Source organism: Cetorhinus maximus, chromosome 6, assembly GCF_964194155.1.
Source record: "Cetorhinus maximus chromosome 6, sCetMax3.hap1.1, whole genome shotgun sequence".
Taxonomy (NCBI): domain Eukaryota; kingdom Metazoa; phylum Chordata; class Chondrichthyes; order Lamniformes; family Cetorhinidae; genus Cetorhinus; species Cetorhinus maximus.
The window spans coordinates 474,244-714,505 of NC_135884.1; the positions used below are offsets into that span (position 1 = coordinate 474,244).

Consider the following 240,262-nt stretch of genomic DNA (forward strand, 5'->3'; position numbering starts at 1 on the left):
GGGAGTTCCAGGATTTTGACCCAGCGATAGTGAAGGAACGGTGATATATTTCCAAGTCAGGATGGTGAGTGACTTGGAGGGGAACTTCCAGGTGGTGGTGTTCCCATGTGTCTGCTGCCCTTGTCCTTCTAGATGGTAAGTGGTCATGGGTTTGGAAGCCTATTGATGGAGCCTTGGTGAATTCCTGCAGTGCATCTTGTTGATGGTGCACACTGCTGCTACTGTGTGTCGGTGGTGGAGGAAGTGAATGTTTGATTTGGTGGAGGGGGTGCCAATCAATCGGCTGCTTTATCCTGGATGGTGTCGAACTTCAATTGTTGGAGCTGCACTCATCCAGGCAAATGGGGAGTATTCCATCACAGTCCTGATTTGTGCCTTGTAGATGGTGGACAGGCTTTGGGGAATCAGGAGGTGGGTTATTCTCTGCTGAATTCCCAGCATTCAGGACCAAATAAAGGATCTTGTATCTCTCACAACCTCCAGATCTCCCGAAGTGCATTACAGCAAATGAAAGACTTTTGAAGTATAGTCACTGGTTTAAACATTGGAAATTAACTGACCAATTTATACACAGCAAGTACCCAAAAACAGCAATGTGATAATAGTTATGCTTTCCCTTGTTGAAGACGGTCATTGCCTGGCACTTGTGTGGTGCAAATTCTATTTGTCACTTATCAGCCCAGCCTGAATGTTGTCCAGGTCTTGCTGCATGTGGACACAGAGTGCTTCAGTACCTGAGGAGTTGAAGTTCAACCCTGTTGGTTGGATGATTCTTTTTGCCTTGGTTAAATAGATTGGCAATAGTTGGTGTTGGACTTTCGCAGGTAGATTGGTGAAATCTGTGTGAATCTCCCTGGGAAGAACAGAAAGATTGGGTAGAATGTATTCAGCCCTGTGCCTCTGGTCACCCACCCACTTTTTGCCATTGCATTGCATCAATATATCTGTGGTGCTGTAATTAAGGTGGTTGGATAGTGGTGATTAAAAGAATTTGCTTTCATAGAGCAGCTTTCATGTCCTCAGGACATCTTAAAGAAATCATGAAGAATTAAACGTGAGGTTAGAGAGCAGGATGTGGCTGGATGTGGAATTCTCAGGATAGCTACTGCTGAAGCAGAGCCTCTGAGAGGTAATTAGATAGCTGATCAAAAAAGAGGAATATTGAACTGTATGAGGAGTGACTGGAATTAGACTGGGAGGGATATTCAATAACCTGCTGACTGATGCCCAGTTTGGGTTCCAGGGCCATGCAGGCTCCTGACCTCATTACAGTCTTAATCCAAACATGAACAAAAAAGCTGAACTCCCGAGGTGAGGTGAGAGTGACTGCCCTTGACATCAAGGCAGCATTTGACCGAGTGTGGCATCAAGAAGCCCCAGCGAAACTGGAGTCAATGGGAATCGGGGGGAAAACTCTCTGCTGGTTGGAGTCATACCTAGCACAAAGGAAGATGGTTGTTGGAGGACAATCACTTCCAGGACATCACTGCAGGAGTTCCTCAGGGCAATGTCCTCGGCCCAACCATCTTCAGCTGCTTCATCAATGACCTTCCTTCCATCATAAGGTCAGAATTGAGGGGGGTGGTCTGTTCAACACATGAAGCAGTCCATGTTTATGTACATACAAATACTTTTTTTTATTCATTGTCCATCAGAGGGCATTTAAGAGTCAACCACATTGCTGTGGGTCACAGGTAAGAACAGCAGATTTCCTTCTCTAAAGGATATTAGTGAACCAGATGGGTTTTTACAACAATGCATTCATGGTCATCATTAGATTTTTAATTCCAGATTTTAATTTAATCCAAATTCCACCATCTGCCGTGTCAGGATTCGAACCCGGGTCCCCAGAGCATTACCCTGGGTCTCTGGATTACTAGTCCAGCGACAATACCACTACGCCATCACCTCCCCACCCTAAATAATGGCTGCAAAAGCAGACCCTTTGTGCTATGTATGACTCCAACCAGTGGAGAGTTTTCGCCCAGACTCCCATTGTTTGTACCAGCCTGTTTATTTAAGGAGACGTCAGCCCACATTAAGAGTCCCAAACGAAATGAACAGAGGAGTATAAACCTGAGACCAACATGAATGATCCGGACAATGGGGTTGCTAATAAGTTTATGAATTTAAATAAAGTGGTCAAACTAACAGATTTAAAATTTTGTAACTACCTAGAGCACAATATAATTTAACCAAAACAAAATGTTGCCACTCGCCGAGAAGCTCTTCCTCATGTTCCCCCCTGCATCTCTTGCCCGAAATCTTAAATCTGTGTCCCCCTAGTCCTTGTACTGTCAGCCTATGGGAACAGCTTTTCCTTGTCTACCTTTATCAAAACCTTTCATAATCATGAACCCCTATATCAAATCCCCCTTCAACCTCTAAGATAAAAGCAAAATACTGGAATGCTGGAAATCTGAAACAAAAACAAAAATACCTGGAAAAACTCAGCAGGTCTGACAGCATCTGTGGAGAAGAACACAGTTGACGTTTCGAGTCCGTATGACTCTTCATCAGAACTAAGGAAATGGAGAAATGAGGTGAAATATAAGCTGGTAGAGGGGGGTGGGATAGGTAGAGCTGGATAGGGGGCCAGTGATAGGTGGAGGCAAAGAAGAGATTGCCAAAGATGCCATAGACAAAAGGACAAAGGGGTGTTGACAGTGGTGATATTAGCTAAGGAATGTGCTAATGGGGACATTAAGGGTAGCAAGCAGGACAAGCTAGTGGCAGATGGCCCTAGTGGGGATGGGGTGGGGGGGGAAGGGATTGAAATGGGCTGAAAGGTGGAGATAAAACAATAGATTGAAATAAATTTAAAAATAGGTGGGAGAAGAAAAATTTTTTTTTAAAAAGTTATAAATTATTGGAAAAAGGGGGATTGGAAAGGGGGTGGGGATGGAGGAGAGAGTTCATGATCTGAAATTGTTGAACTCAATATTAAGTCCGGAAGGCTGTAAAGTGCCTAGTCGGAAGATGAGGTGTTGTTCCTCCAGTTTGCGTTGAGCTTCACTGGAACATTGCAACAGGCCAAGGACAGACATGTGGGCATGAGAGCAGGGTGGTGTGTTGAAATGGCAAGTGACAGGGAGGTCTGGGTCATGCTTGCAGACAGACCGAAGGTGTTCTGCAAAGCGGTCACCCAGTCTGCATTTGGTCTCTCCAATGTAGAGGAGGCCGCAATGGGAGCAGCGAATGCAGTAGACTGAATTGAGGGAAGTGCAAGTGAAGCATTGCTTCACCTGAAAGGAGTGTTTGGGCCCTTGGACGGTGAGGAGGAGGGAAGTAAAGGGGCAGGTGTTGCATATTCTGCGGTTGCATGGGAAGGTGCCATGGGAGGGGGTTGAGGTGTAGGGGGTGATGGAGGAGTGGACCGGGGTGTCCTGGAGGGAACAATCCCTGTGGAAAGCCGCCGGGGGGTGGTGAAGGGAAGATGTGTTTGGTGGTGGCATCATGCTGGAAATGGCGGAGGATGATCCTTTGAACGCGGAGGAAGCTGAGGGCATCCGCCCTCGCACCTTCCTCTCCCTCCTAGAACCATGATAGGGTCCCCCTTGTCCTCACTTTTCACCCCTTTTAAGAGATATGAGAAGAAATTTCTTACGGGGGTTGTTATGTATTGAATTCTCCCCCAGTGAGCAGTGGATGCTAGGTCATTGAATATATTCAAGACTGAGTTACAGATTTTTGATTGACAAGGGAGTCGAGGGTTATGGGGAAAGGCAAGAAAGAGGAGTTAAGGCCATATCAGATCATCCATGATCTTAATGACCAGCGGAGCTGCCTCCTCTTATGGGAAAGAGCAGTGGGGGGGGACGGGGGGTGGAACTAATTGGATAACTCTTTTAAAGAGTTGGCACAGCCATGATGGGCTGAATGGCCTCTTTTTGTGCCTTAAGATTCTGAGATTCTAACAAGCCAGGGCCACACTGCTGGACCTGGTGACTTCAATTTAGTGAGGGCTCCACATGATTGGAAACTAGATCACATCTCATTCAAGGTCCTGCGATGTGAAGTGATAACTCAGTCTAGAACTTTAACAGTCTCTTTACAAAGACAGCAGGAGCTGGGAGCATTAACCTTTTTCTCATCTTTGCAAACCTTACCTGAGTTGCTGGAAGTTTCCAGCATTTTCAGTTTTTGTTTCAGATTTTTGAACTTGCAGCGTTTTGTTCTAGTAAATTGCCCTTTTGACAGCAGAATGGAGACAGGTTGCATAGACTCAATCTTCTCTACTCAAGGGAGCACAAACTAAGGGATTATCAAGTTGAGTTGTTTGAGATGGGGGACATGATTTTAAAATTAGAGACAGACCATTCAAGGATCTTGTCGGGATGTATTTCTTCATGCAGAGAGAGATAGCGGTGTAAATCTGCAGGGAAATCACAGAGATGTACAAGAACTATAGAGTGGTGATACTGGGGGACTTTAATTACCCAAATATCGATTGGGTTATTAGAGTAAAGCGTAAGGAGGGGGATGAATTTCTGAAATTCAGGAGAATTCCCTTGATCAGTACGTTCTTGGCCCAACTAGAAAGGAGCCATTGCTGGATCTGGTGCTGGGTAATGAGGTGGGCTAAGTATCTGTGGAGGAACATTTGGGTAAGAGAGATCATCGTATCATAAGGTTTGGATTAGCAATGGAGAAGAGCAAAGAACAATGTCATATAGAAATTCTAAATTGAAAGAGGCTAATTTCACTGTGATGAGAAGGGATCTAGCCAGGATAAAATGGAACCAGAGACTGACAGGAAAACGGAAACGGAACAATGGGTGGTCTTTAAGGAAGAGATTCCTAGGGTACAGGTACATTCCAACGGGCGAAAGGCAAGGGAACCAATAAAAAAGGAAGATGGATGATGAATGTCAGGTGAATTCTTCAAGTGAGAATCAGGTCAAATCAATAGATTGAGAGGGGAGGGGAAGAGCAAAATAAGGCTGGAAAAGAGAGTATGAGAATAGAGTGGCAGTCAACAAAAAAGGAACCCAAAAATCTTCCAGCAGTATGTAAATAGCAGGTGGTAAGAGGTGGAATGGGTCATTATAGGAACAAAGAGGGTGATAAATGCTTAAGAGGCAGAGGGCAAGGGTTAAAATACTTAGACTACTTTGTATTGTTATTTACTAAAGAGGAAGAATTTGACAAAATATCAGTACAAGATAATGGAAGCAATGGATAGTGTGAAAATTGAATAGATTGTACTGGAAGGGCTGGCTATACTCAGGTTAGATAAATCACCTGGTCCTCATGGCTTGCATCCCAGGTTGCGAAAGGAAGTGGGGGTGGAAATAGTGGAAGAACTTGCATAATCTTCCCTAGATATGAGGGAGGTGCCAGAGAATTGGAGAGTAGTAAACGTGACTCCCTTATTCAAGGAAGTGTGTAAGAACAGTCCTAGCAACTACAGGCCAGTTAGATTAACATAAGTGATGGTGTAAGGTTTTAGAAACAATAATCAAGGAAAACCAACAAGCAATTGGAGAGGTTTGAGTTAATTAAGGAGAGTCATTTGTAAAAGGCAGATTGTGCTTGACTAATCAAATTGATTTTTTTTGATGAAATAACAGGGAAGGTTGATGAAGGGAACATGGTGGATGTTTTCCATATGGATTTTAAAGAAGCGTTTGACAAGGTACCACATAAAAGGCTGGTTAACAAAATTGAGTTCATGGGGCAGAATTTTACAACCCGCCAGTGTGGGCTGTAAAATTCCTGGGTGCCTGGAAGATGAGTTCATAGGGTGTTTTCAGGACAGTTTCTTAGAACAATTCTACAGCCAACTGGAGAGCAGGCTATTCCAGAACTGGTCATGTGCAATGAGACAGGATTAATTAATGACTTCATAGTAAAGGAGCCTCTAGGTAGCAGTGATCATAACATGATTGAATTTTGCATTCAGTTTGAGGGTGGGAAGAGTGGGTCTAAGGCTAGCATTTTAAACTTGGATAAAGGCAATTATATGGATATGAAGATAGATCTACTTAAAGTTGGGAAATTAAGTTAAGGAGTAGGTCAGTAGAGATGCAGTGGCAGAAGTTTAAGGAGATATTTCATAAACACTCAGCAAAGATATGCCCAGTGAGAAAGAAAGACTCCAAGAGAAGGATACATCATTCATGGTTAACTAAGCAAGTTAAAGATGGTATCAAATTGAAAGAAAAAAATACAATTCCGTGGAGATTAGTGTCAGGTTAGAAGATTGGACAGAATATAAAGAACAGCAAGGAATGACTAAAAAATGAGGGTGAAATTAGAGTATGAGAGGAAGCTAGCTAGAAATATAAGAACAGATAGTAAGTGTTTCAACAGGTATTTATGAAGGAAAACAGTAACTCAAGTGAGCGTTGGTCCTCTGGGGAGTGAGTCTGGGAATTAATCGTGAGAAATAGGGAAATTGCAAGTGCATTGAATAGATATTTTGTCTGTTTTCACTGTAGAAGCCATCAATAAAATCGCAGATATAGTTGTAAATCAAGAGGTGAAAGGGAGGGAGGAACTTTAAAATGATTATAAACACCAGGGAAAGGGTACTCAGAAAATTATTAGGAGTGAAGCTGACAAGTGCCCAGAGAGGACTTGATCCTAGGGTCTTAAAAGTGGGTGCTAAGATGGTAGATACATTTAATTTAATTTTCCAAAATTCCCTAGTTTCTGGAAAGGTCCCGTCAGATTGGAAAATAGTGAATGTAATTCTCTGTTCAAGAAAGGAAGGAGATGGAAAGTAGGAAGCCACAGGCCAGTCAGTCTAGCATCTGTCATTGGGAAAATGCTGGAGTCTATTATTAAGGAGGTTATAGTGGGGTACTTTGTCTTAATGTGATCAGGCAGAGTCAACATTGGCTTTGTGAAAGGCAAATCATGTTTGACTAATTTATTAGTTCTTTGAGAACGTAACAAGCAACGTGGATAAAGAGAAACCTGGAGATGTGGAGGACTTAAGTTTTTAAAAGGCATTTGATAAGGTGCTACATCAAAGGTTGCTTAGCAAAATAAGAGCTCGTGGTGAAGGTGCAGGGGGTAACATCATGGATAGAGGATTGGTTAGCAACAGGAAACAGTAGGGATAAATGAATCTTTCGGGTTGGTAAGATGTAATGAGTGGAGTGCCACAGGGATCAGTGCTGAGGCCTCAACTATTTAAAAACTCTTATCAATGACTTGGATGAAGGGACCGAATGCATGGTTGCTAAGTTTGCTGATGACTCAAAGATAGGAGAATAAGTTGTAAAGAGGACATAAGGAGTTTGTAAAGGGACATAGGTTAAGTGAGTGGCAAAAATTTGGCAGATGGAGTATAATGTGGGAAAATGTGAACTTGTTCAGTTTGGCAGGAAGAATAGAAAAGCAACAAATTATTTAAATGGAGAAAGATTGCAGAATGCGGCGGTACACAGGGAGCTGGGCGTCCTGGTACATGAATCAGGAAAAGTTAGTATGCAGGTGCAGCAAGTGATTGAGAAGACACATTGTATTTTGAAGTTGTTTGCAAGTGGAATGGAACATAAAAGTAGGCATGCTTTGCTACAGTTGTACAGGACATTGGTGAGACTACACAACACTCCAGATGTGTAGCTTTGGTCTCCTTGTTAAGAAAGGATACAATTGTGGTGCAGAGAATGTTTACTGGGCTAATTTTCAGGATGAAGGGGTTGTCTTATGAAGAAAGGTTGAACAGCTTAGGCCTGTATCCATTTGAGTTTAGAATGAGAAGCGATCTTATTGAAACATAAAAAAGCCTGAGAAGACTTGAAAGGGTGGATGCTGAGAGGATGTTTCCTCTTGTGGGAGAGACACGAACAAGGGGACACAGTTAAAAATAAGGGGTGTCCCATTTAAGACTTTTTAAAAATAAATATTCATGGGATGTAAGTGTTGTTGGCTAGGCCAGTGTTTATTGTCTATCCCTAATTGCCCTTGAGAAGGTGGTGGTGAGCTGCCTTCTTGAACCGCTGCAGTCCATGTGGTGTAGGTACACCCACAGTGCTGTTAGGAAGGGAATTCCAGGATTTTGACCCAGCGACAGTGAAGGAACGGCCGATATATTTCCAAGTCAGGATAGTGAGTGACTTGGAGGGGAACTTCCAGGTGGTGGTGGTGTTCCCATGTGTCTGCTGCCCTTGTCCTTCTAGAGGGTAGTGGTCGTAGGTTTGGAAGGTGCTGTTGAAGGAGCCTTGGTGAATTCCTGCAATGCACCTTGTAGATGGTACACACTGCTGCTACTGTGCGTTGGCGGTGGTGGAGGGAGTGAATGTTGGTGAATGTGGTGGCAATCAAGCCCGCTGCTTTGTCCTGGATGGTGTCAAGCTTCTTGAGTGTTGTTGGAGCTGCACTCATCCAAGCAAGTGGGGAGTATTCCATCACACTCCTGACTTGTGCCTTGTGAATGGTGGACTGGCTTTGGGGAGTCAGGAGGTGAGTTAATCGCTGCAGGATTCCTAGCCTCTGACCCGCTTTTATAGCCTCAGTAATTATATGGCTAGTCCAGTTCAGTTTCTGGTCAATTGTAACCCCCAGGATGTTGATAGTGGGGGATTCAGCGATGGTTAGATTTTCTCTTGTTGGAGATGGTCATTGCCTGACACTTGTGTGGTGCAAATGTTACTTGCCACTTGTCAGCCCGAGCCTGGATATAGTCCAGTTCTTGCTGCATTTGGACATGGACTGTTTCAGTATCTGAGGAGTCGCGAATGGTTCTGAACATTGTGCAATCATCTGCAAACATCCCCACTTCTGACCTTATGATGGAAGGTCATTGATGAAACAGCTGAAGATGGTTGGGCTGAGGACACTACCCTGAGGAACTCCTGCAGTGATGTCTCGGGACCGAGATGATTGACCTCCAACAACCGCAACCATCTTCCAGAGATGAGGAGAATTTTTTTCTGAGTCATTAGTCTGTGGAATTCTTGTTCCTAGAGAGCAATGGAGGCTGGGTCACTGAATATTTTTAAGGCTGACCTAGATCCTTGACTGACTGGAAAGTGGAGTTGAGGCCATAATCAGATCAGCCATAATCTAATCAAATGGTGAGCATGCTCAAGAGACCAAATGGCCTACTCCTCCAAATTTGTATGTTTCTGCCACCCTCTAACCTGCCCGCAATTTTGTGCAGGGTGAGCAAGGCTCACCTTTGCCCCAGTTCAGGCGCTTAAGTGGCGGGAGTTGGTCCCAAACGTGTTTGGTTAAATGTTGGCAGGACTGAATCCATTCTTTGTCTCTGGCAGTTTGACGCGCTCACCAATTGGCATCTGGGCTCTGAGACTCCCAGCATCATCATCCGTCATGTTGTTTCTCCCCTACACTTCTCAACAAAGTTGGGACTTCCAAAATAAAACAAAATTCCATCAACAAAGTGTCTTCCTCCTCTTGACCCTGTCGCAGGAGTGACTCTTCCCTTTTGTTACTCCATTTTGGATCATGCCAACCACAGCATCTACTTGATCTGCACTCAGCAATGTCCCTGTGCCTTTGTGGATATTGCTGAATTATGTGCCAAGTCGGTTGATCTGATGGATGGGTGCTCTGTATTCTCAATCTGAATCCTGATTATCGATCCCCATGTCTTGTCAGGCACTCCAAATAGCATCTGTCCAAACTGAGCAAGATCTCATCATTCCTTTGAGAAAAACATTAGACTAACAATTCACAAATTGCTTCTCAAATTTCAATAAAGCCTAGTTCAGAAGCCGGGCAAAGCAATTGCTCCTCATGAACAACACCTCACCAAGTCGGTCAATTGAAGAAAGATTTGCATTTATATAGCACCGGTCACATCTTTGGGACATCATGAAGCTGTTTACAACCAAAGAAGTGCTTTTGTGTGGTGTCATTACTGTAGGGAAATGTGGTAATAAATAGACACAATAAGATTATACAAACTACAATGTGACTGACCAGATAATCTGTTTAATTTATGTTGGTTTATGGATAAATGTTGGTCAAGTCACCAGTGAGGGCACCTTGGCTCTTTCAGTGACCATGGGATTTTTTACACCCGACCACTAGAGGAGACAGGACCTTGGATTTAATGTAAACTTGTCCAACCTTTAGGCTTTGTGGGGGGGAGGGGGCACGTTTCAATTTTTCTCACATTCAGGGGGCTGATGATCAAATTTCAGAAAGATAAGGTTTGGCACAATATTAAACATGATTTTTTTTTAAAAAACAATTATGTATGAAAAGAAACAATGTGCTGAGAACAAAAAATCAAAAATTGGTAATTTAAAGAAAATGAGTAATAAATAAAGATGATTATTCGAATGTTGAAGGGATGAGAGTGTTTGTGCACAGCTCAATCACTTGCCTTATCTCACTGTGCGAGTGTGTGTTGATGTGTGGGGGTGACGGGGAATGAGAACCCTGAGCCGGGGTTGGGATTTTCTCGTGCCGCTCGCTGCAGGACTGGAAATTCCTGCCCCAAGTCAACAGACCTTGTGCTGAACAGTCAAATTTTCCATCCTGCCCAAGGCGATTCCCACAGCAGGCAGGATGGGGAAATCCTGCTCCCAGGGTGTGAGCCCTACACTCTCCTGATCATTCTCGCCCCAGCCCCATCTCTCTCTCACACATACCCAACCATTCTTCTCGCTCACGCACTTAGCCCTCGCGCGCGCGCACACACAATTAACGTTATAAGAATGGTCTTGTATTTGGATGGGTAATAACAGTAAACATTAGGTCAGTTAGGTGTCTGAATTGGATACTTACAGTAAAAATGATGTCAGTAATCCATATGGATGAATGTTCAATTTTTCAGTTTTGCTAAGACAACTGGGATCGTGCTGTAACACACAATCGTAGTTGAAAATCCATCTACTGCATAGTTTAGGGACATTCTCTATGTGAAAACCACCCACCCTGATTCACTTACCCACCCTCACTAACTAAATCAGCAGCTGATGACTGGGGTGGCTGTGTTGAGAGCGGGAGAGATCTGGAGCAAGGCTTAATGCCCAGCAGTGCTTGCATGTGGGCACATGCTCAGGGGAGAGCCAAGAGCTGGGGAAAGAACTGTGAGCCGGGTCTAAGCAGCCAGAACAGTGGGACAGCATTGAGAGTGCAGGCCCCATGCTCCACAGAGTCTTTCTGTCTCCACATGCTCGTGGTGGCTGATATTTGCTGTACCTCCAAAGAGGGGCTTTGTGCGCTACAATCTGGCCCACTCGATGGACAAGCCTAATTTAATGCCTCATCTCATCCCAAAGACGGCATTTCTGACAATGTAGCACTCCCTCAGTACTGACCCTCCGACAGTGCAGCGCTCACTCAGTACTGACCCTCCGACAGTGCAGCACTCCCTCAGTACTGACCCTTTGACAGTGCAGCGCTCACTCAGTACTGACCCTCCGACAGTGTAGCACTCCCTCAGTACTGACCCTCCGACAGTGCAGCGCTCACTCAGTACTGACCCTCCGACAGTGCAGCACTCCCTCAGTACTGACCCTCTGACAGTGCAGCACTTCCTCAGTACTGACCCTCTGACAGTGCAGCACTCCCTCAGTACTGACCCTCTGACAGTGCAGCACTCCCTCAGTACTGACCCTCTGACAGTGCAGCACTCCCTCAGTACTGACCCTCTGACAGTGCAGCACTTCCTCAGTACTGACCCTCTGACAGTGCAGCACTCCCTCAGTACTGACCCTCCGACAGTGCAGCACTCCCTCAGTACTGACCCTCTGACAGTGCAGCACTCCCTCAGTACTGACCCTCTGACAGTGCAGCACTCCCTCAGTACTGACCCTCTGACAGTGCAGCACTCCCCCAGTACTGACCCTCTGACAGTGCAGCACTCCCTCAGTACTGACCCTCTGACAGTGCAGCACTCCCCCAGTACTGACCCTCCGACAGTGCAGCGCTCACTCAGTACTGACCCTCCGACAGTGCAGCGCTCCCTCAGTACTGACCCTCCGACAGTGCAGCACTCCCCCAGTACAGACCCTCTGACAATGTAGCACTCCCTCAGTACTGACCCTCTGACAATGTAGCACTCCCTCAGTACTGACCCTCCGACAGTGCAGCGCTCCCCCAGTACAGACCCTCCGACAGTGCAGCACTCCCCCAGTACAGACCCTCCGACAGTGCAGCACTCCCTCAGTACTGACCCTCCGACAGTGCAGCGCTCCCTCAGTACTGACCCTCCGACAGTGCAGCGCTCCCCCAGTACAGACCCTCCGACAGTGCAGCACTCCCTCAGTACTGACCCTCCGACAGTGCAGCGCTCCCTCAGTACTGACCCTCTGACAGTGCAGCACTCCCTCAGTACTGACCCTCTGACAGTGCAGCACTCCCTCAGTACTGACCCTCCAACAGTGCAGCACTCCCTCAGTACTGACCCTCCGACAGTGCAGCGCTCCCCCAGTACAGACCCTCCGACAGTGCAGCACTCCCCCAGTACAGACCCTCCGACAGTGCAGCACTCCCTCAGTACTGACCCTCCGACAGTGCAGCGCTCCCTCAGTACTGACCCTCCGACAGTGCAGCGCTCCCCCAGTACAGACCCTCCGACAGTGCAGCACTCCCTCAGTACTGACCCTCCGACAGTGCAGCGCTCCCTCAGTACTGACCCTCTGACAGTGCAGCACTCCCCCAGTACAGACCCTCTGACAATGTAGCACTCCCTCAGTACTGACCCTCTGACAATGTAGCACTCCCTCAGTACTGACCCTCTGACAATGTAGCACTCCCTCAGTACTGACCCTCCGACAGTGCAGCGCTCCCCCAGTACAGACCCTCCGACAGTGCAGCACTCCCCCAGTACAGACCCTCCGACAGTGCAGCACTCCCTCAGTACTGACCCTCCGACAGTGCAGCGCTCCCTCAGTACTGACCCTCCGACAGTGCAGCGCTCCCCCAGTACAGACCCTCCGACAGTGCAGCACTCCCTCAGTACTGACCCTCCGACAGTGCAGCGCTCCCTCAGTACTGACCCTCTGACAGTGCAGCACTCCCTCAGTACTGACCCTCTGACAGTGCAGCACTCCCTCAGTACTGACCCTCCAACAGTGCAGCACTCCCTCAGTACTGACCCTCCGACAGTGCAGCGCTCCCCCAGTACAGACCCTCCGACAGTGCAGCACTCCCCCAGTACAGACCCTCCGACAGTGCAGCACTCCCTCAGTACTGACCCTCCGACAGTGCAGCGCTCCCTCAGTACTGACCCTCCGACAGTGCAGCGCTCCCCCAGTACAGACCCTCCGACAGTGCAGCACTCCCTCAGTACTGACCCTCCGACAGTGCAGCGCTCCCTCAGTACTGACCCTCTGACAGTGCAGCACTCCCTCAGTACTGACCCTCTGACAGTGCAGCACTCCCTCAGTACTGACCCTCCAACAGTGCAGCACTCCCTCAGTACTGACCCTCTGACAGTACAGCACTCCCTCAGTACTGACCCTCTGACAGTGCAGCATTCCCTCAGTACTGACCCTCCGACAGTGCAGCGCTCCCTCAGTACTGACCCTCCGACAGTGCAGCACTCCCTCAGTACTGACCCTCTGACAGTGCAGCACTCCGTTGGGAGTTCCAGAATGGGTTAAGTGCTGAAGTCTCTAAAGTGAGACTTGAAGCCACAAGCTTCTGATTCATGAACAGTGCTACACACAGCTCACAGCTTCGTGCTGAACTCAACACAGTGTAGGAAGCTCATTCTAAATTTTATTTCACATTAAGTTCCCTTACATCCGAAACTGTAACCTTTATATTGAGTGTCACTTGTATTGTTTTGTGTTAAAAAGAAAAACATTTCACGGCACCAGGTTCATAAATGTACTTCATCAGCTGTCACAACACACGCACAAAGCGAGCTCACAGAATCACACTTCTGGCAGCCGTCAGGTGACAGGGGATAAATGTTATAAAAGCTGCTGGGGGCGCTGCTTGTCTATCTGTGCAAACCACCAGCTGAAGACATGGTCACTTCTTTAAAGTCAGCTCGATGGGGATCTGTACGTGTCCCTGGTTTCAGATCCTCCGCTGTCTGGTCCCAATGAGAACTCAGCTTCAATCTTCTACCTGCTCGGAGTGAGCAGTTGGATATTAGATTGGAACAGTTTTCAGCGCTTCCTCCTCCGACCGATTCACATTCACATTCTAAATTAAAAACGAAGTAAGAGAGACAAAATTAGGTCACGTCAACTGGTAAAGGCATCAAACCGGGATTCGTGGTTCACACCAAAGTCAGAAGCCTGAGGGTCCATAATGCAGACAGTGCCAGTGGGTCAGTGCTGAGGGAGTGCTGCCCTGTCAGAGGGTCAGTGCTGAGGGAGTGCTGCACTGTCAGAGGGTCAGTACTGAGGGAGTGCTGCACTGTCAGAGGGTCAGTACTGAGGGAGTGCTGCCCTGTCAGAGGGTCAGTGCTGAGGGAGTGCTGCCCTGTCAGAGGGTCAGTACTGAGGGAGTGCCGCACTGTCAGAGGGTCAGTACTGAGGGAGTGCTGCCCTGTCAGAGGGTCAGTGCTGAGGGAGTGCTGCCCTGTCAGAGGGTCAGTACTGAGGGAGTGCTGTACTGTCAGAGGATCAGTATTGAGGGAGTGCCGCACTGTCAGAGGATCAGTACTGAGGGAGTGCCGCACTGTCAGAGGGTCAGTACTGAGGGAGTGCCGCACTGTCAGAGGGTCAGTACTGAGGGAGTGCCGCACTGTCAGAGGGTCAGTACTGAGGGAGTGCTGCACTGTCAGAGGATCAGTACTGAGGGAGTGCCGCACTGTCAGAGGATCAGTACTGAGGGAGTGCCGCACTGTCAGAGGATCAGTACTGAGGGAGTGCCGCACTGTCAGAGGGTCAGTACTGAGGGAGTGCCGCACTGTCAGAGGGTCAGTACTGAGTGAGTGCCGCACTGTCAGAGGGTCAGTACTGAGGGAGTGCTGCACTGTCAGAGGATCAGTACTGAGGGAGTGCCGCACTGTCAGAGGATCAGTACTGAGGGAGTGCCGCACTGTCAGAGGGTCAATACTGAGGGAGTGCCGCACTGTCAGAGGGTCAGTACTGAGGGAGTGCCGCACTGTCAGAGGGTCAGTACTGAGGGAGTGCCGCACTGTCAGAGGGTCAGTACTGAGGGAGTGCCGCACTGTCAGAGGGTCAGTACTGAGGGAGTGTTGCACTGTTGGAGGGCCAGTACTGAGGTAGTGCCACACTGTCAGAGGGTCAGTGCTGAGGGAGTGCTGCACTGTCAGAGGGTCAGTGCTGCACTGCCAGAGGGTCAGTACTGAGGGAGTGCTGCACTGTCAGAGGGTCAGTACTGAGGGAGTGCTGCACTGTCAGAGGGTCAGTACTGAGGGAGTGCTGCACTGTCAGAGGGTCAGTACTGAGGGAGGGCAGAAAGTCAGTACTGAGGGAGTGCTGTACTGCCGGAGGGTCAGTACTGAGGGAGGGCAGAAGGTTAGTACTGAAGGAGTGCTGCAGTGTCAGAGGGTCAGTACTGAGGGAGTGCTGCACTGTCAGAGGGTCAGTACTGAGGGAGTGCTGCGCTGTCAGAGGGTCAGTACTGAGGGAGTGCTGCACTGTCAGAGGGTCAGTACTGAGGGAGGGCAGAAAGTCAGTACTGAGGGAGTGCTGTACTGCCGGAGGGTCAGTACTGAGGGAGGGCAGAAGGTTAGTACTGAGGGAGTGCTGCACTGTCAGAGGGTCAGTACTGAGGGAGTGCTGCACTGTCAGAGGGTCAGTACTGAGGGAGTGCCGCACTGTCAGAGGGTCAGTACTGAGGGAGTGCCGCACTGTCAGAGGATCAGTACTGAGGGAGTGCCGCACTGTCAGAGGATCAGTATTGAGGGAGTGCCGCACTGTCTGAGGGTCAGTACTGAGGGAGTGCCGCACTGTCAGAGGGTCAGTACTGAGTGAGTGCCACACTGTCAGAGGGTCAGTACTGAGGGAGTGCCGCACTGTCAGAGGATCAGTACTGAGGGAGTGCCGCACTGTCAGAGGATCAGTACTGAGGGAGTGCCGCACTGTCAGAGGGTCAGTACTGAGGGAGTGCCGCACTGTCAGAGGGTCAGTACTGAGGGAGTGCTGCACTGTCAGAGGGTCAGTACTGAGGGAGGGCAGAAAGTCAGTACTGAGGGAGTGCTGTACTGCCGGAGGGTCAGTACTGAGGGAGGGCAGAAGGTTAGTACTGAAGGAGTGCTGCAGTGTCAGAGGGTCAGTACTGAGGGAGTGCTGCACTGTCAGAGGGTCAGTACTGAGGGAGTGCTGCGCTGTCAGAGGGTCAGTACTGAGGGAGTGCTGCACTGTCAGAGGGTCAGTACTGAGGGAGGGCAGAAAGTCAGTACTGAGGGAGTGCTGTACTGCCGGAGGGTCAGTACTGAGGGAGGGCAGAAGGTTAGTACTGAGGGAGTGCTGCACTGTCAGAGGGTCAGTACTGAGGGAGTGCTGCACTGTCAGAGGGTCAGTACTGAGGGAGTGCCGCACTGTCAGAGGGTCAGTACTGAGGGAGTGCCGCACTGTCAGAGGATCAGTACTGAGGGAGTGCCGCACTGTCAGAGGATCAGTATTGAGGGAGTGCCGCACTGTCTGAGGGTCAGTACTGAGGGAGTGCCGCACTGTCAGAGGGTCAGTACTGAGTGAGTGCCACACTGTCAGAGGGTCAGTACTGAGGGAGTGCCGCACTGTCAGAGGATCAGTACTGAGGGAGTGCCGCACTGTCAGAGGATCAGTACTGAGGGAGTGCCGCACTGTCAGAGGGTCAGTACTGAGGGAGTGCCGCACTGTCAGAGGGTCAGTACTGAGGGAGTGCCGCACTGTCAGAGGGTCAGTACTGAGGGAGTGCCGCACTGTCAGAGGGTCAGTACTGAGGGAGTGCCACACTGTCAGAGGGTCAGTACTGAGGGAGTGTTGCACTGTTGGAGGGCCAGTACTGAGGTAGTGCCACACTGTCAGAGGGTCAGTGCTGAGGGAGTGCTGCACTGTCAGAGGGTCAGTGCCGCACTGTCAGAGGATCAGTATTGAGGGAGTGCCGCACTGTCAGAGGGTCAGTACTGAGTGAGTGCCACACTGTCAGAGGGTCAGTACTGAGGGAGTGCCGCACTGTCAGAGGATCAGTACTGAGGGAGTGCCGCACTGTCAGAGGATCAGTACTGAGGGAGTGCCGCACTGTCAGAGGATCAGTACTGAGGGAGTGCCGCACTGTCAGAGGGTCAGTACTGAGGGAGTGCCGCACTGTCAGAGGGTCAGTACTGAGGGAGTGCCGCACTGTCAGAGGGTCAGTACTGAGGGAGTGCCACACTGTCAGAGGGTCAGTACTGAGGGAGTGTTGCACTGTTGGAGGGCCAGTACTGAGGTAGTGCCACACTGTCAGAGGGTCAGTGCTGAGGGAGTGCTGCACTGTCAGAGGGTCAGTGCTGCACTGCCAGAGGGTCAGTACTGAGGGAGTGCTGCACTGTCAGAGGGTCAGTACTGAGGGAGTGCTGCACTGTCAGAGGGTCAGTACTGAGGGAGGGCAGAAAGTCAGTACTGAGGGAGTGCTGTACTGCCGGAGGGTCAGTACTGAGGGAGGGCAGAAGGTTAGTACTGAAGGAGTGCTGCACTGTCAGAGGGTCAGTACTGAGGGAGTGCTGCACTGTCAGAGGGTCAGTACTGAGGGAGTGCTGCACTGTCAGAGGGTCAGTACTGAGGGAGTGCTGCACTGTCAGAGGGTCAGTACTGAGGGAGGGCAGAAAGTCAGTACTGAGGGAGTGCTGTACTGCCGGAGGGTCAGTACTGAGGGAGGGCAGAAGGTTAGTACTGAGGGAGTGCTGCACTGTCAGAGGGTCAGTACTGAGGGAGTGCTGCACTGTCAGAGGGTCAGTACTGAGGGAGTGCTGCACAGTCAGAGGGTCAGTACTGAGGGAGTGCTGCACAGTCAGAGGATCAGTACTGAGGTAGCGCTGCTACCAGCAACCAATTGAAGGTAATCAGTTCAGTTTGTAACATGGCTCTTAATGTGTGCTAGAAGTGACATACATTCCTACATAGGCACCTTTTCTATGCAGCAAAAGGAATATGTTCAAGCCTCATGGGGGTTTGGGGAGACTGTTTCCCGTTGCTTTCTGCATGGTAATGCCACAGTCATTCAGCAGCGACCTGCCAACCAAACTGCATCCTTTCCTTCTGTAACTATAAATCCTCGTCTTTGTTTGATATTCTTGTTCTGATGATTGCACATGAAAAGCTTCAAAAATATGTCTCTCTTTGCAGCAATAATCAAATTCAGTTCGACCAAAACAACTGGTTAATTATTCCGGATTTTTGTTTGGGACTTGAGAGTGTCACTTTCAAAATTAATAAGAAATTTAATTATATTATGATCTTTTTAGCCCAAAGGATCTTTTACTATGAGATTACTAAATTAACTTTGCCTTATTGGTTACAACACAGATGGAGGCCAGTTGGCCCATCATGTCGGTGCTGGCCCTCTGAAAGAGTAATTCCCCTAATGTGACTCCCTCTGCCTTTTTCTGTAACCCTGCACAATTTCCTTTTTCAGATAATGATCCAATTCCATTTTGAAACTTCCAATTGACCCAGCCTCCACCACACTCTCAGGCAGGCATTGCAGATGCTAACCACTCACTGCATTAAAAATGTTACCATTTCTTCTTTTACCAATTACCTTAAATCTGTGCTTCTAGATCCTTCAACCAATGGGAACACCTTCTCCCTATCTACTGCTTTCTGACCCCTCATGATTTTGAATCTCTATCAAATCTCCTCTCAACACTGACCCCTGGGGAACCCCACTACAAACTTCAAAACAACCATTCACCACTACTCGCTGTTTCCTGTCACTCAGCCAATTCTGTATCATGTTGCTCCTGTCCCTTTTATTCCATGAGCTCTAACTTTGCTCACAAATCTGTCGTGCTGCACTTAATCAAAAACAGAATTACCTGGAAAGACTCAGCAGATCCAGCAGCAGAACTGCTGAAGGGTCATGAGGACTCGAAACGTCAACTCTTTTCTTCTCCGCCGATGCTGCCAGACCTGCTGAGTTTTTCCAGGTAATTCTGTTTTTGTTTTGGATTTCCAGCATCCGCAGTAGTTTTTTGTTTTTACATTAGTGCTGCACTTAATGTCTTTTGCAAGCCCATGTACACCACATCAAGAGCATTGCCTTCATTAACCCTCTGTTACCTTTTCAAAACACTCCAGAGAGTTAGTTAAACATGATTTTCCCTTAAGACATCCATGCTGGCTTTCCTTAATTAACCTGCATTTTTCCAAGTAACTATTAATTTTATCCTGAATTATTGTTTCTAAAATCTTCCCCACCAACAGGTTAAACTGAGTGGCCTGTAGTTAAAAGCAAAATACTGCAGATGCTGGAAATCTGAAACAAAAACAGAAAATGCTGGAAAAACTCAGGAGGTCTGACAGTATCTGCGGAGAGAAAAACAGAGTTAACGTTTCGAGTCCATTTGACTCTTCTTCAGAGCTACAGAGAAGTAGAAATGTGATGAGATTTGTACTGTTTAAGGTGGGTGTAATTGCTGGGCTTATCTTTACACCCCTTTTTGAACAAGAGTGTAACATTTGCAATTCTCCAGTCCTCTGGCACCAGCCCTGAGTCCAAGATTGGAAAATTATGGCCAGTGCCTCTGAATTTCCACTCTCACTTCCCTCAGTACCCTTGGATGCATCTCATCCAGTCCTGGTGACTTTTCAACTTCTGATAGACAGCCTATCCAATTCCTGCTCCTTATAAATTTTAAATCCTTCTAGTGTCTGAACTACCTCCTCTGTCACCCTGGCCTGGGTAGCATCTTTTCCTTGGTAAAGACAGATGCAAAGGATTCATTTAATATCTCAACTGTGGCCTCTGTCTACAATGTGTAAAATCCCTTTTTGGTCCCTGATTGGCTCCTAGTCCTCCTTTTACCACTTTTTTACTATTTAAACATCTATTGAAGATTTTGGGATTCCCTATTATGTTAGCTGCCAGTCTCTTCTCATACTCCCGCTTTGTTTCTCTTATTTGTTTTTTCTCTTCCCCTCTGAACCTTCTATATTTGGACTTGTTCTCAATTGTATTATCCACCTGACATCTGTCATAAACACACTTTTGCTGCTTCATCTTAATCTCTGCCTCTTTTGTCATCCAGGGAGCTCTGGATCTGTTTGCCACATTTTCCCCTTCATGGGATTATATCTTGACTGCACTTGATCTATCTGTTCTTTAAAGACAGCCCATTGTTCAGTTACAGTTTTGCCTGCTGATCTCTGATTCAATGTATCTGGGCCAGATGCATTCTTACACCATTGAAGTTGGTTTTCCCCCAGTAAATTATTCTTACTGTGGATTGCTCCTTGTCCTTTTCCATAGCCAACATAAACCTTATGACACAATGATTGCTGTCTCCTATATGTTCTCCTACTGACCCTCAATCCACTTGGTCCACCTCATTCCCAAAACCCAGGTCCATCAGTGCCTTATTCCTCATTGGACTGGAAACATACTGCTGCAGAACATTTCCCAGAACACACTTGAGGAACTCTTGACCCTCTCTGCCCTTTACACTGCTATTATCCCAGTCTATATTCAGATAATTAAAGTCCCCCATTATTACTACTCTATAATTGCACTTCTGTGTAATTTCCTTGCAAATGTGTTCCTCTACATCTTTCCCACTAGTTGGTGGCCTATAGACTACACTGAACAATGTAATTGCAGCTTTTTTGTTCCTTATTTCTAGCAAAATGAATTTTGTCCTTGAACCCTCTGGGACATTCTCTCTCTGTAGCATGCAATGTTCTCCTTAATCAATACCACCACTCCTCCTCCTTTCCTATCTTTCCTGAACACTTTGTATCCAGGAATATTTAACACTCAGTCCTGCCCTTCTTTGAGCCAGGTCTCTGTTAACGCCACAACATCATATTTCCACGTGGTTATCTGTGCCTGTAACTCCCCAATTTTATCTACCACACTCCACACATTCACATACATGGACTGTAATGTTAATTTAGGCTTTATTACTTCCCTTCATACGTTGAACACACCTAATATCTTACTATTTCCTACTCTAATACTCTAAGTCTCTCCTAGTATTCTTTGCACCTTGGTATCCCTCTCTAATATTACCTCCTGCTTCCCACACCCCTGCCAAGTTAGTTTAAACCCTCCCCAGTAAAACTAGGAAACCACCACGCAAGGAAATTGGTTCTGGCTCTGTTTAGATGTAACCTGTCCATCTCTTGAGCCACACATTCACTTGCTTTATCCTCTTATTTTTCTGCATGTGGCACTGGGAGTAATCCAGAGATTACTACTTTTGAGGTCCTGTTTGCTAGTTTCCTAGCTAGCTCCCTAAATTCTGACTATGACCACATGCCTCCTTCTGCTTATATCGTTGCTATTGTTGTGGACCATGCTGGGCTGTTGTTCACCACCCCCCCACCACCCCCTCACCCCCACCCCCTCTGGGTGCTCTGCAGCTGCTCAGTGACATCCTTGACCATGGCATCAGGGAGACAATCCACCATCCTGGATTCATGTCTGCTGCCACAGAAACACCCATCTATTCCCCAACTATTAAATCTCACAAGAACACAAGAAATAGGAGCAGGAGTAGACCAGTCAGCCCCTCGAGCCTGTTCCGCCATTCAATATGACCATGGCTGATCTTGGGCTACAACTCCACTTTCCCACCCATTCCCCATCCCAGAATTCCCTGAGACACCAAAAATCTGTCTATCCCAGCCTTAAATATACTCAACGATGGAGCATCCACAACCCTCTTGGGTAGAGAATTCCAAATATTCACAACCCTTTGAATGAAGTAATTTCTCCTCATCTCAGTCCTGAATGATCGGCCTCTTATCCTGAGACTGTGCCCCCGTGTTTTAGATTCCCCGACCAGTGGAAACAATCTCACAGGGTCCACTCTGTCAAACTCCTTCAGAATTTTGTAGGTTTCAACAAGATCGCCCCTCATTCTTCTAAACTCCAGAGAATATAAACCCAATTCACTCAGCCTCTCATCATAGGACAGCCCCCTTATCCCAGGGACCAATCCAGTGAACCTTCACTGTACCGCCTCCAATACAAGGATATCCTTTCTTAAATGTGGAAACCAAAACTGCACACACTGTTCCAGATGTGGTCTCACCAAAACCCTGTACAACTGTGGCAAGACATCTTTATTCCTGTACTCCAATCCCCTTGTAATAAAGGCCAACGTGCCATTTGCCTTCCTAATTGCTTGCTGTACCTACATGCTAACTCTCTGCGTTCTTTGTACAAATAAACCCAAGTTTCTTTGAGCGTCAACATTTTCAAGTTTCTCACCTTTTAAAAAATATTCAGCTTTTCTACACTTTTGGTCAAAGAATAACTTCACCCTTCCCTACGTTATACTCCATCTGAAATCTTGCTGCCAACTCACTTACCCTGTCTATATCTCTTTGCAGCCTCTCGGTATCCTCCCCACAGCTTACTTTCCCACCTAGCTTGGTATCATCAGCAAACTTAGATACATTACTTTATCTAAGTCATTAATAGAGATCATAAATAGCTGAGGCCCCAGCACTGACTAGCTATTCATTTCTCATCTTCTCTTGTCATTTAAATATAGGGAAGTTAATTGAAATACTTAACCCTTAATATAAAACAAATGAAATTTTCATTTCCCAGTTTCTAAGACTAGCTTCTTAATTTTGGAGAAAGGGAAATAAAGCTACAATTGCCACCAGCCAATCAACTGATGGCTTCCCTGGATTCACAGAGGAGGGGACGATAAAACCTCCCTGAAATACTAGAGAACCAAGGGACTAATGAGATTGACGAACTGCTCTGGAAAAATGTGAAGTTATCCACTTAGGTAGGAAAAGCAGAAATGCAGAATATTTCTTAAATGGCGGGAGATTGGGAAGTGTCGATGTCCAAAGGGACCTGGGCCCTTGTTCGTAAGTCACTGTTAGATAACAGGCAGGTGCAGAAAGTAATCAGAAAGGCAAATGGTATGTTGGCCTTCATCACAAAGGGATTTAACTACAGGAGTAAAGAAGTCTTGCTGCAATTGTATGGAGCCCTGGTGAGGCTGCACCTGGAGTATTGTGTACAGTTTTGGTCTCCTTACCTAAGGGAGGATATACTTGCTACAGAGGGAGTAGAACAAAGGTTCACCAGACTGATTCCTGGGATGGTAGATTTTTAAAATTCATTCATGGGATGTGGGCTTCGCTGGCTGGGCCAGCATTTATTGCCCATCCCTAGAAAACATAGAAACTAGGAGCAGGAGTAGGCCATTCGGCCCTTCGAGCCTGCTCCGCCATTCATTATGATCATGGCTGATCATCCAACTCAATAGCCTGCTCCCGCTTTCTCCCCATATCCTTTGATCCCTTTCACCCCAAGAGCTATATCTAACTCCTTCTTGAAAATATACAATGTTTTGGCCTCAACTACTTTTTGTGGTAGTGAATTCCACAGGCTCACCACTCTCTTGGTGAAGAAATTTCTCCTTATCTCAGTCCTAAATGGTCTACCCCATATCCTCAGACTGTGACCTCTGGTTCTGGACTCCCCCACCATTGGGAACATCCTTCCTGCATCTATCCTGTCTAGTCCTGTTAGAATTTTATAGGTTTCTATGAGATCCCCCCTCATTCTTCTGAACTCCAGCGAATATAATCCTAACTGACTCAATCTCTCCTCATATGTCAGTCCCACCATCCCAGGAATCAGCCTGGTAAACCTTCGCTGCACTCCCTCTATAGCAAGAACATCCTTCCTCAGATAAGGAGACCAACACGGCACAAAATATTCCTTGAGTAGCCCTTGAGAAGGTGGTGATGAGCTGCCTTCTTGAACCACTGCAGTTTATGTGGTGTGGGTACACCCACAGTGCTGTTAGGGAGGGAGTTCCAGGATTTTGACCCAGCGATAGAGAAGGAACGGCGATATATTTCCAAGTCAGGATGGTGAGTGACTTGGAGGGGAACTTCCAAGTGGTGGTGTTCCCATCTGCTGCTCTTGTCCTTCTAGGTGTTAGTGGCCTTGGGTTTGGAAGGTGCTGCCTAAGGAGCCTTGGTGAATTCCTGCAGTGCACCTTGTAGATGGTACACACTGCTGCCACTGTGCGTTGGTGGTGGAGGGAGTGAATGTTTGTGGATGGGGTGCCAATCAAGCGGGGCTGCTTTGTCCTGGATGGTGTTAAGCTTCTTGAGTGTTGTGGGAGCTGCACTCATCCAGGCAAGTGGGGAGTATTCCATCACACAACAAGGAGCGATTGAGGAGACTGGGCTTGTATTGTCCAGAGTTTAGAAGAATGAGAGGTGACTTCACTGAGACATACTAGGTTCTTACATGGCTAGACAGTGTGGATGTAAGATGGATGTTTCTCCTGGCTGGGGCAGGGGGCCTAGAACCAGGGGACAGTCTCAGAATGAGGGGTAGGTCATTTAGGACTGAGCTGAGAAAGAATTTCTTCTCTCAGAGCGTGGCAAATCTTTGGAATTCTACAGCAGAGGGCTGTGGAGGCTCAGTCATTGAGTATATTCAAGACAGAAGTCAATAGATTTCTAGTTATTAAAGATATCAAGCGATATGGGGATAGTGTGTGAAAATGGCATTGAGGTAGAAGATCATCCATGATCTAGTTGAATGGTGGTGCAGGCTCGAGAGGCCATAAGACCACAAGACGTAGGAGCAGAAGTTGGCCATTCAGCCCATCAAGTCTATTCCACCATTCAATGAGATCTTGGCTGATCTGATAATCTTGAACTCCATCTTCCTGCCTTTTCCCCATAACCCTTGATTCCCTTCCTGATTCAAAATCTGTCTATCTCTGCCTTGAATATACTTAACGGCCCAGCCTCTCCAGCCCTCTGCAGTAAAGAATTCCACAGATTAACTACCCTCTGAGAGAAGAAATTCCTCCTCATCTCTGTTTTAAGTGAACACTCCCTTACTCTGAGATTATGTCCTCTGGTCCTAGATTCTCCCACAAGGGGAAACAGCCTCTCAGCATCTACCCTGTCAAGCCCCCTAAGAATCTTATATGTTTCAATAAGGTCGCCTCTCATTCTTCTAAACTCCAATGAGTACAGGCCCAACCTACTTAACCTCTCCTCATGCACCTCTTTGCTATGTTCCTGTGATGGGACAACTTGATATTTCTTCTCTCTCTCTCTCTCTCTCTCTCATTTCAGTGACCTTGTCCTGGTTCATATTCCTCCTGGTCAATTTTGCACAATACTAGATCTAAAACAGCGTTTCCCGTCATTAGTTACACAACATGTTGTTCTCAGGAGCTGTTACACAAACAAATTCATCATCCAGACTCCCATTGCCATTTGATTTATTCACTCTACATGAAGATTAAAGTCCACAGTTATTACTTTGCCATTGGTCTCACCCCAATTATTTTATGCTTAATGCTCTGTTCAACAGCAGAACAACCGTGAGGAGGTCTATCAAGTACTATCGCACTCCCCCTCGACACACTCATTCCCTCACACTCCCCCTCGACACACTCATTCCCTCGCACTCCCCCTCGACACGGCCGTTCCCTCGCACTCCCCCTCGACACGCCCGTTCCCTCGCACTCCCCCTCGACACGCCCGTTCCCTCGCACTCCCCCTCGACACGCCCGTTCCCTCGCACTCCCCCCTCGACACGCCCGTTCCCTCGCACTCCCCCCTCGACACGCCCGTTCCCTCGCACTCCCCCCTCGACACGCCCGTTCCCTCGCACTCCCCCCTCGACACGCCCGTTCCCTCGCACTCCCCCCTCGACACGCCCGTTCCCTCGCACTCCCCCCTCGACACGCCCGTTCCCTCGCACTCCCCCCTCGACACGCCCGTTCCCTCGCACTCCCCCCTCGACACGCCCGTTCCCTCGCACTCTACCTCCCCACCACACTCTTTCTTCCCCCCCCAGCAATGCACACACTCTCTCACACTCCCCCCACCGTTGTTACTCACAATAAGAGGTTGTGGTGGAAGAATTAATCCAGGCTGGTCTTTTGGTTCGAGCTGGTTTATTTTCAAGACAACTCTCCTCAGTGCTACTGATTTTCAATCAGCTTCCACACAAAGTCTTCCAGCTCCATCTTTATTCTGTTTCGATGGGTAATCAATGCTCATCGGCTGTTTAACTAGCAATTGTCTTTAACAAGGTGATTACCATATCGACAATGGACACACTCGGTCTCTCGCACACCCCCGACACACTCAGTCTCTCACACATCCCCTGACACACTCAGTCTCTCACACATCCCCTGACACACTCAGACTTTTGCACTCCTCCGACACACTCGGTCTCTCGCACACCCCCGACACACTCAGTCTCTCACATTCCCCCCTGACACACTCAGACTCCCACATTCCCCCGACACTCAGACTTTCACACTCCCCCGACACACTCAGACTCTCGCATTCCCTCTAACACACTCAGTCTCTCACATTCCCCCCTGACACACTCAGACTCCCACATTCCCCCGACACTCAGACTTTCACACTCCCCCGACACACTCAGACTCTCGCATTCCCTCTAACACACTCAGTCTCTCGCACTCACCCCCCCACACACAGCCCCTCACATGCCGCCCACACACTCAGTCTCTCGCACCCCCAACCCCTGTACCGACACACTCCATCTCTTACACTCCCCCCACACACAGTGTCTTTTGCATTCGTCCCGACACACTCAGTCTCCAATACCCACTCCCAACCCACTCATTCTCTCGCTCTCCCCCAAACACACTCAGAATCACAGTGCAGAAGGGGCCCTTCGGCCCATCGAGTCTGCACCGACACGTGAGAAACACCTGACCTACCTACCTAATCCCATTTACCAGCACTTGGCCCATAGCCTTGAATGTTATGACGTGCCAAGTGCTCATCCAGGTACTTTTTAAAGGATGTGAGGCAACCCGCCTCCACCACCCTCCCAGGCAGCGCATTCCAGACCGTCACCACCCTCTGGGTAAAAAACTTTTTCCTCACATCCCCCCTAAACCTCCTGCCCCTCACCTTGAACTTATGCCCCTCGTGACTGACCCTTCAACTAAGGAGAACAGCTGCTCCCTATCCACCCTGTCCATGCCCCTCAATCTTGTACACCTCGATCAGGTCGCCCCTCAGTCTTCTCTGCTCCAACGGAAACAACCCAAGTCTATCCAACCTCTCTTCATAATTTAAATGTTTCATCCCAGGCAACATCCTGGTGAATCTCCTCTGCACCCCCTCCAGTACAATCACATCCTTCCTATAATGTGGTGACCAGAACTGCACACAGTACTCCAGCTGTGGCCTCACTAAGGTTCTATACAATTCCAACATGACCTCCCTACTTTTGTAATCTATGCCTCGATTGGTAAAGGCAAGTGTCCCATATGCCTTTTTCACCACCCCACTAACATGCCCCTCAGTCTCTCGCACTCCCCCCAACACACTCAGGCTCTTGCACACCCCCCACACACTCAGGCTCTTGCACACCCCCCACACACTCAGGCTCTTGCACACCCACCACACACTCAGGCTCTTGCACAATCCCCACACCCTCAGGCTCTTGCACACCCCCCACACACTCAGGCTCTTGCACACCCTCCACACACTCAGGCTCTTGCACAATCCCCACACACTCAGGTTCTTGCACACCCCCCACACACTCAGGCTCTTGCACAATCCCCACACACTCAGGCTCTTGCACACCCCCCACACACTTAGGCTCTTGCACACCCTCCACACACTCAGGCTCTTGCACAATCCCCACACACTCAGGCTCTTGCACACCCCCCACACACTCAGGCTCTTGCACTCCCCCCAACACACTCAGTCTCTTGCACTCCCCGACACACTGTCTTTCACACTCTCCCCGACACACTCATTATTTTGCAATCCTCCCCGACACACCCAGTCTCTTGCACACCCCCTGATACACTCAGGCTTTCGCAATACTCCCACCGACCAAAACACTCAGTCTTTCACACTCACTCCCGACACACTCAGTCTCTCACACTCCCTCCAACACACCTAGTCTCCAGCACTTCCCCCCAACAAACACAGACTCTCACACTCTACCCTCCCCCCCACAACACATTCAGAGTGGGTATCTGTCAATGGCGGGGGGAATGAGAGAGTCTGTGAGTGTGGAGGGGGCAGTGTGTGACACTGAGTGTGCTAGGGGGGATTGTGAGAGACTAAGTGGGTTGGGGGGGAATGCGGGAGACTGTGTGTTGGGGGAGTATAAGAGACTGAGTGTGAGCAGGGAGTGTGAAAGACTGAGTGTGTAGGGGGGGGAGTGTGAAAGACTGAGTGTGTCGGGGGGAGCGTGAAAGACTGAGTGTGTCGGGGGGAGCGTGAAAGACTGAGTGTGTCGGGGGGGAGTGTGAGAGACTGAGTGTGTCAGGGGGAATGTGAAAGACTGAGTGTGTTGGGGGGAGTGTGAAAGACTGAGTGTGTCAGGGGGAATGTGAAAGACTGAGTGTGTTGGGGAGTGTGAAAGACTGAGTGTGTTGGCGGGAGTGTGAAAGACTGAGTGTGTCGGGGGGAGTGTGAAAGACTGAGTGTGTTGGGGAGTGTGAAAGACTGAGTGTGTTGGCGGGCGTGTGAAAGACTGAGTGTGTCAGGGGGAGTGTGAAAGACTGAGTGTGTCGGGGAGTGTGAGAAACTGAGTGTGTCAGGGGGTGTGTGAAAGACTGAGTGTGTCGGGGGGGAGTGTGAAAGACTGAGTGTGTCGGGGGGAGTGTGAAAGACTGAGTGTGTCGGGGGAGTGTGAAAGACTGCGTGTGTCGGGGGGGAGTGTGAAAGACTGAGTGTGTCGGGGGGGAGTGTGAAAGACTGAGTGTGTCGGGGGGAGTGTGAAAGACTGAGTGTGTCGGGGGGAGTGTGAAAGACTGAGTGTGTCGGGGGGGAGTGTGAAAGACTGAGTGTGTCGGGGGGAGTGTGAGAGACTGAGTGTGTCAGGGGGAATGTGAAAGACTGAGTGTGTTGGGGGGAGTGTGAAAGACTGAGTGTGTCAGGGGGAGTGTGAAAGACTGAGTGTGTCGGGGAGTGTGAGAAACTGAGTGTGTCAGGGGGAGTGTGAAAGACTGAGTGTGTCGGGGGGGGAGTGTGAAAGACTGAGTGTGTCGGGGGGAGTGTGAAAGACTGAGTGTGTCGGGGGGAGTGTGAAAGACTGAGTGTGTCGGGGGGGAGTGTGAAAGACTGAGTGTGTCGGGGGGGAGTGTGAAAGACTGAGTGTGTCAGGGGGAGTGTGAAAGACTGAGTGTGTCGGGGGCAGTGTGAAAGACTGAGTGTGTCGGGGAGTGTGAAAGACTGAGTGTGTCGGGGGGAGTGTGAAAGACTGAGTGTGTCGGGGGGAGTGTGAAAGACTGAGTGTGTCGGGGGGAGTGTGAAAGACTGAGTGTGTCAGGGGGAGTGTGAAAGACTGAGTGTGTCGGGGAGTGTGAGAAACTGAGTGTGTCGGGGGAGTGTGAAAGACTGAGTGTGTCGGGGGGGAGTGTGAAAGACTGAGTGTGTCGGGGGGAGTGTGAAAGACTGAGTGTGTCGGGGGGAGTGTGAAAGACTGAGTGTGTCGGGGGGGAGTGTGAAAGACTGAGTGTGTCGGTGGGAGTGTGAAAGACTGAGTGTGTCGGGGTGAGTGTGAAAGACTGAGTGTGTCGGAGGGGAGTGTGAAAGACTGAGTGTGTCGGGGGGGAGTGTGAAAGACTGAGTGTGTCGGGGGGGAGTGTGAAAGACTGAGTGTGTCGGGGGGAGTGTGAAAGACTGAGTGTGTCGGGGGGAGTGTGAAAGACTGAGTGTGTCGGGGGGAGTGTGAAAGACTGAGTGTGTCGGGGGGGAGTGTGAAAGACTGAGTGTGTCGGGGGGAGTGTGAGAAACTGAGTGTGTCGGGGGGGAGTGTGAGAAACTGAGTGTGTCGGGGGGGGAGTGTGAAAGACTGAGTGTGTCGGGGGTAGTGTGAAAGACTGAGTGTGTCGGGGAGTGTGAAAGACTGAGTGTGTCGGGGGGGAGTGTGAAAGACTGAGTGTGTCGGGGGGAGTGTGAAAGACTGAGTGTGTCGGGGGGGAGTGTGAAAGACTGAGTGTGTCGGGGGGGAGTGTGAAAGACTGAGTGTGTCGGGGGGGAGTGTGAAAGACTGAGTATGTTGCTGGGCGAGAGTGCGAAAAACTCAAGTGTGTGGGGCAGGGAGTGTGGATGTGGTGCCAATCAAGCGGCTGCTTTGTCCTGGATGGTGTCGAGCTTCTTGAGTGTTGTGGGAGCTGCACTCATCCAGGTAAGTGGGGAGTATTCCATCACACTCCTGACTTGTGCCTTGTAGATGGTGGACAGGCTTTGGGGAGTCAGGAGGTGAGTTACTTGTTGCAGGATTCCTAGTCTCTGACCTGCTCTTGTAGCCACAGTATTTATATGGCTAGTCCAGTTCAATTTCTGGTCAATGGTAACCCCCAGGATGTTGATAGTGGGGGATTCAGTGATGATAATGCCATTGAATGTCAAGGGACGATGGTTGGATTCTCTCTTGTTGGAGATGGTCATTGCCTGACACTTGTGTGGCGCGAATGTTACTTGCCACTTGTCAGCCCAAGCCTGGATATTGTTCAGGTCTTGCTGCATTTGGACATGGACTGCTTCAGTATCTGAGGAGTCGTGAATGGTGCTGAACATTGTGCAATCATCAGCGAACATCCCCACTTCTGACCTTATGATGGAAGAAAGGTCATTGATGAAGCAGCTGAAGATGGTTGGGCCGAGGACACTAGCCTGAGGAACTCCTGCAGTGATGTCCTGGAGCTGAGATGACTGACCTCCAACAACTACAACCATCTTCCTTTGTGCTAGGTATGACTCCAAACAGCGGAGAGTTTTCCCCGATTCCCATTGACTCCAGTTTTGCTAGGGCTCCTAGATGCCACACTCGGTCAAATGCGGCCTTGATGTCAAGGGCAGTCACTCTTACCTCACCTCAGGAGTTCAGCTCTTTTGTCCATGTTTGAACCAAGACTGTAATGAGGTCAGGAGCTGAGTGGCCCTGGCGGAACCCAAACTGGGTGTCAGTGAGCAGGTTATTGCTAAGCAAGTGCCACTTGATAGCACTGTTGATGGCTCCTTCCATTACTTTACTGATGATGGAGAGTAGACTGATGGGGCGGTAATTGGCCAGGTTGGATTTGTCCTGCTTTTTGTGTACAGAACATACTTGGTTAATTTTCACATAGCCGGGTAGATGCCAGTGTTGTAGCTGTACTGGAACAGCTTGGCTAGGGGTGCGGCAAGTTCTGGAGCACAAGTCTTCAGTGCTAATGCCAGAATATTGTCAGGCCCACAGCCTTTGCAGTATCCAGTGCCTTCAGCCATTTCTTGATATCACATGGAGTGAATCGAATTGGCTGAAGACTGGCATCTGTGATGCTGGGGACCTCCGGAGGAGGCCGAGATGGACCATCCACTTGGCACTTCTGGCTGAAGATTGTAGCGAATGCTTCAGCCTTATCTTTTGCACTGATGTGCTGGGCTCCTCCATCATTGAGGATGGGGATATTTGTGGAGCCTCCTCCTCCATTGAGTTAATTGTCCACCACTATTCACGACTGGATGTGGCAGGACTGCAGAGTTTAGATCTGATCCATTGGTTGTGGGATCGCTTAGCTCTGTCTATCACTTGCTGCTTATGCTGTTTGGCACGCAAGTAGTCCTGTGTTATACCTTCACCAGGTTGACACCCGATTTTTAGGTATGTCTGGTGCTGCTCCTGGCATGCCCTCCTGCACTCTTCATTGAACCAGGGTTGATCCCCTGGCTTGATGGTAATGGTAGAGTGGGGGATATGCCGGGCCATGAGGTTACAGATTGTGTTCGAGTACAATTCTGCTGCTGTTGATGGCCCACAGCGCCTCATGGATGCCCAGTCTTGAGTTGCTAGATCTGCTCGAAATCTATCCCATTTAGCACGGTGTTAGTGCCACACAACACGATGGAGGGTATCCTCAATGTGAAGGTGGGATTTCGTCTCCACAATGACTGTGTGGTGGTCAGTCCTACTGATACTGTCATGGACAGATGCATCTGTGGCAGGCAGGTTGGTGAGGATGAGGTCCAGTATGTTGTTCCTTCTTGTTGGTTCCCTCACCACCTGCCGCAGACCCAGTCGAGCAGCTGTGTCCTTTAGCGCTGCTTCATCAGCTGAGGGAGGGCAGTTTGTGGTAATCAGCAGGAAGTTTCCTTGCCCATGTTGGACCTAACATCATGAGATTTCATGGGGTCTGTGGCAGGGAAGTTTGTGAACGGCCTTCCTGCCCAGACACTAATTGAGGCCCAGGTGGGCAATTAATGCCCATTTAAGGGCTCCATCTGCTGCCACTGGTATTCACCCAGTGGTGGTGGGGAGTCACCACACAGGGAGCTTGAAAAGCAAACCCTGTAAACCTCCAGGGCACGGAGAATGACACCCTCCTCATGATCCCCATCCTGCGCCACTCACCTGTGATCAGGGTCCCTCAGCTTCTGGTGGGTGTATTACCTGCATCAGCCATTGCTTCCTGTGGCACTGATGAGCATCGGAGAGCTGCTGGCCTCTGATTGGGCTGCAGCTCTCCGCAGGCAGGATTTCCACCCCCAGAGCCCTAAATTTCAGGGAAGGCCTGACAATGGTCAGTTAAGTGCTGATGGGCACTTACTTCCAATGGGCTTTCCCCAGTGCAGGTGAGACTGGACTCCCGCCGGTTTTCCAGTGAGCAGGGAAGACCCCCATCACTGACATAAATTCTGCCCAATGATTTCAGTTTTATGCTAAGGAAGAGATATATTGTCTAAATAGACCTAAAGAAAGCCATATCTCCTCAGATAAGGAGGGTGGTGGAGACTGTAAAAGTCACTCAACCATGTCTGCGATGATCTGGAACATGTTCATTTGGCCACTTGTGGAATGGTAATAAAATAATGGGGGGAGTTTAAGAGGACAGCATAACTAAGGTAATGAAATGATGGTTTGAGAAGAGTGAAATGCATTTTGCTAGCTCCATGTTGTTATTCTGTTATCACTTTTATGTATCTTTTGATGTATTCTGATTTATTGGTGATATGCATGGAATGTAGAGATCAAATATAAAAATGATATAATCAACATGAATGAGATTCTGCACGTTGCAGGATGTACCAGACCTACATACTGCAATTGTGTGGTATGATGCCTCATCGAGTATCTAACCATCCATTATGAGAACTGTGCATATGTATATTCTGGTGTTTAAAGGAAGACGATAGATTAGAAGTGTGCAGGCCAACAACCCCCTGTTTTTTATTCCTTAGTCAATTTTGTATCCTTACTGCACCAGCCCTTTCAACTGATGGGATTTAATTTTGCCAACAAGTCTATTATATGGCACTTTGTCCAATACCTTTTAAAAAGTCCACAGACACAACATCAACCACACTAGCCTCATCAACACTCTCCAACATTTCATCAAAGAACTCAATCAAGTTAAAGTCCTGACCCTTCATCTAAAAGCCCTACTTTTCCAGATGAAAATTCATTTTGACCTGGATCATTGTCTCTAAAAATCTCTCCGCTATCAGCATTAGGCTGGCTGGCTTTGCAGTTACTGAGTTTGTTAGTCGTGGTCGGGGAAACCAGGTGATTTTGGACCCAAAGTACTCCACCACTGGGGACTTTCCTCAGCTCATGTCTGAGTTTGCTGTATAATAGTTGATAAGAGACTGACCACTCTGATTATTCAATGACTCCATTATTGTTGTGTCATGCGACCACCAGAGAGGGGAGGGGAGAGGAAGGACCAAGAGGGAGAGAAAAATGAAGGGGGGAGGGAGGGAGAGAGGAGGCAGAGGGGGGAGGGGAGTAGGAGAGGCAGCATTTCTCTAGCACCTTTCATGATCTCAGAATGTTCCAAATCGCTTTACAGCCAATGAAGTATTTTTGAAATGTAGTCATTATTGTAATGTGGGAAAGGCAGCAGCCAATTTGTGCACAGAAAGCTCCCACAAACTGCAAAGTGATAACGACCAGATCGTCTGCTTTTTGTACTAACCATTGTGTAATACAGTACACTCCCTTGGTGTTCAACACTTGCACTCAGCTAGATTGTAGAGGGATCTCACATCGACAGATTGGAGCTCTGATTAAATTCTAAACATAGTGGCAGTAAGTGTAAATGGTCATTTTCCCCCAGAATTGGGAGATGAATGGCCCTGTACAATGGAGGAAAATGATAGTGGAGGAGGTGCAGCCTCCAGTCACTCAGTGAGAGCGGGGATGTAATATTTAAAGTGATGTTTACTTGAATGGATAGACTAGAGTTGTACCTGAATGCAGACTGCACATTAACACAATCACAGATTATACACAGAACAGAGGAGAATCTCGCAGGTGTGAAGAATATACAATAAATGCTACAAATTTTAATTAAAATCACTTTTAAGTCAAGCAACACATACGGATAAGTAGCCAATACAATGATAAATAGAAGTTTTTGTTAAACCTGTTTCAAACTTTGCAGTTTGAACAGTCTATACATCTCTGTTACTTTTACATAATTAAAATTATTTATTACAAGCAGTGCGATATCCTACAATACTGCAAAACATACAACAGCTCTTTCTGAAATAGGAACAAACTTACACAGTAATCAATCATTTAGAAGCAAATTCTTTCGAATCAATCAATTTGAGCATCCCTTACTGTAGAATAGGAACTTTGTTCCTGGCCATTTCAGACTGTGCGTTTCACTGGTTACGATTCACTTCACAACAATGAGATACAGGTTACCAGCTGCGTAGTAAGACTCCTCTTAAATTACATCAAATACACCATTTTTCAGCCTTCGGCCATGTATTTCCCTACTATAAAAACAGTGCAGCCATACCAGATTAAACCAATCCCTATACCAGGTTAAATTAATCCCTGTGCCAGGTTAAACTAACATGCCAAATGCAAAAAGAGTTAAATGTAAACAGTTTTGAAAATCTTACGTCCACTTTCTCAATGCTGATCATTCCCACTCGACATTATTACTGCTTTTAAAAGGCACAGTGCATACCAGGAGTAAACAATGTGATAGATGATGAATACATGTACAATCACAGATCTATTGAATCAGTCACTGAGGCTGCAGACAGTGGTTATAGCCCAGTCTGCACAGAGATTTGTGCAGCATTAGTTAAAATTGGATTCGGTGATCCTTCCGTCACAATTTCATTGCACTGTAACTCAAAGCTTCTCACATACTGTAGCATTTAATCAATGAACACTTAATAAAAGAGCCAGAAGTAAAAACATTTATTATCAGTGTTATTTAAGGATTTGAAATAAAACTCAAGTTGCATCATGAGGTTAGATGTTGAGGAAAGTTCCCTTGTTATGGCCACAATGGTGACAGGAGAGGCAGCAAGTCTCAGTGGTGACAGGAGAGGCAGCAAGTCTCAGTGGTGACAGGAGAGGCAGCAAGTCTCAGTGGTGAGCAGGGACAGTTACAAGGGCTTCCTCAGGAGGTCTTGAAATGTCTACATTCTGCATGACAACAAACCAGAAATTGTGAGGAATAAAACAAACCAACACCAGGCAATACAAGCTGATCAAAGGATAATGGAAATGCAGTTAGTAACATGCTACATCCCCCCTCACAGAGTTATTCACATTCCATGCACCAGTGGACGTGGGGTGACACATTGACGCCCTTTGGAGAGAGGGTGGAGTGGGTGTTGGTGGCCGGGGATTGGTAGAGGTGGCGTGGTGTTGGAGATGGAGATTGGAAGAGCTGGGTGTTTGTGGTTGTGGTGCCAGTGGTTTCCAACAGTGGGAGAGCTGAGCATCCACAGCTCACACTTTAAGCATCATTAGCCACACAAACTGTATTACTACAGGCAGCTGTTCAGTGTCAATTACTGCACTAAAATGACCCTCTTTGTACTTCTTGCATGACCAACTGTTAAAAAATGAAGCAGCATTTCTATGGCTTGCAATTACACAGGTCTTTAAAATTACGAATGGATTTGATCGGGTGGAACTGGAGATGATATTTTCATTACAAAAATAAAATACTGCAGATACTGGATTATTGAAATAAAACCAGAAAGTGTTGGAAATACTGAGAAGTCTGAGCATCTGTGGAGAGAGAAACAGAGTTAACATTTCAGGTCAAGATGACCTTTCATCAGAATGAGGAGCCGTAAAATATAAAATAGTCAGTAATAAATTCAATAGGGAATTCAGGAGAAACGTCTTTACCCAGAGAGTAATAATCCTTTTTATTTGCTTATGGGATATGGGCATCTCTGGTAAAGTCAGCATTTACCGTCCATCCCTACCTGCTCAGAGCTGAGGAGAATTTTTTCCCTGAGTGTTGAGAGCCTTTGGAACTTTCTTCCTCAAAAGCCAGTGGAAGCAGAGTCTTAATATTTTTAAGGTAGAGATAGGTAGATTCTTAATTAACAAGGGGGTGAAAGGTTAATCGGGGGTAGGCAGGAACATGGAGTTGAGGTTACAATCAGATCAGCCATGATCTTATCGAATGGCGGAGCAGGCTCGAGGGGCCGAGTGGCCTTCTCCTGCTCCTAATTCGTATGTTCGTATGTAACTCTCTTTCCTCCTTCCCTCAAAAACAGAGGCAAGTTCCCAGTGTTAAACTTCACCTTTCACTTCTTACCAGAGTTAAAGATTATTGCAGTTAAATTTCAGCTTAAATTTCAGATTTTAAAAAGGGAAGATCTTGCTTTACCAACTTTGTTAGTTTTAAAGGAGGTAACAGAGAGTGTGGACAGTGGTAATGTAGTAATGTAATTCATCTGGATTTTCAAGAGACCTTTGATAAGATATCCCATAATAGACTAATGAATAAAGTCAGAGAATGTGGAGTCAGTGGACAAGTGTTACAATCAGTTACGGACGTAACATTTAAAGAGAAATCCAAACACCTAATTTTAACCAATAGAATTACACAACAGGGTTTTACTTTGATAAAAAACACACAAACTTTATTATATACAGAACAAATTAAACAAAAGTAGCACTATTAACAATATGGTTTATAACTACATGTTATGTACTCAGGTTTACTTCTTACTTTCCCCAAGAATCCTCTCATGAAACACATCAATCTTAAAGCTATTCACTCCTGTAGGGACCACCCATTAGTATGCCAGAGTCCTCTTGAGAATTCTCCTCAGTTCCAGCTATTCTCAGAGGTAAAACTTGCATTTACCATCTTTTCATTGTGAATGCCTCAGTTCCTTGTTCTGGCTACTTCTCAATACTTCCAAGAAAATCTGCTTGTAGCTTTCTTTGTCACAAGACTCTGTGGGGACCACTGTAGCTCCTTCCACTAGTTTCAAGCTAGGCAATCTTCAAGCTTCTGTTCCCTCACAGAACTCAAACTGACATTAACCCGCATTCCACATGGTCAATGATGAAGTTAGTTTTTTTACTCTGCTTACAGGTCTAGCTGTCATTTAGTTTGGCGATTGTCTCTCAATGTGCTGCAAAGTGCACATACAAATTCCAGCTGCGATTAACTCTCGCAACAAACGCCCTGATAAATTGAAACCAGAGAACCCACCCCCCCCGTCATGATCTCCATGATGACGTAGCCTGCTCTAGAAGTTCTTCAAATCAACTTTTATGTTAATTATTCCTCATTTACAATTTCTTCTTTGATTTGATGAAGGAAATGGGTTTTCACAACATTTCCGCATTTACTGAATGCTGTTAAACTAATTTAGTTCTAACGCCCAAAACAAAAGCAGCTCTCTGGACTGCCATTACTGCAAGTTTTGGAGGCGCCTTCAGTTCTTTAGCTAAGTAAAGCCCACCTGCTGCTATTTTATAACTCTATCTCTTCTATTCGGACTTTATTAAACAAACATGGGTCACCTTTTGAATTGCTATTTCTTGAGGTAATCTAAAGCCCAGCATTTTAATTACCTTACCTTTACAAATTTGATCTTCCCGGAACTAAAAATTACTTCTAAAATATGAACACGTTCCACAGGGATCAGGTGCTGGGGCCACAGCTCTTCACAATTTACATTTAACAATTTGGACTTTGGAATCAACAACATTTCTAAATGTGTGGATGCTACCAAATTCGTGGGGGTGGGGCGGGGGTTTGGGGGTAAGATGGTCAATACTAGGGTGAACTGCAACTAATTACAGGACAACTTACAGAATGGACAAATAATTGGCAAATGAAGCTCAACACAGGTAATTGTGAGGTTGTACATTTTGACAGAAGAATAGGGAGGTCACTCATTACTCAGAAGGTGTGAGCCTGGGTGGGGTAGAGGAACAAAGCGATCTCAGAGTACAAATACACCAATTACTAAAAGTTACTCCAGTTTAGCAAAGTCATTAAAAAAAACAAACCGAGCACTGGGTTTTATTTCTAGAGGGATAGGATTAAAAAGTAGGGGACTTAAACTGAACCTGTTTTGAACCTTGGTTAAGCCACACTTTTTGGGTGAAGTTCTGGTCACCATAATATAAAAAGGATATAGAGGCACTGGAGAGGGTGCAGAGAAAAGTTACAAGGATGATCCCAGAAATATGTGGGTTTACAGATCAGGAAAGGATTGACGGACTAGATCTCTTCTCTTGAAAAAACAGGCCTAGGTGGTGGTGGTGGTGACCTAATAGAGATCTTTAAAATGATGAAAGGATTAAGAGGATAGAGAGAGAATGTTTCCTCTTGTGGGGAAGAGTATAACTAGAGGCCGTCAATATGAGATAGTCCCCAAGAAATCCAATTGGGAATTTGGAAGAAACTCCTTTACCCAGAGAGTGGGGAGAATGTGGAACCGGTGACTTCAAGGAGTGGTTGTAGCAAATAGTATGGATGCATTTAAGGGGAAGCTGGATAAGTTTATGAGAAGGAAAGAGAGTTACGATGATAGATTTAGTTGAGGAAAGATAGGAGGAGGCTCGAGTGGAGCTTAAACACTGGCATGGACTGGCTGAGCCAATGTTTCTGTACCATATATCCTCTGTAATGTAATCCTATGTAAAAAAAATTGTCCCAAAGTGCTTCACATGAACATTATATAATACATTCAGGCTTAGGATTATTAGCGGAAAGCAACATTCAAGTTCCAACAGGTAAGTGCCAGGCAATGACCATCACCAACAAGAGAGAATCTAACCATCTCTGTTTGATGTTCAACAGCATTATCATCACTGAATCCCCCACAATCCTGGGGGTCGCCATTGACCAGAAACTGAATTGGGCTAGCCATTTAAATACCGTGGCTACAAGAGCAGGACAGTGACTGGGACTGGGAATCCTGCAGTGAGTAACTCACCTCCTGCCTCCCCAAAGCCTGTCCACCATCTACAAGGCACAAGTCAGGAGTGTGATGGAATACTCCCCACTTGCCTGGATGAGTGCAGCTCCAACAACACTCAAGAAGCTTGACACCATCCAGGACAAAGCAGTTCCGCTTGATTGGCACCACATCACTCACTCCCTCCACCACCAGTGCACAGTGGCAGCAGTGTATGAACTGTAACAACTTGCCAAGGCTCCTTCGACAGCACCTTCCAAACTGGGGACCTTTACCACCTAAGGGCAGCTGACACATAAGAACACCACCACCTGCAGGTTCCCCTCCAAGTCCAAGGAGAATTCGAAGACAGGATGTGGTGTTGCTTAACCAGGAGCTGGTGTAGGTTAGCAAGCCGAGGGGTGATGGACGAACAGAAGTTAGTGAAAGTTACAACAACAGCAGCAGAACTGTGGATGACCTCAAGTTTACAGAGGCTAGAGCATGGGGAGCTGGCCGAAAGTGCATTGGCGTAGTCAAGTCTAGGGGTAACAAAGGCCTAGATAGGGGATGCAGACAATGATCTGAGCCAGGGGCAGAGTCAGGGTAATATTAGAGGTCTTGATGTTGGCACCACTCTGTGGTCTAAGGTTACCTGGGGTCAAATAAGACACTAAGATTGTGAACAGTCTGTTTCAGCTTCAGAAAGTTGCCAGGGAGGAAGATGGGATCAGTGGCTAGAAAACGGATTTTACAATGGGGACATTGGCATTACAAGTGCTATATAAATGCAACTTGTTGTAAATGTCTCACAGATATAGAACAAAGCAATAAACACTTATTTTATATTCTGCATTTTTTTCAGGACAAGTATGAGGAATCAAATGGCCACCTTCTGAGTTGTATCTTTGCACAAATATCTCAGATTTGCAGTTAGTAAGCATTTCAATGCTTATAGCTTTATTTTAGTTCAGCCATACCTTCTGCTACGACTTTAGTGAGAAAATATAATGAAATGCAAGGAAATATCATTTTTAAACCCATTGTTTTTGGGAAGGCATCGTCTAACATTAGCTTTGCATCAGGGAGCTTTGGTGAGGCTTTTTGCAGCAAGTGTAGCTGGACCCGGCAGTAGTGATGGAAAACTAGTTGTGTTTAAAGCCAAGAGGCTCCTACTATCACACCGATTATTATATATCCTCAAAACTAATCACACTCCCTAGAACATAGGCGACCAGGAAACAATATATCTAACAAAAATTAATAAAATCAATACACATAACAACATTAATAGCTGGATTTGTGCCACCAAACCATTTTAAAACAAAGACATGAGTCCCATTTAAGGAAACCAATGAGTTAACATTTGTTTATAATTAAGATTTCCATATATAGAATTGGTCTTTTCAACGTTCTAGGTAAACTAATTGCCTCCATCAAAGCATTGAGTTGTCTCTGTGTCACTGGGAGGCCCGATTCACTGGGAGCCCTAGGGTATTGTCTTGGTGTGTCACAGGGAGCCTTGGCTCAGTGAGGGCCCTAGGCTCTGGTCAGTGGGACCCTGGGCCGTTGAGGAGCCCATTATCTATTTCATTTGTATCAATTTCAAAGAAGTGGGGCTCGTGGCTATTTCTTATTGTGTTAGGAACTAGATATGGTTTAAGTTATATGTGTATTTGTGTGCATTAGGAATGAGGTATACCTCAGTTTAATTTGTGTTTCTGTATTGGTGCGTTCCCGCTTGTAAACGGATTGAGAACCAGAAGGCACAGTTTTAAAGCTTTTTGCAAAAGAACCAAATGCGAGATGAGAAAAAACTTTTTCACACAGCGAGTGGTTCGGGTCTGGGATGCACGGTCTGGAAGGTTCAATTGAGGCATTCAAGAGAGCATTGGATGATTATTTAAATAGAAACAATGTACAGGGTTACGGGGAAAAGGCAGATTGGCACTAAATTAAAATGCTCAGAGAGCTGGTGCAGACACAATGGGCTGAATGGCCTCCTTCTACACTGTAACAATTCTGTGATTCTGTTAAGAAAGGGGGAACTTAACTTTTAGTTTCACTTTAAAGGATGCCTGCATTTTAATGAGGTTTTACAACTCTTGAACAAAAGGTAGGAAAAAAAACTGTGCTGTTGCCTAGCAACAGAGAGAGGCACCCACAGAGACAGAGAAAAACAGATAAGTAGTTTTTAGTTCAGTTGAAACCAGGAGCTAGGAGGAGCTGGACAGGAGAGGGAACTGGAGAAGGCAGATTTCCCAAAAGAACAGGAGAAAGTCCCAGAAACCAGGGAGTAGAGAAAAAAGAAAATCCGAAGAAGACCTTCCAGTCAAAGGAAAAACATGAATCTGGAAAAGGTCCTGTTGAGTGAAGCTGAGGGTGGGAAGCAGAGGAAGACTCCAAGCTTAAAGGAAGAAAGCTGCAGGACGCAGACTTACAGCAAAATGGGCTTGTGAGAAGCCAGGAGATCCAAGGAGACAGCCGAAGGCCTGTAACTGGTTACAGCAGTGTGAAGCAGTGATAAAGGCCTGTATCTGGTTACAGCAGTGTGAAGCAGTGGTGTTCTGTTGGCACAGCTGAGTGTCTGAGAGAAAGTGTGTGAAAAGCAAAGCTTGAATGCATGTGGCGATCCAGGGGAGAAGAGGCTGAAACTCTTTAGGTGGACCCTTGTGGAAGGCGTCTAAGAAAAAGCATCGTTTGGGAGAAGATTCCAAAGCGGGTTCTTTGAGATTGGAGAATGGAAACCTTTGTGTTGGCTCACGGTGTGACAAGTGTCAGGAGGGAGTTGATGAGAGATCCATAGAAACATAGAAAATATGAGCAGGAATAGGTCATTTAGCCCTTGAGCCTGCTCCGCCATTCAATATGATCTTGGCTGATCCTCTATCTCAACACCATGCTCCCGCACTCTACCCATACCCCTTGACGCATTTAGAGTCTAGAAATGTATCTATTTTCTTCTTAGATATATTCAGTGACTTGGCCTCCACAACCCTCAGTGGTAGAGAATTCCACAGGTTCACCACCCTCTGAGTGAAGAAGTTTCTCCTCATTTCAGTCCTAAATGGCCTACCCCATATCCTGAGACTGTGACTTGTGTTCTAGACACCCCCCAGCCAGAGGAAATATCATCCTTGCATCCAGTCTGTCCATCCCTGTCAGAAATTTATACGTTTCAATGAGATCCCCTCTCATTCTTCTAAACTCCAGTGAATACAGGCCTAGTCGACCCAGTCTCTCCTCATACAACAGTCCTGCCATCCCCAGTATCAGCCTAGTGAACCTTCGCTGCACTCCCTCTGTGGCGAGTATAAACATTCTTAGGTAAGGGGACCAAAACTGCACACAATACTCCAGGTGTGATCTCACCAGGGCCCTGCATAGCGGCAGTTAGACATCCTTGCTCCTGTACTCAAGTCCTCTCGCAATGAAGGCCAACACACCATTTGCCTTCCTAACTGCTTGCTGCACCCTTGCAGCATCCTTGCTTTCAGCGATTGGTGTACAAGGACACCCAGGTCCCTTGGTACATTAACATTTCCCAATCTATCACCATTAAAATATTACTCTGTTTGGCTAGGCATCGTTCACTTGGTTTCAGAGTGACCACAGGGTGCCTATTGGTTTACATGGACTATGTGCTGTGTGAACATGAGAGTATAAGATAGCTTTTGTAACTTGTGTTATCCTTACAAATCTGTATATCTGTAAAGATGTAGTTGTGGGTGAAGGAGTATTGTAATATAGTTCATCTTTTCTTGTTGAATAAATGTTTTATTCTTTTGTTAAAAGTTCATTAGCTGACTCCTGTGACTCTGTTCAGTAGCTACTCTCCACGTTTCTAAACAAAAAATAAAAGTTAGGATCTATCAAGCCGGGTTCCACCCTGGGATCAGGCTTGTCCAGCGGTAACATCAGCTGGGATCATTACAATTGTTAGTACTTTACAGGTATTCCTGCTCTTACAAAGGCTTCCATTAGTTCACCTAACACTGGTGCTAGGCTAATAGGCCTGGGGTCACCTGGTCAATTTATGTTTAAGTTTGGACACAACATTTGCTTCGAGTCCAGTGAAATCTCAATGGTCTCGATCCCTTGATGACAGAAGACGCCCTTAAACATTCTTCAGCTGCTTTCTGGCCCAGGTCATGTGTTAGTCATTAGCTCTTTTAACTGATGTTTGCAGTACTAACTTTAAGATTTTCTAGAATGCAACACCTTGGCCAATCAGAGTCAATTTGCCAACCAATCAGCACCCTTTTCTCATGTAATATAAGTTGTTGTGAAATTTGGCATTCTTGTGTTTGTCCTGATGAGTACAAGATGAAAAACTTTAGCAAAATGTCTCTCTTTTCAGCAATATTCATGTTCTGTGCTACCGTGCCACTGATTCTAGAATACTAGATGTACAACAGAACGAGACAGCAAGTCAGTGAATGCCTCACCGAAGTATGATTTTACCTGGTAGTGTAGAAAGTGATAGCTAATTCAGCAGTGAGATTTCAATCTTTCCTGATTGATTCAGTGAATATAAAAATGAGGAGGAATGTGAACGGGTTGCTGAATCACCACATGCACCCCCATTCACTCGTATTTCATTTGCAGGATTCACCTCTACTTTTATCCTTTAGAATCCAGACCTACTCTCACTTCTTGTTCAATCCTGGAACATTGTGCTCAACTTCTTTACCCATTTCCATCTGTTGTGTTTTTATACAAATCTTATATCTTTCTTAAAAAATTATCTCCTTCCCACAGTCCCACCACCACCATGTGTCTTTGTACAGTTTGTTTTTATTTCCATTTTACTGTTGTTAGATTCAGCCATATATTAGCTTTAAATATGTCCCAGTTCCCTCACATCCTGAGGTATTTTTTCAGCAATATTTCCCAAATCAATTCTTTCGTTCATCCCTCGTTTCAGTGAAGTTTGCTTTTCTAAATTCAGGCATTTCAGTTCTGGTCCATCCTGCAGCTGAAGCCAGATAACCACAAGTGTAACCAAATTGGTTACTGATCCCAGAAGCAGCACTACTCCTGGGTTACAGTGTTGTCCTGATCACTAGTGAGAGCCAGAACAAGATGTTTACTCCAGTGGGCTATGATCCATAGCGAGTGTTTTCATTCTTTCACTCTCCTTCTCTCAGCCAATTGCCATCAGAACATTCCCCCCGTATACTGGGCTGATGGAAGTCACCCAGTATTACAGCGCTTCTTAGTTCATTGTATAATGTGTTGCTATCGTGTTCAGGAAGCCCTTAGGTGTAGGAACTGATAGGGTTGTAGAAATAGACTTCTCTCTCCAATTAAGAAAAATAATCTTCAGCAGCCTGCCAGAGGTGACACGAAGCAATATTGATCAATAAGGATTTTCACTAGGGCCTGTTATCTAGCCAAGGGCACGAACACAGAAACAGACTTTTACATAGGCATAACTGGGCCTGATAAGAACTTCATGATCAACATCCCTAAACTGTTACAAGAACTAGGACCGGGAGAAGGCCATTTGGCCGCTCAAGCTTGTTCTGTCATTCATTAAGATCATGGCTGATCTGATTGTGGCCTCAACTCCAACTCCATTCCCACTCCCCTCTGCCCCATAACTCTTGAACCCTTGTCAATCAAAACTCTATTTACAGTTTGGGAAAAGGTAACAATATGTTCATACAAGAGTTAAGTGAAGGAATGATCTCATTGGGTTGGAGAGTAGGTCAGCAGGGTCTGCCTTGGACATCTATTCCCTGCTAATTGAACAATTGAGTGGTAAAAATGATTACATGGATGATCGACATGTGGTATACCAGCCCCCAAAATAAGCTGTAGAAACAAAGAATCAAAAAAGGAAAAATGCAGAAAGAGAACAGCTCCTCGAAATCGATCTCAGCTAGACAACCAAAGAACAGCCCCTGTCATCGTGCTAAAATGGTTCTTCTCAAAGTCATAAGTCATATCCTATTTGAAAGTGGCAAAGGCAAACTATTCCTCCTCGTTCTTCTTGACCTGTCTGCAGCCTTTGACATGGTGACCACACCATCCTCCTCCAACACCTCTCCCCTGTCATCCAGCTGGGTGGGACTGCTGTCACCTGATTCCATTCTTATCTATCTAATCATAGCCAGAGAATCACTTATAGACTCATAGACGTTTACAGCACAGAAGGAGGCCATTTGACCCATTATGTCTGTGCTGGTCAACAAAGATCTGACTACACTAATCCCAGTTTCCAGTGCTTGGCCCATAGCCCTGGAGGCTATGGTTAGTGAATATCGAAATACTTCTTAAATGTTACAAGAATTTCTGACTCAACCATCCTTTCAGGCAGTGAGTTCCAGACTCCCACCACCCTTTGGGTGAACAAATTTCTCCTCCATTCCCCTCTTGGCCTTCTACCTCTTACCTCAAATCTAAGCCCCTTGGTTACTGACACCTCTACTAATGGAAAAAGTACCTTCCTATCCACCCTATCAATGCCCCTCATAATCTTATACACCTCTATCAGCTCCCCTCTCAGCCTTCGTTGCTCCAAGGAAAACAACCCCAGCCTATCCAATCTTTCCTCATAGCTCAGACCCTCCAGCCCAGGCAGAATCCAGGCTTCTCTTCCTGCTCCCGCACAGTTAACTCTGGTGTACCCCACGGATCTATCCTTAGACCCCTCCTATTTCTCATCTACGTGCTGTCCCTCAGTGACATCATTTAAAAAGCACTGTGTTAGTTTTCACATGTATGCAGACAACATTCAGCTCTCCCTCACCACCACCTCTCTTGACTTCTCCGCTGTTGCTAAATTATCAGACTGATTGTCCAACACCCGGTAAAGGATGGGCAGAAATTTCCTCCAATTAAATATTGGGAACACTGAAGTCATTCTTTCGAGTCTCTGCTGCAAACCCCATTCCCTAGCTACTGACTTCATCCTACTCCTTGAGGTTAAGTCAGTCTGTTCTCAGCCATGGAGTTTCCCACCTCATATTCGTGCCATTACTAAGACTGCCTATTTCCACCTCCAGAGCATCACCCGGCTCCATCCGGTCTCAACTCACCTCCTGCCGAAAACCTCAATCATGTCTTTTGTTACCTCTAGACCTGACTATTCCAACCCGTTCCTGGCTGCTCTCCCATGATGTTCCCTCCATAAACATGAGATCATCCAAAACTCTGCACCTTGTATTTTAACTCACACCAAGGCCCATTCACCATTCACCAATCACACCCCCCACCCCCCCCCAACCCACCCCCCCCCCACCCCACCCCCCACCCCACCCCCCACCCCGCCCCCCACCCCACCCCCCACCCCACCCCCCACCCCCCCACCCCACCCCCCACCCCCCAACCCCGGCATCTGACCAACATTGGCTTCTGGTCAAGTAATATTTTGATTTTGAAATTCTCTTTTTGCAGGTCCCTCCATGGCCTCATCCATCCCTATATCTCTAATCTTCAGTCCCACAACCCTCTGAGACAGAAATGCACACAATCACAGCTGCTAATGAAGAAGGTAGTTGCTAGTCTAACACGCTCCTAGTGCGATTACCCTTGTGCTTTAGGAAGCCAGTATTTCCTTTTGTGAAATGTCCCTCTAATAACAAGATGTGCTATTCTGTATTCTGAAAGAGGCTTAAATGGTTTCCTGATTAAAACATCATTAGGTTCCAAGAAATGCCCTTGTGACCTGGGTTTGTCATGGGTTTGGATAGCTAAGAAGCTAAGGGTAAATAGAAAGCTAATTGCAGTGGGAGGGTTCAGCCTGTTTTTCTGTTTGGCAGTTCAGACACTGGGAATTGGAGGAGAGAGAGAACAGGCAAGGCTCTCTCCGGATGGAACAATTTTTTGTTTGGCAGTCTTCGAAGGGATCCTGGTGTTGAAATCGCTCTCTGAGAATAGAGCAGAGACTGTGTTACTGTGTGTGTTATACTGCTGGAAAGGACATAACACTGAAGACAGGAACAAGGCAGGACTGTAGATTGGATAATACACCTTGCTGCTGTTGATTAGCCATTGGCATCAGAGCCCGCCAGACTGTTTATAGGGTCAGAGAAGGGAGTCTGTGTCACCAGGACTGTTGTGATCCAAGTGAGAGAGGGTTCATTCAAGTGTAGCTTGTCAGTATTAATTGCGTCCGGGGACTTCAGATGGAAAGCGACTTAAGGGCTGAGGCAATTGGATGGGAAGTGAGAAATCGTACATAGTGGATATAGAGTTCAAAAGACTGAGATTACATGTGGCACCACATTGCTGCAGGAAGTAATATGCATGTCTGTAACTATGTGAGGGTGTATCTTCGTTGTGTCAACCACTTAAAGCAAAATTTACCTTTTTATTTGAAATATCCTTTATCTGTTAAATATATGTTTGGATATGTTGATTTTAGTTGGTTTGTTACAGTAAAAGTTTTAAAAAGTGAAATCTTGTCCATTGATTTTCTTTCTGCTGGCATTATGAGGATTCCTTTTGGGAATCGTAACACTAGTTAAGACTAAAACCGCTAGAGCAACACGCTGCGATAAGACTATAACCGCTAGTGCAACTAGTTTGTTGTGGCTAGGCTAAGTGCCAAAACATAATTTCTCTGTATAGGTGATGAGTTGGCAGGTTTTCCATCAGAAACAAATTTAACTATTAACGACAGCTGGCTACTGAAAAAAGGTTTTAATTCACCTGTGCACTCAAACTACATGGGCTCTTATCCATTAAGGATTCCACCAGGGCCACTCAACTCCTGACCTTATTAGAGACTTGGTCCAAACTTGGACAAAAGAGCAGCACACCCGAAGTGAGGTGAGAGTGACTGTCCTTGACATCAAGGCTGCATTTGACCGAGTGTGGCATCAAGGAGCCCTTGCAAAACTGAAGTCAATGGGAATCAGGGGGGAAAACTCTCTGCTGGTTGAAATCATTCCTAACACAAAGTAAGGTGGTTGTGGTTGTTGAAGGTCAGTCATCTCAGTCCCAGGGCTTGGGGGTGGCATAGTGGTATTGTCACTGACTAGTATTCCAGAGACCCAGGGTAATGCTCTGGGGACCCAAGTTTGAATCCCACGGCAGATGGTGAAATTTGAATTCAATAAAAACCTGGAATTAAAAAAGTCTGATGACAACCATGAAACCATTGCCGATTGCCGTTAAAACCCATCTGGCTCACTAATGTCCTTTACGGAAGGAAAACTGCTGCCCTTACCTGGCCTACACGTGACTCCAGATCCACAGCAATGTGGTTGACTCTTAAATTGCCCTCTGAACAAAGCAGTGAAGTCCACATCCCATGAGTGAATAATAAAACATTGCTGCAGGAGTTCCTCAGCCTGAGCGTCTTCAGCTGCTACATCAATGATCTTATGATGGAGGGAAGTGGGGATGTTCGCTGATGATTGCACAACGTTCAGCAACTCCTCAGATACTGAAGCAGTCCATGTCCAAATGCAGCAAGACCTGGACAATATCCAGGCTTGGGTTGATAAGTGGCAAGTAACATCCAAGCCACACAAATGCCAGGCAATGACCATCGCCAACCACCGCCTCTTGATATTCAAAGGCATCACCATCACTGAATCCCCCACATCAGCATCCTGGGAGTTACCATTGTCCAGCCATACAAATACTGTGGCTACAAGAGCAGGTCAGAGGATGGGAATTCTGGGGCAAGTAATTCAACCCCAGACTCCACCAAAACCTATCCACCATCTAGAGTCTTTGAAAGATAGATTCTGGAGAAGCAAGGGGATGAAAGATTATCGGGGATAGGTGGGAATGTGGGATTGAGGTTACAATCAGATCAGCCATGATCTTATTGAATGGTGGAGCAGGCTTGAGGGGCTGAGTGGCCTACTCCTGCTCCTAATTCGTACGTTTTTACAAGGCACAAGTCAGGAGTGTGATGGAATACTCTACACTTGCCTGGATGAGTGCAGCTCAAACAACACTCAAGAAGCTCAACACCATCCAGGACAAACCAGCCCACTCGATTGGCACCCCATCCACCACCTTAAAACATTCACTCCCTCCACCACCGACACACAGTAGCAGCAGTGTGTGTACCATGTACAAGATGCATTGCAGAAACTCACCAAGGCTCATTGAACTGCACCTTCCAAAACCATGACCACTACCATCTAGAAGGACAAGGGCAGCAGATACATGGGAACACCACCACCTGCATGTTCTCCTTCAAGCCACTCACTGTCCTGACTTGGAAATATATCACCGTTCCTTCACTGTCGCTGGGTCAAAATGCTGGAACTCCCCTTCCTAACAGCACTGTGGGTGTACCTACACCACATGGACGGCAGCGGTTCAAGAAGGCAGCTCACCACCACCTTCTCAAGGGCAATTAGATGGGCAATAAGTGCTGGCCCAGCCAGCGATGATGACATCAACTGAATTAATAAAAAAGGAACTAAAAGCCTGAAAGTTACTGAGAGTAGAGAAAAGGGCAAAAGCCTTCCAGCATTTGACATCAAACTCAATACAATCCCCCACAGAGATATTTCATCATCGTTCCCAGGAGCTGCCAGTATAACTATACCAAGCATCTTTTGCCAAGCCTAATAAGTGTTTCTTATTAAATAATTTAACCTGGTTTCCCACCTTACCTCTGGCTTTTCTCTGTGTGTGTTGACAGCTTCAATATTGAGGAAAATGGATTCAACTTTACAACCTAAGAGGGAATAATATGCAAATGGTCAAATAATGTTCATTCACATTTAAAGCATTAAACTTTCACTCAGTTACTGGAAAATGATTTTCTTTTTGTTACAGCTGCTGTCTATCCTACATTGATAAGAGAATACTGAAAAGTATTAGGTAATTACTTACACTTGATAATTATACAAGAGTTTCAGAATGTAGTGTAATGGGGCTGAGTGGGGACTCAAATCATTGCAAAAAGAGGGGCCTCTATTAGTAAAAAATTTGCTTAACCTTGTGATAAATTAACACAATGATACCAATCACCCCCCTGCAATACCAAGCACAACAGTTCCCCACACATGCCAACCACAGCTGTTCCCCATAGATATCTGGGCTTTGTGAAGCTCTCTCTATTTTTTTTATTTCCTTTGCTGTTGTTTATATCTCTCCCAGTCTGCGGGTTTCCACTGTTCTGAGAGGTTAGATGAATTGGGAAAAGATCCTAGTGCCTCTTTTCTCTAAAAAATAGAACGCTGTGGGCTGGCCTAGAGGTCTTTAAAATGATGAAACATTTTGACAGAGTAACGACAGAGAGAATGCTTCCACTCGTGGGGAAGGACAATATTAAATCAACATCCTGGCCCTTTTAGATAGTCACCAAGAAATCCAAGATGGAATTCAGAAGAAACTTCAAGAGAGGTGAGTGTGTGGAACTCACTACAACAAGGAGCAGTTGAGGTGAATAGTCTAAATGTGTTTAAGGGGAAGCTGGATGAGCAAATGAGGGAGAAAGGAATAGAAATATAACCTGGTAAGAGTTAGATGTAAAAGGGTGGGAGGAGGCTCGAGTGAAGCATATATACTGGCAAGGCCTGATTTGTATCATAGAGAACCAGTGGATATGGTGTATTTGGGTTTTCAGAATGCTTTTGATAAGGTCCCACACAGGAGGTTAGTAAATGAAATTGGAACACGTGGGATTGGGGGATAATATATTGGAATGGATTGAGAATTGGTTAACAGATAGAAAGCAGAGTAGGGATAAATGGATCATTCTCAGGATGGCAGGTTGTTACTAATGGGGTACCTCAAGGATCAGTATTTGGGCCCCAGCTGTTCACAATCGACATAAATGGTTTGGTTGTGGAGACACAAAACTAGATGGGAATGTAAGTTGTGAGGAGGATGTAAGGAGGCTTCAAGGGGATTTGGACAGGACAAGGTGAATGGGCAAGAACATGGCAGATGGAATATAATGTGAATAAGTGCGAAGTTATCCACTTTGGTAGAAAAAACAGAAAGGCAGAGAATTTCATAAATGGTGAGAGGTTGGGAAGTGTTGATGTCCAAAGGGACCTGGGTGTCCTTGTTTATCAGTCAGTAAAAGCTAGCAGGCAGGTGCAGCAAGCAATTAGGAAGGCAAATGGTTTGTTGGCCTTCATCACAAGGGGATTTGAGTACAGGAGTAAAGATGTCTTGCTGCAGTTGTATAGAGCCTTGGTGAGACCTCACCTGGAGTATTGTGCACAGTTTTGATCTCCTTGATTAAGGAAGGATATACTTGCCACAGAGGGAGGGATCCGGAGGTTCACCAGACTGATCCCTGGGATGGCGGGATTGTCGTATGGGGAAAGACTGAGGAGACTGGGCCTGCATTCTCTAGAGTTTCGAAGAATGAGAGGTGATCTTATTGAAACTTACAGAATTCTTACAGGGCTTGACAGGGTAGATATGGATAGGATGTTTCCCCCTGGCTGGTGAGACTAGAACCAGGGGATACAGGTTCAGAATAAGGGGCAGGCAATTTAAGACTAAGATGAGGAAGAATTTCTTCACCCAGAGGGTGGTGAGCCTTTGGAATTCTCTGCCCCCGAGGGCTGTGGAAGTTCAAATCATTGAGCATGTTTGTCATGAAGCTATTAACGTATATATTATTGGAAAATATTTTTTCTTTTAAAGTAGAGGTTTAGTTTGTGGTGCTTTGATATGTATTAGTTTTGATATGTAAGAGAGATAGCTGCATTTGCATTTTTTGAATAGAACACTCAAGAAGTGGGGTGAAAACTATCACCTAGCTAGCAGATACCAAGCATTATATGTTTATATTACTAACAAAACTGGTGCTATGAAAGGGGTTTCATTGTTAAAAGGTGGAGTTCCAGGAGACTGGTGATACAATGAGAATTTACATTCAATGAGCTGTACAATGTATAACTTCAGCAGTTTCGGGTGTGCAGGGCAGAGGCAATGTGAGGTCAAAAGCAGCTGTAAGCCCCCAACTGGCTCCACACAAAGAACCTCATTTTGAATTTGTACGGTGAAAATGCTTTGCCTGGTGTTTGGTTCAGTCTATGGGTTACTGTTACCTTAATGCAGATTAGTTTGAGAATTTGTTAAAAGTTATGATAGTAATTTGTAGCCATGTGTTTATATATATTTTAAACTGTGTAAATTAATAAAATGTTTCTTTTAGTTTAATGTAAAACCTTGAGAACTGATAGTCTGATTCCTGAATTTAGAGTCGCATCTCAAACATAACACTTAAAATTATAGGTTATGACAGTTGTTTAAAGTTTCCCTCTGGGATTTTTAAATAACTCCACTTTACCAACTGCTCGGTCATTACAATGTTCAAGGCAGAAATCGATAGGATTTCTGGATACTAATTACATCAGGGGATATGGGGATAGTGGGGAAATAATGGCATAGAGGTAGCTGATCAGCCATGATCTGTTTGAATGGTGGAGTAGGCTCGACAGGCCGAATGGCCGACCCCTGCTCCTAATTCCTACATTCCTATATTTGATGTAATTTATATAATCCCTTTCGCTTTTATACTATTTCTCAATTCTTTTGTTGGCCAAGGTTATTTAATTACCTAAGTTGAGCTCTTTCCCTTTTGGAGGCGGGTGGATCTTGTATTTTACCAAATGCTCCTTAAACATCTGCCAGTGTTCATCTGTAGTTTTACCCATCTACAGCCAGTCTATTGTGGTACATTTCTGCCTTAATCCTTCAAAGTCAGCCTTACTTCAATTCAAAACCGAGGTTTGCAATTTATTCCTCTCTCAAACCTAATCTTGAATTCAGTCATATTATGGTCACCAACTAGTGTGAAAAATATAGAGGAACAAACTGGCAAGGAAATCTCTGGCTTATTACCTGAGCTGTATGCATATTGGCATAGAAATAAAATTAGAGAGATGAATATGTGGCTCAAAGACTGGGTGCGGGGTGTAGGGTGTGGGATGGGGGGCAGGATGATACAATGCTGGCTGAGTGACAGGAAACAGAGTATTGGTAAATGGTTGTTTCTTGGACTGGAGGAAGGCATAAAGTGGGGTTTTCCCAAGGGTCTGTATTAGGACCATAATATGACCTGGGCATGCAGGGCACAATTTCAAAATTTTCAGATGACACAACATTTCTGTTGTGAACTGTGTTGAGGAGAGTAACAGACTGCAAGGTGACAGGCAGACTGCTGGAATGGATGAATGCATGGCAGATGAAATTTAATGAAGAGAAGTGTCAAGTGATACATTTTGGTAAGTAGAATGAGGAAAGGCAATATGTAAAAGGATACAATTCTAAAGAGGGTGTAGGAGAAAGAGGACCTCTGAGTATATGTGCATAAATCTTTGACACTGTCAGGGCAGGTTGACAGAGCAGTTTAAAAGATATATAGGATCCTGGGATTTATAAATAGGGGCATATGGTACAAAAGCAAGGATGTTATGTTGAATCTATATTTAACACCAGTTTGACCTCAACTGCAGTACTGTGTCCAATTCTGGCACCACAATTTAGGAAGAATGTGAAGGCTTTGGAGAAAGTGCAAAATGAGAATGGTTCCAGGGATGAGACACTTCAGTTAAGTAGATAAATTAGAGAAGTTGGGACTGTCCTTGGAGAAGAGAAGGTCAAGAGGAGATTTGATAGAGGTATTCAAAATCATAAGGGGTCTAGACAGAGTAGATAGGGAGAAACGGTTCCCATTGATGGAAGGATCGAGAATCAGACGGCATCAATTTAGGGTGACTGGCAAAAGAAACGGCAGCAACATGAGGAGAGTGATTAGGATCTCAAGATCTATTTTTGAGTCAAAACATTAACGACACCGTTTCTACAGATGCTGCCAGACCTGATGTGTATTTCTGGCATTTTCTGTTTTTATTTCAGATTTCCAGCATCTGCAGTATTTTGCTTTTATCTTTAGTCGCACTATCCAATTATTCCCAATCCCCTGCTCTTTCCCCCATGTCCCTGCAATTTTTCTCCTTCAAATTCTTATGCAATTCTCTTTAGAATGTCATTACTGAATCTGCTTCCACCACCTTTACAGGCAGCACATTCCAGGTCATATCTCGCTGTAAAAGAAAATCCTCTCAGGTCGCCTCGGCTTCTTTTGCCAATTACCTTAAAACCTGTCCCTCTATTTACCAACCCTTTTGCCACGTTCTGGAAACAGTTTCTCCTTAATTAATCGATCAAAAGGCCATATAAGACTATCGAGTCTCCTCCTAATTTTCTCTGCTCTAAGGGGAACAATCCCAGCCTCTCCAGTCTCTGCACATAACTGAAGTCCCTCAACCCTGGTACTATTCTTGTAAATCCCCTCTGTACCCTCGCCAAGGCCTCGACATTCTTCCTAAAGTGCACTGCCCAGAATTGAACACAAAACTCCAACTGAGGTCTAACCAATGTTTTATAAAGGTTTAGCTAACTTGTTGCTTTCATACTTTGTGCCTCTATTAATAAAGCCCAGGATCCCAAAGGCTTTTTAACAGCCATCTCAATTTGTCCTGTCACCTTCAAAGATTTGTGTATATGCCCCAGTGTTAACTCCAATAACTGTGTATCAGGGAAGAATGAGTCTGAAGCTGGTCTTTTGCCTCAAGCAGGTTTATTCTTCAGCCAGCTCATCAGAATGACAGATTCCCAGTTCCTTCCACCCCCTCCCCACCCCCACCCCCCTCCCCCCCCGGAGTGTTACAAGGAGAATTAACTCTTTTGAGCCTGAAGTGTTACAGTTGTACCCATTTATGAGTATTTTAAATGAACAAGTTAACAAATTGGCAAAAGATTAAATGAACAATTTAAAAGGGCAGCCCCTTAAAGGTGAACAGCAACAAAAGACAAAACTATAAAGGAAACTTATAAAGGTCAAACCATAAAGTAATTTCAGGGGTTACCCCACGGCGCCCACCAGTCATGGACGGCCTCAATCATACCAGCAGACACCGCGTGCTCCCTCTCCATGGATACCTGGCCACGAACGTAGCTGCGGTAGAGGGGCAGACAGTCGGGTTGGATGACCCCCTCAATCGCCCGCTGCCTGGACCTGTTAATGGTCAATTTGGCCAGGCCCAGGGGCAGGTTCATGAGGAGGTCCTCCTCCCTCCTCACCCCTCTCCGCACCGGGTGCCCAAAGGTTAGGAGCGTGGGACTGAAGTGCAACCAAAAATTAAGAAACAAATTTTGAAGATAACTGAAAAGGGGCTGCAGTTTACAATAACCTATATATGTATTTTACCTATTTATGGATGAACCAATGCCCAGCACCTGTTCTAACAATGCAATTGTTTTAACAATGTAATTACCTGTCAACAAGGTGATTGTTATTGAACCTTGACAATGTAATTACTCTATTCCCATATTCCTTTTAAAATTGTACTATTTAGGTCATATTCCCTTTCATTCTTCCTACCATAAATGTATCATTTCATCCTTCTCTGCATTAAACTTTATCTGCTTTGCGTTTGCCAATTTTACCAGTCTACATCTTCCTAAAGTTTGTTACTCTTTTCCTTATTGTCAATTACATTTGCAAGCTTCATAACATCTAGGAATTTTTCCCATTTTACCCATGTCCAGGTCATCAATATATATCAAAAAGAGCAATTGTCCCCATACTGATCCCTGAGGAACGACACTGTATACTTCCCTCGAGTCTGAAAAACAACTATCACTATCACTCTCTGCTTTCAGTCCTTTAGCCATTAGCTCATTGTGGAAGAATAGGCTAAAGGGTGAATGGTCTCCTCCTGTTCCTGTGTTCACTGTTTAATTTACAAAGATTCATTGTGGCCCTAACAGACTTACCATATGCGACTGGGGTCAATTTTAAGACAGTGTGTAGGGGGCACTTCAGGTACGGGAGTTCCTCTGGAAATAGAAGAATAGATACATGGTAATTATAAACCATTATGGAAAACAGAGAATCAACAAAACACAGAATTCTACACATTTCCTTCCTCTTGTTTTTGAATGTGTTGTCATCTCTCAAACTTATGCCGATATTTCCCAACTCCACGTTTGGATCCCTACTTCAAGGTTACTGCCTCTACCACAGTACCGAAACAGCCCTTATCAAAATTACAAATGACATCCAATGTGATTGCGGCAAAGGTAAATCTTCCCTCCTTGTCCTTCTTGATGTGTCAATAGTCTTTGACGTGACCACATTACCCACAGTCAATGTCTCTCCACCATTGTCCAGCTGTGCGAGACTGATCTTACCTGGTTCTACTCTTTTCTATCTAATTGTAGCCAGAGTCACCTGCTTTTCTTCCTGCTCCCATACCGTTACTCTGGTATGCTCCAAGCAACAATCCTTGAGCCTCTCCTATTTTTCATCTACATGCTGCCCATTAGCAACATCATCTGAAAATACAGCAGCAGTTTCACATGGTACACTGACGGCACCCAGTTCAGTTGCACTGCCACATCACTCAATATCTCCCACTCCCTATTGATCAGACTTCTTTCCTACATTCAGTACTAGTTGAGCAGAAATTTCCACCAACTATACATTGGGAAGACTAAACAGTTGTCTTCAAGTCCCTGTTAAGAAAGCCTCTATTTTAAAATTCTCACTCTTATTTCCCTCAACTACAAACACACGAGCTAGGGCAGGAGGCCACTCGGCCCCTCGAGCCTGCTCCGCCATTCAATAAGATCATGGCTGATCTGAATGTAACCTCAGCTCCACATTCCTGTCTACTCCCGATAACCTTTCACCCCCTTGCTTATCAAGAATCTATCCAGCTCTGCCTTAAAAATATTCAAAGACTCTGCTTCCACTGCTTTTTGAGGAAAAGAGTTCCAAAGACTCACAACCCTCAGAGAAAACATTTATCCTCATCTCCGTTTTAAATGGGCGACCTCTTATTTTTAAACAGTGACCCCCTAGTTCCAGATTCTCCCACAAGAGGAAACATCCTCTCCACATCCATCCTGTCAAGACCCCTCAGGATCTTATATGTTTCAATCAAGTTGCCTCTTACTCTTCTAAACTCCAATGGATACAAGCCTAGTCTGTCCAACCTTTCCTCATTAGACAACCCGCCCATTCCAGGTATTAATCTAGTGAACCTTCTCTGAATTGTTTCCAACACATTTACATCCTGCCTTAAATAAGGAGACCAATGCTGTATGCATACTCCACATGTGGTCTCACCAATGCCCTGTACAACTCTCTACTTTCGTATTCAATTCCCCTCTGTTTCCCCTCCAATTAAAGATCTCTATGGCTTTACCCCTCCCTATCTCCTCCAGCCTTACAGCCCTCTAGAGATGTCTCCACTGGTCCAGCTCTGGTCTCTTGAACATGCCCAACTCCAATTGCTCCAGCACTGGCTGCCAGTTGCCTAGGTTCTGAACTCTGGAATTCTCTCTCTAAACCTCTCCACCTTTAAGATGCTCCATAAAATCTTACTCTTTGGCTCAGTTTTTGGTCCACATCCTGATACCTCATGTAGCTTGGTGTCAATTTTTGTTTACAATGCTTCTGTGAAGCACTTTGGGATGTTTTGTTGTTTGAAAGCACTATATAAAGTTATTGTAGTTTGCTGTGCTAAACCTGCTTCCTCAATCGTTTTAATAATGCAAGCCATACACCGTCAAAGACCCTCTCAAGCTTATTCGCATAGCTGTCTGTTCAAGTACTCAGACCTAGGTTTTGCTGCTTCTGCGCCTGGTATAAAGTTACACCAAAAGGAAATGGTCTAACAGCTCACCCAATTAGATATTAGACACATTGCTCTCTAGCACTATAAAATTTCCTTTCTACACAAGCTTTGTGGTTTCCGAGCAATTTTGCCAATTTAGTGCCAGTAGCGATTTATTTTAAATAAAGAAAGGTTTGTATTTATATAGCACCTTTCAAGATCATGTCAATGTGATTTCCAGCCAATGGAGTACTTTCTCTTTGCAGGGTAGTCACTGCTGCAAAGTGGAAAACCCAACAACCAATTTGCACTCAACCAACTCCCACAAACAGCAATGTGATAATGACCAGATAATCGTTTTTTTATGACACTGACTGAGGGATAAATGTTGGCCAAGACACAAGGCAGAACTCCCTTGCTCTTCTTTGAAATAGTGCCATGGGATCTGTTACATCTACTCAAGCAGGTAGATGGGGAACTTAAACCCACAACTTGATGACTCAGAGGTGAGATTGCTACCCACCAAATTATGGCTGACACGACATTTTGTTGTTATTAACTATACTCGGTATTTGTACTATAAGTGTGTCAGAATGACTTTATTTATTCAGCTCCCTAATGAAGCAGAAAGATTGAAGACTTTCACTGCATCATTGTGGGTTGCACTTGAACTTGGGAGCAATAAGTGAAAGCAAATTGATCTATTATGGGATCACTGAGGGCTAAAATCCCAATGGATTCACTTGTCACAAGTGTAATGGTATGGAACTCCTAGTCATCCATGGAGTAAAGTGAAGATTCCCATCCCAATTCCTGTGACAGGGTGAATTGTTAACCGAATCCACGCCGATTGGTGAAGTTAAAACTAAGACACAGCTGCTTTCTTTGCTGGAGAGAGTTTATTGGCTTAGTTCACAGTCAACACTACTCCAACCCCCCCCAGTGTCCCAGCTATCCCCATTTATAGAAGTACAAATACCCATTACCTGTTTAGCAATGTAATTGCCATTAAACCTTAACAATGTAATTATTAAGACATTGACATGAATTACATGCTTGGAGTGGGTAGCCCACATCTATAAGAGTGCTTCAGGGGTATTCACCCCCAATCTGCTGCAGTGGGTTAGAGTGGCATGATGTTGCTCATCTGAAATCACTTAACTTAGTTTGGGAAGTTCCAGCTTTTAGCTAAGGGGAATTTTGTTGAGAATTGATAAGGTGGGATAGGTGGAATTTACCAGGGAGCTTTAGAACTCCAGCAGACATACCCCTTTCTACCTGCTTTCTCCCCACCAGATGTAAAGTTGCCTATATAGAAGATGGAATCCTGGCAGAACTTGATTCTGCTCCAAACTGCAGCCTCCATTGGGTGACCTGCCTAAGTTCCACTCTGGAGTCAGATTAGAATGTTGGTATCTTGGTCTCAAGTTTGTAGTTATTTTGGATTCGAAGTCGATTCATGTTATTTTACAAGAGATACAACAATCCAAAAGTACCTTTGTAAGTTATGAATAAAAGTAATTTCAATAATATTCTGCTCGAATGAAATAACTTTCCTAAGTAATTTTCAATTGCATCATACGTTGTTTATTGTGAGATGTGTCTTTTCTTAAAAAGCATTATTTTAATATAATTTTTCAAAAGTTTAAGAATCTATCATAGAATGTATGCATTATTTTCATTTCAGACTTTTAGAAAGCACCTTCATAAACTATCTCTATGAAAGAGCTATTCAATTAGCCACCTTATTTACTGAGGTTGATAGATCTCTGGACACTAAAGGAATGAACAGATTGTGGGAGAGGCAGGAAAGTAGAGCTGATATCATTCAGCTATGATCTTGATGAATTGTGGAGTACACTTGAGGGGCCGAATGGGCTGCCCCTTCTCCTATTTCCTATGTTATGACCTTAGACCAGTGTAAGCGAGGAGTTGGCGAGTTGAAGGGGACAATAAGAGCCCCAGGAACTATACTAATCCGTTCCTGCAGACTTTTACAATCGCTGTCGTATACACAATTTTGTGAGAGGGTGATGGTGCCCAGAGAGCAGAGGAAGAAGAAGAAGATGGCGAGCCTGGTGCGGGGTGAGCCTGGTGGAGCCCAGGGTTGGGGGTGGGTGGCGAGCCTGGTGAGGGGTGAGCCTGGTGCGGGGTGACCCTGGTGCGGGGTGACCCTGGTGCGGGGTGACCCTGGTGCGGGGTGAGCCTGGTGCGGGGTGACCCTGGTGCGGGGTGAGCCTGGTGAGGGGTGAGCCTGGTGCGGGGTGACCCTGGTGCGGGGTGACCCTGGTGCGGGGTGACCCTGGTGCGGGGTGACCCTGGTGCGGGGTGACCCTGGTGCGGGGTGACCCTGGTGCGGGGTGACCCTGGTGCGGGGTGACCCTGGTGCGGGGTGAGCCTGGTGCGGGGTGACCCTGGTGCGGGGTGACCCTGGTGCGGGGTGACCCTGGTGCGGGGTGACCCTGGTGCGGGGTGACCCTGGTGCGGGGTGACCCTGGTGCGGGGTGAGCCTGGTGCGGGGTGAGCCTGGTGCGGGGTGAGCCTGGTGAGGGGTGAGCCTGGTGCGGGGTGACCCTGGTGCGGGGTGACCCTGGTGCGGGGTGACCCTGGTGCGGGGTGAGCCTGTTGGAGCCCAGGGTTGGGGGTGGGTGGCGAGCCTGGTGCGGGGTGAGCCTGGTGCGGGGTGAGCCTGGTGCGGGGTGAGCCTGGTGCGGGGTGAGCCTGGTGCGGGGTGAGCCTGGTGCGGGGTGAGCCTGGTGCGGGGTGAGCCTGGTGCGGGGTGAGCCTGGTGCGGGGTGAGCCTGGTGAGGGGTGAGCCTGTTGGAGCCCAGGGTTGGGGGTGGGGGCCGTAGTTCAGTTTCTATGTTCAAATTACACAAGAACTGCTCCATGAAAATTGGAATTAATACAGTTCAGGAAACTCGTGTATAACCACAGGGCCCGTCACGCCTGCTCTGCCATTCAATACTGCACCCCATCTCCCTTCATTCCCTGAGACACCAATAATCTGCCTATCCAAGACTCAAACCTATTCAATGATGGAGCATCCACAGCCCTCTGAGGTAGAGAATTGCAAAGGTTCACAAAGATTTCTGTTACAATAACTTGATGTGATTTGACATCAAGAAAATTCAAGGCTATGGTGTCCAGAATGTAATGTGCTGTACATTAACTTACTGATCGCTGAAAGGGTGTGTGTATTGTTTTTATTATTTATGTTGGTGATTTGATACTATGTCCTAACTCAGTTACACTGCTAAGAGTTTGCAGGAGATTACAGACTAATCTGCAGCTGTAACTGAATCCATCAACGACACATACAACCCACTGGGACAGCTCATTGTCGTGTTGCTCAGTGGCTCTGCTGCTGCAGGTGGCCCTGGACATTCACTGCTTTCTCCCTGGGACAGGTTGCTTATGCTAGTATCCAGGTTTGTTCCCTTCTTTTCTTGCTCCCTTGTTCAAGATAAGTAGAGAACGCTTTCAGGAGTCAGGCAGAGGGAGCAAAAGTTAAACTATTGGCCTGTGATTTGATCATTTCTCTTCCAATGGGAATTTGTGCAGCAATTTCTGAGCAACAGGCAAGATTGAAAGCAGGATCTCACTGCACAGTTACAGGGGGTCAATCAGGTTCCAAGAGTGACCTCCGAGCAAAAAATGAGTTGAGATTGTGTCCTTGGTAGACAGTTAATAAGTAACACTGATCTTGAATATCAGAACCTGAAACCTGCTTTATTGGGAAGCAAATTCTCAGGTAGGTGAAGCTGGAAATCAGGCTGTTATTGGTCACCTAGCACTGTGGGGAAAATCCCAACACAAATACTGCTGCAACTATTTAATTTTCCTTTTACCTGCTGTTTTGTCGAGGAAGTAGGCCAACAAACAACGCATGACAGCCTGGTGACAGATGACTAAAACATTCTCTTGTCTCTCCAGCTCCATGATCACTGGCTCCAGGCGTTGAACTAAATCTTCATATGACTGAAGAATAAGGGAAATAAAGAGCAGGTGTCAATGATGGCAAAACACGAGTCGCGTTTCACTTCCATTCTGAGGATCTCGGAAATAAGGCTTTAAAATGTGCCAACAGAAAACTAACTTTAAAACAATGGACAAACATTTCAGTTCCAGTGTTAAGCAACGGACTCACATTTCTGTGCATTCTAGAGCTGGCAATGAGTTACTGCTTTAGTAGAAACTCAGTGCTTAATGCTATGTACAGTCACTATCCTTGAAAATAGCTCATTGTGTGAAGTATTTGAAGTTCTTTGATCATGACAAAGTGTCAATATTACAGCTGTTGCTCTATGTGGAAATGCTCAGTCTGGAGTCCTGTGAAGTAAATTCATTATATTTCCTCTCCTCTGCCTCTCCTGAAACACTCCCTCCTGCTGGGGTTTGGCCCCTACCCCGGTACCCTCTCCTAACATCCCAAAAAATGTGTTTGACTAATCTCATGGAACTTTCTGATGAAGTAACAGAGAAGGTAGAAGGGAATGTGCTGGATGTTGTCAAACATTGTGTTAAAATTCATATCGACAAAGTACCACATAAAAGACTGGTTAACAAAAGTGAGGCTTGTGGAATAGGAGAGTCACTGTCAGTTTGGATAATTGGTTGTGGTAAGTGGTTATTTTTCAGACTGTAGGATGGTAACCAGTGATGTTCCTCAAGGGTCAGTGCTAGGACTGCTGATTATTTTGATCACTGGAACTCTTGCCAGCGAACAGGGACAGGAATGCGGCTCCCACTCCTCCTGCCGGTACATGTGATTTCTCCTGCCACTCACATCATTATTATGCATCCAGTTGCTGCTTCCTCACTCTCAGCTCCCTCTCAATTCCCACTATCCTGCTCCCTTTCCTCACTGTCAGCTCCCTCCCAATTCCCACTACTCTGCTCCCTTTCCTCACTCTCAGCTCCCTCCCAATTCCCACTACTCTGCTCCCTTTCCTCACTCTCAGCTCCCTCCCAATTCCCACTACTCTGCTCCCTTTCCTCACTGTCAGCTCCCTCCCAATTCCCACTATCCTGCTCCCTTTCCTCACTGTCTGCTCCCTCCCAATTCCCACTATCCTGCTCCCTTTCCTCACTCTCAGCTCCCTCCCAATTCCCACTACCCTGCTCCCTTTCCTCACTGTCAGTTCCCTCCCAATTCCCACTATCCTGCTCCCTTTCCTCACTGTCAGTTCCCTCCCAATTCCCACTACCCTGCTCCCTTTCCTCACTGTCAGCTCCCTCCCAATTCCCACTACCCTGCTCCCTTTCCTCACTGTCAGCTCCCTCTCAATTCCCACTATCCTGCTCCCTTTCCTCACTGTCTGCTCCCTCCCAATTCCCACTATCCTGCTCCCTTTCCTCACTGTCAGCTCCCTCTCAATTCCCACTATCCTGCTCCCTTTCCTCACTGTCTGCTCCCTCCCAATTCCCACTATCCTGCTCCCTTTCCTCACTGTCAGCTCCCTCCCAATTCCCACTATCCTGCTCCCTTTCCTCACTGTCAGCTCCCTCTCAATTCCCACTATCCTGCTCCCTTTCCTCACTGTCTGCTCCCTCCCAATTCCCACTATCCTGCTCCCTTTCCTCACTGTCAGCTCCCTCCCAATTCCCACTATCCTGCTCCCTTTCCTCACTGTCTGCTCCCTCCAATGCTCTTTGCTCCTCCCTCCCACATGGCACTGCTCATTCACTGCCATCCACTCCCTCCCACCCCTGTTGTTCCTCCCCCTTTGCCACCCCTTCCCGTGAGCGAGATTGAGCAGAGATGGGAGGAAGCCAGTGGGAGGTTGAACAGAGCAATAAATAGATCGGGAGGAAGCGGGGAGCAGAAAGTGAGGGGAAGCAAGCCAACGAAGCAGAAGGAAGAGAGGGACCGAGGCAGATAATAGGGGTGGGATGGAGCAGCGAAGAAGTGGGAAGTCGGGAGAGAAGGAGAACACTGTTGTGTGTTCTTTTCCTCTTTGTTTGGTCCGTGCCATCTTTGATGTGGCAGCTGCCTGGGACATCACAGGCTCTGCAACTGCATGTGTGGGGAGTATTTTTTTTAATTCGTTTGTAGGATGTGGGTTTTGCTGGCTGGGCCAGCATTTATTGTCCATCCCTAGTTACCCCTTGAGAAGGTGGTGATGAGCTGCCTCCTTGAACTGCTGCAGTCCATGTGGTGTAGGTACACCCACAGTGCTGTTAGGGAGGGAGTTTAAGGATTTTGACCCAGCGACAGTGAAGGAACGGCGATATATTTCCAAGTCAGGATGGTGAGTGACTTGGAGGGGAACTTCCAGGTGGTGGTTTTCCCATCTATCTGCTGCCCTTGTCCTTCTAGATGGTAGTGGTCGTGGGTTTGGATGGTGCTGTATAAGGAGCCTTGGTGAATTCCTGCAGTGCATCTTGTAGATGGTACACACTGCTGCTACTGTGCGTCGGTGGTGGAGGGAGTGAATGTTTGTGGATGTGGTGCCGATCAAACGGGCTGCTTTGAGTGTTATGGGAGCTGCACTCACCCAAGCAAGTGGGGAGTATTCCATCACACTCCTGACTTGTGCCTTGTAGATGGTGGACAGGCTTTGGGGAGTCAGGAGGTGAGTTACTCATCTCAGGATTTCTAGCCTCTGACCTGCTCTTGTAGCCACAGTATTTATTTGGCAAGTCCAGTTCAGTCTCTGGTCAATGGTAAACCCCAGGATGTTGATAGTTTGATAGTTTTCCATCGGTGAACCTACCAGCGCCAATGCTCTGAGCTACTGCTTTTAACAGGCATTTGTAGATTGTCCAGTTGCTCAATTGCTCTTCACTTCATTCTTGCTCTGTGGCATTTCCATGCTTTGAACAAGGGGTTATTACAAGGAGATCGATTAGTGGCAGGATTCGGGATTCGTTTTGCATGAATGAGCTTCATTGCTTAGCTCTCCTGATTCCCTGCATGGTCATTGAAAGGATTCTAACATTTCTCAGCTGTGCATCTCTCCTGATTTGGTAATATACAGTTCATTTGGTTGTCCCTTTAATCGCCCCCTCCATATGCAGTGCAGCACTCCTCCTCGAGACCTTCAAATAGCTCTGGTGGGCAGGGGTCTATCATTTTCATTTTTACTGTGCCATTGATTCAGGTTTCAAGATGGTGGTGCAGCGGTTTTACTAACAGACCAACTTGGACCCTCCCTGTGTGTCTGTGGAAAGACCCTCCCATCGTCCTGCTTCCTCCCCTGTAATCCTTAATCCCATTGCAATGATGCTGGATATCCCTGTATTACCCCCTGAATCATTTAAGGTGGATGTGCCTATGGCCCCTTGTGGACCTTACCCCTCCCCATCTTGAAGCCTACTGCACAGTGGCATATAGAGACTCCCCTTGCCCCCGGCCCTTGAGACCTTTGGGTGCCCCAACACTACTTGGGCTCATAGAAAGGCTGCAGATTCCTTCCCTGGCTATGAGTGTGCCATATGCAGCCCAGTATTATACTAGAGACCCCCTGGACAGATGCACGTGAAGTTAAGGCCACGCCCTGCGCACAACATGTTAGGCATGACTGACACTGGACTGACATGTCCTGTCCCTCCCTGGACTGGGACAATTACAGTCTTTGTAAACTGAAGCACTTCCTCACTCCACAAACCTCTCACTATATCCTACTAGAAGAGACTCTCTCTCCATTGTGGGTCAGGGACACTTCCCCCAACACCAACCACACCCCACCCCCCAAAGGTCATGTGTCTGAGTGCATACTTCCCCATTCTCAACAACACCACTCTCCTGTTGAGCCCTTGCCCTGCTGCACTTTACAACTGCCCCCCACACCTTACCGCTGGTCTGGTACATAGAACCTCACCTCCGAAAGCGCCCTTGAAGGTGATGTGGTGCTGCCTGCACAGCATGGCACAGATTGCGAGATGCCACGAGCACTGTACAATATTGGCATGGCTGAATGATCCAGCATGGGGGACTGATTCCAACAAGGGCCTCTTATAATGAGCATTTAGGAGATTCAAATCCATTCAAACTGCGTTCCCAGTATTGGTATGGCTGGAAACGTGTGCCACCACTGAGGTCTGGAGCCGACGACTGGAAACTGATTTTACACCGACGTGAAACTAATTTTTTTCGATCCCGTGCTATTTTCCGCTCCCACCTGCCAAGATACCCACCATGGGAGGGAGCGGAAAATCCTACCCTATACATTTGGTCCCTTCATCAAAATCATTGACATAGACTAAATAGTTGAGGCCTGTGATCCCTGTGTCACTCCACTCCTTACATCTGGCCAACCTGAATATGTGCCATTTATGCTAACTCTGCTTCCTGTTAGGTAACCAATCCTCTATCCTTGCTAATATGTTACCCCCTACACCTTGAGCTCTTACTTTGCGCAGTAGTCTTTGATGTTACACTTTGTCACCTTCTGGAATTGTAGGTACAACACATCCACAAGTTCCACGTTATTCGTTATGTCCTCAAAGAACTCCAATAAATTAGTCAAACATGATTTCCCTTTTAATTTTTCAAGCGCCCCACTATAACCTCCTTAGTAATAGATTCCAGCACTTTCCCAATGACAGGTGTTGAACTTAACTGATCTGTAGTTTCCTGCTTTCTGTTTCTCTCCTTTCTTGAATAGAGGAGTTACATTCGATATTTTCCAATCTGATGAGACCTTTCCAGAATCTAGGGAATTTTGGAAAATTAAAACCAATGCATCTACTATCTCAGCAACCACTTTTTTTAAGACCCTCGGATGAAGTCCATCAGGACCTGGGGGCTTGTCAGCTTTTAGTTCTATTAATTTTCTCAGTCTCTTTTCCCTGGTGATTGTTCCTCCCTCCCTTTCACCTCCTGATTCACTAATATTTGAGATGTCATTTGTATCCTCTACAGTGAAGACAGATGCAAAATATTGTTCAATTCATCTGCCATTTCCTTATTTTACATTATTAATTCCCCTGACTCTCTTAGAGAACCAACACTCACTTGAGTTATTCTTTTCCTTTTTAAATACCTGTAAAAACTTTCACTGTCTGTTTTCATATTTCTAGCTAGCTTTCTCTCTTCCTCCTTATTAATCTTTCAGCCATTTGCTGTTTTTTATATTCTGTCCCATCTTCTGACCTGCTCTTAATCTTAAAGGAATAGTACACTTTTTCTTTCAACTTGATACTATCTTTAACTTCCTTAAATGTCTGCCATTGCATTTTTACTGACCTACCCTTTAACCTAATTTCCCAGTTCACTTTAGCCAGCTCTTCCTTCATACCCTCATAACCACCCTTAGTTAAGTTTAAAACACTAGCCTTAGACCCACTCTTTTCTCCCTCATGCTGAATGTGAAATTCAATCATGTTATGATCACTGCTGCCTAAAGCGCCTTTATTATGAGATCATTAAGTAATCCTATCTTGTTGCCCATTACCAGATATAGAATATACTGCTCTCTGGTGGGTGCTAGAACATGCTGCTGTAGTAAATGTCTTCAGATCACTATGAACTCATCTTCTAGGCTGCCCTTGGCAATCTGAGTCATCCAATCTATATGTAGATTAAAATCACCCAAGATTATCGCCTTACCTTTGTCACAAGCTACCCTTAATTTCTTCCTGAGTACCCCATCCTACTGTGTGGTTACTGTTAGGGGGCCTATAAACTAGTCCCACAAGTGACTTCTTACCTTTACTATTTATATTGCAGGCACTTAAGAGGGTGCAGGGAAGACTTATCAGAATGGTTGCAAGAATGGGGGTTTTTAGTTACAAGATTAGGCTGAAAAGGCTGGGGTTGTTCTCCTTGGGGCAAATGATATTGATGGGAGATTTGAGGTGTGCAAAGTTGTGACAAGGAGGTGGTGGTGGTAGCATAGAACCATAGGACACTACAGCACAGAAAACAGGCCATTCGGCCCTTCTAGTCTGTGCCGAAATATTATTCCGCTAGTCCCATTGACCTGCACCTAGTCCATAACCCTCCAGACCTCTCCCATCCATGTATCTATCCAATTTATTCTTAAAACTTAAGAGTGAGCCCACATTTACCACGTCAGATGGTAGCTCGTTCCACACTCCCACCACTCTCTGAGTGAAGAAGTTCCCCCTAATGTTCCCCCTAAACCTTTCCCCTTTCACCCTAAAGCCATGTCCTCTCGTGTTTATTTCTCCTAATCTAAGTGGAAAGAGCCTACTCGCATTTACTCTGTCTATACCCCTCATAATTTCATAAACTTCTATCATATTTCCCCTCATTCTTCTACGCTCCAAGGAATAAAGTCCTAACCTGTTTAATCTTTCCCTGTAACTCAACTCCTTAAGACCCGGCAACATCCTAGTAAATCTTCTCTGCACTCGCTCAATCTTACTGATATCCTTCCTGTAGTTAGGCGACCAGAACTGCACACAATACTCCAAAGTTGGCCTCACCTCGTAGTGGTATTGTCACTGACTAGTAATCCAGAGACCCAGGGTAATGCTCTGGGGACCCAGGTACAAATCCCACCATGGCAGATGGTTAAATTTGAATCCAATAAAAATCTAGAATTGAAAGTCTGATGATGACCACAACCATGAAACCATTGTCAGTTATTGTTAAAACCCATCTGCTTCACTAATATCCCTCAGGGAAGGAAATCTGCTGTCCTTACCTGGTCTGGTCTATGACTCCAGACCTACAGCAATGTGTTAAAATGCCCTCTAAAGGGCAATTAGGGGTGGGTAATAAATGCTGGCTTAGTGAGCAATGCCCATGTCTCATGAATGAATAAAATAAAAAGGTGGACATAGAAAAGGACTACTGTACCAATTTAAGATTTTTGGAGTGAGGGGGAGAACTATTTTCACCCAGCGAGTGGTAATGATCTGGAACTTGCTGTTGAGGGTGGAGGAAGTGGAGGTGATCAAGATTTCAAAAGGAAATTGGATGGGCACTTAAGGGAAATAAACTTGCAGGGCTACAGTGGTAGAGCGGAGAAATGGGATTGACTGGCTTGCTCTACAGAGAGCCAGCATGAATAGATGGCAGAATGTCCTCCTTCCGTGTTATAATGACTCTATGAGATCATTCATCTTGGCAAGCATCACTGCAAAACCCAAAGCTATCAAAAGATGTTCTTACAGGACCATTGAATAGGGACCAGAAATGGGAACCCTGAAAGACATCAGCACAGACCAGGGATACAGGATGTGTCCTTTCTGCTCTGGATTAATCAATTAGATAATACGTTTTACCAACTGCCCTGGGAGTGTTTGATGGGGACAGTGTAGAGGGAGCTTTACTCTGTATCTAACCCCGTGCTGTACCTGTCCTGGCAGTGTTTGATGGGGACAGTGTAGAGGGAGCTTTACTCTGTATCTAACCCCGTGCTGTACCTGTCCTGGGAGTGTTTGATGTGACAGTGTAGAGGGAGCTTTACTCTGTATCTAACCCCGTGCTGTACCTGTCCTGGGAGTGTTTGATGGGGACAGTGTAGAGGGAGCTTTACTCTGTATCTAACCCCGTGCTGTACCTGTCCTGGGAGTGTTTGATGGGGACAGTGTAGAGGGAGCTTTATTCTGTATCCAACCCCGTGCTGTACCTGTCCTGGGAGTCTTAGATGGGGACAGTGTAGAGGGAGCTGTACTCTGTATCTAACCCTGTGCTGTACCTGTCCTGGGAGTGTTTGATGGAGACAGTGTAGAGGGAGCTTTATTCTGTATCTAACCCTGTGCTGTACCTGTCCTGGGAGTGTTTAATGGGGACGGTGTAGAAGGATCTTTACTCTGTATCTAACCCTGTGCTGTACCTGTCCTGGGAGTGTTTGATGGAGACAGTGTAGAGGGAGCTTTATTCTGTATCTAACCCTGTGCTGTACCTGTCCTGGGAGTCTTAGATGGGGACAGTGTAGAGGGAGCTTTACTCTGTATCTAACCCTGTGCTGTACCTGTCCTGGGAGTGTTTGATGGAGACAGTGTAGAGGGAGCTTTATTCTGTATCTAACCCTGTGCTGTACCTGTCCTGGGAGTGTTTAATGGGGACGGTGTAGAAGGATCTTTACTCTGTATCTAACCCTGTGCTGTACCTGTCCTGGGAGTGTTTGATGGGGACAGTGTAGAGGGAGCTTTACTCTGTATCTAACCCCGTGCTGTACCTGTCCTGGGAGTGTTTGTTGGGGACAGTGTAGAGGGAGCTTTACTCTGTATCTAACCCCATGCTGTACCTGTCCTGGGAGTGTTTGATGGGGACAGTGTAGAGGGAGCTTTACTCTGTATCTAACCCCGTGCTGTACCTGTCCTGGGAGTGTTTGATGGGGACAGTGTAGAGGGAGCTTTACTCTGTATCTAACCCCGTGCTGTACCTGTCCTGGGAGTGTTTGATGGGGACAGTGTAGAGGGAGCTTTATTCTGTATCCAACCCCGTGCTGTACCTGTCCTGGGAGTCTTAGATGGGGACAGTGTAGAGGGAGCTGTACTCTGTATCTAACCCCATGCTGTACCTGTCCTGGGAGTGTTTGATGGGGACAGTGTAGAGGGAGCTTTACTCTGTATCTAACCCTGTGCTGTACCTGTCCTGGGAGTGTTTGTTGGGGACAGTGTAGAGGGAGCTTTACTCTGTATCTAACCCCGTGCTGTACCTGTCCTGGGAGTGTTTGTTGGGGACAGTGTAGAGGGAGCTTTACTCTGTATTTAACCCCGTGCTGTACCTGTCCTGGGAGTGTTTGTTGGGGACAGTGTAGCGGGAGCTTTACTTTGTTTCCACTGTTGTCCAGCCAGGGGGAACTGCACTTGCCTTGTTTCATTTTTATCTATCTAATGTAGCCACAGTATCAAATGCAATGGCTTCTTTTCCCATTCACACCATTACCTCTGGTGACCCCATAAGGGTCTATTCTTGGCCTTCTCCTATTTCTCATCTACAATACCTCTTGGACCTAGCTTTTGGTAATCTGCCCTAATATTGCCTTTTGTGGGTCCATGTCAAATTTTGCTTTATATTGCTCCTATGAAGTGCCTTAATGTTTTATCGTGTTAAAGGGGCTATATAAATACATGTTATCATTGTTGATTGAATTTATTAACAAATTATACTAAATGGATGACACAGAAATTGATGCTGTAAAGACAAACCTTGGACCAACTCATGTAAATCAACGAAAGTCAAGATAAAAAAGCAAAGAACTGCGGATGCTGGAAATCCAAAACAAAAACAAAAATACCTGGAAAAACTCAGCGGGTCTGGCAGCATCGGTGGAGAGGAACACAGTTAATGTGTCGAGTCCGCATGACTCTTCAACAGAACTAATTAAAAATAGAGAAGGGGTGAAATATAAGCTGGTTTAAGGGGGGGGTGGGACAAGTAGAGCTGGAGTGATAGGTGGAGATAACCAAAAGATGTCACAGACAAAAGGACAAAGAGGTGTTGAAGGTGGTGATATTATCTAAGGAATGTGCTAATTAAGGGTAGAAAGCAGGACGAGCAAGGTACAGATAGCCCTAGTGGGGGTGGGGTGGGGGGAAGGAATCGAAAAAGGCTAAAAGGTAGAGATAAAACAATGGATGGAAATACATTTAAAAATAATGGAAATCGGTGGGAAAAGAAAAATCTATATAAATTATTGGAAGAAACAAAAAGGAGGGGGGAAATCGGAAAGGGGGTGTGGATGGAGGAGAGAGTTCATGATCTAAAGTTGTTGAACTCAATATTCAGTCCGGAAGGCTGTAAAGTGCCTAGTCGGAAGATGAGGTGCTGTTCCTCCAGTTTGCGTTGAGCTTCACTGGAACAATGCAGCAGGCCAAGGACGGACATGTGGGCATGAGAGCAGGGTGGAGTGTTGAAATGACAAGCGACAGGGAAGTCTGGGTAATGCTTGTGGACAGACCGAAGGTGTTCTGCAAAGCGGTCACCCAGTCTGCATTTGGTCTCTCCAATGTAGAGGAAACCGCATTGGGAGCAACGAATGCAGTAGACTAAGTGTTGACTTAGATGTGACAAAAATATGTGATATAAATTGTGCAATCAGCATAAGTACACACACTCAGGTAGATGGCTCAAGGTCCAATTCCACAACCAACCAAACCACTACTGCTGCCAAGGAATGTCGCAACCTAACCCTGCCCCCACCCTCTAAACTGTCCAACCTAACCCTGCCCCCACCCTCTAAACTGTCCAACCTAACCCTGCCCCCACCCTCTAAACTGTCCAACCTAACCCTGCCCCCACCCTCTAAACTGTCCAACCTAATCCTGCCCCCACCCTCTAAACTGTCCAACCTAACCCTGCCCCCACCCTCTAAACTGTCCAACCTAACCCTGCCCCCACCCTCTAAACTGTCCAACCTAATCCTGCCCCCACCCTCTAAACTGTCCAACCTAACCCTGCCCCCACCCTCTAAACTGTCCAACCTAACCCTGCCCCTACCCTCTAAACTGTCCAACCTAACCCTGCCCCTACCCTCTAAACTGTCCAACCTAACCCTGCCCCCACCCTCTAAACTGTCCAACCTAACCCTGCCCCCACCCTCTAAACTGTCCAACCTAACCCTGCCCCCACCCTCTAAACTGTCCAACCTAACCCTGCCCCCACCCTCTAAACTGTCCAACCTAACCCTGCCCCTACCCTCTAAACTGTCCAACCTAACCCTGCCCCTACCCTCTAAACTGTCCAACCTAACCCTGCTCCCACCCTCTAAACTGTCCAACCTAACCCTGCCCCCACCCTCTAAACTGTCCAACCTAACCCTGCCCCTACCCTCTAAACTGTCCAACCTAACCCTGCCCCTACCCTCTAAACTGTCCAACCTAACCCTGCCCCCACCCTCTAAACTGTCCAACCTAACCCTGCCCCTAACTATGCAAGCTAATCCTGTTCCCTAACCAGCATTACAACAGTTAGGCTTGCAGAAGATTCAGAACAGCCCCAGATTTTAAAATGTAAACCACAAAGCTGGTCATAGTCAACAGTCCAGGTTCGAACCATGAGATAAATTAATTGTGTCTGACAGAAAGCAGAGACTCGTAAATTCAAGATAATTTAGCTCCCTCCCTAACAGCACTGTGGGTGTTCCTACACCACATGGACTGCAGCGGTTCAAGAAGGCAGCTCACCACCACCTTCTCAAGGGCAATTAGGGATGGGCAATAAATGCTGGCCCAGCCAGCGACACCCCTGTCCTGTGAAAGAATAGAATAAAACTTGTTTGTTGAAGCAACTCTGACTCAGCTTGTGCACAACCTCTCAACAAGGTTCGGCTAATGATTTTTGCCAACTGCTGAATATCTTGGTTACACATGGATGCAGATGCAATGAGTTGGAAGGGTTTCTAAATGTGTTTTGTGCATGAGTTCTTGCCCAAAGCCTCACGGTTTCTCAGTACTCTTGAAAAGCCCTGTGCTAATTAATAATCTTGGTGTACACTTGACCTACATCATTAAATCGAGTAAAGCTGATAGCAAAGTAGCTGCCAAGCTCTCCTGTGCTGAATCAGCACAAGAAGTTGTTTGTAATGAGCTTAGTGTTACTGTCAACAAGTTGTCTGGATATTTCCACTGCCGATCGAGCTGTCATCAACATCTTTTTACGGGAATGTAATGGCCAGAAAAGGAAAGACCTGCATTTCAATAGCATCTTACACTACATCAGAATGTTACAAAGTGCTTTACAACCAATTAAATATTTTTGAAGTGTAATCAATGTAGGACAGACAAGTATAATTAATGTAAGGTACACAGCAGCCAACATACACACAGCAAGATCCCACAAACAGCAAAGAGATAAATTACCAGATAGCCTGTTTACGTGATGTTGGATCAGGGATAAAGTGGCCCACATCTGTCAGAGGGAAAATGTTACAAGCTATTATTAAAGATGTTATGGCAGGGCACTTAGAAAAATTCAAGTCAATCAGGCAGAGTCAACAGGGTTTTGTGAAAGGGAAATAATGTTTAACCAATTTATTGGAGTTCTTTGAAGGAGACACATGTGCTGTGGATAAAGGGGAACTGGTGGATGTACTGTACTTATTTCCAGAAGGCATTTGATAAGGTGCCACATCAAAGGTTATTGCGGAAAATAAAAGCTCATGGTCTAGGGGGTAACATATTGGCATGGACAGAAGATTGGCTGGCTAACAGGAAGCAGAGAGTTGGCATAAATGGGTCTTTTTCAGGTTGGCAGGATGTGATGAGTGGTGTGCCACAGGGATCAGTGCTGGGGCCTCAACTCTTTACAATTTATATAAATTACTTGGATGAAGGGATCGAAGGTATGGTTGCTAAATTTGCTGATAACACAAAGATAGTTAGGAAAGTAAATCGTGAAGAGGTCATAAGGAGGCGACAAAAGGATATAGATCAAAAACTAAGGCATACAAAGCAGCGAAAGCTAGTGGTAGGCCAGAGGATTGGGAATTCTTTAGGAACCAGCAGGGATGATTAAAAAGCCAACAAAGAGGGAGAAAATTGATTATGAAAGTAAATTGGCAAGAAACATAAAAACAACCAGCAAGAACTTCTGCGGGAATATAAAAAGAGAGAGTGGCTAAAGTGAGAGTGGGATCCTTGGAGGATGCGACTGGAGAATTGATAATGGGGAACAGGGAAATGGCAGATAATTTAAACCAATATTTTGCACCAGTCTTCATGGTGGAGGACACTATAAACACCCCAAAGATATCAGATAAGCAAGGAGCTAATGGGAGGAAAGATCTTGTATCTGTCTCTATCACGAGGGGCAAAGTATGTGACAAAGTAATGGGACTAAAGGCAGACAAGTCGCCAGGACCTGATGATCTGCATCCAAGGGTTTCTAAGGAAGTGGCTGCAGAGATAGTGGAGGCATTGGTCGAAATATTCCAGAACTCACTGGATTCCGGGAGGGTCCCAGCAGATTGGAAAACCGCTAATGTGACGCCCCTGTTCCAGGAGGGAGAGGGACAAAAAGCAGGAAACTATAGGCCAGTCAACCTAACATCTGTCGTCGGGAAAATGCTAGAGTTCATTATTAAGAAAGAAATAGCAGGACATTTAGAAAAGTTTAACGCAATCAAACAGGTCAACATGTGAAAGGGAAATCATGTTTGACAAATTTGCTAGCGTTCTTTGAGGATATAACAAGCAGAGTTGATGAAGGGGAACCGGTAGATGTAGTGTTTTTGGATTTCCAGAAGGCATTCGATAAGGTGCCACATAAAAGGTTATTGCACAAGTTAAGAGCTCACGATATTAGGGTAATGTATTAACATGGATTGAGGATTGGTTAACACATAGAAAACAGAGTCAGGATTAATGGGTCTTTTTCAGGTTGGAAAGACGTAACTAGTGGAGTGCCACAAGGATCAGTCCTAGGGCCTCAATTATTTACTATCTATATTAATGACTTGGAGGAGGGGGCAGAATGTAATGTATCTAAATTTGCTGACTATACAAAAATAGGTGGGAGGGCATGTTGTGATGAGGACATAAGGAATCTGCAAGGGGATATCGACAGGTTTGAGTGAGTGGGCAAAAATTTGGCAGATGGAGTTTAATGTAGGAAAATGTGAGGTTTTGCACTTTGTTAGGAAAAATCAAAAGGCAGTCTATTATTTAAATGGAGAGAGACTCCAAAAAATGCAGCACAGAGGGATCTGGGTGTTCTTGTGCATGAAGCACAAAAAGTTAGCCTGCAGGTGCAGCAAGTAATTAAGAAGGCAAATGGAATTTTGGCCTGTATTGCTAGGGGGTTGGAGTTTAAAAATAGGGAAGTCTTGTTACAACTGTACAGGGTGTTGGTGAGGCTGCATCTGGAGTACTGTGCACAGTTTTGGCCCCTGTATTTAAGAAAGGATATATTGGCATTGGAGGCAGTTCAAAAGAGATTCACTAGGCTGATTCCTGGGATGAAGGGGTTGACTTATCAAAAACGGCTAAACAGGTTAGGCCTTTATTCATTAGAGTTTAGAAGAATGAGGGGTGATCTTATTGAAACGTATAAGATTCTGAGGGGGCTTGACAGGGTAGATGTTGAGAAGATGTTTTCACTAGTGGGGGAATCTCAAATTAGGGGACACAATTACAGAATAAGGGGACACTCATTTAAAACTGAGATGTGAAGGAAATTCTTCTCTCAGAGGGTAGTGAATGTCTGGAATTCTCTACCCCAGAGAGTTGTGGAGGCTAGATCACTGAAAATATTTAAAGAGGAGGCAGATAGATTTTTGAAATATCGGGGAGTTGAGAGCTATGAGGAGCTGGCACAAAAGAGGAGTTGAGGCCTGGGGCAGATCAGCCATGGTCTTATTGAATGGTGGGGCAGGCTTGAGGGGCTGAATGGCCTACTCCTGCTCCTATTACTTATGTTCTTAGATAGGTTAAGTTTGGTGAGTGGGCAAAGATCTGGCAAATGGAGTATAATGCAGGCAAATGTGAAATTGTCCATTTTGGCAGGAAGAATAAAAAAAGAAGCTTATTATCTAAATGGTGAGAGATTGCAGAGCTCTGAGATTCAGAGGGATCTGGGTGTCCTAGCGCATTAATCACAAAGGTTAGTATGCAGATACAGCGGGTAATTAGGAAATCTAATAGAATGTTATTGTTTATTGCGAGGGGAATTGAATACAAGACTAAGGAGATTATACTTCAGTTGTACAGGGCACTTGAGACCACATCTGGAGGACAGTGTACAGTACTGGTCTCCTTATTTAAGGAAGCAGTTCAAAGGAGGTTTACTAGGCTAATACCTGGAATGGGTGGGTTGTCTTATGAGGAAAGGTTGGACAGACTAGGCTTGTATCCCCTGGAATTTAGAAGAGTAAGAGATGACTTGATTTCTTGTGGGAGAATCTAGGTCATTGTTTAAAAATAAGGGGTTGCTCATTTAAACAGACGAGGATAAACATTTTCTCTGAGAGGAACTCTCTTCCTCAAAAGGCAGTAGAAGCAGGGTCTTTGGATATTTTTAAGGCAGAGCTAGATAGATTCTGGATAAGCAAGCAGGTGAAAGGTTATCGGGGGTAGGCAGGAATGTGGGGTTGAGGTTACAATCAGATCAGCCATGATCTCATTGAATGGCAGAGCAGGCTCAAAGGGCCGAGTGGCCTCCTCTTAATTCATCTGTTCATATGCGCAACACTGGGGAGACTCTCCTCTTCTTTCGATAGTTCCATGAGTTATTTCATGCTCACCTGATGGCAGACAGGGATTTAGTTTAACGTTTTATCTGAAAAACAGCCTCTCTGTCAGTGCAGCATTCCCCCAGTACTGGCACTGGGAGTGTTGGTCTGCATCACAGGCTCAAGTCTCTGGAGTGGCACACAAACTCCTGTCCTTCTCGAGCAGAAGTGACAGTGCTACCACTGAGCCACGGAAGAGACACTGGTGGGAAAACGAGGCCGGAAACGTAATTTACCCTCTCAGGTCACAGTAGGTGCATTCAGACTGTCACCTGCTGGATTATTTACCATTTTCTTGGGGCAGGCCAGGGGTCAAGGGTTAGAGGAAGGAGGTTGTTGATCTCAGCAGCAAGAGGAGGTAGGGAATTGGCGGGATGCTTCCTTGCAGGTCTGGGGGAGGTGGGGTGGAGTGACTTGTATATCTGCTCTTCCTGGCCTTGGATGCTCACAAAAGCATTTCTCTTCTACAGCTCCCAGCTCCCTCCCGCTGCCTGGTTTCCTGACCCTAAGGAGTCCAGTCATCAAGCACTAAAATCTAAAACTGGCTCCCAACTGCAATATTAGAATGAAGTGTTCCAAGACAGGATACACGGACAGCTTAAAATCACTGCCATAAGAACCATAATGAGTCCGTACATCTTTCCATTTTTTACTTTTAATCCTAAGTGACCCTCTCCCACCAGTAATGGGAGGCTTAATATCAACCCCTTGGCATCTGTGTGCAAGTATTCAGCAAAGAATTATTCAATGACCCTGGTGAGAATTGGGCACATGAGTACACTAGGTTAGGCAAGGCTACACTCAGCCAAAAACTCCATTACTATTCAATGTTGAGTGTTAAACATGCAGAATGAGTACTTGGGCAGTATCCCAGAGCCACAGGGGGACTTAGAGCTAATCACAACAGAGGTGCAGAGAGCAGGCAGTGGCCACAGGACTCTACGCAGTGAGGGAGTGCTCCCCAGGGGGGGGGCATATCCTCTTTTCATTTGCTATGGGAAGAATGTATTTGAAATGCTGTGAAATGAAATGACAGAATGACTGAGTTTAATGGCATGGGGCGATAGACAAAACCATGATGTAAAATATTGCTTTAACAGAGTTACTCGGATTTCTTGACAGTTGCAAGATGCTGCAGCATTCCATTACCCACCTCTCCCTTTGGATAGCGATATCTGTATTTGTCTTGATCTCTTAGTGCAAATTCTGCTGGGTAATTCTTCTGAATCTCTTCGTAAGTCATCTCCTCACAGACACCCTGAAAAAATATTTATCAAATGGTGAGACTTGAATTGAGACTAAAAATTGCTCTCAAATTCCTGCACTCCGTCTAAATCTCGGTAACAATCTACCTTCCAAATCCTTGTGAATCTCAGTAACACCGAATGCCCTAACAAACCTCACTGTGAATCAGTTAGTCATGTGTCAATAGAATTTAATGTTCATGCAGACAGACCATTTTCTAATTCAGTTTATTCTACATAAAAAGAAAAGTTTTTATTTTTTATTCTGAGTCTGTTCCATTTCCAGATAAGATGCTTTAATCAATGGCTGGTTTCATTTTGCACCTCTAATATCGTGCCCACAATTTCCCAGATTCATCAACTTTATCTACATTGCTTCAAATGTAACTGGTCCCTAGTCTTTTCTCCAATTATACAAGAGGTGTTACTGTAAACACTGAAAGGGCCAGACTCTCAACAAGAGGCAGCTCCACTGAACTCACCGCATCGATTTCATTCAATATTTTCCACTGCTCGTAAGGCACCCTCAGAGCCTCCGCAGTCTGGATCGTCCTTTTCATCTGACTAGTCCAGACCTTCAAGTCCCTTATGTTCTGCTCCTGTATGAACTTTCCTAACGAGTTGGCAAACTAGCAAAAATAGCAAAGACTTTAGAAGCAAAACATTTTGAAGTACATAAATTCCAGGTGTATATTTCCATCAAAGGTTCAACAATTATCATTGTGACATATACTAACTCTTGGACTCCAATCAGCACTTTGCAAGTCTAGTTAATACTGCTGTCTCACTCTCCCAGCTCAGCAAGATACCCAGGCTCTTGGAAAGGCTGCTGAGGTTTAGCTGCCACGTGATACAAAAAGGAAAATTAACTTCTCCTGAAGGATATGCAACCACCCAACAGCTGGGGATAAATCTACCAAACTACAGGCAGTCTGCAATTCTGGCAAAGTTTTACACTGATGCCAATTATAGTAACATCTATACAGATTCAGTCCATCAATAAACGAAAATTAATCAGTTGTACTGCCACATGTATAATGGTTCAAAGTGCATTTAGTGGAATTTAATGCTCTCCCCCTTGGTGAATTTAGTGGCCAGTGGGGATCCCACCTCTGCCCCGATTCAGTCAGTGGTGGGAAGACTCATGGGCAGCCATCCAAACACCACCAAATGAGGCCCTTAGGTGGGCAATTAATGTCCAGCTAAGGACCACATCCTGCCGCACTGGTATTCACCCAGCAGCAGGTGGGGGAGTCACCATAAGGGGAGTCAAAATGCAAACCCTGTGGGGGGAGTCTCTCAGTCAAAGGTACTCAGTGCCTAATCGAATGAGCAGGCATTAGGAAAGGTGGGGGTCACAGAAAGCCAACCACCCTCATCCTTGCTTTTGACCCCCCTTCCTCTCCTGTGACCCCCACCCCATAATGTCCCTCCCACTCACCTGTGTCTGGGACCTTGAGCGATCCTGGGTCTTGAGTGGGTACAGTATTGCCAGCAGCCACTGCCTCCCCAGCATTGCTGCTAAGCAATGAATAGCTGCTGCCTATGATTGGCCAGCAGCTCTTGGCGGGAGGGACTTCTGCTCCTCAGGGTTCTTGACCCTGGGAAAGGCCCACCTCTGTTTGCCTGATTGGCACTTAATTCCAGGCTGTCCTACAGTTTGGTATTTTATGGGATTATCCCATATTTTGGCCCTTTTATCCCACATTTCTAGCAGAGCCTGTAGGAGACTGAGCCTGGAAGTCTCCTCTTGTCTTTGCCTCTGTTTTTTGTAAGCAAGTCATTGACCACTGAGGAGGGGGTTGGTGGGGGTTATGGTCTTATGGTCACCAGCACAAACCGCTCCCCACCCCCAGCTACCCGGTCCAAATATCCCTTACTTTATTTCATAAGTGTAGTATAAGAGTCTGGCACATAAAGGGTTAATGTGGGATTCAGTAGAGTACCACCCACACATTGATGTAAGAGAACACATGACCTGTACCTAGGGATCAGTGCAGTGTTAGACAGAGCCGTGTGTAGAAGCAAGCATGGAAACAGCTCCTAGCTTGGACCTTTTACTATTCCTATGTGTATAATTTTTAGTAGTTAATAAATACTTATTGTAACTACCAAAGACTACGAATACCTTAATAAGGCCTACTGAATTATGCCCAACACCTTACAACATAGTGGCAGGAAATAGAACAACTCAAACCCTTGCAGAGATTACAGAAGAAAATTAAAATCCTGAAAAACTGAAAGAAAAATCAAAGAAGCGTTCTGACTGAAGAAAAGCTCAAGAAGTGAAGGTGCAGAAGGAAATCACCAGGGAAAAGCTCCAAAGAAATGCTTGGAAGCTGAAGGCAGAAATTAAATTCCTCACTGCAGAAGATTCCATTGAATCACATGGAGGTCCAGCTTCAATGCCCAGGTTGTGCAGAGTCAGCCGACCTACCAAGGGTGAGCAAGAAATTAAAAACTCGTGGACAACACAAGTCCTGAAAAAAGTTAAATACTGCAGTGGTCAGAAATTGCCATTTAAATCACAGTCCCAGAAACCTGACTCCCAAGCTGGTGCCTGAACATGTGGCGACTGAGCTCACTCCAAACAAAGAAAAAATAAATAAATAAAAATTACTAGCGACTGAGTAGGGAGCTTGAAAGCCCAGCAGGACCCAGGATGTGATGCCTCCAAGGCCAGAGAACATTGCGTTAAAGTGAGAAAAACTCTAACCAATCAGGCAGAAAAAAAAATTACACCCTGAAATTGCATCGCCATTACTGCGGGAGCCTGGCAAAACTGGCAAGTGGGGGGAAACTCTTTGTGAAGAAGGGTATGGCGGCGTCGTCTTGGATTTTCAGAAACCTCTCAAAGCTGAACCTGTAATTTAAAAATTTTAACCATGGATCAGAAATCCACTCTTCCAGATCAATTTGGACTTATGCAAGGCCCGGATCAACAACATTAGGGACTCTGGAGAAAGAGGTTCCTTACATACATGATTGCTTCAGGTCTGGATAAAAAGACAGAAGCTGTACAAGTTAACACACTGCTTTATTAGGTAGGCCCTATAGCTGATGATATAATAGTTAGACAAGGAATCAACAAATTATCTGCAAAATTTGATCGAGTTTTAAAATCATTCAATGCTTATTTTAACCTCAGAAGTAACAAAATCCTTTCAAGGGCTAAATTTAAAAAACGTGTCCAGCAGCCGGGAGAACCTGCCGACCCCTTCATTAATGAGTTGTACAGAATGGATGAAGGCTGTGATCACGGAGACCTGAAATCTGAGCTGATCAGGGATAGAATAACTGTAGGAATGGCGGACGACATACTCTCAAACGTGCTTCAAGCGAAAGAAGATCTAACCCTTGAGAAGCCACCCAGACTGTCAGGCAATCTGAAATCCATTTGCAGCACAGATCCATATTAAGGGGAGAAAGCAAACCATGGGACAAAATAAACCCCACTGTCCAGTTAGTGAAACAGCACAGAAACAGGAACACTCCCGGCCAGGGGCAGCAATATCTAACTGACCAGTAGTGTGACAATTCCAACAGTGTGAAGCAAAGCACCCCCATGGACATGATCAATGTCTGGCAATTTCAGCCCCAATGCTTTCAAAGTAACCGAATAGGACACTTCAGGAAGCTGTGCAAAGCCAAAACATCAAAACACAAAGAAGATATCAAGAGGATTCATGAGATGGAGACTGCACACCAAGAGGACACACAGCCAGGCTTCTTGGGTGAGGTTAAAGATTCTGGATTTTCTTTCTGGAATGTGGACATCTTGGTCAATGGCCGTTTCACACACTTTAAGTTGGAAATTGGAGCCAGTGTTACGTTCCTTTTGGATAGGACCATGGCTGGGTCACCCAATGGTTGAGGCCAGCCACAATGCACCTGTACGGAGCAGGAAGCATCAAACTCCTGGTGAAAGGTATACTGCAGGTGGCATTCAGGTACAAAGACAATACAATCCGAGAGACCAAAAGAGAAAATGCTGGAAAAACTCAGCAGGTTTAACAACATCTGTGGAGAGTGAAACAGAGCATTTGCTGCTCCCAATGCGGTCTCCTGTACATTGGAGAGACCAAACGCAGACTGGGTGACCACTTTGCAGAACACCTTCGGTCTGTCTGCAAGCATGACCCAGACCTCCCTGTCGCTTGCCATTTCAACACTCCACCCTGTTCTCTTGCCCACATGTCCGTCCTTGGCCTGCTGCATTGTTCCAGTGAAGCTCAACGCAAACTGGAGGAACAGCACCTCATCTTCCGACTAGGCACTTTACAGCCTTCCGGACTGAATATTGAGTTCAACAACTTCAGACCATGAACTCTCTCCTCCCATCCTCAGCCCTTTTTTAATCCTTTTTTTCAAAATTATCTTTTATTTTTTATCCACTTATTTTTATTTTGTTTATTTTTATTAATTTATTCATTGTTTTAACCCCTTTTTTATCACCCCTTTTTATCCCATTTTCCATCCTTTTCCCCACCACAGACCCCTCTCCCCACCCCATCCCCCAAAGGGCCACTTGTTCCATGTTGTTCTTTCACAGAGTGCTTACCCTTGTTCTGCTATTAGCACATTCTGCTTTCTTACCTTTAATGCCACTACTGCCACCTTTTTTTGGCCTTATCACCACCACCATTAACACTCCCTTTGTAGTTTTGTTCATGACAACTTTGTCAATCTCTCCTTTGCCCCCACCTATCATTGGCCTTCTATCCAGCTTCACCTGCTCCAGCTCCCCCCCCTTAAACAGTGTAAATTTCATCACATTTTTACTTCTCTTTAGTTCTGAAGAAGTTCTGGGCTCGAAACGTTAACTCTGTTTCTCTCTCCACAGATGCCATTAGACCTGCTGAGTTTTTCCAGCATTTTCTGTTTTTGTTTCAGATTTCCAGCATCCGCAGTATTTTGCTTTTCCAGTCTGAGGCACCCTGGGCATGGTCCACACCCAGGGAAGCTCATCGATCAGCTGAAAACCTGCGTCGACCTTAACCTTTTGCAAAGAATTGACAGGTCAACCAACAAGGGCCTGGCTCCAAGTATAAAAAGGAGTTCCTGAAGCTCTTTACAGGACTGGGGTGACTGAAGAACATATATAAGATCACACTGAGGGAGGATGCTAAACCTATGTGCCTGTTCCTGCCATGAAAGATTCCCCACCCACCCATGAAGCAGGTGCAGCAGCAGCTGAGACGAGATGGACAAACAAGGGAGTCATCTCCCTGGTCGCACCACCAACCGCATGGTGTTCTGGGAGAGTCCCAGTCCCAAAACCAAATGGGTCCATCCATATTGGTGTCGACCTGACAGATCAATAAAGCCGTAGCCAGAGAAGTACACCCGATGTTCCCAGTGGACGAAAGCCTGACTAAACTCTCTAAGAACACTGTGTTTTCAAAACTCAACACTAACAGCGGCTTTTGTAGCTTCACCTGGACAAAGAGTCCAGGTTGATGACCACATTCATTCTGCCCTTTGGCAGATTCTGTTTCAACCGCCTGTTGTTTGGAATCACCTCGGCATTGGAAATTTTCAAAGTAAAATGTCAGTCATTTTGCAAGGCCTACAGAGTGTCATCTGCCATATGGACAATGTTTTGGCTTGTGGCACAACAGGGGAGGAACATGACAAAAGGCAGCCAGCAGCCCCAGAGCAAATGCAGGAAGCAGACCTGATGCTGAATGAGAAATGCAAGTTGCCCAAGACATCAATTCAGTTCCTGGGACACATTGTCAGCAGTAAAGGCTTCGCTGTGTGGACCCACAGAAAACAAAAGCTATGTTCCCAATCCCATTCTAGATTCTGGACCTCCAGAGATTCCTGCAGATGGTGAACCAGTTGACAAAATTCTTCCCAAGTCTGGCACAGGTCACTGAACCTTTGAGGCATGTACTTAAGGCAGACCAAGCACGGTGCTGGGACACACAGCAAGAGCAAGCATTGACTTGCACCAAATTGATGCTGCTCTCAATCGACATTCTGGCCCACTATGACCCGCCTACCACCAGAGCAGCGCCTGTCAGTGACTGCAAGTAAATTCCAACAGATTTGCCAGGAACAAATGCCAGATGAGGAATGTGCCCTTATCTGCCATTACTATACTAAGAATATACTAAGAGGGGTGGATGAAGTGAGAGGTCTTGGCGTACAAGTACACAGGTCCCTGAAGGCAGCAGTTCAAGTAGACAAGGTTGTAAAGAAGGCATATGGAATGCTCTCCTTCATTGGCAGAGGTACAGAATATAAAAGTAAGGATATAATGTTGGAATTATATAAAACACTGGTGAGGCCACAACTGGAGTATTGTGTGCAGTTCTGGTCACCACATTACAGGAAGGATGTAATAGCTCTGGAGAGAGTGCAGAGGAGGTTTACAAGAATGTTGCCAGGGTTAGAAAAGTGTAGCTACGAGGAGAGATTGGATAGGTTGGGGTTATTTTCCTTAGAACAAAGAAGGCTGAGAGGTGACTCGATTGAGGTGTACAAAACTATGAGGGGAATAGATAGAGTGGACAGGATAAAATTGTTTCCCTTGGTGGAGAATTCTAGAACCAGGGGACATAGATTCAAGATAAGTGGCAGAAGGTGTAGGGGGGCCTGAGGAAGAACTTTTTTATGCAGAGGGTAGTGGGTGTCTGGAATTCGCTGCCCAAGTTGGTGGTAGAGGCAGAAACTTTAAACTCTTTTAAAAAGTACCTGGATCTGCACCTTAGGTGCTGTAAGCTGCAGGGCTATGGGCTGGGTGCAGGAAGGTGGGATTAGAAAGGGCACCTGGGTGTCCTCGGGCTGGCATGGAAAAGATGGGCCAAATGGCCTCCTTCTGTGCTGTAACTTTTCTATGGTTCTATGGTTCTACTGCCATCAAGGGTGGCCACAATCGAGACCAAGTGATGGTACCATGAAAGTTTGGCTCGAACAAGAACACTTTGCTGTGACTGAAGATCCTGGTCTACAATGAGAAGCAGTCATCCCAGTTTCCCTTCGGCCGGGAGTCCTTCAAAAAATATACCAGGGCCACCTGGGCATCACCAAGTGCAGAGCACGGGCCCACACTGCTGTCTGGTGACCAAGCATTTCCAGGGCAATTGAGGGCACAATAGTAAACTGCCAGGTGGGTGCGCTGCATGAACAGGACCAAAGGGAGCCCCTTATTTCCCCACAATTCACCATCAGGCCATGAGAAAGGCTGGGCATCGATTTATTCAACTTCAACGGCAAATCATTCCTTATAATGAGGGATTACTTTTCCAGGTGGGCTGAGGTGAAGCAACTGTACATGACAACCACAGGCACAGCAGTTAAAGCACTGAAAGAGATGCTTGTGAGCCACAGAATCCCGGATGAGATTGTGCCCGATAACAGTCCACAATTTTCAAATGAGTACTTGGCCTAATTTGCCACCTCATCCTGCATCCAGCACTGTACCAGCTCCCCAAATAACCCACAGTCCAACAGAAAGGCTGAAAGAGGGGTCCACACTATAAAAACACTTCTAAAAAAGAACAAAGACTTCCAAACACCACTCTTAACCTACAGGTCCACCCAGGTACAATGCGGCCTAGCCCCATCCAAGCTCCCGATGGGCAAGAGGCTCTGCACACAGCTCCCAATGCTGCCGAAGAAATGAATGCCAGGGTTGGTAGTCAAGGATTACCAGGATATCAAAGGCAGGGAGCAGCCGGACAGGCAGAAGGAAGTCCCAGCCTACAAAAGGTGCTGCGCCAGACACTTGCCTCAAGTTTTTTTTTAATTCATTCATAGGATGTGGGCGTTGCTGGCTAGGCCAGCATTTATTGCCCATCCCTAATTGCCCTCATTCAGAGGGCATTTTTAAGAGTCAAACACATTGCTGTGGATCTGGAGTCACATGTAGGTCAGACCAGGTAAGGGCGGCAGATTTCCTTCCCTAAAGGACATTAGTGAACCAGATGGGTTTTTACAACAATCGACAATGGTTTCATGGTCATTATTGAATTCAAATTCCATCATCTGTCATGGTGGGATTCAAACCCAGGTCCCCAGCACATTACCCTGGGTCTCTGGATTACTAGTCCAGTGACAATACCACTATGCCACTGCCTCCCCTCAACTGAAAAAGGACAAAAAGGTCTGGATTAAAGACCTCAAAATAGAGGGCACTATCATCTGGAGAGACGATGGTTTTTTAAAATTCATTTATAGGATGTGGGCATCTGGCTAGGCCCTTTATTGCCCACCCCTAATGCCCTTGAGAAGGTGGTGGTGAGCTGCCTTCTTGAACCGCTGCAGTCCCTGTGGTGTAGGTACACCCACAGTGCTGTTAGGGAGGGAGTTCCAGGATTTTGACCCAGCGACAGTGAAGGAACGGCGATAAATTTCCAAGTCAGGATGGTGAGTGACTTGGAGGGGAAGTTGCAGGTGGTGGTGCTCCGATCTATCTGCTGCCCTTGTCCTTCTAGATGGTAGTGGTGGTGGGTTTGGAAGGTGTTGTGTAAGGACCCTCGGTGAGTTCCTGCAGTGCAACTTGTAGATGATACACACTGCTGCTACTGTGTGTCGGTGGTGGAGGGAGTGAATGTTTGTGGATGTGGTGCCAATCAATTGGGCTGCTTTGTCCTGGATGCTGTCAAGCTACTTGAGTGTTGTAGGAGCTGCACTCATCCAGGTAAGTGGGGAGTATTCCATCACACTCTTGACTTATGCCTTGTAGATGGTGTACAGGCTTTGGGGAGTCAGGAGGTGAATTAATCGCTGCAGGATTCCCAGCCTCTGACCTGCTCTTGTAGCCACAGTATTTATATGGCTAGTCCAGTTCAGTTTCTGGTCAATGGTAACCCCCAGGATGTTGATAGTTGGAGATTCAGCAATGGTAATGCCATTGAACGTCAAGGGGTGATGGTTAGATTCTCTCTTGTTGGAGATGGTCATTACCTGACACTTCTGTGACACGAATATTACTTGCCACTTGCCAGCCCAAGTCTGGATATTGTCCAGGTCTTGCTGCATTTGGACATGGACTGTTTCAGTATCTGAGGAGTCACGAATGGTGCTGAACATTGTGCAATCATCAGCGAACATCCCCACTTCTGACCTTACGATGGAAGGAAGGACATTGATGAAACAGCTGAAGATGGTTGGGCTGAGGACACTACCCTGAGGAACTCCAGCAGTGATGTCCTGGAACTGAGATGATTGACCTCCAACAACCACAACCATCTTCCTTTGCGCTGGGTATGACTCCAACCAGCGGAAAGTTTTCCCCCAATTCCCATTGTCTCCAGTTTTGCTAGGGTTCCTTGATGCCACACTCGGTCAAATGCTGCCTTGATGTCAAGGGCAGTCACTCTCACCTCACCTCGGGTGTTCTGCTCTTTTGTCCATGTTTGAACCAAGGGTTTAATGAGGCCAGGAGCTGAGTGGCCCTGGCGGAACCCAAACTGAGTGTCAGTGAGCGAGCTATTTTTTATTTATTTTTTATTCATTCAAGGGATGTGGGCTTCGCTGGCTAGGCCAGCATTTATTGCCTACCCTTAATTGACCTGTGCTAAGCAAGTGCCACTTGCTAGCACTGTTAATGACACCTTCCATCACTTTACTGATGATCGAGAGTAGACTGACCAGGTAATTGGCCGGGTTGGATTTGTCCTGCTTTTTGTGTACAGGACATACCTGGGCAATATTGCACATTGCTGGGTAGATGCCAGTGTTGTAGCTGTACTGGAACAGCTTGGCTAGGGGCATGGCAAGTTCTGGAGCACAAGTCTGCAGTACTATTGCCAGAATATTGTCAGGGCCCATAGTCTTTGCCGTATCCAGTGCCTTCAGATGTTTCTTGATATCACGTGGAGTGTGATACTGATGACCAACCCCAGTCAGACCTGGTCAGCACCCCAGAGGGTACAGTCAGGAGAAACGGGAGGAGCCTCCTGCTCATCTCTTGAAGGGTCCCTCCTACTGTACTGTGGAGAGGAATTGAGGAAGATACTCAGATGCCAGAACAATCTCGATTCAACAAAGTTTATCAGAAGCGACAGAGTCTACTACTCCTCCAACAGTAATGAGAACAAAATATGGAAGGCCTCCAGACCACCTGAACCTATGAACTCAGAGACTTGAGGGCATGCGGTGGAGGGAGATGGGGTAGTAGTAATGATGTAAATACATGGGTTAAACCGGGATATCTTGAAAATACCTTAGAGTTGTAGTATAAGGGTCTGGCACATAAACAGTTAACATGGGGCTGAATACAGTACTGCCCACGATGATGTAAGAGAACATATGACCCGCACCTAGGGGTCAGTGTAGTGTTGGACAGAGCCATGTGTAGAAGCAAGCATGGAGACAGCTCTTAGCTTGGACCTTTACTATATATATGTACATAGTGCTTGTAGTTAATAAATACATTCAGTTAACCCACTTAAGACTATGAAGACCTTAAGACCTACCAAATTACACCCAGCACTTTACAACCATAAGAGTTGTCACCCTGTTTAATTTGGCAGGCCTTCCTGAAAAGAGGCAACATGGGGATCTTGCCTGCTTTCCAGCTGGTGGGTGAGACCCTGATCGTCTCCATTAAATATCACCAGGCAGCTCTCCTGATGGTTCAGACAGTGAGTAGCTGAACCATGTGGATCAGGAATGGCCTCACTTTGATCACAAATATGTGTTCTGTCAGGAGTGAAATAGGGGGCGGGGGGTCCTTGGCTTCTGAGGTGGGAAGGGGGAAAACAGCAGTCAGCCAGGAATCCGGTTTAATTCTGGTGCAGCAATGTTGTTGTGTGAGGAGAGGAAATGGGGCGTTGCAATTTCCTCACCCTGATCAACATTTACTCAGTGGTCACAGATAAATAGGGGGCAAAGACCCAGGTGGCATTTGCAGAGCTCGCCCTAGTAAGGAGGCAAAGCCTTTGACAGAATGGAGGATAAAACAAAAACTGGCAAAGAAAAACAAAGCACATTTGAGTTCACATAATGGCATCTTCCTTCAAAATACCATTTATAGACATGGGCACAAACACCCAAAATCGCTCGTAGCACCAACTCTAACAGATGAGGGCAAGTTAACATAACAGCTAGAGCAAGATTCCCGGTAAATCTAAAATAGTATCAGCAAACTATAAACCGTGTTACCACAACTAGTATAGATAACTGGTATGTTGCTATGGGTTGGTTCACTTATAAGAATATAAACAGCAGCCACCCACTTCCATCAGCATCCACTACGGTCATCATTCTGTGTCAGGCTGCAGAAAATCACATCATACTCAGACTCAATAACTGCAGGCAATTTCTTCATTCAAATAGATATGCAATAAAGATTTACTACATCTTCAGAAACGTAATGCAGGAGAATCAGCCAGGGTGACAGGGGAATCAAGTCTTTGGTGGCAGAGACACTTCAAACAGCCCACAGTGGAAATCTGAAATAATTCTGAACTCACCTGTTTGCCTCGTTCAGAAAGACCCGAGTCCCCACCTATCCTGCCCTTCAGGTTCAGGCCACTCTCGCCATGGCGACAGAGGTAGATGGAGCGTGGAGTTATATGGATGTTCATGAGGTAGTAAACAATTTTGCTTTGAATATGATCCAGTACATGATTGACAAGGTATCGTCGTCCAACATCCATGATTTTAATAAAAGACAGATCCCTTTGAGAAAAAGGAATATTACAAATAAACAAAAACAACAACACCCTCAGGCAGGTATCGGGACTCACTCTCTCAAACTCTCAGACATGTGCACATGAACTTGCATGGAATTAACAGGAAAGTGACAGCATGGATGTAAATTTTGGATTTAGGACAGGAAGTTGAAAGTAATGGTGAGTGGCTTGTTTTATTTTTCAGACTGGGTGAAAGAAAACAAGAGTCGGCATTAGGACCACTGCTCTGTTTGATGTATATTAATGGCCTAAACTTGGCAATGCAGAGGGTAATTTCAAATCCTTCAGAGGAGCCAAAACTCTCAAAAACCTCTGTTTGATCATGTTTTTGGTCATCTGCCCTAATATCTCTTCATCTGGCTCAGTGTCATATTTGGTTTTATAATGCCACTTCGTAGTGCAGTTAGGGCAAATTTTTAACATTAAAGGCATGACATAAACACAAGTATTGCTGCTGAAATGTAGTAGATAGTGGGGAGGATAGTAGCAGACCAAAGAAGCACAGACTGGTGAAATGGGAAGACATGCAGCAATTGCAATTCATTGCAAAGAAATGTGAAGCAATTTATTTTGGTTGGGAGAATGAGGAGAGGCAATATAACCTAGCAGTTGTAATTTTATATGGGGTGCAGGGGCAAAAGGGATTGGGCGTGTGTGTAGCATGATATCGGAGGGTGTACTAGAACGATATCAGGGATATAGTTCTGAAGGCGACAGGACAAGTTAAGAAGGCTGTTAAAAAAGCATAAAGGATCTTTGGCTTTTATTAACAGAGGAACAGAGTACAGGCACTGTGGCACTGAGGAGTGCGGAGGAACAAAGGGATCTGGGAGTTCAGATACATAATTCCCTGAAAGTGGCGTCACAGGTAGACAAGGTTGTAAAGAAAGCTTTTGGCATACTGGCCTTCATAAATCAAAGTATTGAGTACAGGAGTTGGGATGTTATGGTGAGGTTGTATAAGACACTGGTGAGGCCAACTTTGGAGTATTGTGCAGTTCTGGTCGCCTAACTACAGGAAGGATATCAGCAAGATTGAGAGAGTGCAGAGAAGATTTACTAGGATGTTGCCGGGTCTTAAGGAGTTGAGTTACAGGGAAAGATTAAACAAGTTAGGACTTTATTCCTTGGAGCGTAGAAGAATGAGGGGAGATATGATAGAAGTTTACAGAATTATGAGGGGTATAGACAGAGTAAATGCGAGTAGGCTCTTTCCACTTAGATTAGGAGAAATAAACATGAGAGGACATGGCTTTAGGGTGAAAGGGGAAAGGTTTAGGGGGAACATTAGGGGGAACTTCTTCACTCAGAGAGTGGTGAGAGTGTGGAACGAGCTACCATCTGACGTGGTAAATGTGGGCTCACTCTTAAGTTTTAAGAATAAATTAGATAGATACATGGATGGGAGAGGTCTGGAGGGTTATGGACTAGGTGCAGGTCAATGGGACTAGCGGAATAATATTTCGGCACAGACTAGAAGGGCCGAATGGCCTGTTTTCTGTGCTGTAGTGTTCTATGGTTCTATGGTTCTAAAAGAAAGGAATTTATGCTGAACCTATATATAAATTATTGGTTAGGTCCCAGATAGAGCAGTGTTGACCAATGCATTAGTCACTAGCCATATGTTGCTGCTTACATTTCTGACTCATTAATAAATAATGAGTGACAAATATCACAATTGGACATATTCGCACAACATATGCATGTGAACTTTAACCTTGTGCATTTGTTGATAAGGCGCAAAGGCAAGAGTATGTCCATTTTTTTTTGATTGTTGTGACTGCTCTTCTTCCTTGGTCACCGAATGGTGGTAGATGTTTAAGTAATTATATATGTGCAAAATACATATACCTGTATTACACTAAAGACATTTGTTTTACTAAAATTATTGCACATAACTAAAACACACTTACCATAACCAGCCCTGTGACTAGCGAGCAACTGGACAACACTGAGCTAAAGTGTCCAAACCTGGGCACCACAGTTTAGGAAGGATGCCAAGGGTGCAGATGAGGTTTACTAGAACGATATTAGGGATACAGTTATGTGAAAAGGCTGGAGAACCCAGGGTTTTTCTGTTTAGAGCACAGTAGGTTCAATGAAGATTTAGGATTGCTTGAAGAGCTTGTTTACTGCGTTGTATCATTCTTTGATTCATATACACTCAGTCACACAGATACACCAGGCTAAAAATTCCTCTGCCCTGTTTTCCAGGTCTGGATGTTTGTGATCATAACTTGCCCAAACCAGCTCTGTTGGGGTTGGGCAGTGTGCAAACCTCATTACAATGGGCCTGTGCAGTATCCTTGCTGCTGGCTGCCTCTGTGCTCAGCAGGAGGCCGATCAGCATTGTGCTGGGAGCATGCGCTGGAGCCAGCCTGCTCTTTCTAAAGGCAGTCTGTCCCACTTAAAGGAAAGCCGACTGAATATTGTTGTTGGAATTTAAAATATGGAAAATGGAAGACCAGGGCAGACAGAGGGTTGCATGGTGATGGGTGCTGTTCTGGAGGCAATAGTGTTGGGGTGTACAGGAGGGGAGATGCCATGGTTCTGCACTAGGCCAAGTGGGCCTCAAGGGCCACCCTCAGGAAGGAGTGGAATCAGGTAGCCAGGGGGGTTAATTCCCAGAGTCTTGACCCAAGGACCTGACAGCAATGTCACAAGGTGTCTAATCACCTCACACTGGTGGTCAAGGTCAATTGTCAAGGTCATGTTGGCCAAATGGCCTGATTTGTGCTGTACTTTGTCATATGTTATAAATTAAGCATACTCAAGCAGTCCTGTAATGTCCACACAGTAATGTAAGTAATGTACACACAGTTGTGCATATACACAAGGAAAAGCAGGTCACAGATCAATGCATGACATTATGTAATATACTAAATGTATGTAAAAAAAAATCCGTTTTTTTCCAAAAGTTTGTGAAAAACCTCGACCTCAGCAATATTTTTACAATGGTAATACTTACTCTCTCTTTACAGGCCAAAATTAAATGTGAAAATACTTTGAAACTAAATAAAAATGTTTCCAGAATATATCAAAATCCCAAATGAGCAAATGGTTTATCATCAAAACATAGGTTAATAAATATGGCAAATTGTGATGTACTGCAGGAATCCACAGGCAAGAGAGCAGAGTGGGAAAAGGGAAATACCCAATGACAGGCTGGTGTGAAAGACAATGGAGAGTGTACTGGGGAGTGGGGTATTAAAGGGCACAGGAAGTAAGGGGGGTGGGATTAGACTAGGTGGGATATTAAAAGGTGTTGGGGAGAGTGTGATTCAACTAGGTGGGGATTAAAGGGTGAAGGAGTGAGGAGAGTGGGTTTAAACTGGGTGGGGATTAAAGGGTGAAGGAGCGAGGAGAGTGTGATTAGACTGTTTGGGTTATTAAAGGGTGCGGGGAGTGAGGGGGAAGAGTGGGATTAGACTGGGTGGGATATTAAAGGGTGCGGGGAGTGAGGGGGGAGAGTGGGATTAGACTGGGTGGGATATTAAAGGGTGCGGGAAGTGAGGGGGAGAGTGGGATTAGACTGTTTGGGTTATTAAAGGGTGTGGGGAGTCAGGGGGGGAGTGGGATTAGACTGTTTGGGTTATTAAAGGGTGCGGGGAGTGGGATTAGACTGTTTGGGTTATTAAAGGGTGCGGGGAGTGAGGGGGAGAGTGGGATTAGACTGTTTGGGTTATTAAAGGGTGCGGGGAGTCAGGAGGGGAGTGGGATTAGACTGTTTGGGTTATTAAAGGGTGCGGGGAGTGAGGGGGAGAGTGGGATTAGACTGGGTTGGATAGGGTGAAGGAAGTAAGGAGAGTGGGATTAGACCAAGTGGGACATTAAAGGTTGCAGGGAGTAAGCAGGAGAGTGGGCTTAGGTTGGGTGGGATACTAAAGGATGTGGGGAGTGAGGCAGTGAGTGGGATTAGACTGGGTGGGATATTAAACAGTACGGGGAGTAAGGAGAGTGGAATTAGACAGGGTGGGATATTAAAGGGTGTGGGGAGTGCAGTGCTCAGACTCACTGGCTGATATGGGCCAAGCAGCCATTTCTGTACCTTTGTATTCTCTGATGGCAATATAGACAAAGGCTAACGTACCTATCTGTCACTTCATCCAGAGGCTGATATGAGTTTTGGTAACACTCTATCCTTTTCAGGAAGTCAGATATAGCTTCATCATTATTACAGTCACTGTAGTCTGGGCTGCCCAGTTTCACTTGCTAAAGGGAGTAAAGTATAATCATTAGCAAAATATTGTTTGAATAGATATCAACAATATCCACAGCGACACAGAGAAATCAGTGAAAATTATCTGACAATCCACAGTATCAGGTCATTGCCGATCAGGACCACTGTCTGTTACTTTACACTTCCAACATATAGGGCAAAATTTTTAGCTGGTCAGGCGGGCACATGCCTGACCCACTCGAGCGTAAAATGGGGTGTGGTCAGCGGGCGGGCGAGGAGGCCAAGCAGCCTTTGCACTTTTTAGGAAACCTCATCCACGAGCGGGATGAGGTTTCCTAAAGCAAATAAAAATAAAATGAAAATTTAAAAACTTAATTAATGACATGCCCCTGCTCATGTAACAGAGTCACATGAGGGGATATGTTTCATTACATTTTCATTTTCTTATTATTTTTCATATCTCTTCATCTCCCTGAGATAGCTCTGTGCCTCAGGGAGATTATGAAGTACGCACATGCGTGAAGTTCACGCTCAGCCTGCACAGATAGCGCTGAGCGCTGCCACTTGCATTTCATACTAGGTGGGCTTTAATTGGCCCTCCAGCGTGAAATCGCCTTCCAGCTCCAATCGTGGGCAGCGGTCAGATTCCCAAATGCCCCCACACAACAAGGGTAAAATTCTGCCCATAAATGCTGAGCACTTCATGTTGCCATGAAAATTGGTAAACCTCAGCTTTCAACGCTAGTGACCAGGGTTTTTTAATATCCTTGTTGAAGCAACATCTCATCGCAGATCTATAAAGATCCAGTTTGAAAGTGCTATATTGATTTTCTCCTGCAGATACAGAAGCTGAGACAGAGCTCGCTCAGTACTCAGGTAAGGGGTAATCTCCTGAACTCAAACTGCATTAACCAGCTCTGGGAATCAATCCAATCCTAGCTGAATTATAATTTAATCATTATCAGTGTTATGACTCAGCAGTTGGTAAAGGCCGAATTGTTTAAATCCCAGAGGGAAACTTGAAAAACTGTCATGACCTATATTTTCAATTGGCATGTTTGAGATGCAGCCCTGAATTCAGGAATAAGACCACCGAGCACCAAAAGGTTTTTTTATTTTAAACTAAATTAAACATTTATTAATTTAACAACAAATTAAACACATACACATGTCTACAATTTACAACCATAATAACTTTTAAACAAATTCCAAAATTAATCACTCCCAGGTAAATGTTCACCAAGGCAACAATAACCCAGAAGGGAGAATTTTCCCCATGTCGGGTGAGCAGGTCGGGAGCGGGCACGGGCGGGCACAGAGCCAATCGCTGCCCTCGACCAGCTCTGCACCGCCATTTTACGTGGGCGGGCCAATGAAGGCCTGGCTAGCGTGACACACGGCAGCGCTACCTGTGTGGGCAGGGGGAAGGAGGAGATTCAGAGCCTGCGTTCTTTCGTGCATGCGCGATTATTTTCACATGTCCCCTCATGTGACAGTGTCACATGAGCTGGGACATGTTTATGAATTGTATAAAAAATATTTATTTATTTAATAAAACCTTCAGGAAACCTCATCCCGCCCGTGGATGAGGTTTCCTGAAAAACACGACGGCCACTTGGGCTCTTCGTCTGCCGCTGACCTTAAGGTTGGACGGGCAGCCCTGTTATTTATCTAAATTAATAGGCCTTTGAAAGATTGGATTGATGCGCAGTGACGTTGGGACTCATGCCTGGCGTCACCGTGCGCTATTTTGCACTGGGCCTGTCCCCGCACGCCGAAATGAAAATTCTGGCCATAGATTTTGAACAGACACCAAGCAAAGCACATTTGACCATTTGAATTTAAAATGAGGTTCCTTTCAATTTGTTTTCTTCCCAGACACAGCTGTTGGCTTACAGGCTGGTTAGATGTTAACTGCCTCTGACCACATACACAAACTCCCCTCGGTTTATACCTAGCTTTCCCTTTGAATGTAAACTTTCCATTGTATTACTAGGTTTTTAATTTTACCTCTCCTAACAATAATCCTCTCATTCCACCAATTTTATTAGTAATATAAACACATTGCTCGGTGTCTCCCAGCTAGGTGCAAGATTTTATCCCCTACTTTTGAATGGCTTATTCAACAAATGCAAATGTACTCTCTACCTTAGAAGGTAAATTTATCTAATTAACATCTCAAGATACTATCCATCAAAGCACCCAGACTAGCTGGTTTTAATCCAATTAACACACACAAACACGCACATAGACACTACTTCAAGCCCAATTTACAAATAATTTCCAATAACATTATAAACATTAATATTTTTTCATGACAACCATACAAACCAGCATATCAGTCGAATCTCAGAGCCACCAATCTCTAACTTACCACAATGTTTGCCTCAATAACCTCTGGATCTTCACACACGGACTCAACAAAGAATACCTTAGATCACAAAATGAATCAGAAAATCAGTGATGGGAAGGAGAAGAAAGAGATCAATTTCATAAAGATTAATCTTTCCACTTCTAGAAACTCAACAAAACAAATGGAAATGAAATAAATTTGACATTGGATTCCTCCATCTAACATCTCATTCTTCAACCAGATTCCTTCTCATATTGTTGATTCCCAATAAAGTAAAAAATCATACACATATTTCCCAGACACATGAAAAAGGTTGTCAGCTCAAAACATTTATGAGAGTTTCTCTTCACAAATTATATAATCCAATCCCACTCTCCCGCTCACCCCCCACACCCTCTAATATCCCACCCAGTCTAATCCCACTCTCCCCCTCACTCCCCACACCCTTTAATATCCCACCCAGTCTAATTCCACTCTCCCCCTCACTCCCCGCACCCTTTAATATCCCACCCAGTCTAATCCCCCTCTCCCCCTCGCTCCCCGCACCCTTTAATATCCCACCCAGTCTAATCCCACTCTCCCCCTCACTCCCCACACCCTTTAATATCCCACCCAGTCTAATCCCACTCTCCCCCTCACTCCCCGCACCCTTTAATATCCCACCCAGTCTAATCCCACTCTCCCCCTCACTCCCCACACCCTTTAATATCCCACCCAGTCTAATCCCACTCTCCCCCTCACTCCCCGCAACCTTTAATATACCACCCAGTCTAATCCCACTCTCCCCCTCACTCCCTGCACCCTTTAATATCCCACCCAGTCTAATCCCACTCTCCCCCTCACTCCCCGCACCCTTTAATATCCCACCCAGTCTAATCCCACTCTCCCCCTCACTCCCCGCACCCTTTAATATCCCACCCAGTCTAATCCCGCTCTCCCCCTCACTCCCCACACCCTTTAATATCCCACCCAGTCTAATCCCACTCTCCCCCTCACTCCCTGCACCCTTTAATATCCCACCCAGTCTAATCCCACTCTCCCCCTCACTCCCCGCAACCTTTAATATCCCACCCAGTCTAATCCCACTCTCCCCCTCACTCCCTGCACCCTTTAATATCCCACCCAGTCTAATCCCACTCTCCCCCTCACTCCCCGCACCCTTTAATATCCCACCCAGTCTAATCCCACTCTCCCCCTCACTCCCCACACCCTTTAATATCTCACCCAGTCTAATCCCACACTCCCCCTCACTCCCCGCACCCTTTAATATCCCACCCAGTCTAATCCCACTCTCCCCCTCACTCCCCGCACCCTTTAATATCCCACCCAGTCTAATCCCGCTCTCCCCCTCACTCCCCACACCCTTTAATATCCCACCCAGTCTAATCCCACTCTCCCCCCCCACCCTCTAATATCCTGCCCAGCCTAATCCTACTCTCCACCTGCACTCGTTAATATCTCACCCAGTCTAATCCCACTCTCCCCCCGTACCCTTTAATATCCCATCCAGTCTAATCCCACTCTCCTGCTTACCCACCGCACCCTTTAATATCCCACCCAGTCTAATCCCACTCTCCCCCCGCACCCTTTAATATCTCACCCAGTCTAATCCCACTCACTCCCTGCACCCTTTAATATCCCGCCCAGTCTGATCCCACTCACTCCCCACACCCTCGAATATCCCACCCAGTCTAATCCCACTCTCCCCCTCACTCCCCACACCCTTAATATCCCACCCAGTCTAATCCCACTCTCCCCCTCACTCCCCACACCCTTTAATATCCCACCCAGTCTAATCCCACTCTCCCCCTCACTCCCCGCAACCTTTAATATCCCACCCAGTCTAATCCCACTCTCCCCCTCACTCCCCGCACCCTTTAATATCCCACCCAGTCTAATCCCACTCACTCTCCACACCCTTTAATATTGCACTCAGTCCAATCCCACTCTCCCCCCACACCCTTTAATATCCCACCCAGTCTAATCCCACTCTTCCCCCACACCCTTTAATATCCCACCGAGTCTAATCCCACTCACTCCCTGCACCCTTTAATATCCCACCCAGTCTAATCCCACTCATTCCCCGCACCCTTTAATATCCCACCCAGTCTGATCCCACTCACTCCCCACACCCTTGAATATCCCATCCAGTCTAATCCCACTCTCCCCTCACACCCTTTAATATCCCACCCAGTCTAATCCCACTCATTCCCCGCACCCTTTAATAACCCACCCAGTCTGATCCCACTCACTCCCCACACCCTCGAATATCCCATCCAGTCTAATCCCCCTCACTCTCCACACCCTTTAATATTGCACCCAGTCTAATCCCACTCTCCTGCTCACTCCCCACACCCTTTAATATCCCACCCAGTCTAATCCCACTCACTCCCTGTACCCTTTAATATCCCACCCAGTCTAATCCCACTCACTCTCCACACTCTTTAATATTGCACTCAGTCCAATCTCACTCTCCCTGACTCCCTGCAAAAAATGTTTCCACTGACACTGTCTGCAACCATATTAAATGCATTATTATAGAATACACTCAGCTGTTTTTAGATCAACTATATTAACCCACATTCATTCACACAGCACAAACTGAACACTTTTATTCTGTAATATAAAAAGCAAAACACTGCGGATGCTGGAAATATGAATTAAAAACAGAAAATGCTGGAAAGCAGGTCTGACAGCATCCGTGGAAGAGAGAAACAGAATTAACATTTCAAGACCACATGACTCTGAAGAAGAGCCATGTGGATTCAATCTTAACATTTATTCTGTAACTTGCTTTCCAATTAATTTACTGGAATCTTTAACATAAAAGATCAGGACAGAGTGCAGGTGCCACCTGAGTGCATTGATTTCGCCAGTATCTGGGGCTGGAATCAGATTTAGGCATTAATGAACCAGTTGTTGTTCTTCACAAAAACCCAGCACCTTCCATGGGCATTTCACCTGGTGCCAAACCATAAATGCCCAGCTTTACTGTATCCTATCGTCAGCCCAGTATCACCACCACCAGCTTATTTGTATCTAACTGGAGCTGTCGTTTGAAGAATGCAGTACATTCCCACAAGGTGTCAGCACTGTTAATACTTCCAGCCCTCAGTATCTTCCACACGCCAAAGCACCAGGCTCCGCAGGCTTAAGGGTCCAGTCAAGAGCTGCTAGAAAGCAGAGGATTGTTCCAGATTTTATTTGCAGTTCTTATGAGTGTGATTATTTACAATCAGCCATAGATTTGGTGGATTGATTTTTCATATTATCCAAAGATTTCCAACTGACAAGGTGGTCTCGTAAAACTAATGCAATCAGCCATTTGCACCACTCTTTGTTTATAAGAGGGTGAGTCTCACACACACACACAGGCACGCCTGCTGTTACAGCCTGGACTAATGAACTGGAGACAGTTCAAATTCCACTGAAGCAGTTAAGCCAATTAACTTCAATTAATTAAATAAGATCAGGAATAAAAAGCAGGTATTAGTACTGGGGGCCAGTTAACTACTAGATTACCATAAGAATTTATCTGGTTCACTAATGTCCTTTAGGGAAGGAAATTCTGCTGTCCTTACTAATCTGGGCTGCAGTCCCATAACTGGCTCTAAACTCCTTCGAAATGGCCACTCTGTTGTACTGAAGGTGCTTGCTCACTATCACCTTCTCCAGCACAAATCGGAATGGGAAACAAATACTGGCCTAGCCAGCAATGCCAAAATCCATGAATGAATAAAAAGAAAACCAACCTGTTTCAGTTAAAAACTACAGTGAGATTTGAGGACAACACAGGCTCAAAGTACAGGCAGAATTGGCTGAAGAGCATCAGTACAGTTGGCTCACTACACCAGCCCATTCTCTGCCACTTTCCTGCTTGTTCCTCCTGGAGCATTACAATGGCAGCACCAGTTTGTGGAGATACTGTGTCCTGGGCTTTGGGTGGACAGATGATGTCAAAAGAGGAGTAAGAAAGGAAAGGGCATGGTACATTTCACCATGGAGAATATCTGGGTGTTAGCAACGGTACATGTGTAGACCTAGTGGCTGCTGTCAACTCATATGTGGTGCAATGTATCAACTCAAAGAACTGAACCAAATAACAAGAAAATGGCAAAATATAAAAGTGACAAGAATATATAAAAAGCAGGAAGCAATGAGATTAAGGGCACAGCATGGAGGGGGCACAGCATGGAGAGGGCACACAGCATGGAGAGGGCACAGCATGGAGGGGGCGCAGCATGGAGAGGGCACAGCATGGAGAGGGCGCACAGCATGGAGAGGGCACAGCAGGGAGGGGGCGCAGCATGGAGAGGGCACAGCAGGGAGGGGGCGCACAGCATGGAGAGGGCACAGCAGGGAGGGCGCACAGCATGGAGAGGGCACAGCAGGGAGGGGGCGCAGCATGGAGAGGGCACAGCATGGAGAGGGCACAGCATGGAGAGGGCACAGCAGGGAGGGGGCGCAGCATGGAGGGGGGAAATGGTTGGGATGAGGTGAGGGGGGAAATGGCTGGGATGGGGTGAGGGGGAAATGGCTGGGATGAGGTGAGGGGGGAAATGGCTGGGATGAGGTGAGGGGGAAATGGCTGGGATGAGGTGAGGGGGGAAATGGCTGGGATGAGGTGAGGGGGAAATGGCTGGGATGAGGTGAGGGGGGAAATGGCTGGGATGAGGTGAGGGGGGAAATGGCTGGGATGAGGTGAGGGGGGAAATGGCTGGGATGAGGTGAGGGGGAAATGGCTGGGATGAGGTGAGGGGGGAAATGGCTGGGATGAGGTGAGGGGGGAAATGGCTGGGATGAGGTGAGGGGGGAAATGGCTGGGATGAGGTGAGGGGGAAATGGCTGGGATGAGGTGAGGGGGGAAATGGCTGGGATGAGATGAGGGGGGAAATGGCTGGGATGAGGTGAGGGGGAAATGGCTGGGATGAGGTGAGGGGGGAAATGGCTGGGATGAGATGAGGGGGGAAATGGCTGGGATGAGGTGAGGGGGAAATGGCTGGGATGAGATGAGGACACTGCTGACAACATGGAAAAGGCAGATGCATCAGCTCAACAGCAGCTTTATAAATCATGGGTGGGTTGTACAGTACATCGCTCTGCAAGAAACAGTGTTCATATCCATTTTGTTTCTCTTTCTGCTGCAGTACATAGAGGATTCTGACTGAGCAGCACAGAATTTGAATAAACACGGTAAACACTTGGAGCTAAATGCAGCGGTATTTTTCCCCTGGTAGGTTCACAACTCGACAGTATGAAATAGGATAGCTTTGCAATGCCACAGGCAGGGTCAATTCTGCACACCCAGCAATCACTCCAAACTAACCTTGTATCCATTCTGTTCTGCAAAGTTTATAATGGTTTCTCTCCGTTCCCGTGTCGTGTTTGTGGCATCAAAGACCTGTTAGGAGATTATTAGAAATAGTTTCAGCAAGTATACAGGTTGGGGAGTTTGCTGGGATGGATTAAGATGGGAGGAACCAGTCCCTCATGCACAGAGCAATAGCTGATTTTCAATTCAGCCAATGAATGCTGCTGCTGTACATTACTTGTTGCAGTACATTGAACCCTTTTCACTGGTCTCATTCATAGAATCATCGAAAATTACGGTATAAAAAGCAGACTATTCAGTCCATTGTGCCCCTATGTTGGCTCTTTGAACAAGCAGGCATACTTCTTGCCACCCTCCTGTTTTTTTTGTCCTCAATCCTTTACGTTCCTGATCCTTAAGCATCTGTCCAACTTCCTTATAAAATTATGAATAGGATCAGCTTCCAAGATCTGCTCAGACAGAGCAACTTGTTTCAGATCTTGACAACTCTGAATGAAAAGAGTCATCACCTGCTCTTTTACCAACAGTTTTGAATCCATGACCTCTACCTATTAAATCAAAGGGATTTTTTTTCTCCTTATTTACTCAATCAAAACCACCCATCATCTGGAAAGCCTCTATAAGGTCACCTCTTAATCAAGGAAATCATTCCTAGGTTTTCCAGCCTTTCCTCATAACTGAAGTCTCTCATCCCTGGTGACATCCTGTAAACCTTCTCCGTAAATTGCCCAAAGCCGTTATATCTTTCTGGAGGTGTGGTGCCCAGAATTGCCCACAATATTGCAACTTAAGCCTAAAGTTCTAGAATGAACTCTGCTTTTATATTTTATGCCTCTATTCATAAACCTAAGTAACCCTTATGCTTTTTTAGCCACCTTATCATTGAAAGAGCCAGTACAGACTTGATGGGCCAAATGGCTTCATTCTGCGCTGTTACTCTATGATTCTTAACTTGCTGTGCAACCTTTAACAACTTGTGTATATGGACACCAAGGTGTCTCTGCTCATCTACACGTTTCAAAATCATCCCATTTACAGTTTATTGTCTTTCCATATTAGTCCTTCCAAAGTGCAACACTCCCCACACCTCCACATTTAACTCCATTTGCCTATTTCACCACAATGTCCATTATCCTGACTACAACTATCCTCTTGACCATTATCACCGAACTACCATATTTTCATATTATTACTATGGGGTATTGCAAAGTCGGTCTAGGTTTATGTGTGGATGGTTCTGTCTGTGCGACAGATTTAATTGAATTAGAGTGGGATAGACTGCAAGGTTGAAATGATCAAAAGAGTTCGGTGTAAAAAGGGTATTTGAAATGCTAATGAGGGAGGTCGGGTAAAATTCTCAGCAGATACGGTGTGGCTGAAATTTGCATTTTAAGATAAGTGGGGAGTTGTTTGATTTTCAAAGGGATGGTAGGGATGTTTACAATTAACAAGATAAATAGGGCAAAGTTATTAAGTTGATATTTCCCCAAAGGAAAAAGGCCATATTGTCAACATGAAAGATTTTAATATCAGAGGGAAAGTGAATCCCAAATGGGAACAATGGAATTTACAGATCAAAGAGAGATAAATATATTTAAAGGTGGATGGAAGGTTGTGTTGGGGTGGCTGTGTAAGATGCAAAAGGTACAGGCCAGAATTTTCGGCTTGGTGAGCAGAGGCGGGGCCCACTCGCCGAGGTGTAAAATGACGCTGGGGTGACAATGGGCGTGGGCCCCGACCTCACCGCCCGTCAGTTCGATTTTAAGTTCGGCGGGCGCGCAGCCGAACTGTCAAAGGCCTATTAAGGCCTGTTAAAAACTAACTGAACTAACAAACTGAGCTGCCCGTCCAACCTTAAGGGCGGGATGAGGTTTCATGAAGTGTTTAAAAATTCAATAACATTTTTTTTAAAAGTTCATTGACATGTCCCAGCTCATGTGGCACTGTCACTTGAGGGGACATGTTTTAAAATGTTTAATTTCTTTATTTACATGTTTAAAACTTAAACTAATCTCCCTGAGGTACCTCTGTGCCTCGGAGATTTCTGCACATGCTCGAAGAGCGCAGGCCCTGACTGAGGGGTAGAATCTTCCCCGTGGCAAGCGGGGGTGGGGCCTGCTCGATGAGGCGTATCATGATGCGGGGAGACATCGGGTGCGCGTCCCGACATCACCCTGCGTCATTTCGGCTGCGCACCCGCCAAACTGTCAAAGGCCTATTAAGGCCTGTTAAAAACTAATTAACATCATTAAATGAGCTGCCCGTCCAACCTTAAGGTTGTCGGGTAGACAAAGACCCCCAGGCGGCCTTCGCGTTTTGCATGAAACCTCATCTACGGGAGGAATGAGGTTTCATGAAGGTTTTATTAAATTAATAAATATTTTTCGAACATTTCCCCACCCCCCGCACAGGGAGCGCTCAGTGATTCCGTGCATGGGTCACGCTGGGTGAGCCTTCATTGGCCCGCCCACGTAAAATGGCAGCGCGGACCCGATCGGGGGTGCCAATCGGGTTCGCGCCCGCTCCTGCTCCCGCACAACCTCCCACCAAACGGGGGGACAATTCTCCCCATAGTGTGTGAAACAGACTTGGGGAAAAGCCTCTAGCCACTATTGCCGAATTCTGCTGTTCCAGTAACCAAAGTTGTGTTACAAGTCTTTGGAATTCCACTGTCGAGTGGGTGCTTGTGGTAACCTTGCTGGATTGCCGAACTAAATTTAAAACCAATTTTTGGACTGTTGCCTTAAGGGTATGTATAGTTGGAAGTCAAGTTAATTAGGAGTTTTGGGATTTATTATAATATTAAGTAATGTTGTAAATGTAATCTTGTGTATGTGTTTTATTCCTTTCTTTTGTTAATAAATGTTTAGTTTAATTTTTAAAATTTCTAAAGGTGTTAGTGGACTCATTATTTCTGAATTCAGTGCACAAAGCTTCTTATGATAAGTACAAATTGCAAAACCATTGTGATAGCATGGCCAGGTTTCCCTTGTGGATTTGATCAGCCTGGCAAATACCACCTACCATATCATAACATCATCTATTACTTTGCTGCATGCAAGGTACTGCCAAATATAGACCCCCCTGGTTGTCTAGAGGAATACAGGGGAAGATCAAACAGAAAAAGAAAGTGTACGATAGGCACAAAGAGCTAAGCACTGCAGATAGCCTAGACGAATATAGGAAGTGCAGGGATAAAGTAAAAATGGAAATAAGGAAATCAAAGAGAGGGCATGAGAAAAGATTAGCAAGTAAAGTTAAAGATAACCCAAAGATGTTTCACCAATACATTAATGCTAAAAGGTTAGTTAAGGAAAAAGTGGGACCTATCAGAGAAGAAGATGGAAACTTGTGTGTAGATGCAGAGGCTGTGGGAAGGATTTTGAATGAATATTTTGTCTCCGTGTTTACAAAGGAAAGGGAGGATGTAGATATAGTAGTCCAGGAGGAACACTGCGAGATATTGGACGGGTTAGTCATAAAGAGAGAGGAAGTACTCGAAGGGTTGAAATCCTTGAAAGTTGATAAGTCACCAGAGCCAGATGGATTGTTTCCGAGGCTGCTGAAGGAAGTCAGGGGGGAGATAGCAGATGCTCTGAAGATGATTTTCCAATTTTCACTAGATACAGGGGAGGTACTAGAGGACTGGAGAAATGCAAACGTAGTTCCATTGTTTAAAAAGAGATCAAAGGAAATGCCAAACAATTATAGGCCAGTTAGTCTTACATCGGTGGTGAGCAAATTAGTAGTATCAATCCTGAGAGAAAGGATTAATTGTCATGTGGAAAGGCATGGACTAGTCAGGGATGGTCAGCATGGATTTGTTAAAGGAAGGTCTTGCCTCACAAATTTGATTGAATTCTTTGAGGAAGTGACAAGAAGGGTTGATGAAGGTAGTGCAGTGGATGTTGTGTACATGGATTTTAGCAAGGCAATTGACAAGGTCCCACATGGCAAATTGGTCAGGAAAGTAAAAGCCCATGGGATTCAGGGTAATGTGGCAAACTGGATAAAAGGTTGGCTTTGTAACAGGAAACAAAGGGTAATAATCGATGGATGCCCTTGCGAATGGAAAGTTGTCTCAAGTGGTGTTCCACAGGGCTCGGTGTTGGGACCCTTGCTGTTTGTGTTATATATTAACGGTTTGGACATGAACGTGAGGGGCACGATTGGGAAATTTGCAGATGATACAAAGATTGGCCGAGTAGTGGATAGTGTAGAGGATAGTCATAATCTCCAAAACGATATAGATGGGTTGGTGGAGTGGGCGGTAAAGTGGCAGATGGATTTTAACATAGAGAAGTGTGAGGTCATACATTTAGGGAGGTCAAACAGTTACAGGGATTACACAATAAATGGGAATATACTAAGAGGAGTAGATGAAGTGAGAGATCTTGGCGTACAAGTACACAGGTCCCTGAAGGCAGCAGTTCAAGTAGACAAGGTTGTAAAGAAGGCATATGGAATGCTCTCCTTCACTGGCAGAGGTATAGAATATAAAAGTAAGAATATAATGTTGGAATTGTATAAAACACTGGTGAGGCCACAACTGGAGTATTGTGTGCAGTTCTGGTCACCACATTACAGGAAGGATGTAATAGCTCTGGAGAGAGTGCAGAGGAGGTTTACAAGAATGTTGTCAGGATTAGAAACGTGTAGCTACGAGGAGAGATTGGATAGGTTGGGGTTATTTTCCTTAGAAAAAAGAAGGCTGAGAGGTGACTTGATTGAGGTGTGCAAAATTATGAGGGGAATAGATAGAGTGGACAGGATAAAATTGTTTCCCTTGGTGGAGAATTCTAGAACCAGAGGACATAGATTCAAGATAAGTGGCAGAAGGTGTAAGGGGGACATGAGGAAGAACTTTTTTATGCAGAGGGTAGTGGGTGTCTGGAATTCGCTGCCCAAGTTGGTGGTAGAGGCAGAACCTCTAAACTCTTTTAAAAAGTACCTGGATCTGCACCTTAAGTGCTGTAAGCTGCAGGGCTATGGGCCGGGTGCAGGAAGGTGGGATTAGAAAGGGCACCTGGGTGTCCTCGGGCTGGCATGGACAAGATGGGCCGAATGGCCTCCTTCTGTGCTGTAACTTTTCTATGGTTCTATGCGTGTTCATACAGCACTCCAACTAATTGCAGAGATGGGACTGCTTCCCTTGACCTCCAATGATTGGATCTTACGAACATAAAAAACAAACATACGAATTAGGAGCAGGAGTGGCCACTCGGCCCTTCGAGCCTGCTCCACCATTCAATGAGATCATGGCTGATCTGATTGTAGCCTCAACTTCACATTTTCACCTGCCCCCCAATAACCTTTCACCCCCTTGCTTATCAAGAATCTATCTACCTCTGCCTGAAAAGTATTCAAGGACTCTGTTTCCATCACCTTTTCAGGAAGAAAGTTCCAAAATCTCACAACCCTCAGAAAAATTTTCTCTTCACCTCTGTCCCAAATGAGCGACTCCTCATTCTTAACCAGTGGCCTCTAGTTCCAGCTTCTCCCGCTAGAGGCAACATCCTTTCCACATCCACCCTGTCACCCTCAGGTGCTTATGTATTTCAATCAAGTCTCCTCTTACTCTTTTAAACTCTCAACAGGTACAAGCTTATCCTGTCCAACTTTTCCTCAAAAGATAACCCACCCACTCCAGGTATTAGTTTAGTAAACCTTCTCTGAACTGCTTCCAACGCATTTACATTCTTTCTTAAATAAGGAGACCAATAATGTTCACTGTACTCCAGATGTGGTCTCACCAATGCCCTGTATAACTGAAGCATAACCTCCCTACTTTTGTATTCAATTCCCCTCACAATAAATGATAACATTCTATTAGCTTTCCCAGTTACTTGCTGCTCCTGCAAACTAGCTTTTTGCAATTCATGCACTAGGACACCCAGATCCCTCTGCATCTCGGAGCTCTGCAATCTCTCACCATTTAGATAATAAGCTTCTTTTTTATTCTTCCTGCAAAAAGGGACAATTTCACATTTTCCCACATTATACTCCATTTGCCAGGTCTTTGCCCACTCACTTAACCTATCTTCCCTTGTAGCCTCCTTATGTCCTCTACACATCTTAATATCCTACCTATCTTTGTGTCATTTGCAAATTTAGTAACCATACCTTTGGTTCCTTCATCCAAGTCACTTATATAAATTGTAAAATGTTGAGGCCCCATCATTGGTCCCTGTGTCACACCACTCGTCACATCTTGCCAACTAGAAAAATACCCATTTATGCCAACTCTGTTTCCTATCAGCTAGCCAATTTTCTATCCGTGCAATATGTTATCACCTACAACATGAGCTTTTATTTTCTGCAATAACCTTTGATGTGGCATTTTATCAAATGCCTTATAGAAATCTAAATACAGTCCTTCCACCAGTTTCCCTTTATCCACAGCTTATGTTATTTCTTCAAAGAACTCCAATAAGTTGGTTAAGCATGATTTCCCTTTCACAAAACCATGTTGACTCTGCCTGATTACCTTGAATTTTTCTAAGTGCCCTGTTATAACATCTTTAATAATAGCTTCTAACATTTTCCCTATGACAGATGTTAAGCTAACTGGCCTGTGGTTTCCTGCTTTCTGTCTCCCTCCCTTTTTGAATAAAGGAGTTATATTTGCTATTTTCTAATCCAATGGAACCTTCCCTGAATCTAGGGAATTTTGGAAAATTAAAACCAACGCATCTTGTATCTCACTAACCACTTCTTTTAAGGCCCTAGGATGAAGTTCATCGGGACCTGGGTATTTGTCAGCCCACAGCCCCAACAATTTACTCAGTGCCACTTCCCTGGCGACTGTAATTTTCCCAAGTTCCTCCCTCCCTTCCATTTCCTGATTTACAGCTATTTCTGGGATGTTACTTGAATCCTCTATAGTGAAGACCAATGCAAAATACCTGTTCAACTCATCTTCCATCTCCTTATTTTCTATTATTAATTCCCCAGAAGCACTTGGTCTATAGGACCAACACTCATTTTGTAAACTCTTTTCTTTTTAAAATATCTATAGAAACTCTTACTATCCATCTTGATATTTCTAGCTAGCGATCCTCTTCTGATCCTCAGACCTGTCTTGCTTACTCCAAATCTGAGTCTTAGCTCGGGATAATATCAGTCTGAAATGAGAGCTTTCCTCATCTTTATGTCCAAGGGCTTCCATTAAGCAATCACTATTCCTGTCAAATCCTGTATCTGCCCTGATTTAATTCAAATCGAGTAATTTAAAAATTTGCTCATTTTACAACCCCTTTAACTCATGATCTTTGAAACTGTTGAACAGGTTCGAGGGAGGTTAATGGCCTACTCCTGTTCTTATGTCCAACGTTCCTACATCTCACAGTTCAGAATGTTCTCACCTGATCGTTGTGCTATCATATCAAGGCATCAGCCTGCCTCATTGAGGACTATTTCATCTCTGGGTAAAAGGTTATGGATTGCATCACTTAACCACATAGATGTGGCTGACACTCCAGTGCAGTACTGAAAAAAACACCAAATTGTCAGAGGTGCTAAACCGAGGTCTTGTTTGGCTCTTCCGGTGGCTTTGGGTAGATGCTGTAGATTCTTTAGTACTATTGACAACAGTGGTGAGTACTCCCAGTTTCCTGAACAATACCACCAACCAAACAGTATCTGGTCATTAATCACATTTCTCTTCATCGGATATTGCTATGACAAATTGACTTGTGTGAATGATGGTCACTGCACAAGGTAGGTCACAGTACATGAACCGCTTTCTGAGAAACTCAATCAAGCACTGTGTCCACTTACTGCCACTTGGCCTCCTTCCTCATCGAGATATTTTTTCACATCACTCATGGCTTTTGATGCACATTGTCTGCAGACAGAAAGACAAGAGGCAATCAATCTACTATGATTGATAAACAACAGACACATGATATTAAGGGACTGCAGTCCCACTGAGAATTACCTTCGGATTTGCAAACCTTCTTCATTGTCGGGAAGGAAAAACTCGAAGGATTTATAAGTCTTCACCAGGTCACGTCGATACTGCCCAACATTAAATGCTGTAAAAATAAAAGAGTTATCCAATTGTACACTACCTAACATCAATGGATCACTGCACTGTGAAAGTGTGTTACACACCTCAAATAACAAAACAAATGCATTTAAATACAATATTTCACTTTGAGTTTTGATGTGAAACTTCACAAGCAAACAAATATCGTAAAATTTGGTGCTCTTAACACCCAAAACATATGGCCAGGCAGTCTCTTACATAGGAGATATCGGTCATAAAACTCAAATTCTAATACAAGGAGAAGCATCCTGAATGGGCTGGAGAATAATGTACTGCATGGTGAGCTGTGAAGTGATATCAAGCAATATAGACTTTGAAGGGACCAGGTTCTATCTGTGGTACGTAGAGTTAGTTGATTTCAGCCAGAGCAAATCTACAATTAACCTCAATGACTTTCAGCTATGGAATATGAGACAAAAACAGCCAGAGTTCCTGTTCATGATCAGTGCCAACTCCTGTTGCAATACAAGTGTGTGTGAACAGTGGGTGAGGAGCTTGACACTGATGGTCTACCCTGTCTCATTCAACCTACAATTACTGTCTAGTACTTCAGGGTTTTGGGTAAGGTACCCCGAGGTCTCTAGTTCAGATGGAACTAAAGATTCAACAACAGTCACCTCAGGATATCTAATCATAGAATCTTACAACAAAGGAGGGGGATTTTTGGTCAATCCTCCTGCATCAATAAGAGGAGGGGCAGTTCGGGACTCAGGGAATGAATGTGGGCAGGTGAAAGGAGTATCAGTGGGAAAGCGTTTTGATGTTAGTGGTCATAATACAGTTAGATTTAGTGTAATTATGGAAAAGGACAAAGATAGACCAGGAGTAAGTAAAAGTTTTAAACTGGGGAAAGGCCAGTTCTACTAACCTGAGATATGATATGGCAAAGGTGGACTGAAATTAACTACTTGAAGGCAAATCAGCATCAGAACAGTGGAAGACATTCAAGGGGGGAATAGAAAGGGATTAAAACAAATATGTTCCCATAAAAAAAAAGGGTGGGACTCCCAAATCTCGAGCCCCCTGGAAACGAAAGAGCAGCCAGGGAGCAAAAAAAAAGGAGAAAGTATACCAGATACATTGAGTCAATATTGCAAAAAGCCTAGAGGTAGGACAGGAGAGAAATTCAAAATAAAAATGGGAAAGCAAAGAGAGGGCAGGAAAAATTACTTAAATTGGCAAGTAGAGTCAAGGAAATCCAAAGATGTTTAAAGATACATAAAGAGCAAGAGGATAACTAAGGGAACAGCAGGGTAGCATTTGTCAATAGGAACGAGGCTCTTGTAGCCTATGTGGATGAGGATGAGCAAACTGAGCACCACACCATGGACAGGGGGCCATTCAAGCTGGTGAAGCAAAGAGGAATGTAGTAATATTGCTGAAAAAAAGAGACATGTCTAAGCTTTTCATCTTGCACTCATCAGGGCACCTTGCAAGAATACCAATATAAGGGGAAAACAACAATTTATACTGTATGTGAAGAAGGTATTGATTGGTTGGCAAGTGGCGTTGCCATGGAGAATGCACCATTGCTGGTGCCAAGCATTGTTTGAAATTTAAACCAGCCAGCTTGACACTGATTGGTCAAGGCATTGCCCTGAGGAATGAGTCAGCGAATGGCTGTCAGTTATTTTCTTTAGCTGAAACAGGCACAATGTGTGTACGTGTTCTTTCTGTCTGCAAAGAACAGGGCCCCGTGTATTAATATATGTAGCTTGCAGTACACACAAATGCACCACACTGCGAGCCCAACTGAAAACCTTAAATTGTCAGCGTAATTCTTAGCACACTGAGGAATATTTAGCTAATGTTGTCCAATCTAATGTTGGACACTGTGTTTTGAGTTTTGCAAACACGGGCAGGTTGGATGGTCTGTACCTTGCCTGTTGCAAACATCGGCAGGGACATGGTGTTTGATGCGACCCACCGTAGGATATATGGCCTAAATACCTAGCATCACACTGACACTGAAATTCATGTGTCACATTACCCTTTTATATGGTAGGCAGAACATCTTTTTGGCTTGACGGCAGCATCCTGTTAGTGGAGAATACCACTCATATTGCTACTCATAGTAACAGCGTGAAACAGCTAATTTCACCTGTTGCTCAAATTTTTGAGATACCTTTGCTCTTCCAGGGTAATCTGAGGTAGACTGGGCACTTTTCAGGGCTGAAAGTGACAGCCTTAGACCTGTTCAGGAGTTTGCGTGATATACAACACGAAATGATCTGATCAGAGTAGCCATTATCCCACAGGATGTCTTTGATGCCCCTATTTCAGCATCAAGCTTGAAAGGTGAGCAAATGGCTTGGGCCCTATTTACAAGCTTTCCAATGGGAGCAATCTTATAGCGTGTGGAACTGCAAGAATCCCAACGTGTGTATTGACCAGTGAAGGTAGGCTTGCAGCAGAGAACTTCCAGCTGATTTCTCAACAGTAGGGTCAAGGAAAGGGAGTTCATCTGACTGCTCCATTTCAAAGATGAATTTGAGCACAGGATGGAGCCCATTAAGACATGTAAGGAAATTATTAAATGCAGCTGCAGATTTAAATATAGCAAATGTATTATCCACATATCGGGAATATGCGAGGGGTGGGAGGTTGGGTGTCATTCCATCGAAGACACATTTCTCATAGAACCCAACAAAGATGTTTGCGAGAGTTGGGCCTAGAGGGGATCCCATGGCAACACCATCTATCTGGGCAGACATGGTGTCGTTAAAGCTGAGCTCAACTGCGCGAGTTGCCAAGTTCATAAGTTCAGTGAATACTGATTCATGCAGTGGTAGGGGGTCTAGATCGCCATGATCATGGTCTACCGCATGGGTAGTTGGAATGAGTGGATTGTCTTATGAGGAACGGTTAGACAGACTGGTCTTGTTTCCACTGGACTTTAGAAGAGTGAGGGGTGATTTGATTGAAGTTTACAAGATCCTGAACGGTCTTGACAAGGTGGACGTGGAAATTTTAAAACAGTGCCCCCTGTGGCTGAGTCCAGAACTAGGGGGCACTGTTCTAAAATTAGGGGTCACCCTTTTAGGACAGAGATGAGAGGAAATTTTTTCTCTGAAGGTTGTGCAACTTTGGAACTCTCTGCCTCAGAAGGTGGTGGAGGCAGGGTCATTGAATATTTTTAAGGCAGAGGTAGATTGATTCTTATTAGGCAAGGGAATCAAAGGTTATCAGGGTTAGATGGGACTGTAGAACTCGAAACACAAACAGATTAGCCATGATCTTAATGAATGGTGGAGCAGGCTCGAGGGGCCGAATGGCCTACTTGTGCTCCTATTTTGTACATTCATGTGAAGGGGAAGCAGTGGATATAGTGTATTTGGATTTCCAAAAGGCATTTGATAAGGTGCCACATTAAAGATTACTACACAGGGAGTTCATGGGTTTGAGGTAATGATTGGGTAACTATTAGAAACAGAGAGCCATTTTCAATTTGGCAAATTGTAATTAGTGGAGGGCTACAGGGATCAGTGGCCTCAACTATCAAAAATATAAATTAATGACTTGTATGAAGGGACAGAGTCAATTGTAGCCAAATTTGCTGATGATACAAAGACAGGTAGAAAAGCGAGTGGTAAAGAGGCCACAAAGAGTTTGCAAGGGATACAGATAAGTTAAGTGAGAGGGCAAACATTTGGTAGATGAAGTATAATGTGGGAAAATGTGAGGTTGTCCAGCTTGGTAGGAAGAATAGAAAAGCAGAATATTTAAATAGAGACAGATGACAGAATGATGCAGTGCAGAGGGATCTGGGTGTCCTTATATATGAACCACAAAATGTTAGCATGAGGCACAACAGGTAATTAGGAAGACAAATGGAACTTTGGCCTTTATGGCAAAGGGGATCAAGTATTAAAGTAGGACTTACTTCAAACGTGTAGGGCATTGGTGACACTGCACCTGGAGTACTGCGTACAGTTTTGGTCTCCTTACCTATGGAGGGCCATACTCGCATTGGAGGCAGTTCAGAGAAGGTCGGTTTGTGGGATGCAGGAGTTGTCTTGTGAGAAAAGGTTGAACAGTTTAGGCCTATTGGAGTTTAGAAAAATGAGAGGTTGTTGAAAGGTGTAAGATTTTGAGGGGGTTTGACGGTAGATGCTGAGAGGATGTTTCCCCTCATGGGAGAATTTAGACCTAGGGGGCATCGTTTCAGAGTAAGGGGTCTCCCATTTAAGGCTGAGATGAGGAGAAATTTCTTCTCTCAGAGGGTCATGAATCTTTGGAACCTTCTATCCCAGAGAGCAGTGGAGGTTGGGTCATTGAATATATTCAAGGCTGAATTAGACAGACTTTTGATCTACAAGGGAATCAAGGATTATGGAGGGCAGGCAGGAAAGTGGAGCTGAGGTCACAATCATTTTGCCAAATAATGTAATGACAACAGTCCTGTGTAAAATTATAATCTCGTCTACCCATTGGTGCTGGTCATCCTTAGTGACAATGCATTTTTCAGCCGGTTATCTAATTAGGCAGCCACACTTGGGAACTTACCTTTAGTTGGGACCCCAATCCAGTTGAAATAACGAGTGAGTTTCTTTGATATGTAGGTTTTCCCTCTGGCTGGCAGACCCATCATTACAATGAGCGAGGGCGAGTTTGTCAAGTGTGGTATCCATGCTAGAATTGAGAGAGAGCATATGCCTATTGGTCAAAATGTAGCACATAATAATTTCAAATCCCATCTATTGTTTGAAAGCCAACAATGAAAGATCGGCAGCCTGGAGTGACTGGGTAAGTTGTTTGCTTATGTACTAAACAAAAATGTTGAGAACAGCACCAGGAAAACTCTGCACCTCATTCACTGACCTGGTCAAACCATTTGACTCAGTAAATCGTGAGGCTCTGTGGATTGTGCTCCAAAGATTTGGATGTCCAAGAAACTTTACAATCCTGCAACTGTTTCATGAAGATATGACTGAAATTGTCTTGTGGTGGATCTGAAACAAGTGCCTTCAAAATCTGAACTGGGGTCAAGCAAGACTGTGTAATAGCCTCCATACTATTTACAATCTATCTGACAGTGGCTGTTCACCTCAAAGGTAATGGCCATCTGGTGTGAGTATTAAATACGATCCAGATGGAAAACTCTAACTTCAGTCACCTCTGTGCCAAATTAAACTGGCCACCATAGACATGCACGATCTAACATTTGAGTATAACTGTCTACGCCAGATTTGCAAGCCACTCTCGACCTCTTCAATTCTGCATACCAGAAACTCAGCTTGGCCTTGAATGTTGCCAAAACAAAATTCATATCAACCCACATCTGGTCAGCCAAATATTTCACCTTCTATGTATGTTGAAGGATAGACCCAGGATTGTGTTGAGCACTTCCCACATCTCAGCAGCCACCTCTCTCAAAAGGGCCACCATTGACGAGGAGATCGAACACTGGACCAACTGCACCAGCTCAGCCTTCCGCAAACTATGGCAACCAGTGTTTCATAACAAAGACTTCCGCAAGTCAACGAAAGTTTGAGTGTACAGAGCAGCTGTCGTCACCACACTCCTGGACTGCAGGCAGACCGGGACTATCAGTGCCACACAAGAGTTGGAGAAACCCCATCAGCAATGCCATCACCGCATCCTCCAGATTCAGTGGAAAGATCTTCGAACAAACGCCAGTGTCCTTCTTGAAGCCAGCTCCACAAGCCTTCAGGCAAAACTCATGCAAAATAAACTTTGATGGACTGGACACTGCATCTGGACGGCCAAAGAACACTCTGTGGGAGAATATCAATGCCATTTCATGCTCTTGTCTGGACCTGGAAAAATGCATCGATTTTGCTTCCAATTCCTCTACTCTCTCACCTTCACATGGTCCATCTTCGAAACTTCCCTTCCCTTCCTTGACCTCTCTGTCTCCATTTCTGTCCACCAATATTCATTACAAGCCCACCGACTCCCACAGCTACCTCGACTACAGCTCCTCACACCCCGCTTCCTGTAAGGACTCCGTCCCATTCTCTCAGTCCCTTCGCCTCCGTCGCATCTGTTCCAATGATGCCACTTTCCAAAATGGTGCTTCTGACATGTCTTCCTTCTTCCTTAACCAAGGTTTCCCCCCCACAGTGTTGACAGGGCCCTCAACCATGTCCGACCCATCTCCCACGCCTCTGCCCTCGAGCAGAGTGCTGACCCTTGCTCTGCTATTAAGATTCCGCTATCTTACCTTTATGCCACTATCAGCACCTTCTTTACTCTTTACCACTACCATTAACCCTCCCTTTGTCTTGTGCCCATGGCATCTCTCCTTAGCTGTCACCTATTACTAACCTTCTATCTTGCTCCACCCCCTCATAAACAGAATAAAATCATATTTCTACTTCTCTTTAGCTCTGAAGAAGTCATACGGACTCAAAACATTAACTGTGTTTCTCTCTCCACAGATGCTGCCAGACCTGCTGAGTTTTTCCAGCATTTTCTGTTGTTATTATGGTATGGAAAGAATGTGCTGGTCTCAGTGCAGTGTTCAAAGTAAGGATGGACACAGATGAAGTGAACCCTGGATATTACTGTGGGACCAGAGGATATAAATGGAAATTATTGAAAAAGGAATTTTAAATTGATATAGTTGGCAGAATCTGTCAGTGTGTGAAACACACTGCTCATGTAGAGGGGGGCGATGGAGAGCCATTGGATTAGACAGGTGACTGATGGGTGGGACATGCAGGTAATTTTCAAATTCACCCCTCAGCATAACTCCTCAGAGCAGCTACCAACAGGTTCCAAAACATCTCCATGCTTCTCCAGCAGATCATGCTCTCCTCCATACCAGCCCGGCAGTGTATTTGGGTCTGCTGCACAGCTCTTTAACCATTTTCACCTTGCTCTATTCCTATGCCCTTCACCTAGAAAGACTGCCGTACTGATGATTCAGTGGACTGTTGCAATGGGAGGTTTACAGAGACAGTACTGAAAACTGAAAGTCACCATAGTCTCAGGAGAGCATAGGCTGCTCTCTCTCATTAGAGAGAGAGGCGACTGGGGTGAGTTTAACCTGAGGGTCACCACGCCTCAGGTGAGGGGTGAGGTTGAGAAGGCAGGGCCTTCATTGGAAGACCTCAGCCAGTACAGGAATTGATCCTCCACTGTTGTCATCACTCTGCATCATAAACCAGCCGTCTAGCCAACTGAGCTAACCAACCCCTTACAGAGACAGAATGATGAGGCAGCTCACAGGCTCAGGGATCTCGGGATCAGGGCTGAGTTTAAACTGAATTTGCAAACCTGATTCTAGGAAGCAAAATAAAGCCGAGGTGTGATACCAGAGGAATGAGCATGCCTATTTCTGTCACTGAGCACATGTCAGTGTTTACACAAATCTTTGATTAATCCGCACACAGGGGAATGGGCCCTGGTTACTTTCTCTCGCTGCACCAGCTCTGAGATTGCAACATACCCAGAAGTAAGGGTGACACGGAGAACATCAATATTGTCACCTATCCTGATCTCATACTTAGATTGAACAATCTCAAACTAAACTTGAGATGTAAAAAGGTCTGTAGAGGAAAAACCTCGTGCTGACCACCGCAGACTGGTAACAAGAAGTGATGAAAGGTCCTTGACCTGAAACGTTAACTCAGTTTCTCTCTCCACAGACGCTGCCTGGCCTGCTGAGTATTTTCCTGCATTTTCTGTTTTAATTTCAGATTTCCAGCATTCGTAGTATTGTGATTTTGTAAATTCTCATTAAATGTGTCAGTTACTAGAGTGCCTAACAGTTACTAGTGTACGAACATACAGCCAAAAAACACTGCACGTGGGATATATTGTGTGAAGGCCAGCAATACACACACCCAACAATGCAGAGAGGTTTCGGAAATGAAATGACTGCCCCTTTCTTCTTGGTTCCACAAATATAATTGGCATCCCTCCCTCCATCTGAGATGATGGACATGCAGCAAATCAATGCGATGGGACAGTTTCTATGGTGCACTTTTGCTGATGGCTGAAGAGGACAATCTGGGAGAAGCAGTTTCTGCTACAAACGCTGCATATCAGGTGTGCTTGGGAGGTGCTGCGTGTTGAGGTGGGGCCTGTTGCTAAGCTGACTACACACCTTTCACTTATTTTACTGACAGGCACACAATCTTCCAGACCAATTTTAAACTGAGCACCATTTATATCAAATAGGAGGAGTTACAGGGTGACTGAAAGTGATCAATGAAAACAACACAAACACCAGAGTCTCCCCACCCCCGGGTTAAGGAATATCATTGGGGGAGGGGATCAGATACTGTTTCAAACCATATCCAGTTTCTGCACAGGTTTCACTATCAACAGCTGAACTACACAAGGAATGTGGTGCCCGGTCTGGTAAACTAACATTGCATCACCAGGGTGAGAGCAAACCAGTAACAGCTTGCATTTACCTAGCACTCTTAACATCGTAAATTGTCCCAAAAGGCTTCACAGGCGTGAATATCAAAAAATTCAACACTGGGCCACAGAATGAGAGATATTCAGACAGTTTTAACACAGGCTGGATCAAAAAGGCAGCTCGCAAGGAGAATCCTAGAGAGAGACAGAAAGGCAGAGGGAGAGGGTGGCGCTGGGTTAGGGAGGGACCCCTGTGCCCCGTGCAGCTGGGACCTCACTGACCCCAGCGCCCTGCCCCTCACTGACCCCAGCACCCTGCCCCTCACTGACCCCAGTGCCCTGCCCCTCACTGACCCCCCCGGGCGCCCTGCCCCTCACTGACCCCCAGCGCCCTGCCCCTCACTGACCCCCCCGGGCGCCCTGCCCCTCAGTGACCCCAGCGCCCAGCCCCTCACTGACCCCAGTGCCCTGCCCCTTACTGACCCCCCAGTGCCCTGCCCCTCACTGATCCCAGCGCCCAGCCCCTCACTGACCCCAGTGCCCTGCCCCTTACTGACCCCAGTGCCCTGCCCCTTACTGACCCCCCAGTGCCCTGCCCCTCAGTGACCCCAGCACCCTGCCCCTTACTGACCCCAGTGCCCTGCCCCTTACTGACCCCCCAGTGCCCTGCCCCTCACTGATCCCAGCGCCCTGCCCCTTACTGACCCCAGTGCCCTGCCCCTTACTGACCCCCCAGCACCCTGCCCCTCACTGACCCCCCCCCAGGCGCCCTGCCCCTCACTGCTAACCAAAACAGACAACCCTGTTCTAAGAGGCGTGACTGCCTTCCAGAACAAAGTGTCCAGGTGTTTCTCCCCCTCCCTTATGTTGTACAGTGTCTAAACTTCAGCTTTCAGATCGATAATCCTGATCCGGAATTCCTCAAGCTGCTTACTCTTCCTGCAGATGTGTTTGTCCTGGATCACCTTGGCATCCAAAAGCTCCCACATTCCACAGCTGCAGCATAACACCTGTCCTGCCATTGCCACTCATATTATTAAGTTAATTAAATGAGTAGTTAAGTTAAGTTAACTTCGAATAATTCCTATGTGTACCATACCTCGTTCCCTATGCATTGAATTCCCACGTGAACCTAATTTGCTACTAACTCAGTCTCTGTCTCACTCCGGCGTAATCGGGTCCGTCTCCTCACACGCCCCTTACCAATATCAACGGCTTGAATGAAGGGGCCGAATGTATGGTAGCTAGATTTGCTGAAGAGACCAAGATAGGTAGGAAAGTAAGTTGTCAAGTGAAGGTTGAGAGTCTGCAAAGGGATATAGACAGGTTAAGTGAGTGGGAAAAAATTTGGCAAATGGAGTACAATGTGGGAAAATGTGAACTTGTCCAATTTGGCAGGAAGAACAGAAAAACAATATATTATTTAAATGGAGAGAGATTGCAGAACTCAGTAGTACAGGGGGATCTGGATGTCCTGGTACATGAATTACTATAGGTTAATACGTAGCTACAGCAAGTGATTAGGAAGGCAAATGGAATGTTGGTGTTTATTGCCAGGGCAATGGAATATAAAAGTAGGAAGATTTACTGCAGCTGTGTAGAGCCATGGTGAGACCACATCTGGAATATTGTGTACAGATTTGGTCTCCTTGTTTGAAAGAAGATACTAATTGCATTAGCAGTTCAGAGAAGGTTCAATCGATTCATTCCTGGGATGAAGGGCTTGTCTTATGAAGAAAGGTCAAACAGGTTGGGCCTATACCCATTGGAGTTTAGAAGAATGAGAGTTGATCTTATCGAAACATTCAAGATCCTGAGGGGTCCTGATAGGGTGGATACTGGGAGGATGTTTCCCCTTGTGGGGGGAGACTAGAACCAGGGGACACAGTTGAAGAAGAGGTCTCCCTTTCAAGACAGAGATGGCAAGAATTTTTTCTTTCAGGAGGTCGTTATCTGTGGAATTCAGGCTGGGTCTTTGAATTTATTCAAGGCTGAGTTAGACAGATTTTTGTTAGATGAAGGAGTCAAGAGTTATGGAGGCAGACAGGAAGTGAAGCCCAGATCACAAGCAGGTCAGCCACAATCTTATCGAATGGCAGAGCACGCTCCAAGGCCAGATGGCCTACTCCTGCTCCTAAGTCCCTAACTGTCCAGAATCTTTTCTCATTTGAAAGCACAAAACCAAACCTTCAGATGCAAAGTTGAATTTTCATTAAATTTGCTCAAATCATTTACAGGACTGCATTTAAAACTCAAAGCAAGTGAAATGACAAATTCTTAAATAACCAACTGTGCGGAATGAGAAGGCTGTACCTAACATGGAGGCACTGAGTGAGAAGGTTTGAATCTTCAACCTGTGTCCAGTGTAACAGGACAATGTCTATTTGCACACTTTCAGGAGCTGCAGAGACAGTCCAGTAAGTCGGACTCCACGTTGAGCTGATGTTGCCTTTCCTCTGGTCTCTGTGTGTATGCACCGACCGGGCACCCATTCAGGGGCAAGCCTGCTTACGTTATGAGGCAAGCAGCAGTCAAAGAAGCTGTTGTCAAGATGATCCCAAGGATCACCATGATGTTATTTTGTTAATCAATGTAATCAGCAGGCCAGAGGTGAAAGTCATAGTTCCAATAGTGAACAGAATCTCAGTTCCCACATGACAGGCAGGCAGAGTGTATGGCCTGTGGGTTTGCAGTGAATTGTGCATCAGGTTATGCCACATAATCAGAGACACACTGACGCCTGTTTAAAGTTAGAAGAAGCTTACTGAAGGAGATTGGCCAGTGCTGTGCAGCTTGTTCTATATACAGTAAAGGGTACTTGCCACACTACAACAGCAAGGAATCAGTAATGGGGATGTGCAAAAGGACAAACAAGCTGGGAGCTGAAAAACAGGAGCTGTGACTGAAACTGGATATTGCTGGCCTCCAGGGTCAGAGATCAACCTGTACAAACCCGTGACCACTACCATCCAGAAGGACGAGGGCAGCAGATAGATGGGAACACCACCACCTGGAAGTTCCCCTTCAAGACACTCACCATCCTGACTTGGAAATATATCACCGTTCCTTCACTGTCACTGGGTCAAAATCCTGGAACTCCCTCCCTAACAGCACTGTGGGTGTACCTACACCACATGGACTGCAGCGGTTCAAGAAGGCAGCTCACCACCACCTTCTCAAGGGCAACTAGGGATGGGCAATAAATGCTGGCCTAGTCAGCGAAGCCCACATCCCATAAGTGATCTTAAAAAAATTAAACGCCATCCAGTTGGACCCCTGATGTCTCAGGTACTTGGAAAACCATTCCATCAGATGCAGCGGTCTGCTCCCGGACCAATAGCCTGGAATTATTTAACTGGCAGTGTCATCACCAAGCTCAGCACATTGACAATCAATGTACCATCAGGTCCCGGCTGCTCTGGGTAGGAATGAGAGCCTAACAGCAGCATTCACTGCAGCTGCTGATGGGGAACCAGGAAAAGAGTTTTCCACACAGCTCTACACCATCCTTGGCTCAGCCTGGGTATGAGGGAGGCTTCTCACAGAATGAGAAGGTTGAGGGAGAATTTATTAGAATTATTTTACGCCATAAAAGGAAGAGATAAGTAAACATGTGTAGCTAATTTCCAAAGGTAGAAAACTGAAGACAAGAGACAGTGTTCTCAAGATGTAAGTAGATTGAGAAAGGGATGTTAGAACAAGCTTTCTCACTCAGTTGTCAGAAATGGACTGGTGCTGGTCAATGATAAACCTGTGACCTTAATATTCTCCAATGCCTTTACTAGATAAGAAACGGGAGCAGGAGTAGGCCATTCGGCCCCTCTAACCTGCTCCACTATTCAATAAGATCACAGCTGATCTGATTGTGGCCTTAACCCCACTTTCCTGCCCGTCCCCCATAACCCACGACCCCCTTGTCGAGTTAGACAATGACTTGGTCTCCAATGCTCTCTGTGTAAAGAATTCCAAAGACTAACAATCCTCTGAAAGAAGAAATTTGTCTTCATCTCCGTCTTAAATGGAGACATCTTATTTTGAAACTATGGCCCCTGGTTCTAGACTCCCACAAAAGAAATGAAGGGGGATAGGGACATAAAATGAGCCCTTGGGAGAGGCTCAAATTGTAAATGCCAACAATTTCTGATTTTAATGTTAAGTTTCCATGAAGAACCTTTAGTAACTTTGTGGTTTGTTCTGTGCCAGCTGTTGGGAGTTAGGTTGCAGACAAGTTCCGACTCCAGTGAAAGCACCAGATTACAGAGCTCCTGAAGATATAGCTAAATATTTGTTGTGAAATATTTCTGCCTCATTATTAAACTAGTTCATTAATTGGGCAGACAAATAAAATGTTGCACTTGTGTAGAGTCTTAGCAAAGAAAGAGACAGGCCATTTGACACACTGTGCTTGTGTCAAACTAGTCCCACACCACCTGCTCTTTCCCCAAAGCCCCGAAAAAGTTTCCTTTTCAAGTATTTACCAACTCCCTTTTGGAAAGTTACTATTGCACCTTCTTCCACTGCCCTTTCAGGCTGTGTGTTCCAGGCCATAACGTCCTGCAAAAAGACAAGTTTCTCCAGCCCACTTGTGTTTCTTTTGCCAATCATCCCATGACACTGAAACAACATGAAAATGAGACAAATACAAAACTGGCTATTTTATGCCAGTGAAATGTCATAAATAAAAGGGATACTTGTGCTTTGACAGTGTTGGTTGAGGGAGGAGTTGGTAACCAGCACATTTGGAGAACTCACTGTTCTTCAAATAGATGAGATGCTCTTTAACATCCTCTGCAACACTGCAATGGGAATCTCTGAAGGACAATAATCAACAGCAGCAAGCGCTCCCCACAAATATGCAAGGAAGTAAACAGAGAGTGGAACTGAATTAATACAAGGAGATCAGGGAGTAATAATCAGCGTGACTGACACACACACTGTAGGATACAGCGTGACTGACACACACACACACACACTGTAGGCTACAGCGTGACTGACACACACACAGACACACACACTGTAGGCTACAGCGTGACTGACACACACACAGACACACACACTGTAGGCTACAGCGTGACTGACACACACACACACACACACTGTAGGCTACAGCGTGACTGACACACACACACACACACACACACACACTGTAGGCTACAGCGTGACTGACACACACACAGACACACTGTAGGCTACAGTGTGACTGACACACACACAGGCACACAGTAGGTTACAGCGTGACTGACACACTCACGCTGTAGGCCACAGCGTGACTGACACACACACACTGTAGACTACAGCATGACCTACACACACACTGTAGGCAACAACGTGACTAACACCCACACACTGTAGGCTACAGTGTGACTGACACACACACATTGTAGGCTGCAGCATGACCGACACACACAAAACACGGTAGGCTACAGCGTGAATAACACACACACACACACACACACACTAGGCTAGTGTTACTGGCACACACACACTAGGCTAGTGCGACTGACACACACACACTAGGCTAGCGCGACTGGCACACACACACTAGGCTAGCGCGACTGGCACACACACACTAGGCTAGTGCGACTGGCACATACACACTAGGCTAGTGTGACTGGCACACACACACTAGGCTTGTGTGACGGGCACACACACTAGGCTAGTGCGACTGGCACACACACACTAGGCTAGTGTGACTGACACACACACACTAGGCTAGCGCGACTGGCACACACACACTAGGCTAGTGCGACTGGCACATACACACTAGGCTAGTGCGACTGGCACACACACACTAGGCTTGTGTGACGGGCACACACACTAGGCTAGTGTGACTGGCACACACACGCTAGGCTAGTGCGACTGGCACGCACACACTAGGCTAGTGCAACTGGCACGCACACACTAGGCTAGTGCGACTGGCACGAAAACACTAGAGCAGTGCGACTGGCACACACACACTAGGCTAGTGCGACTGGCACATACACACTAGGCTAGTGCGACTGGCACACACACACTAGGCTTGTGTGACAGGCACACACACTAGGCTAGTGCGACTGGCACACACACACTAGGCTAGTGTGACTGGCAGCACACACTAGGCTAGTGCGACTGGCACACACACACTAGGCTAGTGCGACTGGCACACACACACTAGGCTAGTGTGACTGGCAGCACACACTAGGCTAGTGCGACTGGCACACACACACTAGGCTAGTGCGACTGGCACGCACACACTAGGCTAGTGCGACTGGCACGCATACACTAGGCTAGTGCGACTGGCACGAAAACACTAGAGCAGTGCGACTGGCACACACACACTAGGCTAGTGCGACTGGCACACACACACTAGGCATGTGTGATGGGCACACACACTAGGCTAGTGCGACTGGCACACACACACTAGGCTAGTGTGACTGGCACGCACACACTAGGCTAGTGCGACTGGCACACACACACTAGGCTAGTGCGACTGGCACGCACACACTAGGCTAGTGCGACTGGCACGAAAAAACTAGAGCAGTGCGACTGGCACGCACACACTAGGCTAATGCGACTGGCACGCACACACTAGGCTAGTGCGACTGGCACGCACACACTAGGCTAATGCGACTGGCACGCACACACTGGGCTAGTGCGACTGACACGCACAAACTAGCCTAGTGCGCCTGGCACGCACACACTAGGCTAGTGCGACTGGCACGCACACACTAGCCTAGTGCGACTGGCACGCACACACTAGCCTAGTGCGTCTGGCACGCACACATTAGACTAGTGTGACTGGCACGCACACACTAGGCTAGTGCGACTGGCACGCACACACTAGGCTAGTGCGACTGGCACACACACACTATCTAGTGCGACTGGCACGCACACACTAGGCTAGTACGACTGGCACGAAATCACTAGAGCAGTGCGACTGGCACACACACACTAGGCTAGTGCGACTGGCACACACACACATACACTAGGCTAGTGTGACTGGCACACACACACATACACTAGGCTAGTGTGACTGGCACACACACACATACACTAGGCTAGTGTGGCTGACACACACACAAGGCCAGTGTGACTAGCACACACACACTAGGCTAGTGCGACTGGCACGCACGCAATAGGTTAGTGCGACTGGCACGCACACACTAGGCTAATGTGACTGGCACACACACACACTAGGCTAGTGTAACTGGCACACACACACATACACTAGGCTAGTGTGACTGGCACACACGCAATAGGTTAGTGCGACTGGCACACACACACTAGGCTAGTGTGACTGGCACACACACACTAGGCTAGTGTGACTGGCACACATACTAGGCTAGTGTGACTGGCACACACACATACTAGGCTAGTGTGACCGGCACACACAAGGCTACAGTGTGACACACACACACACACACCCACATGCACTCTTTCCAGCGTACAGTGTGACATACACACACGTGCACTCTTTCCAGCGTACAGTGTGACACACACACACGTGCACTCTTTCCAGCGTACTGTGAGACACACACACACGTGCACTCTTTCCAGCGTACTGTGTGACACACACACACGTGCACTCTTTCCAACGTACAGTGTGACACACACACACACACACGTGCACTCTTTCCAGCATACAGTGTGTCACACACACACACGTGCACTCTTTCCAGAGTACAGTGTGTCACACACACACGTGCACTCTTTCCAGCGTACAGTGTGACACACACACACGTGCACTCTTTCCAGCGTACAGTGTGACACACACACACGTGCACTCTTTCCAGCATACAGTGTGACACACACACACGTGCACTCTTTCCAACGTACAGTGTGACACACACACACACGTGCACTCTTTCCAGCATAGTGTGACACACACACACGTGCACTCTTTCCAACGTACAGTGTGACACACACACACACACTTGCACTCTTTCCAGCGTACAGTGTGACACACACACACGTGCACTCTTTCCAGCGTACAGTGTGACACACACACACGTGCACTCTTTCCAGCGTACAGTGTGACACACACACACGTGTACTCTTTCCAGCATACAGTGTGACATACACACACGTGTACTCTTTCCAGCGTACAGTGTGACACACACACACACACGTGCACTCTTGCCAGCATACAGTGTGACACACACACACACGTGCACTCTTTCCAGCATACAGTGTGACATACACACACGTGCAGTCTTTCCAGCATACAGTGTGACACACACACACGTGCACTCTTTCCACCGTACAGTGTGACACACACACACGTGCACTCTTTCCAGCATACAGTGTGACACAAACACACACACGTGCACTCTTTCCAGCGTACAGTGTGTCACACACACACGTGCACTCTTTCCAGCGTACAGTGTGACACACACACACACGTGCACTCTTTCCAGCGTACAGTGTGACACACACACACGTGCACTCTTTACAGCATACAGTGTGACACACACACACGTGCACTCTTTCCAGCGTACAGTGTGACACACACACACGTGCACTCTTTCCAGCGTACAGTGTGACACACACACACGTGCACTCTTTCCAGCATACAGTGTGACATACACACACGTGCACTCTTTCCAGCATACAGTGTGACACACACACACGTGTACTCTTTACAGCGTACAGTGTGACATACACACACGTGTACTCTTTCCAGCATACAGTGTGACACACACACACACACACACACACACACGAGCACTCTTTCCAGCATACAGTGTGACACACACACACGTGCACTCTTGCCAGCAAACAGTGTGACACACACACACACACACACACACGTGCACTCTTTCCAGCATACAGTGTGACACACACACACGTGCACTCTTTCCAGCATACAGTGTGACACACACACACACACACACACACACGTGCACTCTTTCCAGCGTACAGTGTGACACACACACACACACGTGCACTCTTTCCAGCATACAGTGTGACACACACACACACACGTGCACTCTTTCCAGCAAACAGTGTGACACACACACACACACACGTGCACTCTTTCCAGCGTACAGTGTGTCACACACACACGTGCACTCTTTCCAGCGTACAGTGTGACACACACACATGTGCACTCTTTCCAGCATACAGTGTGACACACACACACACACGTGCACTCTTTCCAACGTACAGTGTGACACACACACACGTGCACTCTTTCCAGCGTACAGTGTGACACACACACACACACGTGCACTCTATCCAGCGTACAGTGTGACATACACACACGTGCACTCTTTCCAGCGTACAGTGTGACACACACACACGTGCACTCTTTCCAGCGTACAGTGTGACACACACACACGTGCACTCTTTCCAGCGTACAGTGTGTCACACACACACGTGCACTCTTTCCAGCGTACAGTGTGACACACACACACACACACGTGCACTCTTTCCAGCGTACAGTGTGACATACACACACGTGCACTCTTTCCAGCGTACAGTGTGACATACACACACGTGCACTCTTTCCAGCATACAGTGTGACATACACACACGTGCACTCTTTCCAGCGTACAGTGTGATATACACACACGTGCACTCTTTCCAGCGTACAGTGTGACACAAACACACGTGCACTCTTTCCAGCGTACAGTGTGACACACACACACGTGCACTCTTTCCAGCGTACAGTGTGACATACACACACGTGCACTCTTTCCAGCGTACAGTGTGACATACACACACGTGCACTCTATCCAGCATACAGTGTGACACACACACACGTGCACTCTTTCCAGCGTACAGTGTGACATACACACACGTGCACTCTTTCCAGCGTACAGTGTGACACACACACACGTGCACCCTTTCCAGCATACAGTGTGACACACACACACGTGCACTCTTTCCAGCATACAGTGTGACATACACACACGTGCACTCTTTCCAGCATACAGTGTGACACACACACACGTGCACTCTTTCCAGCATACAGTGTGACATACACACACGTGCACTCTTTCCAGCATACAGTGTGACACACACACACGTGCACTCTTTCCAACGTACAGTGTGACACACACACACATGCACTCTTTCCAGCGTACAGTGTGACACACACGCACGTGCACTCTTTCCAGCATACAGTGTGACACACACACACGTGCACTCTTTCCAACGTACAGTGTGACACACACACACGTGCACTCTTTCCAGCATACAGTGTGACACACACACACGTGCACTCTTTCCAACGTACAGTGTGACACACACACACATGCACTCTTTCCAGCGTACAGTGTGACACACACGCACGTGCACTCTTTCCAGCATACAGTGTGACACACACACACGTGCACTCTTTCCAGCATACAGTGTGACACACACACACGTGCACTCTTTCCAGCGTACAATGTGACACACACACACGTGCACTCTTTCCAGCGTACAGTGTGACACACACACACGTGCACTCTTTCCAGCGTACAGTGTGACACACACACACACGTGCAATCTTTCCAGCATACAGTGTGACACACACACACGTGCACTCTTTCCAGCGTACAGTGTGACACACACACGTGCACTCTTTCCAGCGTACAGTGTGAGACACACACACACGTGCAATCTTTCCAGCATACAGTGTGACACACACACACGTGCACTCTTTCCAGCGTACAGTGTGACACACACACACACACGTGCACTCTTTCCAGCGTACAGTGTGACACACACACACGTGCACTCTTTCCAGCATACAGTGTGACACACACACACACACACGTGCACTCTTTCCAGCGTACAGTGTGACACACACACACACACGTGCACTCTTTCCAGCGTACAGTGTGACACACACACACGTGCACTCTTTCCAGCGTACAGTGTGACACACACACACACGTGCACTCTTTCCAGCGTACAGTGTGACACACACACACGTGCACTCTTTCCAGCATACAGTGTGACACACACACACGTGCACTCTTTCCAGCGTACAGTGTGACACACACACACGTGCACTCTTTCCAGCGTACAGTGTGACACACACACACACACGTGCACTCTTTCCAGCGTACAGTGTGTCACACACACACGTGCACTCTTTCCAGCATACAGTGTGACACACACACACGTGCACTCTTTCCAGCAGACAGTGTGACACACGTGCACTCTTTCCAGCGTACAGTGTGACACACGTGCACTCTTTCCAGCGTACAGTGTGACACACGTGCACTCTTTCCAGCGTACAGTGTGACACACGTGCACTCTTTCTATCGTACAGTGTGACACACACACACGTGCACTCTTTCTCGCGTACAGTGTGACACACACACACGTGCACTCTTTCCAGTGTACAGTGTGACACACACACACGTGCACTGTTTCCAGCGTACAGTGTGACACACACACACGTGCAATCTTTCCAGCGTACAGTGTGACACACACACACACACGTGCACTCTTTCCAGCGTACAGTGTGTCACACACACACGTGCACTCTTTCCAGCATACAGTGTGACACACACACACGTGCACTCTTTCCAGCATACAGTGTGACACACGTGCACTCTTTCCAGCGTACAGTGTGACACACGTGCACTCTTTCCAGCGTACAGTGTGACACACGTGCACTCTTTCCAGCGTACAGTGTGACACACGTGCACTCTTTCTATCGTACAGTGTGACACACACACACGTGCACTCTTTCTCGCGTACAGTGTGACACACACACACGTGCACTCTTTCCAGCGTACAGTGTGACACACACACACGTGCACTGTTTCCAGCGTACAGTGTGACACACACACACGTGCAATCTTTCCAGCGTACAGTGTGACACACACACGTGCACTCTTTCCAGCGTAGAGTGTGACACACACACACGTGCACTCTTTCCAGCGTACAGTGTGACACACACACACACGTGCACTCTTTCCAGCGTACAGTGTGACACACACACACGTGCACTCTTTCCAGCATACAGTGTGACACACACACACGTGCACTCTTTCCAGCGTACAGTGTGACACACACACACGTGCACTCTTTCCAGCGTACAGTGTGACACACACACACACACGTGCACTCTTTCCAGCGTACAGTGTGTCACACACACACGTGCACTCTTTCCAGCATACAGTGTGACACACGTGCACTCTTTCCAGCGTACAGTGTGACACACACACACGTGCACTCTTTCCAGCATACAGTGTGACACACGTGCACTCTTTCCAGCGTACAGTGTGACACACATGCACTCTTTCCAGCGTACAGTGTGACACACATGCACTCTATCCAGCGTACAGTGTGACACACATGCACTCTTTCCAGCGTACAGTGTGACACACGTGCACTCTTTCCAGCGTACAGTGTGACACACGTGCACTCTTTCTAGCGTACAGTGTGATACACACACACGTGCACTCTTTCCCGCGTACAGTGTGACACACACACGTGCACTCTTTCCAGCGTACAGTGTGACACACACACACGTGCACTGTATCCAGCGTACAATGTGACACACACACATGTGCACTCTTTCCAGCGTACAGTGTGTCACACACACACGTGCACTCTTTCCAGCGTACAGTGTGACACACACACGTGCACTTTCAGCGTACAGTGTGACACACACACACGTGCACTCTTTCCAGCGTACAGTGTGACACACACACACGTGCACTCTTTCCAGCATACAGTGTGACACACACACACACATGCACTCATTCCAGCGTACAGTGTGACACACACACACGTGCACTCTTTCCAGCGTACAGTGTGTCACACACACACGTGCACTCTTTCCAGCGTACAGTGTGTCACGCACACACGTGCACTCTTTCCAGCGTACAGTGTGTCACACACACACGTGCACTCTTTCCAGCGTACAGTGTGACACACACACGTGCACTCTTTTCCAGCGTACAGTGTGACACACACACACGTGCACTCTTTCCAGCGTACAGTGTGTCACACACACACGTGCACTCTTTCCAGCGTACAGTGTGTCACACACACACGTGCACTCTTTCCAGCGTACAGTGTGACACACACACACGTGCACTTTCGAGCGTACAGTGTGACACACACACACATGCACTCTTTCCAGCGTACAGTGTGACACACGTGCACACTTTCGAGCGTACAGTGTGACACACGTGCACTCTTTCTAGCGTACAGTGTGACACACACACACGTGCACTCTTTCCCGCGTACAGTGTGACACACACACACGTGCACTCTTTCCACCGTACAGTGTGACACACACACACGTGCACTGTTTCCAGCGTACAGTGTGACACACACACACGTGCACTCTTTCCAGCGTACAGTGTGTCACACACACACGTGCACTCTTTCCAGCGTACAGTGTGACACACACACACGTGCACTTTCCAGCGTACAGTGTGACACACACACACGTGTACTCTTTCCAGCGTACAGTGTGACACATACACACACATGTGCACTCTTTACAGCGAACAGTGTGACACACACACACGTGCACTCTTTCCAGCGTAGTGTGACACACACACACGTGCACTCTTTCCAGCGTACAGTGTGACATACACACACGTGCACTCTTTCCAGCATACAGTGTGACATACACACACGTGCACTCTTTCCAGCATACAGTGTGACACACACACACGTGCACTCTTTCCAACGTACAGTGTGACACACACACACGTGCACTCTTTCCAGCGTACAGTGTGACACACACGCACGTGCACTCTTTCCAGCATACAGTGTGACACACACACACGTGCACTCTTTCCAGCATACAGTGTGACACACACACACGTGCACTCTTTCCAGCGTACAGTGTGACACACACACACGTGCACTCTTTCCAGCGTACAGTGTGACACACACACACGTGCACTCTTTCCAGCGTACAGTGTGACACACACACACACGTGCAATCTTTCCAGCATACAGTGTGACACACACACACGTGCACTCTTTCCAGCGTACAGTGTGACACACACACACGTGCACTCTTTCCAGCGTACAGTGTGAGACACACACACACGTGCAATCTTTCCAGCATACAGTGTGACACACACACACGTGCACTCTTTCCAGCGTACAGTGTGACACACACACACACACGTGCACTCTTTCCAGCGTACAGTGTGACACACACACACGTGCACTCTTTCCAGCATACAGTGTGACACACACACACACACACGTGCACTCTTTCCAGCGTACAGTGTGACACACACACACACACGTGCACTCTTTCCAGCGTACAGTGTGACACACACACACGTGCACTCTTTCCAGCGTACAGTGTGACACACACACACACGTGCACTCTTTCCAGCGTACAGTGTGACACACACACACGTGCACTCTTTCCAGCATACAGTGTGACACACACACACGTGCACTCTTTCCAGCGTACAGTGTGACACACACACACGTGCACTCTTTCCAGCGTACAGTGTGACACACACACACACACGTGCACTCTTTCCAGCGTACAGTGTGTCACACACACACGTGCACTCTTTCCAGCATACAGTGTGACACACACACACGTGCACTCTTTCCAGCATACAGTGTGACACACGTGCACTCTTTCCAGCGTACAGTGTGACACACGTGCACTCTTTCCAGCGTACAGTGTGACACACGTGCACTCTTTCCAGCGTACAGTGTGACACACGTGCACTCTTTCTATCGTACAGTGTGACACACACACACGTGCACTCTTTCTCGCGTACAGTGTGACACACACACACGTGCACTCTTTCCAGCGTACAGTGTGACACACACACACGTGCACTGTTTCCAGCGTACAGTGTGACACACACACACGTGCAATCTTTCCAGCGTACAGTGTGACACACACACGTGCACTCTTTCCAGCGTAGAGTGTGACACACACACACGTGCACTCTTTCCAGCGTACAGTGTGACACACACACACACGTGCACTCTTTCCAGCATACAGTGTGACACACACACACGTGCACTCTTTCCAGCATACAGTGAGACACACACACACGTGCACTCTTTCCAGCGTACAGTGTGACACACACACACGTGCACTCTTTCCAGCGTACAGTGTGACACACACACACACTCGTGCACTCTTTCCAGCGTACAGTGTGTCACACACACACGTGCACTCTTTCCAGCATACAGTGTGACACACGTGCACTCTTTCCAGCGTACAGTGTGACACACACACACGTGCACTCTTTCCAGCATACAGTGTGACACACGTGCACTCTTTCCAGCGTACAGTGTGACACACATGCACTCTATCCAGCGTACAGTGTGACACACATGCACTCTTTCCAGCGTACAGTGTGACACACGTGCACTCTTTCCAGCGTACAGTGTGACACACGTGCACTCTTTCTAGCGTACAGTGTGATACACACACACGTGCACTCTTTCCCGCGTACAGTGTGACACACACACGTGCACTCTTTCCAGCGTACAGTGTGACACACACACACGTGCACTGTATCCAGCGTACAGTGTGACACACACACACGTGCACTCTTTCCAGCGTACAGTGTGTCACACACACACGTGCACTCTTTCCAGCGTACAGTGTGACACACACACACGTGCACTTTCGAGCGTACAGTGTGACACACACACACGTGCACTCTTTCCAGCGTACAGTGTGACACACACACACGTGCACTCTTTCCAGCATACAGTGTGACACACACACACACATGCACTCATTCCAGCGTACAGTGTGACACACACACACGTGCACTCTTTCCAGCGTACAGTGTGTCACACACACACGTGCACTCTTTCCAGCGTACAGTGTGTCACACACACACGTGCACTCTTTCCAGCGTACAGTGTGTCACACACACACGTGCACTCTTTCCAGCGTACAGTGTGACACACACACGTGCACTCTTTTCCAGCGTACAGTGTGACACACACACACGTGCACTCTTTCCAGCGTACAGTGTGTCACACACACACGTGCACTCTTTCCAGCGTACAGTGTGTCACACACACACGTGCACTCTTTCCAGCGTACAGTGTGACACACACACACGTGCACTTTCGAGCGTACAGTGTGACACACACACACATGCACTCTTTCCAGCGTACAGTGTGACACACGTGCACACTTTCGAGCGTACAGTGTGACACACGTGCACTCTTTCTAGCGTACAGTGTGACACACACACACGTGCACTCTTTCCCGCGTACAGTGTGACACACACACACGTGCACTCTTTCCAGCGTACAGTGTGACACACACACACGTGCACTGTTTCCAGCGTAGAGTGTGACACACACACACGTGCACTCTTTCCAGCGTACAGTGTGTCACACACACACGTGCACTCTTTCCAGCGTACAGTGTGACACACACACACGTGCACTTTCCAGCGTAGTGTGACACACACACACGTGCACTCTTTCCAGCGTACAGTGTGACATACACACACGTGCACTCTTTCCAGCATACAGTGTGACATACACACACGTGCACTCTTTCCAGCATACAGTGTGACACACACACACACACACAGACACACACGTGCACTCTTTCCAGCGTACAGTGTGACACACACAGACGTGCACTCTTTCCAGCGTAGTATGACACACACACACGTGCACTCTTTCCAGCGTACAGTGTGACACACACACACGTGCACTCTTTCCAGCGTACAGTGTGTCACACACACACGTGCACTCTTTCCAGCGTACAGTGTGTCACACACACACGTGCACTCTTTCCAGCGTACAGTGTGACACACACACACACACACAAACATGCACTCTTTCCATTGTACAGTGTGACACACACATGCACACACGTGCACTCTTTCCAGCATAGTGTGACACACACCCACAGACAAACACACACACACACGTGCACTCTTTCCAGCGTACAGTGTGTCACACACACACGTGCACTCTTTCCAGCGTACAGTGTGACACACACACACGTGCACTCTTTCCAGCGTACAGTGTGTCACACACACACGTGCACTCTTTCCAGCGTACAGTGTGACACACACACGTGCACTCTTTCCAGCGTACAGTGTGTCACACACACACACGTGCACTCTTTCCAGCGTACAGTGTGACACACACACACGTGCACTCTTTCCAGCACACAGTGTGTCACACACACACGTGCACTCTTTCCAGCGTACAGTGTGTCACACACACACATGCACTCTTTCCAGCGTACAGTGTGACACACACACACACACAAACATGCACTCTTTCCATTGTACAGTGTGACACACACATGCACACACGTGCACTCTTTCCAGCGTACAGTGTGACACACACCCACAGACAAACACACACACACACGTGCACTCTTTCCAGCGTACAGTGTGACACACACAAACATGCACTCTTTCCAGCATACAGTGCGACACACACACACACACACATGCACTCTTTCCAGCGTACAGTGTGACACACACACACGTGCACTCTTTCCAGCGTACAGTGTGTCACACACACACGTGCACTCTTTCCAGCGTACAGTGTGTCACACACACACGTGCACTCTTTCCAGCGTACAGTGTGTCACACACACACGTGCACTCTTTCCAGCGTACAGTGTGTCACACACACACGTGCACTCTTTCCAGCGTACAGTGTGTCACACACACACGTGCACTCTTTCCAGCGTACAGTGTGTCACACACACACGTGCACTCTTTCCAGCGTACAGTGTGACACGCACACACGTGCACTCTTTCCAGCGTACAGTGTGTCACGCACACACGTGCACTCTTTCCAGCGTACAGTGTGTCACGCACACACGTGCACTCTTTCCAGCGTACAGTGTGTCACGCACACACGTGCACTCTTTCCAGCGTACAGTGTGACACACACACACGTGCACTCTTTCCAGCGTACAGTGTGTCACGCACACACGTGCACTCTTTCCAGCGTACAGTGTGACACACACACACGTGCACTCTTTCCAGCGTACAGTGTGTCACACACACACGTGCACTCTTTCCAGCGTACAGTGTGACACACACACACGTGCACTCTTTCCAGCGTACAGTGTGTCACACACACACGTGCACTCTTTCCAGCGTACAGTGTGTCACACACACACGTGCACTCTTTCCAGCGTACAGTGTGTCACACACACACGTGCACTCTTTCCAGCGTACAGTGTGTCACACACACACGTGCACTCTTTCCAGCGTACAGTGTGTCACACACACACGTGCACTCTTTCCAGCGTACAGTGTGACACACACACACACACACACACACAAACATGTACTCTTTCCATTGTACAGTGTGACACACACATGCACACACGTGCACTCTTTCCAGCATAGTGTGACACACACCCACAGACAAACACACACACACACGTGCACTCTTTCCAGCGTACAGTGTGTCACACACACACGTGCACTCTTTCCAGCATACAGTGTGACACACACACACGTGCACTCTTTCCAGCGTACAGTGTGACACACACACACGTGCACTCTTTCCAGCGTACAGTGTGTCACACACACACGTGCACTCTTTCCAGCGTACAGTGTGACACACACACACGTGCACTCTTTCCAGCGTACAGTGTGTCACACACACACGTGCACTCTTTCCAGCGTACAGTGTGACACACACACATGTGCACTCTTTCCAGCGTACAGTGTGTCACACACACACGTGCACTCTTTCCAGCGTACAGTGTGTCACACACACACGTGCACTCTTTCCAGCGTACAGTGTGTCACACACACACGTGCACTCTTTCCAGCGTACAGTGTGACACACACACACACACACACACAAACATGTACTCTTTCCATTGTACAGTGTGACACACACATGCACACACGTGCACTCTTTCCAGCATAGTGTGACACACACCCACAGACAAACACACACACACACACGTGCACTCTTTCCAGCGTACAGTGTGTCACACACACACGTGCACTCTTTCCAGCATACAGTGTGACACACACACACGTGCACTCTTTCCAGCGTACAGTGTGTCACACACACACGTGCACTCTTTCCAGCATACAGTGTGACACACACACACGTGCACTCTTTCCAGCGTACAGTGTGTCACACACACACGTGCACTCTTTCCAGTGTACAGTGTGTCACACACACACGTGCACTCTTTCCAGCGTACAGTGTGTCACACACACACGTGCACTCTTTCCAGCGTACAGTGTGACACACACACACACACACACACAAACATGCACTCTTTCCATTGTACAGTGTGACACACACATGCACACACGTGCACTCTTTCCAGCATAGTGTGACACACACCCACAGACAAACACACACACACACGTGCAATATTTCCAGCGTACAGTGTGACACATACCCACGTGCACTCTTTCCGGTGTACAGTGTCACACACACACACACGCGCACTCTTTCCGGTGTACAGCATGACACACGCACACACGCGCACTCTTACCGGTGTACAGTGTGACACACACACGTGCACTCTTACCAGCGTACAGTGTGACACACACACACGTGCACTCTTTCCAGCGTACAGTGTGACACACACATGCACGCTTTCCGGCGTACAATCTGACACACACACGTGCACTCTTTCCAGCGTACAGTGTGACACACACACACAAACACACACACACGTGCACTCTTTCCAGCGTACAGTGTGACACACACACACAAACACACACACACATGCACTCTTTCCATTGTACAGTGTGACACACACATGCACACACGTGCACTCTTTCCAGCATAGTGTGACACACACCCACAGACAAACACACACACACACGTGCCATATTTCCAGCGTACAGTGTGACACATACCCACAAGCACTCTTTCCGGTGTACAGTGTCACACACACACACACGCGCACTCTTTCCGGTGTACAGTGTGACACGTGCACTCTTACCAGCGTACAGTGTGACACACACACACACACTCTTTCTGGTGTACTCCTCCATTTTGGCACTGGGGGCCAAAAAGACTAGTCAAGCAACAGCCTGACATAGTCATCCTCACAAAATCATATCTTACAGATAATGTCCCAGACACCACCATCACCATCCCTGGGTATGTCCTGTTCCACCAACAGGACAGGCCCAGCAGAGGTGGTGGCACAGTGGTATACAGTCAGGAGGGAGTTGCCCTGGGAGTCCTCAACATCGACTCTGGGCCTCATGAAGTCTCTTGGCATCAGGTCAAACATGGACAAGGAAACCTCCTGCTGATTACCACGTACCGCCCACCCTCAGCTGATGAATCAGTGCTCCTCCATGTTGAACACCACTTGGAAGAAGCACTGAGGGTGGCAAGGGTGCAGAATGTACTCTGGGTGGGGGACTTAATGTCCATCACCAAGAGTGGCTCAGTAGCACCATTACTGACCGAGCTGGCCGAGTCCTAAATGACATAGTTGCTAGACTGGGTCTGCAGCAGGTGGTGAGGGAACCAACAAGAGGGACAAACATACTTGGCCTCATCCTCACCAACCTGCCTGTCGCAGATGCATCTGTCCTTGACAATAATGGTAGGAGTGACCACCACACAGTCATTGTGGAGACTAAGTCCTGCCTTCACATTGAGGATATCCTCCATCGTGTTGTGGGGCACTAACACCGTGCTAAATGAGATAGATTTTAAACAGATCTAGCAACTCAAAACTGGACATCCATGAGGCGCTGTGGGCCATCAGCAGCAGCAGAATTGCACTCGAACACAATCTGTAACCTCATGGCCCGGCATATCCCCCACTCTACCATTACCATCAAGCCAGGGGATCAACCCTGGTTCAATGAAGAGTGCAGGAGGGCATGCCAGAAGCAGCACCAGGCACACCTAAAAATGAGGTGTCAACCTGGTGAAGCTATAACACAGGACTACTTGCCTGCCAAACAGCATAAGCAGCAAGTGATAGACAGCGCTAAGCGATCCCACAACCAACGGATCAGATCTAAGCTCTGCAGTCCTGCCACATCCAGTTATGAATGGTGATGGACAATTAAACAACTCACTGGAGGAGGCTCCACAAATATCCCCATCCTTAATGATGGAGGAGCCCAGCACATCAGTGCAAAAGATAATTTGCAACAATCTTCAGCCAGGAGTGCCGAGTGGATGATCCATCTCAGCCTCCTCCGGAGGTCTCCAGCATCACCGATGCCAGTCTTCAGCCATTCGATTCATTCCATGTGATATCAGGAAATGGCTGGAAAAATTCAGCAGATCTGACAGCATCTGTGGAGAGGAAGACAGAGTTAACATTTCGAGTCCGTAAGACTCTTCATCAGAACTAAAGAGAAATAGAAATGTGGTGAAATATAAGCTGGTTTAAGGGGGTTGGGACAGGTGGAGCTGGATAGAAGGCCAGTGATAGGTGGAGGCAAAGGAGAGATTGCCAAAGATGTCATAAACAAAAGGTTGAGTGGGTGTTGACGGTGGTGATACTGGCTAAAGGATGTGCTAATGGTGACATTAAGGGTAGAAAGCAGGACGAGCGAGTTACAGATAACCCTTGTGGGGGTGGGGTAGGGGGAAGGGATCGAAATAGGCTAATTTTAAAACTTATTTCCATCCATTGTTTTATCTCCACCTTTTAGCCCATTTTGATCCCTTCCCCCCACCCCACTCCCACTAGGGCTATCTGTACCTTGCTCGTCCTGCTTTCTACCCTTAATGTCCCCATTAGCACCTCCTTTAGATAATATCACCACTGTCAACACCCACTCAACCTTTCGTCTATGACATCTTTGGCAATCTCTCCTTTGCCTCCACCTATCACTGGCCCTCTATCCGGCTTCATCTGTCCAGCCCCCCCTTAACCAGTTTATATTTCACCACATTTCTATTTCTCTTTAGTTCTGATGAAGAGTCATATGGACTCGAAACATTAACTCTGTCTTCCTCTCCACAGATGCTGTCAGACCTGCTGAGTTTTTCCAGCAATTTTTGTTTCTGCTTAACAAGTTGCCTGTCTGTCACGTTGAAGGTTTCCTGAAAGTCCAGATATAAATCTGCTGCACAGCCTTGATCAATCTTCACTGTTAATTCACTCAATCAATGAATCAAGACTGACAGACATGATTTGCCTTTAACTAATTTGTGCTGACTGTCCTTGATTAACCCATGACTTTCCAAATGAAAGTTTATTTTGTCCCTGATAATGGATTTCAATATTTCCCCACCACAGATGTTAGGCTGACCGGCCTGTAGTTTTCTGGTTTATCTGTCTCACCTTATTGAATAGTGGTATAACATTAGCAACCCTCCAAGCCCTCTGGCACTATTCCTGTATCCAAGGAGCACTGAAAGATTGTGGCCAATGCCTTGGCTATTTCCACCCATGTTTCTTTCAGTCACTTAGGAAGCATTCCATCTGGACCAGGTCATGTACCAACTTTCAGTAATGATAATCTTGTTAGTACATCTTCTCAATCTATTACTATGCAGTCCATAAAATCCCAGTTCTCCTTTAATGTAGCCTCCACATCATCCGCTTCCTTTGTGAAGACAAATACAAAGTACGCCTTCAATAATCTCCTTCTGTGTCACTATGACGTTATCCTACACACAATATCTGAAACTGTCAGAGTGAGGGTAGTAATGTGGTAACCACAAGGAGAATAATAAGCACTGGATGACTCACACTAATATTTACAATTCTAAAAAGGGATTGAAGGTTTATTCAATATTATTTAGTCATTAACTTGAATTAAAATTAGTCCACATTCTATATACTATTCTTAGAATTGTTTATATACAGATGTTGCCGATAATTAAAGTATCACTACGTATTAATATGTTTCACTCATAGACAAGTTGCTGCAAATACTGTAGGAAACATCAAATTCAGCGTTTAACAAATAGATCAGTTTCAGCCCCAAAATCTACCCTAGCACAGAAATTCCAGTCACAGCTTAATCTAAGTGCCCAGTGTTTAAAAGGTACCTTTGCAGTTCACTGCCATAAATTACAGATTTTACTCTTACCCAATTCTGCACTTGAGTTCACATTAACAGAGCAATTTTAGCACAGGGCCCATATAAGCTTATGCAAATACTAAGAAAGGGTTGAGGCTAGATCTGTCTCCAGGCAGCAGGGTACCCAAGCACATTCACTGCTGCACTGCAGACTTCAACAGAGCAATCAGCCTTTTAAAATAAGGCAACAAATATCTGCCTCTTTCAGGACCAGGAGCATTCAGGATAACCCAGGGGCAGAAGGGTTAGTAAGGCAGCAGATTTGTGGTGCTGCACTTTGCCAGAGCCATACTTACCCTTCCTTTGTGAAGTGTGCACTTCACAGAGGCCATTTTTACAAGGAATCCAAATCTTCTTCAGAGGATTCTGAGTGAGTTCCAGAGGCGAGTTTGCCATGTTATTCCTCGTTCCTTTGTCTTTCTGCAAATTTAAGTCCACATGACCATCCCTGCACAGTTTGTCAATTCTTTGTCTTGCTCTCTAGGCTGCAGCTCTTTCCTGTTTGCAGCTATACCGTGAACACCAGGTCATTAAACTGAGTGTGTCACGTGAAACCAGACTGCCAGCTACCATAAGTATCCTAATTCATGGTCACTCCAATTGTCAGGACAAAGAGGTAAAGCTAAATTCTATGTCAACAAGCTCAGGCTAACATTTCATAGCACGAGTTTAAATAAATAAAGCCTATTGCAAAACATTAACCTATCCTTTCTATTGGCCGCTGACTGATCTGCTACGTATTTACAAAATGACTGTTTGAGGTTTTTGTATTTTATTCTCTCTGCTTATTCAAGTATTGGTCAAATCAGCTTTGAAACATTCTGCACTTCTGCTCAGGGTATGGTTATTTTAAAAAAAGTTACAGATTAAATTACATGTTTACATGGAACCTGTCAGAATTTGTTCTAGTTTTTCCAGAACTATTTCTTTGCAGCTTTTCTTACACACAATCCCTGGGTACTTTCTGTAATACTATCTAGTTGTTGTTCTTCATGTACATGGTACAAGCAGATAAGCTTTTCTCAGCGTTGCATCATTTTGGGTTCATTCCACGTTGTGGATCACATGTAGAAATCATGGGAAGTGGCTGTTCAAGTCAGAGCAGCCAATCACCAGCAGTGCTACAACACTAAGCACCCAATCAGCTTCCTCTTCCTGACAAGAGAAAACATGCTGCAGAATAACAGTTGTTGCTGAAAACAGACTGTGCTACCAACAATCACCAAAATGTAAAACCCTGCGCAAGAATCTCAAAGCTGGACCAGTCCAGTCAACAGCAATTCTCAGGCATCAGAAAAACCCTCAGAGCAGCACAAACCTGGCATTTATATTGTGTTTCCGGTGTAAACAACATGCCAAGGTGATTCACAAATAGACAATGATGAAAACATAGCAAGCCAAGAAGGAAGATATCTGGAAGCTAAATGGATTTATTGCTTTTATTTTAAAGGTGAGGACATAGGTCCTCTAGGGAAAGAGCAGGGCCAATTAGGGAGTATAGAGGTAATCTGTGTGTGGACCCGGAAGACGTGGGTACAGTCCTCAATGAATACTTTGCGTCGGTCTTCACAATGGAAAAGGACGACGCAGGTATAGACATCAGGGTGGAGGACTGTGAAATATTAGAGGAAATTAACAGAGAGAGAGAGAGGAGGTACTAGCAGGTTTAGCGGCCTTAAAAGTGGATAAATCTGCAGGCCCAGATGAGATGTATCCCAAGCTGTTGAGGGAGGCAAGGGAAGAGATATCAGGCAATAACTTTCAAATCCTCTCTGGCCACAGGTGAGGTGCCAGAGGACTGGAGGACTGCTAACGTTGTCCCATTATTAAAAAAGGGAGGAAGGGATAGACCAGGAAATTACAGGCCAGTCAGTCTAACCTCGGTGGTGGGGAAGTTACTAGAAAGGATTCTGAGGGACAGAATATATCTACACTTGGAGAGACACGGATTAATCAGAGATAGTCAGGATGGATTTGTTAAGGGATGGTCGTGTTTGATAAATTTGATCGTATTTTTTGAGGAGGTAACCAGGAGTGTTGATGAGGTTAATGCATTTGATGTGGGCTACATGGACTTTAGCAAGGCTTTTGATAAGGTGCCTCATGGCAGACTGGTCAAGAAAGTAAGAGCCCATGGGATCCAAGGCAAAGTGGCACATTGGATCCAAAACTGGCTGAGAGGCAGGAAGCAGAGGGCGATGGTAGAGGGATGTTTCAGTGACTGGAAGTCTGTTTCCAGTGGGGTTCTGCAGGGCTCAGTGCTGAGGCCCTTGCTGTTTGTGGTGTATATAAATGATTTGGACTTAAATGTAGGGGGTATGATCAAGAAGTTCTCAGATGACACAAAAATTGTTAGAGTGGTAAATAGTGAGGAGGATAGCTGTAAACTGCAGGAGGATATCAATGGACTGGTCAGGTGGGCAGAGCAGTGGCAAATGGAATTCAACCCGGAAAAGTGTGAGGTAATGCACTTGGGGAGGACTAACAAGGCAAAGGATTACACTATGAATGGTAGGACCCTGGGAAGTACTGAAGGTCAGAGGGACCTTGGTGTGCATATCCACAGATCCCTGAAGGTAGCAGGGCAGGTAGATAAGGTGGTCACGAAGGCATATGGGATACTTGCCTTTATTAACCAAGGCATAGAATACAAGAGCAGGGAGGTTATGCTAGAACTATATAAAACACTGGTTAGGCCACAACTGGAGTACTGTGTGCAGTTCTGGTCACCCCACTATAGGAAGGATGTGATTGCAATGGAGAGGGTGCAGAGGAGATTTACCAGGATGTTGCTTCAAACTCTTTTAAAAAGTACCTGCATCTGCACCTAAAGTGCTGTAAGCTGCAGGGCTATGGGCCGGGTGCAGGAAGGTGGGATTAGAAAGGGCACCTGGGCGTCCTTGGGCTGGCATGGACAAGATGGGCTGAATGGCCTCCTTCTGTGCTGTAATTTTCTATGGTTCTATGGTTGCCTGGGCTGGAGGGTCTGAGCTATGAGGAAAGATTGGATAGGCTGAGATTGTTTTCCTTGGAGCAGCGAAGGTTGAGAGGGGACCTGATAGAGGTGTATAAGATTATGAGGGGCATAGATAGGGCGGATAGGAAGGCACTTTTTCCATTAGTTGAGGGGTCAATAACGAGGGGGCATAGATTTAAGGTAGAAGGCTAAGAGGGGAGTTGAGGAGAAATGTTTTCACCCAGAGGGTGGTGGAGTCTGGAACTCACTGTCTGAAAGGGTGGTTGAATCAGAAACTCTCGTAACATTTAAGAAGTATTTAGATATTCACTTGATTTGGCATAGCCTCCAGGGATATGGGCCAAACGCTGGAAAATAGGAGTAGTCTAGTCAGACCTTTGTTGACTGGCGTGGACACAATGGGCCGAATGGCCTCCTGTGCAGTAAACGTCTTCAAGTCTATGAGAGGTGAAGAGGCAAAAATGTCATTGAAGGCACTCTCTGAGAGTAGGACTGAGGAACATGTGACCAAAGTTAGAATGAAAAAAGGAACAAAGCACCGGATGCTGAAGTGAAATTATTGGCACATTTGGAAGGGTGAGTAAGACTAGCAAAGAACGAAGATTATGGGGATGGCAAGCTCCTGGCAGGCTTCCTGAATTAGTGTATTGGGGATGGAAATCCAGGGGAGGGGTATGAGGATGGGGTAATGGATGGGAAGGACCAGGATGCTTGTAGCAGAATTTGTGGAGAATAAGCAGGCAGCAAGGAGAACATCAGAAATAATTGAGTCTTCAGGCAATGAAAACATATGTAAATGTTGAGGTGAGGTAAATGGTGGAGTTGAACAGGGCTGTGACAGACAGTATAATGGAGGTGGAAATACAATGTAAGGTTTATATCTAAGAACCACAAGCAGCCAGAGTGTGAAAACTGGTCAGTCTCTTCCCCCACCACCCCAACATAAGTTTCCTTAACAATAACCTGCATTTATATAGCACTTTTAACATAGTAAAATGCCCGAAAGAAACAAGAAAGTTATCAAACAAAATTTGACACTGATCTCTCCCCACTTAAAGCCTCTTTCTGGAGCCTGGTTTAATGGGTTCAAATCGCCCCCTTCCATTACACTGCAACCTCCACCCCCCACCCCAAAACTAACTTGATCTTTATTTCTTGTTCTTCAAGTCTTCACAGTAACTACTGGTAGGTGATTGAACCATTGGGGCATTGTAACCAAACTCACTGCCTTACCACTTTATGATTATATATACTCACTCGGGCAGAAGTGACTAAACAGCAAAGAGGAGGCTCCCACTGATTTTTCACCTCCCTAGCCCAAGGGGACAGGGTCAATTGGCTGCTGTGCAGCATAAAAGCCGGAACAGACCTATTGAGAAACTGGCCTGGTTCTGTAAATTCTATCTAATTTGGAACCATTGAACCATCGAAAAATTACGGCACAGAAAAAGGCCATTCAGCCCATCGTGTCTGCATCAGCTGAAAAATCTAGCCGTCCATTCCTATCCCGCCTTCCAGCACCAGGTCCATGGCCTTTCAGGTAACAGCATTTCACGTGCAGATCCTAATTCATCCTAAGGGGAAATTTCTCCTAAGGAGTCTGATTGAGATGGTTACCACATTTACTTATGTAAAAGCCAAGTCTCTATGACTAAATTTTTAGCCAAAAAGTAGAGGGTTGACTTTTACATGAGTAATATTTTCGAGGGTTGAAATCCACCCTCTCCCATCATCTCCATGGAGACATATTAATTTGTGTAAACTAAATTGATCAAATTCATCAAAAACAAAAGCCACATATACAAATTTATGCAATTTCATTCAGTTCTTTTCATGACCAGTTGTCTTCACTAACACTGTATTCTTTCCGACTGTGCCCACCATTCAACTGGCTGGCATGTCAAAATTCCTGGGAATCTCATCCATATTCCCAATACAGGCCAATCTGGTTCTGCTCTATTTTCAATGTTTGATTATAAGCTGCTGAAATGCGCTAAGCCCTTCATCAAGTTCTGCTGGGAGACGGTGTGAAAGTTGATCTTCTGTCACAGTACAAAATGGTTTCTCTTCAGAAACCTGGTGCCTGGTACAGGCCTGGCTTTGAAACCTGCAATGCTGAATATTTTTGCTTGTTTCATGGTGAGAATTTGGATAGATCCACGAGAAACTGAGAACATTCCGGTGACTTCATTGACATAGTTTGCAATTTCATTTTCCAGTTTTTGGCCACATGCCAGGCTTTGCTCTGTTCACACATTTATTCTTAGGCATCTGCCTAAGCAGCGTAGACAGCATCCTCCCTTCTCTAACATTTGTCTTCGATATCTTGAAATCTTTAGCTACTGCACAATTATTTGTCTGTTCTGCAACCTCAACGATTTTAAATTTGAACTGGGCTGCGTATGTACCATTCCTTCCTAATACCATGTTACCATATTAGAGGGCAGGATTGGCAGGAACACAGTGCATACCAGTGAGGTGGGTAACCTTGACTTCACGAGCTAATGTGCGCAGACATGAGGAGCTGAACAGCCACCTTCAATGGTGAGCTATTCTATCAGTCTATCAAACAGTAGGTTTGCACCAGGGCAAGTCTGACTTCAGCGATGAGTGGGGTTGTTAAGTACAAAGATTTTAGCTAATGTTAGCCAAAAGTCAGGGGATGACTTTTACACAAGGTTGACCACTGCTCGAGGATAAACAATAATTCAGCACCGAGCAGGAATCAAGCCGGTACTTTTCCTGCTATGGCTAGCTAGGCTCTCACACCTCGCAGCAGTTACTGGTTTGAACTTCAGTCTGCTGTAACCATTCACACTTCCTCCGGATCCATCTTTTGTTTTTTTGACTTATCCCATTACAACTCCCTTTCCCTTGCACCACCATCCCTTTGTCATTGAATCACTCGTGCCCTCCATCGCAACGCAAACCTTTTTTGTTCTTTTGCTGTACCCTTTTCCCTGATTCTGTTCTTCCTTAAAAGCTGTGAAATCTCCAATATCTCTAGGTTCTGAAAGCTCACTGACCTGAAACATTAACTCTGTTTCTCTCTCTATAGATGCTGCCTGACCAGCTGAGGATTTCCAGCATTTTCTGGTTGGAATCTTATGGAGGCAATGGGGGCCTCAGACACCATCTGGAGAGCCAGCAAAACCCCCAGCCATGTGTCGCCTCTCTTCAGGAAGGCTCACTGCATCCTGTGCCACTCAGGTACTTAGCAGACCAACAGAGGGCCTCCCCCCAGGATCAAGGACCCCAGGGATAGACGTCCATCCAAGACTTGCCAGCCAATCAGAGGTCAGCAGCTCTATTGAATGGCAGCATCACTGGAGAGACGGCAGTTGCCCACATCCCGTGAATGAATAATAATAAAAAAAGAACCAAGTCACTGGTAAACAAAGAAGACTCAGTTACCCTCTAGTTTCAGCAACACCAGGAAACCTGCACAGAGTCAGTAATAAACCAGCAGAGGCACAGTGAGAAATTCCCCCCAAAACACACAGAAATCGCCTGCACCCACAACACACCCAGAACACGAATATACAGACAGACATACAAATTAGGAGCAGGAGGCCACTCAGCCCCTCAAGCCTGATCCGCCATTCATACAATCATGGCTGATTTGATTGTAACCTCAACTAGAGGGTAACCCCACATTCCCACCTACCGCCAATAACCTTTCACCTCCTTGTTAATCAAGAATCTATCTAGCTCTGCCTTAAAAATATTCAAAGACTCTGCTTCCACCGCCTTTTGAGGAAGAGAGTTCCAAAGATACTCAACCCTCTGAGAGAAAACATTTCTCCTCATCTCTGTCTTAAATGGGCAACCCCTTATTTTTAAACAGTGACCCCCTAGTTCTAGATTCTCCCACAAGGGGAAACATCCTCTCCACACCCACCCTGTCGACACCCCTCAGGATCTTATAGTTTCAATCAAGTCCCCTCTTACTCTTCTAAACTCCAGGGGATACAAGCCTAACCTGTCCAGCCTTTCCTCATAAGACAACCCACCCATTCCAGGTATTAGTCCAATAAACCTTTTCTGAACTGCTTCCAATGCATTTACATCCTTTCTTAAATAAGGAGACCAACACTGTACAGAATCTCCAGCTGTGGTCTCACCAATGCCCTGTATAACTGAAGCATAACCTCCTTACTTTTATATTCAATTCCCTTCACAATGAATGATAACATTCCATTAGCTTTCCCAATTACTTGCTGCACCTTCATATGAAACTTTTGTGGTTCATGTGCTAGGAGGCCCAGATCCCTCTGCATCTCAGAGCGCTGCCATCTCTCACTGTTTAGATAACAAGCTTTTTTTATTATTCTTCCTGCCAAAATGGACAATTTCACATTTTCCCACATTATACTCCATTTGCCAGATCTTTACCCACTCACTTAACGTATTTATACCCTTTGTAGCCTCCTTATGTCCTCTTCACAACTTACTTACCTACCTATTTTTATGTCATCAGCAAATTTAGCAACCATACCTTCAGTCCCTTCATCCAAGTTATTTATATAAATTGTAAACAGTTGAGGTCCCAGCACTGATCCCTGTGGCACGTCACTTGTTACATCCTGCCAACCAGGAAAGGACCCGTTTATGCCTACTCTCTGTGTCCTGTTAGCTAGTCAATCTTCTATCCATGCCAATATTTTCTCCCTATACCATGAGCTTTTATTTCTGTAATAACCTTTGATGTGGCATCTATCAAATGCCTTCTGGAAATCCAAGTACTGTACATCCACCAGTTCCCCTTTATCCACAGCACATGTGACTCCTTCAAAGCACTCCAATAAATCGGTTAAACGTGATTTCCCTTTCACTAAACCATGTTGACTCTGCCTGATTACCTTGAATTTTTCCAAGTGCCCTGTTATAACGTTGTTAATAACAGCTTCTAACGTTTTCCCTCTGACAGATGTTAAGCTAACTGGCCTGTAGTTTCCTGCTTTCTCTCTCCCTTCCTTTTTGAATAAAGGAGTTACATTCACTAATTTCAAGTCTAGTGGACCTTCCCCGGATCTAGGGAATTTTGGCAAATTAAACCAATGCATCAACTATCTCACTAGCCACTCCTTTTAAGACCCCAGGATGAAGCCCATCAGAACCCCGGGACTTATCAGCCCACAGCTCCAACAATTCGCTCAGTACCACTTCCCTGCTGATTGTAATTTTCTTGAATTTCTCCTCCCCTTCCATTTCCAGATTTACCTCTATTTCTGGGATGTTACTTTATCCTCTATTGTGGAGACCGATGCAAAATACCTGTACAATTCATCTGCCATTATTCATTATTAATTCCCCAGTTTCGCTTTCATCCTAGGGTCTTAAAAGAAGTGGCCAGAGGGATACTTCATGCGTTGGTTTTAATTTACCAAATTACCCTAGATTCAAGGAAGGTCCATCAGATTGGAAAATAGCTAATTTAACTCGTTAACTCTTTTCTTTTTTAAACATCTATAGAAACTCTTACTGTCTTTATATTTCTAGCTGGCTTTCTCTCGTACTCTAATTTCTCCTTCCTTATTAATCTTATTGTCATTCTTTGATTTTTTTTAATATTGTGTCCAATCTTCTGACCTGCCACCCATCTTTGCATAATTATATGCTTTCTCTTTAGGTTTGATACTATCCTTAACTTTTTAGTTAATCACAGATGGTGGATCCTCCCCTTAGAATTTTTCTTTCCTGTAGAAACGTATCTATTCTGTGTATTCTGAAATATCCCTTTTTAATATCTGCCACTGCACCTCCATTGACCTATCCCTTAACCTCATTTGCCAGTTCACATTAGCCAGCTCTGCTTTCATACCCTCAGAATTGCCAAAATGCTAGTCTTAAACCCACTCTTCTCTCCCTTAAACTGAATGTAAAATTCAATTATGGTTAGCTCTAGAAGGTGCTGTTCTAGGAAACTATCCCGAAAACACGATGGGCTGAATTTTGACGTCGGTGAGCAGGGGGCGGGGCCCGCTCGCCAAGGCGCAAAATGATGCAGGATGTCGTCGGGGGAAACCCCTGATGTCATCCCGCCCCATTTAAATTTTCAGGAAGACGGGGTGCAGCGCGATCAGCTGTCCGCCCACCACCCTGTCAATGGCCAACTGAGGCCATTGAAAGGATAATTAAAACAATTAACGGACCTGCCCGTCCAACCTTAAGGTTGGCGGGTCGGCCAGGAGCCCTAGGGGGCTTCTGAAAAAACATGAAGCCTCATCCAGCGGCGGGATGAGATTTCATGCAGGGCAGCACTTAGCCTCAGGGAGATGTGCGCTTTATCGTGCGCATGCGTGAAAGAGCACATTCTCGCATTTGGGGAATTCCCCCTCCCCCACCTGCACAGGGAGCGCATAGCGCTTCCCACTGGACGTCACGCTGGGCGGGCCTTAATTGGCCCACCCACGTAAAATGGCGGCGGGGCCCACTTCTCCAGCGGGAATCGTCTCCCTGCCCGCCGGAGATTGGGTCGGGCCCACCCACCCGACAGGGAGAAAATTCTGCCCTTTGAACTCTTCATCCACGCTACCTTTGTCCATCTGATTTTACCAGTCTATGTGTAGATTAAAATCCCCCATAATTATCACGTACCTTTCTGACATTTCTTCCTTTGTACCCCGTCCAACCATCTGGTTACTGTTAGGAGGCCTGTACACCTCTCCCACAAGTGACTTCTCGCCTTTATCATTTCTCATTTCCACCCAAACCATTTCTACCTCCTGGTTTCCTGAACTTAAGTCATCTGTCTCTAATGTGCTAATACCATCATTAATTAACAGAGCCGCCACTCCACCTTTTCCTAAATGTCATGTACCCTTCAATATTCCGGTCCCAATCTATGTCATCCTGCAGCCATGTCTCTGCAATGGCTATCAGATTGTACTTATTTATTTCTGTTAGCGCTCTTAGCGCTGGTTTGTTTCGAATGCTATGTGTATTCAGATACACAGCCTTTAGTTTTGTTCTTTTATTAATTTTGTAACCTCTAGCCTTATCTGCTGATTTATTCTTGGAGTTGTACTCTCTGTCCCTTCCTGTCACTGTTTGTTTATCATTCCCCATATTAATACCTTTCTTTCTTGCCTTGTCTCTACTCTTTGATTTACCACATCTTCCCAAATTTAATCTCTTGCCCCCACTATTTAGTTTAAAACCAACTCTACTTACCTAGTTGTGTGTCTCACTAGAACACTGGTCCCAGCACATTTCAGGTCCCAACTGTACAGCCCCCACTTTCCCCAGTAGTGGTACCAGTGCCCCATGAACCAGAACCCACTTCTCCCACATCAGTCTGTGAGCCACATGTTCATCTCTCGAATTTTATTTATTAATCCCAATTTGCACAGAGATCAAGTAATAATCCAGAGATTATTACCTTTGAGGTTCTGCCTTTTAATTTGGTGCCCAGCTCCCCATACCCTCTATGCAGAACCTCTTTCCTAGTTCTACCTATCTCGTTGGTACCTAAATGGACCATGATGACTGGACCCTCCCCCTCCCACTGTAATTTCCTCTCCAGCTGCAATATCCCAAATCCTGGCATCGGGCAGGCAACGCAGTCTTCTGGATTCTCGCTCTCGGTTGCAGAGATCAGTATCTATCCCCCTGACTATACTGTCCCCCACCACCATTATGTTCCTTTTAACTGCCCCCAGTTGAATGGCTTCCTATACCATACTGCAGCCCCCGCTCTTGTTCTACAAGCTGCAAGAACCTTGAACTTGTTAGTCAGCTGCAAGGGCTGAGGCCCCTCCGCTCCCACCTTCTCGATCCCCTTACCCGCCTGTCTCACAGTCATAAGCTCCTGTCCCTGACCACTGACCAAGTCAGATGACATTAACCTAAGGAGTGTGACTGCCTTCTAGAACAAAGTTTCCAGGTAACTTTCCCTCTCCTTGATGAGTCACAATGTCTGCAGCTCAGCCTCCAACTCATTAACTCTGAGCTGAAGCTCCTTGAGCTGCAGACACTTACTGCAGGTGTGGTTGCCATGGATTGCAGTGGCATCCAGGAGCTCCCACATGCTGCAGCCCTGACACATCACCCTGTCCTGCTATATTTATTGTGTTAATTAATTACATTTATTTTTCTTAATTAATTTATAGTTCCCCTCTTCACCGAACTCCCAGCTTGACACTCTGTGCAGACCAAGCAGCACGAGGGAGCCCCTGTTTTATACTTTCAGAAAAACAAATAAGTCAAGTTTGGAAAACCAGTTTAAGTTAGTGACCTAATTAACTAGCTGCAGCTGCTCTCAGAGAGCTGGATATTCCTGTTTAAGGCTTGAACAAACTTAACCTCTCTTAATTTAAAGAGTAATTTTTAGCTGATTGCTAAATTGAAGAAAAAATTAGACTTGAGAGAAATTGATCCTTAAAATTCCCTCACTCACCAGTAATCAGAAACTCCCCCAAAAACCCAATGCAGTAAAGATTCACGAGAATCAAGGATGAGGAACTTTAATTTCGACGATAGATTGGAAAAGTTGGGACTGTTTTACAACCAGGGTGGGAGGAGTGCACTGTCTGTCTCTATTCCACTACTTCACAGATCACAAAATATAGTTAAATGATTTCTCCAGCTAGCTATATGGTCTTGGAAGTTTATTATTGTCAAATAGAAAGGCAAAGTTTATTAACCTACAGTATGAAATATGAAAGTATAATAATTATTCTAAATACCCTAGCTCTCTCTCTCTCTCTCTCACACACACACCAAAATAAAATAGAGGAATTCTGCCAAAAGGTTAAAAGTCAGTGGTTCAAGGGAAAAGGACAGACGGTGGAGTCCTTGAAAAGGTGTCCGGGTTGTACACTTGGTCTCAGTGCTGGTCTGTGAAACAATCGATGTCTCTTTCACTACTTTTCAGGTGGACTTTGCAGAAAACTTGCTGTCAGTCGATTTCAGAACATAGGGCGACTTCAGAGCAACTTCCATTCACTCTCTGCTTTGGGACTGGGTCTGGAGCTTCAGGAGCTGCTGTCCTCTTTACTCAAGCAGTTGGTCCTTCTTGTTTTCTCCCCAAAGTAAAACCAGCCAATCAGCTTCTAAACACAGATTTCCAGGCAGGGTTTTTTCCCCAAAGCCATAAACCACCATGTGACCCTTTTGTAAACAGTCCGCTGGGGCCAAGAGGTTTCCAGTTTCTCTAAAACTGCTGAATGACCTTTTCCTGTGAAATGCTGTCTTTTCCAGGAACAGCAGCAACCAGAGTCCTCGCATTAACCTTTTAATGGACAGTGTCTTTTAAAAACACACATTCTTCCAGAATGTTCTTCCTCCTTGAAGATGAACCATTTTCTATGATTAAAGCGTTTACGAAACCTTGGATAAGGCCAAGAGGAGATTTGAGAGAGGTATTGAAAATCATGAGGGATATGGACAGGGTAAATAGGGAGAAACTGTTCCCATTGTAGAAAGATCAAGGACAGGTGCACAGTGATTTAAGGCGTATGGCAAAAGAAGCAATGGCACCGTGAGGAAAAATGGTTTATCATAGCGAGTAGATTAGGATCTGGAACGCACTGTCTGAGAGTGTGGTGGAGACAGGGTCAATCGAGTGGTTAGGATCTGGAATGCACTGTCTGAGAATGTGATGGAGACAGGGTCAATCGAGTGGTTAGGATCTGGAATGCACTGTCTGAGAGTGTGGGGGAGACAGGGTCAATCGAGTGGTTAGGATCTGGAATGCACTGTCTGAGAGTGTGGTGGAGACAGGGTCAATCGAGTGGTTAGGATCTGGAATGCACTGTCTGAGAGTGTGGGGGAGACAGGGTCAATCGAGTGGTTAGGGTCTGGAATGCACTCTGAGAGTGTGGGGGAGACAGGGTCAATCGAGTGGTTAGGATCTGGAATGCACTGTCTGAGAGTGTGGTGGAGACAGGGTCAATCAAGTGATTACGATCTGGGATGCACTGTCTGAGAGTGTGGTGGAGACAGGGTCAATCGAGGGGTTAGGATCTGGAATGCACTGTCTGAGAGTGTGCGGGAGACAGGGTCAATCGAGTGGTTAGGATCTGGAATGCGCTGTCTGAGAGTGTGGTGGAGGCAGGTTCAATCGAGTGGTTAGGATCTGGAATGCGCTGTCTGAGAGTGTGGTGGAGACAGGGTCAATCGAGTGGTTAGGATCTGGAATGCACTGTCTGAGAGTGTGGGGGAGACAGGGTCAATCGAGTGGTTAGGGTCTGGAATGCACTGTTTGAGAGTGTGGTGGAGACAGGGTCAATCGAGTGTTTAGGATCTGGAATGCACTGTCTGAGAGTGTGGGGGAGACAGGGTCAATCGAGTGGTTAGGGTCTGGAATGCACTGTCTGAGAGTATGGGGGAGACAGGGTCAATCGAGTGGTTAGGATCTGGAATGCACTGTCTGAGAGTATGGGGGAGACAGGGTCAATCGAGTGGTTAGGGTCTGGAACGCACTGTCTGAGAGTGTGGGGGAGACAGGGTCAATTGAGTGGTTAGGATCTGGAACGCACTGCCTGAGAGTGTGGGGGAGACAGGGTCAATCGAGTGGTTAGGATCTGGAACGCACTGCCTGAGAGTGTGGGGGAGACAGGGTCAATCGAGTGGTTAGGATCTGGAATGCACTGTCTGAGAGTGTGGTGGAGACAGGGTCAATCGAGTGGTTAGGATCTGGAATGCACTGTCTGAGAGTGTGGGGGAGACAGGGTCAATCGAGTGGTTAGGGTCTGGAATGCACTCTGAGAGTGTGGGGGAGACAGGGTCAATCGAGTGGTTAGGATCTGGAATGCACTGTCTGAGAGTGTGGTGGAGACAGGGTCAATCAAGTGATTACGATCTGGGATGCACTGTCTGAGAGTGTGGTGGAGACAGGGTCAATCGAGGGGTTAGGATCTGGAATGCACTGTCTGAGAGTGTGCGGGAGACAGGGTCAATCGAGTGGTTAGGATCTGGAATGCGCTGTCTGAGAGTGTGGTGGAGACAGGGTCAATCGAGTGGTTAGGATCTGGAATGCGCTGTCTGAGAGTGTGGTGGAGACAGGGTCAATCGAGTGGTTAGGATCTGGAATGCGCTGTCTGAGAGTGTGGGGGAGACAGGGTCAATCGAGTGGTTAGGGTCTGGAATGCACTGTCTGAGAGTGTGGGGGAGACAGGGTCAATCGAGTGGTTAGGGTCTGGAATGCACTGTCTGAGAGTATGGGGGAGACAGGGTCAATCGAGTGGTTAGGATCTGGAATGCACTGTCTGAGAGTATGGGGGAGACAGGGTCAATCGAGTGGTTAGGGTCTGGAACGCACTGTCTGAGAGTGTGGGGGAGACAGGGTCAATTGAGTGGTTAGGATCTGGAACGCACTGCCTGAGAGTGTGGGGGAGACAGGGTCAATCGAGTGGTTAGGATCTGGAACGCACTGCCTGAGAGTGTGGGGGAGACAGGGTCACTCAAGGTATTCAAAAAACAATTTAATAATTATCTGAAAAGAAAAAAATTGGCAGAGTTATGGGGAAAAGACAGGTTAGTGGGACACATTGTACAGAATAACTTGCCTGTGCTGTAACCATTCTATGACTATGGTTAATGGCCGGCAGTTTTATGTCTGGTGTTGAAAAGATTTGTCCAAGTTTAAAAGCTCACAGCCTTGTGTGTGCATATTTTTTGACAATCCAGTGAGGAAGTTGTTCAATATGCAAACAAGCTAAAGAAAGCAAGAGGGTGAGACTTGCATCACATCCTGTCACAGGTTAACCGGCCAGGAGGTGGCAGAGTTGTCCGCACAACAGGAACAGCCTATGTCACTTTGCCGAACTGCTCAAACCAAAAAAGAGTCTCATAACAGCAAAAATACAATAAAAACAAAGCACAATCAACAAGATCTCATCCTCCAAAAACACTGCTACCAAGAGAGAGCGCAGATAGTAAATATTTCCACAAAAATGAATCCCTCCAAAGATCGTTTCTTAGATGTCCGTGGTCAGTCCCAAGCGCAAATTAAACTTTCTCTTAACATAACTTAAATTCGGATTGTATTTTTGTTAGATTTCTGTTGACCAGCAGCAATAAATAGCTCACAGGATCACATGACCAAACACAGCTGAGACATGAACCCATAATCTGTGCAAGTCAGAGGCTGGGAATCCTGCGATGAGTAACTCAACTCCTGACTCCCCAAATGCCTGTCCACCAGCTACACGGCACAACTCAGAAGTGTGGTCACAGATTCTCACTCTCTTATTGTCTGCTCTGAACTGCTGCGTTTGGCTGCAGTCAAGTGCTTCAGTTGGAGTTTGGTGACTGAAGGAGTTCAGTGAGAAGGGAGGAGGTGCTCCTTTCTTTTCCTACCTTTCTTCAGGGAGAAGAGCGACGGCCTTGGTAAGGAGCTGGTGAGTAAATCAGAAAAGTGCAATATTTTTAAGCAAGTTGCTATACTTGGTTTTAACTGAGAAGTGCCAGGAATAAGGGAAATTTTGGGCCAATACAATAAAGTAATATAAATAATTCAAAGTAGAATTAAGTTAATGAAAGGGAAGTAGAGTTAAGACATGGCAGGGCAGCTCAGTCAAGTGGAATGTGTGTCCTGTAATACATGTGAAGTCATGGACGCTACCTGTGTCCTAGACGACCACGTGTGCAGGAAGTGCTGCAGCTGCAGAAACTTGAGCTCCAGGTTTCAGAGCTCGAGTGGCGGCTGGAGTCACTGTGGCACATCCGGGAGGCTGAGAGCTACGTGGATAGCACGTTCAGAGAGGTGGTCACACCGCAGCTTAAGGGCCTGGAGACAGAGAGGGAATGAGTGACCACCAGGCAGTCCAAGAGAAGTAGGCAGGTGGTGCAGGAGTCCCCTGGAGTCCCGCTCACTATTGGTTTTCCATTTTGGAAGCTGGTTCCTCAGAGGAGTGTAGTCAGAGCCAAGGTTGTGGCACCACGAGCGGCTCAGCTGTACAAGAGGGGAGGAAGAAGAAAGAAAGAGCTATAGTGATAGGGGATTCACTGGTTAGGGGAACAGGTGGCCATTTCTGTGGCCGTAGACATGACTCCAGGATGGTATGTTGCCTCCCTGGTGCCAGGGTCAAGGATGTCACAGAGCGGCTGCAGGACATTCTTCTGGGGGAGGGTGATCAGCCAGGAGTTATGGTCCACATTGGTACCAATGACTTAGGCAGGAAGTGGGATGTGGTCCTGCAATCAGAATTTAGGGAGCAAGGTAGAAAATTAATAAGCAGGACATCGAATGTAGTCATCTCCGGATTTCTCCCAGTGCCACGTGGCAGTGAGTACAGAAATAGGAAGATAAGGCAGATGAATGCGTGGCTGGAAAGATGGTGCAGGAGGGAGGGCTTTAGATTCCTGGGACACTGGGACTGGCTCTGGGGGAGACGGCACCTGTACAAGCCGAACGGGTTGCACCTGAACAGAGCTGGGACTGAGTTCCTTGCTAGTGCTGTTGGGAGGGATTGAAACTAACGCAGCAGGGGTGTGGGAGCCAAGAGAGAATATTAGCAGAATACCAGGGTACACAAAATGCTGGGAGGGACAGATAGCACTCGTATAGAAAATAGCAAGTTAACAGGTAAAGTCAGGGCAAGGGAGAAAGTAACAAAATCTAAATCAGGGTTACTATGCATGTATGTGAATGCACGGAGTATAGTGAATAAGATTGGGGAGTTACAGGCACAGATTGCCATGTGGAAATATGATGTTGTGGCGATAACAGAGACCCGGCTCAAGGAAGGGCAGAACTGGGTGTTAACGCTAGTTGGACCTGGTTCTTGGAAATGAGGCGGGCCAAGTAGATCAAGCATCAGTGCGGGAATATTCAGCAGACAGTGATCATTTTATTGTACGCTTTAGGATGATGATAGAAAAGGACGATAGGCAATCCAGAGTAAAAATAATTAACTGGACAAGAGCCGACTTCGATAGGGCAGGAACGGAGCTGGGCCGGATAGACTGGAACGAAAGATTGGCGGGAAAAACTGTAGCTGAACAATGGGCTACCTTCAAAAAAGAATTGGTTTGGGCACAGTCAAGGTATATTCCATCGAAGGGGAAAGGTAGGGCAAACAAATCCAGAGCTCCCTGGATGTAAAAGGAGATAGAAATTAAGTTAAAGAAGAAAAAGCGTGCTCATGACAGGTGTCAGATGATACCCAGGCCACGATGACAGATGAAGAAACTCTGTCACTAGAAGGGTTCAAAATCGATAAGGAGGAAGTGTTGAATAGACTGTCGGTGCTTAAAGTTGACAAGGCACCAGGACTGGGTGAGATGTATCCAAGGATATGGAAGGAAGAGAGAGTGGAAATTGCAGGGGCACTGGCCATAATCTTTCAGTCTTCCCTAGACTCAGGGGTGGTGCCAGAGGACTGGAGAATTGTAAACATTACGATCTTGTTCAAAAAAGGTTGTAAGGATAAACCCAGCAATTTCAGACCAGTCAGTTTAACTTCAGTGGTGGTCAGGATTCTAGAAACAATTATTCAGGATAGAATTAGTGGTCACATGGAAAAATATGGGTTGATAAGGAAGATCCAGCATGGATTTCTAAAGGGGAAATCGTGTTTAACTAACTTGCTGGAGTTTTTGGAAGAGGCAACAGCAAAGGTCAATGGGGGTAATGTTGTTGATGTGGTGTACATGGGGCAACATTTTCCCCCTGTTGGGGGAGGATGTGCAGGAGCAGGCGCAGGCAGGCAGGTTCCCGATTGGCGCCCCCGGTTGGGGGCACACCACCATTTTATGTGGGCGGGCCAATTAAGGCCTGCCCAGCATGACATCCGCTCGGAAGCGCTGTGTGCTCCCTGTGCGGGCTCCCCTGAGCTGGGAATGCGTGCGAAAGAGGGCACAGATCTCCCTGAGGCTAAGTGCCGCCTCAGGGAGATCGCTGGAAGTTTCCAAAATTTTAAAAGTGTGAAAAAAAAATTCCTGACATGTCCCCTCGTGTGACACTGTAACAAGAGCTGGGACACATCAATTTCTTTTATTTCAACATTTTGTAAACATTTAAAATCCCTCATGGAACCTCATCCCGCCAGTGGATGAGGTTTCATGTTTTTCACAAGCCCGCCTGGGCTCCTGGCCTGCCCGCCAACCTTAAGGTCCATGAATTACCTCGATTACTTTTTTATGGCCTTAAGTGGCCATTGACAGGTCAGTGGGTGAGCAGCCGATTCAGCTCCCTATGCGCCAACCTGAGAATGGAAATGACGCGGGGTGAGGTCGGGACACCCGCCCCATGTCACCCCCCACTTGCCAACCGGAAGATGCAGCCCATGGACTTTCAAAAGGCGTTTGACACAGTGCTACACATCAGACCTGTGAGAAAAGTTACTGCTCATGGAATAAAAGGAACACTAGCAACATGGATAAAAAATTGGCTAAAAATAGGAAGCAGAGAGTATTGGTTAATGGATATTTTTCAGTCTGGAGGAAGGTTTGTAGTGGAGTTCCCCAGGGTTTAGTATTGGGACCCTTGCTTTTCCTGATATATATTAATGATCTAGATCTTGGTGTGCAGGGGAGAATTTCAAAGTTTGCAGATGATATGAAGCTTGGGAGTGTTGTGAACTGTGAGAAGGACGGTGTGGAACTTCAAGAGGACATAGACAAGTTGGTGGAGAGGGCAGATAGGTGGCAGTTGAAGTTCAATGTGGAGAAGTGTGAGGTGATGCATTTTGGTAGGAAGAACATGGACAGACAATATAAAATAAGAGGTGAAATTTTGAAGGGGATGCAGGAGCAGAAAGACCTGGGTGTATATGTGCATAGATCATTGAAGGTGGAGAGAGCAGTTAATAAAGCGTATAGTAATGTTTGCAACTCTCCAGTCCTCTGGCACCACCCCTGAGTGTACGGAAGACTGAAAGATTATGGCCAGTGCCCCTGCAATTTCTATTCTCACTTCCTTCAATATCCTTAGATGCATCTTATCCGGTCCCATTGCCTTGTCAACCTTAAATACCGAGTCTATTCAACACTTCCTCCTTATCAATTTTGAACCTTTCTAGTGACAGAGTTTCCTCGTCTGTCACCATGGCCTGGGTAGCAACTACCTTCTTGGTAAAGACGGATGCAAAGTATTCATTTAATTTTAGGTCCCTAATCGGCCCTACTCCTCCTTTTCCCACCCTTTTACTATTTGTGTGCCTATAGAAGACTCTGGGATTCCCCTTTATGTTGGCTGCCAGTCTTGTCTCTTAATCCCTCTTCACTTCTCTAATATGCTTTTTCACCTCCCCTCTGAACCTTCTGTATTCCTCTTGGGGCTGAATTTTGCCCCCACCGGAGGATTGGGGGTTGTGCAGGGGCGGGCAGGAGCAAGTGTGGACCGGGTCGGCACCCCCAATTGGGTGCATGTGACCATTTTACGTGAGTGGGCCACTTAAGGCCTGCCCAGCGTGACACACACCTGGAAGCGCTGAGCACTCTGTGTGCAGGCAGGGGAGGGGGGATTCCCTGAGTCAGGGCCTGCAGAAATCTCCCAGCGGCACGGAGGGGCCTCAGGGAGATTCGTTTAAGTTCTGGAATATTTAATAAAGGTGAAAAAAAATGTTAAGGACATATCCCCTCATGTGAACCTGTCACGAGCTGGGACATGTCCAGTAACTTTTTCAAAAGTTTTTATTTAAATAATAAACGCTTCATGAAACCTCGTCCTGTCTGTGGATGAGGTTTAATGAAAAATGCGAAGGCCGCCTGGGCTCTTTGCCTGCCCAACAACCTTAAGGTTGGACAGGCAGCATTCTTAACAACTCTAATTACTTTGTTGATGGCCTTAACAGGCCTTTGACAATTCGGCAGGCACACAGCTGCGATGGCTGCGCACCCACTGAACTGACAATCTAAATGACACAGGGTGACATCGGGACACCCGCCTGACATCACTGCGCATCATGTTACGTGTCAGTGAGTGGCCCCACCCTCGCTTGCCATCGGGAATATTCTTCCCTCGGTTCTCAATTATATTTTCTACCTGACACCTGTCATAAATGCACTTTTTCTTCTTTATCTTAATTTCAATCTCTTTTTACATCCAGGGAGCTCTGGATTTGTTTGCCCTACCTTTCCCCTTCGATGGAATATACCTTGACTGTGCCCGAACCAATTCTTTTCTGAAGGTGGCCCATTGTTCAGCTACAGTTTTTCCCGCCAATCTTTCGTTCCAGTCTATCCGGCCCAGCTCCGCTCCTGCCCCATCGAAGTCGGCTCTCGTCCAGTTAATTATTCTCACTCTGGATTGCCTATCGTCCTTTTCTATCATCATCCTAAAATGTACAATACAATGATCACTGTCTCCTAAATGTTCCCCCACTGACACTTGATCTACTTGGCCTGCCTCATTTCCAAGATCCAGGTCCAACAGTGCATCTTTTCTTGTTGGATTGGACACACACTGCTGTAGAAAATTCTCCTCAACACAATCTCGGAACTTTTCCCCCTCTCCACCCTTTACACTACCACTATCCCAGTCTATATTCAGGTAATTAAAGTCCCCATTATAACTACTCTATAATGCCTGCATCTCTCTGTAATTTCCCTGCAGATTTGTTCTTCTATGTCCTTCTCACTATTTGGCGGCCTATAGACTACACCGAGCAATGTAATTACATCGTTTTTGTTCCTTAGCTCTGGCCAAATTGATTCTGTCCTTGAATTCTCTGGGACATCCTCTCCTTAACCAATACCCCCACCCCTCATCCTTTCCTTCCTTTCCTATCTTTTCTGAACACATTGTACCTGGGAATATTTAACACCCAGTTCTGCCCTTCCTTGAGCCAGGTCTCTGTTATCACCACAACATCATATTTCCACATGGCAATCTGCGCCTGTAACTCCCCAATGTAATTCACTATACCCCGTGTATTCACATATTTGCACAGTAACCCTGATTTAGATTTTGTTACTTTCTCCCTCACCCCGACTTCGCCTATTAACTTACTATTCTTGATATTAGTGCTGTCTGTCAATCCCAGTATTTTGTGGTATTCCTCTATAATATTTTCTCTTGGTTCCCACACCCGTGCTGAGTTGGTTTAAAGCCCTCCCAACAGCACTAGCAAAACGCCCCACAAGGAACTCAGTCCCAGCTCTGTTCAGGTGCAGCTCGCCCTGCTTGTACAGGTGCCATCTCCCCCAGAGCCAGTCCCAGTGTCCCAGGAATCTAAAGCTCTCCCTTCTGCACCATCTTTCCAGCCACACATTCATCTGCCTTATCCTCCTATTTCTGTACTCACTGGCCTGTGGCACTGGGAGTAATCCGGAGATGACTACTTTTAAGGTCCTGCTTATTAATTTTCTCCCTAAAATCTGATTGCAGGACCACATCCCACTTCCTGCCTAAGTCATTGGTCCCAATGTGGACCACGACCTCTGGCCAATCGCCCTCCCATAAAAGAATGTCCTGCAGCTGCTCTATGACACCCTTGACCCTGACACCAGGGAGGCAACATGCCATCCTGGAGTCATGTCTATGGCCACAGAAACGCCTGTCTGCTCCCCTAACCAATGAATCCCCTATCACTATAGCTCTTCCTTCCATTGGTGTAGCCGAGCCGCTCGTGGTGCCACAAACCTGGCTCTGACTGCTCTCCTCTGAGGAACCAGCGCCCTCAAGAGCTTCCAAAACAGAAAACCAATTTGTGAGCGGGACCCCAGGGGACTCCTGCACCACCTGCCTACTTCTCTTGGACTGCCTGGTGGTTACCCATTCCCTCTCTGTCTCCAGGCCCTTAAGCTGCAGTGTGACCACCTCTCTGAATGTGCTATCCACGTAGCTCTCAGCCTCACGGATGTTCCACAGTGACTCCAGCTACTGCTCGAGCTCTGAAACCCGGAGATCAAGATTCTGCAGCTGCAGCACTTCCTGCACACGTGGTCGTCTAGGACACCGATAACGTCCATGACTTCGCACATAATACACATTCCACTTGACTGAGCTGCCCTGCCATGTCTTAACTCTACTTCCCTTACATTAACTTAATTCTACTTAAAATTATTTCTATTACTTTGTTATGTTGGCCCTACATTTCCCTTATTCCTGGCGCTTCTCAGTTAAATCCAAGTATAGCAACTTGTTTAAAAATATTGCACTTTTCTAATTTACTCACCAGATCCTACTTACCAAGGCCGCTGCTCTTCTTCCTGAGGAAAGGTAGGAAAGTTAAGGAGCACCTCCTCCCTCCTCACCGAACTTCCTCAGTCACCTCTGCTCCAGAACTCTCGCCACTTCTTGCACAGCTTTTATAGCTCCTTTGCTCTCCTCTAGGAGCTGCTGACTGCCTGTCCCAGGGTCCTCCTCTCGTACTCTCCTCTAGGCGCTGCTGACTGCCTGTCCCAGGGTCCTCCTCTCGTACTCTCCCCTAGGTGCTGCTGACTGCCTGTCCCAGGGTCCTCCTCTCGTACTCTCCTCTAGGTGCTGCTGACTGCCTGTCCCAGGGTCCTCCTCTCCACTTGCCTGGGTGAGTGCAGCTGCAACAACATTCAAGAAGCTCAACACCATCCAGGACAAAGCAGCCAACTTGATTGACACCCCATCCACCAACTTAAATATCTATCTATTGCCTCCACCACTGATGCACAGTGGCAACAGTGTGTACCACCTACAAGATGCACTGCAGGATCTCGCCAGGCCTCCTTAGACAGCACCTTCCAAACCCACGACCATGACCATCTAGAAGGACAAGGGCAGCAGATACATGGGAACACCACCAACTGGAAGTTCCCCTCTAAGCCAATGGAGTGTGGGCTAGTAATGCCCACACCCCATGAATGAACAGAAAAAAATTAATATTTAAAATGAAGGAAGTTTACTGTGGAACTAGTCCAAACCCAATTCAAAAAATGCTGAAGCTGTTCTTGATTATTTTCATACAATTAAACAAGCTTTGGTGAAATTGCTCTGGATCTAAAGTGCTCACATACAACGTCTCAGTCTTCGGCATCACTGTTGCAACTCAAAGATATTATAACTGTGGACTCCTTGCTGAACCTTTCCCACTAGGATCTGTTTTAACATCAGTTTACAATGTGATCAGAAAATCTGTAAAGTCACAATGATGAGACTATGATAGTAATTAACCAGAAAACATTCCCAGCCGGTACCAGAAACGTTAATCCTCTTTCTCTCTCCACACATGCTGCCTGACCGGCTGAATATTTCCAACATTTTCTCTGTTATTCAGGAGAAATTTGGGCCCCCTTTTCCTGAACTCACAAGATTTCTAATGAGTCCACAAGGGGACCACCAGGTCTTTAAATAGACAAGAGAAACAGGGAATCTTGGTGCAGAGATCACTGGTCATTTATAGTGACAGAATAAGTAAACACCAAACAAGAACGGCTTGCATTTATACACATCGCTCATGATGCATTATACATGACAAGATATGCTTTGAGAGACGTGGTAACAAGATGGAACACAAAGCTACATAGGAGAGGTTGAGAGGGACAATCCATGGATTTTGAGGTGGCTTTGATGAAGGAGAGAAGGAAAGATAGGCGGAGGATGTTAATTCTAATAACCATACACTGAGGAAAGAAATTAATCTGCAGCCAGCCTGTACCTTAAGACAGGTTTATTTCCAAACCTGCAGAGTAAACCTGCACAGACTTTTCCAATTCCCCCCAACATCCAGTGTGAACTCCTTGTAACAAAGCCCTAATACTTCCCCCATTGCTGCTCTTAATTACCAACTTAAAGCATGTCCTCTATTACAGCACCATTCCAATATTAACAGAGCGGAGTGAAGCTACGAGGGATATAAAGGCTGAGGAGTTTACATTGAATCCATTAGGGGGACAGAGAGCCCATACTTAGAATCATAGCATGGTTACCGAACAGGAGAAGGCCATTTGGCCCGTCATGTCTGTGCTGATTCTCTGAAAGAGCAATTCTGTTAGTCCCATTCCCCTGCCCTTTACCTGTAGCCCTGCTAATTTTCTCTGTTCAGGTAATCACCAATTCCCTTTTGAAAGGCACAGTTGAAACTACCTCCTCTACAACCTCATGCAAAGCATTGCAAGTCCTAACCGCATGCTGTGTGAAAAGGGATTTTTTCTCACGTCTTTTGTCATTCATCTTAAATCAATGTCTTCTTGTTCTCAACCCTTCCACCAGTGAGAACTGTTTCTCCCTAACGACTCTGTCTAGGCCCCTCATGAACTGCTTCACTTGAATGGAGTCACTTGCAGCTCCTTCAATTTAGTCTACTGCACCCGCTGTTCCCAATGCGGCCAGCCCTACATTGGAGAGACCAAACGCAGACTGGGTGACCGCTTTGTGGAACACCTTCGGTCTGTCCGTAAGCATGACCCAGACCTCCCTGTCGCTTGCTATTTTAACACTCCATCCTGCTCTCTTGCCCACATGTCCGTCCTTGGCCTGCTGCATTGTTCCAGTGAAGCTCAACGCAAACTGGAGGAACAGCACCTCATCTTCCGACTAGGCACTTTACAGCCTTCCGGGCTGAATATTGAGTTCAACAACTTCAGACCATGAACTCTCTCCTCCATCCCCACCCCCTTTTCATCTCCTTTTTCAATATTCATTTTTTTTTTTATTCTTTATCCATTTATTTAATTTTTTTATTTTCATTTTTATTCATTGTTTTATCCCCACCTTTTATCCTATTTTCAATCTCTTTTCCCCACCACCGTCCCTTCCCCCACCCCCACCCCCACAAGGACCATCTCTCACTTGCTCATGTTGTTCTTTTCAGAGTGCTTACCCTTGTCCCGCTATTACCACATTCTGCTTTCTTACCTTAACGCCACCATCAGCACCTCCTTTAGCCAGCACCACTACCATTAACACCCCTTTGTCCTTTTTTTCATGACATCTTTGTCAATCTCTCCTTTGCCCCCAGCTATCACTGGCCTTCTATCCAGCTTCACCTGCACCAGCCCCTCAAACAATATAAATCTCATTACAGTTATACTTCTCTTTAGCTCTGAAGAAGAGTCATATGGGCTGTAAGCATTAACTCTGTCTTTCTCTCCACAGATACTGTCAGACCTGCTGAGTTTTTCCAGCATTTTCTGTTTTTGTTTCAGATTTCCAGCATCCGCAGTATTTTGCTTTTATCACTAACTCGGAGGTCCTGCTGTGTCCTAGTTCCATCAGCATACACTCATTGCTAAGCCAATAATGTCTGCACTGGTTCAACCATGTTCATCAAACATCTCCTGGACAGTGAACTGGTCACTGAGTCACAGCCTCCTAGACATCCATACCTCCACTACAAAGACATCTTCAAGCGAGGTACAAAGATGGCGGATATTGAGACTGACAATTGGGAGACAGTTGCTGATGGCCGTGACATCTGGAGGCTGACTGTTTGGAGGGACATTGGAAGAGTCAAGCAGAAACAGAAAGCTCAGCTGGCCAAGAAGATGGCCCAGAGAAAACAGAAGCCAGTGAATCCTGCACCTTCTCAACCCACTGTCTTCCTCTGCAGCAAATACAACAGAGACGGCCATGTCCTAGTGGGGCTCCTGAGCCATACCACAGAATACTTAACACAGAGCAAACCATCATCTGCCTAACACTTAAACCATTCCAAAATGTGCAGGACTATGGGAAAAAGGAAGAGAGTGGGACTAGATGAGTTGCAGGGAGCTGGCATGGACATGACAGACCGAATGGCCTCCTTTTGTGCTGTAACCACTCTCTGGGTGGGACCAGGAATTCCCACCCAGAGTCGGCAGACCTTTGGCTGCTCTCCGTATTTTCCCGTCCGGCCAGCGATGCCCATCGTCATGAGCAGGACTTTCCCGTCCCAGCCTGTGATTCTATCTGTGGGATGTATCCACGAACAAGTTGGTTAATCTCCAATAAATGTGGTTAATAATGAAGCCATTGTGTGGTGTCAGTAAGCTGGAGAATATGCCTCCCTTCAAGTCTAACTCCCTCTTGCCCACAGTGCCAAGTCTGATGGGTATTGAGTTGTCGACAGTGGTACAGAAATGTGGGTATTGCCCTGTGACTTGGAAATTTACTATCAAACATACAAAATAGGAAAAGGAGTAGGCCATTCGGCCCCTCGAGCCTGCTTCACAATTCAATAAGATCATGACTGATCTGTTTGTGTTCGGAGTTCGACATTCCCTCTAACCCCAATAACCTTTGATCCCCTTGCCTAACAAGAATCTACCTCCACCTTAAAAATATTAAGTGACTCCGCCTCCACCACCTTCTGAGGCAGAGAGTTCCAAAGTTGCACAATCCTCAGAGAAAAAAATTCCCCTCATCTCTGTCTTAAAAGGGCGACCCCTAATTTTAAAACAATGCCCCCTAGTTCACCCACAAGAGGAAACATCCTTTCCACATCCACCTTGTCAAGGCCGTTCAGGATCTTGTATAGAACAAAGAACAAAGAAAAGTACAGCACAGGAACAGGCCCTTCGGCCCTCCAAGCCTGCGCCAATCATATTGCCCGTCAACTAAAACATTTTGCACTTCCGGGGTCCGTATCCCTCTATTCCCATCCTATTCATGTATTTGTCAAGCTGCCTCTTAAACACCACTATCGTACCTGCTTCCACCACCTCCTCTGGCAGCGAATTCCAGACACTCACTACCCTCTGCGTAAAAAACTTGCCCCGCACATCACCACTAAAGTTTTCTCCTCTCACCTTAAATCTATGTCCCCTAGTAATTGACTCTTTCACCCTGGGAAAAAGCTTCTGACTATCTACTCTGTCCGTGCCACTCAATTTTGTAAACTTCTATCAAGTCGCCCCTCAATCTCCGTCGCTCTAGTGAGAACAATCCGAGTTTCTCCAACCTCTCCTCATAGCTAATAACCTCCAGACCAGGCAGCATCCTGGTAAACCTCCTCTGTACCCTCTCCAACGCCTCCATATCCTTCTGGTAATGTGGTGACGAGAATTGCACGCAATATTCCAAGTGTGGCCTAACCAAGGTTCTATACAGCTGCAGCAAGACTTCCCAGCTTTTATACTCAATACCCCTGCCAATGAAGGCAAGCATGCCATATGCCTTCCTGACTACCTTATCCATCTGCATTGCCACTTTCAGTGACCTGTGGACCTGTACACCCAGATCCCTCTGTCTGTCAATGCACATAAGGGTTCTGCCGTTTACTGTATAATTCCTGCCTGTATTAGACCTTCCAAAATGCATTACCTCGCATTTGTCCGGATTAAACTCCATCTGCCATTTCTCTGCCCAAGTCTCCAACCGATCTATATCCCGTTGTATCCTTTGACAATCCTCTTCACTATCTGCAACTCCTCCAACCTTAGTGTCGTCTGCAAACTTACTAATTAGCCCAGTTACATTTTCCTCCAAATCATTTATGTATACTACAAACAGCAAAGGTCCCAGCACTGATCCCTGCGGAACTCCACTAGTCACAGCTCTCCATTCAGAAAAGCACCCTTCCACTGCTACCCTCTGTCTTCTATGACTAAGCCAATTCTGTATCCATCTTGCCAGCTCACCTCCGATCCCGTGCGACTTTACCTTCTGTACCAGTTTGCCATGAGGGACCTTGTCAAAGGCCTTACTGAAATCCATGTAGATAACATCCACTGCCCTTCCATCATCGATCATCTTTGTCACTTCCTCGAAAAACTCGATCAAGTTAGTGAGACACGACCTCCCCTTCACAAAACCATGCAGCCTCTCACTAATACACCTATTTGCTTCCAAATGGTAGTAAATCCTGTCACGAAGAATCTTCTCCAATAATTTCCCTACCACTGACGTAAGGCTCACCAGCCTGTAATTTCCTGGATTATCCCTGCTACCTCTCTTAAACAATGGAACAACATTGGCCATTCTCCAGTCCTCTGGGACCTCACCCGTAGCCAGTGAGGATACAAAGATTTCTGTCAAGGCCCCAGCAATCTCCTCCCTTGCCTCCCTCAGTACTCTGGGGTAGATCCCATCTGGCCCTGGGAACTTATATACCTTAATATTCTTCAAGACACCTAACACCTCCTCTCTCTTATACTTCAATCAAATCACCTCTCACTCTTCTAAACTCCAGTGGAAACAAGCCCAGTCTGTCCAACCTTTCCTCATAAGACAACCCACTCATTCCAGGTATCAATTTAGTAAACCTCCTCTGAACTGCCTCCAATACATTTACATCCTTCCTTAAATAAGGAGACCAAAACTGCACACAGTATTCGAGGTGTGGTCTCACCAATGCCCTGTATAACTTTTATGTTCAATTCCTCTCGTAAAAAAGGATAGCATTCTATTAGCCTTCCTAATTACTTGCTATATCTGCATACTAACGTCTTGTGACTCATCTACTAGAACACCTAGATCCTTCTGCAACTCGGAATTACGCGCTTGTTCTTCGTTTAAATAATATTCTGCTTTTTTACTCTTCCTGCCAAAGTGAACAACTTCACATTTTCCTACATTATACTCCATTTGCTGGATTTTTGCCCACCCACTCAACCTATCTGTATCCATCTGCAACCTCATGTCCTCTTCACAAGATACTTCCCTGCCTGTCTTTGTGTCATCTGTAAATTTAGCTACCATGCCTTCACTTCCCTCATCTAAGTCGTTGATGTAAATTGTAAAAAGTTGAGGCCCCAGCACAGACCCCTGTGGGACTCCACTCGTCACATCCTGCCAATCAGAAAAAGACCCATTTATGCCCACTCTCTGCTTCCTGTTAGCCAGCCAATCTTCTATCCATGCTAATATGTTACCCACTACATCATGAGCTTTAATTTACCATAATCATCTTTGATGTGGCACCTTATCAAATGCCTTCTGGAAATCTAAGTACAGCACGTCTACAGGCTCCCCTTTATCAACAGTGCATGTTACTCCCTCAAAAAACTCCAATAAATTGGTTAAACCTGATTTCCCTTTTACAAGTCTAATGATGACCATGAAACCATTGTTGTAGAAACCCATCTGGTTCATTAATGCCCTTTAGGGAAGGAAATCTGCTGTCCTCACCTGGTCTGGCCTACATGTGCCTCTTAAATGGGACTATAAATGCTGGCCTAGAATGAATAAAAAAAACTAAAGACATCCATCACATTCAAGGTACCATGCAGATGTAACATTAATCTATGAAGGTAGCAGAACCTTACATAGCAACTCATGTTAAAGGATAACTACAGATAAGAGGCTCCTTGAATTTGTAAATTGCACACAATAAAACAATTTAACTGGAAATAGAATAGGGACGTATAATTACAGCTTGCACAAACAGAAACCAGAAATTCCTAGACGCTGTGACTCATGGGGCACCACTGCTCACATCCTGCCAAGTAGAGTGCCTGCCATTAACCCGACTCTTTATCTCCTGCCATTCAGCCAAGTTCCTACACAATGTTCCAGTACAAAAACAAGCCATTCAGTCCTTCAAATCTATCAGTGCTTTTCTCCACTAGCCACAGTATAATGCCACTTTCATGATCAGTCCCCGCACCTTCTAACATCCCACCTAGTCTAATCCCGCTCTCCTAATCACTCCATACACATTTTAATCATACTTTGTGTAGTGAAATGCACCGTGTGGTGTACAGAGCAATATACCATGTGATATACACAGCAATGCACCATGTGGAGTACAGAGCAATATACCATGTGGTGTACAGGGCAATGCGACGTGTGGAGTACAGAGCAATGCACCGTGTGGTGTACACAGCAATGCACCGTGTGGTGTACACAGCAATGCACCGTGTGGTGTACACAGCAATGCACCGTGTGGTGTACATAGCAATGCGCCGTGTGGTGTACACAGCAATATACCATGTGGTGTACACAGCAATCTACCATGTGATGCACACAGCAATATACCATGTGGTGCACACAGCAATGCACCGTGTGGTGCACACAGCAATGCACCGTGTGGTGTACACAGCAATGCACCGTGTGGTGTACACAGCAATATACCATGTGGTGCACACAGCAATATACCATGTGGTATACACAGCAATGCACTGTGTGGTGCACACAGCAATATACCATGTGGTGCACACAGCAATGCACCATGTGGAGTACACAGCAATGCACCGTGTGGAGTACAGAACAATATACCATGTGGAGTACAGGGCAATGCACCGTGTGGAGTACACAGCAATGCACCGTGTGGTGTACACAGCAATGCACCGTGTGGAGTACAGAGCAATATACCATGTGGAGTACACAGCAATGCACCGTGTGGTGTACACAGCAATGCACCGTGTGGAGTACAGAGCAATATACCATGTGGAGTACAGAGCAATATACCATGTGGAGTACAGAGCAATGCACCATGTGGTGCACACAGCAATGCACAGTGTGGAGTACAGAGCAATATACCATGTGGAGTACAGGGCAATGCACCGTGTGGAGTACACAGCAATGCACCGTGTGGTGTACACAGCAACATACCATGTGGTGTACAGAGCAATATACCATGTGGAGTACAGAGCAATGCACCGTGTGGTGCACACAGCAATGCACCGTGTGGAGTACACAGCAATGCACCGTGTGGTGTACACAGCAATATACCATGTGGTGTACAGAGCAATATACCATATGGAGTACACAGCAATGCACCGTGTGGAGTACAGAGCAATATACCATGTGGAGTACAGAGCAATATACCATGTGGTATACACAGCAATGCACCGTGTGGAGTACAGAGCAATATACCGTGTGGTGTACAGAGCAATATACCATGTGGTGTACAGGGCAATACAACATGTGGAGTACAGAGCAATGCACCGTGTGGTGTACACAGCAATGTACCGTGTGGTGTACACAGCAATGCACCGTGTGGTGTACACAGCAATGCACCGTGTGGTGCACACAGCAATATACCATGTGGTGCACACAGCAATATACCATGTGGTATACACAGCAATGCACTGTGTGGTGCACACAGCAATATACCATGTGGTGCACACAGCAATGCACCGTGTGGAGTACAGAGCAATATACCATGTGGTATGCACAGCAATGCACTGTGTGGTGCACACAGCAATGCACCGTGTGGAGTACAGAGCAATGCACCGTGTGGAGTACAGAGCAATGCACCGTGTGGAGTACAGAGCAATGCACCGTGTGGTGTACACAGCAATGCACCGTGTGGTGTACACAGCAATGCACCGTGTGGAGTACAGAGCAATGCACCATGTGGTGTACACAGCAATATACCATGTGGTGCACACAGCAATATACCATGTGGTATACACAGCAATGCACTGTGTGGTGTACACAGTAATATGCCGTGTGGTATACACAGCAATGCACTGTTTGGTGTACATAGCAATGCACCGTATGGTATACACAGCAATGTACCATGTGGTGTATACAGCAAAGCACCGTGTGGTGTATACAGCAATGCACTGTGTGGTGTACACAACGATATACCATGTGGCATACACAGCCATGCACCGTGTTGTGTACACAGCAATGCACCATGTGGTGTACGCAGCAATGCACCATGTAGTGTACGCAGCAATGCACCATGTGGTGTACGCAGCAATGCACCGTGTGGTGTGCAGAACAATGCACCATGTGGTGTATACAGCAATGCACCGTGTGGTGTACAGGGCAATACAACGTGTGGTGTACACAGCAATGCAGCATGTGGTGTACACAGCAATGCACCATGTGGTGTACACAGCAATGCACCATGTGGTGTACAAAGCAATGCACCATGTTGTGGATACAGCAATGCACTGTGTGGTGTACTCAGCAATATACCGTGTGGTATACACAGCAATGCACCATGTGGTACACACAGCAATGCACTGTTTGGTGTACATAGCAATGCACCATGTGGTGGACACAGCAATGCACTGTGAGGTGTACACAGCAGTATACCGTGTGGTATACACAGCAATGTACCGTGTGGTATATACAGCAATGCACCGTGTTGGTGTACAATGCAATGCACTGTGTGGTGTACACAGCAATATACCGTGTGGTATACAGAGCAATGTAGTATGTGGTGTACAAAGCAACGTGCCCTGTGGTGCACAAAGCAATGCACTGTGTGGCATACACAGCAATACACTGTGTGTTGTACACAGCAATGTACTGTGTGTTGTACACAGCAATGCACCGTGTGGTGTACAAAGCTATGTACCGTGTGGTGTACAAAACAATGCGTTGTGTGGTGTACACAGCAATATATCATGTGGTGTACACAGCAATATACCGTGTGGTGTAAGCAACAATATACCATGTGGTGTACGCAGCAATGCACTGTGTGGTGTACACAGCAATGCACTGCGTTGGGTACGCAGCAATATACCATGTGGTGTACACAGCAATATACCGTGTGCTGCACAAAGCAATGCACCATAAGACCATAAGACATAGGAGCAGAAATTAGGCCATTCGGCCCATCGAGTCTGCTCCGCCATTCAATCATGGCTCATAAGTTTCTCAACCCCATTCTCCCGCCTTCTCCCCGTAACATTTGATCACCTTACCAATCAAGAACCTATCTATCTCGGTCTTAAATACACTCAATGACCTGGCCTCCATAGCCTTCTGTGGCAATGAATTCCATAGATTCAACACTCTCTGGCTAAAGAAGTTTCTCCTCATCTCTGTTCTAAAAGGTCTTCCCTTTACTCTGAGGCTGTGCCCTCGGGTCCTAGTCTCTCCTACTAATGGAAACATCTTCCCCACATCCACTCTATCCAGGCCTTTCAGTATTCTGTAAGTTTCAATCAGATCCCCCCTCATCCTTCTAAATTCCATCGAGTATAGACCCAGAGTCCTCAAACGTTCCTCATATGTTAAGCCTTTCATTCCTGGGATCCTTCTCGTGAACCTCCTCTGGACCCTCTCCAGGGCCAGCACATCCTTCCTGAGATACGGGGCCCAAAATTGCTCACAATATTCTAAATGTGGTCTGACCAGAGCCTTATAAAGCCTCAGCAGCACATCCCTGCTTTTATATTCTAGTCCTCTCAAAATAAATGCCAACATTGCATTTGCCTTCCTAACTACCGACTCAACCTGCAAGTTAACCTTAAGAGAATCCTGGACCAGGACTCCCAAGTCTCTTTGCACTCCAGATTTCTGAATTCTCTCCCCATTTAGAAAATAGTCTATGCCTCTATTCTTCCTTCCAAAGTACATGACCTCACACTTCCCCACGTTGTATTCCATCTGCCACTTCTTTGCCCAATCTCCTAACCTGTCCAAATCCTTCTGCAGCCTCCCCGCCTCCTCAATACTACCTGTCCCTCCACCTATCTTTGTATCGTCTGCAAACTTAGCCAGGGTGCCCTCAGTTCCTTCATCTAGATCATTAATGTACAAAGTGAAAAGTTGTGGTCCCAACACTGACCCCTGTGGAACTCCACTAGTCACTGGCCACCATCCTGAGAAGGACCCCCTTATCCCCACACTCTGCCTCCTGCCAGACAGCCAATCTTCTATCCATGCTAGTACCTTGCCTCTAACACCATGGGATCTTATCTTACTGAGCAGCCTCCTGTGCGGCACCTTGTCAAAGGCCTTCTGGAAGTCCAAGTAGATAACATCCATTGGCTCTCCTTTGTCTAACCTACTCGTTACCTCCTCAAAGAATTCTAATAGATTTGTCAGGCATGACCTCCCCTTGATGAAACCATGCTGACTTTGCCCGATTTTACCATGCACTTCCAAGTATTCTGAAATCTCATCCTTAATAATGGACTCTAAAATCTTACCAACGACCGAGGTCAGGCTAATCGGCCTGTAATTTCCCGTCTTTTGCCTCACTCCCTTCTTAAACAGGGGGGTTACATTAGCGATTTTCCAGTCCTCTGGGACCCTCCCTGACTCCAGTGATTCCTGAAAGATCACCACTAACGCCTCCACTATCTCTTCAGCTATCTCCTTCAGAACTCTAGGGTGTAATCCATCTGGTCCAGGTGATTTATCCACCTTCAGACCTTTCAGTTTTCCTAGCACCTTCTCCTTGGTAATGGCCACCATACTCACCTCTGCCCCCCCGACTCTCTTGAACTTTGGGGATGTCACTTGTGTCTTCAACTGTGAAGACTGACGCAAAGTACCTATTCAGTTCCTCCGCCATTTCTTTGTTCCCCACTACTACTTCTCCAGCATCATTTTCCAGCGGCCCAATGTCCACTTTTGCCTCTCTCTTATCCTTTATATATCTAAAAAAACTCTTGCAATCTTCTTTTATATTACTGGCTAGTTTACCCTCATATTTAATCTTCTCCCTCCTGTGATGTACACTGCAATATACCATGTGGTGTACACAGCAATATACCGTGTGATGTACACTGCAATATACCGTGTGGTGTACTCAGCAATATACCGTGTGATGTACACAGCAATATACCGTATGATGTACACTGCAATATACCGTGTGGTGTACACAGCAATATACCGTGTGGTGTACACAGCAATGCAATAATGTTGTTTTGAAATATGCCAGTTTGAACAGAAAAAGTTAGATTTCAATGGATTATATAAAATAAGGATAGGTCACTCACCTCTATTGGCTATCATTTTTCAATTGACTTCATGTACCATGAATAAGTGAAGATACATATCCAGGAGAAGCAGTAGTCCACCTGTTGTTTTTAAGAGCTTTCAGGAAGAAATAATGTGATCTTCCCTGACTGTGTCAGTCTTTGTGATGAGTCATAATCATTTCTTCCAACCAACAGGAGTCATTTTAGTCCAAGAATTTGTGAACAAACCTGTCGATCCACTCTGTTGTGATCTGGTTTGTGATCTGAAAAAAGATTGGTATTATAATAATCACCTTGTTATTATGTACACAAATGCACTAGATAAACTGAACAGGCATCTGAACTTGGATTTTTAAGCAAATGCCCACACGACGGTAAAACAGTAATGGAATTTGTAAAGATCTAGTAAACAAGGTGAACTCCTGCAGAAAGGTGACGATGTTACTGTAGATCATACACCTGTTCTTCTGGTACTTACTGTGGGAAATGTGCTGCTGGCTGATATAGAGCAAGTGGTTCTGGAGATTGTACATCAAATGGGGTTACAACACACAGTTACTGCCTCTGGGGCATAATTCAATCCTCTGTGCTCTGTAAATCAGCCCAAATCTACTCAAAATGCTTTTTGGGAAAAAGAACAGGTTGGCTCTGGTTCTATTGCCAATTATCTTTAATCTGTGTCCTCGTGTTACTGACCCTGCTACCACTGAAAACAGCTTCTCCTTATTTACTCCCTCAAAGCCATTAGTGCCTTTCAACACCTCGATGAGGTGTCAGCTGTGGCTCAGTTCATAGCACCCTCGCCTTTGAATCAGAGGGTTGTGGGTTCATGTCCCACTCCCGGAAACCAAGAACTGTGATTGTACTCGAAAGAGTTGCAATCTGTGACTGTTGATAACTCGAAAGAGTTTCAACACCTCGATCAAATCTTCCCCAGAACCTTCCGTGCTCTAAGGAGAACAATCCCAACTTCTCCAGTCTCTACACATTAACTGAAATCTCTCATCTGAGGTATAATTGTAGTAAATCTCTACTGCATCGCCCCTTGACATTCAATGGCATTACAATCGCTGAATCCCCCACCATTAACATCCTGGGGGTTACCATTGACCAGAAACTGAACTGGACTAGCCATTTAAATACTGTGGTTGCAACAGCAGGTCAGAAGCTGGGAATCCTGCAGCGAGTAACTCACCTCCTGACCATCCAGGACAAAGCAGACCACTTGACTGGCACATCATCCATCACATAGAAATTAGGAACAAGAGTAGGCCATTTGGCCCTTCGAGCCTGCTCCACAATTCAATATGATCATGGCTGATCCTCTATCTCAACGTCATATTCCCACTTTCCCTCCATACCCCTTGATGCCCCTAATATCCAAAAACTTATCAATTTCTTTCTTGAATATACTCAGTGACCCGACCTCCACAGCTTCTGTGGTAGAGAATTCCATAGGTTGACCACCCTCTGAGTGAAGAAATGTTTCCTCATCTCAGTCCTAAATGGCCTGCCCCGTATCCTGAGACTGTGGCCCCTGGTTCTAGACTCCCCAACCAGGGGAAACATCCTCCCTGCATCCAGTCAGTCTAGCCCTGTTAGAATTTTATATGTTTCAATCAGATCCCCTCTCATTCTTCTAAACTCTAGTGAATACAGGCCAAGTTGAACCAATCTCTCCTCATACAACAGTCCTGTCATCCCTGATATCAGCCTAGTGAACCTTCACTGCACTCCCTCTATGGCAAGTATATCCTTCCTTAGGCAGGGAGACCAAAACTGCGCACAATACTCCAGGTGTGGTCTCACCAAGGCCTTGTATAACTGCAGTAAGACATCCCTACTTCTCAATTCAAATCCTCTTGCAATGAAGGCCAACATACCATTTGCCTTCCTAATTGCTTGCTGCACCTGCCTGTTTACTTACACTGACTGGTGTACAAGGACACCCAGATCCCTTTGTACATCCACATTTCCCAGTATATCACCATTTAAATAATACTCTGCCTTTCTGTTTTTCACACTGAAGTGTATAACTTCACATTTATCCACGTTATACTGCATCTGCCATGTGTTTGCCAACACACACAACTTGTCTAAATCGCCCTGAAGCCTCCTTGCATCCTCCTCACAACCCCATCCAGTTTTGTGTTATCAGCAAACTTGGAAATTCCCTGTTGAAGGGTCATGAGGACTCGAAACGTCAGCTGTGCTCCTCTCCACAGATGCTGCCAGACCTGCTAAGTTTTTCTAGGTATTTTTGTTTTTGTTTTTGTTTTGGAAATATTGCATTTGGTTTCCTCATCCAAGTTATTTATATATATCATGAATAGCTGGGGCCCAAGCACTGATCCCTGTGGTTCACCACTAGTCACCACCTGCCATGCAGAAAATTACTCATTTATTGCCACTCTCTGTTTCTGGTCTGTCAACCAATTCTCAATCCGTGCCAGTATATTACCCTTGATCCCATGTGCTTTAATTTTGCCCACTAGCCTCTTACGTGGGACCTTATCAAAAGCCTTCTTGAAATCCAAATACACCACATCCACTGGTTCTCCCTTATCTATTCTACTAGTTACATCCTCAAAAAACTCCAGTTGATTAGTTAAGCATGATTTCCTTCTCATAAGCCCATGCTGACTTTGTCTAATCCCGTGAGTGCATTCCAAGTGTTCTGTTGCCATGTCTTTTATATCAGACTCTAGCATTTTCCCCACGACCGATGTTAGACTAACTGGTCTGTAATTCTCTGTTTTCTCTCTCCCTTTTTTAAATAGTGGGGTTACATTTGCCACCCTCCAACCTGTAGGAACTGCTCCAGAGTCTATAAAATTTTGGAAGATGACCACCGATGCATCCAATATTTCCAGGGCCATGTTGGCCAGGGGGCTGCAGCCAAACTGCTGACACAGGCAAAAGCAACTTTTGACCTGAAGTAACCTGAGTCCAGTCACTGGCCTGAGCTGGCTGGAACCGGTTTGAAGTAGCCGAGTGTCTTGAAGAACAAAGGGAATGAGATAAGACACAAGTCCTTATTTAGGAAAGGAGGAACAAGGTAATGCTACCTAAGTCTTGGAACAGAGCCAATGAGAATATGCCACAGACTAGGCAAGCAGGCTTAAACCAACGGGAGAGAGACAGCACAGCCTGGAGAAATAAGATTCAGTATAGGAATGGAGGGTTTCGGGTGTGGAAGCAGCGAGACTCCGGAGACCAACCATCGCAGAAGTGGAAGAACCTGCGTCAGCAACGTAGAGATGCAAGAGAGAGAGAGAACAGAACGCCTGGCCAGCGACAGCTCTCCTTTTCGGGTATTAGCTTTTATATTCTGTGACCATTCAGGGAGTGTCAGAGAAACCTAGTGGGTGTGCGTTTAGATCCTAGTTTTGGGTATAAAACTGTATAACCTGCTGTAAACTGCATGTCTATATTTAACCAGACGTATAAGCTCTATGTAGATGATCTAATGATGTGAATAAAGCAAATTTAGAGTTAAGAGAGAATTGACTCTTCTCCTCTTTGTACTAAGCCAATACCCGTTACCGGTGAACCCCGGCAACATATCTGGCGTCCCTGGGTGGGCTTGAGGATAAATCTCTCTGTTGAGTCAGCGGGAGACTCGAGCCGAACCGAGTTGGCAAAGTACACAGAGAACAGGAGTTTGGGTTAATTCATAGCTATTAACATAAGATGATGAATCAAGGGGAATCTCCAAGACTCGGGGGCTTGGATTGTTTTGACTGGAAGAGACTCCTTCAAATATACGTAATAGGGAAGTGGCCGCAATACGGGGAGTATGTGGGTCACATTGGTGACAAGGGAAAACCCGCTGGGGAGGCCCTTTGGAGAATTGCACAAATAAAGATGTCAGATAAGAAATTAAAAAGGTACAGAAGTCCGTAGCGATCGGATGTTTATTTGAGGAATGGATAGAATGCTGACAGCAGGCTAGGAGGGAGAGAGACAGACTAGAGGAAGAGAATAAAAAACTCCGTGAGGGGATAACCCGCCTTAGTGAGAAGGTAACTGATTTAAAGGGACAGAGAAGTGTGGATTTGATGCACATGAACCAATATCAGTTACAGTGTGAAAAATTGGCTAATGAAAGGAGTAGGAGAGAGGGAGAAGCCCAAGCAGATAAAGCTGAGGTGGAGGGATGGAAACAACAATGTAGTGATTTAAAAACTGCTATGAATGTGGTTCACAGAGCAGCTCAGGAAAAGAGGAGCAGTACCGGTGATCACACAAAGTGTCAGAAACTGATAGCGAAGCTGCAAGATCAGCTAGCCGCACAGAGGGGCATACTGTGTGCTTTCACACCTGGAAGAGGTGAAGGAAATGGTCAAGGGGATGTAGATTGGGATGATTTAGCAGACAGGGCGGATAGATACAGCAACGGTGACGGGGAACCTCCACCAGAGGATCCACTGCCGCCATATATTCCAGCGCCGGGAAAACCGTCTGCCCCAATGGCCCCCCTTGTAACCACTAGAGCACAGATAGGGGCAGATGGCCAGGAGCAAGCTGGCCCGAATATGACATATTCCACCCCACTTGGGGTATAAGAACTGAGGGATATTGCGAAAGATATTGGGACGTGTGCGCCCGGGGATGAGCCTAGGGAGTTGTTCCTAGCGGTCAGGCAACAGAGAGGGGTACACGGCTTAGACGATGCTGAGGAAAGAAGATTAATCCTAATGTGCCAACACCCACATAGACACTCCGCCCTACCGGAGGAACAAAAACTTGGTACAGACACAAATGAAGCCTTAAAGAACCAGGTATTATCTGTCCTGGGTGATAACAGAGGGGACCCAGTGGAGGTGCTGATGAAATGCTATCAAAGAAAAGGTGAACACCCCACTGCATTTTCGGCTCGCATTTGGGCGGTGTTTCAAGGGGTCTACAGCACAGGCCTAGATAAGGATAACTTACTGCTGGAGGTTAGGAATCGATGGCTGAGAACGCTAGTGTCACATGGCACTGAGGAGTCAAGGAAAGCATTAGATCAGTTTGATCCCACTGATGACACACATACAGAGCCCTGGATAATTAGGAAGATGGTTAGCGTATGGGAAAGGGAAACACTAAAACTACCCAAGATATCCAGGGACAGAGCAATGCCTGTTAAGGATCAGGCCACAACCTGGAGAAATGAAGGGAGGGGACCTACTCAGAGGGAACCCCCTCCAGCTTATCAGACAGTGGGAAGAGGTAGGGGCAGAGAAAAAGGAAACTTCTCGGTAATGGGGAGAACTCAGGGCGAGGGGTCCAAATGCTATAACTATGGCCAAGAGGGACACTTCGCAAGGGACTGCCCGAACTCGAGGCGAGAGAATGCAGGTCGGGGAGGAAACCAGAGCCGACCCATGGAAGGGCCGAATAGACCAGGTCCTCAGTGTGATGTGATAGAAATACCACCGAGTTCCGGGTTGTACCCCGAACTGCTATGACGGTGTCAGGCCTCTCCGTTATGGGTGTGTGACACGCGGAGACCCCTAGTGAATGGTAGGGTTGGAGGCCACCCTATTACATTCCTTTGGGACACAGGGGGGTCCCGAACCACCGTTAACACCACTCAGATCAATGACATGGATTGGAAAATTCAAAACAAATTTATTCTAAGTGGATTCACAGGGCATTCACAAATAGGATATGTGAGTGTACCGATGGAAGTCGGTGTGGGCGACATAGTGATAGAGCATTCAGCGGCCCTTATCAAATTACCCAGAGAACAAGAACATATATTAGGGAGCGACTATATGGCCAAAGCGGGACCCTGCTTTGATCCCGTTAATTGTATGATTTGGCAAATACCTTTGGGCATAGGCAGTATAAATCACATACTCGTCCCGGTGGGGGAATATCAGGGTAGGATATGCACGATCGGGGAAATGTGGATAGAACCAGGAAAAATGAGTGACGATCATGAAGTACAACAAATTATCGCACAAAACTTAATAGTATTTGCCCGGCATAAACATGATTGTGGGGAAATGACCGGGAGTGTGTGTATACAAGGTCCAGACCCCAAACCACAAAAGCAGTACCTTTTCCCAAAACGAGCAGAAGAGATAGGGAAGGTGATACAGAGTCTGCTGCAGCAAGGGATATTAAGACCAATAGCTTCTACTAACAACGCGCCTACTTGGCCGGTGAGGAAACCCGACGGTAACTGGCGACTAACGAAAGGCTACAGAGAATTAAATAAAGTCACCCCGTTAACAGCCCCAACTGTAGCAACTAGCCCAGAGACAGTAGTTCAACATAATGAGGATGTGCAGTGGTTTACAGTTTTGGACATAAGTAACGGTTTTTGGTCTATTCCACTGGAGAAAGAATGTCAATATAAATTTGCGTTGACTTTCCAAGGACAGCAATATACAATATGCCCTGCCGCAGGGATTTCTCAATTCCCCGTCCATATTTCACCAAAGGCTGAGGGAAGGGTTAAAAGGATTCTCGAGGCCTGAATGTCTAGTGCAGTATGTAGACGACTTACTCCTACAAACTAAAACCAAAAAGGAACATTATCAACTGCTAAGTGAATTATTGCAGTTGTTACATGACTTGGGATTAAAGATTAACCCTAAAAAAGCACAGATCATGAAACAAAAAGTTACTTACTTGGGAATGATTCTGACACCGGGGAAGAGGGACATTGACAAGCGAAGGATAGAGACGGTTGGCAGACTCCCTGTTCCGTGGTATGTAAAAGGGTTAAGGTCCTTCTTGGGTTTGGTGGGATATTGCAGGGACCACATTGATGGCTTCGCCACAAAAGCGACCCCGCTAATGGAATTATTAAAAAAGAATGTGGCCTGGGAGTGGAAAACAGAACACACCCAGGCCATGACCGCTCTAAAGCAAGGATTAGCTGCCGCGCCTGCTCTGAAAACCCCAAATCCACCTGAGCCGTTTTCATTGGAGGTGGCTACCACAGACACCACTCTTTCGGCAGTTCTATTACAGGAGACACACGGGAAATTACCACCAGTAGCGTACGCCTCACGTATGCTCTCATCAGTAGAGCAGGGGTATACGGTATGTGAAAAACACTTGCTAACTGTCTGTTGGGCAGTGCAGCATTTTACCCATATAGTGGGACAAAACCCACTTACAATATTAACAGAACACACCCCCGTACAGCTACTGTTAGACCGACGGATTAAGGACGGTGCAGTTAGCCAAAATAGAATCGCTAGATGGACATTGTTGCTGCAGGGGAGAAATATAACCGTAAAGAGGGTAAAAACCACCACTATGTTAGCAGACAACTTAGTTTATCAGGGAGAAAAACATGAATGTTAATTGATGATAACAAATGACCCCAAGGGCCCATTTGTATCAAAGAAAAAGGGAGGGAGTAAGATGGGGCCTGAAAGTAGAAAAACAAAGGAAACAGGAAAGGAAGAACCCGATTTTAAAATGTTTGTGGATGGCTCTTCACCAGTACAGGATGGGGAGAGGAGAACTGGCTGTGGGATATACATGGAGGATGAACACGGACAGGGAAGATTTAGTGCGGCTTTGAAATGACCTAAAACCAGGAGTGCGCAGGCAGCAGAACCAGCAACCGTCGCATATGTGGTTGGTCACCCGGAATACTTTCCGCCTCGATCAGTCATATACCCTGATAGCATGTGTGTCTGCAATAGCCTCACAGAACATTAGCCCCTATGGGAAGCGAGAGGGTTTGTCTCAGCAGATGGAAGGCCCCTTTCTTCGGCCCCGCTATTACGGGACATCTTCGAAGAAGCACAGGGGAAAGGATCTGGGGTCACAAAAGTGAAAGCTCATTCAGAACTGTCTCCCGAAGGGAACAGGAAAGCTGATGAACTAGCCAAATGAGGTGCTGTAAGTGGACAGGAATGGCAGCCACCGATTGGGGAAATCGGGGGCCAGAGACAGAAGCAGGTCAAAGTAATGGATTTAACGGAGGAGCAAAAGAAAGACGGAGAATTGAACAAACTAATAGAAGGAACAGAGTCAGACACTTACTAAAGGCACGAGGGGGTCTATATTCAAGACAGAGTGGTTTTATGTGAGGGAAAATTTGTGGTGCCAGAGGAGGGACGAAACCAAATTACCCACTGGTACCATGACTTATGGGGACATAAAGGGGCGGAGAGCACCCTGGGTCAGAGAAAGGAGGTACGCTGGTGGCCCGGAATGAAAGGTGACGTGGAACACTATGTCAAGAATTGTCTGATCTGTGCACAACACAACCCCGATAGAAATGTTAGGAAAGGGGCTCTCCGACGTACTAGACCAGTAGAAGGGCCTTGGACTAATTTACAGATAGGCTATGTAGGACCCCTTCCCCCCATTCCAGGAGGATACAAGTATATTCTAGTAATAGTGGATCCCTTCACTAAATGGGTGGAAGCTTTTCCGACCAGAACAAACGCAGCCAAAATTACTGCAAAAATTCTATTAGAAAAGGTTTACCCATTGGGGTTTACCCCGAAGCATAGAATCGGATCAGGGAACACATTTTACAGCCCAAGTAATGCAAGATGTTATGACCCTTTTTGGGGTCAGACAGAGATTCCACATACCCTATAGACCACAGTCTAGTGGAATTGTGGAAAGAATGAATCGGATATTGAAAAACATGATAGGTAAAATGGTGCAGCAGCACAAGACAACGTGGCAGGTCGTTCTGCCCTATGTGCTGATGATAATCAGGAATACCGTGGCTTCATCAACAGGCTACACTCCTTATAGACTCATGACAGGAAGGGACATGAGGGGAATGGAGGGGTTGGTAGGTTTGGATTTGTCCGAACCTGAGGTAGACCACATTATATCAGAAAAATGGGTACAACAGCTAGTAGAAACAGTAAAAGAAGCAAATTATGTAGTCGCTCACTGACACGGAAAGAAGAAACAGCAAAGCAAGGCTTATTTCGACACAAAAGCCAGCCCGATAGAGTTGAGCCCCGGACAAAGAGTAATGATTAGAATACATCAGCCCACCTGATTCTCGAGTCCAAAGTTTGCTGGGCCCTATGAGATAGTAGATAAAGCTAACCCATCTGTATACAAGATATTAACAACACCAGATAAGAGTGGCCAACGTCAGCTCTCCTTTTCGGGTATTAGCTTTTATATTCTGTGACCACTCAGGGAGTGTCAGAGAAACCGAGTGGGTGTGCTTTTAGATCCTAGTTTTGGGTATAAAACTGTATAACCTGGTGTAAACTGCATGTCTATATTTAACCAGACGTATAAGCTATATGTAGATGATCTAATGACGTGAATAAAGCGAATTTAGAGTGAAGAGAGAATTGACTCTTCTCCTCTTTGTACTAAGCCAATAACCGTTACCGGTGACCCCCAGCAACAGCCACTTTCTTTAGCACTCTGGGATGTAGATTATCAGGCTCTGGGCATTTTTCAGCCTTTAGCCCCATTAATTTCTCTAGCACCATTTTTTCACTAATACTGATTTTCTTCAATTCCTCCCTCTCACTAGACCCTTGGTTCCCTAACATTTCTGGGAAATTATTTGTCCTCTTTTGTGAAGACAGAATCAAAGTATATGTTCAATTCTTCTGCCATTTCTTTGTTCCCCATTATAATTTCCCGTTTCTGACTGTACGGGACCTACATTTGTCTTTGCTAATCTTTTTCTTTTCACATATTTATAGGAGCTTTTGCAGTCAGTTTTTATGTTCCCTGCAAGTTTACTCTCAAACTCCATTTTCCGCTTCTTGGTCAATCTTTTTGTCCACTTTTGCTGAATTCTAAACTGCTCCTAATCCTCAGGCTTGCTGCTTTTTCTGACAATTTTATATGTCTCCTCTTTGGATCTAATACTATTCCTACTTTCTTTTGTAATCCATGGTTTCCTATTTTATTTTTGCGCCAGACAGGAATGAATAATTGTTGTAATTCATGCATACGTTCCTTAAATATTAGCCATTGCCTATCCACTTGATTGAAACATATAAGATCCTGAGGGGTCTTGAGCACGCTGACCCGCTACTACACCAAGGAGGCAGGGACACCCGGGACACTTTAATCCAACAAACCTTCAGATAGCTCCACACACATGGATTAGCAGGACCAGCATTGCCTGGCGCTTCCACACGTGGCACTTAGGTGCCACATCTTCCACCTCATCAGCTGCAACTAAGGGCTTAGTACAGAAACATCAATGTCCACTCAAACACTCATGAGATGTCTGTGAAACATACAAATGCAGCACAAAGGAAACACCCTTAGCCATGGTCAGAAAAGTGGACTTTATTCCCACCAAAATAAACAACAAACATCGCTCAGACGCAGATAATGAAACATTCCCTAATCTCGGGCCAACACAAAATCACCAGTGACAAACCCGGGGAGTGCCTAACGTGCCTTATGCTTACGTTTACGGGTGCTACGTCTAGGTGCCGCCCCATCGCTCGGAGTGGCTTGTGAGACAGGCTGCTGACTCTGCTGTCCTGTTGGCCTCGATGACCTTGGCGGGCATCCTCTGGCCCGTGGAGCCTGTGCTGGCCCCGCCTGGGAGGGAGTGGCCAGTTCCAGAACTGGCACCTCCCCAGTTGTCGCAGCCTCAACAGATGCAACGGTCACTGGCAGAGGGGCGGAGGAGCTGCTTCCCTCATCCAGAGCGCCCTGAGAGGAGCTCACAGCGACGACAGGCGGCTGCTGCGCCAACATGAGGTCACATTGGACCTCCCTGCTCACCTCAGATGGATGGGCACCGAGCGGTGACACTTGGTGCCCAGAACATCTCCCACATTGGGAATGACCACCCGTGGCCATTAGCACTGTGAGGGCTTGCAGGTCAGAGCGTAACCCACTCAGAAGAGTCTCAATCTGTTGGAAGCCCCTCTCCATGAGGGTCGCCAATCTCTCAATGGAGGAAGCCTGGAGCTCTGTCCTGAGGTTCATGCCATCACTGACACTCTGCCTGGATTCCTCCACCACAGAGACCAAGTGAAGCACACCCTCATGCAACCCTGCCAGATGCTCCCACACACCCGGCCGCCTGTCCTGTGGCTGCTGCATTGCTGACATCTCCAGAGGCACAACATCACTGCCGGACTCAGCATGTGCCTGGTCCCCTGCAGTCCTCCGACGCTGGTGCCATCGGCACTCTCTGTCTGTGCCATCTCCTCCAGCGATTGTGAAGTGCCCTCTCCACTGTGCCCGGGGACACTAGCTGACGTCATAATCCCCACTGATGTGGTAGTCGCTGCGCTGGTGCCTGGCTGGCTGAAATGATGTGACGCAAGTTGCAAGTGACGCCCCTCAGGTGTGGAGGGGGTGCTCTGGACTTGGTGCTGGTGGCCATGTGGTGGTGATACTGAAATTAACAACAAGGACAGCGCATCAGTTAGCGTTCAGTCAGTAACACCTTTCATCCCCAGGCTCATAATGCGCTCAACCTTCAAGAACCTAAGGAGACGAACATTGGTCGGGTGGTAAATAGTGAAGAGGAGGCCCAAACATTACACGCGCATACAGACAGGCTGGTCAGATGGCCTAAGGAATGCCACATGGAATGTTATGTGGATAAGTGTTTGGTTAAGCACTTGGGCAAGACAAACAAGGTACGGGAATACATGAGTAATGGTGGGACCGTGGGAAGTCACGACGATTACAGGGACCTTGCTGGGCAGACCCGTTAAGATAGAAGAACAGGAACATAAGGCATTTAACAAGGTCAAAGCCAGACTTGCCTTTATTAGCCGAGGAATAGAATGTAGGGAAAGGGAGGTCATGTTGCAAGTGCAGAAAACACTGTCGAGGCCACATCTGCACGTCTGCGTCCAGTTGTGACCTGTGCTTCATGGGAGGGATGGCATTGGAGTGGGGAGAGTGCAGAGGTTCCTGACCTGGATGCATGCTGGCCTGGAGAGTTGGAGTGATGAGGAAACATCGCAAACACTTGCGATATTTGCCGTGGAGCACAGGAGATTGACAGGTCACATTATTGACCTTCAGACCGTTATGAGGGGCATAGACCGAGTGGAGAGAAGGCAACACTTCCCCTTGGCACAGGGATGACTAACGTGGTGGCATTTATTTAAGTTGAGTGCCATGAGGTTGACAGGTGAGGTGCTGAGGACCTTTTGGACAGAGTAATGTGGGACGCACTGGCTGAAAGGGTGGTGGAGGTACAAACCCTCCTAACATGCTATAAGTATTTGGATGTGCAGCAGCGATGCCATGGCATGTTAGGCCATGGGGATAGTGGTCACAAATGGGATAAGGCGACTTTGGAAGGTTCTAGAGACACGAATCCTCAAGGGGCTGTGTATGACCCACACGTCTGACTCTATCAGTCTGTGAATGAGCAGTGTTGCTGCATTAACCATTGCAGCAACCATCAGTGCTTTGGATGGTGGGCAGACAGAGTGGATGGGACTGTGGCCCTCAAATACCTGGCCGCTGGACCCCAGCCTCGCCGACACCTGCCGCCCTGGCCGCCTGCTTCCTCCCCAGCTCCATTGCCTGCTCATCATAGGTGGTGAGGTGCTGCAGCACGGTGTGCCCACCACCAGTCCACAAACACAGCCAGCTATTGTGTTCTGTTTTTGCCTGCAGAACAGAGACGAGGATTTATTGGGGCTGATCGCTCATGTACTCTGCACGCGCACCCCGCACCCCAACCACAGTGACCCATCTGAGACCTCCAGCGGCTCCTGTCCACACTACTGGTGACCAGTCCCCAGAAGATAGTCCGGCTACTCCCAACCCCCTCCCCCAATGGACACCTTGGACACATTCGGCGTCCATCACTTTGAATAACACACGGGTCTTAGCGCCCATGGCAAGGAGGCGCAACTAGGTGTGGCGCCGATGCCAGCAGATGGCTCTTGGTCACGACACCTTGAGGGTCCCCTTCCACCATCTCATCACCATCAATAAGTCATGTGTTGGAGTTCTGAGTATGTGTCGAGCTGCCTCCCCTGCAGGTTGCCCCCAGACTACTCAAATGCGACAAACACCAACATATACTGCAGGGAGAACCCATCTTCTCCTCAACCACTAAGGCTGATGTAAACATGGGCACTATCTGTTTGTCCACCCAGCGTGCGCCAAATGCCCAATGCAGTAACAATACTAAGACGGGGGGGGTGGGGAGGGGGCCTCAAAGGCTAAGGCCACCTGCTGGGTCAAATGGCCAAGGCTGACATGGTACTCACCCTTCCAGAGCGCAACAAATCACTGAAGCGCTTGTGGCACTGGGTTCCGGTGCGCCGCACAGCATCTTGAGAGCTTACAGCCTCCGCCACCTCCTGCCACACCTGCCTGGTCACGTGGGGGGCCCTCCTCCTCCCATCCTCCAGAAACAACACCTCCCGACGATTTGACACCTCTTCCAGGAGGGCAGCAAGGCAGGCATCGGGGAACCGAGGGGCACATTGGCCCCTCCGCTGGCCTACCCTGCAGCCTGCCCCCCCTCCTCCTCCTCTGCCCTGACCTCCTCTGGAGTCCGGTCGCTGGTCATGGTGAACAGCCTAAAGGAGGCTGCCTGGCCATTCTTTATACAGACTGCTGGTTCCCCATTGGAACCGGCGGTCTGAACACGCCCGCCACCCATTTGAATTTCCCGCTGTACACGGGAGTCTGAAACGTGCTGGGTGGGCCTTAATTGGCCCGACCGCACAAAATGGCGGCGCGGCCCGTTTCGCCGGCGGAGATCAGCTCCTCACCCGCCACCGATTGGGTCGGGCCCGCCCGCCCGACAAACAGAAAATTCTGCCCCATAGCTTTTTGCAACCCAGAGCCTATCCACAACAGGAAGCGAATGTAAGCTGCTTCCAAGTAGCTGTAGTTCTGGAATTGAGTACCTGTGAGTGTTCCTCGAGCACACCCGAAAAGAAAAGCAAGAGTCATTGATTGTTTCACAGATCAGCACTGAGACACCAACTGTATAACCCGGACACCATTTCAAGGACTTCACCATCTTTCCTTTTCCCTTGAATCATTGACTTTTAACCTTTGGTAGAATTCCTCTATTTTTATTTTATGATTTTTTTGGGGGGGTGTGAGTGTGTGTGTGTGTTTGTGTAAGTTAGAGTATTTAGAAAGAGTAATATTATACTTTCTCATTTCATACTGTATGTTAATGAGCTTTGCCTTTCTATTTGACAAGATGGTTTTATAATAAGCTAATAATTTTGTTGCTTATTGAAGAAACCTGGTCATTGAGTGGTCAATCTGAGATTCATAGGGAAAGGAAATATTTGGCCATATAACCAGCTGGAAACATCATTTAAATATATGTTGTGACTCATGGAACTAGAGGCAGGCAGTGCCGTCCTCCCATCTCGGTTGTAACATTAGATTGTAAATATTTGAGGCCCCAGCACTGATCCCTGTGGCACTCTACTTGTCACAGCTTGCCAACCTGAAAAAGCCCCATTTATCCCTACTCTCTGATCACTGTTCGCTAATCAACCATTTATCCATGCCAATATGTTACCTCCTACACCATGAGCTCTTACTTTGTGTAGTAACCTTTGATTTGGCACCTTAACAAATGTCTTATGGAAATCCGAGTACATCCACATCTTCAGGTTCCCCATTATCCACTTTGTTGTTTCTTCAAAAAACTCTAATAAATGAGTTAAATGCGATTTCCCTTTCACAAGCCCATGTTGACTCTGCCTGATCACATGATGATTTTCTAAGTACCTTGCTAAATGCTGGATTCCAGCAATTTCCCTCTGACAAGTGTCAGGCTAACTGGCCAGTAGTTTCCTGCTTTCTCTCTCCCCACTCTCTTGAATAAATGTTACATTAACTATTTTCCGATCCACTGCGACCTTTCCAAAATCTAGGGAATTTTGGAAGATTATAACCAATGCATCTACTATCTCTGCAGCCAATTCTTTTAAGACCCCAGGATGCAGGCCATCTGCTCCTGGGGACTTGTCAGCCTTTAAGTCTAACAGTTTTCCCAGCACCTTATCCTGAGTCATGGGCCAGAATTTTTCATTGGTCGGGCGGGCTCAGTGAGAGTGGGCAGGGGTGGTCACGGAGCTGACCACCAGCCGCGATCGGCTTGGCACCGCTCTTTCATGCGAGCGGGTCAGTTAAGGCCCGGTATGGATTGCGAGTGGTAGCGCGCTGGCTGTGCAGGCAGGGGGGAGGAGGGAGAGTCGGGTCCAGCAATCCTTTGCGCATGCGCATGAAAGAGCGCGTCAATCTCCCTGAGGCACAGAGCTTCCTCAGGGAGACTGAAGGGCTTTTCAAAAAAATATATGAAAACATTAAAAATGTAATGAAACGTGTCCCCTCATGTGACTGTGTCACGAGATGAGACGTTTTTATTTTTCAAAGAAACTTTTTATTTAATTTGTAAAAGCTTTAGGAAACTTGTGGATGAGATTTCCTAAAAAACGTAAAGGCCGCTTGGCCTTTTCACCTGCCCGTCAACCGTAAGTTTGGATGAACGGCGTAAAGTTAAGGTTAATTACCTAGTTAATGGCCTTAATAGGCCTTTCGATTATCGGCGGGTGCACACCCAACTCCAGCGCGTGGCCGCCAAACGAAATATCGCGATGACATCGGGATGCACGCCTGATATCATCGCGCGTCATTTTACATTCGGGTGTGTCAGCCCACCCCCACACGCCAAATGTAAAATTCTGCCCATGGTGACTGTTTCAAGTTCTGCCCTCCTGTTCATCTCTTCATTTTCAGGCATCTTTGAGAAGTTTTCCAAGTCTTCTACAGTGAAGAGAGACTCAAAATACCTGCTCAATGTCTCTGCCATTTCTTTGTACTATTAGTGAAATTATTATTGTTTAAATCTATTCATTCACAGATACAAAGAGGCGCGGAGAATACAAGCTGCAGGCAACCCTGCCTTGGTTGTTGACCTAATACAAATTAGGAGAAGATGAGCCTGTCATCAATTGGCACAGTTCCAGGAGGAGTAACAGCCTGGGCAACAAGCGGGAACAGGGTCCCAGAATCCACGATGCTCCTGAAGAGCACAAATGCAACAAAGACCAGTGGCCCGACCATGGGTATAGCGAAGGCACTGCTGAAAAGTGGGAATGAGCAAAAGGCAATATTGCAGGTGCCTTCACTTGTCCAAGGATGTGTCACTCATATCAGCATATAAATTAGGAGCAGGAGTAGTCCACTCGGCCCCTCAAGCCTGCTCCAACAGTCAATGAAATCATGATTGAACAGACTGTAACCTCCCGCCTACCCCTGATAACCTTTCACCTACTTGTTAATGGGAAACCTTAGTGACTGTTTCGATGCTGCTTCATGCTCTCATCTGGACCTGGAAAAATTAATTAATTTTGCTTGCAATTTCCACCCCTCCATCACCTTCACATGGTCCATCTCTGACACTTCCTTTCCTTCTTTGACCTCTCTGTCTCAATTTCTGGTGATAGACTGTCCACCAATATTCATTACAAGCCTACCGACTCCCACAGTTACCTCGACTACAGCTCCTCACACCCCGTTTCCTGTAAGGGCTCCATCCCATTCTCTCAGTTCTTTCGCCTCCATCGCATCTGTTCCGATGATGCCACTTTCCAAAACAGTTCCTCTGACATGTCTTCCTTCTTCCTTAACTGAGGTTTCCCACCCACGGTGGTTGACAGGGCCCTCAACCGTGTCCGATCCATCTCCCGTGCCTCTGCCCTCACACCTTCCCCTCCCTCCCAGAACCATGATAGGGTCCCGCTTGTCCTCACTTTTCACCCCACCAGCCTCCGCATTCAAAGGATCATCCTCCGCCATTTCCGCCAACTCCAGCATGATGCCACCATCAAACACATTTTCCCCTCACCCCCGCTGTTGGCATTCCATAGGGACCATTCCCTCCGGGAAACTCTGGTCCACTCCTCCATCACTGCCAACATGTCACCCCCCCTCCCACAGCACCTTCCCATGCAATCGCAGAAGGTGCAAAACCTGCCCCTTTACCTCCTCCCTCCTCATCATCCAAGGGCCCAAACACTTCTTTCAAGTGAATCAGCGCTTCACTTGCACCTTCTTCAATTTAGTCTACTGCACCTGCTGCTCCCAATGCGGTCTCCTCTACATTGGAGAGACCAAACGCAGACTGGGTGACCGCTTTGCAGAACACCTTCGGTCTGTCCGCAAGCATTACCCAGACCTTCCTGTCACTTGCCATTTCAACACACCACCCTGCTCTTATGCCCACATGTCCGTCCTTGGCCTGCTGCAATGTGACCAGGTATGTAGCTGAGGGTAGTGCAGTTGATGTAGTTTATATGAATTTCAGCAAAGCCTTTGACAAGGTCCCACATGGGAGACTTATAAAGAAGGCAAATGCACATGGGATACAGGGTAATTTGATAAGGCGGATTCAAAATTGGCTTAGTTGTAGGGGACAGAGGGTGATGACAGAAGGATGTTTTAGTGACTGGAAGCCAGTGTCCAGTGGCATACCACAGGGATCTGTGCTCGGTCCCCTATTATTTGTCATTTATATAGGAAGGACATAGATGTGGGGAGTAGGATTAGTAAGTTTGCGGATGACACAAAGATTGGCCGGGTGGTTAACAATGAGGTTGAGTGTCTTGGGCTACAGGGAGATATAGACGGGATGGTCAAATGGGCAGATGGAATTTAACCCTGAAAAATGTGAGCTGATACACTTTGGAAGGAGTAATTTGACAAGGAAGTATTCAATGAACGGCATGACACTAGGAAGTTCTGAGGAACAAAGGGACCTTGGCATGTGTGTCCATAGATCTCTGAAGGTGGAGGGGCATGTTAGTGGGGTGGTGAAAAAGGCATATGGGACACTTGCCTTTACCAATCGAGGCATAGATTACAAAAGCAGGGAGGTCATGTTGGAGTTGTGTAGAACCTTGGTGAGGCCACAGCTGGAGTACTGTTTGCAGTTCTGGTTGCCACATTATAGGAAGGATGTGGTTGCACTGGAGGGAGTGCAGAGGAGATTCACCAGGATGTTGCCTGGGATGAAACATTTAAGTTATGAAGAGAGGTTGGATAGACTTGGGTTGTTTTCGTTGGAGCAGAGAAGACTGAGGGGCGACCTGATCGAGGTGTGTAAGATTATGAGGGGCATGGACAGGGTGGATAGGGAGCAGCTGTTCCCCTTAGTTGAAGGGTCAGTCAGGAGGGGACACAAGTTCAAGGTGAGGGGCAGGAGGTTTAGGGGGATGTGAGGAAAAACTTTTTTACCCAGAGGGTGGTGACGGTCTGGAATGCACTGCCTGGGAGGCTGGTGGAGGCGGGTTGCCTCACATCCTTTAAAAAGTACCTGGATGAGCACTTGGCCCGTCATAACATTCAAGGCTATGGGCCAAGTGCTGGTAAATGGGATTAGGTAGGTAGGTCAGGTGTTTCTCACGTGTCGGTGCAGACTCGATGGGCCGAAGGGCCTCTTCTGCACCGTGTGATTCTGTGATCCAGTGAAACTCAATGCAAATTGGAGGAACAGCACCTCATCTTCCGATTAGGCATTTTACAGCCTTCCGGACTGAATATTGAGTTCAACAACTTCAGACCATGAACTCTCTCCTCCATCCTCACCCTTTTTTATCCCCTTTCCTAATATTCATTTTTACTTTTTATTTTTTTATTATTTTTTATCCACTGATTTTTATTTTTATTTATTTTCATTTTTATTCATTGTTTTATCCCCACCTTTTATCTAATTTTCGATCTTTTTTCCTCACCACCGTCCCCTCCCCCCCACCCCCACAAGGGCATCTGTCACTTGTTCATAAACAAAAATAGAAAATGCTGGAAAAACTCAGCGGATCTAACAGCATCTGCGGAGAGAAAAATAGAGTTAACGTTTCAAGTCCGTGTGACTCTTCTTCAGAGCTTTTGTTACTTGTTCATGTTGTTCTTTCCAGAGTGCTTACCCTTGTCCTATTATCACATTCTGCTTTCTGACCTTAATGCCACCATCAGCACCTCCTTTAGCCCTTATCACTATCATTAACACCCCTTTGTCCTTTTGTTCATGACATCTTTGTTAATCTCTCCTTTGCCCCACCTATCATTGGCCTTCTATCCAGCTTCACCTGCTCCACCCCCCCTTAAACAGTATAAATTTCATCACAATTTTACTTCTCTTCAAGAGGGGAGTTGAGGAGAGATTTTTTTCACCCAGAGGGTGATGGGAGTCTGGAACTCACTGCCTGAAAGGGTGGCTGATTCAGAAACTCTTGTAACATTTAAGAAGGATTTAGATATTCACTTGCGTTGCCATAGCCTCCAGGGATATGGGCCAAGTGCTGGAAAATGGGATTAGTGCAGTCAGATCTTTGTTGGTTGGCCCAGACACAATGGACCGAATGGCCTCCTTCTGTGTGTAGACGCCTGTGAGTCTACTCCAGAGATTATTACCTGAGGTTCTGCTTCTTAATTTAGCACCTAGCTCCTCATACTGACTATGCAGAACCTCTTTCCTAGTTCTAGCTATGTCATTGGTACCTACATGGACCACGACAACTGGATCCTCCCCCTCCCACTGCAAGTTCCTTTCCAGCCCCGAGCAGATGTCCTGAACCCTGGCACTGGGCAGACAACACAGCCACCTGGAATCTCGCTCTTTGCTGCAGAAAACAGTGTCAATCCCCCTCACTATACTGTACCCTATTATGACTACACTCCTGTTTGCTCCCCATACTTGAATAGCTTCCTGTACCACAGTGTCATGGCCAGTCTGCTCACCCACCCTGCAGACCACACTCTCATCCAAACAAGCTGAGATAACCTCAGTCACAAAGGCTGAGGCTCCTGCTCTCCTGCCCTCTAGGTCTCCTTACCTGCCTCACTCACAGTCACATCCTCCTTTCCCTGACCACTAACTGAATCAGAAGTCCCTACCCTAAAGGGCGTCACCACCTCCTGGTAAAAATATCCAGGTAACTTTCCCTCTCCCTGCTGTGTCACAGTGCCTGCAGTTCAGTCTCCAGCTCACTGACTCTGAGCTGAAGCCCCTTGAATGACAAACATTCGCTGCAGACGTGTTTTCCCTGGATCACTCTGGTATCCAGGAGTTCCCACAAGCTGCAGTCATGACACATCGCCTGTCCTGCCATCTTCCAAGTCATCTGACTTGGAAATATATCACCGTTCCTTCACAGTCACTGGGTTAAAATTCTGGAACTTTCTCCCTAACAGCACTGCAGGTGTACCTACACCATAAGGACTGCAGTGACTCAAGAAGGCAGCACCACAGCCTTCTCAGGGGCAATTAGGGATGGGCAATGAATACTGGCCAAGTTGCTTAGAAATAACCTGCTCACTACACTCATTTTGGGTTCCGCCAGGATCGCTCAGCTCCTGACCTCATTGCAGCCTTGGTTCAAACGTGTGTAAGGAACATATCTTTTTATTTTCTGTTGGGACTGTGGATTTAAAACTACAATAGCTGCAGTTTGAAAGACATGTCTACTGGAACAGGATGAGAGATATATACAATGTTGCAGTCCTGGAACAGCGTGTGCCATGAAAGAGAGGATGGTGCCAGAAAGGAGTCCCAGACCAAGGGAGCTGCCTGGCAACAGCATTTTAATTGGCTCCTGACCGGGTGACCAGGGTTTGTGTGGTAGCAGTGCAGAAAGCTCCTGGCCTGCAACGAGAAAATATCTAAAATCTCTTTTTCTCAGATCTCTATAACCTGCTCTCTCTCTGAGGAAACCCCTGGAAAAAGGAAAAGGGGAAAATCACTGTTAGGGACATTGAAAGGCAAGTTCTCAACCTGTGAACTAAATATTGAAAGTGCTGGTAGACCACCTCATGTCATCAACAAGAACTGAAAGGAATTTGGGAGACATCGATCAAAAATCAACCCATCGAATCCTGTACTCTGGATTTGGTCCTATTGAACTGTTTTATTCCAGCCTTAAGATCAATGCTTTGTGTGTCTTATACGTCTTGTGGGTGTGAATATGTGTGTGTGCATATAGGGATTTAAGAAGGGGGTAGGGTTTAAGTTATAGTGTTAGAAGTTAGCAGTTCATATGTCTTTCTTCTTCTTTCTTCTTAAAGGCAATTTTTTCAATGAACAGTTATTTACTTATTAAGTTTACAAACCTAGTGCTCGTATTCAGTTAACCTAAATTAAACAGTTGGGTAGAATTGGGGCAATTTGGTGGTTTGGTCAAGTTTTCACATTTGTCACAGCTCAGGGAACAGCGGAGCTGATATTACAGCGCACTGTCCCCAGTGAGTCGATATTACAGCGCACCGTCCCCAGTGAGTCAATATTACAGCGCACTGTCCCCAGTGAGTCGATATTACAGCGCACCGTCCCCAGTGAGTCAATATTACAGCACACCGTCCCCAGTGAGTCGATATTACAGCGCACTGTCCCCAGTGAGTCGATATTACAGCGCACTGTCCCCTGTGAGTCGATATTACAGCGCACTGTCCCCAGTGAGTCGATATTACAGCGCACCGTCCCCAGTGAGTCGATATTACAGCGCACTGTCCCCAGTGAGTCGATATTACAGCGCACTGTCCCCAGTGAGTCAATATTACAGCGCACTGTCCCCAGTGAGTCGATATTACAGCGCACCGTCCCCAGTGAGTCGATATTACAGCGCACTGTCCCCAGTGAGTCGATATTACAGCGCACCGTCCCCAGTGAGTCGATATTACAGCGCACCGTCCCCAGTGAGTCGATATTACAGCGCACCGTCCCCAGTGAGTCGATATTACAGCGCACCGTCCCCAGTGAGTCGATATTACAGCGCACTGTCCCCAGTGAGTCATGACAACGTTTGGGGGCTCGGTTCTAGGATATTTTGGAATAAAAGACAACAATGATTTGGGTGCAGATTTAGGAAGTAATAAAGGCTAAAAGGAAACACTAAGTTTGTACTATCAAAAATAAGATGGCACTGGAAACTGTTAAAGCTTTCCTGCAAGTGGAAGAGATGTTCCTGACGATTTTACAATGGATCCCAAAAGCCAGGTTAATCGATTGGTAAGTAAATTAAGAGTAGGATTGCCTGCCAAAGCGAGGAATGTAGAGATAATCGAAGGGATGACACAGCATTTAAAATTGGAAGAAATACCCAGGAGATCGAGTTCTCCAAGAGGTGATTCATTGGAATGGGCTCAAATTCAGTTGCAAATAAAAAAATTAGAACAAGAGGCAGCAGAAAAGGAAAGAGAGAGAGAGAAAGAGAGAGCACTTTAAAAGCAACAGGCAGAAAAGGAAAGAGAGAGGACATTTCAAAGGGAGTTAGAAATGGCAAAGTTAGAAAAGGAAGAAAGAGAAAAAAAGAGAAAATTCCAGCTTAAAATGCTGACAGTTAAAAAAGAGACCCCAGTAGGTGAGGGAGGACTTATTTCCAGATCAGAACCCAATGGGGAGATGTTTAAATTTATACAAGTTTTCCAAAATTTGAGGAAAATGATGTTGAAGCATTCTTTATTTCATTTGAGAAGATAGCTAAACAGATGAAGGGGCCAAAGGAAAACTGGGCAGTTTCGATGCTTGGGTTTTCCATATTCCTACACGCCCACATCCCATGAACGAATATAAAAAATCTTGACAATTAAGCCTTAACCTTTAGCACAATTGGCTACGGTATCATTACAAGCTTTGAAGGCAATGTTTCTCCCCTAAAACAGAAACTATCAACATTTTACAAAGTTGATAGTTAATCCACTGAACGGCAACTTGCGTTCAGAAGAAGCACAGCTGGAAAATTCATCAGATCAGACAAAGGATCATTGACCTGAACCATTAACTCTGTTTCTCCCACCACAGATGCTGTCTGACCTTTTGAATATTTCCTGCCTTTTCTGTTTTTATTTCAAATGTACTTTGTTGGCTGTGAAGCACTTTGGGATGTTGTGAGGTCATGAAAGGTGCTGTAGAAATGAAAGTTTTTTATTTAAAGGTTTAAGGTCCTGCCTATTTTCACTAGGGTAGAGTGATACTGTAAGCAGTTTCAGCATTTTGCATCAAATGATTTATTTTATTTATTTAGTGAATGCAAATCCTGAAGCCAAGCAATAGCCTCCTCATTTATTGAGGTTAATGTGGCTATTCCGCCACTCAGTCTGTAGAGGGGACACTCCTCAGTGATGTGCAGCATTGTTTGTATCTTTCCACAAATAAGGGTTTGTACTGAAGCACCAGAGGTGGAGGTTGGCTGCTCAGAGGCCCTGGCCTGTCCTGGACCTGTTTAGCAAGGACCACTCTCACCGTGGTAGTTCAAAGCCTGCCATTCGACAGGTGGGGTTTATCACAAGGAACTTGTTAGTGGCTTCCCATGTTCCCCATTCCTTCAGGCAGAGGAAATCTGCTGGTAGATCTTGGTCAGGAAGAGTGCTCCATATGAGATGGAAGGCGGGCAGTAGGTGGGTTGAACAGGTCATCATGGAGGGGTAAATGAAGGGATTTCAAACAGCTTGTGGATGTGTGGTGGGGGGTGATGTTTGCAAGGACAGGAAGCCAGGGTGTCGAGTGGAGAGTTCCAATTATGATGTGCACTGTTACATTTAATTAAGTGTCACCAACTTGTGTGTTTTTTTATTCATTCATGAGATGTGGGCTTCGCTGGCTGGGCCAGCATTTATTGCCCATCCCTAATTGCCCTTGAGAAGGTGGTGGTGAGCAGCCTTCTTGAACCCCTGCAGTCCATGTGGTGTAGGTACACCCACAGTGCTGTAAGGGAGTTCCAGGATTTTGACCCAGCAACAGTGAAGGAACGGCGATATATTTCCAAGTCAGGATGGTGAGTGGCTTCCAGGTGCTGATGTTCCCATCTATCTGCTGCCCTTGTCCCTGTAGCAGTTTTGATACAACTGAGTGGTTTGCTAGGCCATTTCAGAGGGCACTTAAGAGTCAACCACATTGCTGTGGGTCTGGAGTCACATGTAGGCCAGACCAGGTAAGGACAACAGATTTTCTTCCTTAAAGGACATTAGTGAACCAGATGGGTTTTTTACAACAATCGACAATGGTGTCATGGTCATCAATAGACTTTTAAATCCAGATTATTGAATTCAAATTTCACCATCTACCATGATGGGATTCAAACCCAGGTCCCCAGAGCATTACCCTGGGTCTCTGGATTACCAGCCCAGCGACAATACCACTACGCCATCGCTTCCCCTCAATGCGATGACCTTTGCGAGACAGGTGCACAGTACTATGCTGCGGAGTAGATAGGACAAGTGCTGAGGTCCAGAGTGCTGTGGCAGCAGCAGGGCCCACTTACATCCAGCAAGTTTGGTTAATAAGTTATTTCTGGTTTTGACCTTTGCTGCTGCTTTCTTCAGATGTTCCCGAAAGGACAGAGCCCTATCTAGAGTGACTCCCATGTTTGTTGGGTTGGGATCATGCTTTAGTCTCTGGCCTTCCATGTAGATATGCAATTCATTTTTGACACTGGTATTGTGGAGGTGGAATACACTGGACACGATTTTACAGGGATTTAATGTGAGACACCATGTCCTGCAGTTTTCTGTCAACTTTGTAACGAGTTTGTTAAGGATCTGGTCCAGACTGCAGAGGAATGGCGCCCATACACATTAACTGGCTATTGTCACATCTTTGTGATCGTAATTAGCTTTTTCTGTCTTTGCAGGTTCACTTCTTCAATCTCCTCAAAAGTGGAATGAGGAAACAAGTAGAGACCTAATATCACTAGACTCACTTTATTCAAGCAATGCAACCTGTCTTTGTGTAGTTATACAAAATAATCAATATGCTATACTTTGCCAAATTGTGGATCAGCTATCTTGATTTAAATAAAGAAACTCCTAACTAATGCCCTGTATTTCTCTATCTAAGTCTGGACAATGATCACACTTTCAGAGTAAGGGAGTGCACTTTTACGTTTTAAAGGTTAATGTCTTTTGTAAAATCTAGCATTGCTTGCTTGCAATCTAACATTTCACTTAAATTTACTAATTTAAGTTTAGGCTTGGGAAGGGCTAATCAAGCAAACCAAGCCCTCTGCTGGAGAGCAGGTAAGATCAGCAAATTAAGTAGCCGCCTTAATCTGCTTCTGTAACTGTCACATAGTAGAGTCCCCTGAATCTCAGTAGTATATGTGATACGTTAAGTGCAAAGGCATGGAGTGCAGCTGGTTCTGAGTGTAATTACTGCGAGTTTGGTGAGTAAGGGAGTTTGGTGAGGAGGAGAGGAAGGTGCTCTTTTATTTTTCTTTCTTTCTCAGCCTCTAGGAAACCAGGATTTGAAAAGCTGCATGAGAGGGCTAAGTTTGAAAAAATCAAATAATGACTTCACAAGAGAAACATAACCATTGGTTGGTGAAAAACTGCTGTTAGGGAGGTTCTTTAAGAGGCTGAAAATTAGAAGGACACATTCTTTTTAAAAGAAGTAGCTACTTAGATTTAAGTAAGAAACACAAGCAATAGGGATGTAAAGTTAAGTCAAGACCAGGTAAAATAAAGTAGTGTAAGTAATCCAAAGTAAAATAAAGTTAACATAAGGGAAGTAAACTGAAGCCATGACAGGACAATTCAGTGTGCAATGCGTGTCCTGTAATATTTGGGAAGTCATGGGCGCTACCAGTGTCCTGGACAACCACATGTGCAGAAAGTGTGGCCAGCTGCAGAACCTTGAGCTCTGGATTTCAGAGCTCGAGCGGCGGCTGGAGTCACTGTGGTGCATCCATGAGGCTGAGAGCTATGTAGATAGAATATTCAGAGAGGTGATCACACTGCAGCTTAGGAGTTGGAGGCAGAAAGGGAATAGGTGACTGACAGGCAGTCCAAGAGAACCAGGCAGGTAGTGCAGGAGTCCCCTGGGGTCTCGCTCGCCAATCGGTTTTCTGTTTTGGATACTGAGGGCATTGAGTCCTCGGAGGAGTGCAGTCAGAGCCAAGTTTGTGGCAGCACAGGAGGCTCTGTTGTACAGGAGGGGAAGAAGAAGAAAGGGGGAGCAATAGTTATATGGGATTCATTAGTTAGAGGAATAGAATAGTGTTTCTGTTGCCATAGACCTGATTCCAGGATGGTATGTTGCCTCCCTGATGCCAGGGTCAAGGATGTCACAGAGGGGCTGCAGGACATTCTTCTGGGGGAGGGTGATCAGCCAGAGGTCAGAGGTCATGGTCCATGTTGGTACCAATGACTTAGGCAGGAAAGGGGATGAGGTCCTGAAAGTAGATTTAAGGGAGTGAGGAAGGAAATTGAAAAGCAGGACCTCTAAAGCAGTAATCTCAGGATTACTTCCAGTCTGACATACTAGTAAACATAAAAATAGGAGAACTGAGAGATTGAACACACGGCTGGAGAACTAGTGTAGGAGGAAGGGCATCAGATTTTTGAGGCATTGGGACTGGTTCTGGGGGAGGTGAGATCTGTACAAGTCAGTCTACCCCTGACAAATATCCTCACAGGGAGGTTTGCCAGTGCTGTTTGGGGGGGTGGGGTTTAGACTAGATTGGCAGGGGGATGGGAACTTGAGGGCAAATTCGGAGCAGGGAATGGGAGATAGAAAATTAATGAGTGACTCTGAAAGACAGAAGAAGCAGAGGTTAAAAAGTGTACAGCATGGGGATTTGGCAGTGTTAAAAGGTATATATGTAAATACAAGGAGCATAATAAATAAAGCCGATGAGCTGAGGGCACAGAGAGGCACATGGCAACATGATATCATCGCTATAACAGAGGGGCAAAATGGCAGCTCAACATCCCTGGATTGAGAGTTTTCAGGCAGGATAGGGAGGGGGGTAAAAAAGGCAGGGGTGTAGCATTATTGGTTAAAGAATCAATTACAGCTGTGAGGAGGGATGAGATACTAAATGAAGCATCAAATGAGGCCACATGGGTTGAGCTCAGAAATAAAAAAGGGGCAGCCCCACTGCTAGGAGCGTATTATAGACCCCAAATAGTGGAAAGGAGTTAGAAGAGCAAATATGTGGGCAGATTTCTGAGCGCAAAAACAGTAGGGCAGTAATCGTTGGGGACTTCAACTACCCTAATATCAATTAGGATAGGAACAGTGTGAAGGGCACAGATGGTACAAAACTGCATTCAAGAGAACTTTTTTAGCCAGCACATAACAAGCCCAACGACAGGGGGCACAATTCTAGATTTAGTCTCAAGAAATGAAGCTGGGCAAGTGGATGAAGTAGCAGTGGGGACTATTTTGGAGATAGTGGCCATAATACAGTCAGATTTAGCATCATTCTGGAAAAGGACAAAGATAGAACAGGAGTAAAAGTTCTAAATCAGGGGAAAGCAAATTTTACAAAGCTGAGAGGTGAGCTGGCAAGAGTGGACTGGATACTGGATACACTGTCAAGTCAGTGGGAGGCATTCGAAGGCAAGATTCTACGGACACAGTGTAGACATGTCCCCACAAAGAAAAAGGGTGGTAGTGCCAAATCTAGAGCCCCCTGGTTATCCAGAAGCATACAGGGTAAGGTAAAGCAGCAAAGGAAAACTTGACAGTCACAGAAAGCATAATACTGTAGAAAACGAGAGGAGTATACCAAGTACAGGGGTGAAATAAAAATGGAAATTTGAAAAGCAAAGAGAGGATACAAAAAAATATTGGCAGGTAAAATCAAAGAAAACCCAAAGATGTTTTACCAGTACATTAAAAGCAGGAGAATAACTAAGGAAAGGGTTGGGCCTGTCAGAGATGTACATGGTAACTTGTGTGTTGATGCTGAAGAAGTGGGCAGGGTTCTCAATGTGCACTTTGTCTCTGTCTTCGCTAAGGAGAGGGATGATGCAGCCAGTGTAGCCATGTCCAGGTCTTGCTGCATTTGGACATGGACTGCTTCAGTATCTGAGGAGTCGTGAATGGCGCTGAACATTTTGCAATCATCAGCGAACATCCCCACTTCTGACCTTATGATGGAAGGAAGGTCATTGATGAAGCAGCTGAAGATGGTTGGGCCGAGGACACTACCCTGAGGAACTCCTGCAGTGATGTTGTGGAGCTGAGATGACTGACCTCCAACAACCACAACCATCTTCCTTTGTGCTAGGTATGACTCCAACCAGCGGAGAGTTTTCTCCTGATTCCCATTGACTCCAGTTTTGCTAGGGCTCCTTGATGCCACACTCGGTCAAATGCGGCCTTGATGTCAAGGGCAGTCACTCTCACCTCACCTCAGGAGTTCAGTTCTTTTGTCCATGTTTGAACCAAGGCTGCAATGAGGTCAGGAACTGAGTGGCCCAGGTGGAATCCAAGTTGAACACCTGTGAAGATCTCATGGTAATATACAAAGGTGACATAGGGATTGCTACTGACACCCAGGCCAACATTTATCTCTCAAACAACACGACCAAATAAGCAGAGTAACTTGTCATTTACCTTGTTGGTGTTAATGGGAACTCGCTGCCTGCAAAAATTCTGCCACATGCTTACATAACACTATATTACAAAAGTACAAAATTCACTGCAGAGCTCTTTGGGACATGAAAGGCGCTATTTAAACGTAAGTTCATTCTTTCTTTGAGTGATGGTACTAGTTGCAGAAGAAACAACTGTTGTACAATGGATCATAAATAAGTGTAGTATATTCCAGATTTGACCCAGAAACTATTCCTCAAGACTCGGTGACCTTTTTCCAAAAATAAGCTTTGTGGTGTTCTGATGCAAGCTGCCTTTAGCAATCAGCAGTAAGTTAATACTGGCTCAAGCTAACTTCAGAGATATTTAGTACAATACACCTGAAATATAGGTAGCTGGTCAAAAGTCTTTGTGAATAAATGGACAGGAATTTGAAGTTATAATTGTTCAGGATCTACTGTAATTATTAGGGTTTTGAAACAAACAGAAATCATTTATTTGTGGTCCTAAAATACAACAATAAATCACTGAATCCCCTCTGAAGATGCGTCACACGGACTTGAATCAGTAATTATGTTTGTCTCTCCACAGATGCTGCCAGACCTGCTGAGTTTTTCCAGCATTTTCTGTTTTTACTTTAGATTTCCAGCATCCACAGTATTTTGCTTTTACTAAATCACTGGCCATCCATGAAAGTTGGTAAGGGAGGCTTAACTCTCAGCCTGAAATCATTTGCTGACCAAACACTAAGGCATCACCACAGATATTATTCCACTTGTTTATTTTTAGCTACTAAACCAGAAATGTCATGACATTTAATACCTAATCTAATATTAGTAGCTATATTTCAGTCACTTACAGAATTTCAGATACCACTAGTAACAATATATTCTCTCATTCATATTTAGAACCTTTAGTCAACATGCTGCAAAATGGGAAAATGATTCCATTTCAAGACTCCCTGTAACATTCTAGAGGGATGGAAAATTTATATAAAGAATTTCTTTCCTGGGTCAAAATCCTGGAACTCCCTCCCAAACAGCACTGTGGGTGTGCCTACACCACATGGACTGCAGCAGTTCAAGAAGGCAGCTCAGCACCACCTTCTCAAGGGGCAATTAGGGATGGGCAATAAATGCTGGCCCAGCCAGTGAAGCCCACATCCTGTGAATGAATTAAAAAAACATAAATACTGTGGCTACAAGAGCAGGTCACAAGTTGGATATTCTGAGGCAAGTGACTCACCTCCTGACTCCTCAAGTCTTTCTACAATCAACGAAGCAAGAAGCCAGGAGTCTGATGCCATCCTCTCCATTTCCCGAGGTAACGGCATCTCCAACAACTTAAGCTCAATACCATCCTGGACAAAGAAGCCCATCCACCACCAGTGCACAGTGGCAGCAGTGTGTACCATCTCTCAAACGGTAAACGTTCCAGGAAACAAAGAAAACGTTTCAAAGACACTCTGAAACTCTCCGTGAAGTGCGGCAGCATTGACATTAATGACTGGGAGCTGTTTGCCACCAATCATTCAAAATAGCAACAACTTGCCCCTGAAGCTACATCACACTTTAAATCACAATGTCTTAATGATGAGGCAGAGAGGTAGCGGAGGAGAAAAGGAAACAAATCCTGCACTCGGAAGCCCACTAACCCATGGGACATCCTGCCCCATGTGTGGTGCAAATGCCACTTGTCAGCCCAAACCTGGATATTGTCCAGGTCTTGCTGCATTTGGACATGGACTGCTTCAGTATCTGAGGAGTCGTGAATGGTGCTGAACATTGTGCAATCATCAGCGAACATCCCCACTTCTGACCTTATGATGGAAGGAAGGTCATTGATGAAGCAGCTGAAGATGGTTGGTCCAAGGACACTACCCTAAGGAACCCTGCAGTGATGTCCTAGAGCTGAAATGACTGATCTCCAACAACCACAACCATCTTCCTTTGTGCTAGGTATGACTCTAACCAGCAAAGAGTTTTCTCCCTGATTCCCATTGACTCAGTTTTGCTAGGGCTCCTTGATGCCACACTCGGTCAAATGTAGCCTTGATGTCAAGGGCAGTCACTCTCATCTCACCTCTGGAGTTCAGCTCTTTTGTCCATGTTTGAACCAAGGCTGTAATGAGGTCAGGAGCTGAGTGAACCTGGCGCAACCTAAACTGGGTGTTAGTGAACAGGTTATTGCTAAGCAAGTGCTGCTTGACAGCACTGTTGATGTCCATCCCTCCATTACTTTACTGATGATCAAGAGGAGACTGATGGGACGGTAATTAGCCAGGTTGGATTTGTCCTGCTTTTTGTGTACAGGACATACCTGGGCAATTTTCCACATAGCCGGGTAGATGCCAGTGTTGTAGCTGAACAGCTTGGCTAGGGGCGCGGCAAGTTCTGGAACACAAGTCTTCAATACTCTTTCCGGAATATTGTCAGGGCCCATAGCCTTTGCAGTATCCAGTGCCTTCAGCCGTTTCTTGATATCACATGGAGTAAATCGATTGGCTGAAGACTGGCATCTGTGATGCTGGGGACCTCCGGAGGAGGCCGAGATGGATCATCCACTTGGCACTTCTGGCTGAAGATTGTAGCAAATGCTTCAGCCTTATCTTTTGCACTGATGTGCTGGGCTCCCCCATCATTGAGGATGGGTATGTTTGTTTAATTGTAAAGCACCATTCACGACTGGATGTAGCAGGACTGCAGAGCTTAGATCTGATCTGTTGGTTGTGGGATCGCTTAGCTCTGTCTATCACTTGCTGCTTATGCTGTTTGACACGCAAGTAGTCCTGTGTTGCAACTTCACCAGGTTGACACCTCATTTTTAGGTATGCCTGGTGCTGCTCCTGCACTCTTCATTGAACCAGGGTTGATCCCCTGGCTTGATGGTAATGGTAGAGTGGGGGATATGCCAGGCCATGAGGTTACAGATTGTGTTTGAGTACAATTCTGCTGCTGCTGATGGTCCACAGCGCCTCTTGAATGTCCAGTCTCGAGTTGCTAAATCTGTTCAAAATCTATCCCATTTAGCACGGTGGTAGTGCCACTCAGCATGATGGAGGGTATCCTCAATGCGAAGACGGGACTTCGTCTCCACAATGACTGTGTGGTGGTCACTCCTACCAATACTGTCATGGACAGATGCATCTGCAGCAGGCAGGTTGGTGAGATTGAGGCCAAGTATGTTTCCCCCTCTTGTAGGTTCTCTCACCACCTGTCGCTGACCCAGTCGAGCAGCTATGTCCTTTAGGATACGACCAGCTCAGTCAGTGGTGGTGTTACCGAGCCAGTCTTGGTGATGGGCATTGAAGTCCCTCACCCAGAGTACATTCTGCACCCTTGCCACCCTCAATGCTTCCTCCAAGTGGTGTTCAACATGGAGGAGCACTGATTCATCAGCTGAGGGAGGGCGGAACATGGTAATCAGCAGGAGGTTTCTTTACCTATGTTTGACCTGATGCCATGAGACTTCAGAGGGCCAGAGTCGATGTTGAGGACTCTCATAGACGTTTACAGCACAGGAGGTGACCCATCGTGTGCACGCTGGTTAACAAAGATCTGACTACACTAATCCTATTTTCCAGCGCTTGGCCCATAGCCTTGGCGCCTATGGCTACGCAACTCCCTCCCGGCTGTATACCACTGTGCCGCTACCTCTGTTGGGTCTGTCCTGCTGGTGGGACATAGGGATGGTGATGGTGGTGTCTGGGACATGATTGTACAATTCTGTGAGTGTGACTGTGTTGCTTGACTAGTCTGTGAGACAGCCCTCCCAATTTTTGTTTGTAAGGAGGACTTTGCAGGGTCGACAGGGCCTGTCATTATTGGGTTTTTTTATATTCATTCATGGGATGTGGGTGTCACTGGCTAGGCCAGCATGTATTACCCATCCCTAATTGCCCTTGTTCAGAGGGCATTGCTGTGGGTGTGGAGTCACATGACCAGGTAAGGATGGCAGATTTCCTTCCCTAAAGAACATTAGTGAACCAGATGGGTTTTTATAACAATCGACAATGGTTTCATGGCCATTATTGAACTTTTAATTCCAGATTTTTATTTAATTCAAATTCTGGTGGTGGTGGGATTTGAACTAGGTCCCCAGAGCATTATCCTCGGTCCAGTGACAATACCATAATGCCACCAACACGTCCCCTACACCACATGGACTGCAGCAGCTGAAGGCGGCAGCTCACCATCACCTTCTCAAGGGCAATTATGGTTGGGCAATAAATGCTGGCCCAGCCAGCGACACCCACATCCCATGAATGAATAATAAAAAACACAAACTATTGTAATGCACTTGAGCTGATATACTTTCTCATTTTCTGTGAATGCTCATAATTAGGATTGTCAATTAAGTTTTCAATAACTTGTGTTTTATCAGTACGATCATCTTTCATTTATAAAATACTTCAGCTAAAATGGGAGCATTTTATAGTAAACAGTGTAAATACTTGTGGTGACCAGAAGTGGTAACACCCGTGGATCTGCGACCATGATAGAAACAGCTGCCACATCTGGCAACATAACATCTGTTGTATTTCAAAGTAATTCAATGTAAAAGGGAAATGAAAGATTTGCATTTCGATACCGTCTTTCACAATCTTGGGACATTCCAGAGTCATTTACAGCCAATTAAATACTTTTGAAGTGTAGTCACTGTTGTAATATAGGAAACACCGAAGTGAATTTCTGAAAAGCAGGATCCCACAAACAGTAAACAAGTAAATAACCAGATAATCTGTTTTAGTGATGTTGATTAAGGGATGAACATCGGGGAGGCCACTGGGAAGAATTACCCTGCCCTTCTTCCAATACACTTTGTATTTAATGTCTCATCTGAGCCTCTGACAACATAGTGCTCTCTGTCTCAGTATTGACCCTCGGATTCTGAAGCATTCCCTCAGTATTGTCTCTCCAACAGTGCAACGCTCCCTCAGTACTGACCCTCCGGCAATGCGAGGCTTCCTCAGTTCTGACCTTCTGTCTAGGCGGCACTCCCTCAGTACTGAACCATCCCCAGTGCAGTGCACCCTCTGTACTGATCCTCTGGCAGTGCGACACTACGTCTATACAGACCTCTGGCAGTGCGGCGCTCCCTCTGTACTGACCCTTCAACAATGCAGTGCTCCCTCACTACTGACGCTCTGACAGAGCAGCACTCCCTAAGTACCGACCCTCCAACAGTGCAGCACTCCCTCAGTACAGACCCTCCATGGTGCAGCTCTCCCTCAGTACCGACCCTCCAACAGTGCAGCACTCCCTCAGTACAGACCCTCCATGGTGCAGCTCTCCCTCAGTACAGACCCTCTGACAGTGCAGCACTCCCTCAGTACTGACCTTCTGACAGTTCAGCATTCCCTCGGTTCTGTCCCTCTCACAGTGCAGCACTCCCTCAGTACTGAATCTCTGACAGTGCAGCACCCCCACAGTACTGACCCTCCAACAGTGCAGCACTCTCACAGTACTGACCCTCCGACAGTGCTGCACTCCCTCAGTTCTGACCCTCCGACAGTGCAGCACTCCCTCAGTACTGACCCTCCGACAGTGCAGCGCTCCCTCAGTACTGACCCTCTGACAGTGCAGCACTCCCTCAGTACTGACCGTCCATAGTGCAGCACTCCCTCAGTGCTGACCCTCCGACAGTGCAGCACTACCTCAACACTGACCCTCTGACAGTGCAGCACTCCCTCAGTGCTGACCTTCCGACAGTGCAGCACTCCCTCAGTACTGAATCTCTGACAGTGCAGCACTCCCTCAGCACCGAACCTCCACAGTGCAACACTTCCTCAGTACTGACCCTCTGACAGTGCAGCACGTCCAAAGTACTGACCCTCCGACAGTGCAGCACTTCCAAAGTACTGACCCTCTGACAGTGCAGCACTCCCTCAGTACTGACCCCTGACAGTGCAGCACTCCCTCAGTACTGACCCTCTGACAGTGCAGCACTCCCTCAGTACTGACCCTCTGATGTGCAGCACTCCCTCAGTACTGACCCTCTGACAGTGCTGTACTCCCTCAGTACTGACCCTCCGACAGTGCAGCACTCTTTGATTACTGCTTTGGACCTCTTAAGTCTCTGACGTGCGAATTCAGCCTTTAACCTTCTGACTGAGAGGTGAGAGTGCTGCTTATTGAGCCTGTCATGCCATGTTCCATTTGTCGTACTTTGGGATTTTCCTGAGGGAAATATTGAGTTCATAAAACTCTTTATTCTTTTGTTCCACTTTTACAGGCTAACCCTGAAAATGACAAAATCAGAGCTGTGTTCCTCCAATAACTGCTAACAACTCTGTTTTGAAAAGCTAAATTTAGCTCACTAAAGGTCAGAGCACAAATACCAAAACACGTCTCCACTTTGTAAACATTTGCAACACTCCGCTTTTGCTCTTGTGGTTCCTCTGATAAGAAACCCTGGGATCAACTGCAGTCCCTATCAAAACTTCAACTAACTTGGTAGGAAACAGCTTAACAAACGTTTGAAAACCTAGAGGCATAAAATTAAGAAGCCATTTTTTCTCCATTGTTTTGCAGTCCTGCAGCTCGTGGTTAGATGTAGTTAGTCCGTGTGTGGTACTTACCAAGTTCAGCAGAGCAGGTCTGTCCTCCAGTGAACAGAGGCTGGACACATTATTGAAGCTTATATCCCAAAGAGCAGGGAACGGGCTGGATTGTTCCCAGGCTCATCACTAAATCTCCCTCAGCTATTCCCGATTTTAAATTTAGCCTCTTGCCACTGTCAGAATGTAGAGATCACTTACCTCCTGATTACAGAAGTAAGAGAGACCACCAGCTTATTTCATCAGGATAGGGCCATGTAATGAAAACTTGCTCAATTAGGTCTTATCTATTTATTTATAGTTTATAAATAAGCAATTGATTAGAAGAGTACAACAATTTCAAAGGTTAATTGTGCTGATAATGAGATTAATACTTAACCTAAACCCATAGGAACACCAAACAATCAGCTGTAACATTTAATGTTTCATTATTCCCAAAATTTTAACTGACACGTGCAATGGAAAAACATGGAGCACGAATGAGGCTAATGGATTTTGCTAGTTCCTTATTTTAAAAGTTTATTTAAAAACTCTAAACATTTTCACATAGTGCAACAAGGAAAAAAAGTGATAATCACAGATGGTAAAAGACTTGCAGTTACCAGTGTAACACTCCGCATGCTGGAAATCTGAAATAAAAATAGAAAATGCTGGGAAAACTCAGCAGGTCTGACAGCATCTGTGGAGAGAAAGAAACAGATAATGTTTTGAGTCTGCATGACTCTGCTTCAGAGCTAAAGAGAAGTAAAAATGTGGTGGACTTTATACTGTTTGGGGGGTGGGGGGTGATGGAGCAGGTGGAACAAGGTAGGTCAGGGATAGGTGGGCGCTAAGGAGGGATTGACAAAGATGTCATGGACACAAGGCAGAGGGAGTGTTAATGGCAGTGGTAAAGACTAAAGAAGGTGCTGATAGTGGCATAAAGATAACATAGCAGAAAGTGTTAACAGCATAACAAGGGTCAGCGCTCTGTGGAAGCACAACATAGAAACAAGTGACAGATGGTCCTGGGGGGAGTGACTGATGGTCCTGAGGGAGTGACTGATGGTCCTGGGGGAGTGACTGATGGCCCTGAGGGGGAGACAGATGGTCCTGGGGGAGTGACTGATGGTCCTGGGGGAGTGACTGATGGCCCTGGGGTGGAGACAGATGGTCCTGGGGGAGTGACAGATGGTCCTGGGGGAGTGACTGATGGCCCTGGGGGAGTGACTGATGGCCCTGGGGAAGTGACTGATGGTCCTGGGGGAGTGACTGATGACCCTGGGGGAGTGACTGATGGCCCTGGGGAGTGACTGATGGCCCTGGGGGAGTGACTGATGGCCCTGGGGGAGTGACAGATGGTCCTGGGGGAGTGACCGATGGCCCTGGGGGAGTGACAGATGGCCCTGGGGGAGTGAACGATGGCCCTGGGGAGTGACTGATGGCCCTGGGGAGTGACTGATGGCCCTGGCGGGGAGACAGATGGCCCTGGGGAAGTGACTGATGGTCCTGGGGGAGTGACTGATGGCCCTGGGGAGTGACCGATGGCCCTGGGGGAGTGACAGATGGCCCTGGGGGAGTGACTGATGGCCCTGGGGGGGAGACAGATGGTCCTGGGGCGAGTGACCGATGGTCCTGGTGGAGTGACCAATGGTCCTGGGGGAGTGACTGATGGTCCTGGGGGAATGACAGATGGTCCTGGGGAGTGACTGATGGCCCTGGGGGGGGGAGACAGATGGTCCTGGGGAGTGACAGATGGTGCTGGGGGAGTGACAGATGGTCCTGGGGGAGTGACAGATGGCCCTGGGGCGAGTGACCGATGGTCCTGGGGGAGTGACTGATGGTCCTGGGGGAGTGACTGATGGTCCTGGGGGAGTGACAGATGGCCCTGGGGGAGTGACAGATGGCCCTGGGGGAGTGACAGATGGCCCTGGGGGGGACTGACTGATGGCCCTGGGGGAGTGACAGATGGCCCTGGGGGAGTGACAGATGGCCCTGGGGGAGTGACAGATGGCCCTGGGGGAGTGACAGATGGTCTGGGGGGGAGACAGATGGCCCTGGGGGAGTGACCGATGGTCTGGGGGGGAGACAGATGGCCCTGGGGGAGTGACCGATGGCCCTGGGGGAGTGACTGATGGTCCTAGGGGAGTGACAGATGGCCCTGGGGAGGAGTGACAGATGGTCCTGGGGGGAGTGACTGATGGTCCTAGGGGAGTGACAGATGGCCCTGGGGGGAGTGACAGATGGTCCTGGGGGAGTGACTGATGGCCCTGGGGGAGTGACTGATGGTCCTAGGGGAGTGACAGATGGCCCTGGGGGGAGTGACAGATGGTCCTGGGGGGAGTGACTGATGGCCCTGGTGGAGTGACAGATGGCCCTGGGGGAGTGACAGATGGCCCTGGGGGAGTGACTGCCATTTCAACACCGGTTGGAATTCTCCATCCCCCTTGGTGTTGGGCGTCATGGTGGGCGGGGGCAGATAATATGGCAGGAAGACCAAAAATTGGTTTCACGTCATGAAACCAGTTTGCGATCGTCTGCTCCAGTCAATGACGGGCTGCGTCTCCCACTGTCGGACATCGGGAACGTCATTTTAATAAACCTGCATGTAATCATAAGCCCTGCTCGCCGGAATCATCCTCCCCCACAGGCTGGATCATCCAGTCACCATGCTGACGGGTTTCACAACAGCGGTTCAAAGCCCTGCACCTGGGAGCTGAGCTTGGAGGGGAACTCGGAGGTGAGTACACACTAACACTGCGCAGCACCCATGAGGGTCGCCCGTTGGATTTCAGGGTTAAGGTGCCACACTCTCAGGCAAGGACACAGGCAGGTTGCTTTTTCCCGGCTGCATCACGGTGCAGTGCCGGGGAAAGGGTGTCCCTGTGGCTGGGGAGAGTTAGGAGGACAAGGCAGCCGGTCTGATGGTGGTGCGCCAACAGATGCTGGGGACCGTGCAGGGGGAAGTGGCCGTGTATTAGGGAAACCTTGTATGAAGTGACCATTCCTCCTGATCTGAGACAGTCCAGGCGCAGCCACATTGATGTGTGGAGTCGGGTCTCTAGCTTATCTGCCCACTCAAGCAGCGGAGAGGCAGGAAAGTGCCACCAAGTGCTCCACAGCTTTTCACCCCTTAGGCACAGACTGCAAACGAGTGAGCATTTTAGTGGACTGCGGAACAGATGGACAGTTACACACGTTGTACAATCTCCTTGCTAAAGCTGGTCATGGAGCAGTCACTGCTGGAGGCGCGCACAGCCTCTTGTGGTTTAGACCAGTCTCACCCATGGTTCAAGCTAACAGGGCAGTATTGCAGTGTGGGTTAGGAGAATGTCTGTGCCTGAGCTGAGAGCACAGCCTGCAGTCCAATGGGCAAAGCTGCTGCCAATCGGTCAGGTGGAGTGGGGAGGAGGTGGGTGGGGTTTCGGGCAGCCATGCAGGACACTAAACTCTGGCCATCCAAGTGGTGGCCAGCACTCTCCGGGATGTGTTAAGGGGCCTTCAGACTTAACCAAGAGAGGTTTTTAATATCTCCATGCTAACCCACTCGTCTCTCTCTTTCATCCTGCAGGAGGAGTACATCAGGAGCATGGAGCCTGGTGACCTAGCTGCATGCTTCATGGCTTGCAGGGAGTGGAGATGGAGGAGAAGAGAGTGACAGAGGCACCTGGCTGGACAGAGGGAGGAGCAGCAGCCTCAGGAAGTAGGGGTGGTGGGGCTTCCGCACACACAGCTGAAGATCCACAGCAAGCCATCACTGGTCGGCCTCCAGCTAGACCCAGGGTCTATAGATGGCGCCTGATATTCCTGCAGGTGACCGAGAACCAGTGTCGCTGAAGACTGCACACGTCCAGGGAACTGGCCGGTCACATCTGCCAGCTGCTGCAGGACTTGGCACCTCAGGGGTGTGGAGGGCACTCACTGTCAGTGGCTGTGAAAGTGACCACAGCGTTCAATTTTCACATCAGTGGCTCCTTTCAGGGCTCCACAGGTGACCTCTGTGAGATATCACAAGCCTCCACCCACAAATGCATCAAGGAGGTTACGGATGCCATATTTGCAAAGACGCACAACTTTGTGCATTTTGCCTGGGACCAGGAAAGCCAGGAAGCAAGAGCACTGGGATTGGCACAGATCTCAGGTCTCCCACAGGTGCAGAGTGCCATCGACTGCACTCACATGGCGCTCAGATCTCAGCGACAACAAGTGGTCAACTACGTCAACCACAAGGGCTTCCACTCGCTGAATGTTCAGCAGGTGTGTGACCACCACAAACACATCCTGCAGGTCTGTGCACACTTCCCAGGGAGTGTCCATGACGCCTACATTCTCAGTAGGTCTCAGATCCCAGACATCTTCCAGGGTTCACAGAGGCTGCAGGGTTGGTTCCTCGGGGACAAGGGCTACCCACAGAGGCTGTGGCTGATGACACCCGTGCGGCGGCCTCAGACTGCAGCAGAGTGACGCTATAATGAGGCTCATGCTGCAACTCGCTACTTGGTGGAGCAGACCATCGGTTTGCTGAAGATGAGGTTCCGGTATCTGGACCGGTCTGGTGGAGCCCTGCAATACAGTCCACAGAGGGTGTCACACATCATCGTCGTCTGCTGCGCCCTTTATAACCTGGCTCTGCAACGGGGAGAGGAGCTGACTGAGGAGGAGATGGAGGAGCTGCACATCTCCTCCGATGAGGGGGACGTTGATGGGGCTGAGGGTGAGGGGGTCCTTGAAGATGAGGATGACAGGGATGAGGCCCTCGCACTGACCAGACGAGGCAGGCACGCTCGGGATCCCTCATAGATGCTAGGTTCGTGGAGGATGATGACGATATGCAGTGAGGAGACACCATAGATCCTCACATTGTATCTGTGAACGTTTGACTGCAGTCTGGCTGATGGCAGCGCACATACCCCCTGTGAGAATCTCCTGTCATGGAGGCGCAGTGGATGCCCATAATCCCTACATTCCAGGAGGAGGAGGATGACATACAGTCTGTTGAGATACAATCAACAGAGGTTTTACAGAAAGAGCATCAATGTTTCCAGATTGTGTGGTGACGAGATCACAACCCCACCGGTTTAAACAGGAAGAAGAGGAATCTAAAAGACATTGGGAGGATGCTAATATTCAGTCGGCTGGATCAATCTTTGAAAAGGTTACTCAGGAGGAGAAGGTTAAAGAAAATGAGGCTGAGGTGTTTAGTTCAGTGAAATTAGTGGAGTTGCAGCAGACGGATTCAGTTTGAAGCAGTTATATCAGACTGTTTATTCTGAAATAGAAACAGACTACATTCCAGAGTGTTTTTACATTAAGAACAATGTGTTAAAGAGGAAATATAGATCGCTTCATGTTCCGGCAGATGAGAAGTGGGCAATAGTGCATCAAGTGGTCAGGCCATTTGAGACCGGAATGAAATTTTGAGGGTGGCTCATGAAATTCCAATGGCTGGACATTTGGGAATCAGGAAAAGTCCAGCTTAGATACAAAAACATTTCTATTGGCTTGGACTACATAAAGATGTGCTCAAATTCTGTCACACATGTCAGGCGATAGGAAAACCTCAAGTAGTGATTAAACCTGCACCTTTAATTCCAATTCCAGCATTTGAGGAACCTTTTAACAGGGTCCTGATTGATTGTGTAGGACCCCTCCCTCAGGCTAACAGTGGAAATCAGTATTTACTGACAATCATGGGTGTGTCCACCAAATTTCCAGAAGCAATACCTTTAAGGGAAATTACAGCAAAGGTGATTGTAGAGGAGTTAATCAAATTCTTTACAAGATATGGATGACCAAAAGAAATACAATTGGATCAGGGATCGAATTTCATGTCTCAGCTGTTTAAGGAAGTGATGAACAGCCTAGGAATAAAGCAATTTCGGTCATCAGCCTATCACCCTGAATCACAAGGTGAGTTAGAAAGGTGGCATCAGACTTTAAAGACTATGATTAGAGAATATACTCAAGACTATCCACATGATCGGGATTGAGGGATTCCATTCCTGTTGTTTGCTATTAGGGACGTCTCTAATGAGTCAATAGGGTTCAGTCCTTTCAAGTTAATTTATGGTCTTGGAGTAAGGGGACCACTCAAGCTGATTCAGGAGAAATTAGTGAATCAAAGTTCTGAAACGACTCTCCTGGATTATGTGACAAAATTCAGAGAGAGATTGAGTAAGGTGTGTGAGCTCGCCAAGGTACATTTCATGATATCTTAACAAGTGATGAAGCCAAAGGCAGACAAGAGGGCAAAGGCTTGTAGTTTTGTGGCTGGGGAAAAGTGTTAGTATTGTTGCCTGTGTCAGGCGAACTATCAAAGGCAAGGCTTAGTGGACCTTACCAGATTGAAAAGAGACTGAGTAAAGTAAACTACATTAAAAGTACCCCATTTAGAAGGAAGAGTCAGTGAGTGTGCCATGCAAATAAACTCAAAAAATACTTTGACAGAGCGAATAGACAGGATGTGGTACGGGTCATTGTAAGTGAGGAAACGGGGGTAGGAATTAAGGATTCTGAAATTGATCTTCCTCGGATTAAATTGGACAATGAGAAAGTGCTTAAAAATCTAGGTATAATTTTGGATTGCCTTCCAGAAAAGTGACAGAGTAATTTAAAAGAGCTATTGTAGTCACACCAAGCAATTTGTGGAAATAAACTGGGGAAAACAGATTTAGCTGTACATGATGTGGGGAATTCAGAGTCAAAAAGGCAACACCCATATAGATTAAACCCAGTAAATTAGCTCAAGTGTGGAAAGAAATTGAATTCATGCTTCAAGAAGACATCATAGAAGCCCAGTCACAGTGATTGGAGTTCACCTATTGTAATGGTGCCAAAACTGGATGGATCACAGAGGCTATGGACAGAAGTTTTCACTTGGTGGGCGGGCGTGTGCCTGATCCGATCATGCGTGAAATGACGCGCGTCGACCTTGGCCGTGCGTGCCAACATAAATGCGCAGTCGCGCGATAGTTCGGTCGGTGGGCGCGTGCTGGAGCTAGCAGTGTGCCCACAGACAATTAAAAGGCCAGTTAAGGCCATTAAGTAATCAATTAACTTAAAATTTTCGCTGCCCGCCCAACCTTACGGCTGGCAGGCAAAGAGACCAAGCGGCCTTTGCATTTTTTTTGGAAACCTCATCCACGTGGGTGGGATGTGGTTTCCAAAGACAAATAAAAATAAAATAAAAACTTTAATTTTTCATTAATAACATGTCCCTGCTCTGAGGGGACATGTTTTAGTACATTTTTATTTTTAAATTTTTTAAAATGTATATCTCTTCCATCTCCCTGAAGCAGCTCCGTGCCTCAGGGAGATTATGAAGCGCTCACTCACACACATGCGTGAAGTTCACCCTCAACCCGCTCACACTACCGCCCTCACCCCTCTCTCCGCACAGGCATCGCTGCCACTCGCATTTCATGCTGGGCAGGTGTGGTGCCAATCGCGGGCAGTTCGACTGCCCCCCGCCCACCAAGGGCAAAATTCTGTCCTATGTATTGATTACTGAAAAGTGAATGCAGGATCAAAAGCAGATTCATATCCTATTCCACCATTACAGGACTGTATCGAGAAAGTGGGACAGTCAACATTTATCACAAACATTGACTTGCTGCGAGGACATTGGCAAGTACCTTTATCGGAAAGGTCAAAAGAGATATCACCTTTTGTAATGCTGGATGGTCTATATCAATGCAAAGTAATGCCCTTTGGTATGAAGAATGCACCAGCAACATTTCAGAGACTAACAAGCAAAGTGACTGAAGGAAAACAGAAAATGCTGGAAAAACTCAGCAGGTCTGACAGCATCTATAGCAAGAGAAACAGAGATAACATTCCAAGTCCGTATGACTCTTCTTCAGAGCTAAAGAGAAGTAGAAATGTGACGGATTTTATACTGTTAAAGGTGGGGATGGAGGAGGTGAAGTTGGATGGAAGGCCAGCGATTGGTGCAGGCTAAGGATGGATTGACAAAGATGTCATGGACACAAGACAAAGGGAATGTTAATGGTAGTGGTAAGAACTGAAGAAGGTGCTGTTAGTGGCATAAAGGTAACAAAGCAGACTGTAATAATAGCAGAACAAGGGTAAGCACTCTGTGAAAGAAAAACATGGAACAAGTGACAGATGGCCCTTTTGGGGGTGGGGTGGGCAATGGTTTGGGAAAAAGGATAGAAAAGGGATAAAAAAAAGTGATAAAACAATGAATAAACATTAAAATAAGCAAATAAAAAATATATTTTAAAAAAGGGATTAAAAAAGGGGGTGAAGATGGATGAGCGAGTTCATGGTCTGAAATTGTTGAACTCAATGGTAAGCCCAGAAGTGACTGAAGGATTGAGCAATTGTGCTGTGTATACTGATGACTTAATAGTATTCAGTCAAACGAGAGAGAAACATTTACAACAATTAAAGGAACTATTTGATTGACTCACTGCAGGAAGCCAATTTGGCTGTAAATTTGACTAGAAGTTTATTTGCAAAAGCACAACTTACATATTTAGGCCACAATGTTGGACATGGTCAGGTGGGCCCATGAGATGCTAAAATAAAAGCTATTGTGGAATTCCCAGTGCCAACAACAAAACGGGAAGTTTGGAGTTTTCTAGGCATGAGTGGATTTTATTGGAAATTCGTGGCAAACCTCAACACTGTAGCTGCTCTGCTGACTAGATTGTTAAAAAAGAACAGAGAATTCCAATGGACACAGGAGTGTGAAAATACATTTGACAGCTTGAAAGCTGTACTTACAACTACACTAAGCATACAATGCGGCGAAGAGCGGTGGGAAACCAGGGGATTGGGAAGCCTACAAAGACTAACAGAGGACAACTAAAAAAGAAATAAGGAGGGAGAAAATTAAATATGAGGGTAAACTAGCCAGTAATATAAAAGAAGATTGCAAGAGTTTTTTTAGATATATAAAGGGTAAGAGAGAGGCAAAAGTGGACATTGGGCCGCTGGAAAATGAAGCTGGAGAAGTAGTAGTGGGGAACAAAGAAATGGCGGAGGAACTGAATAGGTACTTTGCGTCAGTCTTCACAGTGGAAGACACGAGTGACATCCCCAAAGTTCAACAGAGTCGGGGGGCAGAGGTGAGTATGGTGGCCATTACCAAGGAGAAAGTGCCAGGAAAACTGAAAGGTCTGAAGGTGGATAAATCACCTGGACCAGATGGATTACACCCCAGAGTTCTGAAGGAGATAGCTGAAGAGATAGCGGAGGTGTTAGTGGTGATCTTTCAGGAATCACTGGAGTCAGGGAGGGTCCCAGAGGACTGGAAAATCACTAATGTAACCCCCCTGTTTAAGAAGGGAGTGAGGCAAAAGACGGGAAATTACAGGCCGATTAGCCTGACCTCGGTCGTTGGTAAGATTTTAGAGTCCATTATTAAGGATGAGATTTCAGAATACTTGGAAGTGCACGGTAAAATAGGGCAAAGTCAGAATGGTTTCATCAAGGGGAGGTCATGCCTGACAAATCTGTTAGAATTCTTTGAGGAGGTAATGAGCAGGTTAGACAAAGGAGAGCCAATGGATGTTATCTACTTGGACTTCCAGAAGGCCTTTGACAAGGTGCCGCACAGGAGGCTGCTCAGTAAGATAAGAGCCCATGGTGTTAGAGGCAAGGTACTAGCATGGATAGAAGATTGGCTGTCTGGCAGGAGGCAGAGAGTGGGGTCCTTCTCAGGATGGCGGCCGGTGACTAGTGGAGTTCCGCAGGGGTCAGTGTTGGGACCACAACTTTTCACTTTATACATTAATGATCTAGATGAAGTAACTGAGGTCATCCTGGCTAAGTTTGCAGATGATACAAAGATAGATGGAGGGACAGGTAGTATTGAGGAGGCGGGGAGGCTGCAGAAGGATTTGGACAGGTTAGGAGAATGGGCAAAGAAGTGGCAGATGGAATACAACGTGGCCAAGTGTGAGGTCATGTACTTTGGTAGGAAGAATAGAGGCATAGACTATTTTCTAAATGGGGAGAGAATTCAGAAATCTGGAGTGCAAAGAGACTTGGGAGTCCTGGTCCAGGATTCTCTTAAGGTTAACTTGCAGGTTGAGTCGGTAGTTAGGAAGGCAAATGCAATGTTGGCATTTATTTTGAGAGAATATAAAAGCAGGGATGTGCTGCTGAGGCTTTATAAGGCTCTGGTCAGACCACATTTAGAATATTGTGAGCAATTTTGGGCCCCGTATCTCAGGAAGGATGTGCTGGCCCTGAAGAGGGTCCAGAGGAGGTTCACGAGAAGGATCCCAGGAACGAAAGGCTTAACATATGAGGAACATTTGAGGACTCTGGGTCTATACTCGATGGAGTTTAGAAGGTTGAGGGGGGGATCTGATTGAAACTTACAGAATACTGAAAGGCCTGGATAGAGTGGACGTGGGGAAGATGTTTCCATTAGTAGGAGAGACTAGGACCCGAGGGCACAGCCTCAGAGTAAAGGGAAGACCTTTTAGAACAGAGATGAGGAGAAACTTCTTCAGCCAGAGAATGGTGAATCTATGGAATTCATTGCCACAGAAGGCTGTGGAGGCCAGGTCATTGAGTGTATTTAAGACCGAGATAGATAGGTTCTTGATTGGCAAGGGGATCAAAGGTTACGGGGAGAAGGTGGGAGAATGGGATTGAGAAACTTATCAGCCATGATTGAATGGCGGAGCAGACTCGATGGGCCGAATGGCCTAATTTCTGCTTCTATGCCTTATGGGATTACTAGTCCAGTGACAGTGACAATACCACAATTCCCCCTTGTGTGGTCTAGCCAGGGCTAAATACAGGGCCAGCATTCCATTAACCTTTCAGATTATTTTTTGGACCAGTTCATGACATTTTAATGATCTTTATACCTGCAGCCTGAAGTCTCTTAGGACCTCCACTGTTTCCAGCTTTTAATCGTTTAGAAAATCCTTTGTTCTATCATTTTTACGTCCAAAGCAGGGGACCCAACATTTATCAACACTGAAATACTTTAACCACAGTTTTGCACATTAACAAAATCTCTCAAAGTTCTCTAGCTTTATGCTTTGATTTTTAAAACGCTGCCTATCTTTGCGTCATCGGCAAATTTGGATATATGATGTGTGACTCCATCATCTAAGTCATTAATAAATATTATGAATAGTTGAGGTGTCAGTGATCCTTCTTGGACACAAGCCACATGCTGCGAATGAGAGTACCTCCCAATTCTTCCTAATCAGTGCCATGATGCTCAGGCAATTTCCCAAACAGGTTAATAATTAGCTGTCAATTCCATTCACACTGAACACACATGGTTTCAGCTGATCCTGAATAGCCTCAAGCAGAGGTTGCCAAGTGCTGCAGCATCAGATTCAGTCACCCAACAATAGGGATTCCCTTCGACTTCTTCCCATTCATCCTCCTCGGCTGAAAACATGGGGATTTCCACTTCAATTGCCCTGAGAACACAGTGACACTTGCAGCATGAAGAAAGGATGGCCACAGGGTAAGGAAACCAGAGGGCAGCCAAGGCACAATTAACCGTTCGCCAGTGAGGGTCAGTGGGCGTGGGGGGGGTCCCGTACCCCAGTGAGGGTCAGTGGGCGTGGGGGGGGTCCCGTACCCCAGTGAGGGTCAGTGGGCGTGGGGGGGGTCCCGTACCCCAGTGAGGGTCAGTGGGCGTGGGGGTGGGGGGGGGGGAGAGAGGGTCGGTGGGTGTGGGGAGAGGGTCAGTGGTTGGGGGGGGGGGGGAGGGGGTCAGTGGGTGTGGGGGGTCAGTGGGTGGGGGGGGGGAGGGAGGGGGTCAGTGGGTGGGGGGGGGGGAGGGAGGGGGTCAGTGGGTGGGGGGGGGGGAGGGAGGGGGTCAGTGGGTGGGGGGGGGGGAGGGAGGGGGTCAGTGGGTGGGGGGGGGGGAGGGAGGGGGTCAGTGGGTGGGGGGGGAGAGGGAGGGGGTCAGTGGGTGGGGGGGGGGAGGGAGGGGGTCAGTGGGTGGGGGGGGGGGAGGGAGGGGGTCAGTGGGTGGGGGGGGGGGAGGGAGGGGGTCAGTGGGTGGGGGGGGGGGAGGGAGGGGGTCAGTGGGTGGGGGGGGGGAGGGAGGGGGTCAGTGGGTGGGGGGGGGGAGGGAGGGGGTCAGTGGGTGGGGGGGGGAGGGAGGGGGTCAGTGGGTGGGGGGGGTCAGTGGGTGGGGGGGGGGAGGGAGGGGGTCAGTGGGTGGGGGGGGGGGAGGGAGGGGGTCAGTGGGTGGGGGGGGGGAGGGAGGGGGTCAGTGGGTGGGGGGGGGGGAGGGAGGGGGTCAGTGGGTGGGGGGGGGGGAGGGAGGGGGTCAGTGGGTGGGGGGGGGGGAGGGAGGGGGTCAGTGGGTGGGGGGGGGGGGAGGGAGGGGGTCAGTGGGTGGGGGGGGGAGGGAGGGGGTCAGTGGGTGGGGGGGGGGGAGGGAGGGGGTCAGTGGGTGGGGGGGGGGGAGGGAGGGGGTCAGTGGGTGGGGGGGGGGAGGGAGGGGGTCAGTGGGTGGGGGGGGGGAGGGAGGGGGTCAGTGGGTGGGGGGGGGGAGGGAGGGGGTCAGTGGGTGGGGGGGGGGGAGGGAGGGGGTCAGTGGGTGGGGGGGGGGGGGAGGGGGGTCAGTGGGTGGGGGGGGAGAGGGTCAGTGGGTGGGGGGGGGGGAGAGGGTCAGTGGATGGGGGGGAGGTCAGTGGGTGTGGGGAGGGGGTCAGTGGGTGGGGGGGAGGGGGTCAGTGGGTGGGGGGGGGAGAGGGTCAGTGGGTGGGGGGGGGAGAGGGTCAGTGGGTGGGGGGTGAGAGGGTCAGTGGGTGGGGGGGGGAGAGGGTCAGTGGGTGGGGGGGGGAGAGGGTCAGTGGGTGGGGGGGGAGGGGGTCAGTGGGTGTGGGGGGTCAGTGGGTGGGGGGGGTCAGTGGGTGGGGGGGGTCAGTGGGTGGGGGGGGAGGGGGTCAGTGGGTGGGGGGGGAGAGGGTCAGTGGGTGGGGGGGGAGAGGGTCAGTGGGTGGGGGGGGGAGAGGGTCAGTGGGTGGGGGGGGAGGGGGTCAGTGGGTGGGTGGGGGGGGAGGGGGTCGGTGGGTGGGTGGGTGGGTGGGGGGGGAGGGGGTCGGTGGGTGGGTGGGTGGGGGGGGAGGGGGTCGGTGGGTGGGGGGGGAGGGGGTCGGTGGGTGGGTGGGTGGGGGGGGAGGGGGTCGGTGGGTGGGTGGGTGGGGGGGGAGGGGGTCGGTGGGTGGTTGGGTGGGGGGGGAGGGGGTCGGTGGGTGGGGGGGGAGGGGGTCGGTGGGTGGGGGGGGAGGGGGTCGGTGGGTGGGTGGGTGGGTGGGGGGGGAGGGGGTCGGTGGGTGGGGGGGGAGGGGGTCGGTGGGTGGGTGGGTGGGGGGGGAGGGGGTCGGTGGGTGGGTGGGTGGGGGGGGAGGGGGTCGGTGGGTGGGGGGGGGAGGGGGTCGGTGGGTGGGGGGGGAGGGGGTCGGTGGGTGGGGGGGGAGGGGGTCGGTGGGTGGGGGGGGAGGGGGTCGGTGGGTGGGGGGGGAGGGGGTCGGTGGGTGGGGGGGGAGGGGGTCGGTGGGTGGGGGGAGGGGGTCGGTGGGGTGGGTGGGGGGGTCGGTGGGGGGGGAGGGGGTCGGTGGGTGGGGGGGAGGGGGTCGGTGGGTGGGGGGGGAGGGGGTCGGTGGGTGGGTGGGTGGGGGGGGAGGGGGTCGGTCGGTGGGTGGGTGGGTGGGTGGGTGGGGGGGGAGGGGGTCGGTGGGTGGGTGGGTGGGTGGGGGGGGAGGGGGTCGGTGGGTGGGGGGGGAGGGGGTCGGTGGGTGGGGGGGGAGGGGGTCGGTGGGTGGGGGGGAGGGGGTCGGTGGGTGGGTGGGTGGGTGGGGGGGGAGGGGGTCGGTGGGGGGGGGGGAGGGGGTCGGTGGGGGGGGGGAGGGGGTCGGTGGGGGGGGGGAGGGGGTCGGTGGGTGGGTGGGTGGGTGGGGGGGGAGGGGGTCGGTGGGTGGGTGGGTGGGTGGGGGGGGAGGGGGTCGGTGGGTGGGTGGGTGGGGGGGGAGGGGGTCGGTGGGTGGGTGGGTGGGGGGGGAGGGGGTCGGTGGGTGGGTGGGTGGGGGGGGAGGGGGTCGGTGGGTGGGTGGGTGGGGGGGGAGGGGGTCGGTGGGTGGGTGGGTGGGGGGGAGGGGGTCGGTGGGTGGGTGGGTGGGGGGGGAGGGGGTCGGTGGGTGGGTGGGTGGGGGGGGAGGGGGTCGGTGGGTGGGTGGGTGGGGGGGGAGGGGGTCGGTGGGTGGGTGGGTGGGGGGGGAGGGGGTCGGTGGGTGGGTGGGTGGGGGGGGAGGGGGTCGGTGGGTGGGTGGGTGGGGGGGGAGGGGGTCGGTGGGTGGGTGGGTGGGGGGGAGGGGGTCGGTGGGTGGGTGGGTGGGGGGGGAGGGGGTCGGTGGGTGGGTGGGTGGGGGGGGAGGGGGTCGGTCGGTGGGTGGGTGGGGGGGTCGGTGGGTGGGTGGGTGGGGGGGTCGGTGGGTGGGTGGGGGGGGAGGGGGTGGGTGGGTGGGTGGGGGGGGAGGGGGTCGGTGGGTGGGTGGGTGGGTGGGGGGGGAGGGGGTCGGTGGGTGGGTGGGTGGGTGGGGGGGGAGGGGGTCGGTGGGTGGGTGGGTGGGTGGGGGGGAGGGGGTCGGTGGGTGGGGGGGGAGGGGGTCGGTGGGTGGGTGGGTGGGTGGGGGGGGAGGGGGTCGGTGGGTGGGTGGGTGGGTGGGGGGGGGGGTGGGGGGGGAGGGGTCGGTGGGTGGGTGGGTGGGTGGGTGGGGGGGAGGGGGTCGGTGGGTGGGTGGGTGGGTGGGTGGGGGGGGAGGGGGTCGGTGGGTGGGTGGGTGGGTGGGGGGGGAGGGGGTCGGTGGGTGGGTGGGTGGGTGGGTGGGGGGGGAGGGGGTCGGTGGGTGGGTGGGTGGGTGGGTGGGGGGGGAGGGGGTCGGTGGGTGGGTGGGTGGGTGGGGGGGGAGGGGGGTCGGTGGGTGGGTGGGTGGGTGGGTGGGGGGGGAGGGGGTCGGTGGGTGGGTGGGTGGGTGGGTGGGGGGGGGAGGGGGTCGGTGGGGGGGGGAGGGGGTCGGTGGGTGGGTGGGTGGGTGGGGGGGAGGGGGTGGGTGGGGGGGAGGGGGTGGGTGGGTGGGGGGGTGGGTGGGGGGGGAGGGGGTGGGTGGGTGGGTGGGTGGGGGGGGAGGGGGTCGGTGGGTGGGTGGGTGGGTGGGGGGGGAGGGGGTCGGTGGGTGGGTGGGTGGGTGGGGGGGAGGGGGTCGGTGGGTGGGTGGGTGGGTGGGGGGGGAGGGGGTCGGTGGGTGGGTGGGTGGGTCGGGGGTCGGTGGTCGGTGGGTGGGTGGGTGGGTGGGGGGGTCGGGGGTCGGTGGGTGGGTGGGTGGGTGGGGGGGTCGGGGGTCGGTGGGTGGGTGGGTGGGTGGGGGGGAGGGGGTCGGTGGGTGGGTGGGTGGGGGGGTCGGTGGGTGGGTGGGGGGGAGGGGGTCAGTGGGTGGTTTGTGCCCCCGGTTGGGGGTCGGTTCCTCAGGGATTTTGCCCGGGTACCGGATCCCGGCCCCTCCCCCGGATTTGCGGAGCTGGATCCCGGCTCCGGGACTCTTACCTGGGCCGTGTCGGCGGCTCCCGCTCCCCGAGGCCGGGCGGCGCCGGAAAACAAGTGACGCCCCGAACCGACCCCGCCCCCGGGACACGCGCCGCGACCCCGCCCCTGGGACAATGGCCGCGACCCCGCCCCCCGGCCCCCAGCCACCCCAGCGACCCCGCCCCCGGGACAATGGCCGCCCCCAGCGACCCCGCCTCCCATCCCCCGGCCCCGCCCCCCCCGCGCGCGCTGAGCGGTTGATCGTGGGCAAAAACAGAATCACCTGGAAACACTCAGCAGGTCCGGCAGCCCCGGGGGGGGGGAAGAGTTGACGTTTCGAGTCCTCATCACCAACAGAACCGAGTACAATCCGGAGAGGGTGAAATATAATCTAGGGTAAGGGGGGGGGGGGGGGGAGTGCGGTGGGGGGAGTGCGGCCGGGGGTGGGGGTGGGATGGGGTTTTTGGGACAGGCCGTGATAGGTTTAGATTATCACAAGGTGTCACAGACAAAGGAACAAAGAGGTGTGGAAGGGGGTGATTCCCCCCACCCCCCGCCCACTCTCTCCCCCCCCCGCCCACTCTCTCCCCCCGCCCACTCTCTCCCCCCCTCCCCTTACCCCAGTTTATATTTCACCCTCTCCGGATTTTACTCGGTTTTGTTGAGGGTCCTGAGGACTCAAAACGTTAACCCCCCCCCCCCCCCCCCCCCGGGGCTGAGGACCTGCTGAGTGTTTCCAGGTGTTTCTGTAGTTTTTTGTTTTTCTCTCTATGTTTAGTCGATCCTGGGTCTCCCTCGGAGGAGGAGGTTCTGTTTTTAATCCTCTGGTTTTACACATTCAATAATTAAGGTTCTTTGAGAGAATTTGGGCTCTAAAGAAAGTCCCATTTTCCCTCCTTTCAACAGGACTGAAAATGGCATTTATCACAAACCTGACATCCATCAAACATCTTCCCCATTAATCATCTCGGTCCCACACCGGCCGGTCCCATCCCCGCCCCACACCAACAGGCATCAATCTCACCCCAAACATCACACCCCCCGCACAAAACCCACTCTCCTGCTTCCAGAACCATCCAACCCACTCTCCTGCTTCCAGAACCATCCACCCCACTCTCCTGCTTCCAGAACCATCCACCCCACTCTCCTGCTTCCAGAACCATCCACCCCACTCTCCTGCTTCCAGAACCATCCACCCCACTCTCCTGCTTCCAGAACCATCCACCCCACTCTCCTGCTTCCAGAACCATCCACCCCACTCTCCTGCTTCCAGAACCATCCACCCCACTCTCCTGCTTCCAGAACCATCCACCCCACTCTCCTGCTTCCAGAACCATCCACCCCACTCTCCTGCTTCCAGAACCATCCACCCCACTCTCCTGCTTCCAGAACCATCCACCCCACTCTCCTGCTTCCAGAACCATCCACCCCACTCTCCTGCTTCCAGAACCATCCACCCCACTCTCCTGCTTCCAGAACCATCCACCCCACTCTCCTGCTTCCAGAACCATCCACCCCACTCTCCTGCTTCCAGAACCATCCACCCCACTCTCCTGCTTCCAGAACCATCCACCCCACTCTCCTGCTTCCAGAACCATCCACCCCACTCTCCTGCTTCCAGAACCATCCACCCCACTCTCCTGCTTCCAGAACCATCCACCCCACTCTCCTGCTTCCAGAACCATCCACCCCACTCTCCTGCTTCCAGAACCATCCACCCCACTCTCCTGCTTCCAGAACCATCCACCCCACTCTCCTGCTTCCAGAACCATCCACCCCACTCTCCTGCTTCCAGAACCATCCACCCCACTCTCCTGCTTCCAGAACCATCCACCCCACTCTCCTGCTTCCAGAACCATCCACCCCACTCTCCTGCTTCCAGAACCATCCACCCCACTCTCCTGCTTCCAGAACCATCCACCCCACTCTCCTGCTTCCAGAACCATCCACCCCACTCTCCTGCTTCCAGAACCATCCACCCCACTCTCCTGCTTCCAGAACCATCCACCCCACTCTCCTGCTTCCAGAACCATCCACCCCACTCTCCTGCTTCCAGAACCATCCACCCCACTCTCCTGCTTCCAGAACCATCCACCCCACTCTCCTGCTTCCAGAACCATCCACCCCACTCTCCTGCTTCCAGAACCATCCACCCCACTCTCCTGCTTCCAGAACCATCCACCCCACTCTCCTGCTTCCAGAACCATCCACCCCACTCTCCTGCTTCCAGAACCATCCACCCCACTCTCCTGCTTCCAGAACCATCCACCCCACTCTCCTGCTTCCAGAACCATCCACCCCACTCTCCTGCTTCCAGAACCATCCACCCCACTCTCCTGCTTCCAGAACCATCCACCCCACTCTCCTGCTTCCAGAACCATCCACCCCACTCTCCTGCTTCCAGAACCATCCACCCCACTCTCCTGCTTCCAGAACCATCCACCCCACTCTCCTGCTTCCAGAACCATCCACCCCACTCTCCTGCTTCCAGAACCATCCACCCCACTCTCCTGCTTCCAGAACCATCCACCCCACTCTCCTGCTTCCAGAACCATCCACCCCACTCTCCTGCTTCCAGAACCATCCACCCCACTCTCCTGCTTCCAGAACCATCCACCCCACTCTCCTGCTTCCAGAACCATCCACCCCACTCTCCTGCTTCCAGAACCATCCACCCCACTCTCCTGCTTCCAGAACCATCCACCCCACTCTCCTGCTTCCAGAACCATCCACCCCACTCTCCTGCTTCCAGAACCATCCACCCCACTCTCCTGCTTCCAGAACCATCCACCCCACTCTCCTGCTTCCAGAACCATCCACCCCACTCTCCTGCTTCCAGAACCATCCACCCCACTCTCCTGCTTCCAGAACCATCCACCCCACTCTCCTGCTTCCAGAACCATCCACCCCACTCTCCTGCTTCCAGAACCATCCACCCCACTCTCCTGCTTCCAGAACCATCCACCCCACTCTCCTGCTTCCAGAACCATCCACCCCACTCTCCTGCTTCCAGAACCATCCACCCCACTCTCCTGCTTCCAGAACCATCCACCCCACTCTCCTGCTTCCAGAACCATCCACCCCACTCTCCTGCTTCCAGAACCATCCACCCCACTCTCCTGCTTCCAGAACCATCCACCCCACTCTCCTGCTTCCAGAACCATCCACCCCACTCTCCTGCTTCCAGAACCATCCACCCCACTCTCCTGCTTCCAGAACCATCCACCCCACTCTCCTGCTTCCAGAACCATCCACCCCACTCTCCTGCTTCCAGAACCATCCACCCCACTCTCCTGCTTCCAGAACCATCCACCCCACTCTCCTGCTTCCAGAACCATCCACCCCACTCTCCTGCTTCCAGAACCATCCACCCCACTCTCCTGCTTCCAGAACCATCCACCCCACTCTCCTGCTTCCAGAACCATCCACCCCACTCTCCTGCTTCCAGAACCATCCACCCCACTCTCCTGCTTCCAGAACCATCCACCCCACTCTCCTGCTTCCAGAACCATCCACCCCACTCTCCTGCTTCCAGAACCATCCACCCCACTCTCCTGCTTCCAGAACCATCCACCCCACTCTCCTGCTTCCAGAACCATCCACCCCACTCTCCTGCTTCCAGAACCATCCACCCCACTCTCCTGCTTCCAGAACCATCCACCCCACTCTCCTGCTTCCAGAACCATCCACCCCACTCTCCTGCTTCCAGAACCATCCACCCCACTCTCCTGCTGAGAGAAAACAGATGCAGGGATTCAGAAACATACAGAGTTCAGCATCTGGACAGGAGTCAGCCAGAGGGGGGCTAGACTGGTCTAGTTTACACCCATTAGAAATTTGTATCATATGCAGACTTATTATTACTGGCTACAGATGTTAATCAGCTGCTTAGAATCAGATCTAAATGGACTTTATTTAGAAAAACAAATACAAACATACTTTGTTCCCTCACTCAAGAGTTGGAACTCCTTTTAAAAAGTGCATTCAAGGTCACAAGGCACAAGTTCAGAGATCCAGAAATGACTATTCCAAAACACAGGCAGAATATGGTGTTTTGTGCAACTTTAGGATAACTGCTCGAGCTGAGCAGCAACATGCTACTTACACATTTGTAGTCAAAGATTAAAATTTCACATACCATAAGAAATTCCTTGTTTAAAAAAGAAAAAAAAAATCAACCCTCAAGATTCAAGCTCTCCTTGTTCAAATTTGCTGCCACCAATCTAGCACAGGGCTGAATGAGGGGAATTTATTAGAAATAGAGAACAAAACACAGTAATCTCAGGAAAAAATACACACAAATCTGTTCAAATAAAAGAGAGGTGAGGAATTAATGTCATTTTTCAAACAGCATTGATCCCATAACGATCTCTCATCTTGGAAGTGAAGAATTTAGTCATCCCATCCATCTTCATCTTCAAAATCATCACCTAGAGTAGAAACATCACATTGTCAACGTCACATTGTCCCTGTGCACACCAGCATTCCCCTCCAAACCCTGCTCGCTTTATCTCCCATCCCCACCAAAGAACAAGAATAATACAAACAGAAAATGCTGGAAAACTCAGGTCTGACAGCATCTGTGGAGAGAAACTTCTTGAAGTGTCATATGGACTCAATGTTAACAGTTTCTCTCTCCACAGATGCTGTCAGAGATACTGAGTTTTTCCAGCATTTTCTGTTTTTATTTCAGATTTCCAGCATCCGCAGTATTTTGCTTTTATACAAGAATAGTAATATTGTGGAAACACCACTGCTTCTAAGTCACTCACTATCCTGACTTGGAAATATATCGGCCATTCCTTCACTGTTGCTGGGTCAAAATCCTGGAACTCCCTCCCTAACAGCACTGTGGGTGTACCTACACCACGGGGACTGCAGTGGTTCAAGAAGGCAGCTCACCCCCACCTTCTCAAGGGCAATTAGGGATGGGCAAAGGCTGACCCAGCCAGCTCACATCCAATGCCCCCTCAAACTCAGCAGCCACTAGAAATTTCCTCTGCTGGTCACATACAAGTCAGTTCCTTTCAGTTACTGAGCATGCTCAGAAACCTTTTTAAAAGGCCTGCACACTTCAACAAATCACCTGCTGATTACAAACCAAAAACTTAGGTACATTGCCACATCCTAGAATGAATTTAATTTCTCTCCAATGTCTCAGCAAGGGAGGAGGGAAATGCTACCAACACAGACTCCATTAAAACCACCAAACATTCCCTCCTTAAGTGATCACCATAGCAACATTTAACCAGAATTCAATGCAGTTTCCATACTCAGCATTCCAGCTCCTAACAAAGGAAGCAATTTAATGGTGCTCACTGCAGCAGCCCCTCCCATCCCATTACTCCTGGCGCAAGCTTGGCAGAGCCAATGATTAACAGGGTTGGGATGTTGGTGCAAATCTCAAACACAAGTCAGGAGTGTGATGGAATACTCCCCACTTGCCTGGATGAGTGCAGCTCCCACAACACTCAAGAAGCTCGACACCATCCAGGACAAAGCAGCCGCTTGATTGGCACCACATTCACAAACACACACTCCCTCCACCACTGACGCACAGTAGCAGCAGTGTGTACCATCTACAAGATGTGCTGCAGGAATTCACCAAGGCTCCTTAGACAGCACCTTCCAAACCCACGACCTCTACCACCTAGAAGGACAAGGGCAGCAGATAGATGGGAACACCACCACCTGGAAGTGCCCCTCCAAGTCACTCACTATCCTGACTTGGAAATATATTGCCATTCCTTCACTGTCGCTGGGTCAAAATCCTGGAACTCCCTCCCTAACAGCACTGTGGGTGTACCTATACCACATGGGCTGCAGCGGTTCAAGAAGGCAGCTCACCACCACCTTCTCAAGGGGCAACTAGGGATGGGCAATAAATGTTGGCCTAGCCAATGAAGCCCACATCCCATGAATGAATAAAATAAAAAACAATCGCTTCAGTTATTTTCCAGTTTTTTTTTAAAAAAAGGGGGTGGGGGCTAATAGCACAGGGACTGTGAACAATGAAATCTTGGCTCACTCGAAGAGTGTATGACACGTCGCCTCTTCTGCATCACTTTCATAAGGACCCCCACAATCCCATTCGGCTCAGGAGATGGAACGGTTCTGGAGTCCGGGCTGCTAGATACCTGAAAGACAGTTTGTAACAAGTTCATGTTGCTCAGTCACCCACAAGAACAAAGTACAGCAAAGGAACAGGCCCTTCGGCCCTCCAAGCCTGTGCCAATCATATTGCCCGTCAACTAAAACATTTTGCACTTCCGGAGTCCGTATCCCTCTATTCCCATCCTATTCATGTATTTTTCAAGCTGCCTCTTAAACACCACTATCGTACCTGCTTCCACCGCCTCCTCTGGCAGCGAATTCCAGACACTCACTACCCTCTGCGTAAAAAACTTGCCCCACACATCTTCTCTAAAGTTTTCTCCTCTCACCTTAAATCTATGTCCGCTAGTAATTGACTCTTCCACCCTGGGAAAAAGCTTCTGACTATCTACTCTGTCCATGCCACTCAATTTTGTAAACTTCTATCAAGTCGCCCCTCAATCTCCGTCGCTCTAGTGAGAACAATCCGAGTTTCTCCAACCTCTCCTCATAGCTAATAACCTCCAGACCAGGCAGCATCCTGGTAAACCTCCTCTGCACCCTCTCCAACGCCTCCATATCCTTCTGGTAATGTGGTGACCAGAATTGCACGCAATATTCCAAGTGTGGCCTAACCAAGGTTCTATACAGCTGCAGCATGACTTCCCAGCTTTTATACTCAATACCCTTGCCAATGAAGGCAAGCATGCCATATGCCTTCCTCACTACCTTATCCACCTGTGTTGCCACTTTCAGTGACCTGTGGACCTGTACACCCAGATCCTAAGGTTCTAAATTAATAGCCATTGTTTCAACCTCACAATGCAGCCAGCTTGTTCTAACAGGATGTGCTGTCAATTTCTATCTCCAGTTTCTGGATAGGATGCGAGTTGTTAACACATTATACAACACAACCACTCTTCAATTCCAAATGGAAAGAAAAACTAGGCAGGTGGTAACTGGGACAGTGACTCCATCAGACTGTGACTGCGAGAAGATGACTATTATTACAAATTCAGTCCAACCTAAACCTCTCCAGAAGCTATTGTAGTATCAGGAGTCCTCACTCCATCACCCTCTGCTGAAATTCTGAAGCACTGTTGGGAGGTTGGCTCCTCTCCTTTGTGCTGATCCTGCTCTCCCCTTAGTCCTGTATCAATTCCAAACTCATCCCTGCTCACTCCCCATAGGCCTGTATCAATTCCAAACTCATCCCTGCTCACTCCCCTTAGTCCTGTATCAATTCCATACTCATCCCACTGTCTTGTTTCCCAATAGCCTGTATAAAATATTTATCCAGTCTTCAACTTCACGCTCCCATCTGTCTTCTTTGATTTTTGATCTGCAAAAGAGTCAAACTCAGCCTTGAAAATATTCAATGACCCAGCCTCCACTGCTCTGTGGAAGAGAATTCCAAAGATTAACAACCCTCAAAAGAAATGCCTCATCTTCCTCTGAAATGGAAGAGGCTTTATTTTTAAACTGTGCTCCTGGTTCTAGATTACCCAACGAGTGGAAACATCCTCAGCATCTATCCTGTCAAGCCCCCTTCATTTCGATAAGGTCACACCTCATTCCTCTAAAGTCAAATGAGTCTAGGTTCAACCTTTCCCGGTAATCCCATCACCCCAGGAATCAGCCTGGTGAACCTTCTCTGATCTGCTTCCAATGAAATAATATCCCCAAGTAAGGAGGCCAAAATTGCACAGAGTAATCGTTTGTCATCCATGTACAAGGACACCCAGATACCCCAGCACCACAGTATTCTGTAGTCTCAATTTGAATAATATTCTGTTTTCCTATTCTTCCTGCCAAAGTGAAAGAGTTCACATTTTCCCACATTATTTTCCATCTGCCAAATTTTTTCCCACTTAAGTAATCTATATCTCTTTGTAGGTTCTTTGTATTAAAACTTGCTTTTCTACTTATCTTTGTACCATCAGCAACTTGGCTACAATACACTTGGTCCCTTCATCCAAGTTGTTAATATAGATTGTGAATAGTTGAGGCCCAGGCACTGAACTCTATGGCACTCTTGTTAGGGAGGAAGAGGGGCTGATTAGTGTGTATGCCTGTGTAGAAGGGGGACTGAAATCCTCAGTAGAAAATCAAAAACTTTATTTGATTTATAATGTGAAACAAATCAATGATGTCAAGATGGCCTTTAGGGAACTTTGTGTGGTCCGGTTACAGATCAGTAACACAGAAATGCAAGTGCAAACGTCAATAGTATCACTGCTTCCTTGCCAAGGTCCATGAGCTGGAACCACTCAGATGAAGAAATGGGCTGGCGATTACAGAAAACAACAATATTCTTACAAAGTATGTTAAAAACAGATTTTCGTATTTGAAATGTTATATGTTGATCTATAACAAACCTTAATTATATACTGAATGTTACTGTGCTATCTTATCGCTGTTCTGTTTTTGTTGGCATCTGGGGTCACGTTAATTTAAGTATTAAAATGGGGTCACATTGGAAAATCTGTTTGCCAAACGATTTAAGAAATTAATGTTTACTTTAGCTACTCTTCCTTAAAAGAAACTTGTAGAAGCTCTTGCCGTCTGTTTTAATATTTCTCGACCCTCTAATCTCTTCCCCTGCCATTGTAAGTTATTCTTTTGCTGGTTTCTGAAATTTTCCCAATCTTCTGGCATACCACAAATCTTTGCAGCATTGTACCTCTACTTTCAATCGGATACCATCTCTATCTTCCTTGGTTACCCATGGATGGATGCATCCTTCAGCTAGAGATTTCCTTTCTCAATGCAATACATCTTTGCTGAGAGTTATGAAATTTCTCCTTAATGCCTGCCACTGCTCATTTACTGCCTTACTTTTTAATCTGTTTTCCCAGTTCACTTTAGCCAACTCGTCTTCATATCAATAAATAAAGACAAGTACAAAGGTAATAACTTGGGCAAATGTTCTGTGGGACCCCCCAGTTTGTGCACTGAGGTGGACACTGCACCCTGGCATGAAGAGCACCAAGTGTTTTCAGGATTCCACAGCCCTGGCCAAGTTGTACCAGACAAGCAGGAGGCTTCTATGGAAATGGATCAGCTCTCTCATTCCCAACCATAACAGTTCCTCCCTATTCACACCATCAAAATGCTTCAATTTTTAAACCTTTATTAAATCTCTCCTTCACCTTCTCAACCTCAGTGGAAACAGTCCCAGAATCTAAAGTCTCTCCTCATCTGTATTGGTATCAATTCCTATTTCAGCCATCATCCCTGTGAATCAACACCATCGAGCTTTAAATTTGGCAGTGCCCTCCCCAGACTTACCGACTTTAAAACACGTCCTTGTTGGATCTGATTCAGCAGAAGGTACCGACAACCGGCTGCCCCCGGAGATTTCCCCGTCTCCACTGGATTCAGCTGAGGGCCTCGTGTGTTGTCTTCAAACAGCAAATTCTTTGAGGGATGGGGAGAGGCAACATTGTCAAATACAGGGGGAAGAGGGGGTAAGGCAACTGGGGCATTGAATGCATTAGAGGGGGGAGGGGGTCCTCCAAAATTTGAACTGGATAGGAGGAGAGCTCCTGGTGGGGGTGAGGTAGGTTCCCCATAGCTGGGAGGGGCTTGTTGACCTCCCCTTGTTTGAGCAGGAGGGGCAGCAGGGCCTGTCCCACCCCTGTGAGGGGGCAGCTCTTGGGCATTGCAATTGGATGGAGGAGCTGCTGCTCTTTTAGAACAAAGGCCTGAAAAAGAGATAGCGCGAGAGAGAGTGTCAGTATCGCCTCTGCCCTCCACACCCCTCCGCTGCCATCTTTCATTCTTCCCCCTCCCCCAGACTCTCTGCCCATTCTTCACTTGCCAGAAAGCCCAAATCCTGATCAATTCAGCCTTCAAAAACAGGTCACCAGGAGGTCAGCTCGTCACCCTCATGCCCTCACCATCCTCTTAGCAAAAGAAAAAAGGGGAGGGGAAGGGGTGGAGGTGGGGAGAAAGAATAGTGATGGGAGTTCCTTATTCCCAATGTTTACGGGAAACCCATTTCTGACTCCAGTTCAGGGCAGTTTACATCAGAGGGGGCAGAGAGGAGAGCCTGAGGGGCCAATAACCAGGGCCCTTGGTGGGGGGGCGGGGCAGAAGAGAGCCCAAGGGGCCCCTGGTTATTTGCCCCTTGGGGGCAGAGAGGAGAGCCCATGGGGCAAATAACCAGGTCCATTATTTCTAATGTTTTGGCAAATATTTCCCACTAACACCCATACCCACATTCCCCATCTGTAACCCCCAATCCTGTTCATCCCCCACCCCACCCAGGAACCGTACCTTTCTGTCTCACTTCTTGCCTCATGGCACCAATTTCTCCATTTTGCTCAATAATCTTGTAAATCAGCTTCGAAGGTTCTACATCCTTCAGGTGACCTGTGTTAATTCCTGCCTCTCGGAACAACTCCATCAAATCAGGGTCCCGCAGATCCATCTACAGCGCACAAGGCAACAGTGAGCTGCAAACTCACCTGAACCGGCAGCACATACCCAATCCCAAATTTCACCCCTAGTCCCCCTCCTCAATCCCCCCCACCCCAATAAGGCAGGGTCCATGCACTTACATCGAATCCAGTCTCGGGGTTGCAAGCCACATGACCAACGTGCCTGAGGAGAGAATAACAATTTCACCTCATCAGAAGGGGCAGCAAATAAACCACAACCCCCAACATCAGGAGGAGGTCATTCAGCAACTCGAGGCTGCTCCACCATTCGACAAGGTCACAGATGATCTAATTGTGGTCTCAACTCCAGCTTTGTCTGTTTCTCATAACCCTCGACTCCTTCTAGATCAAAAATCTGCCTAACTTGGCCTTAAATATATTTAGTGACCCATCCCCCACTCCTCTGGAGAGAATTACACAGACTAACTACCCAGACAGAAGTTTCTCCTCATCTCCATCTTAAGCATTAGACCTTAGGTCCCCCGGTTCCAGTCTCTCCCATAGGTAGACATATCCTCCCGGTACCAACCCTATCAAGTCCCCTTGAGATTGTGTATGTTTCAAGATGATCACATTCTCCTAAACTCCAATGGGTATAGGACTAACCCATCCAAACTTCCCTCAAAATAAGTCCCTCATCCCAGGGATCAGCCTAGTGAACCTTCTCTGAACTGCTTTAATGCAATTATATCCTTTAAGTAAGGAGACCAAAACTGTGCACAGTACTCAGATGTCATCTCACCAAGGTCCTGTATAGCTGTAGTAAAACTTCCTTACTTGTATATTCCATTCCCCTCACAATGAAGGCTAACATTCCATTTTCCTTCCTAAACACTTGGTGTATGTGCAGACTAATCTGTTCAGATTCATGGAGCAGGACACCCAGATCCCTCTGTAGTTGAATCCTGCAAGCTCTCTCCTTTGATCTTATCCAGCACCTCCTCAACTTCAAACCTAAAACCCCTCCCATTGACACCCCACCCACATCCATCATCTCCTCAATCCTGATCCTATTGCCTCCCCCACCAGCCCCCCAATCCGACCACCCGCAAGCTCCAGTAAGCCCTCACTAACACTAAAATTACCCCAGATCACCAACACACCCCACACATTGATCTCAACCTCAAACACCAACACTCACTGACCCAGACCCATCCACCAATCCCCAAATCCCAACACCCACCTATTGATCACCAAACACCAACCCCTGAACCCAAAAACACCTTCCACTAGCCCCAGCTACCAACCCAAAACTCTAGATATCAACATCCCCCCCCTGACCCAATTGCCCCTCAACTAGAACTGACCCAACCCTAACCTCCCCACCACTGACACCCTTCCCACAATCCCCAAACTCCTTTTCACTGACCTGGAATCCAAACTGAACCCCAAACCCTTGCCCCACCGAGTTAGGAACCAGAGTATTTGGGATTCTCACTGGAAGTTGCTGGGAGTGCCGATGTCGGATTTGGAGAGTTTGCCCCGGTTCGATCTTGGTTTCCTTTTCTCCTGGGCCGACCCTGGGGTGGAGCCAATGACCCGGCAACAGCGATTGGTGATGTCGGCATTTGGGGTATCAGGTTTCGGGGTATCAGGTTTCAGGGTATCAGTGGGCAATAAAGGGTTTGTGGAATCAGTCCAACTGGCCACTTAATATAAAAAAAAGTTAGTAAACAGTCCATCCCCAAATCTGTCCCCCACCCAACCATCCGGGTCCCGCCGACACCCCCCAACCACCCACCCGCCCAACCACCCGGGTCCCGCCGACACCCCCCAACCACCCACCCGGGTCCCGCCGACACCCCCCAACCACCCACCCGCCCAACCACCCGGGTCCCGCCGACACCCCCCAACCACACACCGCCCAACCACCCGGGTCCCGCCGACACCCCCCAACCACCCACCCGCCCAACCACCCGGGTCCCGCCGACACCCCCCAACCACCCACCCGCCCAACCACCCGGGTCCCGCCGACACCCCCCCAACCACCCACCCGCCCAACCACCCGGGTCCCGCCGACACCCCCCCCAACCACCCACCCGCCCAACCACCCGGGTCCGCCGACACCCCCCCCAACCCACCCGCCCAACCACCCGGGTCCCGCCGACACCCCCCCCAACCACCCACCCGCCCAACCACCCGGGTCCCGCCGACACCCCCCCCAACCACCCACCCGCCCAACCACCCGGGTCCCGCCGACACCCCCCCCAACCACCCACCCGCCCAACCACCCGGGTCCCGCCGACACCCCCCCAACCACCCACCCGCCCAACCACCCGGGTCCCGCCGACACCCCCCCCAACCACCCACCCGCCCAACCACCCGGGTCCCGCCGACACCCCCCCCAACCACCCACCCGCCCAACCACCCGGGTCCCGCCGACACCCCCCCCAACCACCCACCCGCCCAACCACCCGGGTCCCGCCGACACCCCCCCCCAACCACCCGACCCGCCCAACCACCCGGGTCCCGCCGACACCCCCCCCAACCACCCGGGACCCGCCCAACCACCCGGGTCCCGCCGACACCCCCCCCAACCACCCACCCGCCCAACCACCCGGGTCCGCCGACACCCCCCCCAACCACCCGGGACCCGCCCAACCACCCGGGTCCCGCCGACACCCCCCCAACCACCCGGGACCCGCCCAACCACCCGGGTCCCGCCGACACCCCCCCCAACCACCCGGGACCCGCCCAACCACCCGGGTCCCGCCGACACCCCCCCCAACCACCCGGGACCCGCCCAACCACCCGGGTCCCGCCGACACCCCCCCCAACCACCCGGGACCCGCCCAACCACCCGGGTCCCGCCGACACCCCCCCCAACCACCCGGGACCCGCCCAACCACCCGGGTCCCGCCGACACCCCCCCAACCACCCGGGACCCGCCCAACCACCCGGGTCCCGCCGACACCCCCCCCAACCACCCGGGACCCGCCCAACCACCCGGGTCCCGCCGACACCCCCCCAACCACCCGGGACCCGCCCAACCACCCGGGTCCCGCCGACACCCCCCCCCAACCACCCGGGACCCGCCCAACCACCCGGGTCCCGCCGACACCCCCCCCAACCACCCGGGACCCGCCCAACCACCCGGGTCCCGCCGACACCCCCCCCAACCACCCGGGACCCGCCCAACCACCCGGGTCCCGCCGACACCCCCCCCAACCACCCGGGACCCGCCCAACCACCCGGGTCCCGCCGACACCCCCCCCAACCACCCGGGACCCGCCCAACCACCCGGGTCCCGCCGACACCCCCCCCAACCACCCGGGACCCGCCCAACCACCCGGGTCCCGCCGACACCCCCCCCAACCACCCGGGACCCGCCCAACCACCCGGGTCCCGCCGACACCCCCCCCAACCACCCGGGACCCGCCCAACCACCCGGGTCCCGCCGACACCCCCCCCAACCACCCGGGACCCGCCCAACCACCCGGGTCCCGCCGACACCCCCCCCAACCACCCGGGACCCGCCCAACCACCCGGGTCCCGCCGACACCCCCCCCAACCACCCGGGACCCGCCCAACCACCCGGGTCCCGCCGACACCCCCCCCAACCACCCGGGACCCGCCCAACCACCCGGGTCCCGCCGACACCCCCCCCAACCACCCGGGACCCGCCCAACCACCCGGGTCCCGCCGACACCCCCCCAACCACCCGGGACCCGCCCAACCACCCGGGTCCCGCCGACACCCCCCCAACCACCCGGGACCCGCCCAACCACCCGGGTCCCGCCGACACCCCCCCAACCACCCGGGACCCGCCCAACCACCCGGGTCCCGCCGACACCCCCCCCAACCACCCGGGACCCGCCCCACCACCCGGGTCCCGCCGACACCCCCCCAACCACCCGGGACCCGCCCAACCACCCCGGGTCCCGCCGACACCCCCCCCAACCACCCGGGTCCCGCCCAACCACCCGGGTCCCGCCGACACCCCCCCCAACCACCCGGGTCCCGCCCAACCACCCGGGTCCCGCCGACACCCCCCCCCAACCACCCGGGTCCGCCCAACACCCGGGTCCCGCCGACACCCCCCCCAACCACCCCGGGTCCCCGCCCAACCACCCGGGT

General features: G+C 47.4%; 1 protein-coding gene across 7 annotated transcripts; it reads right to left on the reverse strand.

Annotated features, from left to right (window-relative positions):
- Nucleotides 1-13,639: 13,639 nt before the first annotated feature.
- On the reverse strand, nucleotides 13,640-210,250 carry LOC144681467 (6-phosphofructo-2-kinase/fructose-2,6-bisphosphatase 4-like). 7 transcript variants are annotated; one of them, XR_013576787.1, is made up of 16 exons: nucleotides 210,149-210,250; nucleotides 175,332-175,576; nucleotides 114,171-114,296; nucleotides 109,554-109,650; nucleotides 109,394-109,460; nucleotides 101,609-101,683; nucleotides 96,304-96,360; nucleotides 93,840-93,961; nucleotides 89,528-89,735; nucleotides 78,581-78,727; nucleotides 78,008-78,112; nucleotides 61,609-61,738; nucleotides 55,911-55,973; nucleotides 49,772-49,836; nucleotides 17,934-18,120; nucleotides 13,640-14,091 (listed from the first exon to the last, which is right to left on the reverse strand). XR_013576787.1 is itself a non-coding variant. In XM_078543063.1 (14 exons), exons 1-14 carry the CDS (start codon nucleotides 141,326-141,328, stop codon nucleotides 14,038-14,040), a joined length of 1,416 nt encoding a protein of 471 aa, XP_078399189.1. In that variant the 5' UTR covers nucleotides 141,329-141,585; the 3' UTR covers nucleotides 13,640-14,037. The 7 variants fall into 7 exon arrangements, 4 of the variants coding, with proteins under 4 accessions (XP_078399189.1, XP_078399191.1, XP_078399190.1 ...); XR_013576786.1 differs by lacking the exon at nucleotides 210,149-210,250 and adding an exon at nucleotides 184,299-184,397; XR_013576785.1 differs by lacking the exons at nucleotides 175,332-175,576; nucleotides 210,149-210,250 and adding an exon at nucleotides 141,229-141,591.
- Between the last annotated feature and the right edge of the window lie 30,012 nt (nucleotides 210,251-240,262).

Coding starts and splice junctions, on each gene's coding strand:
- LOC144681467 (XM_078543062.1), bottom strand. CDS start 141,328: ATGGCAAACTCGCCTCTGGAACTCACTCAGAATCCTCTGAAGAAGATT. Junction 93,962..96,303: donor TTATTGAGGCAAACATTGTG/GTAAGTTAGAGA, acceptor TACTCCCTTTAG/CAAGTGAAACTGGGCAGCCC. Junction 78,113..78,580: donor TATTGAATGAAATCGATGCG/GTGAGTTCAGTG, acceptor ATATTTTTTCAG/GGTGTCTGTGAGGAGATGAC.